At 38.6% G+C, this 270,533-nt stretch overlaps 2 protein-coding genes and 4 non-coding genes across 22 annotated transcripts; 5 read left to right on the forward strand and 1 right to left on the reverse strand.

Annotated features, from left to right (window-relative positions):
• Positions 1 to 12,724: 12,724 nt before the first annotated feature.
• On the reverse strand, positions 12,725 to 77,674 carry Prr14l (proline rich 14 like). Of its 4 annotated transcripts, none has more exons than XM_076838195.2 (10): positions 77,559 to 77,674; positions 75,474 to 75,593; positions 68,552 to 68,689; positions 46,624 to 46,696; positions 34,305 to 39,549; positions 30,876 to 30,947; positions 30,040 to 30,211; positions 28,690 to 28,796; positions 19,464 to 19,535; positions 12,725 to 17,298 (listed from the first exon to the last, which is right to left on the reverse strand). In XM_076838195.2, the coding sequence occupies exons 3-10, from the start codon at positions 68,636 to 68,638 to the stop codon at positions 17,022 to 17,024; spliced, it is 6,105 nt and encodes a 2,034-aa protein (XP_076694310.2). In that variant the 5' UTR covers positions 68,639 to 68,689; positions 75,474 to 75,593; positions 77,559 to 77,674; the 3' UTR covers positions 12,725 to 17,021. The 4 variants fall into 4 exon arrangements, with proteins under 4 accessions (XP_076694310.2, XP_076694303.2, XP_076694319.2 ...); XM_076838188.2 differs by having other exon boundaries at positions 68,168 to 68,689; XM_076838204.2 differs by lacking the exon at positions 68,552 to 68,689.
• Positions 44,235 to 44,307, forward strand: Trnae-cuc (transfer RNA glutamic acid (anticodon CUC)). Its single transcript has one exon. It is a non-coding gene; the product is annotated as a tRNA-Glu (tRNA).
• Positions 77,675 to 83,550: 5,876 nt separating the features above from the next.
• Depdc5 (DEP domain containing 5, GATOR1 subcomplex subunit) lies at positions 83,551 to 231,533 on the forward strand. 14 transcript variants are annotated; one of them, XM_077108702.1, is made up of 43 exons: positions 83,551 to 83,636; positions 84,428 to 84,545; positions 88,464 to 88,551; positions 89,028 to 89,074; positions 90,837 to 90,922; positions 91,824 to 91,907; positions 95,450 to 95,499; positions 101,145 to 101,214; positions 107,833 to 107,911; positions 109,301 to 109,362; positions 116,572 to 116,641; positions 117,047 to 117,119; positions 125,658 to 125,761; positions 126,677 to 126,751; positions 128,160 to 128,294; positions 129,325 to 129,386; positions 129,508 to 129,581; positions 134,077 to 134,146; positions 135,309 to 135,345; positions 136,571 to 136,691; positions 142,349 to 142,569; positions 143,834 to 144,037; positions 146,202 to 146,337; positions 147,423 to 147,520; positions 154,035 to 154,100; positions 157,098 to 157,281; positions 157,837 to 157,997; positions 167,754 to 167,871; positions 168,394 to 168,561; positions 169,367 to 169,586; positions 170,865 to 170,995; positions 186,481 to 186,589; positions 189,888 to 189,953; positions 201,215 to 201,369; positions 204,075 to 204,152; positions 204,623 to 204,755; positions 206,597 to 206,705; positions 208,302 to 208,529; positions 221,946 to 222,115; positions 225,386 to 225,557; positions 228,284 to 228,344; positions 230,506 to 230,588; positions 230,771 to 231,533. In XM_077108702.1, exons 2-43 carry the CDS (start codon positions 84,488 to 84,490, stop codon positions 231,061 to 231,063), a joined length of 4,809 nt encoding a protein of 1,602 aa, XP_076964817.1. In that variant the 5' UTR covers positions 83,551 to 83,636; positions 84,428 to 84,487; the 3' UTR covers positions 231,064 to 231,533. The 14 variants fall into 14 exon arrangements, with proteins under 14 accessions (XP_076964817.1, XP_076964819.1, XP_076964821.1 ...); XM_077108704.1 differs by having other exon boundaries at positions 157,125 to 157,281; XM_077108703.1 differs by lacking the exon at positions 83,551 to 83,636 and adding an exon at positions 83,740 to 83,804.
• Positions 91,080 to 91,151, forward strand: Trnaa-ggc (transfer RNA alanine (anticodon GGC)). Its single transcript has one exon. It is a non-coding gene; the product is annotated as a tRNA-Ala (tRNA).
• Trnaa-agc (transfer RNA alanine (anticodon AGC)) lies at positions 109,884 to 109,955 on the forward strand. Its single transcript has one exon. It is a non-coding gene; the product is annotated as a tRNA-Ala (tRNA).
• Positions 231,534 to 234,635: 3,102 nt separating the features above from the next.
• Positions 234,636 to 234,708, forward strand: Trnaa-cgc (transfer RNA alanine (anticodon CGC)). Its single transcript has one exon. It is a non-coding gene; the product is annotated as a tRNA-Ala (tRNA).
• The last annotated feature ends 35,825 nt before the right edge of the window (positions 234,709 to 270,533 follow it).

A 270,533-nucleotide genomic window follows, 5' to 3' on the forward strand; every position in this document is an offset into this window, starting at 1 on the left:
TTGGGAGCCTGAGACAGCAGGATTGCAAGTTCAAAGCCAGCCTCAGCAACTGTGAGGAGCTAAGCAACCCAGTGAGACCCTGTCTCTAAATAAAATACAAAATAGGACTGGGATGTGGCTCAGTGGTTGAGTGCCCCTGAGTTCAATTCCAAGAAAGAAAGAAAGAAAGAAAGAGAGAGAGAGAGGAAGGGAGGGAGGGAGGGAGGAAGGGAGGAAGGAAGAAAGAAAGGAAGGAAGGAAGGAAGGAAGGAAGAAAGGAAGGAAGAAAGGAAGAAAGAAAGGAAGAAAGGAAGGAAGAAAGAAAGGAAGAAAGGAAGGAAAGAAAGAAAGAAGGAAGGAAAGAAGGAAGGAAGAAAGAAAGAAAGGAAAGAAAGAAGGAAGGAAGGAAGGAAGGAAGAAAGGAAGAAAGGAAGGAAGGAAGGAAGGAAGGAAAGAAAGAAAGAAGGAAGGAAAGAAGGAAGGAAGGAAGGGAGGGAAGGAGGGAGGGAGGAAGGAAGGAAGGAAGGAAAGAAGGAAAGAAAGAAGGAAAGAAGGAAGGAAGGAAAGAAGGAAAGAAAGAAGGAAGGAAAGAAGGAAGGAAGGAAGGAAAGAAGGAAGGAAGGAAAGAAGGAAGGAAAGAAAGAAGGAAGGAAAGAAAGAAGGAAGAAAGGAAGGAAAGCAAGCAAGCAAGCAAGCAAGAAAGAGTGAGGAAGAGGAAAGGTTGGGAAGGGTCCCAATATCCACTTCAAGGGCCTTCCCAGCCATTGAACTAACTTCCTTCTACTAGTCCCCACGTCTTAATGATTCTACCACCTCTCAATAGTGCCCTTGGCTGGGGATCAATACTTTAATACATAGGTCTTTGGGGGACATTTCATATCCAAACCATAGTAACTTTTGCATTTCCAGCCCAGGGCTTGAAACCAGCTCTCTACTAACTAGTTATGTGACCCCGGTTAGATGACTTAATTACTCTGATTCCCCCATGACTTATCCTTACATTCAGACTTTACTTACCTCATGGAATTGTGAGGATGAAATGATGCAGCATAATTTAAAAGGTGAATTTAATGGCTACTGGACATTAATTTCTTCTGAGATTTCTCTATTGTCACTAGGGGGCAGAATTGTCCTAGGATTTAAGATGCAGAGTGGGATCAACCCTGTGACTCAACTTTGAATTTTCAAAGCATTTTTGCAAACCTTGAGTGGTGGTGACAAATGAAAGAGCTGCATTATGGTGTGGAAAAAAAGTGGCACCAGCAGGGGTGGAAATGACTGTGAATTTTCAGCATGAATTAATCCTTGAGACCAGCATGCTAGGCCTTTATTTTGGGAGCCAGGCTGCTCCCAGTGCTTTCTGTAGCTGGATTGGGGAAAACTGATTTCTTTGCAGTAAACTGGGACCAGAGGTGTTTCTCTGTGTAGAAAGTTTAAAAATCCAACCAGCTGCTTTCAGTTTTTGATAATGGATTATGGTGTTGAGGGGCCTGCCACTCACTTTGAAACTCATGCATGCCTAGGGAGCCCAAATGTGAGCATTCAGGCTAAACTCACTCCTGTAAATTTTTGCCTATTATATTTTACAACTGTGTTGTTATAAAGACTATTGCCTAAATAACTATGAATTCATATTTTTAAACCCAGGTCAAAATAATTATTTTCATAATTATTATTTTTCTTAAGAAATTAAACATTGTTGTGGGCCTCTAGAGATACCATGGCCCACAGCACTTTTCTTACTGTGCCTGTTAAGTTAGGCTTGAGTGACGGGGATTACCCACCACTCACAATAAATTGGGATAAGAGAAGCCTGGGTTTTGAAAGTGTCTAAGTCTTGGCCAGGCCTTTCATAAGGGGTATGGCATAACAAAATACACAGACTGAGCTGCTAAACAACAGAAGCTTATATTCTTGAAGTTCTGGGAGCTAAAAGGCCAAGTCAAATTGTTGACAGGATTGATTTCTTCTGAGGTCTCTCTACCTGACTTGCAGATGGCCAACTTCTTGCTGCATTCACATATGATCTTTTTTCTTTTATATATATTTACAAACACATATATATCACATTTTTGTTGTGTCTATCAAAAAGTTACTAATGTTTCCCATTTTAACAGTAGGAGAAACAGGCTCTGAGATATGAACCAACTGTTCAAGGTCACACTGTATATAATATGAATATTACTATATATATGTATATGTGTGTATGTGTGTGTGTATATATATATACATATATATATATATATATATATATATATATATATATAAATATATATATGAATATTACTTAGCCTTAAAAGAAATGTAATGCTGCAATTAGGATGAACTTTGCAGACATACCAGGTGAAATAAGCCAGACATAAAGAACAAATAGTGTATGATTCCACTAATATCAAATACTAATTCCACTAATAGCAAATACATAGAGACAGAAAATAAAATGGTGTATTTCAAGGGCTGGAGGAATGGTGAATGGAAGTTATTGCTTATTATTTAATGGTTGTAGAGTTTTTCTTTGGACTGATGAAAAAATTTTGGAAGTAGTGGTGAGGGTTGCATGACATACAAATGTACTTAATGCTACTAAATTGTATACTTAGAAAATATTGAAGTGGCAAATATTACATTTTATCAGAATAAAACCTATTTTTAAATATGGTAAATATGGTAAAATAAAAAGTTTTAATTCTTTCAGAAAATGATGAATTTTCTGTTATATAAATTCCACTGTCTTTTTTTTTTTTTAATTCCAAGGATTGAACCCAGGGATGCTTAACCACTTAGCTACATTCGCAGTCCTTTTTAGCTTTTATTTTGAAACAGGGTCTCACTAAATTGCTTAGGGTCTTTTAAGTTGCTGAGGCTGACTTTAAACTCCTGCTTCAGCCTCCCAAACCACTGGGATAACACCACCATGCCTCACCGAACTCCCACATTACGGCAGTACTATTCACAATTGCCAAATTGTCAGTTCTACTGCTGAGCCACAACCCCAGCCCCCTATGATATATTTTTTAATAATTACAAGGACTAGGGGTGAAACTCAGTGGTAGAACACTGGCCTACCACGTGTAAGATCACAGGTTTGATCTTTAGCACCAAAACAAGCAAAACTAAAACTTAGAAAAGAATATGAAAGTTCCCAACACATGGACATTATTAGTGTTAGAGACAGGTGCGGTGGCACATGTCTGTAATCCCAACAACTCAGGAAGCTGAAACAGGGGCATTGTGAGTTCAAAGCCAGCCTCAGCAAAGGTGAGATACTAAGCAACTCAATGAGACTCTGTCTCTAAATTAAATATGAAATAGGGCTGGGGAATGTGGCTCAGTGGTCAAGTGCTCCTGAGTTCAATCCCAGGTAACCCCCCCCACCAAAAAACAAAGAAACAAACAAATAAATAAATGGTTAGTTTTTTTGGGGGGGAGTTAATTACTGATTTGATTATTATACATTGTATGTACGTATATTGAATTATCACTCTATACCCCATAAAAATGTACAATTATTATGTCAATAAAAAGAAAAAATTAACAATTGGATATGTCAAACACCCATATTCCTAATGAGTAAGACAATGTACTTGAAGCTGGAGGGAATCTCCAGGGAATTATGCTGAGTAAAAAAGCCAGTCCATAAAGGTTATATGTTACATGAACTGTATAACATTCTTTCAATGACAAAATTATAGTGGAAATAGAGAAAAGATTAGTGGTTGCCAGAGTTTAAGGAGAGGTAGGAGTAAGAGAGAGGTTGATGGGGCTACAAAGGGATTATAAAGGAATCCTTTTAGATTCTGGTGATAGGAATGTACTTGACATAGTATCTTTTTTTTTTTTTTTTTAATTTTTTTTAGAAAGAGTGAGAGAGGAGAGAGAGAATTTTTTTGATATTTATTTTTTTAGTTATCGGCGGACACAACATCTTTGTTTGTACGTGGTGCTGAGAATCGAACCTGGGCCGCACGCATGCCAGGCGAGCGCGCTACCACTTGAGCCACATCCCCAGCCCCTTGACATAGTATCTTGATACAGTATTATGGTTGTGATAATGTATAGTTTTGCAAGATCCTCCCACTGGGTGAGAAGCTGGATAAATGGTACACAAGGATCTCTTTGTAATATGTCTTACAACTGCATAGGAATTTACAATTATCTCCAAAAAAAAAGTTCAATTAAAAAATATCATTTTGGGGACTGGGGCTGTAGCCCAATGGTAGAGCACTTGCCTTGCACGTGTGAGGCACTGGGTTCAATCCTCAGCACCACATAAAAATAAATATATTGTGTTCATCTACAACTAAAGAAAAAAAATTAAATATTTTGGGGCTGGGGTTGTGGCTCAGTGGCAGAGCACTTTCCTCCCATATGTGAGGAACTGGTATTGATCCTCAGCACCACTTAAAAATAAATAAATAAAATAAAGGTATTGTGTCCATCTACAACCAAAAAAAAAAATCTTTAAAAAAAATATCATTTTGGGGCTGGGGATGTGCTCAAACAGTAACATGCTTGCCTGGCATGTGTGGGGTGCTGGGTTCGATCCTCAGCACCACATAAAAATAAAATAAAGATGTGGTGTCCACAGAAAACTGAAAAATAAATATTAAAAAATCTCTCTCTCTATCTCTAAAAAAAAAAAAATATATCATGTTGGCACTGGAGATGTAGTTCAGTGGTAAATCAGTTGCCTACTGTACATAAAGCCCTGGGTTCCATCTCTGTTTTTTTTTTTTGGTGGGTGGGGGGGAAGCATTCTGTTTCCTGTGTAGAGTTTGTTTGGTAGCAAGCAAGAGGGAAGTGGATAGACCATAGATTCCTCTTGTCCAAGCCTTTCATTTTAAAGATAAGGAGAGTTTGCATGACTTTTTGAAGTTCCTGTAAATGAAGTTCTGTATTTGAAGTTCCTGCTTATGAAATGGCTAGACTGGATATGGTGATCTGATTCCCAGGCTTCTCTTACACTAAAGTTACCCAAAGTTTTCTATGCTGACTTTTCATGACTCTAATGCCTTCCTAGGAATACTGGAACAATGGGAGTATTAAAGTGTGTGTAGAAAAAACGAACTCATGTTTGGTTTCTCCTACTATAGGCTCACAGCACAAATCACTTCTGAAACCATTTTGTGTGTGGGTTTTCACACACACAAAGTCATTGGTTCTGTAGCAGCAGACACCAGCCAGGTATCCTCTAATCCAATTCTGACACTATTTTCCTGGAGGTAGCATCAGATTCCCCGTATTGAGGACTCAATCCCCTAGACTGCCCCCACATCAAATCCAGTTGTAAGTCAGGGCCCCTGAAACTTCTGAGCAAATTCTGAGTTCCCAATTGAGTAGTCCCAGCTACTCAGGAGGCTGAGAGAGGAGGATCACTTGAGTCCAGAAGTTTGGGGGCCTGTCTGGGGAACATGGCAAGACTCTGTTTCAAAACAAGCAGAAAAACAAATTGGGGTTCCCATGATCCCCTCCTCAGGTTTGATTTATTAGGCCAGCCCATACAACTCGAGAAAATATTATACTTACATTAACTGGTTTATTAAAAAGAATATTTTAAAGAATATGACTAGTCAGCCAGATGAAGAAATACATGAGATAAAGTTTGAAAGGATTCTGAGCATAGAAGTTGTGTCTCCATGAAGTTGGGGTGTGCCACCTTCCTGGCACATGGATGAGTCTTTGCTCACCTTCCTGAAAGTTTCTATAAGTTCAGATATCTAGAAGTTCTCTCTAAACCCTGCCTTTTTTTTTTTTTTTTCCGTGCTTGTGATTGCATCCAGGCCCTCCTTTTGGGTTTTTATGGAGACTTCATTGCAGAGACATGATTGAAATTATGTCCAATCAAAATGTGATTGGACCAAAAGGGTATGAACTAATGCTAATAGACTGAGTAGAGACACCCAGCAAGGCCTAACCAGATCTTTCAGCATTCCTTCTTCCCAGTTATGGTGCAGGACCTCTTCTAAAACAGGGTTATTATCCTCTATTATTAGAAAAAGAAGATCAGAGCTAGGTACAGTAGTACAAGCCTGTAATCCTGGGTATTGGGGAGGTGGTGGCAGTGGGATTGCAAGAAAAATCATAAAAGTATAAACTTTGATTTTTTTCTCACATTATGCATACAAAAATCTTAATTAAAAGAACCAGCCTCAGCAATTTAGTAAGACCCTGTCTTAAAATAAAAGATAAAAAGGTTTGGGGATATAGCTCAGTGGTATGACACTACTGGTTCAATTCCCGCCCCCCCCCCAAAAAAAAAAAAAAGGTAGATCCCTTTCTTTGTTACCAGGAATTGAACCCAAATAAAAGTGGCACTTTTATTTGCCACTGAGCCACATCCCCAACCTCCACCTTTAAAAAAGTTTTTTTTTTTTTTTTTTTTTTTTTTTTAGTTGTAGATGGTCACAGTACCTTTGTTTGTTTATTTATTTATTTGTATGTGGTGCTGAGGATCAAACCCAGTATCTAGGCAAGTGCTCTACCATTGAGCTACAACTCCAGCCCCATTCCCAGCCCTTTGCATTTTTTATTTTGAGACAGGGCCTAAGTTGCTGAGGCTGCACTTGAATTTGTGATCCTCCTGCCTCAGTCCATTAAGCTGCTGGGATTACAGGCAAGTATCACCATGCCTGGTCATAGAATTTCTTTATGACCAACTTCAAGGCAGAACACAGTAAATATTAGTTTTTATGACAGATTTTGGGGAAGAGAAATTCTAGTTTCTGTGGTCTGCCCTGGTGAAGGAGTTAACAGCCAGGAAGCATGGACATAAACCAAAAATATATATCATAATATCACAAAGCACAATAACAAAAAAATTCTGTAATAATAATCCAAAGTAATGGGGGAGGTATTAATACTAAAGTCATATAACACTATTTGGCACATACAAGGTTTGGCTTACTATGTTGCAAGAAAGTGAATCAGACTGGGCTCAGTGTCACACTCCTCTAATCCCAGCAGATTGGGAGGCTGAGGCAGGAGGATCAAGAGTTAAAAGCCAGCCTGGGGATATGGCTCAGTGGTAGAGTGTCCCTGGGTTTTATTCCCAGTCCAAAAAAAAAAAAAAAAAGTAAATAAAAAGTCTTAATCATCTGAGTGAGTTGTACCAATCAGTTCCTGAAAGAAATTCCAAAGGATGCTGCTGAGATTTTAATTTCTGTATCTTTGAGGCTGGGGCCAGAAAAACTGCCAAAGACTTATTAGCAAAGATTTTTAAAAGGATATCCTAAGACTTGTGTTGCTCCAAAAATAACATGTCAGGTAGAGCAGATTTTTTGGCTACTTCTGTCTTTTCATTGTGTTTTTAAACTTACACTTTATGGTAGATTGAATTATTATCATTTGTCCCAATTCTTAATGTCCTACCTGTTAAATCCTTGTTCTTTGCCATGTAGGTTTGCAGTTCCTCCATGATAGGATGGGGAGAATAATTTTCCCTGCCTTGTTAATAGTGAGCTTGGCTGCGTGACTTGCTTGGGTCAATGCAGCATTTAGGAATGAGGGGAGGCCTTAAATGAGTTTGGGTGTTGTGATTTGGCTCTCCTGAAAAACTGTTGGTGTAAGGAAGATGAGACACTTGAAGCATGCTTAGTCAATCTACAGATCCATGAGCAAGAGAATAAATGCTCAATGTCCTCCTCCACTGAACTTGGGATTTGTTGAATTTATTATGCAATGATGTTGCAACAATGGCTCACTAGTACACATAAGGAATGTACTTCTAATTAAGATTTTGTATGCATAATGTAAGAAAAAAATCAGTTTATATTTTTATGGTTTTTCTTTATAAAGGCATTCTTTAACATTTTTTGATCTTGCTCATTTTTATTTCAATCTTGATTTTTGTTTTGTCAAGAATCTGTATTTTTGGGGGGAGGGGGTACTGGGGATTGAACTCAGGAGCACATCCCCATCCCTAGTTTGTATTTTATTTAAAGACATGGTCTCAGTGAGTTGCTTAGTTAGTGCCTTGCCATTGTTGAGGCTGGCTTTGAACTTGGGATCCTCCTTAGTTCGCCCTCAGCCTTCTGAGCCACTATGATTACAGGCATGCACCACCAAGCCTAACCCTAACCCTAACCCCCACCATCTGTCACTGTGCCACAACCCCAGCCCTGTCAAAAATCTTATTAACACTTTGTGATGGCTAGTTCTTGGAAAGAACATTTTCTCTTTTGTTTTTGCTTTCTCTTTTTTCCCTTCCTTCCTTCCTTTTTTTTTTTTGGTACTGGGGATTGAACCCAGGGGCACTTAACCACTGAGCCACATCCCTGGCCATCTTTTGTTTTATTTAAAGACAGGGCCTTGCTGAGTTGCCTAGGGCTTCACTAAGTTGCTGAGGCTGGCTTTGAATTCAGGATCCTTCTGCCTCAGCCTCTTGAGCTGCTGAGTTTACAGGTGTACACCCTGCCCAGCTCTCCTTTGCTTTCTTGAAACAAAATCTCTAACAATTCAGGCTCTTCGTCCCATAAACTGCACCATGATTTTTTTAACCCATCAGTGAAGAAATTCTCCAATCATATTTCTAGAATGGTCTACTTTATGGTGTTGAAAAGAAAGGAACTGGATTAATGTATATTAATCTGGGTAAATCTCAAAAATAAAATCAAACTGGGCACAGTGGCACAGTCCTATAATTCCAACTCAGGAGGCTGAAGCAGGAAGATACAAATTCAAGGCCAGCTTGGGCCATTTAGTGAGATCCTGTCATGAAATTAAAAATAAAAAGGGCTAGGAAAGTAACTTAGTGGTAAAGTACCCTGGGTTCAATCCCTGGTACTACAAATAAATAAAATTGACAAATAACTGTTATTTGCTTTTTCTTCAGCTTTTTCCTGTTCTAAAAGATCTGAGATAATCAATTTAGCAAGAGTAAATAATTCTGTTACTTTGAGCCTGTGACAACATAATACATCATGGTATGAGCATGTGACAGAGTAGGTCTGTTACCTCATGTTGGCCAGGAAATGCCAGGGTTTTAATATCCCCTTCAAGGACATGCCCCAATGATCTAATTTACTAGCACTAGGTCTGACTTACTAAAGATTCCTCCACCTCCCAATAGTACATGGGCTGGGGAACAAGCCTTCAAAGTGTGGGCCTTGGTCCATTTAAGATCCAAAGTGTTAACATTAGCAAGAGGCTAAAAACTTGTTTATGGAAAGAGAGTCAGAGGACAGATAGGGCATTGAGGGGCAAATAGAGGCTGAACTTAGGGAGCAAGAAGACCCTACAGGGGTTGGTAGTTTATTGGGACTTCGGTGATAATCTGATTTCTATTAAACTTAGCTGGAGTCCAGTGAAAAATGTCTCCCTTGTTAATTCTAGGTGGTGGATGAGTGCTTGTTATTTGTTCTCTTTTTTCTGCAACTTTTACATTTCTTCCAAAAAATCTTTCACCTGTACCTATAGCACTTCTCCCATATCATAAAAATCATCTTTGGTCCATCAGCTCTTGACCCATGTGTCTCCCTAACATGACCATGATTTTCCAAGGAACTGGCCTGAGAGGTACCCAGGTGATCTGTTCAATGACTGGGAACCCATGTGCCAGGGCTATGCAAGTGGCCAGGGATGAGACTTCGGAGATTAGTGGGGTATCCTGACAAGTAAGCAGGTTAGTGGGGTATCCTGACAAGTGAGCAGGCAGTTCACTGAGTGGGCAGTTCATATGTAAGTTTCCTCATTGAGTGAGGAAAAACATAAGAGGGGTGTCTAATAGCAAGTGTTGTTTGGAATCCACAGGAAAGAGACTAGAGAAATATGACAGATCTTAAGTTGGAGAAATGAAGGTATGGGAGAAAGAATATTTCCAGCTAAGGGGACAGACAGTTTTAGTGCAAGAGCTTCAAGCAAAAAGAAAGCGTAGAGGATTTGAGGAACTAAAAGAAATTTGGAGTGATGGAGAGAAGAGGTGGGGCTTGGAGAGAAGGGTGGGCTGAGATATCTAACTCTTTAGGACTAATACAGGCTCTGGCCCTACCAATTAACTACATAGGTGTCTTACTGAATCTTTCAAAGCCTGTTTCTACATCTACAGAATGGGGATAAAACCACCACCTACAGCATAAATTTTTGTGAAGATTCAAGGATATAATAAACAAAAATGTTTGGCATTTGATCAGGGCTCAATAAATGCTACTCTTTGTCAAGGGGTTAGAGGAAAACCATGGAGGGATATAAGGGGTAGTTTGGACAAGTGTGAAATTGTGTTTTACAATCAGTACAGGAAAAACACAAAGGTATCAAATCCATGAGATGGTACAATATTTAGGATTTCCCTCCTATACAACATTTTACCATCTCCAAGAATCTGAGATTAAAAAAAAAAAAAAAAAGGGGAGATAAATTCCTAAAAGGACTCCTATCAATGCAAGCCTCCTCCTTCACCATTCTCCCAGGGTAGGTGACTACAACTTGATGCCAATTCCAAAGAGCTACAGCCAATCAGATGGTGGGAAGCCAGCAGTGGGTATGTGCCCCTGAAGCTGCATGGAACTAGATACCAAAAAGTTCTCAGTTCAATAGTTAGAGGCTGGGCAGCCAACAGCACCTAGGTCCCCTTAATTGAAAGGTAGAATCGATTAAGTGGTCTTCAAATATTCAAAGAGCTGGTGGGGCAATGAGATCTTGGGCAGGTCTGTGCAGCAACCACTCAATTATTCAGAATTATTTACCGGACCCCTACCGCATACAGTCATGCACTGGTTACTGACAGAGACACATTAGAGAAATATCATCAAGCGATTTCTTTGTTGTGTACTTACGTAAACCCTTTATGGTATAGGTCAATCACTCAATGTGGATTGCATTGAATGAAATGGATGAGGTTACTGTTCATGTTAACATAGCCTTCTATAATATGCTTTCTTTTTAGCATGCTTTAATAATAGCATAGAGTAAATGAACTAGTAACAATATAGTCATTTATTATTAAACTTGTCCTGTACATAACTGTACATACTGTTATATGACTGGCAACACAGGTTTGTTTGCACCAGCAACACACAAACTCATGAGTAATGTGTTGTGCTACATCACATGATCCCATCAGGCAATACAAATTTTTCAGCTCCCTATAATCTTACAAGGCCACAATTACGTAAATTGATGTCTTGACCAAAATATTATTTATGTGACAAATGGCTGCATGTCAAGTACTATTCTAGGTGCTTGAGAGGCCAGGAGGGATCAGAACAAATGAAAAAAAAATGTTCCTGACTTCAAGATGCTTACATTAAATAACATAGGTGGGGAGGTAGTGGTAAATACTACAAAATGCAAATGGAGATATGGGATGGGAGGGCGCATACTTCAAACAGTGTGATAAAAACGCAAAGATCCATCTATAGTGAAAGAGGAATTATGAGGGAAAAGCATCCATGCACAAGGTAAGGTACAGCACATATTATAAGGTGACAGTAAGCCTGGTTTGTTCAAATTGCTTCTACAACTGTAGCGAAATTTAAAGTAAAGCTATCAGCTGTCAATGAGAAAGAAGATAGCAATGGATGTTATGAAAAACTCATCTATGACCCTGAAGAATTAGAAATAATACTTAGAGAATTCCTAGAATGAACTGCAGAAATGAGTTTTCCATCACTGGAAGAGGGAGGGAAAAGAATTCTTAAATCAATAGCCCTCTTACACTTAGACCATCTCATAAATGTTAAGATTCTGGGCTGCGGTTGTGGCTCAACGGTATAGTGCCAGCCTAGTATGTGCGAGGCCCTGGGTTCGGTCTTCAGCAGCACATAAAAATAAATAAGTAAAAGAAAGGTATTGAGTCCAATTACAACTAAAAAATAAATATTAAAAAAAAGATTCTGTGATAGGAGATGTTATAGTACTACTACTGCATTAGTCGATAATTAGTCTCTCTTCTAAAAAAAGATGGGACAACTCTTCCTCAGTCGTGAAATGAAGCACAACTATGTCAGACAGGATGCTTTCCAAATAGCAAAGATGACCTGGATAGAATTTCACATTGCAGAAGTCCTGAAGATTAAAGGAAACGTTAACATTAAAAAAAAAAAAAATTTAGTTGTAGATGAACACAATAACTTTATTTATTTATGTGGTGCTGAGGATCAAACCTAGTGCCTCACACATGTGAGACAAGCAAGCACTCTACCACTGAGTCACAGCCCACCCCCTGGCACTCCTGTTGCTCTGGACAAAGGAACATTATCCTCAGGAAAAATCATGTTTCTTTCTGAAACATGTGAGTATGGTGTGATATTGCTGTTTTTCAGAGTCATTCTTTCGAGTAGGAAGAACAGATGATTAAAAATTGAGACCTTAATTAGAATAAGATATTTCATGCATGTATAATTTTATCAAAATGGATTCTACTATCATATATAACTAAAAAGAACAAATAAAAAAGTGACTCCTTTTTTAAAAGTAAATAAATGGATCCCATTGTATTTATATTCCTCCAAATAGTGTTCTCAGCAAACTAGAATCTTAATCCAAATATGTGAAATATAGTTTCACCTAATTGTATAATTGCCATGTGAGAAAAGTCAGTGACACTATTTAAAAAGCACACAGAACACTTGGTCAATAAAATTAATACATACATAGTTGGTCAATGACTCATTACCGGACCCCTACCGCATACAATCATGCATTCGTTACTGACAGAGAAACATCATCAAGTGATTTCTTTGTTGTGTACTTATGCAAACTCAGATCAAAAGGACTACTATTTCAAAATACCATATTCCCTGGTTTAAAAAAAAAAAAAAAAAAAGACTATTTGCCACTGCTGAGTATGTTCAAAATGTTACACAGCAGGTTCTAGAGGTCACCTTTGAGGTGGAATTCTACACATGTTCTGAGCTCAGAACAGTTCTCAAAAAACGTTCTGGAATGTCTATTAAAAAACAAAACACAAAATAAAACAAAACTTCATGGCATTACAGGCATAATTTTAATCTAGTATTAGACCACAAGAATAAAACTAAGAGCCCTGACAGTTATTTGAAAGGTTTCAAAAAATTTTTATTCTCATAAATTAACACACATAACAGTGGGCATTTTAGAGTCACAAACTACCAAACAGAAAAGGAACTGCAGGGGCATCATGTATGCCAATGTTACCAAAAATGTACAAATTTCACTGAACTATTGACCATGATAATATAGAAACACTTCAGGCAGCTACTTACTGGCCCAGACCTTGGTTCAAGGAGATGCGGCCTCTCATGGAGAATTCAAATCCAATTCAGCACCAAGAGGGGCTTGTGAAGACAGTTAACAAGCATCAAATCTGAGCATGCTGTGCTGAATGACAGGCTACATGGGGACCCCCACTTCACAGTCAAAGTTCCTGCTGTTCAACATGTGGCTAGATGGTAATATTAAACTGTGATTTTAGTGAAGTTAAGCCTTTCCCCCTAGTCAGCTTTATACAGAAATTCAGTTCAAGCAAGGGGTCCTCTTCTGGCATGAATCCAGGCAAGGATACTCCCTACCTCTGGCCAATTATTAATACTTTGGATATAGCCACCCACAATGTGGTTATTTAAGAGGTTCTTTCCATGATACCATAGGAAAAGTTTACAGAAGCAAAACAAGGGTATTAAAGAAAGCACCAACTGCATACTCCTCTCCCACCCCAGGCAATGGGAGAAAAGTATCATTGCCCAAAAGTTGGTCTTTCACAGATCTTAATGTACATGGTACTGAATGATGAGATGGAATCCCGGACTGGAGATGGGAGTGATGGCTCTCTGCCCGTTAGGCTGTACTGCAGCCTTGGACCTGCTGCCATAGTCCTGCATACTTGCTACTGCTTTTTACCTGGTGGGCAGGGGATGAACCACTGGGAGTCAATGCCCAGAGATTAGAATCTGAAATTGACCTCAGGTTGGCTCTGGTGCCCAAGCAAAAGACCCTTTCAGGCAAAATTGTGACAAAGTGTCATGATTTTCACAGCTCTTGGAGGAGCACTGAGTTTTGGGATTCACAGCATGAGTTTCTGAGCTCTTTAGGCTCCGAGTAAGGCAAACGCTACACGTCTTTTCACTGTACCTCCCTCAGCTGTAGCTTTTAAGAATAAGGTTGGTAAGAAAAAGTGAACAATCTGCTTTAAAAAGTATGAGGTACGTTCAAACTAATTGAGATATGAAGTTGGAAAGACGACTAAGAGGGGGAAAAAAAAAAGAAATAGAAAAGAGGAGGAGGGGAGGTAAGGGGAGTCCAGGCCAGTATAGCTGGAAATCAAAATATGGAAAAGGAGATGGGCAGAACCCTGATTGGACCTGAGAATTCTCCTCCTTTTTCATAAACATGAAAACACTAAAACTTCTGGAGGTGATAGAGTTGAATAAACTGTAACTGATGGCAGCTTCCCAATACTTGGGGTGGGAAGTCTCCATACTCCTAATTCTTATCAACTTCCAGCACACAATAGAACTCCTATGGCCCTGGTCAGGTGGCATGCCAGCAGCTGACTAATGTCTCCCATTGTGGTCAGTGACCACAGATTCTGAGGATCACTGAGAGCCCCGAGGCTGGCTAGATAAATAGCAAAATTGGATGTTAAGACAGGTGTGGCTGAGTTCTACTAGAACCTGATGTAGCAACTTCAGGTAATTTCAGGATTGCAATGGGGACCCCTTTTTTGGAGCAGGGATAGGGCTCTCTGGTGAGGGTAGGCCAAGAATTCCAAGGACAGAAAGGGTTGGCTTCAGAGCAGTTTTTCCCCTACATTCCAGGATATGGAAGGAGCCAGGAACCTAGTCCTCCATTCCCAGATGCCAATGTGTCAAATCACTGCTCTAGGACCTTTCAAGCGCCATGCCTATAATAGGCAAACTTGAAATTTTATGCCTGTCATGTTGGTGATACTACATTTGTGCCCCCTCAACTTTCATCTGCTGGATGACATGATTGCCGCACTACTGCTTTAGCTATGGTTGGCAATGGAGCTCCCTACATGTTTGTACAAGGGAACAATGTATTACTCATTGTACTCTCTCTAGGAAAATGACAGAGAGGGACTGAGTGCTAAGAACCTTGTCTAACAAAGGCAGAGGTATTGAAGTGAAACACAGGTTATGTCCACACAGTCTGGATAAAGGGGATATAGAATGGCAGAATTTGGCCAGCATCATTCAGAGGCAGTATGGAACCCTGGTGCTCTTCTAATCCTTTTGGGCCATGGCCTTGGAATCTTCTGTGGATGTCCAGGTATATATGTCACTTGTTTAAATGCTACGTCTGAGGCAGTGGGCCTGGATGACAGACGTAGCACTTTTTTTTTTTTTCCTGTTCTTGTCAGTTTTTCTGCTCCAGCATGGCACAAACTTAACCTGCAAAAGAAAGGCACATAGAGACCCCCCCAACCCCCAACCCATCTCCCCACCCACTAACAAATGGGGAAACAAAACATCCTAAGAGAGTAATCCAACATTCCAGGAGGGCACCAGATGCTCATCTCTGACTGGGAAATGTCCCTGGAGCTATGACAGTTCCATCAGTGATTGCTTTGTGGCAGTGGCTCCTAGGAGGATGAAGAAAGGTGAACAGTGTCCTGAGGCTGGCTTGAACATATCACCAGCCAAGGAAAGTTGATTCTCTGAACTCTTATTTTAAGTGAGGGAAATAAAAAAAATAAATTAAAAAAAAAAAAAGAAAGAAAGAAAGAAAAGAAAAGAAAAAAAGAAACTATAAGGGAAGGATGGAGGGGGGAGGGATTCATTGGGAAAGGAATGAGACTTCTGAGCCTGCTGCCCAGACTCCTGCAGGTACAAACCAAGACACTCAGCTACTTCAGGCATTTGACAGCATTTTCAGTAGGTTTGACCAGGTATCCTCAATGAGGGTTGGCTATGGAATTTCAGAATCCCACCATGAGAATGCATCACTGGGACTGAACTACTATCCTAACTCTCTCCCTACTCCTGGAGCAGGCTGCTTGGATAGCTGCAAACACTCTGGGTTGGTCTCTTATCACCACCCAAGTTGCTATAGTCAACTTGGTCAACTTGGTTACACACCAACATTTGAGAGAAAACCACACTTGACCTTGGCATTTTTAAAAATGACTGGAAGAGAAATCTGATTTCACTTATATCACTTAAAAAATAATAATAATAATAAAATAAAAAATGTGTGTATTTACTGGGCAGGAATGAGAACCCAGAGGAAAAAGTGCTCCCTCAAATGAGCTACACTAGAAGTTAGAGATGGGAAGGGATTACTTAAAACACATGAATGGGAAAATGTTTCCTCCATGTACTGATCAACTGGGTCATATGCCTGACATGTATTCTCCTAAGACATGTACTGTCTTTCTCCTTAATGTCTTAAAAAAAAAAAAAAAAAAAATCACATTTAAAGGCCCCAAACATGCAGCAATAATAATAATAAAAAAAATAAAGAAACTGAAAATAATCAACACTACAACATTAAAAGTGCAACTTACTTTGGGGCGTGGACGGGCTCCTCTGGCACTAGTGACCCAAAGTCACAGTGGGGAGAAAATGATGGAAAAAGGCCCCCCACACACGCACACACTCATATACACTCACACCAACAGGTTCTGGACAGACTCAAATGATTAGAAACACAATAGCTCATCTTTTCTTGACCACCTAAATGAGCCAGTGAGACCACACAGGGCAAGACACCAGGTCCCCCTCCCTAGGCCCTGTTTCTAAGTAATCTTGGTCTAGCACCACCGTAAACAAAGCAGAACTTTCATTTGGACGTGCAAATGCTGTGAGTCCTTGGAATCCTAGTGTTGCTTAAGATATGTGGCTTCTTCCTCCTTCTCCTGCGATTGGGAGGTGGCCAGATGTCATTCAGGACCATTTCCAGGAGAAAAGAGCATTCCTGAGGTTCTAAACTCAGCAGTAGAAGTAGAGGTTCCTCCTTTACCAGTTCCTAAAAAGGCTGCACCTTGAAATAGGTAAATATTCATGGACTGGACATCTTGAGTGGTTTGGGCCTAAGGGCAAAATTAGGTGACCTATTCCAGGGAGGTCCAAAAACATACAAAATTGAGACTCTTATCTGAATTTGTTTCAACAACCTGAAGACTGCTCCTGTTCCTCTTCCTTGGCAAAGAAGGTCTCTAGTTCCATCAGTTTCTGTAGCAAAAGAGCATCCAGTTCTCGACTCTGCAGAGCTGCCTTCTGGGCCCTGGTAAAGCTGCCTGTCAACTTGACTTTACCTCGAGCTCTCCTCTTTCGTGGTACTGTAAAATCCTGAAATTCTAGAACTCGCTTCCTCTTCTGTTGGCTTACTGAGATTAGTGTACCATTTCGTTCCTTGGGTTCCTCAAAGATGGTCTCTAAACACCTGAGGATGGGGTACAAAACAAAATCAATGACAGACTGACTCACATGGCTCATTAACCTTTTCTTTCTAGTTACTAGAAGCTGTTAAATACTTGCACTAACTACCTTCTACTCAACTGTTTCCTCTTAGCATCTATCTATATGTATGGAAAACACAAAAAAGGTATTTATTAGTATGTATATGTATACATAGAGGAAAAAGTTCAAACTGGATAATATAGAATAAAAGTGAAATTAATTCCCACCATAGACAATAATAATTTTTTTGTGTGTAATTTCCCAAAAGCCATTCAGTGTATAGATAGGCATAAATAACATATTAGGGAGTGACCCTTTTCTATAAATTCAGGTAGTACTAACATTTTAAACTTTGTGAGCCATATAGGTGGCTATTACAATTTTTTTTCCTCTTCCTTCCTTCTTTTTTTTTAAAAAAATATAAATTTTTAGTTGTTGACAGACCTTTATTTCATTCATTTGTTTATATGCGGTGCTGAGAATCAAATCCACTGCCTCACCCATGCTAGGCGAACGCTTTACCACTGAGCTACAACCCTAGCCCTTCCTTCTTTCAACAACAACAAAAAATGTAAAAACCATTATTATAGGTCATTAAAAAAAAAAAAGCAAGCTGGGCATTGTGGGACACAGCTTATAGTCCCAGCACTAAGGAGGCTAGAGTGGGGGAATATTTTGAGCCTAGGAGTTCCAAGCCAGAGAAACCCTATCTCATTAAAAAGAAGAAAAAGGGGCTGAGGATAGGGCTCAGTTGGTGTAGTGCTTATCTTGCATGCACAAGGCCCTGGGTTCAATCACCAGCACCACAAAAAAAAAAAAAAAAAAAAAAAAACAACAAAACAAACAAACAAACAAAAAAAGCCACTGGCTAGAATTTGGCCTATGGTTGGGCATATGGCCCAAACAGTAGCAAACTGTAACTATATATACTGTCTTATACAATGTGTTGTCCTATCAATACCCTTTAAATTTGTTCCAATTTACTACAACAACGATAAATCAGATGATTTTTTTTTTTTTGGCAGTGGTGGTACTGGGGATTGAACTTAGGGTGCTATACCACTGAACTACATCCCCAACCCTTTTTTTTGAGACAGTTAAGGATGGCCAGGAACTTAAATTCTGTTACCTTAACCTCTAGAGCTGCTGGCATTATAGGTATCTGCCACTGTGTTGAGCCAGATTGATAAGATTCATTTTTTAAGGTTATACAGCATATTCCATTATAAGGATGGACCAAAATCTCAGCAATGGATATGTTGGATTATTTCAAATCCTGTCCTATCATATAGCAATGAATAGTCTTATACAAATGTCTTAAGAGTACATGTATAAAATCCTACAACTATTGGGCTATATCCTAGACAAAATAAATGTCATAGACTTGAACTGAATTCAGACCCAAACGTGGTCGAGAGAAACTTTATGTACTTGGGATTGGACTTGTTGAGAGCCACAGCCGAAGGGGCCCCACCAAACTTCCAGCTGCCAGCAAACTTCCAGCTGCCAGCTGATGATTGGCTCACAGCGGCCCCAGCAACTTCTAGCTGCCAACTGATTGGTTCCTCTGCAGTGATGCTCATTGGGCTGTTTCCCCGCCCTTTCAGACCATGGAGCTGCTCATTGGGGGACTTTTTTTTGGCTCCACCCATGCGACCCAGCCAATCAGCCTCAAGAGCAGGAGGAGTGGGGGACGTTGAGAGGCTTGTGGGAAGCCGGTGGTGGCAGTTGGGCTCTGAAGGTTTTCCTGAGGAGCTGTTTTGTTTGGTGTGTGGTTCTAAAAATAAAGTTCGTTTCTTTTGACAAGTGGCTCCTGAATTGTGCCCAGCCAGACTGCGGCATTACTCATATTTGAGGATCAGTGATATATCAGTCCAAAAGAAGCCGATCAGTATATTGGGTAAAAACACAAATACAAACTACAAAGAAACTACATTTTATATGTCCATCTAACCCATACATATTTCTTTCCTATTCTACCACTGACCACAATTTAAGCAGAGGGATCAAAAAATACCAAATTCTAGTTATTCATAAATAACAATATTGATAGAGCTGAAACCCTTCTGAAGTTCTAGTTATTTATATCAATCATTTCAGAATTCTTTCCGCCCACCTTTTTTAAATTTCCCATCCACATGTACCTACCTGTTTGCAGGAGGAGACTTATAATTCTTGTTGGTATATATTTCTTCTAAACTAAATTCCTTCTTCTTTAACCTTAAGAGAGAAAAAAATAAAATCTTTATGCTCTCTAAAGAACATAGTTTCACAACTCTACCCCTTCTATTCTTTTATGTCAATCTTGTATTAAGTTAGAGATGTCTTACATGAACGATTTGTACCAGGTTTTCTCTCTCTGAGTGCCAATCTTTCAAGTTTATGGAATTTAGTCCATTTATGGAATTAGGAATGGTATATTTGGATTTATTCTACTATTTCATTTTACAGTTTCTCTCCTCTCATGGTTCTGGGGACGGAACCCAAGGACTCATGCCTATCAGACAAGCACTCTACCAACTGAGGTATATCCCCAGCATGTCTTTATTACCTTCTCCTTGGAAATTATAAACTCTTTCCTGTAATGATTGACAATAATTTTAACCAGCATATTAAACATATAAACTGAAGTGAATCAATACTTTCACCCTTCTTTCAAACAATAAAAGGTCCCTGGAACATTTTATTTTTGGTACCAGGAATTGAACTCAGGGACACACAACCAGTGAGCCACATCCCCACAGCCCTTGAGTTGCTTAAGGCCTTGTGAAGTTGCTGGGGCTGGCTTTGAACTCATAATCCTCCTGCCTCAGCCTCCCAAGCCACTGGGATTACAGGTATGTACCACCTTGTTCTGCTGGGCACAGGCTTTCTTTTCTCTTTTTAAGACAGGTGTCTTGCTATGTGGTCTGGGCTGGCTTCAATTCCTGGATTTAAGCAAACCTTCTGCCTCAGCTTCCTGAGTAGCTAGAGGTATAGGTATGCACTATTGCACTTGGCTATTTTTGTTTTAATTTTTTTAGTTGTAGTTGGTACAATATCTTTATTTATTTATTATTATGTGGTGCTGAGGATCAAATCCAGTACCTCACACATACAAGGCAAGTGCTCTTCCACTGAGCTACAGCCCCAGCCCTCTGGCTTTTTTTTTTTTTTTTTAACTTTTAAATTATTATTATTATTTGCAGTGTAGGGCCTTGAGCACGTGAGCCAAGTGCTCTTATACTCTTAGCACCATTAATTTTTTTTTAAGTACCTTTATGAGGGCTGGGGTTGTGGCTCAGTGGTACAGCACTTGCTTAGTGTGTGTGAGGCACTGGGTTCTATCCTTAGCACCACATATAAATAAATAAAGGTCCACTGACAACTAAAAAAATACATATAAAAAAAAGTACTGGGGTGGGGTGGTGGCTCAGTAGTAGAGCGCTCACCTAGCATGTAAGAGGCACTGGGTTCGATCCTTAGCACCTCATAAAAACAAACTAATGTATCCACCTAAAACCAAAGATACCTATATAAATAAATTTTTTTTAAAAAGTACTATTATGAAATGTTGATATACTTCAATCTCCTACTTGCTCCTTTGGATGTGCAGCCTGTCTTATCTGTAGGAGACTCTTGAATTTGGTTCCTGAATCCCTGTAACATGATCCTAGTAGTCATAAGAAATTCTTGCCAGGCTCAGTGCCAGGCTTAGTGGCTTGGGAGGCTGATGCAGAAAGATTGCGAGTTCAAAGCCAGAATCAACAACACAGCGAGGACCCTGTCTCCAAATAAAACATATAAAAAGGTTGGGGATGTGGCTCAGTGATTTAGTACCTCTGGGTTCAATCCCTGGTACACACACAAATCTTTTTTTTTAAATATAGTTTTTAGTTGTTGATGATTATCTATCTATCTATCTATCAATTTCTCTCTCTCTACCAATCTATCTATCTGGCTGAGAATGCTATACAAGCGCTCTACCACTGAGTTACAACCCCAGTCTCATCCCTAGTAGTCTTTGTTACTTTATGATGTTCTGTTCTCATCCTGTAGTAGACCTGCATCACTCTACAAGAAGCTATGTGTCACCTATCATAAAATTCACCACTTAACAATTTTAACTCAGTGGTTTCTTAGGGTCCTTGCAAGCCTATTCATAAATCATCTCTAACCTACAATAAGTTCATAAAGTTAAAAAGAAACCCTGCACCTGTTAGTAGTCATTCTGACTCACTCTACACCCAGCATCTGGTAACCACTAATCTATTTTCTGCTTCTAAGATCTTACGTATTCTAGACATTTCACATAAATGGAATCAAACATTATGTGCCCTTCTGTATCTGGCTTCTTTTCAATTAGCATTTTCTTTCCATGGTTAATCTATGATATAGCAGTTATCAGTAATTCATTCTTTTCCATTCTACTTTATCATTCTATGGATATGTCACCTTTTCTTTATCCTTTGTCAGCTGATGAACATTTCAGTTGTTTCCACTCTAGTGGAATGTTAAATAGAAATGGTGGGAGAGCTGGGGATATAGGTCAATTGGTAGAGTGCTTGCCTTGTATGCACAAGGCCCTGGGAGGGAGGGAAGGGAGGGAAGGGAGGGAGGGAGGGAGGGAAGGGAGGGCAAGAGGGAGGGAGGGAAGGAAGGAAGGGCGGGAGGGAGGGAAGGAGGGAAGGGCGGGAGGGAGGGAGGGAGGGAAGGAAGGAAGGAAGGGCGGGAGGGAGGGAAGGAGGGAAGGGCGGGAGGGAGGGAGGGAGGGAAGGAAGGAAGGGCGGGAGGGAGGGAGGAAGGGAGGGAAGGAAGGAAGGAAGGAAGGAAGGAAAGGAAGAAAGGAAGGAAAGGAAGAAAGAAATGGTGAGAGAAGATAAACTGTCTTGTTTCTCATCTTAGAATAAAGCTTCCAGCCTTTCATCTTTAAGTATGATTCGAGCTGCAAGTTTTTTGTGGATTAATTTGAAGATAGTTCCATCTATTCCGAGTTTAGAGAGTGTTTCTCACCATGAAAGGATTTTTTCATACTTTTTCTGCATCAATTAAGATGATCATGTGGTTATATCTCCCTCTATACTATTCTATTGATTTCCTATGTTCAACCAATCTTGTCTTCTTAGAATAAATGCTTTTGGGTTTTTAATATGCTGTTGGATTCAATTTGTTAGTATTTTTCCCCTGAAATTTTTTTTATTAGTTCTTATAATAGATACACACAGTATCAGGGTTTATCTTTTGGAGGGGTACCAGGGATTGAACTCAGGGGTACTCAACCACTAAGCGACACCCCTAGCACTATTTTGTATTTTATTTAGAGACAGGGTCTCAATGAGTTTCTTAGTGCCTCGTCGTTACTGAGGCTGGCTTTGAACTCACCATCCTCCTGCCTCAGCCTCCCTAGCCTCTGGGATTACCAAAACCAGCTTGGGGTTCATTTTAACATAATTATAGAAGCATGAAATAGCTTACTAATATTTTCCTGAGGATTTCATGTCTATATTCATAATGTTTTCTTTCCTTTTAAGATCTTTTTGTCTTAGGGCTGGGGTTGTGGCTCAGTGGTAGAGCACTTGCCTAGCATATGTGAGGCCCTGGGTTTGATCCTCAGCACCACATAAAAATAGATTAAAAAAAAAAAAAAGATCTTTTAGTCTTTGAAATTATAAAATTTTCTTATGATGAAATTAGCTATGAAATTTATTCTTTTTATTGATCCTGCTCAATATTCATACCTTTTTTTAGAGAGAGAGAGAGAGAGAGAGAGAGAGAGAGAAAATTTTAATATTTATTTTTCAGTTTTCGGCAGACACAACATCTTTCTTTGTATGTGGTGCTAAGGATCGAACCCGGGCCGCACGCATACTAGGCGAGTGCACTACCGCTTGAGCCACGTCCCTAGCCCAATATTCATACCTTTTATTATCCTTTATCTTTTTAAAACTATGCCTCCTAGATTTTTAAATTCTCCTTTCTTTACTTCCTACCCTCCTTTTATTATATTTTCCATATTTTTATTTGTATATTTCCTTCGCAAAACTTTGTTCCAGTGTATTCTTCTATTCATTACTTCTAGCTCTACATAACCTACTGTTAAAAACCATTATTTAGGTTTTATTTTGATTACTCAGATGTTAACAGTTGGGGATATAACCCGGGGTAGAGCATTTGCCTAGCTTGTAGAAGCCCTATATTTGTTAGTCCTAGCTCCAGAAAAACATAAAACAACAGGAAAAACAAACAAAACCCTATAAGATGTAGTGTAAAGAAAACACTGAACCTGAAATGAGAAAAACTGAATTCTGGGACTGGGGTATTGCTCAGTAGTAAAGCACGTCCATAGGCATGCATAAGACCCTAGGTTAAATTGCAAGCACCACCAACAAAAGTATACAAAATCTAGTTCTGCCACTCACTGGCTTTGTGACAAATCTCAACAATTGAATTTTTAAGAGCAGTTTTGGCCACACCATCTTATGATGAAACTGTAGCAGAAACTTAAATACAACTCAACACATTTCTATAATACATAACTGATGCAGATTTCATAGTGAGGAAGGCACTGAAAACTATCTGCATGAGGCATATTTTTTCTTTTTCTTTTTGGTGCTAGGCATTGAAATCAGGACCTCACACATACTAAGAAGCAAATGCTCTGTTAATGAACTACACCCCTAGCAGCAAGGTATGGTCTTGATGCTGAGATATGTTGATATAAACTGAGGAGGATATAGCTTAAAATTTTTGATAATATTTATTTATTTATTTTCTAGAAAATAACTAAAGGACACTAAATTCCTAAGATGACCAAATTGCTTGGGTAAAAATGGTTTTATACTCTGATCTAAAGCAAAGAAAATCTATAAATAAGGCCAAGACAAGATATCAGGCATTTGGGGTGAGTTCAAATTTAGTTTCTGAGAAATTATGCATCTAATTTATAAATATGTATGGTGGCTGGAGGTGCAACTCGGTGGTAGTGGGTACATTAAGTTAAGTGTGAGAAGCCCTGGGTTCAATACTCAGCAATTCTCTCTGTAAAAACTATGGTAGATCTTACTGCAGAAATGGTTTATGTAAAACAGAAGTGTTAAGAAACATTTAGGGCTGGGTATTTAAGCCTGGAGACTCAGGAGGCTGAGACAAGAGGATTCCAAGTTCAAGGCCAGCCTAGGCAACTTAGGGAGACTGTCTCAAAAAATGTCAAAAGGGATGGGAATATAGGCAAGGTGGAAGAGCGTCCCTGGGTTCAACCCCAAGTCCTGCAAAAGAAAAAAAGAAAAAAGAAAAAATATTTAGGGCTGGGGCAGTAATGACAGTAGTAGACTATATGACTAGCATGGTGATGTTCAGTAGTTTGATCTCCTACACTGAGAAAAAGAGTATGTCCCTAAAATTCCTTTTATACTATTCCAAATACAGCATTCTATAGACAGGTGGGCTCTATTATGTGAGAATATCACTGACACTGGTATACAAAGGATTCTGGTTTCTGGTACTCAAAGTACTGCCTTTTTTTTTTTTTTTTTTTTTTTTTGTGGTCAGAGGATTGAACTCAGGCTCTTTTAGATGCTAGGCTCCACCACTGAGCTACACCACCAGCCCTTGTTTTCTTTTTTTAAAAGACAATATGACATTTTATTCTTCTAAATGGATGTACTATATTTAATTAGCCTGTGTTGTGGAAATGTTGTTTTTGATTTTTTGTTATTACAGTGATTCAGTGAATAGCTTTAAACAGAATTTCTTAAACAGAGAAATGATAAATTATTAGAAATAATTATTGTATCAACAGATTTATAAAACATTTCTTTTCTGTGGTACTGGGAACCAAACCCAGCACCTTGTCCATGCTAGGTGCTCTTTCATTGACCTAGACCCTCAACACTTCTTTGAAAATTTTTATTTTGAGGCAGTATTGGTAAATTGCTCAGGTTGGCCTTGAACTTGCCACCCTCTCCCACCATGATGTTCAGCCTCATCTTGAGCCCTGAGGAATGGAGCTGGCCTTGTATGACTAAGACCTCTGAAACTGTGAGCCCTCAAATAAATTCTTCCTCCTCTATAGTTGTGCTGGTCAGGTCCTTGAGTCACAGCATCAAAAAAGGTGACTAAAACACCAATTAAAAAAAAAAAAAGCCTGGAATATTTATTAGAACTATCAAATAATTATTGGCTGGGTAGATAGCTCAGTTTACTTGTCTATTATGCACAAGGTCTTGGGTTCAATCCCCAGTCTATGAAAAAATAAATAAATAGGGCTGGGGATGTGGCTCAGTGGTAGAGCATTTGCCTAGCATAATCAGAGCCCTGGGTTTGCTCCACAGTACTGCAAAAAATAAATAAATAAATAAATAAATTTTTTTTAAAGTGTTTTTTTTTTTGGGTGGTTGTTTTATTTTGTACTGGGGATTGAACTCAGGGGCATTCGGCCATTGAGCCATATCTCCAGATCTATTTTGTATTTTATTTAGAGACAGGGTCTCACTAAGTTGCTTAGCACCTTGCTTTTGCTTAGGCTGTCTTTGAACTAATGATCCTCCTGCCTCAGCCTCCTGAGTGGCTGGGATTAAGGTGTGAACCATCGTGCCTAGCTTAAGTGATTTCTTTCAAATAAGTTATAAAATTTTATCAAATCATACACTGAAATATTTAATTCAATTATTCCTCAATTCACTTTCCAATTTCTATTATTACCAAAACCAAAAATTGTACAATAATTGCCATGCAGCCCCAGCCCTATAATGTTGTTTAATTTTATCATTATTTTTTAAAAAATATTTTTTAGTTGTAGTTGACACGAACCCAGGGCCTTGCATGTGCTTTGTGAGTGCTCTACGGCTGAGCCACAACCCCAGCCCCTATAATGTTGCTTTAATTTTCTATGACTTTCATTTTGACTTATGGTAAAAATCCACCCTATATGTTCCACAATCTGTTTCTTTCTCTCTTTGTTATATGGAAATGAACCGAGGGCTTTGTAATTGCTACTAGACAAGCATTCTACCCCTGAGCTTCATTTTTTTTTTTTTTTAATTTTGAGATTGGGTCTCACTCAATTGCCCAGGCTGGCCTTGAACTTGTCATCTTCCTGCCTTGGTCTCCAGGAGCTGGGATTATGGGCATGGGCTACTGTGCCTGGCTCAATATCTAATTTCAATGTTTTGTATTTTTTGTCTTAAAAGTTCAGTTACCACACTTACTTGAATTGCAAAACAGAAGTTAGGAAAAGAATGATTTCACTTATGGGTTTGAATAATAAATTGCCTTTGCTAATTACATTGCACACCAAGGATTTTCCATAAATTTAATGCACTAAATATGCAACTTCAGGGTTTTAAAATATTTCTGACAAAGTAAGAAAAATATTCTGTCAAAAGATAAAGAAATCTTTAGGTAAATTTGTTAAAAATTCTGGCTTTTCCAACTCCCTTTCTGTATATTGAATTAAATAAAGTACATCTAAGTGGTAACATACAAATTTCTAGGGCATTTGAGAGTTACTGTATCTATCTGGTATCCTTCTCAGATACTGAGACAGTAAAAATTGCCTTCAATGCCTGGGTAACAGAATCTTTATGATTCAGTGCTTTTCAATCCTTATGATTTCAGTGCTTTCATCAAATATAATGATGACAGATCACTTCGATCTTTTGACCATGTAATTTGCAAAAAGTTAAAGTAATTGAATGACTTGACGTTATTAATACTCTTTTCACTTCCATATTTATTTACATAAGCAAGGTTCTCCAGACATACAAAAATAAGACACAATACCATTGATGCTGATACCATACCAGGCAGAATGGCTGTCATCAAGAATACAAATAATAATAAATGCAGGAGAGGATGTGGAGAAAAAAACATTTTTACACTGTCAGTGGGACTATAAATAGTACAACCACTATGAAAATCAGCATGAAGGTTCCTCAAAAGACTACGCATGGAACCACCATATGACTGAGCTACATGACTTCTTGGTATAGCTTCTTGGCGTAGCTCCTGAAGAATTAAAGTCATCATACTACAGTAATATATGCATACCCATGTTTACAGCAGCACAATTCACAATAGGCAAACTATAGAAGCACCCAGGGTGTCTATCAACAGATGAATGAAAAAGAAAATGTGGTGTATATGTAACAATGGGTTTTTAAAATATATATATAATTTTAGTTGTCAATGGACCTTCATTTAATGAGTTTATTTATATGTGATGCTGAGAATTGAACCCAATACCTCACACATGCTAGGCGAGCACTTTACCACTGAGCCACAACCCTAGACCCCACAATGGGGTTTTATTCAGCCATAAGGAAAAATGAAATTATGTCATTTGCAGGAAAAATGGATGGATCTACATTCCATTATGTCAAGTGAAATAAGTCAAACTCAGAAGGTTAAGAATCATGTTTTCTCTCATATATGGAATCTAGAGAATTTAATGGAAAAGAAAGGTGGGGCAGAACTCATGAAAATCAAAGGGAGATCAGTAGAGGAAAGGGACCAATGCATGGGAGGTGGTAAAGGAAGAGGAAAGTGCTGAGAATGATACTGGCCAAATTACATTGTTATATTGTATATGTGTGCATGCATAATATGTAACAAGTTCCTTCATTGTGTACATTATAATGCACCAATTTTAAAATGTGGGGGAAAAAAAGACTATAACTGATGCATAATCTATATCATTCTAGAAATACATATTATTCAATACACAAAACTAGAAATATTTAAAAATTTCTCAATAAAAATATATTATAAGATGACTAATAAAAGAATTTTAAGAGCTTAGGTATAACTCATTGGTAAAGCAAGTGCTTTTTTTGCCTGTGGTGCAAGGCCCTGGTTTCAATCCTCAGAACCAAAACAAAGGCAAGATAAAAATATATATAAATATTGCTGGGTTCAATTCCCCTTACCAAAAACAAAAACAAAAAAACAAAACGGGGGAAAAAAAAAAAAAACCCACCACCTCCACCACCACAAACCCACATACACATTAAAGAGCTGAGCATGATGGTATATGTCTGCAATCTCAGCAAGGAGGAATGCAAGTTTGAGGCCAGCCTCAGCAACGTAGCAGGGCCCTACGTAACTCAGTGAGAAATGGTCTCAAAATAAAAAATAAAAAGGATGTGCTCAGTGATAAAGCACTCCTGGGTTCAATCTCCAGTACCAAAACAAACAAACAAACAAACAAACAAACAAACAAAAATGACATGTTAAGAGCAGGGCATGACAATTATATTTTTGAAAAATTTTCAAAAAAAGTGAACTCAGGGGACTAGGGATATAGCTTAGTAGTGCTTGAGGCCCTGGGTTCAATACCCAACAACACATACACACAAATACACAAGAAAACCCAGTTTGTATTAAAAGAGAAGCTTACCTTTTAGGTCGAGGAAGGCCCATTGGGGTAAGATTAGGATCAGGCTTGGGAATGGTTTTCCGAATGCGAATCTGTGAGACTTTCTTTAGTCTCTTCTCTGGCTCAGCCTGTTTTTATGGATTAAGAAAAAAATGTTCAGGGCTAAGATGAATAAATAATTTTAAAAATTTTTAAATAATTAAAAAAAAATGTTAAGGTGTGCTGGGAAGCACACCCTAGCATGCACAAGACCCTGGGTTCAATCCCCAGCACCACAAAAAAAGAAAAGAACAAGAAAAAAAAAAAGAAAAGAAAATGTTCAAGATATAAAACATTTTAAACAAAGTCCCTTTTCTTGACATGGCATCCTCAGTACATCCTTGGTACATAGTAAGTAGCTCATGACAAAGCTCTCTCTCCTAATTTTAGCAACTATGCTTTTTACATTATTAAAGCAGAATTTACATTTAGTTTAGACACTGAGATTATTAATTCATCAAATTTGCAACCAGTAAGGCATCAGATTTTACAACACTACTGGGTGTGGTGGTGTACACCTGTAATCCCAGCTACTTGGAAGGCTAAGGCAAGAAGATCCCAAGTTCTAGATTAGCCCCAGCAATTTAGTGAGACCCTGTCTCAAAATGAAAAATAAACTGGCATGGTGGCCCATGGCTGTAATCCCAGTGGCTCAGGAGGCTTAGGCAGGAGGATTACAAGTTCAAAGCCAGTCTCAGCAATTTAGTGAGACTTTAAGCAATTTAGTGAGACCCTCCTCCAAATAAAAACAAGAAAAATAAAAAGGATTGGGGATGAGGCTGATGGTTAAATACTCCTGGGTTTAATCCCTGGTACCAAAAATAAAAAACATCTGAGGAGTTAACTCCCAAGTCTACCATAAATAAACAAACAAAATGCCAAAAATAAACAAAGAATACCATCATTCGCTAGCACAAGTGGCTCTTTTGGTCCAAGTCTCTAAAACACTGTCAAATGCTATCACCAAGAAAAAAGTATCTGGAAAACAATACAAATTAAAAAATCCAAGATGAGCTTGGTGGTGCTTTCCTGTAGTCTCAGCTACCTGAAAGGCTCAGCCAATAGGCTCATTTGTGCTCAGGAATTGAGGCCATCCTGGGCAACACATTGAAATCTGTCTCTAAAAGTAAACTAAGATGAATAAATAATTTTTAAAAATCCATTCTTTACTGGCCAAGCAGAAAAACTCATATTCTCTGACACTTTGCTGAAACTAAAGGTGGCTCGGTCTAGTCTCACAGGGGTCTCAGTCTGTACCTAACATAAGATGTGAGTCAATAATGGAGACCCCAATGTCATCACTGCCTTACTCCACTGGCACTTCACATTTACCTCTTTCTGTTCCGGAGGGCTGCTCTGTGGTTGGGGGCAGGCTGCTGTCACACCATCCAGTTCATCAAACCCAGGAACTTGGAACTCAGAGCCTGAAAGCAGGAGTTTGCTGACAGCTGGTTCTGTTACCAAGCAAGACTTTGGTACCAAGGCAGAGAGTGCAGGCTCTAGCCTAGCATCCGGGAAAGATAGAGAGATAGAGAGATGAGTGAGTGAGTGAGAGAGAGAGAGAGAGAGAGAGAGAACGAGAGAGAGAGAGAGAGCGCATGTGCGTGCGCGCCAAAGAACCATATGAGATGGGTTCACTTTCTACTTCCAGCACATTCACTTTCTTAACATTCAAACTAGAATTGAAGACTTCTCTACTATGCAGGAACGACATCGCCATTCAGCCTATTTTTTTATCACTTTGGGATATAGCCTAAGTCTACATATGTGAAATACAAGAATGTGATCAATCTATTTCATTGTTCTGTAGCATTTTTAAGAAAAAAAAAATGTAAAAAGGAATGGACTTTTGGAGGAAGAAAACTTTTAGTGCACTGAACAAATAAACAGTGCTAAGATCAATCTCATTCAGGGAATAAAGTTGGCTGAGTGATAAGTCCTGAATTGAGAGGGGACTTCTGACATGATAAACTAGTTAATAATTTTTACTTTTATAAAAACTAAAAAGTGTTGATTATACATTCCTAGTTGCTACTTAAATATAGCACATTTGAATCTCAGAGACAGCTCTGAGAGGTACATTGGATTTACCAAGACAAGAATCTCTCTTTCTACACACACACACACACACACCCCTACAACTGAAGTTTTGTGTGCCAGAGGCTTACCTCATCTGACTGCTGCTGGTGTTATATGTAACTTCCACGCCTGGAAGAGGCACATATGGTAACATGGTGTGGCTGAAGTGAATCATAAATAGAAAAGCAGCAGGTTAGAGGAGTGAGACAACAGGAAAGGTTTCTGAGTATCATGGGTATTAGCACATTATGTAAAGTCCTAAGAAAGATAAAAACCTCCTAATTCATGAGAAATAAACTTATGTGCCCATCACTGAAACAGATGCAGGTTGACAGAAGATTATTTTCTCATTTAAATGAAAAGAAGGTAGAGAAACAGAGGGTAGTAAAAGAAAGGGGGGGGGTGGCTGGGGATGTGGCTCAAGCGGTAGCGCACTCGCCTGGCATGCGTGCAGCCCGGGTTCGATCCTCAGCACCACATACAAACAAAGATGTTGTGTCTGCCGAAAAAAAACTAAAAAAAATTTTTTTTTTTTTTAAAAATAAAAACAATTGAAAAAAAAGTATTAAAAAAAAGAAAGGAGGGGAACAAGAGTGAATTTGGGCCTTATACCTTTTCATCAAGTTGTTGAGTATGTATATTAAAGATTAAAGATAGCTGGGCTGGTGGCTCATGCCTGTAATCCCAGTGACTTGGAAAGCTGAGACAGGAGGATTTCAAATTCAAGGCCAGCCTCAGCAATTTAGCAAGACCCTTAGCAACTTAGCAAACCCTGTTTCAAACTAAAAAACAAATAAAATAAAAAGGACTGGGGGTACAGCTTAGTGGTAAAGTGCCTCTGGTTCGGTCCTTAGTACAAAAATAAAATAAAAGTTAAAAATATCTTCTACTACTTAGCTCAGTATTGTTAAAATTCACCATTTTGTATAATCTTACAAAACAGTATGGAAAAACATTTTTTTTAAAGCCAAGTGGCACATAAAACATGGCTATGTAGAAGAAAATTGCTAAGTTGATTCCTTTATAATTATAATTTATATATTTAAAGATAAAACAACAACAACAGCATTAATCACTTACAGAAGCATTCATAGGCTGAGTGTGGTAGTGCATGCCTGTAATCCCAGCAACTCAGGAAGTTGAGGCAGAAGGATCCCAAGTTCGAGACCAGTCTCAGCAACTTACTGAGACCCTGTCTCAAAATAAAATAAAAAGGGCTGGGAATGTAGCTTGGTGATAAAGCACCCCTGGATTCAATCGCTAGCACAATCAATCAATACAAACTTGGTACATGCTTTATTAACAAGGTATTTGTATGATGACCATACAACCCATTTCCCTTTACAAACAGGAAGAATGAAGCTAGGCATGGTGGCACACACCTATAATCCCAGCTACTTGGGAAGCTGAGGCAGGAAGATTGCAAGATTGAGGACAGCCTGGGCAACTTAGAGAAACCCTGTCTCAAAATTAAAGGGCTGGGGACACAGCTCAGTGGTAGAGTCTTATCTAGTATGCATGAGGCCCTGGGTTCAATCCCCAGCACCAAGAAAAAATAAAATAAAAAGGGCTGGGGGTATAGCTCAGTGGTAGAGCACTTGTCTAACAAGGGTAAGGCCCTGGGTTCAATCTCCAGTGCCACAAAAGAAAAGAAAGGAAAAAAAAAAAAAGAAAGAAAGAAAGAAGAGGAATGTGCCTAGTAGCTAGCAAAAATAGATAATTCATTTTTTTGTTTTTTAAGGAATACTGACAAGTAGGAAAGAAAGGCAGAATGAAATACGGGAAAAAGACCTGACCAATCAGGAATCAGCAGATCTTGATCCTAGTTCTAGTTCAGTGAAAAACCTAATCAACTCAGGGATTGAGCTTAGAAAAAAACCTTCATGTGCCTAAATCTCGACATTTATAATAAAGGCAAAAAAGGCTGGGCATGGTGGTGCATTCATGTAATCCCAGCAATTTGGGAGACGGAAGCAGAAGGATTGTAAATTTAAAGCCAGCCTCAGGAATTTACCAAAGCCCTGAAAACTTAGTGAGACTCTTGTCTCAAAATTAAAAAATAAAAGTAAGGGCTGGGGATGTAGTTCAGTGATAAACCACCTCTGTGTTCAATCCCCAGTTAAAAAAAAAAAAAAAAAAGTGGTGGGTGGGTAGAGATGCTTGATGCTTGTCCAACCTGTACTACAGAGTGAAGAGTGCTGGAAAATAAGGTTCAAAGGAAAATGTCCTATGAAAACATAAATTAATTTAATCTGTTAAATCTTGTTTTCTGAGGTTATACATTTTACATTGCTGGAAAACACTTCTAAGTGTCTTTAGAAATAAACAGCGAACTTCTATCTGAGCCTAGACACATGATGTCAAAGCACTTTTAGAGGCAATGAGTAGAAAAAGTCCCTATCAGTACCTCCTCTCCACCTTCTTCTTGAATTTAAATTAAATTAAAAGCTAGATATGAGAAGTAAGGCCAGGTGTGGTGGCACACACTTGTAATCTCAGTGGCTCAGAAGGCTGAGGCAGAAGGATTGCAAGTTTGAGGTCAGCCTCAGCATCTTAGTGAGGCCCTAAACAACTTAATGAGACCCTGTCTCAAAATAAAAATAAAAATAAGGGTTGGGGATATTGCTCAGTGGTTATGCACTGCTGGGTTGAATCCCTAGTAACTCTTGCCCCCCAAAAGTGAATATTCTTTTACCTACAGGACAAATGCTCATAATTCATAATTATTCTTTTGATTTCAGTAAGCAATTTTTCCAAAACCCCTTTATTTATTTACCTCTCTGCTAAAATGCATAAAGAAATGCAAAGGTTTGCAAACTGGATATGCTGATATTTACATAATTTATTTCTTTACTAAAACAGTATTTATTCTGGCTGGGCAAGGTGGCGCATGCCTGTAATCCCGGTGGCTCAGGAGGCTGAGACAGGAGGACCACGAGTTCAAAGACAGTCTCAGCAATTTATCGAGGCACTAAGGAACTCAGTGAGACCCCGTCTCTAATTAAAATACAAAATAGGGCTGGGGATGTGGCTCTGTGGTTGAGTGTCCCTGAGTTCAATTCCCAATACCAAGGGAAAAAAAAAAAAAAAAAAGAAGTACTTATTCTGTATTCTTACATGCCTAAAACTGAGTTAGATGCTGCTATATATATGCTTTCTGACAAAGATACAGTTACAAGCCATTGTGACTATTTACAGTCTTTCACTTGTAATGACCATATGGTCTTTGTAAACTGGGGGCATGATGATAAAAGAAGAGATTCAAAGACTGATGGTTTGAAGAATAAAATGAACAGAAAAAAGAATGACCAGAATACAGATACAGATTCTATATGACAATTATGGGTATCCACACCTAAGAAGTACTGTTGGATTTTTCTCATCAGAGATCTGCCAAAATAAACCTCAAGTGCAGATACAGAGACGACTGAAAATGGCCTTGCCAAAAGTTCCTTTTCTCTCCTCAGTGGGAGGAAGCAAAGACGGGACATTTTTAAAGAACAAGGGACAGATATTACCTGCTTATGGTGCCCAGACTTGGTGGTCGCTTGGAATGGAGAGCAGAGATTTCGAAGGAGCAGGAGGAAGGCCCATGCTGGCTCCAAATGGATAATACCCTACCCACAGAGTAGGGCAGAGAACAGAAGACCTTGTCTGCTACGGAGGCTGGAGACTTTAACCCTTTCAAGCCCTGTGTAAACTGGGTCATGAAGAGCCTCTGCATGGTAGGCATGTGACTAGAAAAGCTCCGTTTTTTTGTCCAGATTCGGTAACATCCCGGGGAACAAAGTGCAAGAAGTGTGTGAAGGCCAAGGACAGAGCAGTCTGCTCTGGTCTGGACTATGGAAGAGCCTCCATAGTCTTGGAGAGGAGCTAGAGTCTGTTGAGAAGCCTGAGTGTGTGCCTGACTACGGAGGCCAGTATCTTCCCTGAATGTGGCCATCCCAGGGCAACTGTGGGACAAGAAAAAAGAAAAGGTCCACTTGGGAGGTTGAGATGGGCACTGGGGGGCCTCTCCTAAGGCAAGCCTTGCTGGAGCACAGTGCTCAGGAAAAGTCCGTGAGGATTCAGTCATGTAATCAGGGACTAGTTTCACATGAAAAGAAACTGGGAGGATTTCAGAACCAAACAGCAATGATGGCATCTTGTTGCTCAAATCTATGAAGCTCCTTTTGATGGCTTCAAGAGAATGAAGTTCCAAGGGCTTACTGTCGGGCCTCTTGTTCCATCCACTAGCTGCCAAATGTGGATTCAGCTGCATTGCATTATATGAAAATCCATCTAGAAGCCTTTTGTATCTGAGGCGTTTGTAGCTTTTAGCCACTGGAAGAAGTGCAGAGGAACATCGCCGATTTCTGAGTTTCTGGGTTTTTATGGCTGGGGCTAGTTTGGAGGCAAGGATGGACAGCTTGTTTAGTAAGGCTAATTCTTTGGTAGGCTTTCTATAATTCAGGCTCCTCAAGGGATGGAATGGAACAGTCCTCTGCTTTGGTATGTGGCTAAGCAAGCTCTTGGTAGGTACTGTTTTGGATTCCAATCGTGCAGAAGCAGATGCAGCACATGAGCTGAGAAGTCTGTGTGCTTTTGTGGGGATGGGATCAGAGGAACTCTTTCCGAAGGCAGAACTTCTGATTTTACTTATTTTCCTCTTCATGCTGACTGGCTCCTGACAGGCAACTCTCTTACATGTTCTATGGGGCTGCTTCTTTAAGGGAAGCATTCCTTTCTGACAGGAAATGTTCACAAAGGCACCATGTAATTGATCATACCCAGCAGACCTGGGGTCTTGTGCTTTCTGAGGGGCATCAGGAAGGCATGGACCTGTGCACAACTCAATGTCCTTCTTTAATGGATGACATAAGCTTTCCTCCTTTTCAGGGTCTCCCAACCTCTGAAACTGTCTGGCAATGTTGCCCTTGGTTGGCTTTGATAGGGTGATTTCTTGAATCATGGTAGACTCATTTTTGTTAGCCTTAGGTTGGTTCTTATTTTTCACCACATAAGCCAACATATTAGATGATTCGCGTTGTTCCAAAACCATATGTGTTCCTTTTTGATGTACTTGTTTCTCTTCCTTTGGCAACATATAGTCCAAGACCCACTGGCTTTGTTGTTTTTCAGCATCAGCATGCATGCTCTGGCATTTCAAGTGGGTCTTGCTCAAATTAGCACTATTACCACCTTTTATGGTAATCATCTCTTTAGATTCCTCCCCGACAGGTAAGTGACCAAATGTATCTCTCAAAGGATCTTCAGTTTCCTCTCTATTCACTTTAGTTGCTGTTTCTGCTGCCAAAGGTGAATGTCTATCAGTAGAATTCTCCTGAGAGTGATAATCTTTGCAAATATTATTTTTCACACTGATCTGCATACTCTCTCTTTCACTAGGATTACTCATATCCCTCAGAGCTCCCTCCTTCATCTCAAGCAGGACTGTGCAGTCTTCCATAGTTTCATACAGCATTTCACTCTCATTTGGTGTGAAGAGATTTTTCAAGTCAGTTTTTTTAATCTTAGTATCAGTTTCTGAATTTTCTCGAGCAGACAGACATAAAGACATTATCTCAATCGATTTCATGCTCCCTGGGGATACACAGGTCTCATCTTGGCATCTAGAAAACATCAAATCTTTTGAGGAAATTTCAAAGGGCATTTTCTTGCATAATACAGAATTTAATTCTAGTCCTGATCCTTCGGTTATTCCTTGTGTTTCTTTCAGAGATGTTCCTTTACCTTGGTGTTCATGACAAATATAATTTAAAGACATGTTTATTCTACCCAGTATTTTTATATTTGGTTCATGATCTGCAACTGACTCCATATCCTGAGCACAAGAATCTGAATACTCTTCCATTTCACAGTCTTTTAAAGATCTGCATACTTTCTCCTCACATGATTTTTTCATTTCAAGGGATTCCACTGGAGAAGCAGCAGCATTTGGAAGATATGAGTCCTGTTTAATTGTTCCTATAAATGTGGCATTCAGTTCTCCTCTCTGAGAGGAGGTACTCCTTGAGGTTTTATGGGATGCCAGTGTATCTTGCCTTACACCACCACTAAGTGTACTGAATGCTTTCATGTCCACCATGCCTTCCATAGGCTTTTTATTATAGTCAGCATTGACCAAGTCTATGATATCATCTGTGAACTCTGCAGAGCCAGAAATATTTTCAAAGACTCCTTTTGAATCACCTTCTTTTGGACTATCATAAGACAGTGAGTTATTACTGCTTGAACTGGCTATCAGGTCTTTTTTGTTATGATTTTCCTCTCTGTTAGAATCTATGTTGGTCTCTCTGTGGTTACTATCTCGTGCCTCCTCAGCTGATTTATTTTCATCTCTGTACTCATTTGGTCTGTTTTGGTTACTGTGGCAGTCAAGGACTTCACTTATCTTCTGATCCAGAGTTTCAATTGTTTGGTTCATATTCTTAAAACTGGAGAACATAATAGTAGAAGCCTTGTCCAACAATGTTTCAGGACTTGGAATGTTTGCAGATTGATTTAGTTCTCCTGTAGCACAATCAGAGATGTTATATTTATAAAACACTGTCTCTTTGGGTATATCTGTTTCTTTTCCATCTAGTCCTTCCTCATTGGGTTTGATGTGACTGATGGTGTGAATGGTTATGTTTGAAGCTCCACTATCTGACACTCCTGCTGTCACTTTATTTCTGATCTTAATTCCCAGAAGTCTACCTTTAATTTCTCTCCTATCAAGTTCACTCTCTTCTGATGTACAACTCAATTTACAGGTACTATTTTCCATGGAGTCTTCTATTCCTTGGGAGTGGTGATCATTATGCAGAAACCCATCTTCACATTTTGTAACAGAAGAGTTCAGGATGATTTTGTTGGGTTCAAAAGAAGCATAAGCAAAACACATGTTATCTTCTGATGCATTGCTTCTTATACAATGACAGCTGAGGATATCCTGAGATTGAACATTTTGACATTCTGTGACAGAAACATCTTGAGGAAAGCCAGATTCTTCTTTTGTACTTGGGAGGAACCTAGGATGTAGATCTTCTGTTCCCGAGTCAGTCATTTCTTTTCTTCTTTCTAGGCTTCCTGGGTTGACGTTTAAGGTAGGACTGTTTGAAGAGGCACCACATGTTTTTTCAACTAGTGGAGAGAAGTCTTTCATTTTTGTTGTAATGGGAATGATTTGAGCATCAGCAATAACAGATCTTCCATTCTCTAATGGAGGATGTTGGCTCTGTTGGGCATCTTTGCTTGTGGCTAAAGGCATCTCTCTGTTTATATTTAGTAGGGAGTTGGTTGGCAACTTCACATGGTCTTGAGAATTAAGGGACACTTGATTTAAAACACATTCATTTTCTACTTTGTTTACAACCAATTTGTTGGTATCAGAAGATTCACTCATCTCATGGGCAATACTCTGTTCATCTAAATGTGAACTATTGTTATGTGAGGTCTGTATAGCTTTTTCTGTCTCAGATCTATAATCCAATTCTAGAGATGGTGGTAACTGAACAATATCTTTCTTGGGTTTTGATACTTCATTACATACAGAACTTATCTCATCTTTTGGCAATAAAGTCATACGACATTTTCTTTTGGACAGAAAATCAGTACATGATGCTTCATTTAACTGGGTGTCACCTTCCAGATTTCTCTGGACGCTGACTAAGGAGTCAGAGTCTTTACTATAAACCTTTTCACTTAATAAACTGGATTCTTTAGTGGTTGTCTGTTCTGGCTCTTCATTCTGCACCAAGGAAGAAAAACTGCTTTCTTCAGAGTGTCCACCTGGATGCTTCATATTACTAACAGTTTCTTTATGGTCCTCAGGGTTTGTAAAGCTACCCTGAATATCTGAAGTGATTTTCAAATCATTTTTTTTAAACATTATTTCTGTGGTTTCAGTAAAAGCCTTGGGCATTAAAGAACTAGAGCTGTCTGTATGGGTTCTACCTTGAATGCAACAGTTATTGTGGATATTTTCTTTCGGGGAATTAACAGTCTCTTTTTCTCCAGAACAATAATTACTGGCATCCTTTTCTGGTTGCCTGGATTTAATAAGAAAGAGTTCATCTCTTTCACTCCTGGGATTTAAAAGTTGTTCTTCACTTTCTCCTCTAGAAGCCAAGTTCTTGCTTTGATCATCCTCATAAAAATAGGAACTGTCTGTCTTTTCAGCAAATCTCTTCAACAAACCATAGCTTTCAAAACCACATTTTTCTAAGGATGTTGTTCTGGATTCTGGATCAGACAAACTTGGTGTGAAATGTGAAATTTCATAATTTTCTTCCAAGGGTTTTACAGCATCTACATTTCCCATAGCTGTGGAACTATCGTATGTAGAACAGCAGTTTTCATTATGGTGGCCCAGACTTTGTTGGTGATTGTCATCTGCTTCACAGACAAGGCTTAATTTACACAATTCTTCTTTCCCACTGTCCACTTTGGAAATGGCACTGTTCCCTGGTAATAATGACAACCAAGAAGGACAAGTTTTTAATTCTCCACATTCTTTTTCTTTAGGAGTTGCTTCTGTTAATCCAGGGTCCACAAAGGTTAAGGGCTCTAAGGAAACTAATGTTCTGGTTTCTGAAACCTCACCACTGGTCATGATTTTGTCTACTTCTGGGTATTCGCTGCACCCAGCTGAGAGACCTTTACTCACATGGCCATTCTTGTGTCCTTCATTATTATCCGTCTTAGTCCTATTGACCTTCATACCTTGTACATCTTTAATAGATTTCAGTGGAGTTTCAGTTGTAATCCATACTTTTCCTTCTGCACAAGAGAAATAAATTAAAAACAGTATGCAATCATAAAAAAAATTGCTTTACCTTAATGAATCATGCAACCAATGGCAACAATACCCGATTCAAAAAAAGAGAGTCACAAATTAGTGTGCCATACCATCAAAATGACTTTCTCTAAATGTTACTTAGCATTCAGCAATTAATGCTGGACAATTAAATACAACATAAAGACACACATGCCTAATTCAGAATCTTAAGAAGTTTCCATTTTAAAATACTAATAGAACAGATTCACAATATAATAGCTTATATCATTAGATGACTATCTTCTTACTTGGACTTAGATGCATTACAGATAAAATTACTCTTTAAAAAAAAGTTATGCATAAAACAACATATACTAGAGTGTGGTGGTGCACACCTCTAATCAAGCTACAGGCCAGTTTGAGACAGGAGAATCACAAGTTTGAGGCTAGTTTCAAAATAAAAAATAAAAAGGGCTGCAGATTTAGCTAAGTGGTAGGGCATCCCTGGGTTCAACCCCTAGTACCACAAAAACAAAACAAAAACTGTTAAAAAGATTGATGTATAAATTGAATAATTTTGAACCCAATTACCTACAATAACTGTCTCTGTATATAATGGAGATGATAATTATTGAAGCTGAGTGACAGGCACATGGAGATTTAGTATATGCTTTCTATTTATGAATAAGTTTGAAAATTTCTATTATGAAACATTTAAAAGAGAAAAATATTTCTTAGCAGAATGTCAGATCAATTCATAAAGAAGTTTCAATATACACACTTTCTCTGAAATCCTAGGTATAGGGTGCAGTACAATGTAGTTCCTCAAATTTATTAATAATCTACACACAATATATATACATTTTCATCTTTCTTCCCCTTTTAGAAAACAAATCCAAAGCTACACACACACACACACACACAGATTTGTGTATATGCATCAGATCTGCACACAACATACCTATGCTAAACCAATAAAGCAAAAAAAAAAAAAAATCAATTTAAAGATCGAATTCCCACTAAAATAAAAACTCTAGGGCTGGGGATATAGCTCAGTTGGTAGACTGCTAGACTCACATGCACAAGGCTTTGGGTTCAATTCCCAGCACCACAAAAAAACAAAAACAAAAACAAACAAACAAAAACCCCCACTGTATTCGGATAAAGATTATGTTGGGTTTGTTCTCTCCTCTTCCTTGTTGGCCAGTATAATGCCTGATATATAACAACACTCAATGAATATTTGTAGAATTAATGAATGTATAGAGTTAGGTCATATCAGCAAATGTTATTAACAGTGAATTCCTAGGCTTCCCTACTCATTTCTCAATAAGTACCAAGAACAGCAATTACTAAGAAAGAGCTATGGATGTCTTTGAAGCCCCTTGACTCTATGATAACTTACCTCTCTGGGTCTCAAGTTTCCTCCTTTGTAAAAAGCATTGTTAGTACACTTACCTCATTGCTATACGCAGGACTGAAGTAAATAATACATGTAAAACACCACCTGGTACAGTGCTTGCCATATAAAGAAAAGATGGCTTTTCTTTTTGATTCCTTATTTTACTGCACCTAAGAGTAGTCAATTGATAATAACTAGGCTTGGAACAGTACTTATATATTTGGAGTCTGGGCTAGGGATGTAACTCAGTGGTAGAGGATATGTTAAACATATGAGAACTCCTGGCACCACTTAAAAAAAGTTTTTGCAGTGCTGGGGACCAAACCTAGGACTTTGAGCATGTTAGGCAAGCACTGTACCATTCAACTACATCTCTAGTCCCCCAAAATATCTGGAGTAAGCAAATACTAGATGGATAAATATATACTAAATTCCATAAGGTTGCACAGATACCAGTAATCAACAAAAGGCAGACTTGAAATCCTAATTTCCCACACAATATTTATTACCGTGAAACTAGTCTATTTTATCACAGCAGAAAATGCTACTCTACTCATGAATTTCTTAACATGAGTACTCCAAATGGTTGTATTTTATCCTTCTACTGTATGCTATACCATTCATTAAACCATTTGTTCCACACCATCCTAGCTGTACCTCACTATATCTGCTCAAGAACATTGTAAAACTCTTTATCCATCCCCAAACTGTTTACAGTTGATTTACTTTATGCAAGGCACTTTAGGTGAGACTCTCCCTCAGAGCCACTACCTGCAGAAGAATACTGATTCTTAACTTAAGTGAAGAGTTTTAGGGAGGAGGCAGAGAACCACCACTTCCCAGGCGATGTAGCTGAAGGCGAGGTGGGAAAGAAGGGTTGTATAAAGTTGCAAAGCAAAATTACACTAATCCCATTCTTTTGACTTATTTTTAATCATGTATTTTGAAATTTCAGAGAACTTTAAAGGAGAGTTTGAGGTAATTTATTTTTATTACAAAGTTTTCAAAAGTCTAGGGAACACTGACCTGGTCTCTGTAATACATGGATAAAGACTCACATACTGTATGGAATTATTATGAAGATTACAAGAATTAATATATGTACTCTCAAAAGTGTCAGAGAGGACATGTTCGGTTAATGCTAGCCATTTTTATTATTCCTTGGAACTCCTACTCCCTTACATACAAGCTCTATTATCAGGACCTCTGTATGGGCTGGGGTTATAGCTCAGTGATGTAGCACTTGCCTACCATGTGTGAGTCACTGGGTTTAATTCTTAGCACAGCATATAAAGGTCCAAAAACAACTAAAAAACAAAAAAAAACTTTTTTAATTAAAAAAACAACTCTCAGTAATACTATTTCTCAATTATTTATTTTTAATTTTTCTTTTTTAAAATATTTCTTTTAGTTGTAGTTGGACACAATATGTTTATTTTATTTATTTATATGTGGTGCTGAGGATCAAACCCGCGGCCTCACATGCGCTCAGCAAGTGCTCTACCGCTGAGCCACAACCCCAGCCCTATTTCTCAATTATTTAATATACCACTTCTACTAGGCACAGAACTACAGTCCCAGCTACTTGGGAGACTGAGGCAGGAGGATCACTTGAGACCAAAAGTTCAAGACTAGCGTGGGCAACATAAAACCTTATTACAGAAGTAAATAAATAATGAAAAATAAAGAAAAAAATAATTACTTCCATGAAACTGGAAGAACAGTAATGGAATTTTAATGATTGTTGTAGGTTACACTCTAGTTGAAGGAAGAGTTGGAAGATCAGGGAAGCTATCACAAGTATTAGGAACAAGCAGCCAGGAATGGTGGCACACACCTATAATCCCAGTGACTCGGGAAGCTGAAGCAAGAGAATGGCAAGTTTGAGGCCAGCCTCTGGAACTTGGCAAGATTCTCAGCAACTTAATGAGACCCTGTTTTAAAATAAAACAATAAAAAGGGCTGGGGATGTAGCTCAGCGTAGAGTGCCCCTGGGTTCAATCCTCAGTACAATAAAAAAAAAAAAAAAAGTATTTGAACCCTGGAGAATGAAATTAACATTCTGTGAGTTATGTTACTCAGCTTGAGATGATCATGGACTTCTAGCTCTATATCTAAAAAATATTCACATTTGCAGGAGTTGGCAAGCTAATTCTAAAATTCATAGGAAAATTCAAGTAGAATAAAACACCCAAAACAATCTTTAAAAAGAATAAGGTAAGTAGACTTAGACTTCCTGATTTCAAAGCTTACTATATTGCTACATTGTCAAGATACTAACATAGGTTAGACATAAATATCAACAGATAAAATGAGAAGTTCTATAGTTTGAATCTTATATATTCTCCAAAGACCTATGTGTTAAAAAAGCTTGGTTCCCAGCCTGTGGCACTACTGGCAGGTAGTGGAACACTTAAGAAAAGTTAAGATTATCAGGGGAATGCCCTGAAAGGGGACTGTGGGAGTTGGGTGGGGGTGGCACACACCTGTAATCCCAGTTACTTGGGAGGCTGAGGCAAAAGAATCACAAATTCAAGGGCAGCCTGGGCAATTAGCAAGGCTCTGTCTCAAAATAAGATAAATAGTGCTGGAGATATAGTTTAAAAAATAAATAAATAATTAAAAAAGGGAAATACCTGGCTGGGGGTATAGATCAATGGTACAGCATCTGCTTAGCATACTCAAGGACCTGGCTTCAATCCCCAGCATCCCACTCCAACCCTCCTGAAAAAAAGGAAGGAAAAAAAAGAGAGAACCAACTTGGGCAGAATACAAATTTTGGCAGTGGGGCCCCTGAAGAAAGAATACAAGAAGTAGATTTCTAAGAAGCATCATTTAATTTTCAACTTCATAGTAAATAATGAGGCAGCAGATGCATGACCTTGACCATGGCAAAGCAAGCTGAAATGCTGATAACACTATCAAAGATAATGTACATCTGGTTAAGTCAAATCCATGGTGGTTGTAAATACTTCTTGCATCCCCCAGACTTGAGGTATTCATAAACTTGCCTTCACAAAACTTTCCTCTCTGCCTTGCTATGACAATCTGTGACTTTGGGTAGCTAAGTTTGCTTTCTTGTGTGTAATACGGAATACCTTGGAAGATTCCTGGAAGACTGAATTAATACATATTATACTGAGGCTATTAAAGATTCCAGTAGAGTTGCTGATTTTAAGCTCCCCCATATCAAACAGAAAACCTTACACATGGCTTTGGGGGTGAGTTGGGGAAATCAAATGACTGATTTTGTCAGTTTAAGTCATTTAAAAGAATGGTGGTGCTGGAGATATAGCTCAGTTGGTAGAGTGCTTGCCTCTCATGCACAAGGCCCTGGGTTCAATCCCCAGCACCTCAAGGAACCACCAAAAAAAACCCAAAAAAACAAAAACAAAAACAAAAAAACGGTGAGTGGCACACATCTGTAGCCTCAGTGATTTGGGAGACTGAAGCAGAGGGACCATAAGTTCAAGGCCAGCTTCAACAAATTAATAAGACCTTGACTCAAAAAATAAAAAAAGGACTAGGAATACAGCTCAATGGTAAAGTTTCCCTGGGTTCAATCCTCACTACTACTACTACTACTAGTAGTATTATAAAGAAGAATAGTGGGGCTGGGGTTGTGGCTCAGGGGCAAAGCACTTGCCTCGCACATATGAGGCACTGGGTTCAAGCCTCAGTACCACATAAAATAAATAAGTAAAATAAAGATATTAAAAAAAAAATAGTGGTCTGGGGATGTAGCTCAGTGGTAGAATGCTCACCTAGCATGTATTAAACACTGGGTTTAATTCCCAGTACTGAAAAAAAAGCAAGGAAAAAAAAAAACAAAACAGCAGTGGAACAGGAAGAAAAATGGCACTGGGAAGAACTTGGTGTGGTGGAGCACACCTGTAATCCCAGGCTGAGGCAAGAGGATTACAAATTCAAGGCCAGACTCAGTAATTTACCAAAGCTCTAATGACTTAGCAAGACTTTCCCGCAAAATCAAAAATAAAAAGGGATGAGGATGTAGCTCAGTGGTAAAGTGCCCCTGGATTCAATCCCCAGTACCAAAAAAGGAGAAAAGTACATCTGAGTAGTTTATCTGTGGACACTTGTATCTATGTCCTATGTGAATTAACTTTTTAGCTTTTTGGTTTAGAGTAGCTATGTAAGTCTGAAAGGACAGTTTTTGTTTTGTTTTTTTTTCCCCTTTTTGAGTAATGGAGGGATTGAACCCAAGGACACTATGACTGAGCTACATCCCCAGTATCTTTTATTTTGAAAAAGGGTCTGGCTAAGTTGCTCACACTGGCCTCAAACTTGAAATCCTACGGCCTCATCTTCCTGAATAGCTGGGATTACAGGTGCATCACTGGCAGATTATTTATTTATTTATCTATCTATCTATTTATTTATTTATTATTTTCAGCGTGTGGTACTGGGGATTGACCCAGGATGTTGCACATGTTAAGCAAATGTTCTACCAATGAGGTATAGCTTCAGCCCTTAAAGGACACAACTCAGGTTCTTCTAAAAGGTCATTTAGGAGCTGCGGCTGTAGCTTAGTGGTAGAGCGCTTGCCTATCATATGTGAGGCACTGAGTTCAATCCTCAGCACTCCATATAAATAAATGAACAAAATAAATGTCTAAAAAATATTTTTTCTTAAAAAAAGGTCATTTAGTGTTAAATGAAAGTGCAGTTCAACACAAACAACATAAATCTTATGGAAGGATGTGGGTGAAAAAATGCCAAAGATTAAGTCATACTGGAATCCCCATGAAAAGATCTTAGGGATGAGTTGGGGGTCACTATACTGAATCCCCTGTAAGCCCTAAAAACACTGTGAAACTTATAGACAAAACAGTATTTCTCTTTTTAGAGCAGTGTCCTTTAACACATACTGGACAGTCAAGTCTTTGAGCCACAGAGAAAATATGTAGCAGTAGGAAGCAGGGTGATAAACCAGGACAAATGCTTCTTTTTTGTACAGACTTATAAAGGTGGTGAGAGTCAAATCTAGCATTATATTACAGTAACAAAATTTTTATATTCTTTAACATACTTATTCCCTGCCCGCCCCACCTCCACCGGCTTTTTGAGGTTCTGGTATGACAGTCCTCTCTTAAGATTATTTTTGGCCTATGGGTGGCAATAGGAGGAGAATCTCTATTCAGATACCCTCCGTTGGATCTTAGCTTCCTTCTTGATCACCCACCAATCAATGTAGAAGTAATCCTTCAGATGCCTAAACTCAGCCACTGTTTTGAGAAGCAAAATGAAATAACAAAAATAGAACTGACTTGAAAATTCTCAAGGTGACCCAAGTGAATGTTTCCTCTCATACCTACCCCAGAGAACCACCATGTGCTGAACAATTCAGGATGGATTTCTCCCCTGTCCCAGTTCATCCTTCTAAACAAGGAAATATATTATATTTGATTATATAAAATTAAATAAAAGACTTTAAGGAAAAATAAAAGGGAATCAAACTTTCATAAAAAGTAAGGCACTGCCTGATAATAGGTATGTTCAGTCAGGTACATTCATGGGCAATATTTCTATAGCTAAGTCATCCTGCAACTAGCAGGGACCTATAGCCTTTGTGTTCTGAATACAAAATGGAAATGTGAACTAAAACACTATGTGTAGTAAGTGGGAAAAGGAAACAATTCAGAGAAATAGATACCTTTGCGCCTTAGAAAATCTTCAGGGAAGTCTGCATGTAAAAGTTCTTTGCTGTTCTGCATCAGGAGGTCCTCCTACAGTAAGAAAATCCAGGAGTCAGAGAACATTCAGATACATGAAATTACGAATATTATTCTTTGAGAAACTTTTTGTTGTGGTTCTGGGGACTGAATTCAGGTGCTTGCAAGTTAGGCAAGCACAGCCCCAGTCCACCCCCTCCTTTTTTTTTTTTTTTAAACTTTTGAGATAAGACTTGCTAAATTGCCTGGGCTAGCCTTGAACTTGTGATCCTCCTACCTCAGCCTCCAGAATAGCTAGCTGGGATTATAGGTGTGCACCATTCCACCTGGCTGAGACTTCAGGAAATCTGCTAGCAGTCACAAAGATTAGGAACTGAAGGAAACCTCAAATTTAAGTAAATTCAATGCAAACTTTTACTTCTCTAGAATTCAAACTTGAAAAATCAGTCAAGGGCTGGGGATGTGGCTCAAGCGGTAGCGCGCTCGCCTGGCATGCGTGCGCTCTGGGTTCCATCCTCAGCACCACATACAAACAATGATGCTGTGTCCGTCAATAGCTAAAAAAATAAATATTAAAATTCTCTCTCTCTCTCTCTCTCAAAAAAAAAAAAAAAAGAAAGAAAGAAAGCAAGCAAAATCAGTCAAGTTTTTCAAGTCTGAATAATAATAGGTAAAAAAGGCCAAATTACAGATGCAAACAAAACCCTATAAGTAACTTCTGAATTAAAAAGACAAATTGTTGCAATATAATTTTAATCTTATTTCAGGGGAAAATATCAGAAAATTAGATGTATCTCAATCTCTAACCATTCTAGATATCATAAATAAAATTCTTCTCAAACCTCTCAGAAAGTTTTGCTTTGTTTTTTAAAATCTTCCTCATCACAGAAGGGAAGAGAAAAGGGATCATCATCAATGACAATTTGAATTACAGGTATGTACCAACCATGCCTGGCTGAGAGACTTCCATACGACTTCAGGAAATTTGCTATTAGTCACAAGGAGTAGAAATTGAAGGGAATCTCAAATTTAAGTATAATCAACAAAAACTTTCTTCATCTTAAAAGCAGAAGAAATTTTTAAAATGGGACAGAACAATGGCAGAATGTGCACACCGTGACAAATGCCTTTGCAGCTCAGGAAGTGGGGCTGTGTACATGTTGAGTATCCCTTATTAGAAATGCTTGGAAACAGAAATTTCTCAGATTTCAGGATTTTTTAGATTTTGAAATATTTGCATATATATAATGTGATATCTCAGGGATGGGAGCCAAGCCTAAAAAATAAAATTTATTATATTTCACATATACCTTAACACAAACTGAATATAATTTTATACAACTATTTTTTAGTGTTCCTGCATTTTGAGTATGACCTGTCACATGAGATCAGGTGTAGAATTTTCCACTGGAGTCATCATGTTGATGCTCAGAAAGTTTTAGATTTTGAAGCATTTTGGATTTCAGATTTTCAGATAAGTGATGCTGAACCTGTATCATGTTTACTGGGTGGGAGATTCTGACCAACCACAAATGGCTGTGCATGCTTAACTTTCCTTCTGAGTCATTTCTCTCCACCTCTTCTAAGGCTTAAACATTTTTGGTGAGGGGTACTGGGGTGCTCAATCTCTGAGCCACATTCCCAGTCCTTTTTATTATTATTATTTTTAATTTTGAGACAGAGTCTTGCTTAAATTGCTTAGGGCCTTGCTAAATTTCTGAGGCTGGTCTCGAATTTGCAGTCCCCTCCCTTGGTCTCCTGAGTCGCTGGGATTACAGGCATATGCCATCACACCACGCTAACATTTTTTTAAACATTGATTTAATTGATAAGTACAAAATTCTGATGCAACATCCATCAAAAGATACAGATCAGTGAAATCACTGCCGTGACTAATCTTTCTCTTAATTCTTATTATCATTTAAAGGGAAAAAAATTAGAGCTCTAAGCAAAATTCTGAAATTAGGAAATTAGAAACAGAAGCCAAGAAAGGAGCTTCAAAGATATAAACAATGGCAAATAAAATAAAATAAAAAATAAAAATAAAACACTACTATTGGAAATGAGAGATGAGACTATGAGTTTCATAGTCTTTACTTATTGAAACTTTAGTGTGTAATATACTTATAAAGAGCATAAACTTCAAAACAAAATGAAAATGAATCATAAGCATAAAAGGCAGAGAGAAAACACTTACTACAGAAGAAATGATGGGATTAGAAAACAATTTGGCAACCATCACAGTAATCATCTCAAGCAAATGTCAATGAATGCTAAAACTAGTGGCTAAATGTTTGAATGAGAAACAATATTCATAATCTCAAATATGTTGTCGTAAGAAACTTATCAATTATTAAAAGGAAAATAGTAACTTCACAATGGAGAAACCTGACAGACCTCACCAAACCAACTCATCAAATTTCTCTTCAGGGATGAGGCATCCCAACATTATGTGCTTCCTGATATGATCCACTGAGAAGAACAAACATCACTTCTGTAGTATTCCTGACCCCAAAACGCATATCTGGAATCTAATCAGGAGGAAACATTACACAAACCCAAACTGAGGGAAACTGTACAAAACAAATGAACTGTTCTCTTCAAAATTATGGGCAAAGGAACTATTTATTCCAGATTAAAGACAAACAAGACATGTCAACTGAATGCCACAGTAATCTTGCCCCAGAAAAACTAAAAACATCTTATTTTCCTTAGCATTAAAAGATAGCAATAGGACAACTGGCCCAATTTGAATATGATTTGTAGAGTAGATATAGGACTTGGTCAGCCACACTATGGTCAGGTAACAGAATGTCTTTGCTAGGAAACATACATTGAAGTATTTAGGCATCATGTCTATGAATATACTCTAAAATTATTCAGAAAAAAGAAAAAGAGGCAAAATATTAACGTGTGAGCAAGTTGCAGAAGATAATTCTTGGTATTATTTTTTCAACTTTTCTGTACTTCTCAAATTATTTCAAAATAAAGGTTAAGAAAATGTTTATTTAGGGAGGCTGAGGCAGGAGTTCAAAGCCAGCCTCAGCAAAAAACAAGGCACTTAGCAATTCAATGAGACCCTGTCTCTAAAAAAATACAAAATAGGGCTCCGGATGTGGCTCAGTGGTTGATTACAGCTGAGTTCAATCCCTGGTACCAAAACAAAAACCAAAAACTAACAAACAAAAAGCCCTACATTTACTTGTAATTATACTTTCTACAAAAATGACATTGCTGTCTGGCTTGCAGTATGCTCAGTTGTTGCTGAATGGGACTTACTGCCAACTATTAAATTTGTTGTCTCATTTTGCTGAATAGTGAAATTTTCCTTCAGTCAACCTGGCAGGTAAGAGAGTCCTGGCCCTGGGAGGATTCATTTATTTTTTTGGTTTAGCAGTATAAGTGTTTTGGCCTTCTGATGCCCCATAAATTGCATTTCTTCACAGAACTTTGGTGGTAAAAAGGGTGCGAGAGCCAGATGTGGTGATGCACACCCGTATACCCAGCATCCTGCGAGGCTGAGGCAGGAGGACTGCAGATTCGAAGCCAGTCTCAACAATTTAGTGAGGCTATAAGCAACTCAGTGAGATATCCTGTTTTGAAATAAAAAATAAAAAGGATGGGGATGTGACTTAGTGGTTAAGTGCCCTTGGGTTCAATTCCTGGTGCCAAAAACAACAAACAAACAAACAAAAAAACAACCAAAAAAGATGCTACAGACCTCTCATTCCACTGCCACTGAAGGGTGTTGTTTCTCAGCTTTTGCTCTTCAAATCTGCTGAAAGGAATTCCTAGATCTAAACACCCAGACACACCACTAATTTTCAAGTGTAAGGAAGCAACCCATTGCAAAGTGTACTTTAGCTTACTGTAGTAAGAAATAAGAAATCAGAAATTAGAAATAAATCGTTCTTTAGTGTCAGTTTGGCAGTAAGTAACAATGTTTTATTAACTCTAAACCTCTGTATTTTCAGTGTTTACTGAACATGCAAAATGACATTTTTCCAAATTGGAAAAATGCCTATTCTGTGAGGTTGCCAGATACACAATTTTGAAATGGTCTTGCAAACTTCTTCAGACTAAAAAGCACAGAATCAACTGACTGACTAGTGCAACTCTCCACTTGGATTCCTTTTAGGTCTCAGATGCACCATTTAACACTAAACTCATCATCTTCCCCAGCTTCCCTTGAAGAAAAAAATCAATATGCTTCTATTGCATGCCCTGCCATGCTCAATAGTGCCACTGCCCAAATAAGGAAGAAACTGGGAGAAAAGACTTTGGCTTTCCATTTTCACATGTCTAATCAGTAGTCAAGTGTATGATTTTTATTCACAGTATATTTCTCAAATAGGTCCTCTGCTCTCCATCCTCTCTACCTCTCAGATGGTTTATATTTTTCTCATCATTTCTCACTGAGATTACAGCAATAGCCTCTTATGTTTGTCTGCATTAAACCCTGGGTTTCCTCCAGTGCAGTATCCAGTCTACCCTTAGGTGAGCCTAACAACAAGAAAATATACATCCATATCAGTCCTCTTCTCAAAATCCTCCAGTGGCTCCTCATTTTTTATAATAAAAATTTTATAATAAAATTCAAATTCCTCAATTGGGTATCCACGCCTATTATGATATGATTCCTACCTACTTTTCTAGTTCCTGCCTCCCCCATGCATTCTGAGCATTTTTCCTCTTGTCTCAGTGTGTCCCTCCCCTTTGTCCTCTTCATTAGGCAAAATCCTGCTAATTCTTTAAGTCAAATAAATAAATAAATAAAAGTTCAAAATGACACTATCCTCTGCTTTTCTGGTTCTCAGGCTAGGAGTATGGTTTCAGAGGTCATAAAATACTCTATGGAAAGGACAGAATGCAGTGGCAAGTTATACAATGAGTAGTCAGAGCTCTGTTCTAACCCCAGGACTCTCATCACTAGGTGGTACCGAGAGCAACCTTACATTGGTTTTAAGAAAAAATGGGAGGCTGGGGTTGTGGCTCAGTGGTAGAGCGCTCGCCTAGCATGCATGAGGCACTGGATTCGATCCTCAGCACCACATAAATGTAAAATAAAGATATTGTGTCCACCGAAAACTTAAGAATAAATATTAAAAAAAAAAAAGAAAGAAAAAATGGGTACCATATAAAATATCTAAGAGGATTCCCTGTTGGGATAGGTTGCTCCTATGGAGGAGCTTCTTCCATTCTTGTGACCATAAATATTTCCTGAGAAAAGCCAACAGAACTGTCAAATGAATTCTGGTAATGTTGCCTAGAATGACTACCAAGTTTTTCTGGGGCTAAATGCAGATAGTAACATAAAGGCTCCTTTGGATTCTAAATATCTCTTGTAACCCTGTGCAGTTTTAAACTTTACTGGCTCCAGCCCCTAAAGGGGCTGCTGAGATTTTAGAGTTGCCCTCATCTATTGCTTTCCAAATCTCTAGATGGAGATTTGGAATACCCAGGTGGAGCTCCAAACCCACTACTTCAGTTATGTTCCTTTTTCCTTGGTTCTGATTTGTAACCAGGAAAGGGAGAAAAAGAAGCTAAAACTAAGTCATTCCACTTGCCTCCTGCCATGCTGAGTTATCTTAAAATGTTCTGAGTTAAGATCCAGGTGTGGTGGTGCATGTCTGAAATCTTAGCATCTTGGGAGGCTGAGGCAGGAGGATTATAAATTCAAAGCCAGTCTCAGCAACTTAGCAAGGTCCTAGGCAACTTAATAAGATCCTGTCTCAAAATAAAAAAAATAAAAATAAAAAGGGTTTGAGGAATGGAGGCTATGGTTAAAATGGCCCTGGGTTTAATCTCCAGTACCAAAAAGAAAGTTTTAAGTTATCTTTCATCAGAAGACTAGAGACTACAAGGTTTGAAGTCTGAAATATGATCAGAAACTAAAAAGACTGAATAGGAAATAGAATGTGGAGGCTGAGGTCAGATATGGGGGATCCCCTCATGATGGTGGGTGGCCTCCTTACCGGGTGGGAGCTCTGCCATTTGGGTCTCTGGGTGTGAATAAGGGAAATAGAACAGCCTACTTGCATGCAATGGGCATGTAGCATAGTAGTTCGTTGTAATATTCCCAACCTCGCTAGAAGGCAGCCAATCACATGGCGAATATGTGCAGAAATTTATCAGACCCAATTTCCTTTTCCTACAATATTTATCAACTAAATATTTTAACTTTCAGTATTCCTAGATGAAGGAATCCTAAATGTTTTACTCTACTGTCCAGATTTAGTTGTTGACGGATCTTTATTTTATGTATTTATATGCAGTGCGGAGAATCGAACCCAGGGCCTTTATACATGCTAGGTAAGCACTCCACCACTCACAACCCCAGCTCCTACTGTCCAGATTTAGTTAAAACCACAACTGATCATCAATATACTGTTTCCTGCAACATTAAATGAGATAATAGCTATAGTTTAAAGCTTTTTGTAAACTATATAAGAAATGTCAGATAACAGTGCAATTTGCTATTTGAATTGATAACAAACCATTTCTGTTTTGCATATTAAATGTCACCCACCTGCCCACTGTTTTGAAAACAAAATCAATTGTGGGGCTTCTCCAAAGTTTAGGCAGATTTTAGGAGAGTCAGTAATGTAACTCAGAGGTAAACTGCTTACTGAGCATGTGTGAGGCCCTGGGTTTGATCCCCAGTACAACAGACAAATAAACAAACAAAAACAAAACAATGTCCTGGAAAAGGGAGTTCTCTGATTCATTCCTGTAGAATGAGTTCATAAGCAGGCAATTACACAAATACCTGAGGGAAATGAATATATGTTGGGCTCTTCTGCTTTTATATATAGCAAATTTTAAGCTTCTCAGGAATTGAGGAATCTCTGAGCCTTGAGCTCAGAGCCTAGACCCCTCTGGGCTCCTCCAAATCTTTGCTTCGCTAACTAGAAGTAGAAGCAGATCAAGGAAAGAACAGTGATGACTCCATCTACAGAAGGCATTGCCTATACACTGAATTATCCCAAGTACAGGGCCAAAGGAATATTTCCTATTTCCTGACATTTGTGGAAATAGCCATAATTACTTTCATAGCTAACATACTTTGAAGTGAAAGAAATGTTTATATCTATAGATGGATCTTTCAGTTTTGTATATGCGCATACCTAGAAAAGGAATAAAATGTGAAACAGTAACTTTAAGTCATTCTTGTATAGCTTTAAAAGGAACTTTCCTCACATATCTCAATTTGGAAAAACAGCTTGTGACTTTAAAATAAGTCATCAATCATGCAGCTGGGTGAGGGGTTAATGACATCACCCCTGCAGTGAATTATATAAGAGAATTGTGAAATAATCAAGAGAAAGCTCTATCTTAAGTCTCAGTAATGTGCTTTGGATATTTTTGTCACATGGCAAATCATCACTGTAAAGACAACTGTGCACTACAGATGCAGAGAACAGCATATGAACACCAATTTTACTATTGAGCCATGAAATTCAGATTTTTCACCTTTGAATTACTGAAAACTAAACTCTTTTCAATAATAGTTCTATTTAGGAAAAGAGCAAAATTACTGAACACGATTGCAAATTTCTCACAGGTTCAAAGACTCTCAGGGTTAGAAGTACACAGTAAACTTAGTGGGCATTTATTGTAACTACCTTTCATTTAAGTAAATCCACATAAATTACCAAAGATTGAATCTATTATGAACACACCATTAAAAAACAGGTTTCTCTAAAGGCAGGCATGGTGGCATCCTGCCTGTGATCCCAGCCACTCAGCAGGCTGAGGTGGGAGGATTGTGAGTTCCAGGCTAGCATGAGCAATTTAGCAAGAACCCATCTCAAAACAAAACTTAAAAACCAATTTTCTCCAACAACATAACACGCTTTAAGTAATCAACAGCCATTGTGTTTCCCTACGTAATGCCCCCTTTCTACATACCTTCAAATACAATTGCCTATCCTCAAAATGTATACTATGCCATCTTATGTTATAGCCAAAATACAATTCATCACTTTTTTTGTGTCTGTGTTGAGCACAAGTATTGTATCCTAAAACCAAAGCTTTTACAATATATTCAATCCAGGCAGATCTGCCATTATAGGGAAGGAAAACAACAACAAGAAAAGCAAAATATAGAAAAATTTTAACACTTTACAGCTCATTCTAAGCGACAAACAAAAAAGCAAATGAAAATCACAAGCATGTTATAAAGAATCTTTAATGCTAAACCATCTGTGTAAGATGTCATCACATAGTGATCTCTATATATATCACTGGAGCACACTTGTTTAATAAGACCATTTTTAAAAAAATGTTGATAGACCTTTATTTTATTCATTTATTTATAAGCAGTGCTGAGAATCAAAACCAGTGGATCACACATGCAAGGCAAGTGCTCTACCACTGAGTTACAACCCTAGCCCCCAGTAAGACCATTTTTGAGGTGGGGTGGGTTCTGAAGATTGAACACAGGGAAACTTTACCACTTGGCTGATCTCCATCCCCAGTTCTTTTTTATTTATTATTTTGAGACAGGGTCTCATTAAGTTGCTTAGAGCCCTGCTAAGTTGCTGAAACTGCCCTTGAACTTAATATCCTCCAGTCCCTGCCTCCAAGTGGCTGGGTTTATAGGCAGGAGCCCACGGCTGGCTAAGACCAATCTTTCCCACACCCTGGCTAGTAACTTTGTATGCACCATAGTTTTTGGTGTTTCTCCTACAGGAATGTAGTTCAGAACTGAACACATTCTTTCACAATTCAGTTTGGTTTTTGCAGCTGTCCCTTCCACTGTACCTGTTCTCAGATACTTTTTTTATCCCTTTCTTCTCCCCTCCTCAATAAGGGAATGTTCCTGATCAAAGAACAAAATTATTAAAGTTTCTATACCTTTCTCACAGTAAAGAACTTTTTTCATTTCTTTTTAGGTCCTGGGGATTAAACCTAGGGCTTCTCCCACATGCTAGGCAAGTGTTATACCACTGAGCCCCATACCAGCCCTATTTTGTATTTTACTTAGAGACAGGTTCTCTTTGAGTTGCTTAATGCCTCACCATTTCTGAGGCTGGCTCTGAACTCACAATTCTCCCATCTCAGCCTCCTGAGCCACTGGAATTTTAGGCGCGCACCACTGTACAAGGCTAGTCCCAGCCTTTTTAATTTTTATTTTGAGATAGCATCTCACCAAGCTGCCCAGGCTGACTTGAACTCACTATTCTCCTGCCTCAGTCAGAATTGGAAAATCCAAAGACTTGACTTTGTTAAATTCATCCAATTTGTACAATAAATAACTTGAAAGCCGAGGTGACTACCTTTCAAAATCAGAGGAAGTACTAGAGTTGAACTTCCTTGAAGTTGCTGCCTTGACTGATGTTAAGTATAGAGGGAGGGAGGAGGGTGGAATAAATAGTAATCTATGAGTATTTGTCCCTCAAACTAAGCTAGTGCCTGACTGTGGATGGGCTCATGAAAGAAATATCTGAAGAAAAAGAATCTTGTGGAATGCTGCTAAGACAATTAAAATCTTTCTAGTAGAAACATCACAGAAACTTCAGATAGACAATAACACTGAAGCCGGGTGTGGTGGCACATGCCTGTAATCCCAGTGGCTTGGGAGGCTGAGACAAGAGGATCACTAGTTCAAAGCTAGCCTCAGCAATGGCAAGGCAAAAAAGGGCTGGGGAAGTGGCTCAGTGGCCCCCGAGTTCAATCCCTAGTACTAAAAAAGAAAGCCAGGCGCAGTGGTACACGCCTGTAATCCCAGTGTCTTGGAGGCTGAGGCAGGAGAATCACGAGTTCAAAGCTAGCCTCAGCAATGGCAAGGCGCTAAGCAACTCAGTGAGGCCCTGTCTCTAAATAAAATACAAAAAATGGGCTTGGTATGTGACTCAGTGGTCAAGTGCCCCTGAGTTCAATCCCTGGTATCAAAAGAAAAGAAAAGAAAATACCACTGAAATTGCTTGTCCAAACCAGAATCTTCATTGTTATATCCCTGATAGAGTCACTCAGCTTCTTCACAATCACAACTTTGCAAGCAACCCAATTCCTTTCTAGTCTTGCCAAACTGTCAAAAAGTACCTCTCTTGGGGCTGGGGTTATGGCTCAGTGATAGAGCGCTCGCCTAGCATGTGTGAGGCACTGGGTTCATTCCCCAGCACCACAGAAAAATAAATAAATAAAATGTCTATCAACAACTAAAAACAAAACAAAACAAAAAAAACAGTACCTCTCTTGCCAGGCACCTATAATTCTAGTGACTTGGGAGGCTGAGGTAGGAGGATCACAAGTTCAAGACCAGCCTCCACAACTTAATGAGGTCCTAAGAAACTTGGTGAGACCCTGTCTCAAAATGAGTTGCCAGGTGCAGTAGTGTAAGACCTGTAATCCCAGCAACTCAGGAGGCTGAGGCAGAAGCATCCTGAGTTCAAAGACAGCTTCAGCAACTTAGCAATGCCCTAAGGAATTCAGTGAGACCCTATCTCTAAATAAAATATTATAAAAGAGCTGGGGATGTGGCTTAGTGGTTAACCGCCCCTGGGTTCAATCCCTAGTACCCCATCCCCCAAAAAGTACCTCTCTTATCAAATTCTGTCTCCCTCTAGCAACGAGCTTTTTTTTTTTACTATTAAAATATTTTTAAATTGTAGAACCTTTTTAAAAAAAATTATTCTTTTTAGGTATACATGATGCAGAGTATATTTTGACATATTATACATACAAGGAATTAATATAACTTATTCTAATTAAAAACCCATTCTTGGAAGTTGTACAGGCTGTAGAGTTTCACTGGTTGTGTATTCATATATGAACACAGGAAGGTTCTGTTTTATTCTATTGTCTTTCCTACTCCCATCCTCCTTCCCTTCCCTTCATTCCCCTCTGTCTAAAACAGTGAACTCCTATTCTTCCTTCTCCATTGTTACAAGCTTTTAAATAATTTTAGATATACAAAAATTTTGAAGCTGTGTGTTGTGGTGCATGCCTGTAATCCCAGCAACTTGGGAGATTCAGGCAGGAGGACTGCAAGTTATAGCCACAGCAATTTAGCAAGGCCCTAAGCAACTGAATGAGATCTTACCTCAAACTAAAAATAATAAAGGGCTGGGGATTGGCTTATGATACAGCACCCCTGGGTTCAATCCTCAGGACCAAAAAAATTTTTTTGCAGGGCTGCGGATATTGTTCAAAAAATATTGTTCAAGCTGGGGATGTGGCTCAAGCGGTAGCGCACTGGCCTGGCATGTGCAGGGCGCTGGGTTTGATCCTCAAATATAAAATAAAATAAAGATGTTGTGTCCACCAAAAACTAAAAAAAAAAAAAATATTAAAAAAATTCTCTCTCTCTCAAAAAAAAGGAAAAAATAATGTTCAAAAAATTCCCTGTGGTCTTCGCCCAGCTTCTCCAATGTTAATATATAAAAACAGTACATCCAGGTGTGATGGCTCTTTGATGTCCTTTTACTTTTCTTTTTTCTTGAGACAAGTTCTTCCTATGTTGCCCAGGTTGGTTTTGAACTCCTAGGCTCAATAGATATTCCATCTCATACTTCCAAATAGCTAGGAATGGAGATGCATGCCACTTTGCCTGGCTCTTTTCTTTCTTTTCTTCTTCTTTTTTTTTTTTTTGTGTGTGGTGCTGAGGATTGAACCTAGGGCATGTCTTATTACTGAGTTATATACCTCCAGCCCTTTATTATTTTTAGTTTGAAATAAGATCCCTTAAAAGGATCCAATCTGGGCCTGAGGTTGTGGCTCAGCAATAGAGTGCTCGCCTCACACATAAGAGGCCCTAGGTTTGATCCTCAGCACCACATAGATAAATAAAATAAAGAGATGTGATGGACACATCATTATCCAAAGTACATGTATGAAAACTCGAATTGGGTGTCAACGTACTTTATATACAAACAGAGATATGAAAAATTGTGGTATGTATGTGTAATAAGAATTGTAATGCAAAAAAAAGTACATGTATAAAGACATGAATTGGTGTGAACATACTTTATATAAAGATATGAAAAAATGTGCTCTATATATGTAATAAGAATCGTAACGCATTCCACTATTGTGTATTTAAAAAAATAAAATCAATTAAAAATAATAAAATAAATATTTTTTTAAAAAAGATATTGTGTTCAACTACAACTAAAAAATATTTTTAAAAAAGCAAAAACAATCCAATCTATGCTACTACAATGGATTTAGTCATCATATCTCCTTAGTCTCCTTGAAACTGAGATTTTTTTTTTTTTTTTTTTAAAGACAATGTCGGGCTGGGGATATAGCTCTGTTGATAGAGTGCTTGTCTTGCATACACAAAGTCCTGTGTTCAATCTCTAGCACCACAAAAAACAAAAAAATTACAGACAATGTCCCTCAATTTGGTTTTATCTGATGTTTCCTCATTATTAGATTCCAGATATGCAATTTTAGGGGCAGGAACACCACAGAAGTGATACTGGTTCTTTTCATTGTGCCCTATAAAGAGATACACGTAGGGCTGGGGTTAGAAACTCAGCACCACATAAAAATAAATAAAATAAATAAAGATTAAAAAAGAGAGAGATACATAGTGTTGGGATATCTCATTCCTGAGGAAACAAACTTTGATCATTCAATCCCGATAAGGGCCTCCCTGGTTACTATAAAATTACTGACTTCTTCCTTTGTAGTTAATAAGTATCTTGTAGGCAGATACTTTGAAACTACATAAATATTTCTATTTCTCAAACTTTTAGCCAATAGTTTTTTTAAAAATACTTATTTTTTAGTTGTAGTTGGACTCAATACCTTTATTTTACTTGTTTATTTTTATACGGTGCTGAGGATTGAACCCAGGGCCTCACATGCGCTAGGTAAGAGCTCTACCACTGAGCCACAACTCCAGCCTTAGCCATTAGTTTTAATATTCATTGGTGATTTTTTTGCTTGAGGTAATTTTACTACTGTGATGGTTATCATATGGTGATTTTCATTTTCTTTTTAATATTTATTTTTCAATTGTAGTTGGACATAATATCTTTATTTTACTTATTTATTTTTATGTGGTGCTGAGGATCGAACCAGGGCCTTGCATGTGCTAGGCAAGCGCTCTACCGCTGAGCCAGAACCCTAGCCCATATGGTGATTTTCTATTGCCATCATTCCTTCTATTTATTAACTGGAATTCTCTAAGATTTTTCTCTCTTTAATTATAATTTTTATGAACTGAGGGCTGGAGATGTGATTCAGTGGCTAAGTTCCCCTGGGAACTTCAATCCCCAGTAGCGTCCCCCACCTTCAATCCAAGACCTATAAAAGTGTGTTCACTGTAATGAGGCATCGCTGCTTCTAGGCCCTATCTTAAGCAACCACATTCATATATTTCTGTAATTCTCTTTACATGTCAATAACTAACCCTAAGTTCTTACTTCAATTCAAACTCAACACTACAGGGGTCTATAGCTATCCTACACTGGGCTTTGTAATACTGTTTTCCATAGTTATTTGGGTTATGTTCCCTTTCCCAGTGTGGCTTTGTTATTTGTTTGTAATATGGTTGGCTTTATTTCTTACAGTTTGTATCTGATTTTGAGTTGTCTCTTCACATTGTAGTTGTCTAGTTACTTAATTTTCGAAGTATGAAGTCACAACTATACAAAAGTGTCCTTACAGAAGTGTTCCTTTCTTCCACTCCTTCTATTACATTCTCATTGCCCCATTCTTTCCACACTGCTCCCACTTACTCCCTATAAGCAAACCTAAAAAAAAAAAAAAAGGTGGTAGGGGACTGGGGATGTGGCTCAGCAGTAGAGCACTTGCCTCGCACACGTCGGTTCAATCTTCAGCACCACATAAAAATAAGTAAGTGAAATAAAGGTATTGTGTCCAACTACAACTAAAAGTAAATAAATAAATACTTAAAAATATAGCTCTGTTAAAAAAAAACAACAAAGTTGGCAGAAATGCCCAGCAACACAGAAGAAGGACAGCAAGTTCAAGGCCAGACCTGGCAACTTAGTGAGACCCTGTCTCAAAATAAAAAAATAAAAAGAGCTGGGGCTCAGGGAAAAAGTATCCTTGGATTCAATCCATGATACTGCATTTAAAAAAAGAAGAAAACATAATATTAGTTTCTGGTTTATCCTTTCTATATAGATGTGTTTGTATTATATACTAATGAGCAGATACCTATGTGTGCTTATTTCCCCTCCCTCCTTTGGGTACTAGGGATTGAGCCCAGGGATAGTTATTCTACCATTGAACTACATCATAGTCCCTTTTTTAAAAAACTTTGAAACAGAGTGGCCTTGAACTAGTGATCCTCCTGCCTCGCCCTCCTGAGTAGCTGGGATTACAGGCCTATACCACCATATCTGGCTCATCTTCTTCCTTGCACAAAAAGGAGGATACTACTCATTTCATTTTGCATTTTTCATTCAACAGTACATACTAGTTCCCAGAAAAAAGCAAATGTTTCAGGCCTGATTGCTATCCTTAGAAAGGATATGCCTTGGCTAACATCTGAGAACTAGATTTCAGCTCACTATTCCCTAAATGAAAGGAGTGGATCAGCTGGGTATGGTGATGCATGCTTGTAATTCCAACAATTTGGAAGGCTAAGGCAGGAGGATGGAAAATTCAAGGCCAGCTTTGGAAATTTAGTGAGAATCTGTCTCAAAAAATAAAAAGGGCTGGGGATGTAACTCAGCAGTAGAGTACCCCAGGTCAAATCCCCAGTACCACAATAAATACATATATAAATACATAAATAAGAGTAGCTCAATTGTACCTGTACAATAATTGATTTTTGCTAAATACCTGTCTTCCTTCTGGATATCTGGAATTTTACATGTGCCAGGCAGATGATGCCCACGTTACCAGGCCCCCAGGTTTAATACCCTGTGCATTAAACTTCCAAGGCAAACATTTTACATGTTTTGACACAATTTGTTCCTGGAGGACTTTAAGTGTGTGTGACTCCACTAGAAGAAGGCTCCTGGAAGCTTGCACTTGATTTCTTCTGGACTTCCTTCCATGCCCCTTCTCCCTTTGCTGATTTCTTTATATCCTTTCATTGCACCAAACCTTAGCTATTCAAGAGACAGAGGCAGGAAGATCACAAGTTTGAGACTAGTCTGGGAAATTTAGCAAGATTCTGTCTCAAAATAAAAAGTAAAAAGGGTCGAGGGGCTGGCATTGTAGCTCAGTGGTATAGTGCTTGCCTAGCACATGGGAGGCACTGGGTTTGATCCTCAGCAACACATAAAAATAATTTAAATAAAGATATTGTCTGTTCATCTACAACTAAACACACTCACACACACACAAGTACGTATATATAAATAAAAAGAGGCAGGGGAGCTGGGATGTAGCTTGGCAAAGCACCTTAGGTTGAACAAGAATAACAAAAGCACACCTTAACTATGAGTATGACTAGATGCCTTTGAGTCCTGTGAGTTCTAGAGAACTGCAAAACCTGGAAGTTTTTGCAGTTCTAATATCTTGAAGCAACTCCAAATTAGTACACAGAGATCCTCTTCACTCTTTAATACAGCTGCACAATACTCCATGTAAGGATAAACCACAAACCAGTTTATTCAGCCTTTCTCTTATGTATTTCTCTTTCTCAATTACAAACCAAAGGATAACCTTGTGTGTGTGTGTGCGTGCGTGTGTGTGTGTATTTCATGTTGAAGATGTTCCTTCAAGGGTAGATTACTAGAAAAGAGAATATGTGTCAATAGATTGGGGGTATACGTAGTTTTGTTAAGTACCGCCAGATTCCTTTTCATAATGAGTGTATCAGTTTTCATTCCCACCAACAAGATATGAGAATATTTCCTTATAGCCTTCTTAACTAAAATGTGCTGTCATACTTCTTTGTAAGATAAAAAAACAGAAGCTTAGGTTGGTTATCTTTGCATTTCTCTAGTTGTGAGGCTGATCATCTCTTCATTTATTTAAGCACCACATGTATACAGTGAATCTTTCCCCTATTTTTGTTTCTTTTCTTTTTTTTAAAAGCAATGCTGGGGACCAAATTGATGGCCTCACATGCTAGGCAAGTGCTCTACCACTGAGCCCCAGCCCCAGCCCCAGTCCCGATTTCCCATTTTTTTTTAAGTATTTTATTAGTTGTTGATGGACCTTTACTTATTTATATGTGGTGCTGAGAATTGAACTCAGTGCCTCACACATGCTAGGCAAGCACTCACCACTGAGCAACAATCCCAGCCCCCCAAATTCCCATTTTTAATTGGGTTTTGTTTCTTCATTGCTCAAGTCAAGAAGTCTCTATGTATTAGAGATATATTTATCTGCAATACATGGTGCAAATATGTTCCCTGTTTTTTTTTTTTTGTACTTGGGATTGAACACAGGGATGCTTAACCACTGAGCCACATCCCCAGCCCCCTTTTACATTTTATTTAGAGACCGGGCCTCACTAAGTTGCTGAGGCTGGCTTTGAATTCAGGGTCCTCCTGCCTCAGCCTCCCAAACCGCTGGGATTACAGGTGTGTGCCACCAAGCTTGGCTGCAAATATGTTCTCTTAATTTTTCAGTTGTCTTTTGACTAAACGGTTCTTTGCCAATCTAGCCAGAGTTCTTATCTTGAGGTCAAATACTTCTGGATTTGCAAACCTTCTGAAGCAGTACGCAAATGGTACATCTACTTTTCTGAGGTCTGCAGTGTTTAGTTTTCTGAAAGGACCTGTAACTTGAGCATGATTAGGAGCTACTATTGACCCATGTCAACCACTGAGTTGAACTGTGTCCGATAGGTTCATGTAAGTTGAACAACCCTTCAAATTCTTGAAAGCTTCTCCCAATTCTCTTGACTATTTACTTTCATAAGTCAGATACTCAGCAATCCAGCCTGAATGTGGAATGTGATTGAATGCCAATCAAATTCTAGCCACAAGATAAGGAGCCTTCCTCATCTTTAATCCTGACTATAAACATAAAAAGTGGAAGGATTATCCCTTTTATTTATTTATTTATTGTGGTACTGGGGATTGTGCTCCACCTGTGAACTACATTTTTGGTTATTTATTTATTTATTTATTTCTTGTAGTCGTAGATGGACAGAATTTTTGATCCTTTACTTATTTATTTTTTGTAGTTGTAGATGGACAGAATGCCTTTATTTTATTTGTTTATTTTTATGAAGTGGTGAGGATTGAACCCAGTGCCTCACATATGCTAGGCAAGCACTCTACCACTGAGTTACAGCCCGAGCCTGGTCCTTTATTCTTTATTTTTTTTCTTTGAGATTAGGTCTCCCTAAATTGCAGAAGCTGGCTTTGAACTTGCCATCCTTCTGCCTCAGCCTCCCAAGTTATTGGGAAAACAGGCATGAGCAACTACCCCCAGCTCAAGTTTTCTCATTGAACACTGAGTTACATTCCTAGCCCTTTGTATATTTTAATTTTGAGTCAGAGTCTCACCAAGTGAGCTTTAGGGCCTTATTGCTGAGGCTGATCTCTAACTTGAGATCTTCCTGCCTCAGCCTACTGAGCCACTGGGATTACAAGGCATGTGTCACCACATGCCTTAAGTGTGAATTCTTATCCCCAAAGACATTTCTGGTTTCCTATTTATCTTTCATACACGACTTTAAGAGTAGAGTATGACACTCCAGTTGTGGTCTAACCAGCAAAATATAGCAAAACCACTAGCTTCTCAGTTCAGATAGCACATTTATGTTAATGATCACAAAGTTAATCTTATCTTCCTTTCTTTTTCTTCTTTTTTGTGGTGCTAGGGCTTTAATCCAGGTCACTCTACAACTGGGCTAAGGCCTCTGCCCCCAAGAAGTCAATTCTAATTGAACTGCTAAAACTGTAGGTCTTCTATTTCCCACATAAATATTTTCACGTATGAAGCCCACTTTTAGAAACTAAGTAGAAAATCTTACATTTATAGCTATTCAATTTCATTTTGCTTTATATAATTCAAAATAGTTGGGTTGGGGTTGTGGCTCAGAGACAGAGCACTTATCTACCATGTGTGAGGCACTGGGTTTGATCCTCAGCACCACATAAAAATAAAATAAAGATATTATGTCCTCCTATAACTAAAAAATAAATATTAAAAAAAATATTTACCTTTGATAGAGTTAGGAGAAAGGGAATGATTTGAAAAAAAGAATAGAGAGCTGGGGATGTGGCTTAAGTGGTAATGTGCTCGCCTGGCAAGCGTGGGGTGCTGGGTTCAATCCTCAGCACCACATACAAATAAAATAAAGATGTTGTGTCCACCAAAAACTAAAAAAAAAAAAATAGAGAGATAGTAATCTAGTTCTTAGGTTTGGGTGATATATATATAAACATGTATATGCATTTTGCAATACTGGGGACTGAACTGAGGCCCTACCACATGCTAGATGGACACATAACTACTGAGCTACATCCTCAGCCCTAGTTTTACATTTTTTATTCTGAGACAAGGTCTTTGTAAATTGCCCAGGATGGACTCGAACTTGAGGTCCTCCTGCCTTAGTTTCCTAACTATGTAGCTGGAATTACAGTCACAAGCCACTGTGCTCAGTTTATGTGTATACATTTCACATAGACATATACACATATATGCATGCATGTTTTGAGTTCACCATATGTCATAATTTAATTGCACATATTTTTACTCTTTATCAAATATTACATTAAGAAACTCTTACTTTCAGATGTGGTGGAACAAAGTGACTTGGGAGGCTAAGTCAAGTTTGAAGTCATCTTGGGCAACTTAATAAAACCCTATCTCAAAATAAAAAATAAAGGGCTGGGGGGCTGGGGCTGGAGTTGAGTGATGGGAGTACTTGCCTGGCACACATGAGGCACTGGGTTTGATCCTCAGCACCACATAAAAATAAAATAAAGGTATTGTGTCCACCTACAACTTAAAAAAAAATGTATATATATACAAACTTATTAAAAAAATAAAGGGCTGGGAATGTAGCTAAGAGGTAGAATACCTCTGAGTTCAATTCTTAGTAATTCATAAAAACAAACAAAAAACCACATTTTTTTGTTAATCTCAGACCATCACATCAAGAAATAATATATAATACTTCATTCGTGACTAATTACAGCCAATGTATAAACTCTACCTAACAATAATTAATTTCCCTATAACCTGTGCAAAGAAACAATGCATTTATCAGTTGGGAAACAGAGTCTAGCCAAGGATGCTAGACTTAATTTAGTAATGGTTTTATAGCAGGGGTCAGCAAACCAGAGCCCTCAGGTCTGCACTTATGCTTATAATTTTATTAGAAGTTGGGTGTGGCGTGGCTGGGCTGGGGTTGTGGCTCAGTGGTAGACTGCTTTTCTAGCGCATGTGAGGCACTGGGTTTGCCTTAGCACCATATAAATAAATAAATAAATAAACAAGCAATAAAGAAATAAAGGTATTGTGTCCATCTACAGCTAAAAGAACAAGAGGAGGAGCGGGAGGAGGAGGAGGTTGTTGGGTGTGATGGCACAAACAAAAAACATATTTTACCATATAATTGTTGCCACCAGATTAACATATATTCACAACTATTCTATGCATACTAGTTTTGCACCAATGACAGTTTAGTAATAAATGATTTTTTTTAATTGTTACTTTTTTTTTGAGAGTGTTTTTTAATATTTATTTTTTAGTTTTCTGCAGACTCAACATCTTTGTTTTTATGTGGTGCTGGGGATCGAACCTGGGCCGCTCGCATGCCAGGCGAGCACGCTACCTTTTGAGCCACATCCCCAGCCCAATAAATGATTTTTAAGTACACTGTATAACAATGACAAAAAAAGCTTCACATAATGATTGCACTCAACTTTCTTACAATAAAATTTGGCATAAATCTTTGACAATTATTCAGTAAAATACAGAAATCAAAAAGTTTCATTGGAATACAGCCATACTCATTCATTTGCACAGTGTCTAGACCTGCTTTAATGTTACAACAGGTGATTAGTTTGCTGGGGTTGGGGATATAGCTGAGTGGTACAGTACTTGCTTAGTGTGGAAGAGGCTGTGGACCCAATTCCCAGCACTGCCAACTAAAAAAAAAAAAAAAAATTTGAGAAAGTTTGCTGACTCCTTGTTTATCACACCATCCATAGGTGAGATAAGTTTTCTAGGTAGGATATGGTAGCACATCTGTAATCCCAGCTACTCTGAAGGATGACATGGGATGATCCCAAATTTGAGGCCAACCTTAGAAACGTAGCAAGGCACTGTCTCAAAAAATAAAAAGGGCTGGCAATGTAGCTCAGAGGTAGAGCACCCCTGAGTTCAGTCCCAGTACTGGGTGGGGGGCGGGACGGCAAAAAAGTTTTCTAGTGCACGTGGCATGTATATTTCTTCAGGAATCTCAGTCCATCACATTCCACAGTTCACTAACCATCATCTCATTTAACTAAACATTCTATTCAAATTTCAAGCTCACAGAAATTTGATTTCCCATGTAGGCTTCCTACAGGGAGAAGACATGCTGATCAGTCAGTATGACTGCCGGGTTTCTGTTCTCAGGGTTTACTCCAGTTGAACTGGGCTGACTAGTCTGTGCAAAATAACCACACAAGTGACACAAATACCTTTTTCTTTGGGGTTGCTGTGATGGCTCCTCTGACCTTAAGGGTCCACAGGAAGAAAGTGAGCAAGAGCACGCACTGAAACCTTTTATTGAGGAGAAGCCATTCAAATGAGGCAAGGGGTCAGGTTTCAGGGGCTGAGTCTATCTTCATGATGTCCACTGTCAGCAGGTTGACTGACACCTGGGTAGGCCACACACAAGAGCACAGTAAGAGAAGGGGACACACACATGGCCTTCCATGGAAGATTCTATCCTAAAAAGGGCAAGGGGTAATATTACAAAGGAACAGGTGAGCAGGGGCTGTAGCAAGACACACCCATGCACGAGACACCGACCCTCGAACCCAAGAAGGGTGGGGAAAGCTCTGCCACATTTCTGTGACTGAGCGCCTCAGCACCCAGCAGAGGAGTGTGACTCAGTCACGTGTAAGGTTGGTCTCCCACATATGACCATTCCTATCAAGTAATGAGTCAACTTTTCATTATGTATTAAATGAAGAATTGTCTTTCCAATGCCCTCCCCATCAAAGAACCAGCGATTGAACCCAAAGTGCTCAACCAGTGACCTATATCCCCAACCCACTCCCCCTGCCCCTTTAAATTTTGAGACAGGGTCTTACTAAGCTGCCCAGGCTGGCCTCAATCTTTTGATCCTCCTCCAAGTAGCTGAGATTACAAGTGTGTGCAACTGTGTCCAGTAGCTATACTTCATTTTTTAACATCAGATGCAGAAATATCACAGGATTTTCAGGGACTCAACATTCCATATACAATGGCTGTGATAAACAGTATACAACGGTTGCTTTACACAAGTCACTCTTTTTTGACTAAGTAAGTATCTCATGTGACAAAAATGTTTTTTCAATATCATCACAAGAAAGTTAATATAAATTAATATTTTAGAAATGTTTCAAGGATAAGTCATAATCTGAGAAATGGTACTCTGCAAAGCTGTCATTCATAGTCAACTCATCTGATCAAGATGTCATTTCTTACCTGACTTGTGCTGATATTTTCTTCAGCAGATGTGGAATGTTTGCATAGGTCTTCCTTTGCTCCCTCACAGGTCTCTCTCATAATTTCCACTTGGTTCCCTTGATCTCTGAAGACCTTTAGCTCCATACTCTTGGCTTTCTCTTCCCTATGCAAGATCCCAGAAGCCACATAATCTCCTACTTTGGGGTCTACCAAACCACACCACCCAAGCTCACCCCCATGATCCAAGGTCTTACAGGTTTCTTGATAACTTTCTGCATGAGTCCTGTGAAGCTTCAAGGGCAATATTCTACTCTGACTTATAAAAGAGCTAGAGGCTCCAAGCTTTACATCTGGATTCACACTTGGCTCAGGATGTGCATGAAGCTCTTTGGAGACACTTACTGGGAGTTCAGAGTATAATTCCTGTACCACGGCAGACATGGAGGAATCAAGTGGAACTGGCTGAGTCTCTATTCCGGATGACAGCATTAGGGCAGATGTAGATTATGGAGTGAAGTCTTTTACATCAAACAGTTCACCCTGACATAAATCAAAGGAAAGGATACAAGTTTAAAACCTTGATAGGGTAGAAGCTGACTCAGTTCATATTGGCTAAAATAAGAAAAATAAATTCTACTTCAAATGCCAGCATTATCTGACACCAAATTTGTGGAAAAACACATACCTTAACTTTTAATAGGCACCTGTCTAATCCTAATTCAAATACTGACTTCTCAATAATTATCAATTTAAATCTGAAGGGCCCACAAGTGTACCTGAAAATAAGACATGTTTATGCATCTAAGAATAATGTTGATACAATTTACAAAATAAATTTCTTTTTTTGCCAATCATGGTGGCACTGCCTGTAATCCCAGTTATCCAAGAGGCTGAAATATGAAAATCTCAAGGTTGAGGTCAGCTTGGGAAACTTAGTGACATCCAGCCTCAAACAACAATAAAGAACTAAGAATGTTGCTCAATGGTAGAGAGCTTGCCTCTAAAAAAGAAAAACAGTATGGTTTTATACTTGTTTTCAGGGCATGAATCTCACCCATTTTGTTCATTGATATATTCCCACTGTCAGAATAGAAGTATGATACATTGTAGGTACTCTTTTTTTATGTTGTAGGTATTCTGAAGGACTCTGATCAGCATGAAACTCTTTTCTTTGAAAGAGGATACAAGGAAAATGGAACTATTTTCCTTTACTGCTTGTTACATACTTGAGCTGTATTTAGTAGGCTAGCACAAGATACTCCTAACCCAGTCCCTGGGCAAGTGCTCTACCACTGAGCTATACCGCTGGCTGTTTTCACTTTTGAGAAAAAGTCTTGCTAAACTGCCAAGGCCATCCTCCTGCCTTAGTCTCTGTAGTAGCTGAGCTCACAAGTGTGTGCCACCACACCTAGATCCTTTTTGGATTTTATCATTTTTTGCTTTGGATGCTAGAAACATAGGTAATTTGCTGAAATATGTATACCTAAGCAATTCACAATACTATATTATACTATATTACAAAAAGTCAACACACACACATATACAAACATATTCAGGAGTTCAGCAACAATATGCAGTTTTTACAACAAAATCCACTTTGAATGGGGCTGGGGATATAGTTCAGTTGGTAGAGTACTTGCCTCGCATGTACAAGGCCCTGGGTTCAATCCCCAGCACCACCCCACCAAAATCTACTTTGACTTGACCGAGGCAGAAATTGGTTCACCAAATAAGATACTTGAATTCTTTCTTTCTTTTTATTTATTTATATGTGGTGCTGAGAATCAAACCCAGTGCCTCACACATGCCAGGCAAGCGCTGTACCACTGAGTTACAACCCCAGCCACACTTTGATTCTTGATGCTTTTCTTAACCCTAAACTAAAGGAAGGAGAATATAAATGTTAAGGAACCCTCCCCAGAGACAAAATGACATAAAGCTACATTACTAATTCAAACACTAGAAATTATAAAGAAATCAGATAGCCAGTCCATGAAATTTAGGTAATACAGGAGGGCTGATAAAAAAAGACATGTATTTTGAATACAAAAAATTAGCACACAAACTTGTGTAAAGAAGTACAGCAAGAATCAAATGAACTAATTACAATCAATAAATTAATTATAAAAAAACGAATCAAATGAGATTCTCCATGTGAAAGACTTTCAACGTGCTATGATAAATTTATTCCTTTTAGAGTTAAAATTTTCCCCTTTTAATCTACCACCTGGATATCTCTGGGGGCACTTCAGATATTAGGTCATTTATGTCGGGATAAGGAGAATTAGTAGAGATAAAATGGAATTGTTATTTGATGTCAAAATAAGCAGGAAGTGCCCAAATTTAACTCGGTTCAGCTTCCTTTCCCCAACAACATACCCAATCTAATTTTTGGATGTCAGACTACATACAGATTGGAAGAATAATTGCAGGAGAGGATACTGTGAAGCTCAAGTTTGTCAGCCAGGCATAATTATGGGCTCATTTCTGTAATCCCACCCACTTGGGAGGCTAAGGCAGGAGGATGACAAGTTTCAGGCCTCTGTAGGCAACAGCCTATTCAAAAATAAATAAATTTTTTAAAATGGCTGGGGATATACGCAGTGCTAGAGTGACCCTGGGTTCAATACCCATTACCACAAAACAAAAACAAATGAAAAGCACATGCCCACAAGGGTGTGTTGGTACCTGTCTATAATCCCAGCTATACCAGAGGCAGAAGCTGTAGGAGCTCAAATTTAAGGCCAACCTCAGCAATTCAGAAAGACAGACCCTACCTCAAAACAATCTCAAACTGGGTGTGTTGCCATGAGCTTGTAATCCGAGTAGTTCAGGAGGCTGAGGCAGGAGGATCAGGAGTTCAAAACCAGCTTCAGCAATGGTGAGGAGCTAAGCAAATCAGTGAGATCCTGTCTCTAAATAAAATACAAAACAGGGCTGGAGATATGGCTCAATAGCTCAATGGTTGAGTGCCCAAGTTCAATACCTGGTACCAAAAATAGATAGATAGATAGATAGATAAGGGTGGGGGAGTTTAATTCAATGGTAAAGCACTCCATTCCCCCAGTACTGGGGTTGTGGGTGGGGTTGCAGTATTAATTCAGTTTAGAACACAAATAAACTTTGAAAACACTATGATAATTGAAATAAACATAAAGAACCACACGTTATAGAATCCCATTTATATAAAATGTCAAGAATGGAAAAACGTAGGGCTAGGTATTTAGTTCAGTGGTACAGGGCTTCCTTAGCATGAAGATTTAGGTTTGATGTCCAGCACCACATGCACACACAAAAAAGGATATATAATTTATAAAGACAAAATAGATTGATGGTTGCTTACAGCTGGGAGTGTTGGATAACTAGGGACTGACAGCTAATGGATACTTTCTTTTTAAAGTAATAAAAATGTTTAAAATTGAAAAAGGTGATTATACTAAAAACTACTGATTTGTATAATTTAAATTGGTAAATTCTATGATATGTAAATTATCTTTTTTTTTTTTTGGCACTGCTGGGGATTTAACCTGAGGCCTATGCAAGCTACATCCCAGCTCATGTGACACACACACACACACACACATATATTTTGATACTGTGGATTGAACTCAGATGCACTCAACCATTTAGCCACATCCCCAGCCCTGTGTTGCATTTTATTTAGAGACAGGGTCTCACTGAGTTGCTTAGTGCCTCACCATTGATGAGACTGTCTGGCTTTGAACTTGCAATCCTCCTGTCTCAATCTCTGGGATTACAGGTGTGCACCACCTCACTCCAGCTGTGAATTTTTTTTTTTAATAAAACTGATTTTTAAAAGAACAGATGGGGATGCTGGACATGGTGGCGCACGCCTATAGTTCCAGCATCTTGGGAGGCTGGGGCAGGAGGGTTACAAATTCAAGTCTTGGCTACTTTGTCTTAAATATAAAAGGGCTTGGGATATAGTATGGTGGTAGAGTGATTGCCTAGTATGCAGGAGGCTCTGGGTTTCATCTCCAGCACTGGGGGGAAAAATAAAAAGCTAGGATTATAATCTCAACGTAGAGCACATGCCAATCACGTAAGATCCTGACTTGGATCCCTAAAACTGCATGGGGAAATTAAAAAAAAAAAAAAGATAAAAAAAATGCCCCATCCCCAATCCATCAACTCTCAATTCCTGACCTACATTTCACTTGCAAAGGATAGGACCCGCCCCCCCCATGTCTATAATAGAGCCCGTTTAATCAAAAGAATAATTCAGTCTTTCTACATGCAAACAGCTGCAAGAAACAAAGATGAATAAGATGCCCTCAGTATATTATGTGGTCTCTCCTTCCTTGTTTCCTCCCCCACCCTATTCAACCAAGGGCTTTGTTCATGCTAAGCAGGTGCTCCATCACTGAGCTACACACCAGCCCCTACAATTGCCTCTCAACATCAGTATCACTTTTCTAGAGCTCAGACTCAATTTTTTTTCCACAACTAGCGTAACAAACTATGGCTTCAACTCCTATAGTGTCTCTAATAAACTCTACAGCTTTTTTTTTTCTTCTTTTTTTTCTTGGTACTAAGGATTGAACTCAGGGGCACTTAACCACTGAGCCCCATCCTCAGCCCTATTTTGTATTTTATTTAGAGACAGTCTCACTGAGCTGCTTAGTGCCTTGCTTTTGCTGAGGCTGGCTTTGAACTTGTGAATCTCCTGTCTCAGCTTCTTGAGCTGCTGGGATTACAGGCATGCGTCACTCTGCCTGGCTAAACCCTACTGGTTTCTAATCCCCAAGTACTACTTCAAGATTTTCTTCCAAAGATCACGCCACATAAAGTCATGCACAACTACATATTTACAAAACATACACACACACACACACACACACACACCCACACACACCCACACACACACGGTCTCACTAAGTTGCTTAGGGCCTTGCTAAATTGCTGAAGCTGGCCTCAATCTTTGAATGGGCACTGGTTAAAACAGAACTTTAAAGCTTTAAAGACACAAATATCATAAAACTGTCCTCTCTTGATACTCATTTGTATAGAATTTTAAAAATTTTCAATCTGTAAAATAATTAGGCATACTTGCTGTGGAAGCATAATAGACACTCCCTCCTTTTTGTTGAGAGTCCAACTCTAGGTCCTTAAAGCCTACAATCACAGCAACTTTGGAGGTGGGGAAGGAGGATCACAAATTCAAGTAACTTAGTGACTGACAGCTTCAGCAACTTAACAAGGCCCTTAGCAATTTAGTGAGACCCTGTCTCAAAATTAAAAAATGAAATAAAATAAATTAAAAATTAAAAAAGGGGCTGGCGATGCAACCCTGGGTTCAATCCCTAGTCCCTAGTACAAACAAATAAAAACAACAACAAAATGAAGGTTGAGTCAGGAGGATCACAAATTCAAGTAACTTAGTGACTCTGTCTCAAAAAATTTTTTAAAAGGGCTAGGGATATACTCAGTGGTAAAGTGCCCTGGGGCAAATCTCCAGTATTCTCATAACCGAAAAAATTTCTAAACCAAATCTGAAGTTTCGTTACTAAAACACTATACTCTAACAGAACAGCTGGATCCCTCAGAGGCAAAGTGATATTCAGATGTAAGCCTAAAGTGCAGATTAAAATTACTGTCAGCTCTCTAGCTCTCACATCACCATCTACCAAAATACAGGCAGTACCACAAGACAGCAGTAACAGAACACTATTTTGGTACTAAAAACTAAAATTCCTGAGGCTAAAGCAGGAGGATCATAAGTTTGAGTCCAGCCTGGGCAACTTTGTGAGACCTGTTTCAAATAAAAAATAATAAAAGGCTAGAGAGGTAGCTTAGTAGTAGAGCATAGAACCCAGTACCACATGAGCACACACAAAACTAAAATTACGAACCCAATGCAGCAATTAAAACTGATGATGTAGAAACATCTCTCCATATAGAAAACTGCCTGGAATATTTTTTTTACTAAACTAAAATAAACATCAGGACTCTCACTGGTAAAATATATATGCACACAGAAAAATATTTTGAATGAACACAAACCATTAACACTGTTAATTTGGGGGAGAGATAACTGATGACTTAGCTATATGTTGTATTAAAAAATTTTACTTTTTAAAAAAACAGTTGGGAATAAATTGTTAATGTTTTCTCTATTATTTTCCAAGACCCAAATGCATAACAATAAAAAACTAGTATCAGCCCTTTATTTTATTGGGTATCTTCCCAACTGACAGTTCTGTGCCTTAATCATCAAAGGTTTTACATTCAAGTGTTAAATAAACTTGAAGTTAAAAAAAAAAAGTAACACATGCTTATAAAATGTAGGCAGGGATTTATTTACAGCTAATCCTTTCTAATCACTTAAAAATCAACCTATTGGATGGGGATACCAGATAATTATCTAGTCTGAGGTCTAAGAAAAATAAACTACCCATTTACTAATGACACTTGCCAGCTGCTACTGGCTTGTCATCTTTACCACAACACAAAAAATGTGTAAGATTAGGAAATAAACTTATCTGTGGGGGAAAACCAAATTAACTAATGTTTACATGAAGTATGCTGTAAAATTCTTCTAAAAAAAGAAAAAAAGTTAAGAGCAATTATCTACTGATCTTGTTCAAATGCAAAAGAACTACGGTGAGCAATCTAATTGCTGGTCTCCCAAATCAGGCAGCCAGGGTCCCTATTCTGATTCCATTCTTCAGCTACATAGTAAATTATGCTAAGTGAAAGTTAAGTGAACTTTCCCAGCCCTGTTTTCCCATGTAAAATTAACAAATTAAACAAAATAATCACAAAGGGTTCCGGCACCCTTAAAAACCTCATGACTCTAAAAGATAACTTTTCTATTTCTCTTTGTTTCAGCAAAATACACCTACACACATCAACAATGGTAGTACAGAGCTCAGATTAATCCTCTTCACAGGTACTCAAGGGCATCTGAGGTAATTTAAAAACATTTTACACACAGAAAAGATGTAAAACTTCTCTTTGGTGTGCCTTCAGGTAATTCGGCAAAGTTAATTTTTATCCCACATTAAATACAAAACATATCATTGAAGAATTAATGTTGCAGTTCTCATTAGAGTATTTCATGATTTTTGACAAAGTGGCAACTTATATTTTATTCATTCACGACTCCCCAAAACAAAAGTTCTGGAGGCACAAAATTTATAGGAATAAAGCAAAAAGTAGGGGGAGCGGGACAACAGAGCATAACAGGAAACTATGTGCCCCAACAATCCAGGAGCTGAAGGTCTCCTCTCCCTTTAATTTCAATGCAAAAGGGCTGTTAACACCAGGGGCTGTCATGCTTGTGTCAAGGAACAATACTCACAATAATGATCAGGCCCTTAGAAGTTCACAACACTTCTTTTCCCGAAAGAGGCTTTATTTTCCAAAGATTCAGACACTGTAGCCAATTCCTCCATGAGAGAATTCCAAGAAGGGGCCTCTTCTTGAGGGAGAGAGAAAGAAGATCTTTTAACAAGATTTCAAGACAAATTGGAAGCAAGGCAAGGTGGCAAATATACTAAATCGGACCCAGCTCAACAGGGGATGTGCAGGAAACCTCAAAAGCATCAACCACTTTATTTCCCTTTTCCTTCCTTTATTAGCATGCAGAAAAAGGACCCCTCTGTCTCCACATGGAGAATCAAACAGTGAAAATGCTCCTGATTTCTACTGACAAAGACTCCCTGCATAAAAGATCTTCATCTATTTTCCAAAGGAAGAGGAGAAAAGAAACCATTTATACCACACTAGATAGATAAGGGAAAAAGAGTAGTCTCAAATTTTTCTTGGGAAAATACACAAAAAAGAAATTAGAATTATCCTCTTGGCAGATGTGTGAAAGGGAGGCTGTGAGGAGAAAGCGTTTTTTTTGTTTTGTTTTGTTTTTTTGGACACTAGAGCAAGTAAGGGGAACGGAAAAAGACATCTCTAATCACTCAGGAAGAAGTGACAGATTATGTGCACAAAGGAAAGGGTGACTTCTGGCATCAGTCTCCCTAAGTGGGTACTGAGCTGTTTCAAAAAACTAAGGTTTTTTTCCTGATTATTTTCAGCTAAGCTTTCTTTGTTAATTTAGAGCATTGTAAGGATCTGAGGGGAGTGGAAGGTACATCTTTCTCCATCCTGGGGTGGGGAAAAAAGTCTTCTTCTCCAGCGGATAGGTATTGAATACTTTTGATGGGTGGTGATAGTGAGGTAGATGTATGCAAACACCTGCTTCTTTGGGCAAGATATTTATTTTCTTTTTTGGTGCTGGTGATTTAATCCAGGGCATTGTGCATGCAGTGAAGCATTCTACCACTGGACTATGTCCCCAGTCCCAGTTTTCTTTCTTAACGAATTAACAGTAACAATTTGCCAAAAAATTAAGATATACTAAGCATTAACAACAAATTATCCCTTAGATATTAAAAAAAAAAAAAAAGGAGTAACCCAAATTCGAAATGATCTGAGAAGTTAAGGGATGAGCCAAGGTCACAAAGATGTTAGATGGGAGAGGCTTTGCAACTATCCTGATCTAAAAGCCATGATTTTTTTTTTTTTTTTTTTTGGTAATTGTAGATGGTCAGCATGTTTCTATTTTATTTGTTTCTTTCTTTCTTTCTTTTTTTTTTTTAATGTGACGAACCCAATGCCTCACACATGCTAGGCAAGTGCTCTGCCACTGACCTACAGCCCCAGCCCCTAAAAGCCATGAGCTTAACTGTGCAAAGGAGAAAGAGCTCACTGCACACTAAGAGACTAAAAGGGAAGAAGAAATCCAAGGCTCCCTCTCTGGTCATGATTGGGGGAGGGGGAGAAAAAAGCTGATTTCTGATACCATAAAGTTAACTCAGGGTCCTCCTCTATATCTTGGGATAAAGGTGAAAAATGGACAAGGGAAGGCAAGACTTTTTAAACTTACAGGGAAGGTAGACCCTTTCTAATACTTTTGGGAAGTGGAAAATTTCCCTCTTCACCTGAACGACACTGACAAAGTGGAGTGAACGTTCTCATTTGGGGGCTACCCCCATCTTTCCTTATGTTCGAATCCCCTCTCGCACCCTGGGACTGGGTCCCCCACCGCTAACAGACCAGAACCAAGAAAGACTGTACGCCCACAAGGGGCGTCAGCCTTTCGAAGAAGAGAAGTTGGGGGATCCCCTCCGATCTCGGTTGCAAAGCAGTCTCTCTCCCCCTTTGCAGCCATGACTCGGAGAAGCCTTTTTCCCCTAGCGACGCGGGCCCTAGTCTCCTCCCCCTTTCTGGGTCGTTTGGCCGCCCGCAGCGTAGCCTCCGCTTGCTTCAGCGCCCCGAAAGGCGGGGGCCCGGGCTCCCCTTTTTGCCAGCACCGCCCGAAGGAGGGTTCCCGCAGGGCGTTGTGGGCGGAGCGGCTATGCCCGAAGCCTTCCGACCACGGGCCTCTTACCCTGAGGCCTGATCCCCGGCCGGTGCTTGCCCCGCCAGCTTGGCCTCTGCAGACGCAGCCCCGCTGCCGCCAAGTCTACTTGAGCCTACGAAGCCGAGAGCCAGTGGGCGCTCCGGCCGCTACCGCCTCTCCGTCTCTATGGTTTCCCCCCCTCCCCCGCACTTCCCCATCCGGGGCCTGAGCTAGCCATGCGGATTCGCCCAAGTCCCACCCCCGCCTGGCGCGCGCGCACTCCAAAGGGCGCTCTTCCCGCCTCGGAACTGCCGCCCTCTGCTATCCAGCAGCGATCATGAACCCCGCCCCTGCGGCGCACTTTTAAAGGGAAACACACCTTTTTGGCTCAGTTCCTGCTGAGCCCCAGGGCCCAGTGTTTCTCTCCGCTACTACCCTTGAGCTCTGTATTACCATTTGTTTGACCTGGACATCTACAACTCTAGGGGCCTCCCTGCTTCCACTCTATTAGTTCTAGAAGTCTTTTAATACTGGATCAGTGTTTAGGTCACATCACTCCCTTGCTTCTAATCACACTACTAAATCTAAATGGCACCCTTCCTTTAATTAAATATAGCACTTTGTTTTCATTTCTTCATCGTTTTAACTCTAGTTGAAAGTAGTGTCAACTCTTGACTTGGTTATTGTCTGTCCCCTCTCACTCTTCGCTGTTCTTTTCATCACAATATACACAACACCTAAAGGCAATGTCTGGCCGACATTAGAAGGAAGGAAAGGAAAAGAATAGCCATTAGCCGGCTCAAGTGGTGCAGCCTGTAATCCCAGCCACTCAGTAGGATGGATTCCGAGGCCAGCTTCAGCAATTTAGCGACACCCTGTCTCAAAAAAAAAAAAAAAATAGAACTGGGGATGTGTTTCAGTGGTAAAGTGCTCCTAGTTCAATTCCTAGTACAAAAACAAAAAAACAAACAAAAAATCCTGAAGGGAATTGATTATGTCCAGAAAATATAATTGACTTAATCCCCAAATCACACAGTTACATGTTAAAATAAAATCTGTTGCTTCTTAGAGCTCATTGGCCTGACCAGAAATAGAATTTGAAAGTTTTGGGGGGAGATTTAAAAATCTTTCATCTCTAATCAAGATATTTTTTCTGGGTGCTGTAGTGCAAGCCTACAGACAGCTCAGGAGGCTGAGGCAGGAGGATCATAAGTTCAAAGCCAGCCTCAACAATTTAGCAAAGCTATCTCAAAATAAACGTATATACTGTTACATATTTCATATATATGCTGATATATGTATAGTTCATCTTGCTGAGGTTTCTTCTTGACACAACCCTTAACAATTTTACCCAAATACAAGTGCCTCACCTAATCCTAATTCCAGCCCTGCTTCTAGCTTCTAACTCTGCACCAGGCACAGTTGGGGTCCAAAAGAAGCATCAGATATATTGTATAAACTCCTTAAACTTGGAAAAGAGCCAATTTCCTGAAGAATTGCATGCTTTTTGCTTTTGGTTAATTCATACTATTCTCCACATTCATGTATCACTTTTAATATATTATTGTTTTTGTTTTGTTTTGCAGTGGTAGGAACTGAACCCAGGGCCTGTGCATGCTAGACAAGCGCTCTATCACTGAATTACACACTGAACCCAGTTCATTTAATTTTAAAAAACCTAATGTAATATGTTCCTCACCTCATGTAGCCCTTAGACATCTCGTAAAGGAGGAAGGATATGTACTTTTTATCCTCATTTGACAGGGAGAAATTTGAAAAAAGAAGTATCTTGTGCAAGGACACATAACAAAACAACAAAACAAAACAGGCAATGTTCAAATCATTGTAGCACAGTGATTATAGAACCAAAGCTGAAAGATCTCTCCTTTGGGGGCAATCTGCTCTGTCCTCCCTAACCTTGACTTGAAACTGAGGCAGTGCAAAGGACCCCTCCAAACTATTTTTTTGGGGGGGTACTGGGGATTGAACCCAGGAACACTCAACTGCTGGGCCACAAACTTAAACGTTTTCGATTTTTGTTTGTTTATTTTAAAGGAGAATTGCCACATTCAAAAATGATGTTTTCCATTTCTAAGATTTAACACCAGGGGCTGGGGCTGGGGCTGGGGCTCAGTGATAGTGCACTTGCTTGGCATGTGTGAGGCACTGGGTTCGATTCTCAGCACCGCGCATAAATAAATAAAAATAAAGGTCTATCAACAATTAAAAAAAAAAAAAAGATATGACACCAACTAGGGACATCTCTCAGGAGAAGGAATCTCATTCTCCTGAAGGCCAAGAAGAGAGAATTAAGTTAGTTTCCTCTGACAAGGAGGACTTTTCTACAACCACTTAAGACAGAAAACAATGTTGGGGATGTCTCTGGGTGGGACCTGTAAACATTTAAACATGTAAACATTTCTGTTACATGTAACTGGTTGTTTTTTTCCTTTTTCTTTTTTTTTTTTTTTGTATTGGAGATCGAACTCATGGGTGCTTTGCCACTGAGCTACGTCTCCAGCCTTTTTTATTTTTTTATTTTGAGACAGGGTCTGGCTAAATTTCTGAGGTTGACTTAAACTTGAGATCCTCCTGCTTCAGCCTCCCAAGTAGCTGGGATTATAGCATGAGCCTCTAAATCTGCCTATATATAACATTTTATCCTTGAAAATTTGTGTAACTGTTGCCCTGTACATGATTATGGATGGCTTTTCTTTTCTTTTTCTTTGAGCAGCCAGGTGTCTAACCCAAGACCTCAACCATGCTAGGCAAATGCTCTATTACTGACTACATACCCAGATCCATTTTTCTTTTCTTATTCTTTTTTTAAAAAAAGATTCTATTTTTTTTTCCACAATACCTTTAATTAATTAATTAATTAATTAATTTTTTACATGGTGCTGAGGATCAAACCCAGGGCCTCACACATGCTAGGCAAGTGCTCTACCACTGAGATACAGCCTCAGCTCCCTGTTTTTCTTTCAAAAGAGTGCACCTATAAGGATGGGGATGTGGCTCAAGCGGTAGCGCACTTGCCTGGCATGTGTGCGGCTTGGGTTCTATCCTCAGCACCACATACAAACAAAGATGTTGTGTCCGCCGAAAACTAAAAAAATAGGTATTGAAAAATTCTCTCTCACTCTTTCTTAAATAAAAAAAAAAAAAGAATGCACCTATAGCCTCAGTTACTAGAGAAGCTGAGGCAGAAGGATCATTTGAGCCTGGGAGTTTGAGGCTAGCCTCATCAACACAGTGAGACTCTGTCCTCAGAGAAGAGGAGGAGAAAAGTTTTTATGATTACTTAAAAAATAGTTAAATTACTCAACTTATACTGAATTTTAAAGCAAAAATATCTACATTGAAGGAAGTTCTTGCTTGTCTTGCTCTAGGGGTCCTCTTGGCCTACTTCTAAGCCCCGACTACAGTTTTCTTTTTCTTCAACATTCATATATTTTCTCAAAATCATAGGAAACTGGTAGAGCTTGTATTAAAGCTGTGAGGAAATGAAATTGGAGTGTGTAATTGGAGGCAGGAATACTATTTAGATTTAGTGGTCACTGTGATTGGAAACATGGGAATGATATGACCTAAAACCACATTCCAGTTATTAATAGATCTCTCCAGCTACCAAAATGGAAGCAATCAGGCTTCTATAGTTGCAGATGTCCAGTTTAGAGAAATAGAGAACCAAGGGCTGGGGGTGTAGCTCAGTGGTAGAGTGCTCGCCTAGCTATAAGCTCTGACTTCAATCCCCAGCACTATAAAGTAAAAAAAAGAAAGAAAAAAAAAAAAAGAAGAAGAAGTAGATTAGTAGACCACAGTGGTAGATTGGCAGCAGCAGTGTTTGCAACTTGTCAGGAACCCTGAGGACACAGCCCACTCAGCTCTGTTTTTCTCTCTTTTTCTTCTTCTCCTTCTCCTTCTTTTTGGTACTGGTAATTGAAACCACAAGTGCCTACCACTGAGCCACATCCCTTTACGTTTTTGAGACAGGGTCACACTAAATTGTACAAGGCCTTACTAAGTTGCTGAGGCTGGCCTCAAAATTGAGATTCTCCTGAGCTGCTAGGATTACAGGAGTGAGTCACCACACCTCTGTTTTCTGGTGTGCTCTCTCTTTGTTACAGGGCTGTGGTGTTCTGGGAAACTGAGGCCACCTTCAAAAACCCATTCTTTTTTTTTTTTGGTACTGGGGATTGAACCCAGGGGCACTCAAACATTGAACCTCTCCCCAGTCTTTTATTGAATTTTATTTGGAGACAGAGTCTCATTGAGTTGTTAAGAGCCTTGCTAAGTTGCTGAGGCTGGCTTTGAACTTGACCCTCCTACCTCAGCCTTCTGAGCCATGCCAAGACAACAGCTTCAAACACCATCCTTGAGATCAAGTTAGAAAGATTTCAGATATATTGTCTAGAGTAACAGGCATGAATTTATTGAAGGGACAGAAAAAGAGAAAGGGGACACTCTTAAGGGAGAGAGAGGGTCCTCTTAGGGACAGCATGTATGTCCTGCATGCCAGCTCTACTGGGGATGCCCGAGAAGTTTCCAGAGGGTCCCACCCAGGTCTACCTCTTGAATTTTGACTGACAGCAGGATGACATCAGACTTTCACATCCCCACTGTCATGACAACTTTAGGTCATTTTGGCCTATGCTGACTAGGTCTAATTTGATTTTTTTTTTTTTTAACTATTTTTATTTTTAAGTGGTACAGAGGATGGAACCCAGTGCCTCACACATGTGAGGTAAGCACTCTACCACTGAGCTACAACCCCAGCCCCTCTAATTGGATTCTTTTTCTTTTCTTTTCTTTTTTAAATATACATATTTTTAGTTGTAGATGGACACAATACCTTTGTTTTTATTTTTATGTGGTGCCAGGGATTGAACCCACTTCATGCAGGCAAGGCAAGCGCTGAGCCACAATCCTGGCCGCTCTAATTGGATTCCTGAATTTTTTTTTTTTTGGGGGGGGGTCTGAGATTGAACCCAGGGCCTTCTGCATGTGAGGCAAGCACACTACCAACTGAGCTATATCCCCAGCCCTCTAATTGGATTCTTAGCCATAAATTCTTAAAGAGCTTGTGGTTAAGAGGAATTTTCCTTATTTACCCAAGTTTCCGCATCTAGGCTGTTTAAAGGGTCACAAAAGTTTCCCCCTTCAGGGTCACTTGGGTTCTTCTTATCCAACATTATTTTGGGCCTGCAGTTCTCCTGCGGATAACAGGTAGTTTGCTGAGGAATGTGACATATCCCATCCACTTAATACAGGCAGGGCTGAACATAAATTGCTTCTTAGAAATAAGAATGTGGGGACACCACAGAGGGGGTATTTTATAGAATTATTCCCTTAACCTCTTGTTCCCACCTTCCACTTCTGTCTTCTATCATCTTGAGGGAAGACCAATGTCCAAATCAGATGGGAATTTGGACAGAGCTATGGGTGTTTACGTGTCATGCTGGACTCTGTGAGGTCTGGATCTATCCTTCCGAGGAGTTTGTGTCTTTTAGCCTCAGTCTCTGTCTGTGAAGTACAATAGTATCTACCACCTACTAGGCATACAACTACATGAGGATATTAAATTATGGGAAGCCATTATTTTGTTATTAATAGCCAGAGGAGCACAGAAAGTCTTGGGGTGTTTGTAAACATCCCCCAAATGGATACTTGCTAATAGGAACCTTTACACTGTCTTATACACTTGGCCCTTTGTATTTTCCAAAGTTTCTCCCAGAAATTTCCTTTCACACCTCTCAGAAGCCCTGGGGGGTGGGCAGGAGAGAGTAATTAGCCTCGTTTATATGCAAGGAAGTTTAGCTTGGGGACACTCGCCCTGTTTCCCCTGCTGCTGATCACTAAGTGTAAAACTAGGCTCCTGGGTACTAATCTATTTCCGCGTTTCCTTCTCAAGGCAAGCAAAGGGTTTGGCTAGTGGCTGAGAAACGCTGAGAAGCGGTCAGAGGCAGAGGCTGCAGGCGACGCCCCACCCTTGGCGCGAGCCCCGGATGAGGAAGTGGCGCGGTCACCGAGACGAGGAGGAGGCCTGGCGAGAGCTGCCCGGGACGCGGGGGCGGGAAGGGGGGCGGTGCCCCTGGGCGGAGCTACGGGAGCGGCGCGGGTTCTCAGGTGAGCTCTCCGTGGCTGTGTAGGGCCTGCGGGTTCCTGGAACTCGGGGGTGGGAAGCCTGCGGGCTGTATGGGGTTACGTGGGGTGTTCTGAGGAGGCGCGGGTACTTACTGAGGGTCCGGCCCTCGGGGCTCCGGCCTGAGGTGGGAAGGGGTTCCGGAGCTGCAGGTGAGTGGAGCTGCCCACTCTGAGCTGGGGCGTGGGGGGCCTCCGAGGGAGGGGGCCTTGGCCTCGGTTCGAGTCCCGACTCAGTCCCCAACCTGCTTTGTCACCTTGGACAAGTCTTGCTCCCTCTCTGAGTCTCAGCGGCCTCAGCGGAAGGATCCGCTGAGAGTTCGTACTGATGGAACCCCCCCCCCTGCTTTCCTCTTATTCATACTTGCCTTGCCCAGGGTGAACGCAAATTGCGAGAGTGCTCCAAAGTGTCTGAGTGACCTTGGGCAAGTCCCTTGTGTTTTGTCTACAAATGGAGTAGGTTAACCTCTTTTAAGATTTCTGTATTATTCGGGTATTATTGGTATAGATGGAGACCAAGTAATGAATGTCCCATTTACTGCAAGTGTCCTCTTTAGGGATGCGATAGATAGAATATCTTTTTAGAGGTTTGACCAGACCCGGCCCGCAATTACCCTTAGTTCTTAGATTCTGGATTGTTTTCCCTCTCTTTGTGATTGGCGGAGTGATTTCATCCTGTGTTTGGCGCTTCCTCTCAACTGAGTAACACCAAAATCAGAAGAGGAGTGCAAGGAAAGTCTGACATTCCAGCCTTCTTGTTTGTGTTTCAATGGCAGGGACGCAAGATGACTTCTCTGCTCCAAGATTGGAACAGCTGAAGGAAACCAAAGGACAAGATGAGAACAACAAAGGTCTACAAACTGGTCATCCACAAGAAGGGCTTTGGGGGCAGTGGTCAGTATTGATTGGTCTTTGGGGGTTGTGCAAGTTGGCTGAAATTCTCATGTGTCCAGTGACTGGAAAATTACCCATCAACTCATGTGACAGTTGAGGTTAGACAGGCAACTTTCCTGAGTAAAGCAGGAATAAGAAGTATGATAGGACTTATAAACCACAGGCCCTTTCTAAAAGTATTTTCATTCAGGCTTTTAATGAACATTGTGAATATTGCCAGTTTATTTTCATTCATTTGTTGAATTGTGTTGCTTATTACAAATTTACTGTATATTTAAAATTCCAGCCTACACTTGTTTGGCAGATAAGAGAAACTAAAATGGTATTTTAGTGTTTAGAGTCAGTGAGACCTTGCATAGATGTGTATAGAACAGGTATGATCAAAGCATGAAAGTTTGCCTGTCTCCTTGGCATAAAAAGGGACAGGATGCAGCATGTTAGCTTGCACTAAAGCATAATCTGCATAATAGCTCTGCCTCTGACTTTCCATATTCATCTCAGGTAAGCCTCTAGTTTTCCTTATCTGCAAGATCAAGGGCTTTCTTTCTTCCTTTTTTTTTTTTTTTTTTAAGTATAGATGAACACAATACTTTATTTTTCTTATTTATTTTTATATGGTGCTGAAGATCCAACCCAGTGCCTCACACATGCTAGGCTAGTGCTCTACTATTGAGCTACAGTCCCAGCCTTCAAGGGCTTTCTTTACAATAGTTTTTCTTAGAGCCTTGACTTCATAAATCTGCAGAAAAGTAGGGCACTTGGTAGTATGATATTCTTTTTCTTTTGTAAAGGAATTATTTTCCCTTACATCTTAACAACCTTATTTACTTCAGAATTTGCAATTAATGACATATTAAGTCTGTTTTTTAGCCCTCTCCCCTTTTTTTCTGTACTGAGGATTGAATTCAGGTGCTTCCACATGTTAGGTGTGCTCTACCACTGAACTATATCCTCATTCTTAGCTCTTTTTTATTTTTTATTTTGAGACAGGTCTCACTAAGTTGCTGAGATTAGTCTTGAATTTGCAATCCTCTTGCCTCAGCCTTTCTGAGTAGCTGAGAATGTATAAATGAGCCACAGCACTTGAATGTATTTTAAGTTATATATATATATATATATATATATATATATATATATATGGCGGAGATCACAACCAGGGCCTCACACATGTAGCAAGTTCTCTACCACTGAACTATACCTCCACACTTGGAGGTATAGAAGAAAAAAATTTAGAAAAGAAATTAAAAAAAAAAATCTCTCTCTCTGTCTCTCTCTCTCTATATATATATTTCTTTAAAATGTTGATGGACCTTTATTTTATTCATTTATGTATATGCTGTGCTGAGAATCTAACCCAGTGCCTCATACATGTGAAGCAAGCACTCTATCACTGAGCCACAACCCCAACCTCTAATCTATATTTTAGTATGCATTTATTCCTATATTAAATATGTGTAAGCCGTTAGAGGGTAGGGACTGCCAAAAAGGGAAAATAGTAGTTTTTATATCTGATGTTTTGAGTCTTTACTTAAATGATGTAATGGACCAGACACAGGCATGGCTATATTTAAAACCCAATTTCCGCTAAAATGTACAGACTATTGTCAATACTATACTTTGTGTGCTGTTGGTGTTGCCTAAACATTTGTGGAGTAGATAGATACTAAATAGACAACAGAAATAATTTTGGCATGGGGAATAACACAAGGATATAGTGTGAATAACATGCAATGTATATAAATCTACTTTTTTATGTACATAAGACATGTGGCTAGGTAACGTACCGAAAATTATAAATATACAACCAATATATATTTGTTAGGCATATACTTTTGCCAAACATAAAGATTATGAGTATGACAAGGTCTCTTTAAGTTTAATGAGAAACATAGAAAAAAGGAAACTAAACAAAACAAAATATGTGCTCATGGAACTTAATTCAGACTATGGAAATTAGGAGGAGGCGTCACAGAGATTTGGCAAAAAACTGTCAATGGAAATGTTTTATCAAATAAATTTGGGATTAACCCAATGCTTCATTCACTTCATTAGACTGAATCTCTTCCATCTGCCACCTTACTGGAACTGGAACCCAGGGCTTTCAAGTGCTGGGCAAATGTTGCAGTGCCACTGAGCTACATCCCCAGAAAGGCTGAATTTTATTGAGTAGGGTTATATTTGAAATGTGAAATGTACTTTTAAAAAATATTAGCTTAAATAAAGGTAATTATCTTCTTCCTAAAATAAAACCATTGGTGGGACTGCAAATTAGTACAACCACTCTGGAAAACAGTATGGAGATTCCTCAAAAAACTGGAAATGGAACCGTAATATAACCCTGCTGTCCTCCTCCTTGATACATATCCAAAACATCTAAAATCAGCACACTATAGGTATGCAGCCACATCAGTGCTTATAAGCAGCACAATTTACAATAGCCAAGCTATGGAACCAACCTGTATACCCATCAACAGAGGAATGGATAAAGAAAATGTGGTACATATACACAGTGGAGTTTTACTCAGCTATAAGGAATAATGAAATTAGGCATTTGCTGGTAAATGGATGGAACTGGAGAATATCATGTTAAGTGAAATAAGCGAGACTCAGAAATTCTGTCAGGGGTCAAATGTTTTTCTTGGATGTGTTGAAGCTAGATTAAAATAAGGACAAAAAAAGATGGGGTGGGGCTGTGATTTTATGAAAATAAATTAGTGGAGTAGAGGAAGTGGAGTGAGGGGGAGGGAGGCGGAAGGAGGGAGCGGCAAAGGGATGAGTCTGACCAAACTTTCCTACTTACACATATGATTATACCACAGTGAATTCACCTTTATATCCATAAAGAAATAATTTTAAAAAACTATAAATAAATAGATGAAATATCACTAGAGTAGAGGAAAGGAAATGGGGAAGGAGGAGGGAAGGGAAAGGGGGAAGTACTGGGGATAAATTGGAGCAAATTATATTCTGTGCTTGTAAACTGTCAAATGAATCATAATATTATGTATAACTAAAATGAAGTAATAAAAATTATTTTAAATAGCTAGGCATTGTGGTGTATGACTGTAATCCCAGTGGCTCAGGGGGCTGAGGCAGGAGGATGACAAGTTCACAGCCATTTCAGCATCTTGGGCTCCCAGCAACTTAATGAGGTCCTGTCTCAAAGTAGAAAATAAAAAGGGCTGGGGACATGGCTCAGTGATTAAGTTCCCCTGAATTTAACCCCTGGTAGGAAAAAAAAAAATCTTAGTGTCTGGAGGTATAGCTCTATGGTAGAGCACTTGCCTATAATGAATGAGGCCCTGAGTTTAATAGTTTAATACACAGTCCCACAAAAACAAAAAACCCATAGCATATGGTGTCAGACTCCTGTCATTCCAGCTACTCAGGAAGCTTAGGGGGGCTGGGGATGTGGCTCAAGTGGTAGCATGCTCGCCTGGCATGTGTGCGGCCCAGGTTCGATCCTCAGCTCCACATACAAAGATGTTGTGTCCACCGAAAACTAAAAATTCAAAATTCTCTCCCTTTCTCTCTCTCTCTCTTCCCTCTCTCACTCTCTCTTTAAAAAAAAAAAAAAAAAAAAAAAAAGGAAGCTTAGGCAGAAGGATCATCAGTTCAAGGCTACATGGCAACTCAGTGAGACCCTCTCTCATAATAAAAAAGGGCTAGAAAAATAGCATAGTGGTAGAGCACTTGTCTTGCATGTGCAAGGTCCTGGGTTCAATTCCCAATGGTGCAAAAAAAAAAAAAAAAAAAAGAAGAAGAAATTTATGAGTGCATTTTCTACTTGTTATTTTTTACTTTTTGGGGTGGGTTTCTGGGATTTAATTCAGGGCTTCATGACTGCTAAGCACATGCTTCGCCTTAGAGTTACAGACCCAGCTTCGGTTTTCTATTTAGGATTGAATTGTCTTTCAGATGATGAGCTAGTTGTGAACCCCAAAGTGTTTCCTCACATCAAGCTTGGAGACATTGTGGAGATTGCTCACCCCAACGATGAATACAGGTGAGCATCTTGCTAGGATAAGCAAACCAGGCAGCCTGCTGCTTCCAATTGATGTTTGACTTTAAAATGCTAATTTCCTTTGAGATTGGGTCAACTATTAGTGTTTTTAATTTTTTTTTTTTTTAGATGTTGATGGACCTTTATTTTATTCATTTATTTATATACAGTGCTGAGAATTAAACCCAGTGCCTCACACATGTTAAGCAAGTGCTCTACCACTGAGCCACAACTGTAGCTCCTTTTTTTTTTTTTTTTAAAGTGGTCTACTCTTTCTGTTTTTAAAGCTGACTTGACATCTCTGAAAGATTATGTTGCACTTTTCCTGCAAGTACAGTTTCTTTGTTTCTAATGGAATTCTCATAGTGCTACAAGTTATAGTATGTCCAAGAGTGATTTGTTTATCTTTTGTGGGGGTTGAAGAAAGCTGGGGAATTACTGCTTATGGTCTCTCACATCTTTGTTTTTTACTTTATTAGCCCTTTGCTTTTGCAAGTCAAGTCACTTAAGGAGGATTTACAAAAAGGTAAACATTACAGCTCTCTTCTTTTTTAAAAAATACTAGTTGTTAATGGACCTTTATTTTATTTGTTTTTATGTGGTGCTGAGGATTGAACCCAGTGCCTCACACATGCTAGGCAAGTGCTCTATCACTGAGCCAAAACTCCAGCCCCTTGAGCTTTCTTCTTTGAGAATTTTATATTTACTATTTTAGAAACTAATAGACTTCTAATCTCAGAGTATGAGGGCGAGTACTTTTCTTCTTATCAAATTCTATTCCCTCTTTAAATAATTGTCACCTATCAAAACTGCCAATGAATCTCATCTGTCAGCAACGTGAGGGCATTGAAGAAACTATATTTAGAGTCAGGAGAAAAGTTAATCTGACTATGGGAAGTTTTATATTTAATTCCTCCCACCAAAAAAAAAAAAAAAAAAAAAAAGATGTTGTTAAAGCATAGTTTCCTAAATATTATTTATATATATTTGTGTGTGTGTGTGTGTATATATATATATATATTTTTTTTTTTTTTTTTTTTTTCCTCCCCTCAAAATATTTAAGTGCAACTCTGGGTGAGGTAGGGGCATGGAAGAAACATATATTGATGATTGTTCTAATACTTGTTCAAACTCTGTACAGGGAATGTGTGTGTGTGTTGGGGGGAGGGGGTGGGGGGTGGGGAGAGGGGGTGGAGAGGGGCGGGTGGGGGGGCGCTGAACTGGAGGATTCTGTTTCTGAGCTACATTCCCAGCCCTTTTTAAAAATATATTTTGATCCAGGGTCTTCCTAAGTTGCCCACACAGGTCTCGAACTTGTGATTCTCCTGCTTCAGCTTCCCAGATAATGGGGATTATAGATGTGCACCACTATGCCCAACTACTTACTCACTCTGGATCCAAATTCTTTCCCTTTTCCTCTAATGGCTATGCCATGCTGTCCAAGGAACCCATATATTATTTTATAGGAAATAATTCTTTAAATAGTACTTCAAAGAAACAAACCAAAACACCCTTGTGATTTCTCCTAAAGGGCTTTGATATCAGCTTTTCATATTCAACTATTTGATATTTAAATTTCATGGGAAAAAATTCTGGCCTAGGGATGTAGGTTAGTGGTGGAATACTTACCTACTATCAGCAAGGTCCTCAGTTTGATCCCTAGCACTGAAAAAAAAAAAAAAAAAACAAAAACCCCTGGTGTGTCTTGTTCTTTTTTTTTTTTTAATATTTATTTTTTAGTTTTTTTTAGGTGGACATAATATCTTTATTTTATGTTTATGCTGAGAATCGAACCCAGTGCCTCACGCATGCTAGGCGCGCTACCACTTGAGCCACATCCCCAGCCCCTGGTGTGTCTTCTTAAGACTTTCCTTCATACCCTTACCCCATCTTCTGCCACCTGTTATATTTCTTATTTATCAAGCTTTAGGGCTCATTGAAAACTTCCTGAACTACATTATTATCTTCATTCTGAACAAGAAAAACTTTTTTTTTTTTAAATGAATTTCTAATAGGTCTTTGAACGTTCTTATTTTGCTGTATTGCTATTTTTGTGTGCTGGGGATTAAATTTAGGGGTTCAGTATGCTAAGTATATGTTCTACCACTAAGTTATACCTCCAGCCCAATGTTGTTTCTTTTTAAGTTCCTCGAAGGCAGAGAACATGTCTTGCCCAAGGCAGGTTATCAGTTGTGTTGCTTTTTTAATATCTCCATATTTATAGGTTAGAATATGTTTACCTGTTTTTCAAAATGTGTTCTCTGATTCAGATTTTTTTTCTGTTTCAGAAACTATCAGTGTGGACCAGACTGTGACTCAAGTGTTCCGGCTAAGACCTTATCAAGATGTATACGTGAATGTTGTAGACCCTAAAGTATGTCTGTGTTCTGGACTTGAATATCTTTTTGAATGATTAGTATCCTTTCTCCAAGTCTAAGTCATTAAAGAAATAATGAGTTACTTAAGTATAGTGTTAGATAATTAAATATGTGATTATATATATAGGTCATTTAGATTATAGGTGGTGGGCTGGGGATGTGGCTCAGTGGTAGAACGCTTGCCTGGCATGCGTGAGGCCCTGGGTTTGATCCCCAGCACCCCCCTCCCCCCAAAAAAGAAATAAAGATTATAGGTGTTATCTAGATTTCATTTAAATTCCCCCTGTGCTTTTCAAAGTTTGTTCTAGTAAGATTCTATGTGTGAAGATGTATGTGTAATTCTCTGTTAAATTACTAAAATTTCTTTATTTCTAATTTTTTTCTTGAAATGCTATAATAGGTAAAAAACATTGTCGAAAGGTATTATTGACATATAGGAAAATAAAGTTCAATGTTATATTTGTATGGTAGAATTCAAGATTAAACACAGGGCATGATGGTGTGCACCTATAGTTCTGGTTACTCAGGTGGCTAAGGTGGGAGGATCATTTGAGCCTGTGAGTTCAAGACCAGTCTGGGCAACATAATGAGACCCTGTCTCAAAAACACAAACCACAAGCAAACTAAAATAGCAAACAGACTAAAACACAAAATTAGTACTTTGTTACTCTTCACTAAATGTGATAAGTGCTATAGGATCTGTTGGAAACTTATCGTCTGTACTTAAACAACCTTTGGTGTATAAAATTCTGTTTGTTGGGATTCTGCTATTTAGGATGATCTTTCAATAGTTTTCTTTCTTGCAAAAGTGTTTTTCTCATGATGAGTGAGCATTATCTTATTATTATAAAGTGTGGCAAAGTAATGCAGAGAGGTATGTTTGATTATTCCTTTTAGGATGTGACCCTTGACCTAGTGGAATTAACTTTTAAGGATCAATACATTGGCCGAGGGGATATGTGGCGACTAAAGAAAAGTTTGGTAAGATGTGATTTAAAAAAAAGCCTCTTATTCCATTATATAAATAATTCTTCTTTATCATAGAGATTTATAAGATCTTTTAGGGAGAAGAATATAGAATCATTTCTGCTTCTAGCATCTGCAGACAATTACTGTAAACATCTTGTCATATCTTCTTCAACTCTCTTTGTAGTTGTTTTTGAGATTTGTTTTTGTTTATTGTTACAGATGTTTACTTTACATTTTAGGCTTGAATGGGAAATTATAGAAGTAGGTCTTCTGGCTTCCAGGTTGTGCTGCCGTTTTTTTTTTTTTTTTTTTTTGTGTGTGTGTGTGGGTGGTGCTATGGTGCTAGGGAGTGCCTTGTGCATGTGAGGCAAGCACTCTACCAACTGAGCTACATCCCCAGTCCTGTACTGCTTTTTGCTGTACCCTCCTCCCATTTTCCTTATTTACTTATTTTTGTGGTGCTGGGAATTGAACCCAGGACCCTTATGCATATGAGGCAAGTTCTCACTAAGCTACACCCCTAGACCTACTTCTTTCTTTTGATTGAATCCAGGGGCACTTTACCACTGAGCTACATTCATAGGCCTTTTTCTTTTCCATTTTGAGACAGGATGTCAATAAATTGTTGAGGCTGGCCTTGAACTCGATCTTCCTGCCTCTGCCTTCCTAGTAGTTGGGATTATAGGCCTGCACCACCACTCCAGGCCCTATTTATTTATTTATTTTAGTACTGAGGATTGAACTCAGGGGTGCTTTACCAGTGAGCTGTATCTCCAGCCTGTTTATTATGAGACAGAGTCTTACTAAGTTGCTTAAAGCCTTGCTGAGTTGCTGACGCCAGCCTGGAACTTGTGATCCTTCTGCCTTGGTGCCCTTCTCCAGCACTACAAAAAAATAAAACTAAATAAACAAACAAATCCTGTCATTAGCAATCTAATTTAAAAAAAAAATCAAGAGCATTTTACAAAATATATGGTCTGATATACATCTGAATTTATCCTATTACAGGCATGGATTACAGGCATGTGCCACTGTGTCTGACTTCTATTTATTTATTTATTTTAGAGGTGTTGGGTATTGAAACCAAGGCCTTACACAGGCTTGACAAGCACTGGACCACTGAACTACACATCCCCCACCCTATTTATCTATCTATCTATTTATTTATTTATTTATTTGGTACTGGGAATTGAACCTATGGGCACTTAACCACTGAGCCACATCCCCAGTCCTTTTATATTTTATTTAGAGACAGGGTCTCACTTAGTTGCTTCGAGCCTTACTAAGTTGTTAAAGCTGGCTTTGAACTTGTGATCCTCCTGCCTCAGCCTCCTGAGCTGCTGGGATTACAGGTGTACGCTACTGGCTAATTTTTGATGACCTTTTTCCATTTAAAATGATCTATTCATTAAAATTGTGACTGGGTACTGAACACTCTTCTTATGGAGTTTTTGTGTATTATGAAATGACAAATACAAGTAGAATTTCCATGCAATGTGTATTTTTTGGAAGAAAAGTCTTTGTTTATATTTTAATTTGGTGAGGGAAGTTTCCATTTTCTAAAAATGCAAGATAAAGTGAGAAATAGGGCTGGGCGTGTGGCTTGGTTATAAAGAGAATTGCCTAGCATGCTTGAAGCACTGGGTTCAATACCCAGCACTATTAGAGAGAGAGAGAGAGAGAGAGGGAGGGAGGGAGGGAGAGAGAGAGAGAGAGAGAGAGAGAGAGAGAGAGACTGTGCTTTAATTAATTAATTAATTTGTGATACTAGGAATTGAACCCAGGGGAGAGAGAGAGAGAGAGACAGACAGACACTGTGCTTTAATTAATTAATAAATTTGTGATACTAGGGATTGAACCCAGGAGAGAGAGAGAGAGAGAGAGAGAGAGAGAGAGAGAGAGAAACTGTGCTGTGTTTGGGAGGGGGGGGGAGAGAGAGAGAAACTGTGCTGTATTTAATTAATAAATTTGTGATACTAGGGATTGAACCCAGGGATGAGAGAGAGAAAGAGAGAGAGAGAGAGAAACTGCTGTGTTTGGGGGGGAGGGAGAGAGAGAGAGAAACTGCTGTATTTAATTAATAAATTTGTGATACTAGGGATTGAACCCAGGGGTGAGGTACTGCTGAGCTATATCTCCAGCCCTTTTTATTTTTGAGACAGGGGTCTGGCTAAGTTGTTGAGGTTGACCTTGAGATTTTCCTGCTTTAGCCTCCTGAGTACTTGGGATTACAGGCATGTGCCATGGCATCTAGCATCTGTATATATTTAAATGTATATATAGCTTGGTGCCGTGCATACCTATAATCTTAATCTCAGTAATTTGAGAGGCTGAAGCAGCAGTACCAAGTTCACTACCAGCCTGGTCAACTTAGCTGGAGCCTGTCTTGAAATTAAAAATAAAAACATTCCAGATATATACCTCAGTGGTATAGCACCTGTGGGCTCAAACCTCTGTACCTTAAAACAACAACAAAATTATTTACATGTAGTTATCTGTAAATGTGTGAAGTATATTTGTCAAACTGATCACTTATTAATATTGTTTTTATTATTGTCTATACTTCCTAACCTTTTTTCCTTTTTTAATTTAAACTTGGTGGCTTTGTTTTGCACTTTTAAAATTCAGAACATGCTTTACAATATCTGCTTTCCTTGTGTTGAACATCAAGACTTTATGGTAAGACAATGGAATTTTATCACATCAGTCAGGTATACTATAAACAAAAATTGATAATTTTTACAAATAAAATTTTGTAAAATATATTTTATTAGTTGTTATTGGACCTTTATTTTTATATGGTGCTGAGAATTGAACCCAGTTCCTCACACATGCTAGGCAAGTGCTCTACCACTGAGCCACAATCCCAGCCCCTACAAATAAAACTTTTTAATCAAGAGTATTTTATCTGGATGTGATGACACACCTGTAATCCCAGCTACTCAGGAGGCTGAGGTGAGAGAATTGCAAGTTTGAGGTCAACCTCGGCAATTTAGCAAGCCTACACAAAATAATCCCCTTCTCAAAATAAAAAATATAAAGGATTGGGGATGTGGTTAAGCCCACCTGGTTTCAATCCCCAGTGCAACAACAACAATAAAACATTTTAAGAATTGGCCATGTAGCTCAGTGGTAGAGGTTGCTTAGCATGCTTGAAGACCTGGGTTCAATCTCCAGCACTACAAAAAAATAAAACTAAATAAATAAACAAATCCTGTCATTAGCAGTCTAATTTAAAAAAAAATCAAGAGCATTTTACAAAATATATGGCCTGATATACATCTGAATTTATCCTATAATTAGACTTTGAAGGGTATTTAAAAAAAGAAAGAACCCCAACATATTTAACACTGAATAGCCTAGCAGAATAATGCTGGTGTATACTTGCCAAACTCTTAAGAATTTATTATACTCATGCCAACATGGTGTCCTGTGGGGTAAATCTATTACTTCCATGTTGATTACACTTTGAATTGTTAGGAAAAATTAGAAAGCCAGGAGATCTTGTTTGCATGGCCTTGACAGGTTGAATCTCTTTCTCTATTTTCCTTTAGGTCAGCACATGTGCCTATATCACCCAGAAGGTGGAATTTGCTGGCATCAGGTAGGTATTAAATCACTTTTGACCCACCAGTAAGTAAACAGAAGTAGGATCTAGTGCAAGAACTGGGCTGCATAAGGCACTTGAGGCACATGGATACCCGTGTAATAAAATACTACTATCATACCTTTTATGTAATAAAATACAAAAACTACCATCATACCCGTGTAATAAAATACAAAAGAGCTTAAAACACGGGTATGATAGTAGTTTTGGTATTTTATTACATAAAAGGTATGATAGTAGTTTTAAGATTAGTGGTAGAAGTTGCTGAAGCCCTGGTTTTCTGTATCAAAGGAGTTTTAGACTTATATATATTAGAGCTAGAAAAAACCTAAGATCTGATCTATTATTATTATTATTATTAATATTATTATTTACCCGGGATTAAACCCAGGGATGCTTAACCCCTGAGCCACATCCCAGCCCTTTTTAATATTTTGTTTAGAGACAGGTATCACTGAGTTGCTTAGGGTCTCACTAAGTTGCTTTGAACATACAATTCTCCTGCCTTAGCCTCCTAAGGCCCTGGGATTATAGGCATGTGCCAGCATGCCCAGCCTTAGATGAATATATTTAATTAAACCTCATTTTACAGATTAGAAAATAGGTTTAGGGATATAATAGTGACTAGAATAGTAGTTCCTGATTTGTTGCCTTTGTAAGTATATTGCAGTGCTCTATATTTGTTAAAATTATTTCTGTATTTCAGTTTGTAATGAAAATAGAAAAAAATCTTTTTGAAATCCTCCTTTTTTTTTTTGTGGTACTGGAGATTGAACCCAGAGCCTCATACATGCTAGGCAAGTGTTTTGCCATGAGCTATATCTGCAGCCCTGAAATTCCTTTTAAATTAAAGAACTATGGGCTGGGGTTGTGGCTCTGTGGTAGAGTGCTTGGCTGGCATATGTGAGGCACTGGGTTCAATCCTTAGCACCCCATAAAAAAGTTAAAAAAATAAAGACATACTGTCCATCTGCAAGTACAAAGAACAAACAAACAACAACAACAACAAAAACAAACAGGATATGGGCTTTATATGATCTATAGGCTATGTATAGTTTGCTGAGCCCTGGTTTGGAAACCCTCTCAGAGTGACCAGGGGCATACCTAACATGCAGTAAGCCCTGGGTTCAGTCCCCAAGTCCAAAAATAAAACAACCCTCTCAGATGTCTTACATTTCTTTTTTTCTCTTTGGCAGCAGGGGGTGGGGGGGGCAGTATTAAAGCCAGGGTCTCATGCTTGCCAGGCAAGACGTCTGTCACTGACCTATCCCCAGACCTTTTGATTTTGAATTTGTGATCTTCTTGCCTAAGCCTGTGGAGTTTCTGGGATAATAGTCATGTACCACCATTCCCAGCTATGTATACTATTTTGTGTTCTTTTGTTGTTTAAAAGTGTATAAATATTTCTTATGAAATTAGAACTCCTTGTAAACATTATTGAAATGATTCCATGATATTTTGTTATATAGTTTGATAATTTATTATTAATATACCACTGTTGAACATTTAACTTCTTCAAAGGTATGTAATGTAGATGACTGTCCAGTGACCACACTTTGTTATTTTAGCTTTTTGTTCCCAGAATGATGAAACTTGGTTATAATGGATGGTGGAGACCATTGATCCCAAACAGTTATTGATAAAAGAGAGGGAAGTGACCAGGCCAAGCTTATGGAACTAATGCCCCTCAAGTCTCTTCACCCTGATCTAGGGATTGGCAATGTGCCATTCTGCCTCTTTGTGGGAAGTCATCTGTGTTACTTGGGTTGTGTCCTACAGGATATGGATTTTGTGCTTACATTTGCCAGCAACATTTCTCTATTTCTTGAACTGGTAGAAAAGAAAAGAGTTCTGCCTCAGGGTTATTCTTAGCTTCAATTAGGTAAAGACAAATTAATTAAGACCAAGGAATAAGGATCCACTTATTTTCTGTGTGTATACCTGCATTAAAAAACAACTATTTCTCTCTGGGCATGTTGGTGCATGCTTATAATCCTAGTGAGTTGGGAGGCAGAGGCAGAAGGATCACAGTTTGAGGCTAGCCTTGGCAACTCCATGAGACCCTGTCTCAGAATAAAATTAAAAAGGGGCAGGGAAGGGGCTGGGGTTGTTGCTCAGTGGTCGAGTGCTTGCCTCGAATGTGTAAGGCACTGAGTTTGATCCTCAGTACCATATAAAAATAAATAAACAAAATAAAGATCTTGTGTCCATGTATAACTAAAAAATATTGAGAAAGGTGGGGGCAGGGAATGTAGCTCAGTAGTAGAACACCCCTGGGTTCAACCCCCAGTACCATCAAAAACAACCCCCCCCCCCAAAATCACTATTTCCACAGGAATGATAATAACATTTTGTAGTTTATTTACTAGCTCTTCTCATTAATGGTAGGCCATTTAATATTCCTGAGAGCTCTAGAAGAGGGAAGGGGCAAGATTCTAATTAACATTTGCTGATTTTTAAAAACCTGGTCTCAGAAAGGGCTATGGCTTGACCCCTAATAGGAAGTGAAAATGCAGGAATCTAAGCCAATTCTTTAACACTGCTTTGCATATACATACTTGGAGAAGTTGGTAAGTTAATTTATTAACAATGAGCTTGTTTAGAGACCCCACTGATATGGTGTTTGGTAGCTTATATGGAGAGTGCTTCTTGCTAATGAAACTCACAGAACATGGGAACATTGAAACTGTACAGGGTGAGTATCTCTTTTTGTGTATATGTGGTACTGGGGATTAAACCCAGGGACACTGTACCATTAAGCTACATACCCAGCCTTCTTATTTATTATTCTGAAACAGGGTCTTACTAAGTTGCTGAGGCCAACTTCAGATTTGGGATTCTCTTGCCTAAGCCTCTTAAGACCTTGGGATTACAGGCATGCACTACCATGCCTGTCCAGGTTGAGTATCTCTCACTTGAAATGCTTGGCTCTAGAAGTATTTCAGAAACTGGATTTTTTTTTCAGATTTTGGAATATTTGCATGCACATAATGATATCTTGGAGTTGGGACCCCAGTGCAAACAGAATTCATTTGTTTTTTGTTTACCTTCTACACATAGCTTGAGATTATTTTTTTAAAAATATTTTTTTAGTTATAGATTAACACAATATCTTTTTTTCTTTATTTTTATGTGGTGCTGAGGATCGAACTCAGTGCCTCACATGTGTGAGGCAAGTGCTCTATCACTAAGCTATAACCGTAGCCCCTAATTTTTTTTTTTTTAAATACTTTTTTGTGGTGCTGGAGATTGAAATCAGCTTCTTGTGCATACTCCACCACTGGGCTATATTTGCAACCCTAATTTTATACAGTGCTTTTAGTGTGCTTGTCTTTTGACTCTGACCCTTATCACAGTGAGGTCAATGGATTTTTCCACTGTGGCATCATGTAGGCAGTGGAGAATTTAATATTTTAGATTTTTGGATTAGGGATGCTCAACCTGTAATATTAAAGAAATAGTGACCCCTTCTCAAGTCAGGCTTATTCTACTTGACCATTGAGACATAATTGGGCAATAGCATATTATGAGATATATTTTTTAGGACCATGAGAAGCATGCTTGAAAACCAAAGGTTTGGTCTAATCCTCTTTATTTTACACATACAGCAGAGGCTCAGAAAGGTTGAGAGTGTCTAGCATTTTCCTGGGTAGTCTCAGTTATCATAGTCTCTGTTATGACTCAGGGCACATAAGCATTTTCTTGGCTTTTATTTTATTTATATATATATTAATGTACGTATGTTTTATGTGTGTGTGTTATTTATACACATAGTATATGTATATATATATGTAATATATATATGTATATACAACACACATACACACGTATGTTGTTTTTTTTTTTGTTCTGGGGAACCAAATCTTGAACCATGACCTTGCATATGCTAAGAGCATGTTCTAATATTAAGCTACATCTCCAGGCCCATTTCTTCCTTCCTTAAGAGGATTGATTTCTTCAACTGGGCAGGTGAGGACACTGGGGAGAAAGAAGGAGATTGGTAGAAGAGAAGGGCTTAAGTAGTTGTTTGAGGGATGATGATTACCTGGTTCTCAGATATCTCTCCAAGATAGCATTTTATTAAAATATTTGCTATTGTTGTAGTTCTTACTTATAAGAATAGCCCCTAGTACTCTTAACTGAACACTTCTATCCTGGCATTATTCTTTTTTTTTTTTTTTTAAATATCTTTTTTTTTTTTTTTTTAGAGAGAGAGAGAGAGAGAGAGAGAGAATTTTAATATTTATTTTTTAGTTTTTGGCGGACACAACATCCTTGTTTGTATGTGGTGCTGAGGATCGAACCCGGGTCGCACGCATGCCAGGCGAGCGCGCTACCACTTGAGCCACATCCCTAGCCCTATCCTGGCATTATTCTGAAGTTTCCCACATCATCTGGTTTAATTCTCATAACAGCTCATTTTATACAATAAGAACACTGATCCTCTCAGAGTTTCCCCAGGGTCATTTAACTAATAAATAGCACTTAGGGCTGGGATTCTTTCCTTGATTAGTTTCTCCCCAGGTTAGTCAGGTCTTTTTACTATTATCCATTTCATACCCTTAATTTTTTTAGTTATAAATGGACACAATATCTTTATTTTATTTATTTATTTTTATGTGGTGCTGAGGATCGAATGCAGTGCCTCATTCAGGCTAGGCAAGAGCTCTACCACTGAGCTGCAACTTCAGCCCTCATACCCTTAAATTTTTTTAGAGGAAAAAAGCTGGAAAAATGTAATACTAAGTTGTCATTAAAATTTCTTTTTATTTTTTTAATATTTATTTTTTAGTATTTGGTGGACACAACATCTTTGTCTGTATGTGGTGCTGAGGATCGAACCCGGGCCGCACGCATGCCAGGCGAGCGCGCTACCGCTTGAGCCACATCCCTAGCCCCATTAAAATTTTTCAACAGAGCCAGATTGCGTGTGGTACTGAGAATTGTATCTGGGATGCTCTACCACTGAGCTACATTTGCAGCCCCTTTTACTTATTTATTTAATTTATTTATTTTGGGATACTGTGATTGAACTCAGAGGTACTAGACCACTGAGCCACATCCCCAGCCCAATTTTGTATTTTATTTGTAGAGACAGGGTCTCACTGAATTGCTTAGCAATTCCCCTTTGAAATTATGGTCTTCTTGTCTCAGCCTACTGAGCCACTGGGAATACAGGTGTGTGCCACTGTGCCAAGCCTCTTTTATTTTTTGAGACAGGGTCTTGGTAAATTGCCAACACTGGCCTCAAATTTGTAATCCTCCTGTTTTAGCCTTTCAAGTAGATGGAATTACAGGTGTGCACTATCTTGTCAAACAACTGCTTTTTAACTTTTTATGTGCCCAGATAATTCTGCCCAGATAATCTTGCATTTCAGAGGGTTATGAATTCCCTGGAGTTCTCTCTTCCTTAGAAGTATAAATTATCTATGAACTCCCAGATTAAGAGCTCTTGTTTTTATGTATTCAATGCACTATGAAATTTTTTTTATGTTGAGTAATGTGTTCATGGAATTCTTTTTGTAAGTGTGTAATTAATCAAGTCATTTGGGTATAATTATTAGAGTAGAGCTAGCTATCTGAAGTTCCTATTTCTTCTTGATTTAAGACTTGTAATAATTTATGTTTGTCTTTCCTTTCAGGGCACAAGCTGGTGAGCTGTGGGTCAAGAATGAGAAGGTCATGTGTGGTTATATCAGTGAAGATACCAGGGTAAGATTTATAAAGTATTTTTTTTTTTTTTGGTTTTATTTCCTTGTAGTATTATGTCTTAGTCCTAAGATCAAAATAAAACAAAGAAAAAAAAATCATAATTGCTATTGGTTTGCCTTTATGGAATTAGAATCAGGGTGCTCTGCAACTCTGATGTTTACAGTTGTATCTTTGCAGGTTGGGGATTGATCTTTGTTTTGTTTTTTTTTTTTTCTTTTTTAGTTGGACACAATTGCTTTTTTTTTTATTTTTAAATTGATTTATTTTTTATGTGCTGCTGAGGATTGAACCACGGGCTGCACATGTGCTAGGCCAGTGCTCGACCGCTGAGCTGTAATCCCAGCCTGTGTCGTTTTATTCCAAATCAGCCTATTTAATGTTCAACATAGAGGTATGGTGTCTAGACTGCAAGATTCTCTGTCCACTGATACATAGCAAAAGTGAAACTCATTGAAGATCATGTTGTAAACATGAAGAGAGACCTTTGCAAAGGAATCCTTTCTGGGTCTCTGCTGTGGTGGGAAGAATCCAAGTTGAACAGCTGTGAATATTACTCATGCTGGTCAAACTGTCTCAACTAGGTGTGATTTTGCTGCCTCAGGAGTCTTTTGGCAATGTCCAGATGTTTTTGGTTGTTATAACTGAGTTATTGTGCTATTGGCATCCATATATATATATATATATATATATATATATATATATATATATATATATAGAGAGAGAGAGAGAGAGAGAGAGAGAAAACAGGCCTCCAAACAAAGAATTACCTGGCCCAAATGTCAGTAATGGGAACTGTCTTGTGCATTTTGGTATATTTAACAGCATCCCTGGCTTCTGCTCATGAGATGCCAGTTTCATTCTCTGACCCCCCCCCTACAAATCATGACACCCAGATATGTCTCTGGATGGTACCAGATCCCCTGAGGGGCAAAATCACCCCTGGTTAAGAATCAGTGTCTTTACAGACAGGTAGCTGCTATCTGAATTTCAGTTTTATATTTTCCTGTCATTCATTTAGTGTTAATATGTATATATTTTACCTCAATAGTACATTTTTTGTTTCATTTATTTTTGAAAATTTCTTTTGGCTGGGCGTGGTGATGCATGCCTGTAATCTCAGTGGCTCCTGGGGCTAAGACAGGAGGATCTCGAGTTCAAAACCAGCCTCAGCAACTTAGTGAGGCACTAAGCAACTCAGTGAGACCCTATCTCTAAATAAAATACAAAATGGGGCTGGGGATGTGGCTCAGTGGTTGAGTGCTCCTGAGTTCAATCCCCATTAACAACAACAACAACAACAACAACAAAAGAATTAATGAACTGTAGCTACAAATAATAATATGAATGAATTTTAGCACACAGTGTTAAGTGACAGATTTCCAAAAAATATTATACAGAGCCAAATATTCTTTTTATAATATTAAAAATACTAAATACTTATTTTTTATTTGTTCTTTTTAGTTATACATGAGAGTAGAGTCTATTTTGATATATTTGTTCAAGCATGGAATATATCTGATTTTAATTTGGATCCCAGTGTTGTGGATGATCAAGATGGAAAGGTCACTGGTATTTTTAGGGAAACCCCCGTCTTAAAACTGTTTTTTTTTTTTTTTTGCTTTGATTTTGTTGAACAAAAACCCCAAAGCAACAGTAGCTATAATGCTTAAAATCAACTATTTTATTTTTCTTTTCATGTAAGAGAACTCTGGTTACATAATTCATGGTGGGCATGACAGTGTCACACTTTATTTGTGATCTATTAAGGGCTCCATCTATCTTCCTGCTCTGCCATCTTGAAATCATGGCTAGGACTACCATGATCCAGCTCACGCTCCTGAAACCACATCCCATATTCTAGGCAGAATATTCTAGGGAGAGAGGACAAGAGATGGTTACTTTTCAACCAGTTGCACTTCTTTTAAGGATATAGTACATCTTACTAGGGCTCGGGGTTAGCATGCATAAGGTCCTGGGTTCAATTCCCGACAACAAAATAAAGAAAACATAGCAAAACCCCATTTACATCTTACTGGCTAGAATTTAGTTGAATGTTCCTGCTAAGACTAGGAAGTTTAGTCTTTTGGTTTGGTCTCTTGCCTCCCAAAATAGAATCTGCTTTGGAGAATGGATGTTAAATAGTTTTTAGTAGCCTCTTTAATGTCCATTGAATGACATTTTATTTTATTATTTTTTTGTACTGGGGATTGAACCCAGAGGTACTTTACCACTGAGCCACATCCACAGCCATTTTTAATTTTTATTTTGAGACAGGGTCTCCCTAAGTTGCTGAGACTGCCCTCAAACTTCCTATCCTGCCTCAGTATTCTGAGTTGCTGGGATTATAGGCATACACCATTATGTTTGGTTAGCACTGTAAAATTTTTTACTTTTTATTTTTATTTTTTTGGTGGTTCTGGGTATTGAACCCAGGGCCTTATGCATGCAAGGCAAGCACTCTACCAACTGAGCTATATCCCCAGCCCAGCATTGTAAAATTTTAAGTAATGAATGTCACAATACCTTCCTTCTTTACATTGAATGAGATAGAGATATATATATATATATGTGTATACACAATACAAATATATATACATACATACATATATATGTATATGTGTGTGTATACACACATATATATATATATATATATATATATATATATATATATATCTCATTCAATGTAAAGAAGGAAGGTATTGTGACATTCATTACTTAAAATTTTCCAATTTTAAGTAATGTGACTTCTGAGCCACATTCCCAGTCCTATTTTATATTTTATTTAGAGATGGTCTCACTGAGTTGCTAAGTGCCTTGCCATTGCTGAGGCTGGCTTTGAATTCACAATCCTTCTATCTTAGCCTCCCCAGCCGCTGGGATTACAGGTGTGTTCCACCTCGCCCGCTGTCATGGACTTTTGTTTTATTTATTTATATGTGTTGCTAAGGATCAAACCCATTGCCTCACACATGCTAGGTAAGTATTCTACCACTGAGCTGCAGCCCTAGCCCCAGACCGCTTATTTAAAAAAAACTTTATTACCAGGTTACTTACCTGATTTTCCAACCCCAAAAAGATTAGAAGTAGGGCTGGGGTTGTGCTCAGAGGTAGAGTGTTTGCCTAGTATGAGTGAGGCACTGGGTTCGATCCTCAGCACCACATACAAATAAAGATATTGTGTCCACCTATAACTAAACAACTAATAAATATTAAAAAAAAGATTAGAAGTGTTAAATTTAAAGGGAAAGGGAGTATTTATTTCTGCAACTTTTATTATGTTTATTTTTTAAGATAGGGTCTTGCTGTGTTATGCAGGTTGGCCTGGAATTCCTGGGCTCAAGTGATCCTCTCACCTCATATAGTCCTGATAGGAAAGTAAAATGGTGCAGCCACTGTGGAAAACAGCTTAGTGGTTCTTCAAAAAGTTAAGCACAGTGAACTGTGTGTAGCTCAGTGGTAGAGCATTTGCCTAGCATCCATAAGCCTTGGGTTATATTTCCAAGGATACTGCGTAGTTACTATATTACCCAGAAATTCTATTCCTAGGTATTTACCTGAGAGAACTGAAAAGCATAAACTTGTACATGAATGTTTGCAACAGGATTATGTATAATAGCCCAAAAGTAGAAACTAGCCAGCTGTTCATCAGCTGATAAATGGAGAAACAAAAATGTGGTATTTTCACATAATTTTCAGCAATAAGAATGAAATTCTTGGGCTGGGGATGTGGCTCAAGCGGTAACACGCTCACCTGGCATGTGCGGGGCACTGGGTTTGATGCTCAGCACCATATAAAAATAAAAAAATAAAGATGTTGTGTCCATCAAAAACTAAAAAATAAATATTAAAAATTGTTTTTTTCTCTCAAAAAAAAAAAAGAATGAAATTCTTAATTTTCAGTGTATTGAGCGTCTGTGTGTGTGTGTTGGGGTGTTAATATGAGGTCCTTTTTCTTTTCTTTTTTCTTTTTTTTTTTTGCTACCAGGGATTAAACTCAGGGGGCACTTGGCCACCTAGTCACATCCCCAGCTCTGTTTTGTATTTTATTTAAAGACAAGGTCTCACTGAGTTGCTTAGCTCCTCAGCATTGTTGAGGCTGGGTTTGAACTCATGATTCTCCTGTCTCAGCCTCCTGAGTTGCCAGGATTATAGGCATGCACCAGTGTGCCCAGCTTTTTTTTCCTTTTTTAAAAATTTTTTTAAAAACTTTTTTTTAAATAATTTTTTTTTTTTTTGTAGTTGTAGATGGACAGAATGTCTTTAGTTTATTTGTTTATTTTTTGTGGTGCTAAGGATCAAACCCAGTGCCCCACACATGCTAGGCAAGTGCTCTGCCACTGAGCTACACCACAGCCCTTAAAATGTTTTTGAGATGGGGGTCTCGATATGTTGCCTAGGCTGGCCTTGAATTCACAATTCTTTTGCCTCAGCCTCCTTAATAATTGGGATTACAAGTGTAACCCCTCCTCTCTCCAGCTTGACGTTCTTTTGGATTCATGCAACAAAGTGGATGAAGTTGGAAAACATTATGCTGAGTGAAAACAACCAGTCACAAAAGACCACATAGAGTATGATTCTATTGGTGTGAAATATTCACAATTATTAATGAAATGTCATCCAGAATAGGCAAGTTCATAGAGAGGAGATTGGGGAATAAGAGGTAATGGTTATGGGGTTTCTTTTTGGAGCGATGGAAATTCTCTGGAATTAATGGTGATGGTTGTACAATGTTGTGAATATACTTGAAACTACTGAATTGCAGAAATCTATTTGTAAAAACCCAAACCTGTTTGGGGGTGTAGCTTGGTGATAGAGTGCTTGCCTAGCATGTACATGGCCTTGGGTTTGATCACCGGCACTGCAAAAATAAAAATCAAGAGAGAAAGGGACTTTTAGAAGCCTTTTGAATGAAATAATAAATATCACTTTACAGTTTCAAAGTGGAGAGCACATAAAAAAACAATTGTAGAATGCAGTACTGTGGTTGGAGTGTCTCCATCAAAATTCATGTTGAAGAAATTTTTTTTTGTGTGGAGGTACTAAGGATTGCTAAATTGTTGGGGGTTATGCTAATTGCTGAGGCTGTCCTTGAATTTGTACTTTTCCTGTCTTAGCAAAACAAACAAACAAAAACTTTGATTATCAGAGCCTTAAATGTTTATTATAAAAAATTTAGATAATATATATTTCTATTTCTTTTCCTGAAGTATGTCATTATTTAAAAAAATAAACAGGTCCCAGGATAAAGCTCACTGTTTGCTTAGCATGTGTGAGGCACTGGGTTTGATTCCTAGTACTGCAAAAAACAAAACAAAACAAGCAAAACCCAAAGGAACAAAATTCCTCATACCAATCAATACCAGAGATGATTAAAGTTGACATTTTGAAAGGTATATTTCCTCTTTGTCTTTGTGTTCTGTGTGTTAGAGAAGGAGAATGAACTTATCAAATACCTGTTATGTCCCAGGGAGTATAGAAAGCCCCAAGGGTATGATCTTTTTAAAGATGCTTCTGTCTTTAAGAAGCAGGTCTCTAAATGAACTAACTAAAGTCGTGTCACAGATTTATATTCTGCTTTCATGTCAAGCCTCTTCAGAACCTCATGGAAGAGGAAAGAACTGGGCAAAGATCCTATGGTAAAACACATGTGGCCAGAATGCCACTTATGCTTTTCCTTGAGGCAGTCTGGGCAAAGAGGAAGTACGAATTATAATTTATTAGACTGGCAAATGATTTCATTTTCATTTGGTATATTTTTGCCCAAGTTCTGTTTCCATAATGAGCTTTCTGTGACTTGCCCAGGTGGATTCTCAGCCCTTTCTGCTTCATTTCTTGTGTGAATGAATCTTCATGGATTGTTTGTACATATTGCGATATTTTTCACATTGACATCATGTGCTATAAACTCCAAGAGGGCAGGGACTAAATCTTATTACTGCCAATAATACAAGGACCAGAGTATGAGCTGAGTAATTGTTTAAATGAAAGAAAGAAAAGAAGCATGCTTTTTAAAAGACAGTATTGAGCTGGGTGTGGTGGTGCATACCTATAATCCCAATGGCTGGGGAGGCTGCCAGCAGGAGGATCAGAAGTTCAAAGCCAGCCTCAGCAACTTAGTGAGGCCCTAAGCAACTTGGTGAGACCTTGTCTTCTAAATTAAATATAAAAAAGGGCTAGGGATGTGGCTTAGTGATTAAGTGCCTGGGGTTCAATCCCCACATACCAAAAAAAAAAAAAAAAAAAAAAAAAAGTGTTAAAACACATAAAATTTACAATAGGAAACCACCATGCCCAGCATTAGTTCAGTGTGTTAAGTTTATTTACACTGTTGTAAAACAGATTTTCAGGAACTACTTCATTTTGCAACACCAAAATCATACATCATTGTGTTTTTTTTTTGGAAGTACTGGGGATTGAACCTATGGTGCTTTACCACTGAGCTACATCACCAGTCCTTTTCTATATTTTATTTTGAGACAGGGTCTTGCTGCATTGTTGGCCTTAAACTTGGAATCCTGCCTCAGCCTCCTGAGTTGCTTGGATTACAGACGTGGGCCACTGTGCCTGACTACATTATTATTTTCTAATGCAATTATGTTTTTTTTCCTCCTGTTTCAGGTGGTGTTCCGTTCTACGTCAGCTATGGTTTACATATTTATTCAGATGAGCTGTGAAATGTGGGATTTTGATATTTATGGTAATGTTCTCTAAGTGCTGATTGTAACTGCCACTAGGTAGAGTTTTCTGGTTTTCTCTAAGTTGCAATCATTTTACCGTTAAACTCTTAAGATGTGCCTTGATGCTAAGATAGATAGACGGACTATATATAGAGAGATAAATTTTATGTATGTATGAAGTTGAGAAATAAATTTATATATATATACACACACACATACACACACATATATACATATACACACATGTATCTATAGTCTTTTTATTTATGCATAAATATATAAAGTTGGTATATAAAGGTTATATTTTTGTATGTTTGTATATATATATATGTGTGCCACCACGTCCAGCCAGATCTTGATCTTTAAGTATATAGTGAAAAGTTAGAGTGCCAGGTGCAGTGGCACATGCCTGTAATCCCAATGTCTTCAGAGGCTGAGGCAGGAGAATTGCAAGTTCAAAGCCAAGTTCAGCAAAACAAAGCATTAAGTAACTCAGTGAGACTCTGACTCTAAATAAAATACAAAATAGGGCTGGGGATGTGGCTCAGTGGTTGAGTGCTCCTGAGTTCAATCCCAAGTACCCCCGTACCCCCTCAAAAAAGTTAGAGTGACAACTCTGGTTAGCAACAGATACAACAGATATCTTCTTTGGTATTTTACATTTCTTTTTCTAGCACTTACAGAAATAACCAAATTTATTTTATTATATTAGAATTAGGACATAATGAGAACAATGAAAATGCTAGATGCTATGTCCAACATATTAGCCTTATGGTACATGATATTCAAATTTGTGTTTAGCAAAATTACACATTAATGTTTGCTGTGAGTTGACAAGGTCACTTATGCATACAAGAACTACAGATGATAATTTGTGAATTCCCAGGGTCTATCAATTCATTTGCTAATACACTTTAAACATCACTATGAGCATAATCATATTTGGAGGTTAGGTTGTTCTCATTTTGAGATATACTGTATTTATCAATAATCTAGGCTTTTTTTTCTTTTTTAATTTTTTTTTTTGTAGTTGTAGATGGACGGAATGCCTTTATTTTATTTGTTTATTTTTATGTGGTGCTGAGGATCAAACCCAGTGCCTCATGCATGCTAGGCAAGCGCTCTACCACTGAGCTACAGCCCCAGCCCCAATAATCTAGGCTTTTTTTTCCAAGCTAACATTTTACCTTGAAGCCATGGCCTACAACTAAGGGAAACAGATATTAAATTCGGTTTTATAGAAAGTCTAGGATGAAACAAATCTCCTTGTACTTTTGGCTTTTATGATCTTGTTTTAAGGTCTAGCAGAGTCTACCATTTTCTCTTTGGTCTCATTTCTTTTACTTTTTAGAGAAGAAATGAAAGCAAGAAATAAGGTTAGTCCTCATATTCTTACTATTTCTTTTCAGGGGATCTGTATTTTGAGAAAGCTGTGAATGGTTTCCTTGCTGATCTATTTACCAAGTGGAAGGTACGTTTCTTCTTCTACAGTAAGTCTCATTGGATAAATATTGGTCAATGCAGATTTTTTTTTTTTAAATTAGAGCATTACAGTTATAGTAGTTGGGTTCATTACATGCTAGGGATTTGATTTCAATCCCTATTTCCTGCCTGCTTTTTCTTCCCCTCTTTCCTCCCTTCTTTCCTCCCTATATTCTCTTTCCTGTGCTCTACTGGACTTCCTTTTGCTCCTTTATTTATTTTTCATTGGTACTTTCTACTTATACAGAAAGTTGAAATTCCTTCTGGTACATTTATGTATTCATATAACATGATTTTGTTTAATTAATTCCATATTTCTTCCCCTTTTCCATCCTTCTTCCCTCCCTTTTGTTCTTCTTTGTTCTACTGATCTTTCCTATTCTTTGTGATATCTAATCCCCTGCACCACTCCCCCACTGCTTTCTTTCCCTTATTTGCTCTATCTTCCATATATGAGAAAAGACATTTAACTCTTGATTTTCTGCTGGCTTATTTCACTTAGCACTGCCTGGGGATGTGGCTCAGTGGTAGAGTGCTTGCCTAGCATGTATGAGGCCCTGGGTTCAATCCTCAGCACCACCAAAAATACACAAAAAAGCAATTCGTATATCACTTTGTGATATTCTCCATTTAGTGTGATATTCTTAGTGTGATATTCTCCATTTCCATGTATTTGCTGGCAGATGCCATTATTTCATTCTTATTTATGGCTGAGTAAAACTCTATTGTGTGTGTGTGTGTGTGTGTGTGTGTGTGTGTGTATATATATATATATATATATATATATATATATATATATATAATGGGCATCTGGGCCGATTCCATAATTTGGCTATTATGAATTATGCTGCTATAAACATTCAAGTGGCTATATCACTATAGTATGCTGACCTGACCCCTAAAGCTCAGGAAATAAAACCATCTCAATAAGTGAGATGCCATCAAATTAAAGCTTCTGTAGAGCAAAGGAAATGATTAAGAGTGTGAAGAGAGGGCCAACAGAATACAAAAATAATCTTTGCCAGCTATTCCTCTGACAGGGATTAATATTTAGAATTTATAAAGAACTCAAAAAACCCAATGCCAAAAGAATAACTCAGTCAATAAATGGGCAAAAGAACTAATCAGAAGTTTCTCAAAAGAAAAACAAATGACCAATAAATATATGAAAAAAAATGGTTAGCATCTCTAGCAATCAGGGAAATGCAAGTCAAAACTATTCTAAGATTTTATCTCACTCTAATCAGGATGGCAATTATCAAGAACACCAATAGTAATAAATACTGGTGATGATGTGGGTGAAAAGGTACACAGATACATTGTTGGTGGACTGCAATTTAGTACAATCACTTTGGAAAGCCATGGGAGATTCCTCAAAAAAATAGGAATGGAATCACTATATAACCCACTTCTTGGCATTTATCCAAAGATCAAAAATCAATGCAGATTTTTAAAATGGATTGTTTCTATTAAGTTGCTTTAAATTAAGCTATGTTACCTAAAACTTCAACTCTAAACTAAGTATCATTTCAATATAGTAAAGAGTATTTATGAAACCCATAGCTGGTATCATACTCAAGCTTGAAAGACTGAAAACTTTAACTTAGGATCAGGAATAAGGATGCTTGCTTTTGCCGCTGGTATTCAACATTGTTCTAGGAATTCTAGGCAGAGCAACTAGGCAACAAAAGAAATAAAAGATATTCAAATAATATAATCAATCAACAAATACATGAAAAAATGCTCATCATCTCTAGCATAATCAGAGAAATGCAAATCAAAACCACTCTAAGATATCATCTCACTCCAGTCAGAATGTCAGCTATTATGAAGACAAACAACAATAAGTGTTGGCGAGGACACTCATACATGGCTGGTGGGACTGAACATTGGTGCAGCCAATATGGAAAGCAGTATGGAGATTCCTTGTAAAACTGGGTATGGAACCACTATTTGACCCAGCTATTCCTCTCCCCAGACTATACCCAAAGGACTTAAAAACAGCATACTGTTTTTAATGTTTATAGCAGCACAATTTACAATAGCTAAACTGTGGAGCCAACCTGGATGTCTTTCAGTGGATGAATGGATAAAAAAAAAAAATGTGGCATACACACAATGGAATTTTACTCAGCATTAAAAATGAACAGAACCATGGCATTTGCACGTAAACGGATGGTTTTGGAGAAGAAAATGCTAAGTGAAGTCAGCCAATCTCCCCCAAACAAATACCAAATGTTTTCTCTGATATAAGGAGGTTGACTCATAGTGGGGTAGGGAGGGAGAGCATGGGAGGAATAGATGAATTCTAGATAGGGAAGAGGGGTGGGAGGAAAAGGGAGGGAGCAGGGGATTAACAAGGATGGTGGAATGTGATGGACATCCTTATACAAAGTACATGTATAAAGATTTAGGTGTCAATATACTTTATATACAAACAGAGATACAAATTTTGTGGTATATATATGTATTAAGAATTGTAATGCAAAAAAAAAAAAGCGTTACTTTAGATAGATGGAAGTGAAAGGAGGGGAAGGCAGGGTATTTGGGGATAAGAAAGATAGTAGAGTGAAACAGACATTATTACTTCATGTACTATGTAACTGTAGGACCAATGTGATTCTATAATATGTATACTCAGAAAAATGAGAAATTATATCACATCTATGTATTATATATCAAAGTATATAAGTGCATTCTACTGTCATATATAACTAATTAATAAATAAAAAAATTAAAAAAAAAGATATCCAAATAGGAAAAGAAGTAAAACTTATCTTTGTTTTCTAATAACATGATCCTATATGTAGAAAATCCTAAAAATCCATCTACAAAAAATTTATTAGTGGGCTGGGGATGTGGCTCAAGCGGTAGCACGCTCGCCTGGAATGCATGCGGCCCGGGTTCGATCCTCAGCACCACATACAAACAAAGATGTTGTGCCCGCCGATAACTAAAAAAATAAATATTAAAAAAATTCTCTCTCTCTCTCTCTCTCTCTCTTTAAAAAAAAAATTTATTAGTGCTAAATCAAGTAGAGTTTCTGGATATAAAATCTTCACAGAAAATTGATATTTGTATACCATCAAAGAACAACCAAAAAAGGAAATTAGAGATAGCATTTACAATAACATCAGAAGGAATAAAATACTTAAGGAAATAATTTACCCAAGGACTGGCAGGACTTGTATACTAAAATCTATAAAACCTTACTGAAAGAAATTAATAAAGACCCAAATAAAAAGAAAGAGAGCTTGTATTCACAGATTGAAATACTTGATATTGTTAAAATGACTATACTACTCAAAGCAATCTATAGTTCATTACCTTTTTGCAGAAATTGAAAAGTTGATTCTAAGTTCATGTGGAATTTCAAGAAATCCTGAATAGCCAGAAACAGTCTTGTAAAGGAGAACACATTTGGAGGATTCAAATTTAACTAATTTTAAAACTTACTACAAAGCTACAGTCATTACAACAGTGATACTAGAATAAAGATACACATATAGATCAGCAGAATAGAATTAAAAGTCCAGAAATCTATGGTAGTTGATTTTGGATAAGGGTTTTAAGTTCATATAGTTGGGGAAAGAACAATATCTTCAACAAGTGGTCTGGGACAAATGTATATCCATATGGAAAAGAATGAATTTGGATCCTTACCTCATATCATATACAAAGATTAACCAAAATTAAACGCCTAAATATAAGAGCTAAATCCTTGAAACTCTTAATAAAACACTTAAGGGAAATCTTTATGATCTTGGATTTGGCAGGGCTTCTTAGATGTGTCAGCAAAAGTACAACAAACTGAAGAAGAAATAAATAAATTAAACTTTGAAAATCTGGGCTAGGGTTGTGGCTCAGTGATAGAGCGCTTGCCTAGCTATTGTGAGGTACTGGGTTTGATCCCCAGCACCACATAAAAAAATTAAATAAACAAAGGTATTGTGTCCATCTTCAACTAAAAATATTTTTTAAAAAATGAAAGTTCAACAGAGTTGTAGTTGTAGTTCAGTGGTTGAGCATGTGCTTAGCATGTACAAGATCCTCTGGTTTCAATTTACATATACACACACACACACAGACACACTGAAAACTTTGTGCCTCAAAGGACACTAGCAAGAAAATGAAAATAGCATTGAGAAAATATCAGCAACTTTTAGAACTCAAGAAGTCACACTAATTAATAAATGGACAAAGGACTTGAATATATATTTCTCCGAAGAACATATACAAATGGATAAGTATGTAAAAAGGTGTCCAAGTATTAGTCATTAGGAAAATACAAGCTAATACCACAGTGAAATACCACTTCACATTTGCTAAGACAACTAATTATACATACATACATATATGTGCATGTGGGTTTGTGATGCTAGGACTTAACCCAGGACCTCATATATGCTCTACCATTGAATCACATTCCCAGGCTCTAGGAATACTTTTTTTTTTTTTTGGTACCAAGGATTGAACTCAGCGGCACCCAATCCCTGAGCCATATCCCCAACACTATTTTGTATCTAATAATACTTTTTTATAAAATAAAGTATGTATAATAAGTACTGGAGAAAATATGGAGAATTTGAAACTCTTATATATTGTGGCTGGGAATGTAAAATGTTATGGCCACTATGGAAAATAAGTTGTTATTTCCTCAATAAATTAAATGGAATTTCTGTGTGACCCAGCAGTTCCATACTTGGGAGTGTATAATCATTCCTCATTATCCATAGAGTTCCAGGTTCCCCTGTGGATACCAAAATCTTTGGAATGGATGCTCAAGTTCCTTATATAAAATGTTGTAACTTTTGCATAAAATCTATGTATCTTTCCATATACTTTAAATAATCTTTAGATTATTTACAATACGTAATATAAGGTAACCACTGTGCAAATAATTGCTGTGTTGTATTTTTTAGGAAATAATGGGAAGAAAAAAGTTTGTACATGTTCAGTATGATGAAATTTTTTTCTTGAGTATGTTTGATCCACGGTTGGTTATTTGTGGATAATGGATCCATTCATATGGAGGGCAAGTTATACTTGATAGAATTGAAAACATATTCACACAAAAACTCATATGTGCATATTCTTTTTTTGTGTGTGCTAGGTATTGAACCTAGGGCCTCATACATGCTAGGCAAGTTACTCTTTCACTGAACTATACTTCCATCCCACATGCATATCCCTAATAACATTATTCATAATAGATAACGAGTGGAAACAACACAAATATCTGTAAGTTAATGAGTGAATAAATAAAATCAGGTATATCCATGCAATATAGTATGTTCAGCTGCAAAAAGGAATGAAGTACTAATATATGCTATGACATGGATGAATATGTTTTTTTTTTTGGTACCCAGGGGTGCTTAACCACTAGCCATGTTCCCATATCTTTTAAATATTTTATTTAGATATAGTCTTGCTCAGTTGCTTAGGGCCTTGCTAAGTTGCTGTGGCTGACCTTGAACTAATGAGCCTCCTGCCTCAGTCTCTTGGGTTGCTGGGATTATAGGCATGTGCCACCAAAATGAACCTTGAAAACATGCTAAATGGGAAAATCTCAACAAATGACCACATAAAATTTCATTTGCCTGAAATGTCCAGAATAAACAAATATATAGAGGTGAATAGTAGATTTTTGGTTGCAATGGACTGAGGGTGGAGTGACTATGACATGGGATTTCCTTTTGGGGTGATGAAAATGTTCTGGAACTATGTAGTAGTGATGGTTGCACAACACTGTAAATGTAGTAAATGACACTAATAGTATATTTATGTTACATTTATTTTACCACAGTTTTTAAAAACCTACAAATTAGCTGACCTTTATTTCACATAGAAACATCATCCTGATCAAAAAAGTGTTTCAGGTCATATTATGTAGTGGAAAAGAACATAAAGTTTTTTTTTTTTTCCCCCAGCCCTTTTTTTAAAAAAAATATGTTTTGAGACAGGGTCTTGCTGAGTTGCTTAGGACCTCATTAAATTGCTAAGGCTGGCCTTGAACTTTCGATCCTCCTGCTTCAGCCTCCTGAATTGCTGGGATTATAGGCATGTGTCATCAGCCTGATTAGCTTTTTGATCTTGGAGAATTATTCAGTCTCTCTCAGCATCACTTTCCTTTTCTGCAAAATGGAAAGAAAAGTAATCCCTCTTTTTCCATCACATGAGTCAAGAAACTCTTCTGCCCACTCTAGTGCATTGTGACCTATTTTCTGTGAACCTCTTATATCAAAATTTGACAAGAATGTTGACTTTGGAGCATTTGGAGTTCAGTAACTTAGTGGGTAGCTAATGAAGGTCTGTTCTTTTCTAGTCCTCCGTTCTTGGTACTGTGACTTGTATTTAGGAATTTCTGTACACTTGAGATACAGCCATGAAAGAACATATAGTGGTATATAGTGCATTAAGTTGTATGCCTATATGGTGAATACTGAATTATATGATTAGAAAGTATTGTTGGGATAGAGATGGGATTGGAAGAACTGAAACTGAGCTTACTAACTTATTACAAGTAGCCACATTTCACATCCGTCTGTAATCACCCTTCTTTTAGGATGTTATCTCTAGACTCCATGGAAATGTTTATTCTCAGTAGCTCTCACTCCCCATCTAAAAGATAATTTATGCCCTTGGCTTATACCTCCATTTCTCTGGCAGCCCCTATTCCTCATGCTACAATGGTGATAGGTTATGGAAGTATTTTTGATCTTGAATCCAATACATCGAGTGCTATTCTTCTTCCCTAGATTGAAGTCTGAGGAAATTAAAAAAAAAAACAAAAAACAAAAACAAACACAAAAAATACACTAATGTAAAACAAGTGCAAACATCTTGAGTTTTAGATACTGGAATGACTGATTTCATGCTAAATTAAGAGTTGGAAGATAGGAACATTTGCATATTGGTGATTTGCAGGCTTTCAAGCACTTTGTACATTCCTGGGGCTTTGGGTAACTTGCGCAAGGTCATGTGTGGTAAATTTCAGAGCCAGGACTTGATCAGTCTTCTGACTCTCAGTAGTGACTCTCAGTCCTATACTATGCTTTCTACAATTACATGACGTCATTACTCAATTCTGTGCACTATTGCTGAATCTCCTAAAATAGAATATTGTGTACATGCAGGTTGCTATATTGTGAAGTAAATGAAATAAACTTGAGCCCTTTTATTCTCTACTTATGCTTAGGAGAAGAACTGCAGTCATGAAGTGACAGTGGTTCTGTTTTCTAGAACTTTCTATGATGCAAAATCTATTGGTGAGTAATTTTTTTTCTTTTTTAGTTTTTGTTATTTATTTGAGACTAAAATCTATGTTGCATAACGCAAACTCCTGGGCTCATTCGTTCCTTTTGCCTCAGCCTCCTGAGTAGTAACTGGGAATCCGGGTGCACATCACCTTGCTTGGTTATCTACATTTATCCCCAGCTATTCTTTTCATCTTCTTTGTATGAGAACAGGGTAAAATAGAAAATATAATAGCATAGTATATCAGTGTATGTAAGAAGTCTGTGGGTTGTGATTCATCATAAAATGAATGTAATAGATACACAATTATCTTCATATTTTTGTTATACAAATCTTCAACCCAGAAGAGGAAGCTTACAAAGCTGTGAATTTATTTTTTTCAATATGCTCTACATACTACATTGGCTCTTTTTCAGATGAATTTCCTGAAATAAATCAAGCCTCAATTCGACAGGATCACAAAGGGCGATTCTATGAAGACTTTTACAAGTATGTTCGGGTACTTCACTATGTATGTATTGGTTGGTTGATTAATTGATTCTTTTCTAACTTAAAATAATTAAATTAATTAACCTTTTTATTTTGAAATAATTTTACATTTACAGAGAGATTGTTGATAGTACACTATAAAGAGTTCCTTTATAATGTTAAAACTTTCTTTTGATGTTAACCAATTTTCATAACCAAGTAACATTTGCTAAAATTAGGAAATTAGCATTGAGTCACTAGCATTAACAAAATTTCAGAATTTTCAGATTTCACAACTTATACCATTCATGTACTTTTTGTTGTTCTAGGATCTAATCCAACATACTGTGTTGTATTTAAACCTTCCATACTTTTTTCCTAGTACTTTTATTAAGTTTGATATGTGTTGATTTATGTATACATTTTTAAACCTTCCAAACTTGTTGTTCTGAAAAATGGTAACATGCAGAAAAAAAAGAGTGAATAAATAATATAACAAACCTACGTACCCAATCCCTGGATTTATCGGTTATTATTTTGCTTCATACATTTTTTGGCTAAATTTTATTTTAAAGTAAATTGTAGATATTATAACATTTTATTCTTATGCAAAACCAAAACAGAACTTTTTTTTATTAGTTGCTCAAGACAATACAATGATCTTGACATATCATACATTTGATTCAAATGGGGTATGAATTCTTATTTTTCCACGTGTACAGATTGCAGAATCACATTGGTTATACAGCCACATTTATACATACAGCAAAACTAGTGTCTATTGTATTCTGTTGCCCTTCCTATCCCCCACTCCCCTCCTGTCCCCTCCCATCACCTCTCTCTACCCAATCTACTGTGACACATTTCTCTCTCTCTTTTTTTTTTCCTCTTCCCCCTCACACTATCATATATGTAATTTTGTATAACAATGAGGGTCTCTTTCCTTTTTCTGTGCAATTCCCCTTCTCCCTCCTAGTCCCTCCCATCTCTCGTCCCTGTTTAGTGGTAATCTTCTTCTCATGCTCTTCTTTCCTACTCTAAAACAGAACATTTTTATATATAAAATAATATTATTATCACATTTCACAATTAAAAAGTTGTAATAGTAATTCTATTGTATCATACACAATGTAGTGTGTATTCAGATTTCCTTAGTTGTCCTCAGAATAATTTATGTTTAGTCTATTCTCCCCTCCTCACCCAGTATTGGGGATTAAACCTGGGGTGCTATCCCACTGAACCACATCCCCATTCCTTTTTATTTTTTAATTTGAGATAGCATCTTACTAGGTTGTTTAGGGCCTCACTAAGTTGCTGAGACTCACCTTGAACTTGGGATCCTGCTTCAGTGTCCTGGGCCTCTGGGGTTTCATGTATGTGCCACTGTGTTGGTTTTAACCATTCACTTGTTGAAGACTCTAGGTTAGTAGTTCTGTGAACTGTGCTACTTAAGCTTTAGTATGGAACTGAGAAGCATTTGCCTGGATTTAATCCCTAGCCCTAAAAAGAATGAAAAAAAGAAAAATAAACAATATACTTTAATGTGCATGTGATCTACCCACTGGGATCTTGTACAAAATGCTTATCCTGTAAACCTTTTTTTCCCCCTGGTACTAGTCATTGAATTTAGGACCTTGCTCATGTTAGGTAAGTGTTCTACCACTGAGCTACATCCCAGGTCCTTTTTTTTTTTTTAGTACCCAAGGGATTGAATCCCGGGGCAGTTAACCACTGAGCCACATCTTGAGCTCTTTTTATTTAATTTAATTTTATTTTTTTGTGGTAACTGGGGATTGAACTCAGGGCCACTCAACCACTGAACCTGATCCCCAGTCCTATTTTGTATTTTATTTAGAGACAGGCTCTCACTGAGTTGTTCAGCACCTTACCTTTTGCTGAGGCTGGCTTTGAACTTGTGATCCTCCTGTCTCAGCCTCCTGAGCTGCTGGGGTTTCAGGCGGGCTGGCAGCTCTTTTCATTTTTTATTTTGAGACTGAATCTCGCTAAGTTGCTTAGGGCCTTGCTAAATTGCTGAAGCTAGCTTTGAACTTGTGATCCTCCTGTCTCAGCCTTCTGAGCTGCTGGGATTACAGGTGTGCACCACCATGCCCTGCTTTCATCCCAGTCTATTTTTAGATTTTATTTTGAGACAAGCTCTTATTAAATTCTCAGGCTTGCCTCAAGTTTGCAATCTTTCTGTCTCAGCCTCAGGTATGTACCACTGTGTCTGACTTAAAATGTTTTTTCTTATCAGTTCAGGATTGGATGGGATAAATTTGCTTTTCTAGCTAGCTCCTGTGTTTTCACATATTGCTGGTGTTTACACAACAATTTGAGTAGGAAGGCTGTAGAATACCCTTTTTGGATTTATGTGATTGCATGTGTATGCAATAAGTTTTAACTTACTTTTTCTGTAAACTAGAGGTTACAACTGAGATTCTCTGCTCCAGGATATTTAGTCATGTCTTGAGATATTTCTTATTTTCTTAAATGAGTGGTGAGAAGAAGGTATGCAGCTGGTATCAAGTGGGTAGAAATCAGGAATGTTTCTAAATGTCCCACAATGCAGAAAGTAGTCCCTCACAGTTATTTTGCTCAAAATATTAATGGTGCCTACATGGAACTAGGAATGGAATCACTATATGACCCAGCTATTTCACTATTTGGTATATATCCCAAAGAATCATACTATAGTGATACAGCCACCTCAAAGTTTATAGCAGCACAGTTCACAATTATCATGGAATTAACCTAGATACTTGTTATAGGTGAATAGATGAAGAAATTGTGGTATATACACACAATGGAGTTTTACTCAGCCATAAAGAAGTATGGAATTATGGCATTTGCTTGTAAATGGATGGAAATGGAGAACATCAGGCTAAGTGAAATGAGCCAGTATTAGAAAATCAAGGGTAAACTCATATGTGGAAGCTAGAATAAAATAAAGGAAAGGAGGAGAGGATTGGATATCATAAAGATAAAGGGAAGATCCGTAGAAGAGAAGAAGATCAGGAAGGAGAGAGGAAGGATGGGAAAGGGGAGGAAATGCAGAAAAGATTTAAAAAATCATGCTATATGTATCTATAAATATACCACAGGGAATTTTACCTTTATGTATAAATAGAAATAACCAATAAAAAATAAATAAGTAGAAGAATGAAAGGAAGATCAATAGAGTAGATGAAGGAGAACAGGAAGGGAGGAGGAGTGAGAAAAGTGGGGAACATGAACTTAAATTCCATGCATTACAAATTAGTCAGGATAAACCCAACTAATGTGTTTAACTATAATGCTGCATTAATTAAAAAAAAAAAAAAAAAGATGCCTGCATTGAGAAGCCCTGCTTTGAAGACTTAGTTGAATTTTTTTTAGTAAGATTGTCTCGTTGATGCTTTGTACCTCACATGTATTGCAGCAGGACAGAGATGAGTCTGGTGTCCCTGCAGTGTCACTGAGTAAGGGAGCATTTTGTTTTTATTTTTTAATTAGCTTATCATACTGGAAATTGAACCCAGGAACATTCTGCCTTGGAGCTAAAGACCCAGCTCTTTTTAAAATTTTATTTTGAGATAGGGTCTTGCCAAATTGCCAAAGCTGGCCTCAAACTTGTGATCCTCCCCTCCTGAGTTACTGGGATTATAGGCATGTATCACTGTTTCCAGCTATTTTTATTTTTTAAAATTAAATTTTTTAAAATCATAATTTATTTTATATTGCAGGGGGACTGGGACTGGGAATTGATGCCAGGGGCACTGAGCTATATCTCCTGTTTTTTTATTTTTATTTTGAGACAGGGCATTGCTAAATTGCCAAGGCTGGCCTTGAATTTGCTATCCTCCTGCCTCAGTATCCTGAATCACTGCAATTGTAGGCGAGCACCAACATGCCTAGCTTAAATTAAATTTACTTACTTATTTTTTTTGGTACTAGAGATTTGACTTAGGGTTGCTTTATTACTGAATTACATCCCCAACCCTGTTTGTTTGTTTGTTTGTTACTAAGGATTGAACTCAAGGGAGCTTATCCACTGAGCCATAGCCCAGACACTTTTTATTTATTTTATTAGTAAGATTGTCTTGTTGATGCTTTGTACCTCACAAGTATCGCAGCAGGACAGAGATGAGTCTGGTGTCCCTGCAGTGTCACTGAGTAAGTAGCTCAGTGGTAGAGATCCCCTGGGTTTAATGCTTGGTACTGCAAAATAAAAAAGTGTAAGTACTTTATTAACTATAATTTTGTTTTTAATTAGTATTGATAAGTTCTAAAGAGTGACAGAAATTGTGGAAACCTTTTAGGCAATTTTTTTTTTTCCTTTTTTTTTTGTGGTGCTGGGGGTTGAACCTAGGGCCTTGTGCATACAAGGCAGACACTCTATTAACTGAGCTATATCCCCAGCCCTTAGGCAATTTTTAAGATAACCTTTCCCCCTGTGGTACTGAGGATTGAATCAAGGGACACTCTGCTACTGAACTACTTCCCCAGCCCTGTTTATCTATTTATTTAAAAAAATTTGAGAGAATCTTGTTCAGTTGCCCAGGCTAGCCATGAACTTTTGTCTTCTAGCCTCAGCCTCCTGATTGCTGGGATTACAGGCATGAGTGATCAAGACTGGCCTTTTTAAAATTTTGAGACAGGATCTCACTAAGTTGCCCAAACTGACCTTAAATTTGTGATCTTCCTGCCTTAGTTAGCCTCCTGAATAATTAAGGTTATAGGCATGTAACACTATGCTTAGCTTGAATTACCATTTTATGTAGTTTAAAAAAATAACATAGGTTTATCACAGGAAGTTTGCAAAATATAAAATGGTACAAGATAGAAAATATTAGCAGCTCCACTGTCCTATTAACATGATGATAAGGGGCTGGGGGTTGTGACTCAGCGGTAGAGCACTTGCCTAGCACGAGTGAGGCCCTGGGTTTGATCCTCAGCACCACATTAAAAAAAAAAAAGGTTTATATAAAAAGAGATGATGATAAAATGGTAATTAAGCTGGGTGCAGTGTCCTATGTCTGTAATCCCAGAGTCTTGGAAGGCTGAGGCTGGAGGATTGAGAGTTCAAAGCCAGCCTCAGAAAAATGGAGGCACTAAGCAACTCAGTGAGACCCTGTCTCTAAATAAAATACAAAATAGGGCTGGCTGGCGATGTGGCTCAGGTTGAGTACCCTTGAGTTCAATCCCTGGTACCCGTTCCTACGCCCCCACCAAAAAAGATGGTAATTACTGTTTATTCCAGACTTACCATGTATGGGGTACTATTTTAGGGCCTTTATATAACTTGATTCAGTTAAATAACACAATATCCTTAAGAAATAGTTACTTTTATCCCATTTTATGGTTGTAGAAGTTTGTACACAGAGTTTAGGTAACTTACCCAAAGACAATGAAATATGCTGGGTTTGATGCAGTCTAAATCAGAGTCTGCTTTTAATCACTGTATTCTTCAGTCTAATACTGATTGTATTTTAAATTACTTGTTGATCTTTTTCTTTATTTTAAATTAAAATAATATATCTTTCTGGGATTTAGTGTGTTATTTCAGTACAGTAAGCCAGGCATAGAAAGACAGATGTCACATGATATCACTTATATTTGGAATCTAAAAAAATTGACTGATAGAAGTAGAGAACAGAGTAGTGGTTACCACAGGCTGGGGAAGATAGGGAAGTAGGGTATGTGAGGATGATTGCATACCAGTAAAAAAGTGACAACCAGATAAGAGGAATAAGTTTTGGTGTCTTAATACACAGAATGAATATTATTAACAATATTATTGAACTTTTTTTGGCTGAAAATTCTTGGAGAATTTTCTGAAAGCGATGGGCCATCTTCTTTCTCAACACCATCAGTCATCCCTCATACAGATAAATGCTGCATACCAGTTCAGTGGGATCCTGGAGCTCTTTTGGCTTTAAAAAAAAAAAAAAAAAAAAAAAAATATATATATATATATATATATATAATTATATCTATATGATAAATATTAATGCATTTGAATATAATTACAAATATATAAAAGATGTAAATTAGGAATATGAATTATTAATGTAGATTAATGGTTTATGTTATATATTATTAATATGTTAAATTTTTTTTTTATGTCATTAAAATGCCTTTCCAACATTTTCCAGAGTGAATGAAATGATACAAGATCATTTTAGGAAAATCACAATATAGTTAAGTAAAGAGCAGTACCCTCAATTCTATCTCCTAGATACACTCATCAGCAACTTGGTGAATCAATCCCTGTTCTATGTTTATAGAAACAAAACTTAATTTTCACAGAGTTGTGATCACACATTCCATTGATTTTTTTTTTAACCTACTGGTTTTTTTTTTATTTTTAATTTTTTAAAAAAATTTAAAATTGTAGATGAACAGACTCTTTTGTTTTCTTTTCTTTTCTTTTCTTTTCCTGAGGATCGAACCCAGGGCCTCACACATGCCAGGCAAGGGTTCTACCACTGAGTCACAACCCCAGCCCCCCCTACTGTTTTATAACTGCATTTTCCTACTTACTTTATCATCATTCCATGTCAAACACTCTACTTCTATAGTACGTTTTTTTATTGCTATTTAGACATTCTGTTGGGTTACTATTGTTAAACGTTTAGGTGATTTCCAACTTTTTACTATCGTCATTACCAGTGAACAGTCTGTTTTTTCCTAGATACTGGAGATTGAACTCAGAAGCACTTTACCTACATCCCTAGTCCTTTTTTAAAAAAATAATTTAACCTTTATTTTATTTATTTGTTTGTTGTTGTTTATTTATTTTTATGTGGCGCTGAGGATGGAACCCAGGGACTCACCCATCTTAGGCAAGCGTTCTACCACTGAGCTATACTCCAGCCCCTCCGTACTTTTTAAATTTTTTGTTTTTTTAGTTTGTTCTTTTTAGTTATACATCCCAGTCCTTTTAATTTTCATTTTGAGAAGAGTATTGATAAGTTGTTGAGGTTGGTCTTGAACTTGTAATGCTTCTGCCTCAGCCTATGGAGTTGAGATTACAGGTGAGTGCCACTGTGCCTGGCAATAAACAAATAAATTAAAAAAATATATAAAGGATGGGGATATAGCTCAGTGGTTGCCTAGCCTGTAAAGCCCTGTGTTTAATCAATCTCTCTCTCTCTCTCTCTCTCTCTCTCTCTCTCTCTCTCACACACACACACACACACACACACACCCATACACACAAAATGATTAAAGGGAAGTATATATATTTTTAGAATTTTAATTTATTATTATTTTTGGAATACATTCATGTGGTTCTAATTTTTAAAGTACACAGAGTATACTATAGGCAGATTCCCACCCATCCCTTTGTTCTTTTTTTTTTTTAATACCTTTATTTTATTTATTTATTTTTGTGTGGTGCTGAGGATTGAACTCAGGGCCTCGCATGTGCTAGGTGAGCGCTCTACCACTGAGCCACAACCCCAACCGCCCCTTTGTTATCTAGCTTTCTGATCTGGGTGTATTTGTTGGATATATCTGGAATACGGATGTTCTTTTTTAAGGTTTTTAATATGTACCCCCTAGTTGCAATTCATCAAAATTTACATGCCCTCAACAGTATGTAGATCTTAATATCCCTGCCCAACTTTAGGCATTGACATAATATCAATGTGTTTTTTCCTTTTTTTTTTAAATACTGGGATTGAACCTAGGGGTGCTTTTACTGAGCTACATTCCCAGCTCCATTTAAATTTTTAAAAAAATTAAAAATTTTTTTTAGTTGTAGATGGATATAATACTTTTATTTTATTTATTTATTTTTATGTAGTGCTGAGGATTGAACCCAGTGCCTCACATATGCTAAGCAAGTGCTCTACCACTGAGCTACAACCTCAGCCCCCATTTTTTTTTTTTTTTTAGTTTTAGGTGGACACAATATCTTTATTTTTACTTTTTATGTGTTGTTGAGGATCAAACCCAGCGCCCCGCACATGCCAGAGGAGCGCGTTACCACTTGAGCCACATCCCTAGCTCTCAGCCCCCATTTTAAAAATTTTTATTTTGAGATAAGGTCTTACTAATGCCAAGGCTGGCCTTGAAGTTGTGATCCTCCACCTAAGCTCCTGAGTAACTGGGATTACAGCTGTGTGCCGTTGCACTTGGCTTATTTTCATATATTTAAAAAAATTTAGAATTTATATAATTATTGACTGGGGCTATAGCTTAGTGGTATGCAAGGTTCTGGATAATTTATATGAATATTAATATCATCACATTTATTTATTTATTTTAAAAAAGATTTATTTTTTAGTTGTAGTTGCACACAGTACCTTTATTTTGTTTGTTTATTTTTAGGTGGTGCTGAGGATCGAACCCAGGGCCTTGCACATGCTAGGTGGACGCTCTACCGCTGAGCCACAACCCCAGCCCCATCACATTTCTTTATGTTTGTTGAATACATGCGACTTTATTAATATGTAGTGAATTTCCCTGACTCTAGGAATCCTGTCTTCCTTTTTCCTTGAGTCTCTGTAAGGGACTTGATATCCTGTTAATAATTACTGCTTGATATCTCTTTTGTGATAATACTATTTTCAGAGTGGTTGTGCAGAATGAGAGAAGAGAAGAATGGACTTCACTTCTAGTGACCATTAAAAAGCTCTTCATCCAGTATCCAGTTTTGGTGCGACTGGAACAGGCAGGTACTGCATTTATATGATAGATGGTGGGGTGGGGAGAGGAGGTGTAGGATGGAGGCTAGAGATTAAAAGAAGTTCATGCTTATTTCTGTTCCATTGCCATTTGACGTTTCTGCTTCTAGACAGGTTTTTATTTCTTATTGGATGCATTTGTTCATTACATATGCAGTTAAGTTGAACAGTGTCCCTGATACAGGTGAGGGGGAAACCCTATAGAACCAGATACCTTCCGCTATTTTTTTTTTCAATTGTTCTTTTTAGTTATATATGACAGTAGAGTGTTTTTTGACATATTATATATACATGGAGTATAACTTAGTTATACATGACAGTAGACTATATTTTGACATGTTTTATATATATATATATATATATATATATATATATATATATATATATATATGGAGTATAACTTCCATTCTTGTGGTTATACATGTGGAGTTATACTTTTCACGTATTCACATATGAACATTATAAAGTTATGTCAGATTCATTCTACTGTCTTTCCTCTTCTCATCCTTCACACCCCCTTCTCTTCATTCCCCTTTGTCTAATCCAGTGAACTTCTGTCCCCCTGCCCCCATCCTTATTGTGTTAGCATCTGCATATCAGAGAGAACTTTTGGCCTTTGGTTTTTTTGGATTGGCTTATTTCAATTAACATGATCCTTCTACTAATTTTTTAAGAATTCATTTTTCATAAGCACACTTCTGTAATTCCAGTGACTTAGGAGGCTGAGGTAGGAGGATTGCAAATTCAAGGACAGCCTAGGCAATTTAGGGACATCCTGTCTCAAAATTAAAATGAAAAGGATTGGGTATGTAGCTCAGTGATAAAATACCCCTGGGTTCAATCCCCAGTAGAAAAAAAATTTTTTTCATCTTTCATGAGATGTTTTTCCTTCTCTTTTTGCTTCAGAGGGCTTTCCTCAAGGAGATAATTCTACCTCAGCACAAGGAAACTACCTAGAGGCCATCAATCTGTCATTCAATGGTAAGTACAGACACCAACCACAGCCAGCATCTTACTTGGTATATGATTATAGACTTTACTGATGCCCAGAGTCCCAGACCTAGTCAATGATGCCTCCATCCACCCACTCCCTAAATTAATTCTAAGTAAGTAGTGACTTCTGATTAGTTGGTCTTAATGACCAACACTTACCTTTTGAGTCTTCTGTTGTGAAATTAATTTTGTAGTCTCATAAAGAACTGGAGGGAATCTTCCTTGGGTTCTTTTTATTTTTTTAATACTACAAACTGTATTCTTAGTTTTCAACTCATCCCTCAACTGCTTCTGGGTAATTTTAAAAAATTACTTAAAATAGCAAAGGAGTCAGGCACAGTGGTGCACGCCTGTCATCCCAGTGGCTCAGGAAGCTGCAGGAGAATTCGTGAGTTCAAAGCCAGCCTCAGCAAAATTGAGGTGCTAAGCAACTCTATGAGACTCTGTCTATAAATAAAAGACAAAGTAGGGCTGGGGATGTGGCTCAGTGGTTGAGTGCCCTTGAGTTCAATCCTTGGTACCCATCCCCCGAAAAGCAAAGGAAAGACAGTGAAATTAATCTGATACAGTTTTCCCATGTACACATATGAAAACAATGCAGTGAATCCCACCACCATGTATATCCATAAGAATGGGACTAGAATAAGATATATTCCAACTTATATAATTATATCACGATGGATTCTGCTGTATGTAACTAAAAATTACCAATTAAAAAAAAAAAGAAAAACAAAAGGAAAAATTAATAAAAGTAGGGGCTGGGGTTGTGGCTCAGTGGTAGAGCGCATGCCTAGCAGGTGTGAGGCACAGGGTTCGGTCCTCAGCACCACATAAAAGTAAAATAAAGATATTGGGTCCACTTACAACTAAAAAATAAATATTAAAAAAAAATAAAAGTATAGAATGGTATATCAAATAAGAAAAAGTCACTCCCCCATCAGTACTTTTCAAGAGGAGTCAATTGTTAGGAAATGTGGTGTGATTTCCTTCCTAAGGATCATTGTCCTTGTGTTTTTGTGGTAGCTGAGATACTATTATTTGCCATAACAGAAACCTTCTGAGTTGGTTTAAATATTTGATTTTGGAAGTTTCAGTACAGACCCCTTGATGGGTTATTAAATTTATGGCATGAAATTTGAGCATTTAGGCTGCACAAGGCAAGTCTTAAGCATTGATAAGGGGTATTGACAAAAGTGACAGTAATATAGTTCTTTGTTGAGGGAGTTGTTAATGTAAAAGAGGAAAGACATATACATTTTAGCTAGAATTCAGGTCAGAGAGTGGCAATAGCTATTATCAAAATATGCATAAAATGCTCAGAGCACAGAGATACTTGCTAGTAACTAGTTTTTGAAAAACTGTTAACATTATTGGGGAATTTTTGTTTTCTTTCAAGTGTTTGACAAGCACTATATCAACCGCAACTTTGACCGGACTGGGCAGATGTCTGTGGTGATCACGCCTGGGGTGGGTGTCTTTGAAGTGGACCGCCTACTCATGATTTTGACCAAGCAACGGATGATAGATAATGGTAACACTGTTTTTATTGACTTTAGAGTTATGAGAAGCTGAGTTTTTATTGACTTTAGAGTTATGAGAAGCTCTACAAGGTGTTCTGTGTGTCATCTTTCTTAATGTATTTTTTTTTGGGGGGGTGGGGGGGATTTGACCCAGGGCCTCATACGTACTAGGCAAGCACTGTACCACTAAGCTGCATTCCCAGCCCTTTTTATATTGAGACAAGGTCTTCCTAAGTTGCCCTGACTGGCCTCAGACTTATAATTCTCCTGCCTCAGCCTTCTGAGTGGCTGAGATTATAGGTTTGCACCACTGTATCTGGCCCTTCCTCAGAATTTTTTAATATGTTAGTGTATCTTGTTTATCTCTAAAGGGAATATCTGGTATTCTGAGTTTCCAAACATATTTGACACTAGGAACTCCTTTCTAGGGGAGATTATTTTAAAAGACAAATGTGCCATCAGCTTATGTTTAGTGGAAGCATTAGTAAATCATCTGGTCCAATCCTCTTTCTTTGATGTGCCCTGCATCCCTATCTTGGATCCGTATCCCCAGTTTGATTTGTGTATCATCAAAGAGATAGAATTGAGAAAGTAAATCATGATTGCCAATAAAGAAGCCCTGGGGCTATGGATGTAGCTCAGGGGTAGAGTGCTTGCCTAGTATGTATGAATCTCTGGGTTCAATACCCAGCACCACACAAAAAAAGAAAAAAGTTCTGTTAAGTGATCTAGATTGTTTTATATTATCAAGATTATAAGATTCCTTTTACTTCTTGATCTTAAAACTTGAATAAAGGAGCCCTTGTCATTTTTCATGAATCATCACTTGGAGGGCCCTCAGGCTAATTTTCAAGCACTGAATAGTGTGACAGGATTCGATAGAGGAAAAAATAGACAAAATGCATCTGTTTACTGTGCTGAGTAGGCAGCACTACCGAGGTTAGAATGGTATGCTGACTTTGCTTCAGACCAGGCTAAATAACATCATTAATAGATTGGAAAACTAATCTCTGCTGTTCCCCTCCCCTTACTCTTTTTTAGGAATTGGTGTAGACTTGGTGTGCATGGGAGAGCAACCATTACATGCTGTCCCATTGTTCAAGGTGATTAGATTTTGAATTGTTTTCCCAAAGGCCAATTGGAAAGTAGTTAAAAACAGAAAAGGTGGAACAGTTCCTTGTCTGTCTTCTTTTTTAGCTTATCTTTGTGCTTTTTCCCTCACAGCTACACAATCGGAGTGCTCCTCGAGATTCTCGGCTGGGTGATGACTATAATATTCCTCATTGGATAAACCACAGGTAGGCATGATCAACAGTAGATGATAAGGATTTTGAATAGTGTCCTTGCTGTTTTCTCTTTAACTCTGTTCTTTTGTTTTAAATATATATATATATATATATATATATATATATATATATATACACACATACATATATTTTAGCTGTTGATAGACCTTTATTTATTTATATGTGGTGCTGAGATTTGGACCCAGTGTCTCACACGTGCCAGGCAAGGGCTCTACCACTGAGCCCCAGCCCCAACCCTTTAACTCTGTTCTTATGGCACTAAACCTTTTGTCATAAGAATGTGGGACTGGGAATGTAGCTTAGTAGTAGAGCACTTGCCTAGCATTTGTAAAATCCTTGGCTTTGAGCCCCACCACAATAACAAATCGGGAGCTAAAGTTCTAGCATTTACTTAACAATTCTCTATATGCAAAATTTCAGCAGTAACGTGGATCAGTTTATAGTGAAAAATAAAACAGGTCTTGAATACCATATTTCTGCTACTATTGCCAAGTCCTATTCCCAACTCCCACAGCCCCTAGCAGATCCACTTTGTGCCTGGCCCCCTCCATTTGTAGAAAAGTTCCCATGACCTTGTCCACATGAGATATAGTCTCAGTATCCGTGCTGATTTCAGCTCAGCCTTTTCTCCACATAGGATATGGTCTCAGTGTTGCTGCTGATTCCAACTCATAGTAGTTTCTTTCATCCCTCCACTAATACCACTGCCTTATCCTGGTCCTCATTTTTTTCAACTATTACACTAATCTCATTGTTATGTCTATTTCTTTTTGTGATGATGATGATGATGATAATGATAATGATTATTTGATACTGGGGATTGAACCCAGTGGCACTTTACCATTGAGCTACATACCCAGCCCTTTTTATTTTTTGAGACAGAGACTCTTTAAGTTGCTGAAGGTCTTGCTAAGTTTCTCAGGCTGGACTTGAACTTTTGATCCTCCTGTCTCAGCCTCCCGAGTATCTGGAATTGAAACATGTGCCATTGCATATAACTGGTGTGTCTGTTTCTAGTCTGTCCTTTCTTCAAACCATCCTTTAGGCCAAGGTTTTTCCACCTTGACACTACTGACATTTTGGACCAGAACAACAATTTTTGTTGTGGGGGATTGAACTGTGTATTGTAGAAAACTGAGCAGCATCCTTGACCTCTCCTCACGAGATACCAGTGGCTTAAACCCACAGTTGTGACAACCAAGAATGTCTATAGACATTGCCATATGTTCCTTGGGTGCCCAGATCCTGCACCCCCATTTAGAAGCATTTCTTTAAGCCAGTGGTTTTCTTCTTTTCTTTTTAATTTTGTTCTTAAGAGACAAGACTTTTTTCCTGGAATTCTAATATAGAAAAGTGAAAAAGTATTAGTGTTCCTCTCTCACACAATAGGCCCTGATGTAGCACCAAGGAACCTTGAAGTCTGGGACAAATGTCTGTCAACCAGTGCCTTACCTGATTGTTAGAGTCATTTTTCTGTAAAACCAAATCCTATTGCCTTTTCTCTCTCTCTTTTTTTTTTTTTTTAATTTTTTTTTAAAGGGGAGAGAGAGAGACAGAGAGAGAGAGAGAGAGAGAGAGAGAATTTTAATATTTATTTTTTAGTTATCGGCGGACACAACATCTCTGTTTGTATGTGGTGCTGAGGATCGAACCCGGGCTGCACGCGCTACCGCTTGAGCCACATCCCCAGCCCATCTCTCTTTTTTTTTAAAGAGAGAGAGAGAGAGAGAGAGAGAGAGAGAGAGAGAAGAGAGAGAGAGAGAGAGAGAGAGAGAGAGAGAGAGAGAGAGAATATTTTTAACATTTATTTTTTAGTTTTCGGTGAACACAACATTTTTATTTTTATGTGGTGCTGAGGATCGAACCCAGCGCCCCGCGCATGCCAGGTGAGTGTGCTACCGCTTGAACCACATCCCCAGCCCTGCCTTTTCTCTTTTAATTTCTCATGCCAGCTTGATAAAGACTAGAGCTTTTGACATCTGTGACTTCCTGTCCTACTACTTGACGTCTTTAATTCTATATGGCAGATATACCTCACTGTTACTTCTTCTGGGTCTTCCTGCCTAGAAGGACTGTCTGCCTGCCCTTCTTTTGTAAATGTCTGTTCATCCTCTGAGGCCCAGCCCTAACATATCTTTTCTCTTGAGTCTTTTCTGTACTGCTCCTGATAGCCAATAGCTGCTTTTTTTTTCATTATTTCCAGAGCATTCTACCTTTCTCTGTTGTCTTTTTTATGCTGAGACTCATGAAGGCCAGACTGCTTGACTTACATCTCAAGCTCAATAGAACTTTACATTTTGGTTTTATTTAATTTCAAATCTTTACTGGAAACCAGCTTGAAAACTCATCATAAATGTTGAGTTTAGCCTTATTGTGTTTATCCATTATCTTTCTTTTAGGCTATGTTGCCATTAGTATGGTGGTTGTTGTAATTATTCATAGGTGAGGAATTAGGAATGAGCAAGGAAGGATTAGTTTTATAAGATGATGTGATAACATTTTTTTTTTCTTTGCAGTGCTAGGGATCACATGTGCATGCTATAGGCAAGTGCTCTACCACTGAGCTCAACCCCAAGTTCCCATTATACTTTTTTTTTTTTTTTTTTGGTATTGGGAATTAAACCAAGAGATGTTCTGCCACTGAGCTACATTCCTATCCTTTTTAGTTTCCATTTTGAGACAGGGTGTTGCTAACTTGCTCAAGTTGACCTTGCACTTGAGATTCTCTTGCCTCAGCCTTTGAGTCGCTGGGATTACAGGAATGGGCAATTAATTGAACTTTTTAATAGCCTTTCAGATTTATTTCTCAGTTAAAAAAAAAGTTACTGTTTAATTATACATTGTATTTCATGGTTTTGAAGCTAGTTATAAAATTCACAAAATTTTATATGAATTGAAGTTTTGTAATTTTCTCAAGTTTTACTTAATAGTATCTTGAATGTTTCCTGAATTATCACTTTATTTATCATACTAAATTGGTTCTCTACTGCCAGCTAATGATATAGCATGGATTTGTATGTTGGGAGCTTCACCAGGGGCAGTGGTAGGGGGTAGCTCAAGACCTGCTTTTCTCATTTCACTGTTAATCCTGTTTGCCCAAGCCATTTGGTGATGGGAACAAGGGTACAAAGATGGACACTGCTTATAGGAGCCATTTGTTTTCTTCTTTCAGCAAAGCCTCTTCAGAAGTTAGTGGGCAACATGTTTCCACTAGATAAGGCCAGAGGCCTTAGTAAACTTGATCACATTTTCTTAAGTAAGACCATAGTACCCCTGAAGTATTTCAGACTAATGATGAAAATTGATCCACAGAGTAAATTAATATCATATATATAAAAATTATACAAGTGGGATGTAGGGGATATGACAGGATATAATGGGACTGTATCTTGGAGATCCTGTAGACCATTCATTCGGTCACATTATATAGTAATGAAAGCTGAGTTCTAGAGAGGTTAAGTGCCTTGCCTGGGGTTGAACAGGGTGTCCATGACAAAGTTGTAGCTGTTACTTTCAATCATTTGAAATCATATTCGACTGACCCTTAGAAATTTCAGTTTCATATGGTTCAGTTTAATATAAACCCATTCTTCTGGCTAACATCACTTTATCACTCAGATCTTTTATAATTAGTGTCTGGGAAGAGAGTAGCAGACTCTACTTGGTACTTTCCTTGATACCATTGGGACAGACAAATCACAGGGGTGTAATCCCTAGGTCTGATGACAGGTAACATTCTTATGTTCTTGTATTTAATATATCACTAGGATTGCCCCATGGTCTACGGATTATTTGCCAACATTGTGCCTTTTAATATTTTTTTATTTTTGCAGAGATTTGATGGAAGGTGTGGATTGGTCATCATTCCAAATCTCATTTAAAAGTTAATGATAGAAGAGAATACAAGAGATACCTGAGGAATAGAAAGGCTTTATAGCCTTCATTTATTCATTCATTCATTCATTCAGTGTCCCAGTGCAAAACTGGTTTTTATTTTTTTGTGTGCTTAGACATTACTGTATTAAGATTATTTTCAGAGGGATTAAGATTTGATGGTTTCTGCCATCTTTTTCTTGAGTACTAATCCTTTCCCTTTCTTGTCTGGCTTTTTCATGCTTACTAAATGCTGATCTATGAGTGAGTGATAAGAACCTCTCTTGTGCCCAATCCATGGCAAAAATCAAGGTGAAAAGTATCACAGGGTAAATAGATTTAATCCCTGCCACAAGGAGGAAATTCTGATCCAATTATAGTTAGCATATAGGATTAGCACACATGAAACAACTTATGGGAAAAAAGGAATAGAATAATTAAAAACATAATTAGTGTTTTATAGTGATTGCAAAAGAAGTTAGAATATGAAAGTTCAGTGAAGCCTAAAAACAGTGCCAATCATGGGAGGGCAGGTCCATGCTTAGGATTACAGCTGTGTCTTAAGGTTTTGATTAATGACCCTGTTTACTTTTTTTTTTTTTTTTTTTAATAGTTTCTACACTTCCAAAAGCCAGCTTTTTTGTAACAGTTTCACCCCGCGAATTAAACTGGCCGGAAAGAAGGTAGGTGTCATCAAACCCACAGAACCTTTGGGAACTGTCACACATCAATGTAATTATAATATATGATTCTGGGATACCTTCATCTCTCCACATGGTCATAAATAGGGCTTAAGAAATTTACCTTAGAATTATTCAATTTTTGAATGGGTGTGGTAGCACACACTTGTCAGCCTTCTTATTCTTGAGGCAGAGGCAGGAGGATTACAAGTTGGAGGTCAGCCTGAGCAACATAGCAAGACCCTGTCTCAAAATTTACAAAAAGGACTGGGGATATAGTTCATTGGTAGATCACTTGCCTATCATGTGTGAGCCCAAGTTCTATCCTTAGTAATGCAGGAGAAAAACAAAAAAGAATGTTATAACTTTCTGTATTAGATAAACATATAATAAGGCAGGGAGTGGGTATGTAAATCAATGGTAGAGTCCATGTGTAGCATGCACAGGTCCTGGGGTCAATCCCCATTACTCCCAAACAAACAATAAAAGTGATAATACTATCAGTTTTTCTCCTCCACCTTTGTACTCCGTTTCAGCAAACTGGACAATGTTTGGAGTGCTCTGCTCTGGTGGGTGTAGATAGACAGGTGATGGTGTCATGGAGGAGGGGAAGCATGCAGGGTTCAAGGTGGGACCTAGCCAAGGTAGAACAAATATAGCAGTGGATTGAACACAAGTCTGAAAATCTGGATTTGTATTTTGACTCTGCCACCTGCTGATTGTATGACTTTGGGCAAATTCCTTTTTCTTTTTTTTTCTTTTAAATTTTTTTATTCTTTTATTTTGTTTACTTTTTAAAAAATGAGGTGCTGGGGATCAAACCCATTGCCTCACGCGTGCTAGGCAAGGCTGTACCATTGAGTCACAACTCCAGCCCAAATTCCTTATTCTTTATAGAATTGAGTATACTCTCCTTTGAAATGGGGCCAGTTCCACCAGTGGTTGGGGTGGTAAGAATTAATCAGATCTGAGGGGGAAGTAATGGATCTTGCAAGGTCTGATGCTGTGTAAGGTGGGTGTCAGATCTTAGCTTCCTGCCTTCGCATCAGTTATAGGAAGGGTTGAGACATTGTCTCTGCCCTGGGGAGCAGCCACATATATACTATACTTTGTGAGATGTTCTATTCTGGCATAGGAGAGTGATTAAATCTTTTCAATTTTATAGCCTGCCTCTGAAAAAGCAAAAAATGGACGTGATACATGTGAGTATTTTTTATTAATTTTTAAATTTGTTTTAATTAGTTATACATGTCAGTAGAATGCATTTATGCACTTTGATATATCATACATAGATGGGATATAATTTCTCATTTTCCTGAGTGTACATGTTGCAGAATCATATTGGTCATGCAGTCACATACATACATAAAGTAATAATGTCTATTTCATTCTACTATCTTTCCTATCCCCAATCCCCTTCCCTCCCCTCCCATCACTTCCCTCACCTAATCTAAGGTAACAGTATTCTTCTCTAGTGCCTTATTGTGAATTAGCATCTACATATTAGAGAAAACATTTGGCCTTTTGTTTTGTGGGATTGGCTTATTTCGCTTAGCATGATATTCTCCAACTCCAACCATTTATTAACAAATGCCATAATTTCACTTTTCTTTAAAGCTGAGTAATATTCCATTGAGTATATATACCACATTTTTTAAAATCCATTCATCTCTTGAAGGACATCTAAGTTGGTTCCATAGTTTAGCTATTGTGAATTGAGCTGCTGTAAACTTTGATGTGGCTATATTACTGTAGTATGCTGATTTTAAGTCCTTTGACATTTTTTGAGACCTTCTTTCATCACTTTTAGAAAAAGCTAACCCATGGTGACAAAATTATATGAAATTGCTTAAGAAAATTCACTGAACAGTTAGGAGACCTGAATTCCCTTTGTGTCACCTCTTAGCCACCTTGTATTTTTGTCATGTCAATTGCAAGTTGGATGATGACTAAATTTTTTTTTGTTTTCCACAGGTCAATTGTAGAGATCAGGTAGAAAGTTTTAAAGCATTAAACATATAAGATGATATGTAGTTTTTAAAAAATAATTGTTTTTAGTTGTAGGTGGACACAATATTTTTATTTTGCTTATATATTTCTGTGTGGTGCTGAGGATCGAACCCAGATCGAACCTCATACATGCTAGGCAAGTGCTCTACCACTGAGCCACAACCCCAGCCCTGGTTGATATTTTTTTTAACAGGGATCACATAGAAATGAAATGCTACCAATAAGTTGCCTTTATTTAGTTCTGTACTATTTCTTTGTTGTTTTAACTTAAAAGTCATTTCATCTTAACAACCTTATCAATGGGTTATTATCTCCATTTTTTCAGAGGTAGATGATGAATCTAGTGTCTCACAGATGTTGGTGAAGAAATGTGTGAAATGTCTTTGGGTGACAGTTTGTACTATTTGTGTATTTCAGCTCTTGGGACTCCAAAAGAATCTGAGAATGCCCTTCCAATCCAAGTAGATTATGATGCCTACGATGCTCAAGTGTTCAGGCTGCCTGGCCCATCCCGGGCTCAGCGCCTCGCCACCTTCAGGTTTTCAGCTGATTCACTTGGGGTTTATATAAAAGTTATTTAGGAAAACCTGAGGTCTAATAGGGACCTTTGTGAGAGCAACCTTGAAAATGTTTTAATTAAAATTAGCCAAATAGGGGCTGGGGATGTGGCTCAAGGGGTAGCGCGCTCGCCTGGCATGCCTCAGCACCACATACAAACAAAGATGTTGTGTCCACCGAAAACTAAAAAAAAATAAATATTAAAAAAAATTCTCTTAAAAAAATAAAATAAAATTAGCCAAATAGAAGCTGTGCCAGGCAGATCATTAGGGATTTGGTTTTCCAGTTCTTTGGCCTAGCCATTTTGTTTGCCATGAAGTAGTGTCTTAAAATAAGAAGGTACTTAGGCTTTTTTTAATATGTTTTTTTAAGTCGTACTTGGACATAATGCCTTTATTTTATTTTTATGTGGTGCTGAGGATCGAACCCAGTGCCTCGCATGTGTTAGGCAAGTGCTCTACCGCCAAGCAGCAACCCCAGCCCCACCTTAGGCTTTTTCTAATCAAAAGCAAACATTCATAAATTCCAGAATGATCATCTTACTGGCCTGGCACTAAGATATATTCCTGGGCCCAGATTATTATAAGTTTATTATTGCAAGAACACATGAATTTTTCTTTCTTTAATTCCTGTTTGTTATATTTTTTCTGTGGTGTTTGGTTATATAGCAGTTTCTGATTGTGATAGAGCTAGATACAACAACTTTGATCTTGTATAAAGCCTATTTACCCCAAATTATAGATATGTATTTTGTATTTTCTTCATATACTTGATAGTCTTGTATTTTATGCTTATTTTAGTTCTTTATGTAGATTTTAAAGTGAATGTATAAAATAGAAATATAGCTTATTTTTTGTCCCCATTTGACCAGATCATACCAGTTTATTTTTCAGATTTCTTTCTTTTTTTCCCCCTCTTCCTTCTCCCCTTCCCCTTACTTTTTTTTTTTTTTTTTTTGGTACTGGAACACAAACTAGGACCTTGAGCATGTGAAGCAAGCCCTTTGGCACTGAGCTACATTCCTGTCCATATTTTTTAAAATTTTGAGACAGGGTCTTTCTAGGTTGCCAAGGCGGGCCTCAACTTGAGATTCTCCTACCTTAGTCTCCTGAGAAGCTGGGATTATACAGGCATGCACCTCTATTCCTAGCTCAGGTATCTTAAATCTGCAAATTTAAGCACAGCTAATTAGAAGGATATTATGTCTCTTGATTTTTGAGACAAATGAGTTTATAATGACCACATGATTGCTTTTTATTCTTTTCCTTCATCCCATTGTAATATCTATTCCTGAGAATGTTTAGAGCTCAAGATAAGTTTGACAAACAGCTTTGCTACAAGTGAATGCTTTTTTTAAAGACCGGGGCTTTTCTTCAGAGTCTTTATATTAAAAGTTATTTTTTTAAACAGTACTGGGGATTGAATGCATGACCTTGTACATACTAGGCAAGTGATGTTTCATTGAGCTACATTCCTAATGTTTGTTTATTGTATTTTGAGACAGCATGTTACTAAGTTGCCCAGGCGGGCCTTGGACTTGTGATCTTCCTGCCTCAGACTCCTGAGTAGCTGGGATTATGGGTGTTTGTTGTCATGCCCGGTTGAGTCTTTATTATTTTACTTAAAAATATTTTTTTAATAACTGGGCTGAGGTTGTGGCTGAGTGGTAGAGCACTTGCCTAGCATGGGTGAGGCACTGGGTTCGATTCTCAACACCACATATAAATTAATAAATAAATAAAGGTTCATCAACAACTAAAACAAAAAAATTAAAAAAGAAATATTTTTTAAAAAACTTCTTTGTTTTAGTTGTAAATGGATACTTTATTTATTTTTTTGTGGTTCTGAGGATCAAATCAAGTGTTTCATGTGTGCAGAGGCAAGCACTCTACCACTGAGCTACAATCCCAACCCTAATTTTAATTATTTGAGATGAGGTCTCAGTCTGTTGCCCAGGCTGATTTCAGACTGCTGCACTCAGGCAATGCTCCTGTTTCAGCCTCCCAAATAGCTGGGTCTACAGGGTGTACTACTACACTCAGCTATATAGGCTTGATTTTTTTTTTTGTACCAGGAATTGAACCCAGTGGTGCTTAACCACTGAGAAATATCCCCAGACCTTTTTATTTTTTTTATTTTGAGACAGGGTCTTGCTAAGTTGCTTAAGGTCTTACTAAGTTGCTTAGGTGGGCCTTGAACTTTTCATCCTCCTGCATCATACTCCCAAATTTCTGAGATTACAAGTGTGCACCATTGTGCCTACTAAAGGTGGGTTTCAATACTGATTTTTTTCAATACTGATTTTTTTTCACTTATAAGCTAAGTAACTTCACATTCTTCATTTGTAAAATGGTGCTGTCTTATAGGTATGTTTGTAAAGCATAAATGAAATAATACATGAAAAATGTATCTAATAAATGCTAGCTATTATTTTCTAGGCAGAGAACTCAGGACTCTGCATTAACTGTCTCTGCCATGATTCTGATATATGTGACAATGTGAAGATGGTAATTCTTCCTAAGGCTTGAAAGTACCTGTAAACTTTTTATACAACAGTGAATAGTACTTCAGAAGTCTGTGGGCAAGGCCTGAGATAACTCATTTTAATTTTTTTTTTATCTTAAAAATTCAATGATTTTCCCTTCTGTTCCATAATAAGAAGCTTCATTAATTGTAACTGTAAATAACAATGTAAGCTGGCAGAATGCACATTTCTCAGGTAAATGTGGAACATTTATAAGACAGGAAATATTCTGGCCATAAACCAAACCTTAAAATTAAAAGGACTGACGGCTGGGATTGTGGCTCAGTGGCAGAGCGCTTGCTTTGCATGTATGAAGTACTGGATTCGATCCTCAGCACCACATAAAAATAAATAAATAAAATAAAGGTATTATGTCCATCTACAACTAAAAAAAATTTTTTAAAAATTAAAAGGACTGAAATGATACTGTATCTTATTCTCTAATCCACAATGAAATAAACCAGAAATTCTTAACAGAAAGATACTAGAAAATCCCCAAATATTAGGAAACTAAGCACACTTTTAAATAATCTATGGGACACAGGTATAATTCCAGCAACTTGGAGCCTGAGGCAAGATGATTGCAAGTTCCAGGTCAGTCTGGGCAACTCAGTGAGATCCTGCCTCAAAATAAAAAATAAAAAAGACTGGGGATATATAGCACAATAATAGAATGCTGCTGGGATCTATCCCCAGTATAAAAAAAAGAAAAGTCTGAAGTAAAATTAGAATTTTTTTTTAACTGAATGAAAACAGAAATATAACATAAAGTTTGCATGATGCAGTTAAAACAGTTTAAGGGAACTTTATATATAGCACTAAATGCCTATGTGAGAACAAAAAGTAATGTCTCAAGTCAATAACCTCAATTTTCATTCCAAGAAACTAGAAAAAGAAGACCAAATTAAAATCAAAGCTTCTATATGTTTGATATGTCAAAATACATTCTACAGTCATGTATAACTAAAAAGAACAAATAGAAAATTAAAAAAAAAAAGCTTGCAGAAGATAATAATAAAGATAGCAGCACAATTTAAGGAACTTGAAGAAAGAAAAATAGTACAGAGCACCAATGGACATATCCCCAGCGCCCCCACCCTTTTGGCACTGGGGGTTGAACTCAGGGGTGCTTGACCACTGAGCCATACCCTAGCCCCATTTTATATTTAGAGACAGGATCTCATTGAATTGCTTAGAGCCTCGCTTTTTGCTAAGGCTGGCTTTTTTTTGAACTCACCATCCTCCTGCTTCAGCCTCCTGAACTGCTAGGTTTACCTCTAACCTTTTTGGTTTTTTTTTTTTTGAGTATTGGGGATTGAACTCAGGGGCACTCAATTACTGAGTCATCCCTAGCCCTGTTTTGTGTTTTATTTAGAGACAGGTTCTCACCGAGTTGCTTAGCGCCTTGCTAAGTTGCTGAGGCTGGCTTTGCAATTGTGATCCTCCTGTTGTAGCCTCCGGAGCCACTAGCATTACAGGCATGTGCCACTGTGCCTGGCTACAGACTGCTTTAATTGTTCTCTGTCTCATATGTGGTAAACATATACTAGTATTCAAATATTTTACTTTTGAGCTGGGTACGATGAGACTGGGGATGTGGTTCAGTGGTTGAGCACCCTTGGGTTCAATCCCTGGTACGAAAAAAATTTTACTTTTGAAGCAATGAACATGTAGTCAGAATTTGGCTCTGTTTAAGCTCTGATTTAAGACAAAATTCTTCCAGACTGAAAGAAACAGCTCTGATGCCAAGAGTCGTATTGGTAAGATAATACTTTAATTGTAAGAGTTCACTTCCTTGTTAGGCTTCTCTCTTTTTCTTCTTTTCATTTTTCTAACTATGTTTCTTGAGATTTATCTCCCTTAGGGAGTTATATGTTTTAATGAGTATATTGTTTTTAATGTTTTAATTAAGAAAATATTCAAACGTGCCCAAATAGACTAGTATCGTGAACAATTATTGACATGTTGCCCATCTTGTTTTGTCATTTTCCCCCCACAATTTTGACTGGTATGTTTTAATTTAACTTTTTAATTTTTTTGGTGGTATTAGGAATTGAACCCAGGGGTTCTCTATCATTGAGCCATGTCCTCAGCCATTTTAATTTTGAGACAGGTTTCTCTAATTTCCTTAGACTGACCTCAAATTTGTAATCTCCTACCCCCAGCTTCTGGGATTATAGGCATACACCACCATTCCTGGCTTACTGGAGTATTTTAAAACAAACACCAGGCTTGTTTCTCCACCTGAATGTACTTCAGTACATATCCCTAATAAAGAAGTTTTTGAAAATATTTTTGCAGTACCATTATCTTTAGTATCAAAAGTAATATCAATTCCTTAATCTTTCATGTCCATATTCAGATTTCTCCGTTTTCTCCAAAAATTTTTTTTGCAGTTAGTTTGTTTAAATTGGGATCTAACCAAGATTCACACATTCCATTTGGTCATAATATCTTTTAGTGACAGTAGAACATTTTGCTTTTTTTATTTAGCTAATTTTTTAAAAATAATATTAACTTTTCCTCTGTTCTCTGAATTTTTGTAAACTGGCAGTTAGCTCTAAAAGCTTGATTATATTTCGATTCCATTTGTAAGACAAGAAAATTTCTGAGCTGACACTGTGTATCTTTTCTTGTATCACCTGGCATCTTGTCCTATTATGCCACTTCTAGTGATGTAAGATTGATCAGTGGTGTCAGACTGGAGTAATCACTTCTTTATAATTGTGATCCCCAGACTTCTGCTATTTGAAAACTGGCATCTGTGTCTCCCCTTTCTTTCTTTCTTTCTTTTTTTTTTTAAATTTTTAGTTGTAGAGAACACAATACTTTTATTTTATTTCTTTATTTTTACGTGGTGCTGAGGATCGAACCCGGGGCCTCGCGCGTGCTAGGCGGGCGCTCTACCACTGAGCCACAACCCCAGACCCTCTCCCCTTTCTTATACTACATATCAGACAGCTAAGGTCAACACCTCTGATCCATGACATTGGGTTTTCTTTGAGTAGAAAATACTTTCTTTAAGTACATTGAGTAGGTGATGGGTTTTGGAGTTTTAACTTGAGATAAGATAGGAGCCCTTGCTTGATGGTGAGTTTTCTCTTACCTGGCAGGTCTGTGCGGGAGCGGGAGAATCACAATCGCAAGAGTGCCAGCTCTTGTGATGTCTCATCCAGTCCTTCCCTTCCGAGCCGTGCACTGCCCACTGAGGAAGTAAGAAGCCAGGCTTCTGACGACAGCTCCCTGGGCAAAAGTGCCAACATCCTGATGATCCCACACCCCCACCTGCACCAGTATGAAGTCAGCAGCTCCTTGGGCTACACCAGCACTCGAGGTGAGAGTGCTGAAGCACAGGCAGAGCTGGGTAAAGCTGGGGATAGTTTCCTTATTATAGTAGGTGTTGAGAGTGGCAGGGAGTGGTCAGATTGGGTAAAGCATCCCTTATCTTAATTATTTCCATGTCAATGCAATGGGTACTAATCAGATTAGGTGTTAGGTATGTGTGTATTATACTATTTTTAAAGAAAAACCTTTACTCTGTTTTTCTTCTTATTTCCATTTGGTTCTATAATTGTGTCATACTCAGAATGGAGATCATGCATGGAGATAATTGTGTACCAGGCCTGGAAGATATGTCACTTCTACCTGTGTTCTGTTAGCAGGAACTAATTCATGTAACTTCAGTGCAAAAGCACAGGGAATTGTAATCATTTGGGATTAGTGAACAATTTATTAACTCTGCCAGGGTCTGCCCTTCTGGTTCACCAGAATATATGTATCTTTATATTTATATTCTGGTTTACTCTCTCTATATATATAATTTATGTTTGTTGAATGATTATACTGGGAATTGAAACCAAGAGTGCTTTACCACTGAGCTATGTTTGCACTTCTTTTTGTTTTTTATTTTGAAACAGGGTCTTGCAGAGTTGCTAAGGTTAGCCTTGAGCTGACAATCCTCCTGTCTCAGCCTTCTGAGTCACTGGGATTACAGGTGTGCACCACTATGCCTGGCTTAAATATTTATTTTTATTGTTTCTTCCACATAAAGAATACACTTATCCTATCAGGTATGGTGGCACACACCTGTAATCCCAGCAACCTGGGAGTCTGAGGCAAGAGGATTGCAAATTCGAGGCCAGCCTTAACAACGTGATGATACTCTTTCTCCAAATAAAAAGGACTGGGGATGTAGCTCAGTGGTAAAGCCCTGTTGGGTTCAATCCCTAGTATCCTCCTGTGGTCCCCAAAGAAAAATATACTCAACCTGTCCCTAATGGAAACAACTAAAATCCCATTATTTAGTTACTGTATCTAGGTAAAAGTCCAGGGTCTCCAGGTGATGCGTGGTTTTCCCCTTTAGGTTTGTAATTCACAGGGCCAGTATTTCAAGAGTGAAAATCCCCTTCTCCTAAGTATTTAAAAATTAAACATGTTAAATTTGTGTATGTTTTTTAGCAGTTTTATTCATTTCTGTCACTTTCTGACATTTATGATGTCCAAAATTCTTGTCAACCTCAGCTATTAGTACACCTAGTTTTGGTTTCATTGTGGTTCTATAATTTGTCTTTGTGGCTCAACTCCATGGTAACTTTCAGATGTCCTGGAGAACATGATGGAGCCACCACAGCGAGACTCCAGTGCACCAGGGAGGTTCCATGTAGGCAGTGCAGAGTCCATGCTACATGTTCGACCTGGTGGATACACACCCCAGAGAGCGCTGATTAACCCCTTTGCCCCCTCACGGATGCCTATGAAGCTCACGTCCAATAGAAGACGTTGGATGCACACTTTTCCTGTGGGTAAGTTGGTTGCACAGGAAAGTGCCTTGAACTAGGAGTTCTTGGCCCCACTCTTCCATATTAATCGACTGTGTGACTTTTGTTAAGTGCTTCTACTTTTCTGAACCTTTGTCACCAGTGAAATGGGAATAAACTTGACAATATCAGGGGTTCTTTTGAGGATTCTTTAAGATGTATTTGGGAATAGGCTTTGTACCTCACTAGGTATATTAACCTAAGGACTCTATTTTCCCCCCTATTTGAAAAGGTCTATGCTTTGCCACCTACTTTCTTTCTTAAGGCCTAAAGTCTCTTCATTCTTTTTTCTCTTTGTTCTCTCTGTATATTGATCTTATTGTCTTTGTTATAAGATTATGTCTTCTCTTAGAGGTTTCTGATAACTGAAGAAAAAAGATATATGTGTGTGTGTGTGTATACATGTGTGTGTGTGTGTGTGTGTGTGTATGTGTATATATATATTATATATACATTTGGTGTTGGGGATTGAACCCAGGGGTGCTTTATTATTGAGTTAGATGCCCAATTCTTTTTATTTATTTCTTATTTTTCTAAATTTTGAGGTAGGGTCTTGCTAAATTTCTTAGAGCCTTGCCACATTGCTGAGGCTGTCCTCAAACTTGCATCTCCTATCTTACCCTCCCAAGTTGCTGGAATTACAGGCATGTGCCAGCGTGTCCAGCTTTGAAGAAATTTTTTAAAAATTCAATTTTTTCCCTAGGCCATTCTTTTTTTTAAAAAAATACTTTTATTTATTTATTTATTTTTATGTGGTGCTGAGGACATTCTTTTTGATCTGTCTTCTGTTGTCAAGAAGATGATGGCAAGGTTTTATAAAGCTGTAACTAAAATTAAACTTCAGATTAATCAGCTCTTACTGGGTTAAGAAGTAACATGAATTACCTCCATATATTTTTTTTTTGGTACCAGGGATTGAACTCAGTGACACTTGACCACTGAGCGACATCCCCAGCCCTGTTTTGTATTTTATTTAGAGACAGAGTCCCACTGAGTTGCTTAGCACCTCTCCATTGCTGAGGCTGTCTTTGAACTCTTGATCATCCTGCCTCAGTCTCCTGAGCCACTGGGATTATAAACCTGCGCCACCATGTCTGATGCTCCAGTTGTTTTTTGTTTTTTTAATGGAAAGCATCCTGCTGAATGCTTGGAAGTATCTGTTTTCTTTTTGCACTTTCTTTTACTGTTTAAAAGTTTAAAAAATGAGAAATGAATCTGGTTAATTTGATTAAAATTGGAGGTCATTCCCAAACCTCTTCTGCCCTCTTATAGCAGAGAAAAGATAACAAGAGATAATGAGACTACTTGCTTCTTTCTGCTGTCTTTTCTCTCCATGTTTTCCCCATTGGTTTGCTTTGAGATCTCTTGAGAGAACTTTCTTCTGTGACCCTCAACTCTTCCAGCTTCTGTGCTTTTTCCTCCTTGCACCCTTCACAGTTACTAAAACAACAATCTCCAAACAATGTTGACTTTGTTTCATCCTCTTTTCCATCTGATTCTCTAATAGCTAAGGCCCTCCATTGCTAGGCTTCTCAACTTCCTCTCTCCTCAACTTCCTGTCTTCTTATTTTCCTCTTCAGAGACACTATCCTTTCCCAACTAAACTCTGATGTCATCTCTCCTACCCTTTTCCTTCAACCCCTGTTAATCTTGTTTAACACTTAGCTCTAAAATTTCTGTTTCTAGGAAGCTTATTTAAATAGATTTGGCTAATTCTGATCTCTCATGCTCTTTTTTGCACTTAAGAATCTTCTGCTTCTTAGAATCACTTGTTATTTTCTTAAGTATTAATAGAGTCATTTGATGTTTCATTCATGTTTTCTTCTCATTTAGTTTGTGTTAATTCTCTTGTACTTCTGTATTTCTCTGTATCTCTGTTGGCATGCATGAGACAGAGGCTTCTGAAATGTTAACAGATTAAGCAGGATGATAAACATGAGGTTCCTTAGTAGCACCAATCTTGCTTGGAGGGGGAGGTATTCTTTCTGGGAACCAGAGGATTCCTTTTATAATGTTCTTTTGTGGTGTGCCCTTTGTTGAGTTTCCTAATACCTATATCCCTTCTGCTGGTAAGAAGGAAGATTGCCGTTAAGTACATAGAACTAACCATCAGGTGGGAATGATCCTTTGTGGTTCTTTGTCTGGGTAGGACCATCTGGAGAGGCCATTCAGATCCATCATCAGACCCGGCAGAATATGGCGGAGCTGCAGGGCAGTGGGCAGAGGGATCCAACTCACTCCTCTGCAGAGCTGTTGGAGTTAGCATATCATGAAGCAGCTGGAAGGTGAGAATGTGCACAGGGCTCTGAAAGGTAACCTCAGAACACTCTTGGCACCCAGGATAATGTGCAAAACAGACTACTCACAAAGTGTCATGTTTATAAGACTTGAAAAGGTAATATGAGGTCTTCTTCAGCCACTTCCTGGATGAAATATAAAGCCAACAGCTTGACATTTTTGCTTATGGTATTACCTAGACCCTGATTTAGGTTCATTTTGAGGTTGCACTTTGTAAGCCTTAAAGATAGCCGTCTTTCAAACCTTAGTCAAGAATGCAAACAAGAGAGAAAAGGCTTTGAATTTGGGGTACTGAGACAGGTATATGCTGTCATTTTGGGCAGTGTCCCTGTGACTTGTCATTTTGATCACTAAGAAATTTCACTATTGAGTTTAAAAGAAGTTAATGGGAAAAAAAATGAGATTAAGGCCTCATTTTTTTATGGAAAAAAGTCTTTTTGAACCAGAGTCTGAATGTGTTTATAAGGCATCTAAAGATAGTCAGTGTAGGAAGAAAGTCATTTAAGACTTGACAAGCATGAGCCTAGGTTATACTTATACTCACTGTTTCTGTATTGTTTGGAAACACTTGCAGAAAGTGGTCTTTGCCCCTACCCCCATCCCTACTTTTTGGTGCTAGGGATCAAACACAGGGCCTGGTGCATGCTAGGCAAGTGCAAACCCCTGCCCTCTTTGGCCTCTCTTTTAGTCACCTTGACATCTTGTGGGTTGGCTGAGTGCTCAGGGCAGAGTGTGGCCCTCTTTACCACATTAACCTTGGTATATCTATTCAAACATCTCACCTGCATCCTTGTCAATCAGAGGGAGGCAGAAGACAGAAAGGTCTGGTGGTCTAACATGGCTATGGGAAAGTGGCCAGAGTGCCAGGGGAGGAGGCCATAGCTGGCACACAATGAAGCATCTTCACCTGATGGCTAAAGATATGGATCCCAAGGATTGTCAGTCTCGGGGGCTAAATTTCAGGCCTGTTTCATGACTTCTCTACCTAACATCCCCACTGGGGTATAGGGTAAGCAGGAGAAAGAGTTGATGATGTTCATTAAGCCAGGTGGTTGGGCTCTGTTTTCTGCAGGCACAGCACTTCCCGCCAGCCTGGTGACAGCTTGTCCTTCTTGAACTTCAGTGGAACAGAAGAACTTTCTGTCAGCCTGCTTAGCAACAGTGGTGCAGGTAACTCACCCAAGGACTAATAGAGTCAGTAGGCTTGGAGCAGCTCACATCCAGAAAGTGAAATGATGTCCAGGAAAGTCAGGGTCATGCCTATTTTGGGATCATTCAGCCACAGTTTTGGTGACCTGTTTAGAACCAGTGCTGTATAATCTATTGAATTATAAATGGGCTGCATGGTACATTTTTAGCTGGGAACATATTGTTTAAGCCTCATTTGTTGTCGGGGAGTCATGACTGAGGGCTACCTGATGTGAATGGAGGGCAGCACCAAGGCCAGGAATGGTCTCTGTTCTAGAGGACCTTTCAGTTGTTGGAGGTCAGGGAACAAACCCATCTTCTTACAGTCAGGAGAGACTCCAAAGGGAGCAGTGTGGTTTCAGTTATATGATCAAAAAAGAGAAAGGTGATGTAGTTGTTAAGAGAAGTGAGTATGCATGTCAGGCACAAAGGGGTAGAATTTGGTTGAGTAGAGAGTTAGAACGTGAGGATTCCAAGTGCAGTTGGTAGGAACTTGGTTTTGTTGTTTCTTGAATTACTTTTATATCCATTTTCTTATGCAGTCATCCTAGTAGAGCATAAATTACTAAATATATTTTATATATGGGTAACTTAATGCCTAGCGATATAGAGATGTTAAATTAATCTCTCGTACCAACTACCAGGTATCTTGACTCAGATTGTTGTCCTCATTTGACCATTTTATTCAGAGTACTTTTTTAAAAAAATATATTTACTGCATCTATTAATAATAAAATAGTACATCTTGGAAAAATCTGAAAAATTCAAATAAGTGACATATTTTATCAATGATTTTGTACCCATAATAATAAGAAAATGTCACATCCTGGAAAAATGTAAATTGATGTCATATTTTCTCTACCCCTAATGATTGTTAAGGAAATGTCACATCTTGGCAAAATTTGGAAATTGTAAAATCAATGACATATTATGAATCCATAGTGATGAGAAAAATTGCAATAAAAGATGACCCAGAGAAAGATGCATTAGAGCTTTCTCTCTGGAGATTGCTCAAAAAAAAAAAAAAAAAAAAAAAAAAAATATATATATATATATATATATATATATATATAATTTATTTTTATGTGGTGCTGAGGATCGAACCCAGTACCTCACATATGCAAGGCAAGTGCTCTACCACTGAGCTATAACCCCAGCCCCTCAGAGTACTTTTTAAGGGTTACAGGGGAACATAAGATTGGATAGGCAGAGGCAGTTTCTGTAGAGCCTCAGAGGATAGGTATTATACTATACAAATGAGTGTGAAAACATTACAAGTGGAAAAAAATGGAGCTGCTATTTCATGCTTTAATATTCTGTAAGCAAACTTGCATTTCATATATTTGGTTTAAGGAAGTTTAAGGAAGTTGTAGAGAAAATAAGTTTTATAAAATTTGTTACTGATGATTTTCTTCATTTATTGGTAGATTTATTCAGCAGTATTCCTAGAGACCTATGGCTGAGGCTTGGAATGGCATTACAAGAATTCCAAATGATTAGAAACTCATTCATTCATTAATTCACTTTAAATGAGAAAACTCATTTAATTCATTTCATTAACTTTTTGGAACTGAGGATTGAACCCAGTAGTGCTTTACTCTGAACTATGTCACTAGTCCTTTTACTTTGTTATTTTATTTTTTAAAAAGAATTTTAACTTTTATTTTATTCTTTTAAAAAATATTTATTTTTAAGAAGTATTTGGATACAATACTTTTATTTTATTTATTTATTTTTATGTGGTGCTGAGGATTGAGCTCAGGGCCTCACACGTGCTAGATGAGTGCTCTATCGCTGAGCCACAACCCCAGCCCATCTTTTTTTTTTTTTTTAAATGTGGTGCTAAGGATTGAACCCAGTGCCTCATGTGCTAGGCAAGCACTCTATCACTGAACTATAGCCCCACCCCTACTTTATTATTTTTGAGATGGGGGGTTTTGCTGATTGCTGAGGGTCTCTCTAACTGACTGTGGCTGATTTCAAACTTGAAGTCCTGCTGCTTCAGCCTCCCAGGTTGTTGGGATTATAGGCATGTGCCACTGTGCCTGGTATTATTTTCTTTCTTTATATATTTGGTACTGGGGATTGAACCGTGGGGTGTTTTACCACTGAGCTACGTCCCCAGTCCCTTTTATTTTTTATTTTGAGACAGGGCCTCACTAAGTTGCTCAAGGTGGTGACCTCACACTTGGTAATCTTCCTACTTCAGGCCCCCAAGTATTTGGGACTGTAGGCATATATCACTGTGCCTGGCTTCATTGATTTTAAATGAGAAAACAAATTGAATACAAGTTTGGTGATTAAAAAATACTTAAAAATGTTATCTTGGGGGCTGGGGTTATGGCTCAGTGGTAGATCGCTTGCCTGGCATGTGCTAGGCCCTGGGTTTGATCCTCAGCACCACATAAAAATAAATAAATAAAATAAAGGTATTGAATCCAACTACAACTAAAAAATAATTAAAAAAAAATGTTATCTTGCTGCCAAACCAGTACATTCAGAATGTTAATAAGGCATGTTTTTAATGCTTTGTTAAACCAAGGAGCCATTTTTTTAGGAATTCAGAGTTTGAGCTACCTGCGTTGTTTGGGTAGAGTTCCACTGCTCTGGGGCTCCCTAGAGTGTACCATCAGCTAGTTTTTCTGGTGACCTGAAGTAGGGAGAATTAATTAGATTGAGATGGTAGCAGCAACAAGATCTATTCAGACTAGTGTTGTGATTTGGGGTATCCCAGATGATTCTCTATATGTATCTTTTGGAATTTTGCAGTCTATCCTTGGGAAAAGAGTGAGCTTTCAAAGAATCATTATTTGGGAATGGTTGTGGAAGATCCTCAGATGATACCATCATGGAATCCTCTCAGGTTCCCTGGTGCACACACACGGAAAAAAAACAGCATTTGCTGTAACCTGTACCTCTGGTTTTGCCTCCTACTTCTTGGGCTCCTGAATTGTGGGTCTGCCTAATTCTGGACTTGGATGACTCCCAGATGCCTCATCCTTAATGTGTTTTCAACTGAATTCACATCTAGCCATCCCCCAATCCACCCTTCCTCCTCTGTTGCCTCTTTCTTCTGACATTGGCTCATCTACTTTCTCACTGCTTTTATTCAGATTCCTATGGTCTGGCCAGGATTATAGCAGTAGCCTTCTAAATGATCTTTCTCATTTCTTGTCTGTGCTGATTCATCTTCCATACTGTCACCAGTGAGATATTTCCAAATGCAAATATGATCAGCTTTCACTTCACAAATAGAAACCCTTCAGTGTTTCTTTCTTTTTTGGCAGTGCTGTAGATTGAACCTAGGACTTCATGCATCTCATAAGAGTAACATCTCTCTGGGTTTCTCTCCTGACTCTGTTGAATTTCGTTTTGAGTGTGGTTGGTGGTGGCCTCAGAGCCGTGCCCTTCACCTATTTTTCACTGTGGTCCCCAGCAGGGGCCAGTGCATTGAGCAGATTGTTTCCTTTCCTTTCTGTTTCATTCCTACCTTCCTTCTTCTCTTTCTTTCCCCTTCCTTCTTTCCTTCTCTCCTTCCCTTCCTTCCTGTTTTTTTTTTGGTACCAGGGATTGAACCCAGGGGTGCTTAACCCCACATCCCCAACCCTTTTTTGTATTTTATTTAGGGACAGAGTCTCACTGAGTTGATTAGGGCCTTGCTAATTTGCTGAAACTGGCTTTGAACTCAGGATGCTCCTGCCTTAGCCTCTTGAGTCTTTGGGATTATAGGTGTGTGCCACCTGGCTCTTCCTATTTTTTAAAAAATATTATTTGACAGTATTGGGGATTGAACCTAGGGCTAATCTGCCATTGAATTATAGCCCAGCCTTTTTTTTTTTTTTTCAATTTTTTGAAGTAGTAGTAGTAGGGTGCTCGGCCACTGAACTATGCCCCCAGTCCTTTTTATTTTTTAGACATAAGGCCTCACTAAGTTGCCAAAGATAGTCTAGAACTTGCTAGCCTCCTAGCTCAACCTCCCATGTAGCTGGAATTACTGGTATATACCATTGTGCTGGTATATTTTAAATTTACGTATAGTAAAATTTTCTCTTTTTAGCATATAGTTCTATGAGTTTGATAAATTCAGAGCCACATACCCATCAACAAATACATAAAACATAGAACTTTTTCATTAATCCCCAGAATTCTTTCTTGTTGCCTTTTTATTTTTTAAATTTTTTACTTAAAAAAAAGTGTGTATGTGTACATATATATACACATACACACATATGCATGCATGCACACGCGCGCACACATACACACACACACACGTGTGTGTGTGTGTGTGTGTGTGTGTGTGTGTATATGTATATATTTAGTCGTAGTTGGACACAATACCTTTATTTTATTTATTTTTATACGGTGCTAAGGATTGAACCCAGTGCCTCGCACGTGCTAGACAAGTACTCTACTGCTGAGCCACAACCCCTTTTTATATTTGATCCCTTTCCTGTCTCGTAGCAACCATAAATCTGTTCTCTGTCCCTCTAGTTTTATATTTCTCAGCATGTTGGAATCATACACTGTGTAGCTCTGAGTCTGGCTTCTTTCACTCATCTAATGCATTTGAGATTCATCCAGTTGTTACATCCATCAGTAGTTCATTACTTTTTATTTCCAAGTAGTATTCCATTGTGTGGATATAGTGCAGTTTGTTTATCTCTTCACCATTTGAAAGGCATTTGTGTTTTTTTACAGGCTTTGGCAACTATGAATAAAGCTGCTTTAAATATTGATATAATTTTGCATCAACAAACTTTATATGAGCATAAGTTTTCATTTCTCTTATGTAAAGTCATATGAGTGGGAGTAAGTCATACAAACTGTTTTCCTAATTGGTGTATCATTTAGTATTCCTACCAGTAATGTATAAAAATTTTCGTTGCTCCACATCTTTGACAGTAATTGCTATGATTAATTATTTAAAAAAATTTTTTTATACCTTTATTTTATTTATTTATTTTTACGTGGTGCTGAGGATTGAACCCAGCACCTCGCAACTGCTGGGTGAGTGTTCTGGCTCTGAGCCACAACCCCAGCCCTGATCAGTCATGATTTTAAAATATTTTTTTTTAAATTTTTAGTTATAGTTGGATACAATACCTTTATTTTATTTATCTATTTTTATGTGGCCTCACACATGCTAGGTGAGTGCTCTACTGCTGAGCCACAATCGCAGCTCCTGATCAGTCATTTTTAATCATTAATTTTGGTGTATAGAGGTATCTCGCTGTGCTTTTTTATTTATTTAATTTTTTTTGTAGCTGTAGATAAACAGAATGCCTTCATATTATTTATTTATTTAAATTTTTTTTAGTTGTCGATGAACCTTTATTTTATTCATTTTTATATGGTGCTGAGAATCAAACCCAGTGCCTCACACATACTAGGCAAGCACTCCACCACTGAGTCACAACCCTAGCCCCTATTTTATTTATTTTTATGTGGTGCTAAATTGAACCCAGTGTCACATATGCTAGGCAAGTGTTCTACCACTGAGCTACAGACCCAGCCCCTCATTGTGCTTTTAATTTGCTGTTTCTTTAATGACCGATGCTGTTGAATATGTTTGTATGTGCTCATTCACCTTCATTTATCCCATGATGAATTGTCTGTTCAAATCTTTTGCCCATTTATTCAGTGGGTTTGAGTTTTTGTCGTCTTGAGTTGTGAGAGTTCTCTGAATATTCTGGATATAAGTTCTTTCTCAGAGAACATGATTTGTGCATGCTCTCTCTCAAGCTTGTTTTTCCTAAGATTTCACAAGGAATTTATAAATAGTTGTTCTCATTATAAAATAAGATTCAAATAACACAAAAGGATTTAGAGTAAAAAGCACAAGTTCTCGTTTACTTTCTGCCATCTTTAGCTTTCTTTTTTGGGATAGCCACTGTTGATAGTTTGTTGAGGATCTTTTCAATTCTTTTTATGGTACTATAAGTACTATCATGTGTTTTAAAATTAGTTTTATTACTTTTTAGTCAGTAAGTAGCATTTCAAAGAATGTCTGTTTTCCTTTTCAGCCCAGTTGTAGGTAGAATTATTGTTATTCTCTTAAAATAGTGAGTTTTGATGTCTTATGTCATATTTTAGAAAGCCATGATTTGGGGAGGAATTCTAGTAGATAAGGATGAATTATGAATGGACTAAATTTAAATAGGTCTTTTTAGATTTGCTAAAAATTGCTGTGATTAGTTGAAATGATTTCGTAATGTGTTCATTTTCTTTAAAAAAAGTAGTGGGTTGCTTTGCTAAAAAGTCTCATTTGGCAAAGAATGATATTAATAAAACCTTAAAGTTCTGATTCCTTCCCAAGTTTTATTTTGTTCATTTTTTCTTTGATCCTTTTGCACTGTTTGAAATCCTTAGCCTAGAATTGACACTTAGTTATCATTTTTATTTTTAGCTTGAATTTGGAGCCTTTTAAAACTATAACTGTGAGAACTCTTTTGCAAAATGAGCTTCATTCAGACAAGCTGTTTTTATCTTTCCATAGGTACGAATCCTAGGATTCAGAATAAGGATTCTCTAGAGGACAATGTTTCTACCTCTCCAGACCCAAGTAAGAGGGGGGGCAACTGCTAGCAGGAGGTGGATGTTAGGGTTTAAGGGATGTTCAGAGCATGAGGAAGCAAGAAAAAGCCCTGTGGGAAGAGAATGGTGTAGAAGTCCATACTCTGTGGTGTACAGGAAAGCAACGAGTGAGGGAGGTTTGTTTGGTTTCTCTAATGTGAAGTGAGAGAGGTGTGGCCCAAGACCTGTTTCAGAATGTAATTCAGTGCACATGGAAAAGGTAACAGATTTACTCATAGGCCTCTTGTGCCAGTCTAGATCTGGCATTAGCTCTTAAATGCCTAATGATGGCTCTAGAAAAAAATTGCAAAGAAATATAGGCCATTACTGGAACTCCTTACACACCTGTAGATGACGATATTTGATAGTTTGTACTCATTTTGGCCATTCTTGTCAACTTAAATAAATGTACAGTAAGAGAACATCTTATCTACAGTCACAAAATAGCAGGAAAAAAAAAATCCTGCCGCATCATAAACTTCATTTTGCTTGACTATGACCAATGGATATACATCAATGAGTCTTTTTGTCTACATTTTTTGATTAACTTAATCCTTTTATTATTTCTTTAGGTCCTGAATTGTCATTTTTAATTCCTCTATGAAGCATATTACATATGTTGGTTAGAATAATCATTTCTTATGTGTGATCATTTAGACGGTTTCCAATTTTTTTTTAGTGATGGCATATAATGAAGGTATAGTGAATGGCAGAGGGTATATTTTTTTCTTTTGGTTTATGATTGGCAGATTGATTATTTTCTAAAAAGCTGCGAGCAATGAAAAGATGGATTTTGTTATCTACTTATTATTTTGGGGTAGACCTCCTTAGAGGCCTTCTTTCAGGACCAGAATGTACAGGGTACAAGAGGCCACAGTTTTTCTCCCAGGGAAGAACATCATTAAACTGACTCTGAAGCCTTTTCAATGTGGGCTTTAGGACCAGGTATTTTGGTGTATTTTGGTGTGTGCCCAGCAGAAAGCATTTTTACAGGTTTTTTATAACCCCAAGGATTGGTAGGCTGATGAGGGTCAGCATGACTTACAAGGCTAAAAGATATAGATGACTTTTATTCCTGGCCTCCCCACCATGGCTTTGATCAGATTTCTCTATTCTCCTGTATCTATCTAGGAAGTAGAAATAAGTTTAGCTCCTTGTCTACCATGGGGGAAACTGGGGTGATTATTTTGGCTATTCTGTGCTGAAGTATTAATGAGTTAATAAGATTGCGTAGACCACGAGGGTGATCCTAAGAGAGTTTAATCATCTTCCCCACTTCAGTGGTGCTACATGGGGCATCTTCTCACTGTGATTTAGCACACAGGTCTTCCTCATCCATGTGAGGGTGATGTGAGGGCAGGTGAGGCAACCATGTCATTAGCTATAATCACTATATAAATATGAATTGTGAAGAGCCCACTCAAGACCCAGAGGCAAAGGCACAAAATTTTTTTCTTGCATATTGCTTGTCTTATAGAGACTTTGAAAATAATCTTTACTTAAAAAGATGTTACTTAAAGATTAAGACAGGTGTGGAGGCTTATTTCCACTGGTTCAGGAAGCTGAGGCAGGAAGACTGCAAGTTCAAAGTCAAACCTCAGCAACTTAGTGAGGCATTAAACAACTCAGCAACACCCTGTCTCTAGAAGGGGGTGTATGTGCTGGGAATGTGGTTCAGTGGTTAAGTGCCCTGGGTTCAATCCCTGGTACTGAAAAAAAAAAAAGTTACCATAATCCTCACTTAAATACCTGAAGTGGAATAACTTTATAACTTTATTTAGCTTATAGTTTGAGAAGCTGAAATTGTAAGCTACATGATGTTAGCTTGGCTGAGAGCCCCTCAGATGCATCACATGATAGTGAAAGGCTCACAATGAGAGATCATGTAATAGGGAAAGATCATATGAAAAGACATGAAACCAGAGTATGGAGAGGGGCTAGAAGAACCAAGAACACTCAAGCACTATCTCAAGATCCCATCAGAGCTTCCCTGATCCCTCCCCAAGGGCATACTCCTAATCACCTCCTTTGGGCTTTACCTCTTAGAGGTTTTACATTTCTCCTCACCCAACACTGGGACCAACCCTCCCAAAACAAATCCTTGGGGACAAACACATCCAAACCAAAGCACCACTTAATTACTTTCCCTCAAATGGGCAGTATCAGGGAACTTGTAGCACTATATGCAGACATTTCTGGGTTTCACCACTAGAGGGAGCCAGTGGCACCTAGTGTATAGAGTTCAGTGATGCTGCGTAACACTCTACAATGCTGAGGATAGCCCTCCTCAGCCCAGAATTAGCTGTTTGAAGTGTCAATGTTTCCAAGATTGAGAAATCTTGCTTTAACTGAAGAGCAGACAATTCCAGACAGACCCATGTGGTTGGCCCACTCTGCTTATTGCACCTTTTTTTTTCTGGATTGTCTAACTCTGTATCTTAAAGTTCCAGCCTCAAAACTTTCCCAGACATCCTCCCTTATTTTTTTCTCCTGCCCTTTTGGATCTTTTGCAGTTCTAAAAAGTATAACTTATTTCTGTGACTGTATGCTGTTTTGCTGTCAAATCAGGCTCAGCTGTCTTCCTTTCCCACTTAGCCACTCTACAGTCCTCCAGAGGGGCTCCAGCCTGAGCCTCTCATCTGCTCTCAGAAAGTTGATTTGCTTGGACATGTAATCCTGCCTGCCCTGCAGTAACCTCACTGGTATTGTGGCTGTAGCTCATGTTCAGCAGAAAATATAATATATCAGCTGCGAATCCCACTTGCATGATGGGATTGGAAAAGCATGTGCATTGCATTGTCTAACAAAATCTGTTTCTCTCTTTTCTCTTTCTCCCTCCCCCACCCTTTCCTCTTCTTCCCTATCCTGGCAATTTTATTACCTTTTACCATGAACTGTTTTCTCACCCTTGTTCCCTCTCCTTCCCCCATATCCCAAACCTGCCATGGTGACCACACATACCTTTTTACCCTGTTATGCGAGGCAGTTCTGACACTGTCTGCTCCCCCTGTAGTGCCAGGCTTCTGTTGCACAGTTGGAGTGGACTGGAAGTCTCTCACTACTCCGGCATGCCTCCCCCTCACCACCGACTACTTCCCCGACCGCCAGGGCCTGCAGAATGACTATACGGAAGGCTGCTATGATCTCCTGCCGGAAGCAGACATGGACAGGTTGGTTCAGAAAAAGGTATTCAGAGTCCTTGGAGTATAACTAAGTGACTCAGTGGTAGAGTGCTTGCCTAGCACACACAGGTCCTGGGTTCAATGTCTAGCATGATTAAAAAAAAAAAAAAGCTCAGCTTTGTTTATGAGGGTTCTGATTATGTACAAACAAATGCATCATAATATTGAACTTCTAAATCTGTATTCTTTTATATTTAGGAGATTTTGTGATGCAAGAACTGTTCATTTCTTTCAAGTTCTGTTGACATTAACAATTTCTCCTCTTTGATTTCAAATTTTCTTTTGCAGTTATTTTGGGTACACTAAATCTCTTCTTCTTTTCTAAGGTTACTCATTTGGGCATTGATTATTACTTGCCTTCTTTTTCCATGCCTTTGAACTTATTTCTCCCAGACTGATTTACAAATTGATAATTTTATGAAATGCCGTATAATGGTTGTCTGGGATGAAGTAAAGGACTTTACACTATGAACTCTTAAGTGTCACTTCCCAAGGCCAAACACATATATCCATGTGCACAATCATTTGTTTTTTTTCTTTTAGGAGGGATGAGGATGGTGTGCAGATGACAGCCCAACAGGTGTTTGAAGAGTTCATTTGCCAGCGCCTCATGCAGGGTTACCAAATCATAGTGCAGCCCAAGTCACAGAAATCCAACCCCACTGTTCCACCCCCATTGAGCAGTAGCCCACTCTATAGTCGAGGTGAGTGCGCTCCTTTTTTCTTTTCAACTAAGTTTGTAGGAGTTGTTTTTCATGATGGTAGGGAACAAATAAATTTAGGAATTATTTTCAGCACAAAGTTTTTCTTTGTCACTTTTGCTTTGAGTAATAGTTACATTAAGTGCAAATTTATCTTAAACATTTTCTTTATACTCTCCATTTAAAAAATATTTTGTTTTAATTAGTTTAATTAGTTATACATGACAGTAGAATGCATTTATGCATTTTGATATACATTTGATATACATTTGATATATAGATTGTGTATAATTTCTCATTTTTCTGAGTGTACATGTTGTGGGATCATATTGGTCATGTAGTCACATATATACATATAGTTTCATTTGTCTGTTTCATTTTACTATCTTTCCTATTCCCACATCCCCTCCCCTTCCTTTCCATCACTTCCCTCTACCTAATCTAAGGTAACACTATTCTTCCCTAATGTCCCCTGCCTTATTGTGATTTAGCATCTGCATATTAGAGAAAACATTCGGCCTTTGGTTTTGTGGGATTGACTTATTTCAATTAGCGTGATATTCTCCAACTCCAACCATTTACTGGCAAATGACATAATTTTACTCTTCTTTAAAGCTGACTAACATTCCAGTGAGTATGTATACCACCTTTTTTTTATGCATTCATCTCTTGAGGGACACCTAGGTTGGTTCCATAGTCTAGCTATTGTGAATTGAGCTGCTATAATCATCGATGTGACTGTGTCACTATAATATGCTCATTTTAAGTCCTTTGGGAATAAACCAAGGAGTGGAATAGCTGGGTCAAATGGTGGTCTCATTCCCAGTTTTCTGAGGAATCTTCATACTGCTTTCCGTATTGGCTGCACCATTTTGCAGTCCCACCAGCAATGTATGAGTGTACTTTTTTCACTGCATCTTCACCAACATTTATTGTTGCCTGTATTCTTTTTTTTTTTTTTAAAGAGAGAGAGAGAGAGAGAATTTTTATTTATTTATTTTTTTTAATGGTAGCAGCAAATTTACCACAGTTTTTTGTTTTTTTTTTTTTTTTAGAGAGAGAATTTTTTAATATTTATTTTTTAGTTTTCGGCGGACTCACATCTTTGTTTGTATGTGGTGCTGAGGATGGAACCCAGGCCGCACACATGCCAGGCGAGCGCGCTACCACTTGAGCCCCAGCCCCTTGCCTGTATTCTTGATGATTGCCATTCTGACTGGAGTGAGATGAAATCTTAGAGTAGTTTTGATTTGCATTTCTCTAATTGCTAGAGATATTGAACACTTTCTCATATATTTGTTGATCAATTGTGTTTCTTCATCTGTGAAGTGTCTGTTCAGTTCTTAGCCCATTTATTGATTGGGTTATTTGTTGTTTTGGTGTTAAGATTTTTGAATTATTTATATATTTTAGAGATTATTGGAGGTGCAGGTGGTAAAGATTTTCTCCCAATCTGTAGGCTGTCTCCTCACATTATTATTTCCTTTGCTGAGAAGAAGCTTTTTAATTTGAATCTGTCCCATTTATTGATTCTTGATAAGAGTCTTGTTAAGGAAGTCAGATCCTAGTTTGACATGGTGAAGATTTGGGCCTATTTTTTCTTCTATTAGGCACAGGGTCTTTGTTCTGTGCCTAAGTCTTTGATCCACTTTGAGTTGATTTTTGTGCAGGGTGAGAGATAGAGGTTTTTATTTCATTTTGCTACATATGGATTTCCAGTTTTACCAGCACCATTTGTTGAGTAGGCTATCTTTTCTCCAGTGAATGTTTTTGGCACCCTTGTTTGGTATGAGATAACTGTATTTATGTAGGTTTGTCCTGTGTCCTCTCTTCTGTGCCATTGGTTTACAAGTCTATTTTGTTATCAATACCATGTTGTTTTTGTTATTGTAGGTCTGTAGTATTGTTTAAGGTCTGGTATTGTGATGCCTCCTGCTTCAGTCTTCTTGCTAAGGATGCTTTAGCTATTCTGGTCTCTTATTTTTCCAAATAAATTTCATGATTGCTTTTTCTGTTTCTATGAAGAATGTCATTGGGTTTTTAATAGAAATTGCATTAAATCTGTATAACGCTTTTGGTAGTATGGCCATTTTGACAATATTAATTCTGCCTATCCAGGAGCATGGGAGATCTTTCCATCTTCTGAGGTTTTCTTCAATTTCTTTCCTTAGTGTTCTGTAGTTTTCATTATAGAGGTGTTTCACCTCTTTTATTAGAATGATTCCCAGGATTTTTTTTTGTGGGGGGGCTATTATGAATGGAATAGTTTTCTAATTTTTCTTTCAGTGGATTCATTGCTGATGTATAGGAATGTATTTGATTTATGGGTGTTGATTTTATATCCTGCTACTTTACTGAATTCATTTATTAGTTCTAGAAGTTTTTTGGTGGAATTTTTTGGATCTTCTAGATAGAGAATCATGTTGTTAGCAAATAGTGATAGTTTGAGTTCTTTTTTACCTATTTGTATCCCTTTAATTTCCTTTATCTGTCTAATTGTTCTGGCTAGAGTTTCAAGGATGATGTTGAATAGAAGTGGTAAAAGAGGACATGCTTGTCTTTTTTCAGTTTTTAGTGGGAATGCTTTCAATTTCTCTCCATTTAGAATGATGCTGGCTTGGGGTTTTTACAGTGTTGAAGTATGTTCCTACTAAGTCTTTCAAGTGATTTGAACATGAAGGTGTGCTGTATTTTTTCAAATGCTTTTTCTGCATCTATTGAGATGATCATATGATTTTTCTTTTTACGTCTATTAATATGATGAATTACGTTTATTGATTTCTTTATGTTGAACCAACCCTGCATCCTTGGGATGAATCCTACTTGATCGTGGTGCACTATCTTTTTAATATGTTTTTGTATGCAATTTGCCAAAATTTATTGAGAATTTTTGCATCTGTGTTCATCAGGGATATTGGTCTGAAGTTTTCTTTCCTTGATGTGTCTTTGTCTGGTTTTGGTATCAGGATGATGTTAGCCTCATAGAATGAGTTTAGAAGGATTCCCTTCTTTTCTATTTCTTGGAATACTTTGAGGAGTATTGGTGTTAATTTTTTTTTTGAGAGACTTATAGAACTTGGCTGAGAATCCATCTGGACCTGGACTTTTCTTTGTTGGTAGGCTTTTGATGGCGTTTTCTTTTCATTACTTGAAATTGATCTGTTTAAATCATGTATGACCTCCTCATTCAGTTTGGGTAGGCTTTATGTCTCTAGAAATTTTTCAATGTCTTCAATATTTTCTATTTTATTAATATAAATTTTCAAAAATAGTTTCTAATTATCTTCTGTATTTCAGACGTGTCCATTGTGATATTTCCTTCTTCATCTTGTATTTTAGTAATTTGAGTTTTCTCTCTTTTTCTCTTCATTAGCATGGCCAGGGGTTTATCTATTTTATTTATTTTTTCAAAGAACCAACTTTTGTTTTGTCAGTTTTTTGAATTGTTTCATTTTGTTTCAATTAATTTCAGTTCTGATTTTAATTATTTCCTGTCTTCTACTGCTTTTGGTATTGATTTATTCTTCTTTTTCTAGGGCTTTGAGATGTAGTGTTAGGTCATTTATTTGTTGACTTTTTATTCTTTTAATGAATGCACTCAATGCAATAAACTTTCCTCTTAGTACTGTCTTCATAGTGTCCCAGAGATTTTGATATGTTGTAGCAGAATTCTCATTTACCTCTAAGGATTTTTTAAAATTTTGCCCTTGATTTCTTCTAGTATCCATTCATCATTCAATAGTGTATTATTTAGTCTTCATTTGTTACAGTAGCTTGTATTTTTAATTTTATCATTGATTTCTAATTTCATCCCATTATTGTCTAATTGAGTGCAGGGTAGTATCTCTATTTTTTTTGTATTTGCTAAGAGTTGCTTTGTGGCATAAGATATGGTCTCTTTGGGAGAAGAAGCCATGTACTGTTGAGAAGACAATATATTTGCTCATTGATGAAAGAAATATTCTATATATGTCTGTTAAGTCTAAATTATTGATTATATTATTTAGTTCTGTAGTTTCCTCATTTAGTTTTTGTTTGGAAGATCTGTCCAGTAGTTAGAGAGGTGTCTTAAAGTCACCCAGTATCATTGTATTGTGGTCTATTTGACTATTGAAGTTGAGAAGGGTTTGTTTGATGTTCATAGATGCTTCATTGTTTGGGGCATAAATATTTATAATTGTTATATCCTGCTTATATATACTTCCCTTAAGAAGTATGTGAAATGTCCTTCTTGTCACTTCTGATTAACTTTGGTTTGAAGTCTACTTTATCTGAAATGAGAATGGAAATCCTTGCTTGTTTACTCAATCCATATGAGTAATAAGTTTTTTCCTATCCTTTCACCTTCAGCCTGTGGATGTCTTTGCCCTTGAGGTGAGTATCTTGAAGACAGCATATTGTTAGGTCTTGCTTTTTAATCCAGTCTGCCTCTCTGTCTTTTGATTGATGACTTTAGGCCATTAATATTCAGGGTTATTATTGAGATATGATTTTTATTCCCTGTCATTTTGATTTATTTCAGGTTTTTGATTTGTCCTAGTTTCTCATTTGGTTGAATGTTAATTTAGTGTAGATCCTCCCTTTGCTGGTTTTCACTTTTTTTTTTTTTAACTTCATCCTCATGGAATGTTTTGTTGAGTATGCTCTATAGGGTAGGCTTTCTAGTTGTGAATTCTTTTAATTTTTTGTTATAATGGAATGTTTTAATTTCATCTTCAAATCTGAAACTTAATTTTGCTGGATATAAAATTCTTGGTTGGCATCTGTTTTCTTTCTTTCAGAGGTTGAAATATATTACTCTAGGGTCTCCTAGCTTTGAGGGTCTGGACTGACAAATCAGTTAAGATAGAAATTGGTTTTTCCCTATATGTAATTTGATTTCTTTTTCTCTCACAGCCTCCCAGATTTTATCTTTATTCTCTGTTAATCATTTTCATTATAATATGTCTTAGTGTGCTGTAATTTTGTACATTTGGGGTCCTGTAGGCCTCTTGTATTTGATTTTCCAATCCAATCTTCAGGTTTGGGAAATTTTCTGCTATTAAATCATTGAAAAGATTGTGCATTCCTTTGGTTTGTATCTCTGCTCCTTCGTCTATTCTGATAACTCTTAAATTGGCCTTTTCATGTTATCCCATAATTCTTGGATGTTCTGTTTTTTTTTTTTTTAACCATCTTCTCCACATGTTCAACTCTAGATTATATATTTTGTTTTCATTGTCTGAGGTTCTGTCTTCCAAATGGTCTAATCTGTTGGTGATCCTTTTTCTATTGAATTTATAACTTGGTTTACTGATTCCTTTATTTTGAGGATTTCTGTTTGTTTTTTACACTATCTCCAACTCTTTATTGAAGTGGTTCTTTTACTTCACGTATCAATTTAACTGTATACAATCTGAACTCCTTCTTGTATATTTCTTCTACTGTGTTATCAGTGGCTTCTGTTGTTGAAGCATCTTGGTTTGTTTGGATGCTTTATTCCCTTGTTTTTTCATGTTGTTAGTGTGTTTTCCCATCTAAAACTATGGATCTAAGGCAGGATAAGTTCTACTCTGTAGAATTGTAGTGTCCCTGAAGGTTTCCAGTGCTTTACCTTTACTAGTAAGACCAATATCAACAGCACCTAGTGTACACAATATATAGCCTTAACCTAATAGCTCTTACTAAGGTGTCTACTGCTTTCTCACATTAAACCAAAATGATGAGTTCAGTAACTAACTATAGAATATTTATTAAAATGATTTACGATTTCAAATGGTGGATGAGAGGACAGAGGTGGTATAGTATGCAATATTCTCGAGGGAGGAAGAGAGAGGCTTGAAGTAAAAATTCACAGGAAGAGTGGAAGAAGAGCTCACAGAGATTGGCTATTGGTTAGAGAAAAGTTGGAAAATAAATCACAGACAATAGAAGAGAGAGGAAGAATATGAACAAAGAGAAAAAATTGAAGTCATAAGAATATAACAAAAATGCAAAACACCATTCATGTGTCATTGTCCTCCACACTTTAATGCATAAAAAACATCCTGTTCCAAATATGGTAGAGAGATTAGTGAATCAAAAAATAATATAAAATAAATCTTGCTGGCAAGTCAAACTGACTCTGTTAGTGTTCAACAGTTTCTCAGTCCTGTCTCTGACGTCTCTTGGGATCACCAAACCCACATCAGCCCTCAAAAATCCAGTCTCTGTCCCACTGATCTGGGCTTCAGATACTTCAGGATTGGCCACGCTGCAGTCCCAAGATCTCAGAGCTGCTCCTACTTTCAGAGAATCCACTAGGGATACACTCATGCAAAGGAGCAACCCTGAGATGCAGCAGCAAGACAAGGGCCACCAGCACTCTCAGCAGGAAGCTCCCAGGCTCCTCCAAACCTGCAGGCATCCCCACATTGGACCTGCAGGTCACAGCTGAGTCCCCAGATAGAGACTCTTATGGTGGTAAACCTGTGGATACCCAGGCCCCAGGCCCTGGCTGGTGTTCCAAAATGGGTGTATCCACATGCAACCAAACCTGGAGTCTTTCCAAAGCAATACTCTAGGCTCTGGTAGCAGCGGTACTGGCAGTGGTTGTTGGCAGCAGGCAGTGGGTCAACAGTAGTGACGGCTGCAGTGGCAGCTGCAACTGCAGCTGTGGGGGCAGCGTCACCAGGTGATATCTGGGGGTCAGCAGCAGTGTAGGTTTCAGTTGCATCCAGGGCAGTGGTCTCTTCTGTGTCAGCAGCACCCAGAAAGAAGACCTCTAGGCGATCTTGGCTGGCAGCAGTGGAATCAGAGGCAGCAGCAATGGTGGTAGCAGTGCAGGTGGTAGTTGATTGACAGGAGACTTCTGGTTCAGCAGTTATACTCTCCTTTTAATGAAGAAGGTATGATCAAGCCTAGGAGTGGTATAGCCTAGCTTTGAGAATACCTAGGAATAGCAGGCAGCTGAGCTAATATTGAGCTGTCAAAGTATATAGTGAATTTTCTAAACCCAGAAATGGATATTTTTAGAAGAGTATATGTCACACTGCAGCTTCTGAGATGCTACTAAACCTCAAGTTTACACCTGTTGTTTTTTCCTATCTTGGGTTCTTCTTTCTGTTCGGTAGTATTGAAGCTTAGTGACTTGAAGCAAGAATGGATCATTTTTGAGTGACAAAGGCTAAGAAGTGACAAAAGAGTTGGTAACACTAATTGAATAAGGGTCAGACTGTGGAGTTTTTCTAATCTAAGTCTAGCAGAAGGAATTAAGTATGAGTGTTTGGAATCATAAAGCAGTAATCACTTTCTGAAACAATCAGTGAAGGTTTTTAGTTTCATGCTTCTTCACTATTACTAATTAAATCTCCATTCCTCTAATTAGCCAGTGTCCAACATCAGATCATCTTTGGCTCCACTGATGCTCCTCTGGCTAGAAAATCCAGAAGTGTGGAACTGTTATTGGGGCTTAGTGGTCACTCAGTACAGGCTCTGCTGTTTGTAGGTGAAGCTTTGAACTCCCTCTGGCTTTTATGTGAAAGCTCCTTGTGACATTTACTGAATGCCTTTTATTCCTATTCCTACTGAATATTAATGTTTTTGAGTGCCAAGACTCTTTTGGATTCATCTTTTTATTCTCTACACTGGAAATGACAGTGCCTGGAATACAGTTGTTTGGGTCAATAAATATGTGAATTCATTAATTTATTCATTCATTAATTTATTTATTTCATTCACTTATTCATTCAACAGTATTTTTGAAGGTTCTACTCTGAGGGGGGTTTTATAACCTAGTGGGGAAAAATAACCATTAGTTATTTGTTATTAGCAAGGGCCTGTGAGACTATCTAATTGGGGCCTGATCTGGTCTGAGGGTCACAGGGATAGCTTTAAGGACGTGATGTTTGAGCTTAGACCTGATGTAGTACAGGGGTTATTAGAAGAAGTAGGTTTGGAGTGGAAGGCGGGAGCTGAAGGGAAGAACATGCCAGGCAGCGGGATTGATGTGTGCAAAGGGCTACCAGTAGAAGGCACCAAAAAGAAGGCTGGTGTGATGGAGCATAGGGAGTGAACTGGAGGTGCAGCCAGAGGTGTCAGGATATTCAGGCCTCACAGGAGCCTGGGTAGGATTCTGTTCTCTAACTCATGAACAGTGGAATGAATTCACTTGTGTTACTGGCCCCATCTAGGCTGTCTACTTTCTGCTCTCTCAAATAGCTGGTTGATGTCCCTCATGGGTCTGTAATTCTTTTGTGTCCAGTGCTGATCCTGGCTGATTCATGGCTAGTTGACCAGAAGCTACTTGGCCTGGCTTTACACTTTCTAGTTATTTTCTCCTTTGATAAATTTAATCTCTTATTTCTATGAAAACAGAAATGGTTTCATTATTATTGTAATTACTAGAAACATTGCCATCATAGTGCTTGTGCTGCTCACTGTCACGGGTTTATTGATTATGAAAAGTGAGCTATGCTCTGTTCCAGTAGAGAATAGAACAGCATTGACCTTGCCCTTGAAAATTACAGAGTTTACTGGGTGGGGGACAGCCATTAAATTAATAAGCCACAAATATATATTTAATCAGAGACCTATGCAGGATAAAAACAGGCATTAATGGGGTAATCTAATTTAGAATGAGATATCAGGGTACCCTCTTAGAGTCTCATGAACCTTACTCCATAACACTTTTTTCCTGGCAGCCCACAGGGTGTTTGTAGCATAAGTGCATGAATTCCTTGATGAGGCAAGTTCTCTTTCTAGTTGCAGAACATGAGACTGATAGAGATTTGGTCCTTGAGATCATACAGCAGCCAAATGGAAGAGTTGAGGTATAACCATGGGTGTCCTGAGTTGAAGTCTAGCCTCTTTCTCATGTGAAGCTGGTTTGCCACTCTCTGTGCATCACCTGGGAATTTTCCCCATTCACAGTGAAGATCCTTTCAGCCTCTGCTCTCCTCTTCTCCTGACCACTTCTCTGCTGCCTGCCGTTATGTGGCTGTCTCAGAGTTGAATGATGGCATTGTTTTATTTCCAAATCAAGAGAATCTTGCCTTGGCTTTGTTGTTCTCAGGAGCTCAAGTTTTACTCTCTTGAATACTTCTTGTTGTCTGGATTCTTCACTGTTTCCCTTTTTGCTGTGTTTGGTTCAACAAAAAATTTTTTTGTTATTTTAGTTTTTTCAGTACAGGCGGTTGAACCAAGAGCCTTGCACATGCTGGGCAAGTATTCTACCTCTGAGATACATCCCTGCCCTTAACTGATGTTTTAAATATCTATTCTGGCCATGGCACTTTATTTAGTGCTACTGAAAATATGAGAATGAACATTTGACCTTGGCTTCCTGGTACTTTTATATTATTTTTAAATTTGAGTTTAATTAAATGAAGTTATTTTTTTGAGGTGGGGTCTCACATGTTGCCCAGGCTGGCTTTGAACTCCTATGCTCAGGCAGTCTTCTGGTGTCAGCCTCCCATGTAGTTGGGACTATAAGTGTGCAATGCTCCTTCTGGCTCCTTGTATCTTTTATAAAAGAATGTGAGAATTGGGTGTGGTGACCCATGCCTACAGTCCCAGTTACTTGGGAGGCTGAGGCAGGAGAATTGCAGTTTGAGGTCAGCCTTGGCAACTTAGGGAGATCCTGTCTCAAAATAAAAATTAAAAAAAGATCTGGCAATATAGCTCAGTGGTAATTGCCTCTTTTGTTTCTCTTTTTCTGTATCTATATGTATGAAAAGCAATTGCCTGTTGTAGGAATGAACCTCAGACAGTTGGAGGAAGTCTTATTATTTTTCCCATTAGGCCTTGTGTCCCGAAATCGCCCTGAGGAGGAGGACCAGTATTGGTTGAGTATGGGCAGAACTTTCCACAAAGTGACACTGAAGGACAAGATGATCACAGTAACTCGATACCTTCCCAAGTGAGTTCTTGGGTATTTAAAGTCTTTAGCTACTGTTCTGGATTATGTCTGCTTGCTAATCGTGTATAGTTCTTAGTTCAAACAATGGAAGTTGAGTTGTTAGTCTTTTCTTTGTTTTAAAATAATCCTGAGATGATTTTAAGGTTATAGCTTACTTCCAAATTTGATTCAGCTTATGTTTAGCATGATTACTATTGAACCAATTAAAAATGAAGAATGTGAGGGAGCTGGGGATATAGCTCAGTTGGTAGAGTGCTTGCCTTGCAAGCCCAAGGCCCTGGGTTCAATCCCTAGCACCGCAAAACAAACAAACAAACAAACAAAAAAAGAATGTGAAGAGAGAAGAATGGAAAATTTAAGATCTGGGAAATTTCCGTAACAGTCCCTTGGGATGAGATGAGTTGGCTGCTGTATTTGAGGGTTGGTTGCCAAGAATAGTGCTAAGTGCATTAGACAGAAAAGAGAGAGAAGAATTGGGAGGAATGATCATTTGAATGTCTAGGCATGTTCTTTATTTTTCAGGTATCCTTATGAATCTGCCCAGATCCACTATACTTACAGCCTGTGTCCTTCACACTCAGACTCAGAGTTTGTTTCCTGTTGGGTGGAATTCTCTCATGAGCGGCTAGAGGAGTACAAGTGGAATTACTTAGATCAGTATATTTGTTCTGCGGGCTCTGAGGATTTCAGGTCTGAGAGTGTCTTTTCATCTTTGCTGCTTGGGTGTACGCATACTTTAATGTTTCTGTCTTTTTTCTGATGACAAAATGGTATCTGTTATGTCTTTCAGAAATAATTGGAAGAATAAAAGTACATCTGCATGGGTTGAAAAATAGTTATGAGGTGGATAGGGAGATGGTTACACAACAATATGGATGCACCTGTCACTGATTTATATACTCAAAATTGGTTGAAGTGGTACATTCTATTATGTGTAGTTTACTACAATTAAACAACAACAACAACAACAACAACAAAATAAAAACAAACCAACACTCCCCAATACTGGGAGCTGGGATATAGCTCAGTTGGCAGAGTGCTTGCCTCGCATGCACATGGCCCTGGGTTCAATCCCTAGCACCACCACCAAAAAAATACTGGATTCAGTGGTAATATGCCCTTTGGTGCAAGTGTCAGTGCAGATCATGTTCTGAATATTTTCTTGACTACCTGGCTGGTTGGTAGCTTTGTGCTATCTCATGTTTAAATTTTTATTTTTATGTACAATTTATGATAATGATGATGCAAAACTACAACTTTGTTGGGCCTGGGTGCACATAAATGTTTTGACTTCTTTTGGATTAAAATAATACTGAGTTTTGTAGTCTTCCTTTTGAGCTTGTGTCTGAAATGAAGCCATGCGCTGTATCATCAAATGACAGCACACATGTGGGGAGGTGGAACCTTGCACACCAATCAGAGAGAGATCACTTGGACCACTTTGAGTATCTAATTTTTCTTACCACTACTTTGTGTTTTCCTTGATCCTCTGTAGCTTAATTGAATCTCTGAAGTTCTGGAGGACCCGCTTCCTGCTTTTGCCGGCCTGTGTCACTGCCACCAAGCGCATCACAGAGGGGGAGGTCCACTGTGACATCTATGGGGATAGACCCCGTGCTGATGAGGATGAGTGGCAGCTCCTGGATGGCTTTATCCGCTTTGTGGAGGGTTTGAACCGGATCCGCAGGCGGCATCGCTCAGATCGCATGATGCGGGTGAGGACTCCTGGGTTCCTTAGGGACTGTACCTAGTATGGTATACAGGATCTGTCACCTCCTACCTCTCAGGAGCCTCCCATTGGCTAGTTTTTTTTTTTTTTTTTTTTTTAAGCCTTATAGCTGTCTAATGTTTATTTTTAACCCCAAACTGTGTTGTTATCCATTGTAGGGTGAAGAAGGGGGGTTATAGGGTACAGACAATGATTGGGCAATGTCCCATGACTGGAGCTGTTCCCCTGAGGATATAGAGCCTTTATCTGCTCTCCAAGTGGCCCAGTTTTGAAACAGCTGCCTATGTGATGTGGTGGTGAATGCAGACGTTTAGGAGGTTAACAGAAACAGTCTTTTCTTACTCTTATATCACTTTAAGAGTTTTTAGCACCCTTGTTTCTTCATTTCAATCACACACTGCTACCCAATGGGAAAACTGAGGCTACTGTTATGGGATATATCTAAGGCACTTTGCCAATAAAGGGCAGATATAGGATTCAACTGTTTTGTTTTATTTAAATTAACATACTTATAATTGACCTGGCTCTGTGTGTGTGTGTGTGTGTGTGTGTGTGTGTGTGTGTGTATGTTGGGGGGGCATACACACTTGCACACAATCTATGAATTTTTACAAATGTATAGATTCAGGCAGCCACCACCATGATCAGCTACAGAATAATTTCATCACTTAAAAAATGCTCCATTATGCTACTGTTTTTAGTCATATTCTCCTGCCTCTCTGTCTCCTAGCAACCACTGGCCTGTTGACCATCATGATTCTTTTATCTTTTCTAAATATCACAAAAATGGAATTATACAATATGAAACCTTTTGAGACTGCCTTCTTTCAGTTAGCATTATGCTTTGGGATTTATCCAAATTGTTCTAAGAATCAGTAGTTTATTCTTTTTAATTGCTTGGTAGTGTTCCATCATCATTTTTTTTTTTTTTTTTTTAACCAAAAACAGCTTCTTTAATCTTCCTTCCACATCAGCTGCTTTTATATGCAGCCTCACTTATGATTAGGAACCTATACTGGGAAGAGCTTTGGTTTTGAATTGAGGCATCTGAAGTTTGAATTTCATCTCCAGTGCAATTTGGAATAAATTACTTAACCTTTCTGAGCCTCAGTTTCTTCTATCATTTCCGAACACGAAGAATCAGTATTCCTCTACTGTGTTAGTTGAATTCCCAGGGCTTGAAGATGAAGAGGTTTATGCTGGTGTATGAGTGGGGTCTATTGCAAAAGCCCTTTTGAGCTTCATCTCTTCTTTTCTGCTTTAGAAAGGAACTGCCATGAAAGGCTTGCAGATGACTGGGCCCATTTCCACACACTCCCTTGAGTCTACAGGTCCCACTGCTGGGAAGAAAACCTCAGCTCTGTCTGCCCTGCTAGAGATGGAGGCCAGTCAGAAGTAAGTGCCTGGTTCAAGAGGGACCTGCCCCACCCTGGAGACCCCAAGGGTTTTCAGTGCTCCACTCCTCTGGGTGGGGTAAAATCTGTAAGGAGCTTGTAGGAAAGAAGATGTTTACATGAAAAGAAAACAAGGCTAGTACCTGGTAAGTGTTGAATAATATGAAATAGGGCAGCAATTATAAACTTTCAGCCTGGGGCTTAATTTGAACTTCAGACACATTTTGTTTGTCCTACAGAACATTTTTTACATATTTATATATATTTAATATTTATTTTTTAGTTTTTGGTGAACACAACATCTTTATTTTATTTTTATGTGGTGCTGAGGATCGAACCCAGTGCCCCGCGCATGCCAGGCAAGTGCGCTACCGCTTGAGCCACATCCCCAGCCCACATATTTATATTTTTGATAAATTCTTTCTATGTTGCCCAGGCTAGTCTTGAATTCCTGGGCTCAAGTGATCTTCATGTCTCAGCCTCCTGAATAGCTAGGCATATACCACTGCACTCAGCTCTCAAAGCATTTTTATTTTTAAAATTTTTAAGTGTTTGGTACGGGGTATTGATCCCAGGGATGCTCTACCACTGAGCAATATCCCTAGCCCTTTTTACTTTTTGAGACAGGGTCTGGCTAAGTTGTTTAGGGACTTAGTAAATTGCTGAAGCTGCCTTGAACTTGCAATCCTCCTGCCCTAGCCTCCTGAGATTCTGGGATTGTAGGTATGTGCTATTGCATCTAGTTCACAAAGCATTTTAAGAATACTTCATCCAAGGGCTAGGGCTCTAGCTTAGTGTCAGAGTGCTTGCCTAGCATGTATGAGGCACTGGATTCGATCCTTAGCACCACATAAAAGTAAACAAATGAAATAAAGGCATTCTGTCCATCTACAACTACAAAATAAATAAATAAATAAAGGAATACTTCATACCCCTCTAAAAAATGAATACTTTATCCCAAATTTTCTATTTTGAAGATTTCACATAAAATTCTTGATTTTATATGAATTTTTATATGAAAAATAAATGTAAGATGATCTATGATTCTATTATACAGCATAAAAATTATGTAGTATGGATTGTATAATATAATATAAAGTTATAGATAATATATAGAGTCAGCTTTCCTTTATTATTATTATTATTTTTTGAGATAGTGTCTTACTGCATTGCTCAGGCTGGCTTCAAACTCACAGTCCTCCTTCTTCAGTTTGTTTTGCTTTAAGTAGTCTACATTTGTAGCCTGCCACATTGGCTACACTTTATTTTATTTATTTATTTTTTAATATTTATTAGTTGGACACAATACCTTTATTCCATTCATTTATTTTTATGTGGTGCTGAGGATTGAACCAGGGCCCCGAGCATGCTAGGCCAGTGCTCTACCGCTGAGCCACAATCCCAGCCCAGGCTACACTTTAGAAGGGCCTATGGTTCTTACTCTGGTCTTGGACTTGTCTTGCATCCTCAGTTATGTTACCTGGCTGGTTTCTCTAGGCATTTGGGAATGTTAATATAGTTGACAGGATACCAGCTGGATGATACCTTGTTTGGGAGGGCAGGGAGAGTGTTCCAAGAGGTGGGATTTAATTTGGTCACGTAGGCATCAAAGGATTTACATCAAGGGGAGGTGGGACTTGGGGGGAAAAGACAACATTGCTATGCATAGGTAGAACTTGCCTTGGGCAGCTTTCTCATCCCCCCAGTAAGATTGGATTCTTTTTCTTTCTTCCTTTTTTTTTTGGTACTGGGGAATGAACTCAGGAGCACTTAACCACTGAGCCACATCCCCATCCCAAGATCAGGTTCTTGACGCAGTGTTTGCCTGCATCCTGGGCCTGTGTTCATTAGAGCACTTGTCAGAGCGCCTCAGAAATCTGTTCACTCTTCTTTCCTCTATCGTGACTGCTTTGAGGGCAGAGGTTGTGAGTCTGCCCAGGACATAGTAGGTATGCCGTGGATATTTATGGAATAGTGGAAGATAGGATGCTGAGCATCTCTCTGTATATATGTGGGGCAAGTGTGTTAGGGGATTGGACATTTTGTTTTGGGTGTGATGGCCAGAATTGGGTATTGTTCCCAGCAGGAGCCAGCACACATTACACTTTCAGAAAGCAACAATGAAATGCATGAGAGAGTATGAGGTATACTGGGAGGTGCAATTGACAAGATAGCATGGGAAACTGGATGTAGTACATCGTCATGTGATCTCATACCAGGAGGAATCCTTTGAAAATTATTTTATTTTTGCGGTGCTGGGGATTGAATCCAGAGCCTTGCATATGGTAGGCAAAATCCCCAGCTTGAAAATTTTTCTGTTTTAAATAAATAAATCTTGCTTTACTGATCACCAAGCTGCAATGATCATTGACTCCTGGCAAGTCTTGTTTCATTTATATTCCACTAGTGTTCATCTTTCCTTTTATTTTTTTTCTTAAATCCTGGTCAAAAATACCTCTCATCTGTATTATTTCAGAATGTTTCTCTGAAAGATATGTCCTCTTTTTTTTTAAAAAAAAATTCCAAACTACAATAGTATAATTTACCTAAAAATTAAGGCTTTTTTTTTTTTTTTTTTTTTTTTTAAATACCTGGGATTGACCCAGAGGCCCTTAACCACTGAGCCATAACCCCAATTCTTTTTTATTTTTTGAGACAGGGTCTCAAAAGTTGCTGAGGCTGACTTTAAACTTGATTCTCCTGCCTCAGCCTCCTGAGTTGCTGCGGTTATAGGAAAGTATTACCATTCCTGGCCATTACATTTCTTATATCATAAAATATCTAGTCTGTATTTTTGGTAGAAGTGGTTTCTTCAGGGATAAGCCTAGAGATAGGAATGCTTGGCAGGTGGGTGCTAGGAGACAGAGACTAGGTGGAGGAGGGTGATGATGAAATGGAAAAGATGGGATATGGCAGGAGAACAGAGGAACCCAGTAGATTGCCCAGAAGATGGCAATGAGAGAAGGAAAGTGGGTAGGTTGGGCTTATTACTGATAGCTCTGTGTCTTCTTCCAAAAATGTCTCTGACCTAGGAAAGGCCCTAGAACTTTGCTTGGCAGCTTCTCCCTATAACTAATCCTTGAAAGAGAGAATAAGAACTGTATGTTACTGGGAAGGATGTAAAGCTGGAGGGTGTGAAACTAGGGGTGAGGTATCTTATTTTATTTTTTCCATGAGTCATCACTGAGTAGACACCAAGGGCTTCTTTCCACTCAGACCAGGAGAAGAAGGCTCTCTTGGGGTAGTAGTATCCCTTCATGTGAAGGGTGAGAATCAGTTAACCCTATGGCAGGAGGCAGGACAAAGAGACCTAAGGCTTATTTCTTGTTCCCAGATGACTGCTTCAGGGGGACATGCTGTGTTTTCTTAAGAATGGACATAGAGTAGAAAGAGCCAGACTTTTTTATATAACATTTGTTCACATAGCATTTTCTTTTTTAAGTTGTAGATGGACACAATATCTCTATTTTATTTATTTATTTTTATATGATGCTGAGGATCGAGCCCAGTGCCTCACACTTACTAAGCAGAGCACTCTGCACTTGAGCCACAACCCTAGCCCCTCCATAGAGCATTTTTTAAATGTGTTTCTCTTATTCTTCTGTTGCACCAAGCAGATTCAATGTATAACAGTGTTACAGCAGCATGTAAAGCAGCTTTAAAAATTTTTCATCTATATTCTTGTTGTGTTACCATAATGTAACTATGTTTTTTTCTTTATGGTGCTGGAGATTGAACCCAGGGGTATTCTACCACTGACATATATTATCCGAAGTCATTTAAAAAAAATATTATTTTGGGGACTGTCTTGCTAAGTTGCTTAGGCTGGTCTCAAACTTGGGATCCTCCTGCTTCAGTCTTCTAAGTAGGTAGGATTGCAGGCATGTGCCACCATTCCTAGCTTGTCTTCATTTCTTCTAGTTCCTTCCAGTTTTTATCTGTAGGCACAGACATTTTGTCAGTCTCTCTTGGAAGGCAGATGCCTGTGAAGTCTTATGTGTTTGCTGATTAACAGCAGCGGAATCAACTTAAGATAACAGGTATTGGCCAGCAGGCTCCTCTACTTCTATTAGAATAGTAAAGCTTGGTGACAGCCAAGTTGGGGGAGGGCAACACAGACAGACAGACACTTCAAACAGTCGGAATGTTCTCATCCTATTCAGGGTGCCTCTTATGTGTGCTTGTTGCTTTGGGTTCCATGCTGAAAGCAGACCAACCACGTGATATAGCATACTGTCTACTTACCAAGGCATGTGAAGGGCATCTCTGTCCTTTGTCTTTCTGCTTCTGTGTAGGCCGTCTTTCTTCAGTTCATCCTTTCAGGCCCACCCAATGCATATGGCACTGCATCTGTGGAGGCTTGTCTGCCTGTCTTTTGTCAGAATACAGTGTGTCCTTGTATATCTTCTCATATGTATACCTTGGTGCTCATCATTTTGTGCCAGTCTCCTCCCTGAACTGTTAGACAAGGAGCCTCTAAGGTCAAGGAGAGGGTCTTTCTAATGTCTGAATCTCTGACCTAGTCTGTGGGTCAGTACATGAAAGACAATTCAGTCAATGTAGATTGTTATATATATCAGTGTATCTGGAGGGGTAATGGGAGTAACTGAGAATTCTTGCCGCTGCTGTTGCCCTCAGGAAGTACCAAAGAATATCCGGGTGTGTATTTGTGTATGTGGCTCAGGAAAACATGGCTGCACTGTGGAAGAAGAAGACAGATAGATAGACATTCAATGTGATATCCGTGGATGAGGGGAAAATACATTTATTCTGCTATTCCCCTATTAATTATACCTCAGAGTTTCCAAGTTGATATGGAAGTTTCTCTCTTAATATATTCCAGCCAATAAAGAGAGAAGGAATGACAGAATATCATTATGTATAGTCTCTAAAGAATTAAGAATCTATCAAAGATCATCAGTAGCAGCTAATACCACCAGAGAGAGGCAGCAAGCCACTATGGGCCTCCAGATAGAAGTGTACAGCTCCACTTGGGAAGCATTCTTACCCCAAATTGCGCCTAACTCTACCCAAACCTCTAGGTATAACTTCTAGTTCTTAGGAAGTGCAGGGCACAGAGGAACATGTTAAACAATAAAGAAATGAAATCAACACATTTAGACTGTACATTTGCAGAACAGATGAGCTACTTTCTTCAGTAAATGAATTGCAAGAAGGGATGAAGAGGAGCTTATACCTTAAAAGATGCTTAAGGGACATAACTAATTGTAAAGTAGGGACCTTATTTGATTTAAAAATAATTTTTTTCGTAGTTGTAGATGGACAACATGCCTTTATTTTATTTGTTTATATTCATGTGCTAAGGATTGAACCCAGTGCCTCACAAGTGCTAGGCAAATGTTCTGTCACTGAGCTACAGCCCCAGCCCCTGAATTCTGTTTTAAATCAAACAAACTGTTAAGGTTTTTTTGAGATAGTTGGAGAAATTGATATTATAAAAGTAAAAAAAAAAAATTAATTGTGGCTGTGTTTTTAAAAATTATTCCCTTTTTAGGGCTGGGGATATGACTCAAGTGGTAGCAGGCTTGCCTGGCATGCGTGGGGCACTGGGTTCGATCCTCAGCACCACATAAAAGTAAAGATATTGTGTCCACCTTAAAAAAAATTATTTCCTTTTAGAAACAATGCAATGTATATGGAAAAATAATACCATATGTAAGTTTTGCTTCAAATGATTTGGTGTGGGAAGGAGGGAGATATAGATGGAACAAGATGATCTCCAAGTGTTATCATTTTGATGGCTGGATATGTAAGGATTTCTTACATTCTTTACTTTTGCATATGTTTGAGTTTTTCTATAACAAAATATTTTAAAAGAGAGTGTTTCTGGTTACTGTGGAGACAGATTTTAATTGCTGGTGTGAGATTACTTTGTGATCAGTAACACAAATATCAGAATTTGGCCTGAGGTGTGTGGTTCACTAATAGAACTTTGCCTAGCATGAGTGAAGTCCTGGATTCTATTTTCAGGACCACATACAGAGAAAAAATCAGAATTTTAAGATGAAAAGTGTTGCAAATTGCATGCCTGGGAGAACAGACCAATTGGAAATTTAGCATATAGGCTGTTTATTAAGGAGAGTCCGTGAGCTTAACACCTTTGAGAGGGAGTGGGAAGAAACAAGAATGGGTACACTTATCTGCAGCATCTGGTGACAGCCTTGGGTGACCCTGTCTGAACACAGGATCTGGCATAGCCTTCAGAGATTAGCTGGGTTGGGCCAATATTGTCAGGCCTTCATGCCGCAGTCTGGCTGGGCACAATTCAGGAGCCACTTGTCAAAAGAAACTAACTTTATTTTTAGAACCACACAAGATAAACAAAACAGCTCCTCAGGAAAAAACCCTCAGAGCCCAACTGCCACCACCGGCTTCCCACACGCCACACACCCCAACAACCTCTTCCTCCCACAATCCTCCTGCTCTTGAGGCCGATTGGCTGGGTCGCATGGGTGGAGCCAAAAAAGTCCCCCAATGAGCAGCTCCGTGGTCTGAAAGGGCAGGGAAACAGCTCAATGAGCATCACCGCAGAGGAGCCAATCAGCTAGATGTTGCTGGGGCCACTGTGAGCCAATCATCAGCTGGCAGTCTGAAAGTTTGCTGGGGCCCCTTCAGCTCATCAGCTGGCAGTCTGAAAGTTTGCTGGGGCCCCTTCGGCTGTGGCTCTCAACATCTCCCCCTCTCTGTTTAAACAACAAGCATGTGGCTTAGGGACCGTGTCTGCCTTAGGTTGTCCAATAGTACATATGGTCCTTACCCGTTATCGGATGAGCTGACCTCAAGGCGTCAGCCTCCTGTCTTAGGTTGGTACCATAGTAATTGGATCTTACCCGTCATTGACTACCAGTCCAGTATACAGCCACACCTGTGTAGAGGTCTTCGTACCAGCGGGGGGGTGAGGTTCTTTGCCTCACCTCTGTTGTCCCCCAAATTTTAGCTGAACGATCATGACAAACAGAAGGGAGGAAGATACACCAAGCCAGCTGACGGCTCCTTTTGGAAAAATTGTACCACCGATGACACCATCAGCATAAATACCCCAACACTACCAGAAGTTGCTGCACCAACAGATAGTTCACAATGCATACAAGTGAGTTCACAATGCATATAAGTGATACATAGTCCAGGCAAGTTCTGCAAGCAGTTCAGTGATGGCTATTGCAGAAGCTGTAGATTGGGTTTATCTTTGTCTTCATGCACTGGGATGAAGATAGGAATTCTGGCAATAATGGCTAAAGAAAAATTATATAACATTATATAACATTCCAGAAGGCACTAAAAGAAAATAATTTTCTTAACAATTTACATTGTTTTCACTGAAGATAGGAATTCTGGCAATAATGGCTAAAGAAAAAATTACGTGACATTCCAGAAGGCACTAAAAGAAAACAATTTTCTTAACAATTTACATTGTCTTCACCGGCACTGGGATGAAGATAGAAATTTTGGCAATAATGGCTAAAGAAAAAATTATGTAACGTTCCAGAAGGCATTAAAAGAAAACAATTTTCTTAACAATTTACATTATCTTTAAGAGAATTATTAAATATAATGAAAAGGAAAGGTGAAAGTAAACAAACAGATCTGTTAACCTCCTTTTTTGTACACATTTTAAAACAATCTTCAACAGCTGTTTACCCAATTTAAATTAAACCATTTAAATCACGTGAATAAAAAAAAAATTATTTCGATCCATTTTTTCATGAGCGCTAATCATATATGACATATGGACATACGTACATTCAAACACAAAACACAAGTGTGCACACATAATACATACGACACATAACATAATAGTAAAGTCCTTATAACTTTTTACAGGTGAAATCTCCATTGCAATGTTTAAAAACTCTATAGTCAAAAAATAGAACTGATCAGCAAAACATTAACCTAGGTCTGTATGAGCTCAAAAAAAAAAAAAATATGGGAAAGGGCAATAATAAAATAGATATTGAAAAAAGCATTCTGGTTCTGTCGCAGATGTAAGAATAACCAAACTGGAGTTCTGGATATCACATCTTCTTTTTGGTCTGTAGAAATCGCTTTAGTTAATCTGTTTGGAATCCAAATCAGCTGCTGTTTTCCCTGTGGAACACATAAACAGACCCCCGACTCCAGGCAATCACTGGGTCAGGACCTTAGTTAATCTCTCTGGAATCCAAATCGGTTGCTGTTCTCCCAGTGGAAACACACAAACAGACCCCCGACTCCAGACAATTACTGGGTCAGGACCTTTCCATTGTCCTGTTAGAATATCCTTCCAAAGTACCTTGGGCTTATATACATTTTTTGGACACATATGCCTTTCCGCAGCACTAAGCCCTGATGAATCCAAATTTAAAAAGTTTAGAGTAAAAAGGGTTATTTTAAGTTTATCTTTGGGGAATATATACCCCTTCCCAATTCCTTCTTTTTGCTTTAATAAGTACGTTTTAATAGTTTGATGAGCTCTTTCAACTATGCCTTGTCCCTGTGGATTGTATGGGATTCCTGTTATATGAGTAATGCCAAATGATGAGCAAAATTGTTTAAAACAGGTAGAAGTATAACCAGGGGCATTATCTGTTTTTAACTGTTTTGGAACGCCCACAGTGGCAAAATTTTGTAAGCAATGAGCTATAACATCTTTAGTTTTTTCTCCGGCATGAAGGGAGCCCATCAAAAATCCAGAAGAAGTGTCAACTGTAACATGCAAATAGGATTGACTCCAAGATTAACTTGTGGTAAAAAGGTCACACAATTTTGACATTGTTTTATTATTTGTCTAGCTTGTTCCTTAGTTATTTTATAACGCTTTTGTAAAGTATTAGCATTGACATGGAACTTTTTATGAAAATTTATAGCTTCTTCTAGTGTAGAGAAAATATGTATGTCATGTGTAGTTTTATCTGCTAAATCATTGCCCAAACTAAGGGCTCCAGGCAATCCTGTATGTGCCCTGATATGTCCTATAAAGAATGGATCTTTTCTGTCCCAGATTAGACTTTGTATAGTGGAAAGCAAAAAGAAAATAGTAGAGGAAGGGGAAATCCTACCAGCATCTTCAAGGGATACTATAGCATTAACTATATACTGACTATCGGAAAATAAATTAAATACAGAATTTTTAAACATCACAAAAGCCTGTAATACTGCCTTAAGCTCTACCTTTTGAGCTGATTGTTTGGGTACTAAAAATGTAAAAGTTTGATTAGGTGTAACTATTGCTGCTGTACCATTATTTGATCCATCAGTGAATATATTTGGAGCATTCCCGATAGGTGTTTTTCTTGTCATTTTTGGAAAAATTACAGGATGCGATGACCAAAAAGACAATAAAGGATTAGATGGTAAGTGGTTATCAAATGAAACATTAGATTTGCACATGATTATTGCCCAAGTATTTAACTCATTAGCTAACTCATCAATTTGATTCATAGTATATGGAGTAATAATTTTATTGGGAGAAATTCCAAACACTCCATTTGCTGCTTTTATTCCTTTGAGTATTAATTGTCCTACAGCCTCAGGATACCTAGTAAGAATAGTGTTAGGAGAATAAGATAAATGTATCCATAATAATGGGCCTTCTTGCCAAAATACTCCTGTAGGAATATTTTTTGTTGGTAGTACAATAAATAATAAAGGCAAACTTATATCAATTCTATCCAAATGCATATTTTCCATATATGTTTCAATGATTTTTAATGCCTTTCTTGCTTCAGGCGTTAACATTCGGGGTGAATTTGGATCTGATGGACCTTTTAGGATATCAAATAAAGGTCCCAACTCTCCTGTTGGTATACCTAGATAAGGCCTTATCCAATTTATGTCTCCTAATAACTTTTGAAAGTCATTAAGTGATTTGAGTTGATCTACTCGTATTTGAATTTTTGGTGGATGGACCATGGTTGAGGATAATAGAACTCCTAAATAATTAATTGGAAAATTTAATTGTACTTTATCTATTGCTATCTCTAGATTATAATTTTTTAATAAGTTTGTAAGTGTGGCATAACAGTCTAGCAATGTGTTTTTAGCTTTGTGTGCTAATAATACATCATCCATATAGTGAAATATTTGTAGTTCAGGATTTTGATTTCTAAGTGGCTGGATTGCTTTGTTAACATAAATTTGACACATAGTTGGGCTGTTAGCCATCCCTTGAGGGAGTACTTTCCATTCATATCTCTGATCAGGACCTTCATGATTCAGTGCAGGGATAGTAAATGCAAAACGTGGACTATCCTCAGGATGAATTGGAATTGAAAAAAAACAATCTTTAATATCTATAACTAAAACATACCAAGTTTTTGGCAAAGCAGACAATTGAGGAATCCCCGATTGAGCAGGTCCCATAATAACCATCTCATTATTAATGGCTCTTAAATCTTGCAATAATCTCCATTTACCAGATTTCTTTTTGATGACAAAAATGGGAGTATTATGGGGAGATACAGAAGGTTGTATATGTCCTTCTGCTAATTGTTGTTTGACCAGATCATGGGCTGCTAGTATCTTTTCTTTAGTCAGGGGCCACTGAGGAACCCATACTGGTCTTTCTGATTTCCAAGTAATTTTTATTGTCTCAGTGGCCCTTTCTGAAAATCCAACCCATGTCTGTCTGTTCCTTGATCTATTTGTATTGGTGCTGCTATACCTTGTTCTTGTTTTCCTAATCTTTTTCCTTTCCTAAAACCTTGTCTAGTCATAATAGTGGGTGCATTTTGGTTGATGTTATTTGTTAATGTCAAACCTAATTGATCTAGGACATCTCGTCCCCATAAATTTATAGGAAGATGATCCAATACATATGGCTGTATAGTTCCTTCACATCCTTCAGGATCCTTCCAATCTAATACCATTGCACTTCTATGGGGATTAGTCGCCACTCCTAGGCCTCGAAGCGTTTGAGTGGCTTGTTGTAATGGCCAATGTTTTGGCCATTCTTGACGAGAGATGATGCTAAGGTCTGCACCTGTATCCAGTAGCCCATTAAATTCATGTCCTTGAATATTTAGTTTTAGCATGGGGCGAGAATCTAAATTTAAAGACAGCATAGCCCAATCTACACCTGTGGAGCCTAATCCCTTGGAACCTCTTTCTATAGCACGACTGGAAAATTTATCATGTAGGCTTGGTATTATTAGTAACTGTGCTATTCTATCTCCTGGTGAAATTACTGATATACCATTTGGAGAACTGGCTATAATTTTTATTTCACCTTCATAATCGGGATCAATTACCCCAGGACTTATCATAAGTCCTTTTAGAGTAGAAGAGCTGCGTCCCAATAATAAGCCTACTGTTCCTTTGGGAAGAGGTCCTTTCACCCCTGTGGGAATGATTTGAACTCCCATCTCCGGAGTTAGTACTGATCTGGCGGAGGCGCAGATGTCCAACCCTGCGCTCCCTCTGGTTTGTCTGATGAGGGATCTGATGGACAATGTGTCCTGGGCACTACCCTGATAGGGTTGCTGGGTTCCTCCAGTGCTCCGTATATTTGTGGGTTTGGGCCCCGGAGCATTGGGCCCACCTGTCCATTTTTTGGCAATGGAGCCCAATGCCTTTCTCCACGATATCGTGGATAAACACTTGGTCCTTGTTCGTTTTTTGATAATGGAGTACCCTCTATGATGGTTTGAGAACGGCATTCATTAGCCCAATGTCTCCCTCTACGGCATCGTGGGCAAATACCCGGTATTCTACTCCTTTGATACCTAGTTTTGTTAAACCCTCCTCCTATGGGGCAATTCCTTTTAAAATGTCCTGTTTGTTCACAATTGTAGCATGTTCTTGGCCTGGAATCTAAAGCCTGTTTTACTGCAGCTGCCACAATTTGCCCTTGTTCATTAATGTCTCTGGCATCTAAAGCCTGTTTTACTGCAGCTGCCACAATTTTCCCTTGTTCATTAATGTCTCTGGCATCTAAAGCCTGTTTTACTGCAGCTGCCATGACTTGCTCTTGTTCATTAATGTCTCTACATAATTTAATATATGTGTTTAAATCTTCATGTTTCCATGGTCTAATGATATCTCTGCACCAACGATTCGCTTGGTCATAAGCCAGTTGTTTTATTAATGGCATTGCTTGTTCTGTATTCCCAAAAACTCTGGTAGCTGTTTGAATAAGCCTATCTACAAATTCAGCATAAGATTCATTAGTTCCTTGTATTATCTTAGATAATTGACCTTGTAAACCTCCATGTCCTTGTAAAGTCTTCCATGCCTTAACTGCATCTACAGCAATTTGTAAATATACACCAGGATCATATGCAATTTGTTGCTGCTGATCCTCATAAGGTCCCTTTCCTAACAACATATCTAGATTTCTCTGAGGATAACCAGCTGCTGCATTTCGCCTAGCCGTCTCCTTGCAAAATTCCTCATTGGCAACCTTCCATAACAGGTATTGTCCTCCATTTAGCACAGCTTTACACATATTAGCCCAATCTGCTGGCGTCATGTTCAAGTTGTTAATGGATTCGACCAAGCTTACAGTGAAGGGTGCTTGAGGACCATAGGTTGTTACAGCCTCTTTTAGCTGCTTCACTGTTTTGAAATTTAAAGTATGGTAAATTCGCTGCCCTCCTACCTCAAATACAGGGCATGTTAATACTTGAGATCCTGTCTCAGGATCTGAACTATCCACTGCGGGGGTTGGGGGCCTCTGAGCATATGAAGGTGGCCTTGTCAGTTGGACACTTACGTCCTCTGGTGATAGAAAGGTGTTAGTAGCAGTCTCCTGTAGAGGTGGTGCTGTTGGTTGGACACTTAAGCCCTCTGGTGATAGAAAGGTTTTAGTAGCAGTCTCCTTTTGTAACTTTCCCCCTGATGGCTTTTTCTGCTCTAAACTTTCTTTCTCTGTCTGATTAGCTCGAAAGACCTTCTCTTTTCCTTGAATCTTTTCCTCTTTCTGACTAACTTGAGAGACCTCCTCATTTACTTGAATCAATATGTCTTCTCCTTCCTCTACCTTTGTCTGAATTGAAGGTTTTGGACTAAGAAAACCAGATACCAACGCCCACAATGCCAATGTGCCAGCTGGCAGAGTTCCTGGGCTGTTCTTTTCTATTCTTTTTAAATCTTCACCATGATGGTTCCATTGTGATATATTTAACAACTCCTCCTTAAAAAGCCATGGGCTACATTTTTGCATTGTATCAACGTATGCCCTGACTGTTCTTGATTTTACTGAGATGCCTTCCTCCTCTAACAATTTACTTAACAGTCTTTCAGTTTGTTTTTTACTAGTTTCTGATCCCGTATTTCTACTATAATACAACCCAACAAGATGACGCCAAACAAAACCGAGACAGAATGAAATAAAAATGGAACAACAAAAATTCATTATAGCCTTTCTATCCTCCTTACATGTGCATCCGTCCTTTCTCCCTATCTGTTCCTCAGACGTAAATAGTTTTTCCTCAGAAGTGAGCGGTTTTTCTTCCGTCTCACTCATCTCCAGGGACAGGCAACTTAAAACAAAAATGAAGCAAAACAAAAGAGGAATCTTAAAATGGCTCCCCATCCTCTCACCCTGCCCTCAGGGGCGAGCGGTTTACTTACCCTCAGTCGCTCCCCGTGCGAGCCACCAAATGCCGCAGTCTGGCTGGGCACAATTCAGGAGCCACTTGTCAAAAGAAACTAACTTTATTTTTAGAACCACACAAGATAAACAAAACAGCTCCTCAGGAAAAAACCCTCAGAGCCCAACTGCCACCACCGGCTTCCCACATGCCACACACCCCAAAAACCTCTTCCTCCCACAATCCTCCTGCTCTTGAGGCCGATTGGCTGGGTCGCATGGGTGGAGCCAAAAAAGTCCCCCAATGAGCAGCTCCGTGGTCTGAAAGGGCAGGGAAACAGCCCAATGAGCATCACCGCAGAGGAGCCAATCAGCTAGATGTTGCTGGGGCCACTGTGAGCCAATCATCAGCTGGCAGTCTGAAAGTTTGCTGGGGCCCCTTCAGCTCATCAGCTGGCAGTCTGAAAGTTTGCTGGGGCCCCTTCGGCTGTGGCTCTCAACACCTTCACAAACACATACACATACACACCACATTTACGCTGTCTCACACACACACACTGATCATTAATTGGCTGTGACATCCTGTGGGTTGGGGAGCTCAGAGGAGGCTGCTCTGCAGCTGGGACTGTCCCTTAATGCACTGACCCCTGAGCTACTTGGACAGTGTTCCCAGTTATTGAGGCAACAAGGCCATAGCAGAGGGATCTAGGTGGTGCCTCACAGTGTCCACTGCAATGATATAGTTGATATTCCACATCTATGGGTGTTGTATTTGTGGATTCCACCAATCATGAATTAAAAACATTCTGAAAAAAATTTTCATCTGTGCTGAACTTTAGTTCTAGGTATTATGCTGACTTTATTTTTAGGTATTATTCTCCAAATAATACTGTATAATAGCTATTTGCATATCATTTATTATGTGTTAGATTGTATCAGTAATATTATTATGTGTTAGATTGTATCAGTAATATAAAGTGTGTGGGAAAAGGTTTGTGGTTTTATTTAAATACTATGCTGTTGTATATAAGGGATTTGAGTATTCACAGGTTTTCATGTCCACAATGGGGTACTAGAACTGATGCCCAGAAGATACCAATGTGAATTCTACATATATTACAATAATAATGAAACATTTAAGACTACAGTATGAGCCTTCTGAATCTTACCTAATAAGAATACAGTGATATAGTAGAACAAAGTAATTTAAGCTAAAATAGGTCACGATTAATTTTAGTATGGAAAAGGATTTGAAAATGATCATGAAGGTATTATTTATGTATATCAAAACTGAAATAAGATGAAATGACATAAGAAAACCACATTTGTCTTTTTCATGAGATAGTGTCTGTTAGATCTGGGTGCATATTTTGAGGGGGATGGGTATTAAATATGTTTGAAAGAATAACATAAATTCCTTCAAAATATATAGAGTTAAACATTTCCCCCCTTTTAATTTGTGTCATATATGAATGCAGCCCTAATTTTCAAAATATGCTTTTGTTGATATGTTTAATAAGAATGAGAAAAAGTCTTCCCAGAGGACTAAAAAAATGGTGATCAATTCCAGGAAGTAGGGACCAATTAGGTGCCCTTTAAAAGTAATAATAAGCTTTTATTTAGTCAATGTTTTGCTGTATTGTCCTGGCTGGCTTCAAACTCCTGGACTCAGGTATCCTCCTGCCTCAGTCTCTTGAGTAGTGGGACTATAGGCATGCACCACCACACCCAGCCCAGAATGATCTTTAAATTGTGCTGTTTTCTGATTTATTGTGGAGGACTGGTGACTGTTTAGGACAGTTTAATGAAGTTAAGTGTACCAGGTAGGACCTGAAGAAGAAATAAGGCAGAAGCTTGTGTGTGTGTTTTGAAGATACCAGTAACAGAGCAATCTTCATTTTGGCTAATGTGGATCCTTCTTTACGCAAGCTGCAGTCATATATTTTTTCTCCTTTTAGGTGTCTGGGAGAACAGCAGGCAGCTCTGCACAGTGGAAAAAGCTCTACCCAATCAGCTGAGAGCAGCAGTGTTGCAATGACTCCCACCTATGTGGACAGCCCACGAAAGGTAAAGGAGGCCACTCCTGTGGGGAATTGCCGAATGCTCGTAGAGACCCAATGTGTAGGGCAGAATGGATAACCCTTCCAATCCAGGATTGAATGTGCTAAAACTTTGGATGAATTCTTCCCACACTCTTTTAAGGTTCTATTACTTTTACAATCTTTATTCACAAACTTTCATATTCAAGTTGTAAGGAAGATAAATTCTAGTTAAGTGCAGTTATAAAAGAAAGTAAAACTGAACTCTATTGGTTCAGTCCTGAGATCTGACTTGAGTTTTGAAATTGGCCATCTGGTTTTATTTTAGCATCATTGTTAGTTTTCCCAGTCAGGACTACAGTGCTTCTGAAGAACCTTCTAAAAGGTTTCATTGTTCTTTACTAATGGAATTACTATCAGTTTTCTTAGACTCCTGAGAAATATAATCAGACAGAAGCGTTCTGGAGAGAGTAGAACAAAAATAAAAAATTCCAAGATTTTATACCTCTACAAGGAATAGCAAGTGCAGTAGAAGGGCAGAAAACTCTATAGGTGAGGTTTTTTATCTTTTAAGACCAATAGACTTGACTTTGTTATCTTATCTCCTGAGAAATTCAAAATCTGAGATTATTCTGCTGTGGTAGGATGAGCTGAATGTACTTCTCTTATCTGGGAGATGAAAGAGATTCAGTGATTATATTTGATCTCTCCAGGCTATCATTTTATCTCCATGTCATAAAAATATTTCATGTCATTCAATATTTTTCAAAAGTATGATTTTTTTTTCCTTACCAGGAATCAGGCACTGTACCACCAAGTCATACCTCCAGCCTCAAAATGATTTGTAAAAATAGCTATGAGCTGAGGTATAGTTTAGTGGTAGTGTATATAGTTATGTAGTTAGTATGCACGAGGCCGTGTGTTTGTTTCCCCGGCACCACACACACACAAAAGCCATATAGTCAGGCATGGTGGTGTTTGCCTATAATCCCAGCAGCTTGAAAGGCTGAGGATCACAATTTTGAGGCCAGCCTCAGCAACTTAGTGAGGCCCTGAGCATCTGTTTCAAAATAAAAGATAAAAAGGGCTGGAGATGTGGCTCAATGGTTAAGTGCCCCTCAGTTCAGTCCCTGGTACAAAAAAAGAAGAAAGCCATATAATATTTAATCATAGGAATGTAACTTCATTTGGACATTTTAAAATTAGAATTATAGATGATTTCTAATTTTGAGATAAATTTTGTTAATTATTCTATAAGTTATAATCTGTGATACATCACAATTATAAATAACGTTACAATGACCTTCCTCACAATAATATTTTGAGCATATCTCTGATTATTTCCTTAGCATAAGTTACTAGAATTATATTACTGGAATTACTCAGATGGAGGGATTAATATATGAGACTTGTGGGGCTGGGGTTATAGCTTAGTGGTAGAGCACTTGCCTTATATGTGTCAGGTGCTCATATTAAAAAATAATGAGACAAAAATGCCATCTGAAGCTCTAGGCAAGTTATAGTCTATATGGACCAGTGGCCAGCAAACCTAAATATATACATTAGGCTTTTGGGCCAAAAAACAAAATAAAGCTATTACATAGGTACTTCTATAAACATTTAACATTATAAAGCAGTTTATCTCTCTCAGACTGTAAAAAGACAGTAATTTGCCAGATTTGGACTACAAGCTATAGTTTATTGATTGCTGCTCTAGGGAGTAACTTTAGGTTCCAAGAAGAACTGGTGTGCAAAGAATGTTCTATAGAAAAAGTTTTTTTTTTTTTTTTTTTTTTTTTTAACCTGTTCTCATGTGTACATGAATCTTAGCATCATCAGCACTTCTGCCAATATATGTTCTGGCAGAGAAGAGTCAGGAATGGAATAATGAGGTACAAAAGTCCCTTGTGTGCTGCCCACTAGCTTTTTTAGTTGTTTGTTTTAAACATTTGTTTATTGTCATCTTTGAGGATTTTAAAAAGTGCCAAGGATATGATAGAGAAATTGTAGAATCACAAACATTTAGATTAAAATATACCAAACACCAAATGATTAGGTTGCTATTTAGAACGTTCTCCTGATCCTTCCAATTGAACATTTAAATCCAGCATAGTAACTGTTACTATTGCTGGACATAGACTCCCAAGTTTAGAGAAGTGGAAGGAAAACTGCTATGAGATGTCCTGCTGATATCCTCAGAAATTCTCAGCCATGTCTTTAGGTATCATTTTGTGTTGGCTGCATGAGCAGTACCTGCCTGTGTTTCTCCATAGCCTCAACTTTCCAAGGTTTGTTTGCAGTGGCTAATGGGGAGTAGCAGCAATATTGTTTTCAGTGGCTAATGGGAAATAGCAGTAATATCGCTAAAAAGAATATTCAGAAATTTCAATAATTGTAAAATTATTCTACATTTGAGTTGAAGAAAAATTGTTTAGGAAAGTAGAGACATTGATCAGGAGCCACTTCTGAATTTTAGTTGTAATCAGCATAAAAATAAAAAGATTTTGAAGGGACAGAGGCTGTTTGGAAAAATCTTCTATGTCATTTTTGTTTCAAGTACATGACCATTTTCACCCCATATGATTAGACTGGGGGTAGACAGCTTCAGAAAACCCCTCAAATGAGTGCTTGTGTATCTGACATTCTATGTATCTTAGCTTCTTGATGATTACACAACCAGTGGAGGAGAAGGTATGGCTGCTTCTGTACTGCTGTGTGCTTAGACGATTAATAGAGACTTCTTCCTGCATTGAATCCTCTTCTCCCATCTGGCTGCCATGTTCAATAACAGGCAGAAGAAACCTGATATCTCAGTATGTTTCTTGTCACCCAGCCAGGCGGGAGGCCAGGATGTTGCTACTATAGCCTTTGCCCTGTCATCCCCCAAAGCTGTGGCCTTTCCCTCTTCCTTGCCATAGGTCTGAAGGAATTTCAGAGCTATGTGGGAGGGCAAAAGCATCCAAGCCACACTCTTGGCAGACCTGAGGGAGCTTGGACACACCTTCTAACCCAGGTGCTTTCTCCCACACAGATGGGATATTCTGCCCAGGAAGGTGTGAGTTCTTGCTCATACTCTGCATGTGGATATTATCTTTCTGGGTGGCTCTCTCGCCTTATCTCTTTCTTCTTCTTTTTTATTTTGTATTTTTTTACCCCATTTCCCTCATGGGTCCTTGTTTTTCTCCTTCTCTTCTTGTTTTTATTTTTATATTTTATGTTTCATCTCCTTCTTCTTCCCCACATGGTTAACCGCTGGTACACACTCCATTTCTTCACTCTCTTGCACCTGCTGCTGTTGTTGCTGCTTCCTCCTCCTCTGACTTCAGGATGGGGCCTTCTTTATGGAGTTTGTCCGCAGTCCACGCACAGCATCATCTGCCTTCTACCCTCAGGTTAGTTCAACTCCAGGGCTCTGCAGCCCTTGCATGCCTGCCCATCAGCAAAAGCCATGAGCTAGCCTTCTGTTCAGCTCCGAGCAGATGGAATTGACTGAATCTGAGTTTGAGTTGCAGTCAAAATTTGAATTTGATCTCTGAGGTATCATCTCTTCCATGTTTGCAGTGATGGTAGAATAGAAGAGATTCATGTAAGAGGGACGCGTGATCCTCCTGATGTAATCAATTTTCCTCATTGCTGCCTGACTAGTTCACATGGGTGCTATGGATGTCCTCACATTGCATTATCTTCCCTTTTAACTTTTATAAGCAACATTAAATATGTACACTTAGCTGGGATGTGGTGGTGCCTGCCTGTAATTTCAGCTACTGGGGAAGTTGAGGCAGGAGTTTCCCAAATTCGAGGCCAGCCTCGAATTTAGCAATGACCCTGTCTCAGAATAAAAAGTAAGAGGGCCGATACCTACAGTCAGTGGTAATGGGTTCAATACCCTTTACAAAGAAGAAAAAGAAATATGCATACTCAAGGACTGGACATTCATTATTTTCCTTCTAGTACTAGATGGATTTTTAATATATGGCAAGAAGTGGTGAATAAACAAAGCCAACATTTACAAATATGTATGCTCTGTGTTTTGGGTTAATGGTGTCTGACCCTGGGTAGTTTGCCTACCCTCTGGGCTTCACTCAACTCATTTGTCAAATAAAAGATTTAGACTAGATTTTTAAGGGCTTTCAAGCCCTTAAAATTCTTCACTTTTCTTAAGTATTTCAACTTACAATATAACCTAAAAGTTAATTACAGAATTAATTACAGAATTACAGAAATGGAGAAATTGTGGGATGAAGTTGCTTTATACAGCATAGGGTAGAGCTGCGATTTAAATACAGGACACATAGCCTTGACTTGAGACTTGCTTTATAATTAACAATAACTGTTTTAATAGGTCCCTGGTGAAGGGAAATAGTGTTCTTTCCTTTACTGAGGCCTCTAAGTAGTATAGGAAATTGACTTTAGTTATAGAGAATCCAGTAAACAGGGTTCATGCTGAATGAGGCAATGTAAAGAGGATGGAATTGGGCGGTTCATATTTCTTATTTAATAGATTTCAAAAGCATCATTTATTGTGTGCCCACTCTGCTGGTGCTTTGTAAACAATCTTTAGTTCAACCTATAAGGTGAAGTTATTATCAATCCTTCTTCCAGATGAAAACATCAAGTCTTAATGAAGCTAGCTGATCATAGAGCACTCAACTAGTGAGTGGTTAAGCCCTTACACTGTGGATTTGGTTAACATTGGAGTCTCCCCTTTAATAGGAGATCAGATATTGCCATTCTTGTTGTGCAGGTCTTTAGATGTCTGTATCTACCTGTTCTCATGAGTTCATGACCCTGAGTAAAAGCGTCTCAGGACCTCCATGTCCTAATCCAAACCTTTCTCATGTCTGAATGTGGGAGGCACACTTGATTTTTTTGTTTAAAACAGGCTTGCATCAAACCATATTGTCTTTTGCTTTCTACCTAAGACATGCCCTTGTGAACAGTTTTGGACTTAGATTAGAATTTAACATAATAAAAACCAATAGGGCTGCAAGAGAGTTATTTAATAATAACCTGATAATCCATACACTTCATGTGGTAGAATTCACCTGTAGGACAAAAGTGTGATTCTTTTTTTTTTTTTTTTTTTTTTTAAAGTGTGATTCTTTACAATTGGGAATAGTACATAAAGATCAGATTTTGGGAGAAGCACATAAAGTTTATATTACCCACCAGGTGTATTGTTAAAAAATGTGTAAATTGTTTACAAAATTAACTCATATTAGAGGTAGTAAGGGAGCTCCCTACATATATACAAAATTAAATTGTACATTTTTAATTGTTTTATGTTCACTTTCTTTTTTTTTTGGTATGGGAATTGGACCCAGCCTTTTTCAGTTTTTATTTTGAGACAGGATCTCACTAAGTTGCCCAGACTGGCCTTAGCATCCTGAGTTTCTAGGATTTTGCCCCATGTCCTTTTGAGTATTAGAAATAATATATTCTTTTCAACAAATTTCAATGGAATGGAATCATAAGGAGCCTATTTCTGATGATAGTGCAATTAAGTTACATGTCAATGAAATACTGATAATAGAAAACCCCCATATATTTTAAAATAAAATAACATACTTCTTTTTCTTTTCTTTTTCTTTTTTTTTTTTTTTGTTGGTACCAGGGATGAACCTAGGTGTGCTTAACCACTGAGGCACATCCCTAGTGCATTTTTATTTTTTATTTTTGAGACAAAATCTTGCTGTGTTGCTTAGGGTCTTGCTAAATTGCTGAGGCTGGCTTTGAATTCTGGATTCTTGCACCTCAACCTCCTGAGCATGTGGGATTAAGGCTTGTGCCACCATGCTTGGCAAAGTAACATACTTCTAATTAATGTGGCAGGTATGATATAAATACCTAACATTGAGCTGGGTATGTGATGGGCATGTTGTCAATAATGATTAGGATTAGTATAGTCATCTTTCTATGTCCATCCACAGATTCAACCAATTGTGTATCAAAAATATTCAGGAAAAAAATGCATCTATACTTTACATGTACAGACTTTTTATTGTCATCATTATTCCTTAAGCAATACAGGACTGGGATGTAACTCTGATAAAACACTTGCCTCACATGCATTAAGGCTTGGGTTTGATCCCCAGTTACAAAAAAGAAAAGACGAAAAACTAAAAACAAAACTAAAACAAAAAACCCTAAGCAATACAGTATGACAACTGTTTGTACAGCACTTGTACTGTATTAGGTATTATACATAATCTAGAGATAATTTGAAGTATATGGGTGGATGTGTACAGGTTATATGTAAATAGTATGCCTTTTTTTTTATATAAAGGACTTTTTTTTTTGTGTGTGTGCATGGGGGTGGGGTGGGGTGGGGTTTATTGGGGATTGAACTCACGGGCACTTCACCACTGAGCCACATCCCCAGCCCTATTTTGTTTTTTATTGTGTCTCACTGAGTTGCTTATCGGCTTACTTTTGCTGAGGCTGGCTTTGAACTTGCAATTCTCTGCCTCATCCCCCTGAGCTGCTGAGATTACAGGCATGCACCATCACACCTGGCTTTTTTTTTTTAATCTTTTTAAAATTGGGGATTGAATCCAGGGGTATTTTGTCACCGAGCCATATCAGTCCTTCTGTTTTTTTATTTTGGTCTTAAAACAGGGTCTCGTCAAGTTGTTGAAGGTCTTTAACGAGGCTGCCCTTGAACTTGCCATCCTCCTACCTCAGCCTTCTGAGTAGCTGATGTTATGAACATGTACCACTTGCTTGGCGTCCTTGGATTTAAATATCCTGGGGGTCCTGGTGTCCTGGAACCAATTCCCTGCAGATACTGAAGGGTGATTGTTACCGTGTTGCCAGATTATAATCTCAATTTAATGCATCTCTGCTTATTAAGGACTAGTCCCTCTCTGCTTTTTCTTTCCACCCTAATCCAGGACCAGAAAATATCAAATGTGTAGTTAGCCCCTTAAAAGAAAGGAGCTACATGTTAAAAGACTATCAGCTTTTAGGCTCTGGTGTCAAGCTGCCTATCACTCCATGAACTGGTGCAAACCTTTCTCTTTGCCAACTGCACTAACCTCCCCCAACCTTGGGTTTTTTTATCTGCAGAATGGGACTAATAATTCTGCTCTTTTCATAGGGTTGCTATGAGAGTGAAATGAGATGAAGCATCTCTGTGGTTAGCTCAGACCCGGCTCACAGTCATTCCTTTTTTTAAAAGATATTGATGGACCTTTATTTTATTCATTTATTTATATGTATATGTGGTGCTGACCCAGTGCCTCACACATGCTAAGCAAGTGCTCTACCACTGAACTCCAACCACAGCCCCTCACAGTCATTTTTTATAGTGGATCTGTGTATGGTTGAGGGAGTCTGGAGTGGGAGGGAGCACAGGAATATAAATCAGTGAATGAGCTTGATTGAACTAATCAGCAATTTTCTCAATGTGTCTAAAAATGGGCTTCAACTGGGTGGCCTTTTCCACCCTTTCTAGCTCTATGATGACCCTGCTGGATCTTGGAATATAAAGTCCTCAGTTCTTGCTGAGTTGCAAAGGTGATGCCATGGTTTTTTGTCCCTCAGAGTAGGTCTTTACTGAGAAGAGATTATTGTTAGTTAAGCTGGGGGGAGGAGCTATCACTGCAATCCAACTTTACTAAGGTAAAAAAAATTACCTGTAAAACTAAAGCTGACAATAGTACACAGGGGGTTCCAAGTAACAGAGTTGTGTGCCACAGTTGGTGGTCCCTTATGCCACCAGTTAATCATTTTGACTGTGATGAATTTGCCACTCTTTGTTTGATAGCTAGAGTAGAGTTGCAGTTTTCCTGTTCTCTAGAAATTGACTTTTGTCATCACAAACAAACATAATTAAACATAAGAATTTGGAGGGCATGAGAAACACTTGATCAGGTAATTTTTTTTCTTAGGAGTTAACCTCATGATGTCTTCTGTCTACAGTTCAGAGCCTAAAAGGACGTGGTGATCAAGAGAGGCCCTGACACATGAGACCTTAGTCAGTATTAGGGCATCTTCCCTTTCTTGACTCTTTGATCCCCAGCAGATACTCTCATAAGGAGGCTTAGGTCCCAGCAGCCCAGCCCAGCCCAGCATAACAGGTTGGATTTGCATAGTAAATGTTTCTGGAGTCACTTTGTTCAGTTATCTCCATGTCCATGGACACACTCCTCCCAATATACCCTGTAGCAGCCTCCTGTGTGGTCTTCTGCTGCCATCCAGATCCTTTCCAATCTGTTTTCTATCCTGCCTCCAGGGTTATTTTCTGAAATGAAGTCTGATTATATCATCCATCATTAACCTTTCCAAGCCTTTCTTTCCTTTGGGATAAAGATTGAAATGCTTATTTTTATTTATTTTTTTAATATTTATTTATTTTTTGGTTCTTGGCGGATACGACATCTTTGTATGTGGTGCTGAGGATTGAACCCGGGCCGCATGCATGCCAGGCGAGCGCGCTACCGCTTGAGCCACATCCCCAGCCCCGAAATGCTTATTATGCATGAAAGGTCCTGCACAATTGGGGCCCCAAACTTTCCAGTCTCATTTTCTTCCTCATTCTCATCCTCACTCTTATACTCCAGTGACCGCTTTAAGCACCAGATTTCCTTCTGCTGCTATGCCCTGGCATGTGCTTTCCCTGACTATGTCTGGTTAATTCCTCCTTGAGACAGATCCCATATCAGGCACTTGAATAATTCTTTTTTCAGCATCTCATTTCTCTCACCACTTCACATTTGTATGACTGGAATTTTGTACTCACCTTCCACATCCAACTAAGCTCCAAGGGGACAACTATAATGTCTGTTCTGTTCACTGTTAATTCTTCAGCTCCTAATCCAGTTCCTGGCTCATAGGAGGTGCTCAGGAAATATCATCTCTGAGATGTTGGTAGGGAAGACAGGCACAGAAAACAATGGGGCCCTTTTTGTTTAAAATAATAGGATTCCCTATTTGTCCCATTGACAATTTATAAAAAACCCTGAAATCCAAGTCAAATTCTGGTTTAAGTATGTAAGAGGAGGAGCCTGTGATGACACGTAGCCCCAGACAATTGTACCCTGTGATGTCCCCAGAAATGCTGGGTTCTGTAGAACTTTGGGACCACATCTGTTAGGGCAGCAGTTTTTAGTGTGTTCATGGACAAAAGTTTCTGGAGAGTCTTAAGATTGTGATGTGTCCAAAAGTGCCTTTTGCTCAGCGTTCTTTCTTCTGAGACATATATGAATAGAAGGCTCATATATCCAAGGACTCAATCCCTCCTGAGGATCTCTGGGACCTACTAACCAACTTTACCCTAACCTAAACCCTCAACACTAGCCAGGTTCTTACCTGAAGTCTTTGTGCAGGGCTTCCGCAAAGAATCAGGATGTTCAAATGTCCCCAAAATGTATCTGGCCTTGCTATTTTTTTCTCCTCGCTTTAAATTTGAATTGATTGGAAATGCTTAAAAGGAGATTTCATACAAAAATCCAAGTTTCTGTCTTGCATGTAAATAAGCTAGACACTAAGTCTGGTTTCCTATCTAGCAAAAATCACATGTCTACCAAGCAGCGTGCAGCCCTTCCTGTTTTTAAAAACAAGTACTCAGCCCTTGTCACTGTGGTACATGCCTACTACTTGAGAGGTGGAGGTGGAGGTGGAGGCGGAAGCAGGAGGACTACAAGTTCAAGGCTAGCCTGCCAACTTAGTGAGACCCCATCTCACAATGTAGTTTAAAAAGGGCTGGGAATGTTGCTCTAGCATGCAGGAGTCCTTGGGTTCAATCCCTAGTACTGCAAAAAAAAAAAAGAAAAAAAAAAAAAAAGAAAAACAACAACCCCAAACCTCCAAAACTCAGCCAGATGTGCTTCAATATGTTTTCTACAGCCCAAGTTTTGTTTCTTTCTTTTTTTTTTTTTTTTAGTGTTGGGGATTGAACCTAAGACTTGTGCATGCTAGGCAAATGCTATACTACTGAACAATACCTCTAAACCGACACACATTTTTTGTTTGCAGTTTTTGCTTCTTTGCTTCTACAGTGATGGAAATATTGTATTTTTGTACTGTTCAACATAGTAGCCCCTGCTCATATATAGTTATTGAGGGGCTTGCAGTGTGGCTAATGTGATCTAGGAACTGAATATTTAATTTAATTTTTGTTAATTTATATTTTAAAGAGCCACATTTAGCTAGTAGCTACTGTATTGCATAGTCCAATTCTAAATGTTAAAAATCTTATTGTAAATCAAAAATTACTTGATTATACTAAAATTTCACACTTTTCCTACATGCTTTTTCTCTTTATTGGGTTTTCTCATGTATTTATTTTATCTTATTATATGTGTATTTATAATAGCCTCATGTTTTGTGGAGTTATGTGAGATGTAAAAGCACAAATAAATATTCATGAAGAGGTTTTAGGATGAACATGTGGAAAGGGACCAATACCTGCAGAGAAAGTTCAGTTCAGTTGAGATAGTATATACCAAGCACTGCTGGATATAGGTCTGTGGTCTGTGTCAAATACTATGGGAGGTACAGAATGAAAAACCCTTTACAAATATTACTTAATGTGTGTCATCCCCTTCCTATCCCCAGATGGTAAGTTCGTGAGGGCAGGGGGAGTATTTTCATTTGGGATGATATTTCTTTCTTCCCTGGTGTCATAAACCTTGCAGAACACCCGGCTATGGGTCTGGGAGTTTATTCCCAGTCCTTCCCACCTGCTCTTCAGTATATAGGATTCTGTCAAGGGTCTGTTTTTGGTACCTCTGCCTGACCTGAAGGAGCTGGGTGTCTGGAAGGAAGAAGTACCACTTAGCCCATTTGTCTCTAGGTAAGAGAGAGTAGAGTGCTGTCTCCCAATAGCCTCCGGGCACAGTTGGGAACTGGTTGGGCAGATCTGACTGCTTACTGGTGACTGATTATTCTTTAGCCTGAGAAAGCAGGAATGTGACAGGTGGAGGTGGTAAAAGGCCTGTCAAGGCACCTATTATGATTGATGCTAATCTCAGAGGCATCCCTGACAGGGCTCTCTCTTTACCATTTTCCATAGCTTTTGGAGTGCTAGGAAGTAGGGAAGAGACTGGCAGTTGGTGCTGCTGCTGATGGTTGTGCGTATGAGAGAGAGAGAGAGAAAGCGCACACACCAGACTGTGTAGATTTCACCATTTTTTCTATTGATGTCTTCTTTTCTGTTCCAGGCAGGATCCAATCCAGGCACCCCATTGTGAATAATGTTGCAATGAACATGAGTGTTCAGATATCTCTTTGACATACGGGTTTAGAATCTTTTGTGTACTTGTTAGTTGTCATGTTTTTCCTGTCTCCTCTGGTCTGTGACCATTTCTTAGTCTTTCTTTGTTTTGTGGGTTTTTTTTTTTTTTTTTTTTTTTTTTTTTGTGTGTGTGTGTGTGTTAGTGTTTGAACCTAGGGTCTCATATGTATTAAGTATGTGCTGTACCCAACCTCATTTCCTTGTTTTTTTTTTTTTTTTTTTTTTTTATGACCTTAATAGTCTTGAGGAGTCCTGGCCAGGGTATCCTGTAAAATGTCCTCAGATTTGGGTTTGACTGGTATTTTTTCTCATGGTTACAATGGAGTGGTACCTCAGAGGTGAGTTGCCCTTCTCATTATGTCATATTGGGATAGATGAGACCTGCAGGACATGCCTGTGATGGTAACCTTCATCATTTGGTCATGTTGTATTTGCCAGCTATCTCCACTGTGAATTTACTTTTTCCCTCTTTTATGCTCTACTCTTTGCAAGCAAGTCACTAAATTTAGCTAACAGTAAAGAAGATAAGGGGAATATCTACATATGTTAAATGGAACCTCTGTAAGGAAGATTTTGGGTGGGGATATTAAGATGAAACACATCATAAATTAATATCATCCTTTTTGACTGTTTGCTAGGTTTCTACCTGTGGTGACTACCATTCTGTTCATCCTGCCTTTTCTTTTTGTTTACCATTGTCTTATTTCAAAAATTTACTCCATGTGGATTGTGGAACTAAATGCAACCTCCAGAATAAAAATGTGCCTACATGGGGAAAATTCAGGAAATCAAAAAATAAGATAGGATTCAATATAAGGACTTGTAATTAGCACTTTATGTTACATTTAGCTCTGAACTTTTATTTTTTGGAACTAGGGATTGAACCCAGCACTTAACCACTGAACCACATCCCCAGCCTCTGCTCCCCACTCCCTTTTTTTTCATTTTTATAATTTTGTGACAGAGTCACATTAAGTTGCTGAGACTGGCTTTGAAAATTGCTATCCTCCTGCCTCAGCCTCCCAAGCCTCTGGGATTATAGGCGTGTGTCACTGTGCCTGAGTGGTCAGAAGATAAAGACAAACCAATTCTTCAGGAGAAGCATAACTTTTCCTCTTATTAAGATCTGAGGAAAATATGCAGCTTCATTAAAGGCAGATTGTGTGTGATGCAGAACAGGGATCAGGCAACTATAGGGCAAATTTGGCCCACCATCTTGCTTTTGTAAATAAAGTTTTATTGGAATGGAGCCATGCCCATTCATTTACATATCATCTGTGATTGCTTTGGTGCTTGTGCAAAGTTGAATAGTTGTATGAGAGACCAGGTGGCCCTCAAAACCTAGTATGTTTACTATCTGGTCCTTATGTTTGCCAACTTACGATTTAGAGAATAACTCTTTAACCACATCTCTACCAGAATAAAGAATCATGTACATTTGTGGCAGTATCCCTCAGTTTAGGCTGGTAGAGCAATTCTTAGGATGCACTAGAGGGGCCCAAAAGGGCCTATGAGCCAGTCTTATTATGTGCATTAGAGTTAGTTCTAGTCTCCCTCAGTTAGCTTGTTGTAATTTAATTTTGGTATTATGCCTATTCCTAAGCCTTATTGGTTATGGGCTGATGGTGGCTGATAATTGCAGGATGCTTATTTTTGTACTGCTCTAGGTGTTTATGGTACCAGCAAAGACTATGTGTTTTATTTGGTTTTCTTTTAAATCATTCACTGCTGTAGGAGAGCCCAGTGATTCTTTCAGAACCAGGGACAGTTTTACCCCCCAAGGGACATTTGGTAATATCTAGAGATATTTCTATCATATCTAGGAGATGGGAAAAGATGGATGAGGTATTTCTGACATGCTGCTCAAGATCTACAGTGTATAGACAGCACCCCCCCCCACCTCAGTCTTATTTGATTCCAAACGACAATAGTGCTGAGATTGAGATTGAGAAGCCCTTTATTAGGAAGAGCGATATTTATATCATCTAACAAAATATGCAGCTGGGCACAGTGGTGCACTCTTGTAATCCCAGGGAGGCTGAGAAAGGAGGACCACAAGTTGGAGGCCAGACTTAGCAATTTAGCAAGACCATTTCAAAATAACAAATAGAAAGGGCTGGTGATGTAGCTCCATTCTGGAAGTAGTACCCAAGAATCACAAATTAAGAACCTTATACTTTTCCAGAGTGCCCTGGAAGGCTTATTTATTACATTTGCTATGGGATGCAACCTTTGATGAATGTTGTAGGGATTCTAGGTGAGCAGGGCATAGATGTGTGCTGTAGGACCTTTAAAGGAGGTGAGATAGGTATAATGTTACTGTGTGAAGCAAAACCTGGCAGCTATCAGAAGAGATTCATAGAGGTGGAGTGCTTCAGCCTGGGGTGGAATGAATCATGAAATAATTTACTAAGGGCTCAGCATTTAAAATGGCCTTTCAAGATGATGGGCTTTTAGCTAGTGGTTGTGGAGAGAGGAATCTCAGGGTAACAGAACACACATACAGGATTATATAAGCAGATTCTGATTTGGCTGGAAATGTAGATGTCAGGTGGTATGGCAAGGTCACAGGTCAGGCAAATGTGCAGAACCCTCAATGGCCTAGGAGTTGGTTCTCAATGGTTTAGCTCATAGAGAGAAACAAAATTTTAGAGTAATAAAATAATGAGGTGGATTCTGTTCTTACAGAAGATTCAAATGAAAGTGGCTTCCAGTTAAGAGTTTTCAGGGGAAAGGCTGAAATTGTGGAGCTAGTTAAGAGACTGGTCCAGCCCTCCCTGATCAGAGGAAGGGTGAGCCTGATTTAGAAGTGCATGCGAATCTATAAAGGGAAGAAGGGAGCTGTCAGATGCCTCTTAGGTTTGAACCTGGGCAATCAGAAGGCTGAGTGTATTGCTACAGATACAGGAAAGGACTGGGGTGTAATGGGGGAGTCAGTAGATGGAGAGATTCACCCATTTGTCTTTAAATGTTTTTTCTTCCCCTCCTTCAAGTGTTATAAGGAATGATTCTTACTTCTCTTCTGTCTATATGGAGGGAGGGTTTCTTTAGTGTAAATCTTGTCTGAGTTGGGTGCTGAAGTAATTTCTTTGGTTCTGAGGATTTGGAGAGTGGGAATTTCCATTTGCTGTAGCAGAAGGCAGGGCACACAGCACTAGGTCTGGTCTCTAGACTGCTTTCACTCTTCTATCAGGTCCCTGTGGGGACTGGGAGTGAGAGGAATGGAAGACCATGTATGTAAGTAGCTTTAATGATTGCATAGGTGGTGGTGGTAGTTATTGATTTTATTTTTGTGTATATGTATGTGTGCATGTATGTATATAAATGCTTATTGAATGAATCAGCCAGCTTATTTACTAAGTTTACCTGTTGATTTTTTGTGGATTCCAGTATTAATTTTTAAATCTTCTATAGGTATCTCTGGAACAAACTGTCATTCCGGTGTTGGATAACACCAGTTTGGGGGTAAGCACAGGTCAATCTGTGGACAGAGGCAACAGCCAGACCTTTGGGAACACTCAGAACATAGGAGAACAGGCCTTTCCATCTGCAAACTCTAGTGACAGCAGGTGAGATTCAGAACGGCCGAACTTGTTCTCCTTGTGGGATGAGGACAGTCTAACCTTATTCTTAAGGACTATGGAGGATGGGATTCTAAAGCTTTGGGCCAAGATCTTTTTTTTGGTGGTGGTGGTGGCAGTGGGGGTGTGGGGAATCATACTCACTTTATGCATGGCAGGTGTACTCTCTACCACTGAACTACAGATTCAGCCAGGGCCAGGTTCTGACTGTCACAAATCAAATGAGATGCTCATAAGTCATTGCTTAACCATACCTGTGTGATGGGGCTAATGATCTATGCCCTGCCTTTCTCCCAGGATAGTTCCCTCAGAGACATAGAAATGTGTCAGACATTATGCAAGAGTACAGGGCTTGAGGAAGGGGGTCTAGACAAATCTCTTGGTCACCACTGCCCTGGTGGCATGATACTGTGCATGAGATAACATGTAGTCAGTAAGAAAATGAATGAACAATGAGTGAGTCACTCATTGTGGCCAAACATGGCTGTTTTTTTCCTATTCCTGAGTATCCAGAAGAATAAGAAGCAGCTTTCTGTATCTTATTTGCTTGAGCAAGTACCCCTGCTTTAAAAAAAATGAATTATTTATGTATATATGTATGTTTGTGTATTTGCAATGCTTGGGATTGATCCCAGTGCATCCTGCATGCTAGGTGAACACTCTACCGCTGAGTTACATCCCCAGCCCTTTTAATTTTGTGACAGGGTTTGCTAAGTTGTCATTTGGAGTCTTCCTGCTTCAAGCCTTCTTGACTAGCTGGTATTACAGGCATGTGCCAATGTACCTTGCTTAAAATATTTTTAAAAATTAATCAATGTATGATAAGTTTACATATTTATGGGGTAATGTGCCCTGGATTTTAATGCTTTTTTCAATTTTTGATAAATTTCTTATTTCCTTCCCAGCTATGTTTGTTTTATAATAATTCTGCCCAAGCTGTTCTTGTTGCCTCACTATACTGACTGTGTGGTCTTTGAATTAATGATCTAAGAAAATTTGACTTTTATACCCCTTCCCTAATAGCAGAAGGTTCTCTGTAGTGTTTATTTGACTGGCTCCCGCCAGCAGTCACTGTTTTCTTAATGTCATAAATTCTGTGCTGGTTTCACCTCTGCCTCATCCACTGCACTACTTTCATTCTGGCCAGTAGAGGTGATGATCAGTTCAGTCCTGGACTTCTTTACTCTCTGTCTTCTCCCAGGCCCATATCCCTGGCAAAACCAGGCTGGCTTTTTGACTGTGTCCATGGGCGAGATTGGAAGAGCTGCCCAGTGCACAGGGAATACCTCCATCTACCTCATTGTGTATGAGGGTAGAGTGGCAGGTTTGCTTCTGCTTTTAGAAGAAAAGAGGAATTAGGGATGTTTACATTGGAGGTGAGAAGAACAAAAATGACACAGCAGGCAGAATCAGGACTAATGATTGAAAATTACAGATAACAGATTCCATTTCATGGGAAGGAAGTCAGTGCAGCAACTGCTGCATGGAGGAGCTTAGTCCTCTGCCTTTGAAGGTGTTCTTGCAGGGAGGACAACTACTTGTCCAGATTCTTGGACTCTTCAGGATCAGAAGAAAATTCTGAAGTTTTTTTAAAAGACTTTTTTCTAAACCTGAGATTTTGGAATGCTACAGTAAGTCTTAAACTTTCAAATTGGCAAGCAGAGGAGTATGGATCAGAGGAAAAAGAGAGGTTTAAGAAACTTGAATAAGCATTCACCTAAGTTCTAGACATGACCCATTTTCCTATGATTGGAAACTGTTCAGTTGCTGAGTATGAAGCATGTTTTCAGGAACTGTCATACTATTAGGGAGAGCATGGATAGCAGGTTATAGAAACTGGATGTTGTTTCTTTTTTAAAAAATAACTTTATTTTATTTATTTATTTTTATGTGGTGCCAAGGATCAAACCCAGTGCCTCAAACAAGCCAGGTGAACACTGTACACAAAGCCACAGCCCCAGCTGTGGCAGCAGGTTAAAGAAAGAATCTGGATTTTGGAATATGATTGACCTGGATTCAGATCCAGACTCTGGGGCTTCTCAGCTCTTTGACTTTCACCAGTTCCTGCAACCAATCTAAGTTTCAAAGTGTTGAAGTTATCATTATTTTGTTTAGTATTGTTTTCCATATTGGGGCTTCACATATATCAGTCCTGTATTCAGTAATATACATATATTAGCCTCACAGCTACCCTGAAAGGCAGGAATAGTATTATTGCTGTTTTTCAGATTAGGAAACTAAAGTCAAGAAAAGCCAGAGGTCCTATAGCTGGGATGATACTGGGATTCTGGTTAGAATAGAGCATAGACCCCATGCTCTGACCATAACTAGCACTGTGGTCAGGATGAGATAAAGTGACATGTAAAAGGCTTTTTGGACAAAACTAGACCAGTCCAAGGAGATTTCTTGGAAATGGTTGGGCTTGAAACATATTATTAAATGGGGAGATATTTATTAATACATAAGACCACTTTGAATTCCTTTTATTTATTTTTTTTTTAGTGAGTATAGTCAGGAAGTAGGAAAACCTCTATGAGATATCCCCAGGATACTGCTGTTCAGAATTTGCTTGAATGCCTTCCATTGTCAAGATTTCCCTAGTTTTCAGCACTTTAAAAAGTAGACCATGTTTCTAATATTTGTGCTTTTGCTCATGTGTGTGCCCTCTTGCTTTGTTATGCTCTGTGTTACAGTTCTCAGCAGCAGGCAGCAAGCTCCTTGACATCGTCTTCCACCCTGGCAGAGATCCTGGAAGCCATGAAGCATCCCTCGTAAGTGGCTCATCATATATGTGGTGTGGGGGCAGGAGGTTCCTGAAGGCCTATGCCATGGCAATGCTCAGGCATTGTAGTTGGGTGGATTTATACCTGAATCTTCTGCTTAACAACTTTGAAACCATGGGCAAGTTACTTGACTTCTCTGAGCTTACGTATAAGTGGAGTTTCAAAAAGAGTGGTTAAGCACATTGTTGGAAGGATTAAATGGAATAGTTATGTGACATAGTGTAATGCCTGATAAGTAAGATGTTCTTTAAATGTCACTTCCCTTCTTCCCTTTTATCTTTTTCCCCACAACACCTTTTGTTGTCTTGTTGGGATTTCTCTCGGTCTAGGAATTACATAAAGAAATTGATTTATGGGGGTTCTCATTTCATATAGTAAATGCTTTTTCTGACTTCTCATCTTCTCTTTCTGCTTGTTGCCACTGGACACACATACATGCTGACTGCATTGGAACCCAGGACAGGAGTTCAGTTGCTCTCTGAACAGAAGGGCCTCTCGCCATGCTGCTTTATCAGTGCTGAGGTGGTGCACTGGTTGATGAACAATGTGGATGGGGTCCAGACGCAGGCAATGGCCATTGACATCATGCAGGTAAAATATCAAGACAGGTCCCATAGAACTGTCTGTTCGGTCCCATTGGCAGGTTGGGTGAAATCTGTTTTTAGTAAGTGTAAGGCATATATGGAGTTGATGAAAGGACAGGTTTTGCTTTGAAATATACTTTTTATCTCAACTTAAAAATCTGGCAATTATTTATTACTTTAACTGAAACATTCAGAGAGGAATCTGCATTTTTGAATCTAGTAATCTCTGTGAAAGATTTTTGGAGAATATTCTCCTGACCTCAAGCCCACAGTTTCCTGTTCATATAGAGGTCCCTACTAGAAATTGGTGGTTTGTTAAGCAACTGGATTGTCAATAAATGATTTGAATTAGCATGTGATCCTCAGCTCTTCCTTTGAGGGTCTCAATGTGCTATTTTTCATAGTCTTTCCCTAAAAACTTTATATACTTCCATCACTCTGAGAATACTATTTCTTTTTTCATAGAATGAATGTTACTATAGCAGTTAAAACAAAATGAACTAGAAGTATATGTATCAACATGGATAAATGTCAGAAGCATGATGTTGATGAAAACTAATTTATAAAATGATATAGTATTATATCCTTTATTTAAAATTTAAAATTTCAGCTGGGTTCAGTGGTGCACGCCTATAATCCCATCTACTCAGGAGGCAAGAGGTTCATAAGTTCAAGGCCAGTTTGGGCAGCTTGGTGAAACCTTGTCTCAAAATACAGTTAAAAAAAGGATTGGGGATGTAGCTCAGTGGTAGAGTAGCCCAGGGTTTAATCGACAGTAACATAATCAATCAATCAATCAGTGAAATTAAAAAATAAAATAAAATCTCACAAGAACACCTCACTGTCATGTCAATACATATCCATATAATAGCATTTTAAAAAACTTGCTTGAGAATATTGCTCTTATCATTTATTTCTGAGGAAAGAGCGGTCCATAGGTTTTTTTTTTTTTTTTTTTTTTTTAAAGTGAAAAGAACTGAAGTCAGTACAGTAATGCTCCTTCACCCCCTTATCCCAGTTTCATTTTCCAAGGTTTTGGTTAACTGTGGTCAGTTGTGGTCAAAAAATATAAATGAAAAATTCCAGAAACAAATAATTTGAGTTTTATTATGGTAAATTGTTATAATTGTTCTGTTTTATCATTATTGTTAATCACTTACTGTGCCTAATTTATATGTTAAACTTTTACATAGATATGTATAGGAAAAAATTATATGGTTGTCCTCTAGTATCTGTGGATTGTTTCTAGGACCCCTATGGGTACCAAAATCTGTAGATGCTCAATCTTTGTATATCTTCTCATATATTTAAATCCTCTATGGATTACTTATGATACCTAATACAATGCAAATATTTGTGCTGTATTGTTTAGGGAATAATGACAAGAAAAAGTTCATACATGATCATAAAGATGGAACTTTTTTCCAAATATTTTTGATCCAAAGTAGGTTGAATCCACAGATTCAGAGAGCTGATTGAATATCTAGGGTTCAGTATTACCTGTCTTTTCAAGCATCCTTTGGAGGGGGTCTTAGAACATATCCCTCTCAGAAAAAGTGGGGCTACTGTATAGCAAAATGTTAAATTTGATAGAGCTGAATGGTGGTCTACATGGATTTTTTTTCTACGTTTTTCTGTATGTTTGAAATATTTGATGATATACATGTAATGATATGACTTATACCAGGATAATATTTAGCACAGTACAATCTTTATGTCTAGTGGGTAGTTTGAAGATAGGGTCGCCTTAGTGCTCCTATTACTCCCTTGACTCTAGTGCACAACTGGGGACTATCCACTCTGAGAAGTCCCTTTGCAGGAACTTCAGAGTTTCATTGTCTCTCCTAGAAAATGCTGGAAGAACAGCTCATCATGCATGCATCTGGTGAAGCCTGGCGGACCTTCATCTACGGTTTCTATTTCTACAAGATAGTAATGGACAAAGAGCCCGACCGAGGTCAGAAGCAAGGCAAATGCAGTGGCCCACAGGAGTGGGTGTTTTTCTGGTGACCTACTGTTTCACTTGACAGCGTTTTGAGCTCCATATGTGACTTTATATTCTAAGTTGACATTTGAGCGTTTGTATTTAAGCATAACCAGAGAGAAAAGTTTCTTAAGCTATAGTATGTTCTTGTTGAGGACAATGTAGGTGGAAGATAAACCTAAAAGAGGCCAAAGGACCTGGTATGAGAATTCTCACAGCATTTTTTGGTAGCTGATTTTAAATATAGCACCCTACCTCTCCACTCCCACCTGGTGCAGGTGGTTTTGATGATGACAAAATGGTCTCCAATCTGTGATTTATAGCACTTTTTACTTCTTGGGTTTCCAGGCTCCATATATTCTCCCAGGAAGTCTGTCAATTCCTTACAAGTTTTTCAGGATATGTTTTAAGTATAGTCATCCTTTGGTATTAGAGTGATATTGGTTCCAGGACCCATTTTCTCCAGGATACAAACATCTGTGGATGCTTAAGACTTTTATATCAATGCATAGTATTTGCATATAATGTGTCTATATCCTCCTATACACTTTAAATCATCTTTAGATGACTTATAATACTTAATACAATGTAATTGCTATATTGTACTATATTATCTAAGAATAATGAAAAGAAAAATGTGTAGGTTTAGTATAGAAGCAGTTTTTTTTTCTGAATATTTTGAATATGTGATTGATTAAGTCTGTGGGTGCAGAACTCATGCATCCAGGAAGCAGATTTGTTTATTTATTTTTGTTTATTTATTTACTTTTTATGGTGCTGGGGATAAACCTATGTTCTTATGCATGCTAGGCAAGTACACTACGACTGATCCACACCCCCAGCCTTTAAAAAAAAAAAAAAAAAACATATATAAGGAAAAATAATCCCCAGAGAGAAGCAGTTTCTCATGTGGCCATGGTGAAAGCTGACTTGTTTAGTTCTGGAGGCACCCAGGACTCAGACCAGCCTCTCTTGTACATGCAGCACATGTGTGGACCTTGGCTGGAAGTGACTCCCATCCTGCAGACAGATAGTTTCTCCACCTTTAGGTCTAAAAATCATACATGAATTGATGCAGCTGGTGACACTCACTGTGCTATATTGTCCAAGGATGTGACAGAAGTGGGAACTTTTCCCTTGTAGCCACTAGTATGTCCATTGTCACTTTTTTTCTTAAATAATTATTTTTAAGTAAATAAGTAAACACTTATTTTTTGCCTTCAAATTGAAGGGGTGGGGGTTTACCAGTATATGCTCTGAAATTATGGGTATAAATTGAATATTATAAATTACTTGTTCCAATGAAGTTCATATAACATATAATTAACCATTTTAAGGGCATTTAGTACTTGTGCAACCACCACCTCTGACTAGTCCCAGACTATTTTCATTACTGTCTAAAGATTTTCCTATTTTGGACAAATTTTATAAATGGAGTCATACAATATGTGGTTTTTATGTCCAATTTCTAGCATATGTTTTCAAGGTTCATCCATGTTGTAGCATGCATCAGTGAGAAAATAAGCATTTGTACTGAGGTATCCTTCTCTCCCTTCTGCTTTTTTTCAGTGGCCATGCAGCAACCCACTGCCACCTGGCACACTGTAGGCATGGATGACTTTGCCAGTTTCCAGCGCAAGTGGTTTGAGGTTGCCTTTGTGGCAGAAGAGCTCTTGCACTCTGAGATTCCTGCCTTTCTCCTACCCTGGCTGCCCAGCCGGCCAGCCTCCTATGCTAGCAGGCATAGCTCCTTTAGCCGCAGTTTTGGAGGACGGAGCCAGGCAGCTGCACTTTTAGGTAAATGCTTGATCTAGCTGGATGTGGGGATGTATTGGCAGGTGCCTGGGAAAGGGTAGCAGCCAACCAGGGAATGATACCACGTGAACCAGAATTAGACCTTTTGTTACTCCAATACTTTCCACTGTGTCTGTTGACACTGTGCTGAGCGGATCCAGTTTGATTTTTTCCCAAGCAATAGATAGTATTTAGCACCTCTCAAATCAGAGCATGGTGCCAAATGTGCATTTATAGGAGGGAATAGAAAATGTGGCCACTTTTGGTGAGAGCCCTCAGGATACAGGGAATATAAGCTGGTGCTCACCGCAGGTTTAGTTCCTGTCTGAGGCCTTGAGATCCTAGGATCTCAGAATAGGAAGAAACCTGAAAGGTTATCCATTCAAGACACTTCAGCTGATCATGAATCTTCCCTCATTCCTTCTTCCCCAAATATACTTACCACACTCAAAGATATAAATTGGAACTCTTATTCCCTTTCCATAATTCCTACAGCTCTTAAGATAGCAGTAAATACCTGTTTATCAAAAGATGGTGACCTCTGATAGGAAATGGAGACCTCTGCTCTGGAGGAGAGGCCCTGTGGATTGTTTAGAGAATACATGCCCTGGGTGAAGCACCACAGAATTTATCTCTGGGTCAGATTGCAGAGATCCTGAAAACCTTTGGAAGAAAGGAAGAGCCATAATAGACCAAACTCCAGTGAAATGTTACATTCTTCTTTGCCTGTAAAAGCTCAGCTAATTAGAATTCTGATCTGGCTGGTAGAATGGAAAGGTTAATAGCCATCACAGATCCTCAGATTTGCTTAGATCTGGGTGGATGAGCCACCCTTGCTCCAATCTAAGGACAATATCTCCACTTGTGCTCAATACCCCTGCTTATAGTACTTGGACTGATTTTAACAGGCATTGCCTCTCTCTGAACTCTTCCTCTCTAGTAAAGCATCTTCATCAAGCATCTCTGCCAATCTCCAACAGGTAGACTCTGTCCTGTTGCAAAAGCCAATCAAAACAAAACAAAACAAAACAAAACAATGGGAAGCTTGTATCAGATTTTCCTTTGTCCTTTCCTCTGGAACAACCCTTCTCAAGCTTACCAAGGAGCACCACATTGCTTAATAAAGTGGCCTAGTCCTTTTGCCACCAGTAGCATTTGTTTGATAATCTCTGACTCCTTTAAATGGTTTTCTTTATTGGTTCCTAAGGTAATTGGTACAATATGGCAGAATGTCTCCTGACATTGCTACAGTGTACCTCTCAGCTCTCCTATTTTTGTTAGTCTCCTTTGCTGATATCTCTTCAGCAATCTGATCTTTCAACATTGTATCAGGTAGGCCTCTTTCATAGGCTGGTAGAGCCTTCTCTGGGTCCTATCTTTATGTCTTAAAGCATCTCGTGAAGGTCAGTCAGTGTCTTTCATTATCCCAAGGTCTAATCACTGCTAAATTTTCATCTCTATCCCACACCATGCTTTCCAGTTTGAGACTCATCCATTCATCTCCTTGACTGTCAATCAGATGGCTAAAGTACATTGTTTAGAGCTCTACCTTCCCACTCCCTTGCCACCATCATCTCCTTCTCCTTTAGTCTTTCCTTGTCATTTTGGTTACTTAGGCCAGGCAGGAATCTCAGTCACTTTCCTGTTCTTTCTTTCCCACTCTACATCTAGTCCATCAGCAAGTTCTGTCTTCCTTTTATCTACCTTCAGTATTCTAAGCCACTGTCATCTCCTGTGTGTGATACTGTAATCACCTCTTGACCTCCCCCCCCCCATTATCTGTTTTCCACACAGAATACAGAGAGACCACTTCAGATGTAAGTAGGATCATGTTTTTTTCCTAGGCAGCATTCTCTTGTGACTTTCATCTCACTGGAATTAAAAGCCAGTCTTTAGCCTCTCAGGCTCTCCCTGATGTGAGCTTCTTACTCTGCCCTATCTTCTGTGGTGGTCCTATGCACTTTGCTGACCCACATTGGCTTCTGTGCACGTAGCTCAACATGCCAAGCATATTTCTGCTTCTGGCTTTTTCCTTCTACCTGAGGCACCATTGCTCAGATAGCCTCAGGAATTCTTCCCTTCAAGTTTCTCCTTCAAGGTCACACGTGATTGAGGTCTTCCCTGATCCCCCTACAGTCTCTGGGCCCCTAACACCCAACCTTTGTCTGCTTTGCTCTTATCACCTCTGGACAGTGTGTGTGTGTGTGTACAGCTTGTGAGTCCTTCCAAGGATTTAAGTCCTTCCAAGGACTTAAGGTGTGTAATGAACTTCTTTTTGTTAACTGACTGTCCTCACTCCTACTTAATACATAGTTGGTTTCTGTTAATACTTTTTGAATATATGAAAAAATATTAATGTAGTTTGGCAGAATTTGGGGAAAATGAATTTGGAACATTAGATCTGGAATTGTCAAACCTGAGCAATTAGTTGCTGAATTGTCAGAAAAATAGTAATAGTTCTGCTGTTCATTCTGTTGACAAGCTGCCCATCCCCTTTCTTGTATGCATGGTCCTTCCCCTGTGAAAAGACAAGGAGATGTGTGCATGGTCCCAAACCTCTTGCTGCACTTACTACTTGTGCAGTTACTACTTCTGGAAAATGCTACCAGTGTTGTCATCTTGACATACTTAGTTTCTGGAAGCTCTGTTGACAATGTGTATTCAAATATCCTCCTTTCTGAAGTCTTCTTCTATAGGCTGGTAAAATCCTCTCCTGACTGACATAGTCTTTTGCTCAAGATGGGATTCAGATTATCTCAGTTTAGCTTTGGTTCTTAGTGCTTAAAAAGAGCAGTCTATAGAAAAATAAAGTCATGTGCTCCCAAAAAAAGGAGAGTAGAGAGGAAGATAGGGTTTATGTCCAGGGCAGGAAGTTGATTGGACTGGTATTTGCTATCTGGGGTCTGTGTATGGGCCTTAGTGAATCTGAAACTAGGCAGAATTTTGCATGTATGCTTTCTGGGGAAACATCCTTTTATTAGCAAAAGTAGCTCTCATGGTTGTTATAGTGGGATTTTATTCTTTCAGCCTCTTTGCCTATCACTTCTCCATAGAAAGTGGTTTTCTTTTCCTTTTAAATCTGATAGCTAGTTCTATCTAGTGACAGCTCTCAGACCTTTCTGTTAAGATATGAGATGTTTCACTGCAGCATTTTTCCAGGTTAGAATATAGACTTTTACTGTGTCATTTCTTTATTTATTTTCTTGGATACTGGGGATTGAACTCAAGGATACTCCACTACTGAGCCACATCCCCAACCCTATTTTTATATTTTATTTAGAGACAGGGACTCACTGAGTTGCTTAGCACCTTGCTTTTGCTGAGGCTGGCTTTGAATTTACAATCCTTCAGCCTCTGAGCTGCTGGGATTAGAGGCGTGTGCCACCATGCCTGGCTTGTGTCATTTATTTAAGTAACAAAGATCTATTGTGTTTATTAAATTATTGAGGTGCTGGGAAGGGAACCCAGTGCTTCACATATGCTAGGTAAGTGCTTTTCCACTGAGCTACATCTCTACCCCAAACTATTGTCTTTAAATTGGGTCATCATCAATGTTTGGATTTTTCTTCAGAAAAAAAATATTATCACTCATAATGGAAGAAAGGCCTATATATTATATGTGACCTGTTTCTTTTCCATTTGCTTTTTGTGTGTTTCTTTTGACATGTTCCTTTTTAAATACTTCTGATTCTCAATTGGCCCTTAGTAATTCGAAATTATTTTGAAATCCTTGACATTGGCAAATGGTCCTATCTGGATTCACTCATGGTAGGTTTCACTTCCCTGTGTTGCTGAGTTGGGAAGCTACAGGGGCATCTGAGAATCTTGTCAGCTTTTTCTTTTTTGGGGGTACAAGGGATTGGACTCAGGGGCACTTGACTACTGAGCCACATCCCCAGCCCCATTTTGTATTTTATTTAGAGACAGGGTCTCACTGAGTTGCTTAGCACCTTGCTTTTTCTGAGGCTGGCTTTGAATTCTGAATCCTCCTGCCTCAGCCTCCCAAACCACTGGGATTATAGGTGTGTGCCACTGCGCCTGGCAGTTTTTTTCTCCCTCCCTCCCTCCCTTCCTTCCTTCCTTCTTCCTTCCTTCCTCCCTCCCTCCCTCCCTCCCTTCCTTCCTTCCTTTAAACACTAGGGGGTGTTTTACCACTGAGTTATATCCTCAGTCCTTTTAAATTTTTTTTAATTTGAGACAGATTCTTGTTGAGTTGCTAAGGCCCTCACAAAATTGCTAATGCTGGTCTTACCTCTTACCTCAGCCTCCCAAATTGCTGGGATTAGAGGCATGTGCCACTGTGCCCAGTTCTCTCAATCTTTTCTTGATGGCCTGCTGGATCTCAGGGTCAGGAGGGCTTATAGACTACCTGTGTTCAAACCCTATCACTTGTACCTTTTCCATAGCATTCCTGGTTGGTGGGAGCCAACTCCTTTTTGAAAATCCTTTTGATGTGGCACTCACTACTAATAACCCTCACTTCATTCTGTGGCAGCTCTAGTTGTTTTGCTGAGTTTCAGTTCCCTTTGTGGGATTGTGTTCATTTTACTCTAGTGACACTGATCCCTTCCCTGTGTCATTAATGGCACCCTTGCTGTGACCTGGGTGAAGGATGCTAAGTCTGATCTTCCCCTGGGTTTGTATATATTTATTGGATTCCATATATCTCTATGTCCCCAAAAGGTGAATAAGTTGGTTCCCATGGAACACAAGGAATGACTTTACTGAAAGTGGTATTTTGGCTTGGCTTGTACCTTTGTCAACACTTTAACCCTGCTGGAAGCATCTATAGGTCAACCCTGAAGTATAAAACCAATGAAACATTTTTTTTCCCCATCTTGGGATTTTGCACACAATAAAACAGTATAATTTGATCAGTTTCATTCCCCAGAACCTCCATCTTCCTTCCCCTTGATCCCTTCTATTCTACTGGCCTCCCTTCTTTTTTTAAAATTTGTTCTAATTAGTTGTATATGACAGTAGAATGCATTTTGACAATTTATACACAAAGGGAGCACAACTTCTCAATCCTCTGGTTGTACATGGTACAGAGTCACACCAGTAGTGTAATCATACATGTATATTAGGTAATAATGTTTGTCTCATTCTACTGTCCTTTATATCCCCACAGCTGTACCCCTTCCCTCTGCACAATCCAAAGTTCCTTCATTCTTCCCTACCACCCCCTGTCCCCCAGCCTACTATGGATCAGCATCCCTTATCAGAGAAAACATTGGGCCTTTGGTATTTTGGGATTGGCTTATTTCACTTAGCATGATGTTCTCTAGTTCCATCCATTTACCAGCAAATACCATAATTTCATTTTTCTTTAGACTGAGTAATGTTCCATTGTGTATATGTAACACATTTTCTTTATTCATTCATCTGTTGAAGGGCATCTAGGTTGGTTCCATAGTTTAGCTATTGTGAATTGAGCTACTATAAACATTTATGTGGCTGCATCACTGTAGTATGCTGATTTTAAGTCCTTGGGTATAAACCAAGGAGTGGGATAGCTGGGTCAAATCGTGGTTCCATTCCAAATTTTCTGAGGAATCTCTATACTGCTTTCTAAAGTGGTTACACCAATTTGCAGTTCCACCAGCAATGTATGAGTGTGCCTTTTCCCCCGTATCCTCGTCAACACTTATTATTGCTTGTATTCTTGATAATTGTCATTATGACTGGAGTGAGATAAAATCTTAGAGTAATTTTGATTTGCATTTTTCTAATTGCTAGAAATGATGAACATTTTTTTCCATATATTTGTTGATTGTTTGTATTTCTTGTTTTGTGAAGTGTCTGTTCAGTTTCTTAACCCATTTATTGATAGGGTTATTTGTGTTTTTGGTGTTTAGTTTTTTGAGTTCTTTATATATCCTGGAGATTAGTGCTCTATCTGAGGTGTGTATGGTAAAGATTTTTTTCCCATTCTGTAGGTCTCTGTTCACCTCATTGATTGTTTCTTTTGCTGAGGAGAAACTTTTTAGTTTGAGTCCATTGCATTTATTAATTCTTGATTTTATTTCTTGCGCTTTAGTAGTCTTGTTAAGGAAGTTGGGGCCTAATCTGACATGGTTAAGATTTGGGCCTACTTTATTCACTATTAGATACAAGGTCTCTGGACTAATTCCTAGGTCCTTGATCCACTTTGAGTTGTGTTTTGTGCATTGTGAGAGATTGGGGTTTATTTTCATTTTGCTACATGTGAATTTCCAGTTCTCCCAGCACCATTTGTTGAAGAGGCTATCTTTTCTTCAGTGTGTGTTTTTGGTGCCTTTGTGTAGTATGAGATAACTGTATTTATGTAGGTTTGTCTCTATGTCTTCTATTCTGTACCATTGGTCTACATGTCTCTTTTAGTGCCAATACCATGGCATTTTTGTTGTTATAGCTTTGGTAGTACAGTTTAAGGCCTGGTATTGTGATGCCTCCTGCTTCACTATTCTTGCTAAGGATTGCTTTGGCTATTCTGGGTATCTTATTTTTCCAAATGATTTTCATGATTGCCTTTTCTATTTCTATAAGGAATGACATTGGTATTTTAATTGGAATCCCATTGAATCTGTATAGCTTTTTGGGTAGTGTGGCCATTTTGACATTATTTATTTTGTCTATCCAAGAGCATGGGAGATCTTTTTGTCTTCTATGGTCTTCTTCAGTTTCTTCCTTTAGTATTCTGTGGTTTTCCTTGTGCAGGTCTTCCATCTCTTTTGTTAAGTTGATTCCCAAGTATTTTTTTTTTTTTTTTAGGTTATTTTGAATGGTGTAGTTTTTCTAATTTCTCTGATTTCAGAGGATTCATCATTGATGTTTAGAAATGCATTTGATTTACGGGTATTGATTTTATATCCTATTTTGCTGAATTTATTAATTAATCCTGGAAAAGTTCTGGTGGAGGTTTTTGGATCCTCTAAGTATAAATCATGTCATCAGCAAATAATAATAGTTCGAATTCTTCTTTTCCTATCCATATTCCTTTAATTTCTTTCATCTAATTTTTCTGGCTAGAGTTTCGAGGACTACATTGAATAGAAGTGGTGAAAGAAGGCATTCTTGTTTTGTTCCAGTTTTTAGAGGGAATGCTTCCAGTTTTTTTCCATTTAGAATGATGTTGGCCTTGGGTTTAGCATAGATAGTTTTTACAATGTTGAGGTTTGTTCCTTCTATCCCGAGTTTTTCTAGTGTTTTGCACATGAAGGGGTACTGTATTTTTCAAATGCTTTCTCCATCATTTGATGTAATCCATGATTCTTTATTGATGTGATGAATTATATTTATTGATTTCTGTATGTTGAACCAATCTTGCATCCCTGGAATGAATCCCACTTGATCGTGGTGCACTATCTTTTTAATACTTTTGTATGCAATTTGCCAGAATTTTATTGAGAATTTTTGTATCTATGTTCATCAGGGATATTGGTCTGAAGTTTTCTTTCCTTGATGTGTCTTTGTCTGGTTTTGGTTTCAGGGTGATACTGGCCTCATAGAATGAGTTTAGAAGGGTTCTCTCCTTTTCTATTTCATGGAATAATTTGAGGAGTATTGGTATAACTTTTTCTTTGAAGGTCCTGTAGAACTTGTCTGACTATCTGTCTGGTCCTGGGCTTTTCTTGGTTGGTAGGCTTTTGATCGTATCTTCTATTTCGTTGCTTGAAATTGATCTGTTTAAATTGTGTATGTCCTCCTGATTCACTTTGGGTAGGTCATATATCTCTAGAAATTTGTTGATGTCTTCAAGATTTTCTATTTTATTAGAGTATGCATTTTCATAATTGTTTTTAAGTATCTTCTGTATTTCAATAGTGTTTATCATGATATTTCCTTTTTCATCATGAATTTTAATAATTTGAGTTTTCTCTCTCCTTCTCTTCATTAGGTTGATTAAGGGTTTATCAATTTTATTTATTTTTTTAAGGAACCAACTTTTTGTTTCAATTTTTCTTTTGTTTCAGTTTCATTGATTTCAGCTCTGATTTTAATTATTTTTGGTCTTTTTGGTATTGATTTATTCTTTTCTAGGGCTTTGAGATGTAATGTTAGGTCATTTATTTGTTGACTTTTTATTCTTTTAATGAATGAGCTCAATGCAATGAACTTTCCTCTTAGCATTGCCTTCCTAGGGTCCCAGAGATTTTGATATGTTGTATTGGTGTTCTCATTTACCTCTAAGAATTTTTTATCTCCTCTCTGAAGTCTTCTGCTATCCATAGCTTTTATTTATTTATTTATTAGTTGTTCAAAACATTACAAAGCTCTTGACCATACCTTTTATATTTTTTAATTTTATCATTGATTTCTATTTTATTCCATTATGATCTGATAGAATGCAGGGCAGTATCTCTCTCTCTCTCTCTCTCTCTCTCTCTCTCTTTTGTATTTACTGAGAGTTGCTTTGTGGCAAAACATATGGTCTGTTGTAGAGAAGGATCCATGTGCTGCTGAGAAGAAGGTAATTCGCTCGATGGTGATGAAGTAGTTTTTATATGCCCATTAAGTCTAAATCATCGATTGTAATATGTAGTTCTGTAGTTTCTTTGTTTGGTTTTTGTTTGGAAGATCTATCCAGTGGTGAGAGAGGTGTGTTAAAGTTCTTTGTTTGGTTTTTGTTTGGAAGATCTATCCAGTGGTGAGAGAGGTGTGTTAAAATTATCCAGTATTATTGTGTTGTTATCTATTTGATTCTTGAAATTGAGAGGGTTTGTTTGATGTATGTAGATGCTCCATTGTTTGGGGCATAAATATTTACTATAGCAATACTAAATATTGTTATATCTTGTTGATGTATGATTCCCTTAACCAGCATGAAATGTCCTTCTTTATCCCTTCTGACTAAGTTTGGTTTGAAGTCCACTTTTTATGGTATGAGGATGGAACCCCTTGCTTGTTTACATAGTCCGTGTGAGTGATGTGTTTTTTCCTAACCTTTTAACTTCAGTCTGTGGGTGTCTTTTCCTAGGATTTGAGTCTCTTGAAGACAGCATATTGTTGGGTCTTTTTAAAAATCCAATCTTCTAGTTTATGTCTTTGGATTGATGAGTTTAGGCCATTAACATTCAGGATTATTATTGGGATATGATTTGTATTCCTGGTCATTTTGGTTTATTTTTGGTTTTTAGCTTGATTTAGTTTCATCTTTGCACCCAATGCAAATAATATACACCTTTAAACCAAATATCTCCTATTAAGGTATCTATAGTTTTGTCACAATAAACAGAAATGATGTGTTCAATTATTGTCTACAATATAAACAAATATAAAGTTTGCTGAAAGGGTTTACCATTTCTAATGATAGACAATAAGGGAACAGAATTAGTGTGAGATATGATGTTTATGAGAGAGGAGAGAAGATAGAGGAAAAAATTTAAAGTAAGAGAGAGAGAGGGATTAATAGAGGTTGGCTGTTAGTATGCGAGAAGTGAGAAAGAGAATCTAGGGAGACAGGTAGGTGAGGAAAAAAAATTTATACAGATTAAAATAAAGTATAAATATAAGGATATACAACAAAACTGTAATGTACTATTCAGACATCCCATTCCTCAATAAATTGTTGCATGAAAAATATTTGGATTAAAAGATGGTAGAGATATGAGGGAAAGGGCAAAAGAAATAATAAAAAAAAAAAAAAAAAGGAAAGTCTCAATGAAAATTGAACAATAGTTTCCGCTGGCTTTCAAAAAATTTCTTAACTTCCACTCTCTGCTGATAGGTGGGGTTGTCCGAAGTTTAATGGTAGCGCCAGTCCCGTGGGTGCCAGCAAGATGTTCTCACACCCTCTTCCAGTCTTCCCACCCATTTCATCCCCATGAGCTGAAGAGAGCCTGGTTTCCTCCAGTTTCTCCAACGGAGCTCCCTTTGGGGAACTGCCCCTAGTCTCTGACTTCCCACAGCTTGCTAGAACCAGACTGGCTCATACAAGCCAAGCTGCAGTCTTATGGACCTGGCTTCAGATTCCCAAGGCTCTGCCTTGCTGCACTCCCAAGATTCAATACCATTTCAACTTGAGGGGAAACCACCAGGGATGTGCTCACACAAAGGAGAGACCCTACAAAGAGACAGCCAGATGGTGGCCACTAGCACACCCAGCATAAAGACCTCAGGTGCAACCAGACCTGCAGGTACCCCGACAATATATCTTCAGGCTCTGGCTGGTATCCCTAGACTGAGGCAGCCATGTCCCAAGATGGCAGCAGTGGCAATTGCAAACCTGTGGGCCCTGACTAGTGTCCCAAGATGGTGGCGGCTGCATGTAACCAAACCTGCGGGTACTGTGACAGTGGACTTCCAAGCAGCAGGGGGAAGCGGGCAGCCAACAATCCACTGGTGGTCTGCTGCCAGTCTGTAGGCTAGTGGCAGGCAATCTGCAGGTGGATGTCAGGCAGCAGTGGATGGGCAGGCAAGAGGCAGGCAAATGGACAAATGGCAGACAGTATGCTGGTAGACAGCCAGCTATCAGGCTATTGTGGAATAGCAGGGGATCAGTGGGCAGCAATAGCTGCCTTGCAGAGAAACAGTATTTCTTCTGCTTGAATCCTGAGTCACAGAGCCACAAGAAATGAGGTCTTCTTCCAGTCCACCATCTTGTATCTGTCTCCGAAACCAGGGATACAACCACTTGGCAGAACAGTTCCTTTGGGCTTCTCTAGACCAGTCTGTGTTGAACTTAATATTCCAGATGGGAAAGAAGAGATGTATGTGGTCACTGTTGATGTTTATGGAGTGACCTTATTTTTGCTGGGTGTTTTTTACTTGAGGGGGAGGAATACAGTGTTTAAGAGTAGAGAGCAAAACTTTCTTTGATTTGGTCTGTGAAGTACAGGGTCAGTCTGTCGGTGTCATGAATCAGAAACATGAAGCAGAGACAGAGGTGCAGCTTTAGGAACAGAGTGGTCAAGTTAAGGTACCAAGTACCTTAAGCATAATGGACAGTGTTTATGGAGTTATGCCCAGGTCTCACCTTGAGATTTGGTGAGCTCCTGGCTTAAATGGAGAGCAGAGGGAGAGGAGGGGAGATAGAAATGAGGAGACTTGAGGAGAAGGCAAAAGGGAGTCTGTAAACCTTTCTCTGCTATGTTCACTTGTTCCTCACCCCTCCTCTGTGAAACAGCTAAGCTGCCACCTCTCAGTTTGGAGACAAAGAACTAAACCAGAGCTATATTCTCAGAAACACTTACTAGTAAATGGGAGAACTTAGGTCTTCCAACTCCAAATCCAGATCTTTTGTATGTTTTAGTTTTGAGAGAAAAATAAGTGGTACACCTGGCAGCTAAAAGTCAGTTTACCTGGGTGCCATTCAGTGCCCTAGCTAACTCTTCCCTGCCTCCTGTTAGCAGCTCAGTAAAACTGCTGACTTAGGAGCCATTTTATCCTTGTCAGAGATAATACAATTCAATGCTTCTACCTGCAGACCCAGGACTAAGTTGAGTACTTAAGATAAATAGAAATCATTGAACTCATGGGGGTGGGTGACAAATGAAGGGCAGACCATAATTTATGGAAACCTTAGGTGTGACAGTATCCAAGGCAGGCAGAACAGAGCCTTGACCTTTTAAAATTTCTGAGCCTATTTCAATCCTTTATCTAGTAAGGAACTTGATTTTCTGACACCTCTCTAATATATTACTGTCTTGGATTGAGTAGGTTTTCTGAACAAGGATGCCAGAGGATAAGCAAGTTTGGCACTGAGCCAGTCTTCCACCAAAGGATGATGGAACAGAGTGTTAAACTTTATCATGAGGTTTTATTTATTGAGAAAAGATTATAGAACTAATGCCTTCCTGGATTGAAACCAGAAAAGGAAGACTTCCTCCTTACTCTGGTCTGGGCTGCTTCTCCTTATATCCCTTTGTGGATCACTGAAATCAGATAATCTTGGGTTCAGCCTGCCTGAGGTTCTGACTCCATAATTTTAGCCAAGGAATCTTCCTTCTTGAACTTTGGTTTCTGTCCTGTAAATGAAAGGGTTGGATTTGATTAAGGAGAGGCAAACTGTAGTTTAAGTGGCCCTCTAGTTTATGATTTCTTTGCTTGTTTTATAATTGCCCATTTTTTGAAGAAGAATTTTAGGGTCACAAGAAAATTGGTGCCAAAAGTTTATATATATCCCTTGACCGCAAATATACCTAGTCTTCCCAATATCAACATCTCCCACCAGAGTGACATTCCTTAAAATTCATGAAATCTATGTTGATATACTATTATCACCCAAAGTTCATGGGTTGGGCTGGGGATGTGGCTCAAGCGGTAGCGCACTTGCCTGGCATGCGTGCGGCCCGGGTTCGATCCTCAGCACCACATACAAACAAAGATGTTGTGTCTGCTGAAAACTAAAAAATAAATAAATATTAAAATTTAAAAAAAAAAAAAAGTTCATGGGTGATAATATAGGATTCATTCATGGTGTACAATCTATGGTTTTGGAAAAACATATAATGACATGTATCTACCATTATTGTATCATACAGATAGTTTAACTGCCCTAAAAAACCAATTGATTTTTTCACATATTTTTTATTATAATTGTACATAATGGTAGATTTGTTGTTTCGTATTTGTAAATGTGCACAATAGAACAATATAATTTGACTGACATCATTCCTCAGTATTTCCTTCTTTTCCCTAGTTCCATTTCTCTATCTAGTCTATTGATTGCCCTTTGATTTTCATGGGACTTCCCTAATCCCTCCTTTTTCCTCTCTACTTCCACATATGAGAGGAAACATGCAATCCTTGACCTTCTGAGTTTAAAAGCTATCTGTTTTTATAAATAAGTTTTTTTTTTTTTTTTCCTTTTTTATCTTTGTAATACTGGAGATTGAACCCAGGGCCTTGTGCACAGTAGGCAAGTGCTCTGCCACTAAACTGTTGCCCCAGCCCTTTTTATTTTATGTTGAGAAATGTTTTTGCTAAGTTGTTTAGGCTGGCCTTGAATTTAGGATTCTCCTGCCTTAGCCTCTGGAATTGCTGTGACACAGGTGTGTGTCGCTATGCCCAGCATAAAGAAAGCCCGTTCTTTAATGCAATGTCTGTGTTTACTTTTGCACTATATTGAGTAGTTGAGACAGAAACTATATGCCCTGTAAAACCTAAAATAATTTATTATCTATTCACAAACAGAAAAAATTTGGGGACGCTGGGACTAGATGATTTCCAGAAAATTTCTAGAGTCTCTGATTTTTAAAAAAATAGTTTGTATTTTTGATACCTTTATTTTAGCTATTTATTTTTATGTGGTGCTAAGGATTGAACCCAGTGCCTCAAACATGCTAGGCAAGCGCTCTACCACTGAGCTACAGCCCCAGCTCAAGTCTCTGATTTTCTATTAGGCAGTTCTGCAATTTCACATCTGTATGCTCAGTTGTTTATATTTCTTCCCCATCCCACTCCTCTTACTTTGGCCTCTTTTATGTGCTGACACAGCTGCCACTGTCCCAGAGCAGAGGACTGTGACCCTGGATGTTGACGTGAACAACCGTACAGACCGGCTGGAGTGGTGCAGCTGTTACTACCATGGTAACTTCTCCTTGAATGCAGCCTTTGAGATCAAGCTACACTGGATGGCAGTGACTGCTGCTGTGCTGTTTGAGATGGTGAGAACTTCATGCATTTGATTAGGGCCTTGTTTTGTTCACTTCTCAGAGGGGAAGGGGGCTCTTAGTAGATATCTCTTTAATTATTTGGTTCAGGCTTCTATTACCTTTTCATCCTATTGTAATAGCCTTAAGAAAATTAAACAGTAAAAAATTCAAACGGGGTACGGGTTAAAGTTTCTCAACCTTGGCACTACTAACATCTGGTGCCAGATAATTCTCTGTTGTGGGGTGCTGTAAGGTGCATTTCTGTTGTGCATTGTAGGATGTTGAACAGCATCTGGCCTTTATCCACTAAATGCCAGTAGCACACTTCCACAGTGATAACCAGAAATGTCTCCAGAAATCAGCACATGTTCCTAGGGAAGGGGAAGTATTGCCTCCAGTTAAGAATCAGGGGTCTGGAGTGAAAAGCAAGTCTCTATTTCACCATGTGCTCTGGGACTTCCATCTAAGAGTAACCACAACTACCATTTAGTTTAGTGTACTCCTAAGGAGATTCTCTGCATAGACAAAATTTTGCTTCTTGTTTTTTTAATTGGGATGGTAATGTAGGATGCATGCTTTTTCCACCCAGGACCTGTATGTCTTCCATATCAGCACAAATATATCTGCCTTATTTTTTGTTTGGGTTTTTAAAAAATCATTGCTTTTTTTTTTTTTTTTTTTTTGGTGGTGGTGCTAGGGATTGAACCCAGGGCGTTATGCATGCAAGGCAAGCACTGTATCAACTGAGCTATGTCCCCAACCCCTTTATTTTGTTTTTAAGGGCTACAGAATTTTGGGTTATTCCATAATTTATGTAACCAATTCCTTGTTAATGAGCATAACTGCTGTTAATATGTCAGTTCTCAAACAAGGGTGATTTTGCTTCTCAGGGGCATTTGACAATATCTGCAGACCTTTTTACTTATCAAACATAGTGAGGGTAGGAGTACTACTAGCATCTAGTGAGTAGAGACCAGGGTTGCTGCTCATTATCCTAAAAAACATAGGACAGCCCATAAACAAAGAATTAACTGGTCCAAGGTGTCACAAATTCCAAGGCTAAGAAGCCTTATTTTAACTAGTCTTTTTGCCTGTCTTTCCTCCCTCTGTTCTGTCCTGGCCCGAGTCTCTAATCAGGACATTTACTCCTTCCACGCTAAGAAATAAGTCATCCCTGGCCATTGCCCATCCTGGTACAGTGCCTTTTAGAATAAACACTCCTTATCCAGGCTGCCAGTATCTTCCTGGAGCCTTCCTCAATCATCATCACAGTGTGCTACTCCTATTATACACTCTGATTTACCCTTCAAGAATATTTTTCTGTGGGTAAGCTGAGCCTGACTCCACTCTAACAACAGCCTAAGCATTTCATTACACAGCTGAGAACATCTGTGAAGTTAAAAAAAGACATACCTTATATATAATCAGAGATATGATAAATTATTGTATAATGGTGTGTTAAGAATTGTAATGCAAAAACAAACAAACAAACCAAAAAAAATTTAAAAAGAGAGTTCACTGAAAGATGAAAGATGACCTAAGAGGAATGAGCACAGCACTGACTGGAAAGTTTTATTGTAGTCTTGGTTTGTCCCATAGGATACTGTTTCCTGGGGCAGAGTTTTGTGTGGGTCTTGTCTGCCTGGCACAGTTAGCCTCAATATATGGTGTTATCATCTTTAAGACCCTACCCTCAGAAAGACTCACCCAGGAAGTATCCTAAAGACCCAAGTCAAGCTAGGCTCATCCTGCACAGCTTACAAGGACACCAGCCTCTCCTTAGCTGGTTGACACCAGGATGATGCTCCCTCCAGGCAAAATTAACCCCTGACCCACTAGGCATCAGCATTTTCCTTGGGTGACCTACCTAATGACCCTATCTGAAAACAACAAGACCATAGTAGTCACATATACACACACAGTTGGGCAGAAAAAAACATGTTTTTTTTCCTCCAAGGAGTTTAGCAACTATCTTTAAAAAGTATACATTTCATATCTATACATGTCAAATCCACTCAATGCTGCTAATGCTTTAGGTGAATTTTTACCTTAAGGCAATGTTCACATTTGTTGTGAGATTTTATAAGGATAAATATTACCTAAAATAAAAATGTTGTTGACTCAGTCTTAGGAATTAATTTGATCAAACCAGAGATCTTGGTTCTGTTGTTACGAGAGTTCCTGGGAAAAGATCTAAGAATAATTCCCTTCAACTTTTAACATAATTGTATTTGTGTAAGTCAAGGTATGGCCCATACTGGTTTATTTTATTTTATTTTTTTTGGCCAGGTCTAGCTGGGATTGTAGTCACTCGCCACAGTGTCTAAATAATTTTTAACCTGTAGCTGAGAGGCTGAGGTGAGAGTATCATCTGAGCCCACAAGTTCAAGACCAGACTGAGTAACATCCCAGGACCCTGTTTGGAAAAAAAAAAAAAAAAAAAAAAGTAAATAAAATAATATTTGACACAGATCTCATCTGTATCCCAGAGCCTCATCTATCAGCTTTTTTTAATGGCTAAGTATTGAACCCAGGACCTCATTGATGCTAGGCAAGCACTCTACCACTGAAACATACATTTCCAATTTCAGCTTTTTTTTTTTTCCTTTTAAAAGTACACATTGGTTTTATGGTTAATAAAAGTATCACAAAAGCTCAAAAATTGTTCCATATAGGAAAATGTTATTGATGGGAAGAAGTATGTCTTTCTGTCCCAGTAATTCTCATTTTTGGTCTTCCATCACATGGCTTTGGGGAATTTCCCAGAGAGTCGTTCTGATTCTACATGTCAGTGCTGATCACTTTTGACAGAGGTCACCAGAGTCCTCTCTACCCTCTGTCATATTCCTCTCAGCCAGTTTAAGTGGATTTTTTTTTCCTATTTGATGCTTTGTACTTATTAAATTCCTGATACAGGGTAATTTAGCAGGACTTAACCTATATCCTGTGACCTTCCTCCAGTAAATTACCACAGAATAAGAAGGGTTTTAGTTCTGTCCAGGCTGTTTTTTTTCAAAGAAAACTCTGATGTTATAAAACCATGGGCCATGAAAAGGAACTTTTGTTTACATCACAGTTTTTTTGAGTATATATCAAGGAAGTGAAATTGGACTGTTTTTTTTTTTTTTTTTTTTTTTGTCATAGGCCTGTTTGTAACCAGGGGACATGTGTAAATGAACATACCAATCATGCCACAGCTCTGGCAGGTTTGCTCCTTGGGAAGTATTTCTCTTGTCAGCAAGAACATGGAGATGACACTCTTTTTTCTGTACTTTCTGCTAGGTCCAAGGTTGGCATCGAAAAGCTACCTCCTGTGGCTTTTTGTTGGTACCAGTATTGGAAGGTCCTTTTGCACTTCCCAGCTACTTGTATGGCGATCCCCTGCGAGCCCAGCTCTTCATCCCGCTCAATATCAGCTGCTTACTCAAGGAGGGCAGTGAACACCTGTTTGATAGTAAGAGCTACTTCCCTCTGAATGTCATCTCGATGAGTAAGGCATCTCTCCTCAAGGACACCTTTCTGGCTATCTAATCATCACAGGCTAGTGAAAAGGGAGAGCCTTTCTACAAGGACCCAAAAGGATCTGGATTTCTATCTCATTCCTCATTTAGCAACTGGGTAACCCTGGATAAATCACTTAATATCTCTGAGACTCAAATCCCTTATTCCTAAAACAGGATTGACCAGAGCTGCCTTGCCAATCCCAAAGGCTGTCTTAAGACCTGAAACCCTGGTGGGAGAGGGCATCATGCCCTGTAACACTCTAGCAGTACTACTGTCCTCCCACACCCCCCTTTCATTTGCTCCAGCCTAGCTGGCTTGGGTTTCAGGGATTTGAACCTTGTGGGAGGCTTATATATGCTGTTCTGTGTAAAAAAAAATCCAAAAGAGGGGTATTGAAAGCAAAATAGGAAACAAGTTTTATTGGACAAAGCTGCAGTGTGTCAGCCCTTGGAGCCTTGAATGTGGCTCAAGTCCTGCATCTCAAGGAAGACAAGCAGTCTCAAGAAAGACAGTAGTACTCATCAGTTCAGAGCCTTTCTCCCAGGAAGAGGGTCATCAGTCAGAAAGGAAGCACATGGGACCCACTCTGACCTACCATTTGACCACACTCCATTAGGTTTATGACAGATTAAAGGATGAGCTCTACTTTATACAGTACATCATTCTTTATTACCATGCATTCATTGCAGATGAACTTATTTGTATAGCTCCTACAAATCTTCCCATGAGTTCACAGATGTTGTTTTTAATATGAAAAGCTAGAGTTGATGCCAATATGTCAGGAGTCCTGGGATATAAAGATTATGAATGGGAAAGAAGTAACTTGAATGTAAGGGAGATGCTTTCTTGTTGCGCTCTTATAAGTTTATAGCATGGCTGGCAGCAGAAAACCAGCCCAGAGGGTGAGGAGGTTTTGCCAGGTGGAGCAGGCCAAGTTCATGTTCCTGAGCTTTTCATGTGAGAGGCAGCTCTTTTGAGCATACAACCTTCTAGAGGCCTATCTATGTTTTTTTTTTTTTAAACTATTTTGAAGACTTTTTTTAATGTGCCAGGTGAGCCCCTTCCTGCCAGAAGTCATGGACTCTGAGATACATAGAGTTTACAGAGTCTCCACCCTTCACCCTTACTGAAACAGCACAGAATAGCTCACGTGCCAGCATTAGAGGATATTTTTGTGCAAGTCGATGGTTTTTCTGGCCAGTTGTTACCCAGTCTTTAAGACCAGCATCCTCGGTTTGTTGCCAACATAGAGTCCTGGTTTAAGGGAGTAAAGCCTCAAATTTAAGAATCAATTTTCCTGCTTCTGGGCCTCCTTCTGGTACTGCTGTTGACCGGTGACGAGTCCTTGCTTCCCCGATGTTGAAGAATAACACCAGAGAAGCACGCTGAGGCAAGGTTAGAGTGGAAAGTAGAGGCTTTATTAAAGGACAGCAGAAAAGACTTCTCCGGGAGGAAGAAGGGAACCCAAGAGATGGAATCCGTGGAAGTGTGGTTGTTTTCCCTTTTTATAGTTCTTTCAGTGATGGAACTTAGGTGGGAAGGCCCGAAGGGTGGGTCACAGGTGGGGCAAAGAAGTAATCTTTATTAACATTTCTTTGGGATGGGCTCTGGGTCTTGGGCTTTTCCCGGACTTCTTTAACATTCCAAGAGTTGTTCTGCTTTTCCCGGAATTCATTCTTAACATGGCCTCCATTTTGGATCTTACTCGATATTAGACCCGATTTACCTAACTACACTGACTACTTAACTTTAAATCTGGCTTCACTTCTGTTATCTCTGCTTTTGCTAACAGTGAATTCAGAATCTTAAAAATCTGACAAGCATGTGCTGTCTTTGTGTGTTTTCCCATTAAAGCCAAAACCATTTTATTTTTTTCCCTATTGTTCAGAATCCTCAAATTTTCCTTAGGTAGAAAGTTCCAAATATGGAAGAATAACGAAGCCACCATAGGCATCCCTATTTTTGGGTTGACTGTGCAATGGCTGCCCCAGCCCTCAACACCTTCACCCCAAGAGCAGCCCAGGCTCTGCCGCCTGGTGCTATGTGACAGCCTGTTCAGCTCTCCCACCTCACTCAGCTCTTGGTCCACAGCAGCAGCCTTGCAGGAGTGAGGCTGGATAATGCAGTGGCTGATAGTGAGGGTACCAAGTGCTCTGTTTCTCCCCACCACCCTAATTTCCTTTCAGAAATTCATTTTTATGTTTATTTGTTTCAATTCTCTTATCCCTAACATGGAGCTTGTAATATTTTCTTTCCCTCTAGGGAAATGGAAGATTGGTAACATAAAAACATGTTTTTTTTTTTGGTTGTTGTTGTTGTTTTTTAGAAGTAGCTAATATGCATTTAAGGTTTGTCTTGTTTTTGTATTTAAAATGCTCTTTTCAGCTTTTGACATGAGATATCATTAGAATGAATCTTATTATTAAGCAGTTCACACTGGCTCCTGAGGATTCATCACTTTACTGGATCCTGCTGTAGCTCAGGGGAGGACATGGTGAACACATACGTGTCCTTTCTTTGACCTTGGGATGGAGGATGATCTTCCCAAAAGAGGTTGTGTGGAAAAGCAGCTTATGCTCAATGAGCAATAACTGCTGAGAGTAATGAAGGGCGCAGAAACCCAAATGCAGGCAAAATCTGTGATCACAAATCAACATAGAATCTTTTGTCTTACAGGCTTTGAACCAGAAACATATTGGGATCGAATGCATCTTTTTCAGGAAGCCATTGCACACAGGTTTGTCCCTTAGCAAGAGGCATTAGTAGGAAGGAACCAGTATTTATCTCCAATAGCAATTAGCAAAGTGAAACCCAGTTTGTTTTGTTCCTGGGGAAAGGGATCTCTTCCACTAATGACAACAAGACTCTTTCTGAGATAAGCACTACCCTGCCAGTTCCTGTTTTTTTTTTTTTCAGACCTCATTGCCTTCTTTCAGTTGAGGGAAGATTTTAGAGCTCTCTCCCCAGCCTCCAGTGAGAGCCTCAGTCAAGCTATTTAGAAGATAACACAAAATGGAAATATGTAAAATTTGAGACCCTTAACACATGTTGAAAAGACAATGAATGGTTAAAAAACAATAGATGAGCTTATAAATATTTCTTGACACCTAATATGTGTGCTAGGGAAAGCCTTCCCTAGGCTTAGCTGTCTCCCCCAGACTAGACCAGCAACCACACTGTCTCAGTATCACTAAGTTGGTGTCCAACTGCTACTTCATGTTAATCATGGTGAAAACCAGACTTCCTATTTTGTTTCATTAAACTTCTTGCTACATCTTGTTCAGTGTCATGTGAAATATACCTCCCCTACCAGGGATTCCCAGGTCTTTCTACTCTAATTACTCCATCCTTTTCTCCTGAACACTGTATCAATCTGTTACAATGATTTGGGAGCCCTGGAGAGCAAAGGTATGCATTTTTCCCTTTCACTATGCCTAGCACAGTGCCTTGCCCAAACTGGCTGTTTTTCTTGCCATTTTTCCATGGAGTGAAATTCTAAGGGGAATGTGGCTCTGAAATGATATGTTTAGCCCATTTACAAGGTCCGTCTCAAAAAAAGCTATGAAAAGTGTCCATATTCCTTGGATCCCCTCTGCTCTGACTCCTATCTCCTTTAACTTCATCTGGGTAGTTGGGTGAGATTAGTACAGCCCCTTCCCTGTGATAGGAGCTCCTCGCCTTCACTGTAGTCCTGCCTTACATTCTCCCCAGGTGGGCAGTGAAATAGCCAGGGACTTGTGCTGTGTGATTAATTTTTTTTTTTTTTAAATAAAAGATGTTCCTGGTAACTTAAGAAAGAAATGAAGCAAGAATACTCTGGTCAGGCTGATTCATGCTGAGTAAATCATTGAACTTGATTAGAAAGTAGAGAGGAAGCAAAGGCAAAATCCAGACCATTCTTACATATGATAGATTCAGTTTGTAGATGAAAAAGCTTGCAGTGCATATTTGCCTATCCATTTAATTTGCACATTTGATTTCCTATATTTTTTTTGTAAATTCTTAAGGAATACCAGAGTAATGCCAGCTTCTTGGATAAAGGCTTGTAACCCCTCCTGGGGAGCTCAGCGCAGAATAGGAGACAGGAAGTTTATCTCCTTAGCTCTGCCTACATCACTGCCTTTGTTACGTAAACCTCTCAGGCTTAGAGGGCAGGCACCACATCTGTTAGCACGTCCTTTATAGCTCTTAGCAGTTAGGGCTATAATAAATGTGCTTTATGGAAATAGAAGAACCAGAAATAGAACAAGTTATAGATGAATAATGGCTCCTCCTGCCCATTTCCAGAGTGCAGCAAAGCAGAGAGTCCCAGGTTGTTGTTCCTCACTTTTAAAGAAAGAATTTCAATTGAGATATTTCATTCTATTTCAATTCAAGGCCTTTATTGAGTACTTTCTAGATGCTTAGCCTGAGAACAGTGGGGAAGGGGGGGGGGAGAAGTGTGACTAAGGTAAATTAAGATGGGGAATGTATGTGGGTGGGTGTTGCAGCCAATTAGCACCTGGGATAAATTCCAGCAAGAGGCAGAGGGAAGACATAGGATGAGATGGGGAAACCTACAGTGGGGAGGGCTACTGGGATAGCTGGGGATGTGGCAGGAGAGAGGGTTGGCTTTATGAAGAGTGCATCAGGTAGAGGGGCTTTCATTCATTGAAATCATATGGTTGACCCAGGAGATGAAAGGTGTTGGGGCACAGGAGAGCTGGAGAGCTGCTTTATGAGTAGGGGTGGAGGTTGGGGAGTAGAGAGGGTGAAATAAAGCAGCCTGCCTGATTCACCTTGAATGAGATGTTTTCATATACCTTTATCTCAAGCAGTTAGTCTTATTAGCCACTCTTTCCCCTTGTCCCTCTAGCTAAGGAGACCTTAACCAGTATACTTTCCTGTCCTTCCCTTAGGTTTGGATTTGTACAAGATAAATATTCTGCCTCTGCATTTAACTTCCCTGCTGAGAACAAGCCTCAGTATATCCATGTTACAGGTGAGGAACTATGAGCAAAAAGGTTGATTAGGGAGGACTCTGGCAGGTGCATGAGCCCTGAGGGGCCTGGGCCTGTTTAGAGATCCCTTTCCCTGTTCTGAACCTGTGGTGGCAGAAGCACCTCAGCCATCTCCAGGTGCCTTCCTGGTGGACACTGTACAGGCCCTGCCTTTTCCCTACAGGAACAGTGTTTCTGCAGCTGCCCTACTCCAAGCGCAAGTTCTCAGGGCAGCAGAGGCGGCGGCGGAACTCCACCAGCTCCACCAACCAAAACATGTTCTGTGAGGAACGGGTTGGCTATAACTGGGCCTACAACACCATGCTTACCAAGACTTGGCGCTCTAGTGCCACAGGGGATGAGAAGTTTGCAGATAGGCTGCTGAAAGACTTCACAGATTTCTGCATCAACCGTGACAACCGACTGGTTATGTTCTGGACGAGTTGCCTGGAGAAGATGCATGCCAGCGCCCCATGAAGCCAGGCCATACAGGGCTCAGAAGGCTGTGCACATGCTGGGGGCCAAGGGTTCAGGTCAGGCTCTGGGTGTCAGGTGTCAATTTGCCTCTGCTGGTGTGTAGGGGCCCTAACTTTTTTGGACTCCCACAAGTATTCTATTCTAGAGGAGAAAGACTTGGGCAGTAGCTGCTGCTGCCACCACCACCCAGCTCCCATCAATAAGTGCCCAAAGCAGGTGGGAGGCACAGATTGTCCATGGGAGGACTTTAGTATCTGGCAAAGGGTGCAAACAGTCCCTATGAATGTCTTTGGAGAAGGGGTGCTTCTGTTAGTATCATTTTTCTCCACCATCCATGGACAATTGGAACAGAATCTGTGCTTCCTGCCCAGGAGTATGCACTGTGTGTAAGAGAATTCTGTGAAATAATGTACCATAGACTCAAGCCAACTGTATATACCTGTACATATCCAAAGGAAATAAAGCTCCACATGCAGCATCTCTATTGTCAGGCTCATTCCTGGCAGCAACAACCCCACATGGAGTGGGAAGTTGTGCCTGGTCTGTGCAGTAACCACAGATGATGAAGACTTCAGAATGTACTTCCTCAGAGAGGGGCTGTGAGTTAACTAAAAGATTTGTTTTCATAGACCCTTGGGCAGAAGTAAAGTTGCTTCTGATCAAGACTAGTGAGCAGATAGTACCATACAATAGGTAACTAACTGTACACTTTTGCTATTGAAGATGGATCTTGCTGAGTATGCCCCATTCTGGCATGCAGACATCATGGCATTCTGAAAAAATGTCTAAATGCCTCTATTTAATTCAACTTCATTTTGGGTCCTACTATTTAACAGGACATGACTCAGCATCGTGCCTCAAATGATGGGCTGGGGGGCTGCCGTGTGGGGTTTGGGGGTCTCACAGGTGAGAGGGACGATGGTAGCCACTTCTTCCTCTTCCATCTCTCCACCTGGAGTTAATCACATGCCCTGTTTATTTACCTCCTCGATACCTTACAAATCCATCCATTTCTTCCCAGGCCTTTGAAATCCAGGCCTCCTTTGCCTTTATCTTGCATTCCTAGGAAAACTTAACTTGCCTCTGCTTTTGCTTCTGATCATTTTTTACTAGGAAGTGTAGGGGGCATTTTTTTTAAAAACCACTCCAATTTTGTCTGCCACTTATTTTAGAATTCTTTGATGACTTGAACTTCAAAAACCATAGATTCAGTCTATGGATGTAGCTTAGTGGTAAAGTGCTTGCTTGCCTAGCATGTTCTAGGCCTTGGGTTTGATCCCTAGCACTGCCCAAAACAAGAATTTGGCCTGCCCAACCTGCTCTCTGGGCTATTTCTAGAGCCATCCTTGCCATTATTCAGTCCCTAGAACTTAGACTTGACCAACTCAGAACCTTTGCACACAAGATCCATCTGAACTTTTTGCAACTCCTAAGGCGTATTTGAGAGAACGGTTTTGTTAATACATGTGAAGATGTAGTGGTTAATTCCTGACCTGGAGCCTTTTTCCCCCTTTCCTTCTCTTGGACAAACCATTGCTTCTAAGTATCAGTCTTTTCATCTATAAAATAAGAAGCCATATCTTGGGGTAGTTGGAGGAGCCAAAGACAGATGGATGTGAAAGGATTTACTAACGAGAGGTAGTAACAGTGATTTGCTCTCTGGTGGCTCTTCTCACATTCCTGGATAGGAGTCTTCTTCATGCTCTCAAGCCAGCTTCCTGAGTGATAAGTGCTGGCACAGCTGTTGGTGCTCTGTTCACACCATATAGAATGACCACTGGTGTTCCTCAGTATCCAGTGTATGAGGCTATCATTTGCCCCTACTTTCTGCCACTCTTCCAGAGATGATCCAGGAGAACAGGGACAGAGAGTGATCTGGCAGAAGAATGGGCAGCTGGTGAGTTAGGATACTGTGTCATTTTTCTGTCAGAGCTGGATCCCAAACACACTGGCCCATGAGCCCCAGCTTCCTGCTTGTTTGCATTCCTTTTTTTTTTTTTTTTTTTTTTGGTATCAAGGGTTGAATTCAGGGGTATTTAACCACTGAGCCATATCCATAGCCCTTTTTATTTTGAGGCAGGGTTCTTGCTAAGTTGCTTAGGGCCTTGCTAAGTTGTTGAGGATGGCTTTGAAGTGTTGATTCTTGTGCCTTAGCCTTTCAAACTGCTGGGATTACACAGTGCACCTGGCCTCTGCATTTTGCTTTTTGATGGGTATTTCCTCCCACCCACTTCTGCTAGCCAGAATCTTGAATCTTAATTCAGTGTCTTCCTCTTCCTCCCACCCACTTCTGCTAGCCAGAATCTTGAATCTTAATTCAGTGTCTTCCTCTTCCATCATCATTCAGTTTTCCCACCTATCCATCCAAACTTTTTCTCCGACCTGCCCACCTCCTTTCGTCCCTGCTGCCCAGGTGCAGAGAATGGATGATTTGGTTAAACATTGATATGGTTTGAATGTATCCCCTGCCTCCAAATTTCATTTGTAGTATCATTAAAATTTGGGTGGTAGGGCTTTTGGAATGTACTAAGGATTAGATGAGATCATGAGGGTGGGGCCCCAAGGATGGCATTGGTGACTTTATAGAGGTGGAAGTGAGACCCCAGCTAGCATGTTATCTCTGTCTTGTCATATGATGATGCTCTTTGTTCTGTTGTGATGTAGCAAGGAGGTTAGTATAATGCTCTTGGATCTTAGTGTCCAGAACCAGGAGCCAAATAAACTTTTATTCTTTATAAATTACCTAAATTTGGGTATTTTGTTTTGGCAACAGAAAACAAACTAAGATATATGGCAGATGTGTGTATAGATGTGGATAACCATGCCTTGGTATAGATGAAAAAGTAGCGGATTTGGCAAGAGGACCTGGGTTTGAATTTCAACCTTGCCATTTGTTAGCTGCAAAAATTTGGGATGGTCTGTCTCCTGAGCCTATTTCTTCATTTCTTCCCTTTCTCCTCAACCCCTGTACACACCCCCACACACCCCCCCACACACACCCCTCCTATTGTTGCTCTTTTATGCAGTGACATTGTACTTATCTGCTGACCATTTCAGCTCACTTGGCTGGGTATTTCCTGGAGGCAGGTACCAGACCACCAGTCTCTGTGTATCTCCTTTGCACTATAAATTCTGGCGTATACATTTAACAATACTTGCCATTAATTTCTATTTCCTATTTCCATTTCTGCTTAGACATGAAAAGCATCTAGTCAAACCCTGGGATAGTTTCTGCAAAACTTATCTGTTATGTGTTCATGTACCCTTGTGTGAACTCCTTAGATGAGAGGGCATTACAGGGCAGGGCCCCTCTTAGGTGATTGGGTCAATCTGTGGCACTTTGTGAAGCTGGATCAAAGGTCCCTCTGCTTGTTCCACTCGTGAGTCTGCTCAAGCTGTAAGACTGGCAAATCCTACAACTGCAGGACTGGCTGCGTACTTTGCCATAAGCTGCTATGGTTTGAATTGGTCCTAGAGTTCATGTATTTGAAACATAATTCTCAATGCAGCTGGGCTGAGAAATGGGATGCTTCAGAAGCCATTTGCTCATAAAGACTCTACAGTCATGGGGCTGGGGTTGTAGCTCAGTGGTAGAGCGCTTGCCTCGCATGCATGAGGCCCTGGGTTCAATCCTCAGCACCACATTTGTTTTGTATCCACTAAACAAAAACAAAAACAAACAACTCTACAGTCATGAGGGGTTACTACTGTTACTAATGGAAGTGGGTTGTTTATTGCTAGAATTGGGATTCTTAGAAAGGTGAATTCAGCCCTCTCTTGTCCTCTTGCTTTGTGCCACAAGATGACACAGGAGAGAGGGCCTCACTAGATACTAGTACCTTCACATTGATCTTTTTGATTCTTGAACTAATAAATTTATCTTCTTTATAAATTATCTTGTCTCTCGTATTCAGTTATGTATGCACAAAACATTCTGAGACACAGATCCAAGCAAAGAGAAAATGCAGAAGTCCTTATGTAAAAACCTGAAGGAAATTGTTAGTATACGTACTGAATTATGAAACTTTTCCCCTTAAAACATTTTATTTCTTATACAACATAATACAAGTATTGAAGGTATATGAGAAGTAACATAAATTTATACATTATAAATAATATTTTTGGTGACAACCTTTATATTCTACAAAAACACTTTCCCAATATTAGCTTGATATAAGTTTTTTTGGCTTACTTTTATATATATTTGTTAATTATATCCATGAAAATGTATACTTTTAGCAATTTTGTTAACTGATATACTTGAAAGCAGCATCAGGCACTTTTGGCAACCGCAAGATAACAAATAAGTTTAATAATTTATGATTCAGAAGAGGATCTTTTCTGTTGCTTTAACTATGAATCGAGCTTGTGAGGGATTTTCCTGGGCTGGAACAACACCAGATAAGTTTCTGATCAATTAGATAATATAAAAATATAATCAATATCAAAATATAAACTTTATTATACCTATAGCTGATGATTCTTGTGGAATAGTTTTTCTAAAACAGTTTAATTCTGCAAACAATTTTGCAAAAGTCTTCCTTTTATTGAGACCTCTTTTTCATCTTTATGGAGGTAAAATTCACAAATAATATTGCATATTTTAAGGCATACAATATGGTATTTAGATGTATATATACATTGTGAAATGATTGCCACAATTGAGCTAATTAATACATCTTCCAACTCATGTACTTATCTTCTGTGTATGTGATAAGAACATGTGAGACTTACTCTCTAAACAAATATCCAGATACAATACAATATTGTTAACTGTAGAAAGCTTGCTGGAGATGAGCTCTCTAGAGCTTATTCATTCCACAGCCATGAAACTTGGCAACCTTGACCAACAGCTCCCTATTTTCCAAACTCCAAGCTCGTGGTCACCACTATCCTATTCTGTTTCTATGAGTTTAACTCATTTAGATTCCATATCTGAGGGATATCACTTCTTTTTCTGCTTATTTTACTCAGCATAATGTCTTCTAGTTTCATAAATATTGTAAATGATAGGCTTTCCATCATTTAAAGGACTGAATAACCTTCTAGGCATAATATGACTGCCATGTTATTGTATGCAAGGAAAATATTTTTAAAATATGCCAAGAAAATTAAGAATATTTTTCTCTATAGAGTTTTTCAGTAGAGTGTCTTTTCAATATAATATGAGTAAACCTTTAAGGACAATTCTTGGGGATACTGTGACATAGATAGGACATCAATGTGAGCCATTTGCAGACAGGTGTGACCCAAAATGGACACAACCCAGCACATGCATGTATGGAAATCTAAAGGGGTAAAAATAAATTGCCACAGCTACGAACCAAATCTGTCTGAAAATAGATGCATCTAAAAAGAAAAAAAAAATTCAAATGACTCAAAGGTAAATATCTGAGACAAAGAAATTCTGTGACTAACCCTGAAGAAACTAAAAGTCAATAATTGTAAGAATGAAATACTAAACAATGAAGAGAAGGAAAAGAAAAATTTGGAAGGCAAATCATTGTTTAGATCTATAATGGTCAATAGCTAAATACTAAAGGGTTTAGAAAATGGACACCTACTTAGAATGATTACAGGTTTTGGTAGTGTGGTAGCAGTTGTTTCCTTGTGAGAAAGGCCATACATGGAGGAACAATAATCAGGTGAAGGTTCACACTAGGGAAGGATAGGTATGGATAGATATAAGGGAGGTGATGGGAGAATAATAATTATCTTCAGTCTTGATGAGACATTTACTGGCAATGTCCTTTTTCAAATCTGAGGGAAAAGTCATTTTAAAAAAATGAGTAAAAGCATGAAAGGGCATAAATAAATCAGGATGGGAGAAACCCTGAAGTGGATGGACAGAAGTTAGGAGAGAGTAAGCAAATATTGGAACATCACTTTAGCAATGAGATGTAAAATAGAAGAAACACAGTGAGGGGCTGTGTGTTACATGAAACAAAGTGAAAGAGGGTAATATTTCAAAAGAAATTGAGCAAGAGGTGGTAAGAGATCTCAAAAGAAATGTCAAAGGCCAAAGATAACTACAGGAGATCTGACAGGTAACAAAGAGAAAAACCTAAACAAAGATACAAAGCAAATACTAAAAACTGTAACTCAAATTATTTTTTCCAAAAATAAAACAATGTTTTGGAGTTGTTTTTTTTTTTTTTTTTTTAAAGAGAATATTCTGACTTGGAAGGATGAAAAGCAAGTGAAATCCTGAACTTTAAAGAAGAAAACTCCTTTGTTGCATCTAGAATAAAGGAGCAAATGATATACAAGAAAATGTAAAGCAGAATCTTTTTACCCTCTTAGAAACCTTCATTGCCTGAGAGAAACAGTAATATTGAAGAGTCTCAAGGAGAACTGTGGGGAGCCATGGATTTGATAACATCCAAGCTTCTTTATAAGAATAAACTCCCAAACATTCAAGGAGTCATGGAAGACCTCCGCTAATATTGTTCCCATTGTTGAATTCAGTAAAAAAAAATCTCAAGATAGTCTTTGACATAAGGACAGATAGTGAATGCTAAATTAAGGTTACTGTGTTCAAAATAATATGAGGGCAGGAGGGAGGGCATGATGGTGATGAGGGTTGCTAAGGTGACTGCTTTGTAATTAAGATCTACCTCTGTTAAGTGTGTTTTTCTATGATGTGTTTTATTTTTTAAAAGTGTTTAAAAAGCAGCTGGTAGCAAGTAACTATTATTTAATATAAAATATTCAACATTAAATACTAACATTAAACATATTTAACAAAGTAAACTTAAATCTACACTCATTTCCATGTGAGAAAGGACAAGCACTGAAGAGGCATCTGCACTGTGATCTGGTACCTGATTTAGATTCTGAGTTTTTAATTTGAATTAGTTTCTCCTTTGATTGACTATTCCTTTGGTGTAGTTTCTCCCTTCACTGTTTTTCACTTCTTTTTTCATTTCATCTTCATGGAATATTTTGTTGAAAATACTCTGAAGTGCAGGCTTTCTGGCTGTGAATTCTTTTAATTTTTTTTAATCATGGAAGGTTTTTATTTTATCCTCAAATTTGCTGGATATAGGATTCTTGGTTGGCATCCATTTTTTTTCAGAACTTGGTATATATTATTCCAGGACTTCTAGTTTTGAGGGTCTGGGTTGATAAATCAGCTGAGATCTGAATTGATTTCCCCCGGGGGAAATCAATTGGTTTAGTGTTTCCTTCATTTCAAGGATTCCTGTTTGGTTCTTTTTCAGAATCTCTTTTTATTGAAGTAATCTTTTGCTACCTGTATTTGCTCTTACCTCATCCTTTACTTTGCAGATCAATTTAAGTTTGTACATTCTAAACTCCTTCTCCGACATTTCTTCTACTGTGGTATCATGATGGATTCTGTTATTGGAATATCTTGGTTTGCTTTGGGTGATTTATTCCCTTGCTTTTTCATATAGTTGGTGTGTCTGTTAATCTAACAGTATGCATCCGAGGCAGTAGAGTTTCTGTCCTGTGGACTTAGAGTGTCCCTAAAGGTTTCCTGTACCTTACTGTGTAGGGGGAGACAAATGATAACAACCACCAGTGCAAACAATTTTTTAGCATTAAACCAAATAGTTTTTACTATGACATCTACAATGTTAGTTATCACAATAAACAGAAATGATATGATCAGTTGTACCTATAATAAAAACAGCAAGTTTGCAAAAAGGTTTACATTTTCAAATGGTGGACAGAGAGAGAACAAAAATGATACAGGATATGATGATTATGAGGGAGGAGGAGAGAAGACAGAAGTAAAAGATTAAAGGAAGAATGAACGAGAGAACAATAGAGATTGGCTGTTAGCAGAATAAAAGAAAGAAACAAGGGAAACAGGTAGGAGAAAAATATACACAAAGCAAAAATTAAAAATAAAAATAAAATTAAAAGAATACAAAACAAAACTGAAATATACTAATCAAACATCCTAGTTCACAAAAAACTAATCCATGTAAATTAATTGGCTTCAAAAATACTAGAGATAAGAAAAAAAATAGGAAACTGTATAAATGTTCACGTACCATGAAGGTCACAGTAATTCAACAGTAAAAAAGAATAGAAAAAATTCTTGAAGAAAAGTTAAAGAATTCTTTCCATTGAAGTTCAAAATATTCTCAGCTTCTCTTAGCGGTTTTATTAGATGGAGTCTTCTGGAGTCTGATGCCTCTGGATTGCTGGAGGGAGAGAGGCAATCTAGGTGGAATTACTGGAGGCAGGGTTTAGGCTTAGGTGGGCTCTAGGCTCTTAGCTGAATGCTAATTGGTCTGGAGATTTTGGATCAGCACATCTCCAGGGCCAGTACTTGCTTGTCCACACTAGAGGACTTTACCCCAGGGCTCCCATGGGTTCCACTCAAGTCGTGGGGGAGAAAATTCTTAGTCCCCTACGTCACCTGGAGACCCCACATTTTCTAGTCTTGGGTTCAGTCTTCAGACAATTTCTCCTGCCCCTGCCCTTTTGAGCTCCCGACCACGGGATCTTGCAAGCAGGCAGATTTGAGGAAGAGGGGCAGAGCTGGGTGGGTTTCCACAACCAATTGTCCCTGTGTAAATCATGTTTGATTTTCTTCTGATCACTTAAGCACCCTCTATGTTGTGCAGTGTGCATTTATTGGGCCTGTATTTCGGGCCAAACTCGGGTTTGCCAGGAATTGGCTTCCTCAGTTGCTGGCTCCTTCTCTGCAGCTCCAAAATGATTCCTTCCTTCCTTTGTCCTCTGCAAACCCCTGGAGAGATGGTGGCTTCTTTTCCCACACTCAGATATTGTGCCGCATGTCCTTCAAATTTGTTGGGCATCATCCTTGGTTTCTAAATGCTCCATACGCAAACAGGCCTCGGGCCTCCCACAAATTCGGTTTCTTTAATTCCCTTGTCCCTCTACTATACTCACGAGGAACCTCTCTGGCTGGAGCTTCCAGTCTGGGTGTGGCAGTGGCTATGTTGCTGGGGATTTTTTTATTACATTATTTTTAACCTCCTGTGTCCCTGATCTACTTTGAATGGCCAGTTTTAGATTCCAGTAAAGTAACTATAAGGTTCTTGCTTAATATGTGGATGGCCATCTTAAGTGACAGCCACCATTTTAAGGAAAAAGTTTTGCTTTCCTGCCCAAAGGCATTTCTGAGAAAGGCTCACCACTCCCTCATACCAACCCAACCCCTAACTTCCCACATTAGGACCTATCTGGCTCTGATTCCTGAGCCTTCCCCATAAAAGTTCTAGAACCCAAGCCTGTTTTGCCTCTCTCTGCTATAAAGAGATGGCCTTTATTTGTCAGCTCTGACTTTCCCTCACTTTGCCTTCAGTAAACCTGCCCCCCTATTTTTTTTTTTTTTTGCCTACATTGTGGAGAATGTGGAGAAGCTGCCCATCTGTTTTCTTGGTCTCATGCCAGGGAGCAGCCAGGAACACGAACTCCTCTATTTTGCTATCTTGGATCTCTATCCAAGAATTCAAATCTTGGTTTTTATTCCTTTATTTTATTTATTTTTATGTGGTACTGAGGATCCAACCCAGTGCCTCACACATACTAGGCAAGTGCTCTACCACTGAGCCACAACCCCAGCCCCCTCAAATGTATTCTTTTTCCTTTATTTTTTAAAATTATTTTTATGTATACATGACAGCAGAATGCATTACAATTCTTATTACACATACAGAGCACAATTTTTCATATCTCTGGTTGTATACAAAGTATATTCACACAATTCATGACTTTATACAGGTACTTTGGATAATAATGTCCATCACATTCCACCATCATCAATTGTTTTCTTAATAGAAATAAAAACAGACTAATATAGCCGATCACTCAAGATCACCCTGATCTGTGCTTTGTGTTCTCAGACTTAGCCTGGGATCTGTGGAGTCAGATGCCTCCAGTGAGACACTATAATCAGTTGCAAGCCTTCATGTGAGAGAGAGGAGTGAAGGAGTCAAATTTCAACTTCTCATCTCTACTGGTCTATTAATGCTCTCTCCAAAGAAATCAACCTGGAATTGCAGCTGTGATGCACAGTTTCAGGGAAATGAATTTGGGGAACAGACCCTGTGCTAGCCTCAGAGGAGCTGTCCATGAGAAAATGGGAATGTTCTCTCTGCATTATGCATGTATATCTCCTGGGCACTTGAAATGTGGCTACTGGGATAAGGTTCTGAATTTTTTAAAATTCAAATTAATTTAATATAGACAGCTCATTCATGTAGTGACTGTCAGTTTGGATGGCAGAAACCTAAAGTCCAAAGATGAGGAAGACATGACCTTCCTTCCATTGGTGTTCCCTTGCAGAGGAGTTTGCTAACCTGATCCATTTACTAACTTATAAATGGATTCTGGGCACATGCACAAGGGCCAAGTACTCTGTGAGACCCTGAGGACATTAAATCAAGGAGGTTAACATTCAGGCCCAGATGGCAGGGTCTAGCACACCCTGTCTTGAGAACAGTGGGAACAGAGGGGGAACATAATGTCATCTTCACATACCCCTCCAACTCCCCTAAACCCTGGTCAAAGCCTGTGTGGGTACTTGGCCCAGAGTGGGCACAACAGGCTGGACACAGGCAGGAAGGAATCTTTTTACACACTCAAGACAGTCTGCCCAGGGCTGAGCTCAGGGGTTGGGAGGAATAAGAAGGACAGAGGCTCTACCCTCACAGTGACCATTCAGTGGCAATATTCATGGAGCTATGATTGGCAGGACACAGATAGCATTTGGGAATAACAATGTGAAGACCTTTCAGAGACACTATTGAAGTGTTAACTTTCAGGCCTCATACATGAGTAGCAAGGACCTCCTGGACTGTGGGATCAGTCCCCTTTCACTGTGTTGCGCTTAACCTGCACTGGAGCCCATGTCCCTTGCTTTTCAACTAGATATGCTGCAGCTGCACTGTCTAGGCCCTGTGAGAGTCCCATTCATTGTAAGGCAGCTTCCAGAAGCAGCTGAAACTTTCAACCTCAATCTTTACCCAGCTTCAGGGACCTTAGGCCTGGGCACCACTGTCACAGGACTAACTCTGAATTTCATCTTCCTGTCTCAGACTCCAACCAGAAGTGAGGACAGCATATTGGTGGACCTGGGACTGTCTGCAGAGGAAGGGGCCTGCCGAGCACTTGGTGCTTAAAATGGGTTGTGGAAGATGAATTCTGACAGAACAGATGTATAAATCAGAAAAGTGTCAAAAGGGATGTATCTTGAACAATCAAATGTCATGAGCAAATATACAGGCCTCCTGACAGGTGAGGCTCATTGTTAAATGAAGTTGTTAATGGTGTAGTTACATGGATGAAACCCTATCTTTGTCCTTGTTGAGCCCTAAGAACATTGCCTGGGTTTTGGTGGGTATTTTCTCCATGATAATTTAAGTGTACTTGGCAGGGAAGGAACTGAACACATGTAAAGCTTACAATTTGATTAATTTATACATATCCAAAATCATGCTATAATGGTGATGACATTCTGGGTTGAGAATGTTGACACTGGCAACTAGAGGGATATATGTCTAGAGAAACACAGAAATGTACAAAAACACACACAGGCTTACTCAGAATCACACCATATGAATGCTCCTGGAGACACATATCGTCTAAAGCAAATACAGTTGTTTTCAGGGACTGCAGAGAATGGTCATAGTTCTTTATCTGGAAAATCAGTTTCTACCCCCACACTCACACTTCTTATCCTCCATTGGGAAGTGGGAATCGCTATGACTCTGCACACTAAAGGAAAGAAGTCTGTTCCACTTTTGGCATCATGTACATTTTCCATCAGCAAGAGAGTGAGGCCAGTATACATACTAGTTTTGGTTCCTCTTGAATCCTCCTGTAATTACAGAAAGGGAGTCACTATGAAGATCAAGCCATGCTGTGTCCTGTGTGCATAGGTCTTTCATTCAATTGGTGACATTAGAAGACCAGATGAAAAAGAATAGTTAAGTCAAGGGAACTCAAAGGCAAGAACAGAACAAACCTACTCCTGCAAAAAGACACAAACTTTTCAAGGGAGATGGATGTCTCAAGTCTATTTTGGTTGAAAATTCCAATTTTTTTTTTTTTGCCAGTTTTCCCAAACGGCTCCTGAGGACAAAGCTTGCTACCATATAGTATGTAGCTGATGCTGGTACTTGTTAATGTTGCCTTCCATGACTCTTGATTGGCAAAGACTCTCATGCCTGAGATGCCCCCCACTGAGAAAATTGGAAATGTTATTTTTAAAGTACATATTCAGATTAACATATCTTAATACAACAGAAAAAGAAACCAAAGAGCAATATTTGTATTTCAGAGAAAGAGATACAAACTTACCACGGCATTTGATGAACCCTCCTGATCTATCTATTTGATGAAGAAGGGATTCCACCAAGTCCTCTGAGGAAACTAGGAGGACACAGAGTGACTGTCAGTACACTGGTGGTATTACTTATGAATTATTCAGGCCATTTCTTGGTGTGAACAGTGGTGAAAATGCATCACACAGAGAGGAACAGGAACAAAACAAGAACCAGAGCTTTTAGCTTTCTAGCTAGACTAGAACAATTTGGGCTATGTATATTTTACATTTGTACTCCTAGGGGAGTTGTATCCCACAGAAATGAACACAAAAGTAAACAGCATTTTACATTTATGTAGGCTACAATTCTCCAGGAGTATATAAACATACTGGAGCAATCTGGCATGGTGACACATGGCTGAATGATGAATACAGTTCTCTTGCCAAGAGCATCAAGTCTGGGGCCCCATTCCTGAATTCTTACTTGCCTCTTCCATTTACAGAGTCAAGAACCTGGATCATTTGACTCTATATTATCTCAATCTACAGAGTGGGCACAGTAAACTAATCTTCAGCTTCTGTTGTGATGAGGGTTGAAGAAATTGGTTCATGTAAATTGTGCAAAAATATGGGATTTTATTTTCAGAAAATTGACACTTGTGTATGTTAGAACACATTTTATGAGGAAGTACCCACACTCTCACAAACATGTAATCATTATACATGGATACACTCACAGATACCTCCCCACCCTCATGCACACAAATCCACACCACCAAAATGACAGTTGCTTCAGGACTATGGTAGATGGTTATAATTCTTCAGTGGATTATCACTTTTTTTTTCACCACACCCCAATCCTGGTTTCCAACAGGAATCTGGAATCCTGATACTTTCTGTACAAAGATAGACACAAAGTTCAATGTTTCTCAGTACTAAGATTTTTCCTCAGCATGTGAGGGAGTTGAGAATATGTACAGTTTTCATTTGCTGCAAAGTCTACCTGCAGTTACAGAAAAGAAGACAGCATGAACATGAGATCATTCTGAATCTTGCATATGCTACTGTTAGCTATGGTGATATTAGATAACTTGATGGGAAACAGTGATTGAGACAAAGGCCACAAAGTAAAGTTTAGGGGAAAAGACATGAGCTTTGCGTGGGATATTTCTCAGGTACATTTTAATGGCACATACAAAAAATTTTTTTTTCAATCAAGGAAAAGTGCTAATGATGAAAATTCTCACTACCATCAGTTGAAACTCTTGCTGTCACACATTAATGCCATCTTGAATCAGGCATCAGTTGGTAATAGACTTGGAGTTGTCATTCATCCACAAAAGAAATTGTATGTGTCCTTCATAATGTACACTGTCAGATTTTTAGGTCTCAACATTTATTTCTTAATCAAAAAAGGATCACCTTACCTCAGCAGTAGATTGGGTTTTGTCTTCTCCCTAATCACATGAAATCACCTCCATCAGGACCTGATTGGAATCTAGGGGTATTTAGTTTAACCATCTGTATATTGATTTGTTGAAGAATTACTCAGGTGGCTTTCTTGGTGTAAACATCGGGTCAGGGAGGATGGAGGTGGTTGTTGGAACACATACAGACTCAGTTGCTCTTGGAACATGATCTTTAGTGGATGACAGAAGGAAGAGGTGTGGACCAGAAAGAAATGAAAAACAGAGACAAAAAGGATGGAACTACAATGAGAAATAGAATAGCCCACTATTACAGTGAAAGATTTCACCATCTCTTTATAAGTACTTGACGGATCCATCAGGAAGAAAAAAAATAGTGTTAAATCAAATCTGTTATAGGTCAAATTATTTCCACCCAAATACATGCTAAAGTCCTAACATCAGTCCCTAAAAATTTTACCTATTTGGAAATAGAGTCATCATTGTAGATAAAATGATTTAAATTAGTATACTGGAAAAGCGTGGATCCCTTCTATAAATAGGACTTCTATTCTCATATGGAAAGAGGACAGATCCATGAGGGACAAATGCCTCATGATGATGAAAGCAGAGAGTGAAGTGCTGCAGTTGAAAGTCATGAAATCTAAGAATGGCCAGCAAACCAGTAGAAGTTAGGAATGGGCAGGAAAGGTTTTTTCCTACAGATTCAGAGGGAGTTTGCCCTCCCTACAACTTAATCTGGGATTTCCAGCCTCCAGAACTCCGGGAGAACACACTCGAACTGTTTCAAGCCAACCAAGCTGGTACTTGCTCATGGCCATCCTAGGAAACTAGCAAAAGCACATATCAATCAGGTAGACCTAACTGGCATGTGTACAAACACTCCATACAACAATGGCAGAATACAATTTCTTCTCAATTCATGAGATAAATTCAATAAGATAGACTATATTTTGGGCCATAAAACATACTTTGACATATTTAAAAGATTAAAATCATACAAAATATGCTGTCATACCAATATGGAATTAAGCTAGGTTTCAAAAAGAAAAAAAAAGATCTGGAAAACACCCAAATATTTGGAGATTAAAAAGCAGACTCTTCAAAACACATGGATCAAAAAGAAACCTCCAGGGACTGAGGTTGTGGCTCAGTGGTAGAGTGCTCGCCTAGTATGCACGAGGCACTGGGTTCGATCCTTAGCACCACATAAATGTAAAATAAAGATATTGTGTCTGCCTAAAGCTAAAAGATCAATATTTAAAAAAGAAATCTCCAGAGAAATTTGTACATATTTATAGCAAAAGAAATTAATAGACATCTTTTGAGATTTGTGGAATATACCAAAAGCAATACTCAGAGGGAAATGTGTAGCACTACATGTAACATTATAGTAAATAAACTAAATTTAGCAAATCTAAGCTTCCATGTTAGGAAACTGAAGAAAAAAAAGAATTAGCGTCAGACAAAGCAGACAGAGGAAAAGAAAACAGGGAATCATCACAGAAATCAAGGTACTGGGAAATGGGAAATCCACAGAAAGACTCAACAACCCAAAATCCAGTTATCTGAAATGATTACAATATTGGTAACCCTGGAGCCAGGTTATCAGAAAGAAAAGGACAAGACATGAAGGACCAATAATATTCATTAAAGAGATGGAGCTGGGGTTGTGGCTCAGTGGTAGAGTGCTTGTCTCGCATGTGGAAGGCACTGGGTTCGATCCTCAGCACCACATAAAAATTTTAAAAATAAAGGCACTAAGTCCATCTACAACTAAAAATATATAAAAAATTTATAAAAATGAAATTATCATTCCTAATTTCATGAATAGTAAATGAGAATAAAGAAATCCTTTTAGCAATTTTCTGCACATAAATTTGAGAGATTGGAGGAAATAGATTAATTCTTCCAAAGGCAGAAACTACTAAAGCTTAGTCAAGGAGAAGACAATCCAAAAAGCTCTTTATCTGAATCAATAAATAACTTCAAAATAAGATCGCACCAGGGGCTGGGGTTGTGGCTTAGTGGTAGAACATATCACCTACAATGTGCAAGGCCCTGGGTTTGATCCTCAGCACCACATTAAAAAAATAAATGTATTGTGTTTGACTACAACTAAAAAAAAATGTTTTTTAAAAGTAAGATAGCACCAGGTCAAAACAGTTTCAATGGCGATTCCTACTAAATTCCTAGAAAAGTAAAAATAACCATACCATACAAGCAGCTGACCTATTCCTAGGTGTTATCCAGTAAAATGAAAATGTGTTCACATAAAAACCTACATAGGAATGTTTCAGGCCATTTACTCATAGTTGCCCAAACTGTAAGCATGAGACCTCCTTCTGTGGGGACACTATACCAACAAACCTTACATATGTATCAAGTGGAATATTTTTCAGTGATAAAAAACTTTGTAAGCTCTTCTTATCTACATACTAGGTTTCAATTTCCAATGATTATGTCAACCCAAGTATATTGTTGCATGGATATTGCACTTTTGAGGAATCCTCACATTTAGAAAGTGAGGGTTCAATAATAGGGTGGAAATGACTCTGGTTGCTTACTATTTCTTTCATTTTCCATTTTTCCTTAATAAGATGATCCTAAATTTATTTTAGAAATGTAATGTGGTCACCTAAAATTAATGCTGGCATATGACTAGATTTTTAAAAATATATAGTTAATTTAATCGGGTTATTATGTCAAAAGCAAATAATTTGTTTTTCTCTTCTATATAACTATCTTTGCATATGAGTAGACATATGTTTTTCCAAAATATGTATTTTCAATTTAATTCTGTTTCAAAATAGAAAAAATGAAGAAAACAAGTATAGGAGTTGATTAAATTTAGGACCCAAATAACTGGAGAGGTAGAACTCATGGATTTGCAGATCATTAGAAATTCTCATATATTAAGTTAGCTATCCATGGGCTTGAGTTACTATACTTATAAGAATCATATAATATTTTAATAACATTATCACAGATACCACTAAATGTAGAATTAAAAACAAACCAAAAATAACAGACTATGGGATGCAAGGCTGATTCAATATACGGAAATCAATAAATGTAATTTACCACATCAATAGACTTAAGGATAAGAACCATATGATCATCTTGATAGATGCTGAAAAAGCATTCAACAAAACACAGCATCCCTTTATGTTCAAAACACTAGAAAAATTAGGGATAACAGGAAATTACCTCAACATGGTAAAATCTATATACACTAAGCTTCAGGCCAGCATCATTCTAAATGGAGAAAATTGAAGGCATTCCCCTTAAAATCCGGAATAAGACAGGAATGCCCTCTCTCACCACTTCTATTTAACATAGTTCTTGCAACACTGGCCAGAGCAATTAGACATATGAAAGAAATTAAAGGCATAAATATAGGAAAAGAAGAACTTAAATTAGCACTATTTCCCGATGACATGATCCTATACCTAGCAGAACCAAAAAGTTCAACCAAGAAACTTCTAGAACTAGTAAATGAATTTAGCAAAGTGGCAGGATATAAAATTAATACCAATAAATCAAAGGCATTCCTGTATATCAGTGACAAATTCTCTGAAATGCAAATGAGGACAACTACTCCATTCACAATATCCTCAAAAAAAATTACCTAGGAATCAACCTAACAAAAGAGGTGAAAGATCTATACAATAAAAACTACAGAACCCTGAAGAAAGAAATAGAAGAAGACCTTAGAAGATGGAAGGATTTACCTTGCTCATGGATCGGTAGAATTAATATTATTAAGATGGCCATATTACCAAAAGCACTTTACAAATTCAATACAATTCCCATCAAAATCCCAATGACATTCCTTGCAGAAATAGAAAAAGCAATCATGAAATTCATCTGGAAAAATAAGAGACCCAGAATAGCTAAAGTAATTCTAAGCAGGAAGAGTGAAATTGGTGGTATCGCGATTCCAGATTTTAAACTATACTATAGAGCAATAGTAACAAAAACAGCATGGTACTGGCCCAAAACAGGCTGGTAGACCAATGGTATAGAATAGAGGACACAGAGACAAATCCACAAAATTACAACTACCTTATGTTAGACAAAGGTGCTAAAACCATGCAATGGAGAACGGATAGCATCTTCAACAAATGGTGCTAGGAGAACTGGAAATCCATATGCAACAAAATGAAATTGAATCCCTTTCTCTCACCATACACAAAAGTCAACTCAAAATGGATCAAGGAGTTAGGAATCAGACCAGAGACTCTGTGTCTAATAGAAGATAAAGTTGGCCCTAATCTTCATCACGTGGGGGCAGGCCCCAAATTTCTTAATAAGACACCTATAGCACAAGAGTTAAAACCAAGAATCAACAAATGGGATGAATTTAAACTAAAAAGTTTTTTTCTCAGCAAGAGAAATAATATGTAAGGTGAATAGGGAGCCTACATCCTGGGAACAAATTTTTACCCCTCAAACATCAGATAGAGCTCTAATCTCTAGAGTATACAAAGAACTCAAAAAGTTAAACAACAAAAAAGCAAATAACCCAATCAACAAATGGGCCAAGGACTTGAACAGAAACTTCTCAGAAGAGGATATACAATCAATCAACAAATACATGAAAAAATACTCACCATCTCTAGCAATCAGAGAAATGCAAATTAAAACTACTCTAAGATACCATCTCACTCCAATAATAATGGCAGCCATTATGAAGTCAAACAACAATAAGTGCTGGGGAGGATGTGGGGAAAAAGGTACACTCATACATTGCTGGTGGGACTGCAAATTGGTGCAGCCAATTTGGAAAGCAGTATGGCGATTCCTTGGAAAGCTAGGAATGGAACCACCATTTGACCCAGCTATTCCCCTTCTCAGACTATACCCAAAAGACCTAAAAAGAGCATACTACAGGGACACAGCCACATCAATGTTTATAGCAGCCCAATTCACAATAGCTAGAATGTGGAACCAACCTAGATGCCCTTCAATAGACAAATGGATTAAAAAATTGTGGGGAGATCCAACATGGCGGTAGGTGCGGAGAGATCAAGTCTCTGACCTCTTCAGCTGCGTGGGCATAGGGAGTTGTAAACCGTCTAAATGCTGTTTGCTCAGGATCACTAGGCAATGCTGAGCTGACGTGGATCTGGGGCGAACAGTCTGGGCCTCACAGAACACACACCGAGCCCGGATCGGCTGAATTCAAGCTCCCATTCGCCTGCGTCTTGCAGAAAACCGCTGTGACTCAGCAATAAACAATCCCGCTGAAACAACTGGTCGGCCCTTCTGAACCTGTGGATGTTAATACCAACTGAGCCTTCATAGGCAGTGGCCACAGGATTGAGACGGGGCTTGGGAGAGCCAGTCAGGACCCACCCGTTGCATTGGTCACCCGGCAAAGGGAACGAACTGTCGCCATTTGCATGGGATACCACCTCGGCTGAGAACTGACGTCACCAGAATGCGGCGGAGGAGATAACTTCATTGAAACCGGTGGCGACAGGTGTGTAACCCCCTAGCCTTCCCTCTCCACACAGCGGGGAAACCTTAAGGGCCCCTCCCAGCTCTCCCTTGAGCGCGATAGTCAGACGGAGGGAATCAGGAGTGGCGTGGGACTTGCAGTGCGGAACCCCCGGCTACCGCTCCCACCAGTGCTGACAACTGAGGTCTCTTGCACCAGCTACTGGGGGCGTGGCTACCGGAGGGCAAGCAAAATTTGCTGAGGGTTCTCAACCCCAAGCCCCACAAACTTAGGGTCTGAGGGAATGGCAAACAGGGAGAGTGTGCCCAGTCGTTCAAGAAAATAGGGCTCCTGGGAGCAGCAGACCTGGCGTGTAGCTAGTATTGTGGTGACCGTCAACGGTGAGCAGGGCCTGGCTTGAGGAAAAGTGGGGAAGTGACTAGACACAAGAGAAGGCCCTAGGCACTCAGGATTGGAGACCCGCCCAGTCTGGGAGGAGGAGCTGCTGCACAGTGATTGGTTCCCATGTATTGAGAGGAGAAGCTTGCCCCGGTGGGCACAGCTCCACCAACTGGAAGAGAAGTTAATCAAACTCTAAGACTGCATTTATTAATTTTTTTTTTAATTTGGGTTTTTTTTTCATTTTCAGTTTTTTATTTTTTTAATATTTTTTTTAACTTTAATTTTTTGGATTATTTTTAAAAAATTTTTTTCCATTTTTTTTCTATTTTTTTCTTTTGTCTTTTCATTTCTTTTCAATTTCCTTATTCCCCCTTCCTTGAATTCTACCTGCTTACTCTCATTCTCTTTAGTGACTTCTTCCCTTCCCTTCTAATACCTTTCCTCCCAAGCATCAAATAAATTTATAGGAGTAAACAGTAATTTAACAGTCAAACAGAACAAGAAGTAACATGAGCAGCATGAAAAAGCAAGGAAGAAAAGGAGTACAAACAATGCAGGACAGCCTAAATATTCAGGAGAACCTAGAGGCATCAGAAAAATGGCCAAATAAAGAACTCAAGGAATACCTTAGACAGATGGAATGGAACCTTAAAGAGGATATGAGACAGCAAATTCAAACAGTGAAAGAACACATTGAAAATGAATTACATAAACAGATAAAAGAAGAAGTTAAGCATCTTTATCAGGAGATAGAGATTATAAAAAAACAAACAATAATTCTAGAAATGAAGAAACTATAAACCAAATTAAAAACTCAAATGAGAGTATCACTAACAGAGTGGAGCAAGTAGAAGCCAGAACATCAGATAATGAAGACAAAATATATCATCTTGAAAAGAGTCTAGCCAACTCAGAAAAGCCGGTAAAAAATCACGAGGAAAACATCCAAGAGATATGGGATAACATAAAAAAAACAAACTTAAGAGTCATCGGGATAGAGAAAGGTATATAGGTTCAAACCAAGGGAATGAGCAATCTGTTGAATGAAATAATTATAGAAAACTTCCCAGATATAAAAATGGAAACGGATGTACAAATTGTAGATGCATACAGGACACTGAGCATACAAAATCACAGTAGACCAATGCCAAGACACATTGTTATGAAGATATCCAATATACAGAACAAAGAGAAAATATTAAAAGCTACAAGAGAAAGGAGGCAGATTACATTCAGGGGTAAACCAATAAGGTTAACAACGGATTTTTCATCACAGATGCTGAAAGCGAGAAGATCCTGGAACAACGTATTTCAAACACTGAAAGACAATGGATGCAAAACAAGAATTTTGTATCCAGCAAAATTAAGCTTCAGGTACGACAACGAAATAAAAATCTTTCATGATAAACAAAAGTTAAAAGAATTTGCAGCCAGAAAACCAGCATTGCAAAGCATCTTGAGCAAAACATTACACGACGAAGAAATGAAAAACAATAATCAAAACCAACAGTGGGAAGTACCTCAGTAAAGACAGAGGGAGTGGGGAAAGCTAATCATGGAGAAACAAACTATATTAAAAAAAAGATAAATAATCAAACATGGCTGGAAGTACAAACAATATATCAATACTAACTCTAAACGTTAATGGCTTAAACTCTCCAATAAAGTGACATAGGCTGGTAACATGGATTAAAAAAACAAACCCAACAATATGCTGCCTCCAGGAGACACATCTGATTGGAAAAGACATACACAGGCTGAAGGTGAAAGGTTGGGAAAAAATATACCATGCACACGGTCCTCGTAAGCAAGCAGGGGTGGCCATCCTCATATTGAATAAAATCGACTTCAAGACTAAGTTAATCAAAAGGGATACTGAAGGACATTATATACTGTTAAAAGGAACCATTTACCAACAAGGCATAACAATTATCAATATTTATGCACCAAATAAGGGTGCTGTGACGTTCATAAAATAAACTCTCCTCAAGTTCAAGAATCAAATAGACCACAACACAATAATTATGGGTGACTTCAACACACCTCTCTCACCATTGGACAGATCCCCCAAACAAAAGTTGAATAAAGAAACTATAGAACTCAATATCACAATCAATAACCTAGACTTAACTGACATATATAGAATATATCAACCATCGTCAAGTGGATATACTTTTTTCTCAGTAGCACATGGATCCTTCTCAAAAATAGACCATATGTTATGCCATAGGGCAACCCTCAGTAAATATAAAGGGGTGGAGATTATACCATGCATTTTATCTGATCATAATGGAATGAAACTGGAAATCAATGATAAAAGAAGGAAGGAAAAATCCTACATCACATAGGAAATGAACAATATGTTACTGAAAGATCAATGGGTTACAGAAGACATAAAGGAGGAAATCAAAAAATTCTTAGAGATAAATGAAAATACATACACAACATATTGGAATCTATGGGACACAATGAAAGCAGTTTTTTTTTTATTGGTTGATCAAAACATTACAAAGCTCATGACATATCATCTTTCATACATTTGATTCAAGTGAGTTATGAACTCCCATTTTTACCCCAAATACAAATTGCAGAATCACTTTCTGGGTCTTTTATTTTTCCATATGAATTTCCTGACTGCTTTCTCTATTTCTACAAGAAATGCCATTGGGATTTTGATTGGCATTGCATTAAATCTATAGAGAACTTTTGGTAATATCGCCATTTTGATGATGTTAGTTCTGCCTATTCATGAACAGGGTATATTTTTCCATCTTCTAAGATCTTCTTCTATTTCTCTCTTTAGGGTTCTGTAGTTTTCATTGTATAAGTCTTTCACCTCTTTTGTTAGGTTGATTCCCAAGTATTTTATTTTTTTTGAGGATATTGTGAATGGAGTGTTTTTCCTAATTTCCGATTCAGAAGTTTTGTCGCTGATATACAGAAATGCCTTTGATTTATGCGTGTTGATTTTATATCCACAACCAATAAAAAAAAATTGCAGAATCACATCAGTTACACATTCACAATTTTTACATAATGCCATATTAGTTACTGTTGTATTCTGCTGCCTTTCCTATCCTCTACTATCCCCCCTCCCCTCCCCTCCCATCTTCCCTCTCTACCTCATCTGCTGTTATTCAATTCTCTCCCTTGTTTCCCTCCCTTTTCCCTCACAACCTCTTATATGTAATTTTGTGTAACATTGAGGGTCTCCTACCATTTCCATATGCTTTCCCTTCTCTCTCCTTTTCTCTCCCCCCAGTCGTCTCTGTTTAATGTTAATCTTTTCCTCCTGCTCTTCCTCCCTGTTCTGTTCTTAGTTGCTCTTTTTATATCAAAGAAAACATTTGGCATTTGTTTTTTAAGGATTGGCTAGCTTCACTTAGCATAATCTGTTCTAATGCCATCCATTTCCCTGCAAATTCTATGATTTTGTCATTTTTTAGTGCTGCATAATACTCCATTGTGTATAGATGCCACATTTTTTTTTTTATCCATTCATCTATTGAAGGGCATCTAGGTTGGTTCCACAGTCTAGCTATTGTGAATTGTGCCACTTTTAAGATCCTCAGGGAATAGTCCGAGAAGTGCGATAGCTGGGTCAAATGGTGGATCCATTCCCAGCTTTCCCAGGAATCTCCATACTGCTTTCCAAATTGGCCGCACCAATTTGTAGTCCCACCAGCAGTGTACAAGTGTACCCTTTTCCCCACATCCTCGCCAACACTTATTGTTGTTTGACTTCATAATGGCTGCCAATCTTACTGGAGTGAGATGGTATCTTAGGGTGGTTTTGATTTGCATTTCTCTGACTGCTAGAGATGGTGAGCATTTTTTCATGTACTTGTTGATTGATTGTATGTCCTTCTCTGAGAAGTGTCTGTTCAGGTCCTTGGCCCATTTGTTGATTGGGTTATTTGTTATCTTATTGTCTAATTTTTTGAGTTCTTTGTATATTCTGGATATTAGGGCTGTATCTGAAGTGTGAGGAGTAAAAATTTGTCCCCATGATGTAGGCTCCCTATTTACCTCTCTTATTATTTCTCTTGCTGAGAAAAAACTTTTTAGTTTATGTAAGTCCCATTTGTTGATTCTTGTTATTAACTCTTGTGCTATGGGCGTCCTATTAAGGAATTTAGAGCCCGACCCCACAGTATGTAGATTGTAGCCAACTTTTTCTTATATCAGATGCAGAGTCTCTGATTTGATAAGAAGCTCTTTGATCCACTTTGAGTTAACTTTGGTGCATGGTGAGAGAAAGGGATTCCATTTCATTTTGTTGCATATGGATTTCCAGTTTTCCCAGCACCATTTGTTGAAGATGCTATCCTTCCTCCATTGCATGCTTTTAGCCCCTTTATCAAATATAAGATAGTTGTAATTTTGTGGATTGGTTTCTGTGTCCTCTATTCTGTACCATTGGTCCACCTGCCTGTTTTGGTACCAGTACCATGCTGTTTTTGTTACTATTGCTCTGTAGTATAGTTTGAAATCTGGTATCGCTATACTGCCTGATTCACACTTCCTGCTTAGTAGCTCCCGGCCGGTCTCTCTTCAGTGGAATTTTGCTAGGAGATTCTCGTTGGTAGAATCTAAGCGTTTTCTATGTGTCTTTATGACCCCATCACTGGGGGGGCGGGTATTGAAAATGCTGCCTCTCTGCCTCTCGGCCGGTCTCTCTTCAGTGGAATTTTGCTAGGAGATTCTCGTTGGTAGAATCTAAGCGTTTTCTATGTGTCTTTATGACCCCATCACGGGGGGGGGGGGTATTGAAAATGCTGCCTCTCTGCCCGCCGCCATGTTGGATCTCCTGAAAAATCTACTCAAGAAGCAGTTGAGCTGGGATCAAATTCCTGGAATTTGGCTCCACTGACCACTCTGAGCGTCACTGTCAGGTGAAGGGCTATTCAGATGTTGTTTTATGCTCTGTCTCACCAGTAGGTCATGCTAGCCTATGCTGGGTCCTGTGTCTGATCCCACTATCACCACAACAACACCAATACAAAATTTTATAGAATTGATCTGCAAAATCAGTCGAGCTGCTTGACCAACTCATCAAAAATTACAGAGCAAATATACTCTAAGGACATGATACTAAACTCTGTCCTTTCAAAAGGGTTGAAAGCAGTTTTAAGAGGAAAATTCATCACCTGGAGTTAATTCCTCAAAAAAAGAAAAAACCAGCAAATAAATGAGCTCACACTTCATCTCAAAGCCCTAGAAAAGGAAGAGCAAAACAATAACAAATGTAGTAGAAGGCAAGAAATAATTAAAATCAGAGCGGAAATCAACGAAATTGAAACAAAAGAAACTATTGAAAAAATTGACAAAACTAAAAGTTTGCATCTGATAGAAGAAAAATTTGGCTCCGATCTACATATTGTGGGGTCGGGCTCCAAATTCCTTAATAGGACGCCCATAGCACAAGAGTTAATAACAAGAATCAACAAATGGGACTTACTTAAACTAAAAAGTTTTTTTCTCATCAAGAGAAACAATAAGAGAGGTAAATAGGGAGCCTACATCATGGGAACAAATTTTTACTCCTCACACTTCAGATACAGCCCTAATATCCAGAATATACAAAGAACTCAAAAAATTAGACAATAAGATAGCAAATAACCCAATCAACAAATGGGCCAAGGTCCTGAACAGACACTTCTCAGAGGAGGACATACAATCAATCAACAAGTACATGAAAAAATGCTCACCATCTCTAGCAGTCAGAGAAATGCAAATCAAAACCACCCTAAGATACCATCTCACTCCAGTAAGATTGGCAGCCATTATGAAGTCAAACAACAACAAGTGCTGGCGAGGATGTGGGGAAAAGGGTACACTTGTACATTGCTGGTGGGACTGCAAATTGGTGAGGCCAATTTGGAAAGCAGTATGGAGATTCCTGGGAAAGCTGGGAAGGGAATCACCATTTGACCCAGCTATTGCCCTTCTCGGACTATTCCCTGAGGATCTTAAAAGAGCGTACTACAGGGATACTGTCACATCGATGTTCATAGCAGCACAATTCACAATAGCTAGACTGTGGAACCAACCTAGATGCCCTTCAATAGATGAATGGATAAAACAAATGTGGCATTTATACACAATGGAGTATTACGCAGCACTAAAAAATGATAAAATCATGGAATTTGCACGGAAATGGATGGTATTAGAGCAGATTATCCTAAGTGAAGCTAGCCAATCCCTAAAAAACAAATGCCAAATGTCTTCTTTGATATAATGAGAGCAACTAAGAATAGAGCAGGGAGGAAGAGCAGGAGGAAAAGATTAACATTAAACAGAGACATGAGGTGAGAGGGAAAGGGAGAGAAAAGGGAAATTTCATGGAAATGGAAGGAGACCCTCATTGTTATACAAAATTACATATAAGAGGTTGTGAGGGGAATGGGAAAAAAAACAAGGAGAGAAATGAATTACAGTAGATGGGGTAGAGAGAGAAGATGGGAGGGGATGGGAGGGGGGATAGTAGAGAATAGGAAAGGGAGCAGAATACAACAGTTACTAATATGGCATTATGTAAAAATGTGGATGTGTAACCGATGTGATTCTGCAATCTGTATTTGGGGTAAAAATGGGAGTTCATAACCCACTTGAATCTAATGTATGAAATATGATATGTCAAGAGCTTTGTAATGTTTTGAAAACCAATTAAAAAAATAATAAAAAATTGTGGCATTTATATACAATGGAATATTACTAAGCACTAAAAAATAACAAGATCATGGCATTTGCAGGAAATGGATGGCATTAGAGAAAATTATGCTAAGTGAAGTTAGCCAATCCCTAAAAAACAAATGCCAAATGTCTTCTCTGATATAAGAGGGGTGACTGAAAATGGGATAGGGAGGAAGAGCATGAGAAGAAGACTACCACTAAATAGGGAAGAGAGGTGGGAGGGAAAAAGAGGGAGACGGGGAGTTGCACGGAAGATGGATGGAGAACCTCATTGTTATACAGAATACATGTATGATGTTGTGATGAGAAAAAGAAAAAAAAGTGTGTCACATTAGATTGAATAGAGAGAAAGGATGGGAGAGGAGGGGAGGAATAGGGAGGATAGGAAGGGCAGCAGAATAGAATAGACAATATGATTGATGTATGTACATTGCATGTATGTATTATATGACAAAATACATTCTGCTGTCATGCATGACTAAAAAAAATAAATAAAAATCATATGGTTAAAAAAAAAAGAAAATTCTTGACAGGAAGATAAACATCAAATGTATAAAGCTGTCCTAAACACCATCAGGAGAGCCTTGGCCATGAGTGACTGAGAAGTGAGGCAGCTGCACTCCTTGAGAACCGTATCTTCCTGTTTCTCAGAGATCACTTCAGCCTGAGACTGCGAAAAGAGGAAGTCAAATTCCAGTGGTAAATCTTTCACTAGGTCAGCCAAGGTAGCCAACTGCTTCCTGCAAAAAAGAACGAAAATCCAAAAGTTAATCATTAAATCTCTTCTCAAGAAGTTGAGGTGGGAGGATCATTTTAAGATTTCTGAGCCCAGGAGTCTGGGGGTCAAGCCTGGGCAACATGAGAACAATAAAACAATAAAACCTCTCTTCTTACACATTGCCTCAACTTGTCCTTCTACTTAGTCTTGTATGATGTTGCTGTTCACCCATCTCATCCACAGCCCTGCTTCTTTTTGGTACCTCCTTGATTTTAAAAGTTTAAACTGCATCCTAATCCATATTAAAGGCAATATAGAAATAGTAATACCTTCCCCTTATTTAACATTACATATAACATTAAATGGTGCTAAACGATGAGACTATGGATCTCTGCCCTGGAGAGGGTGAGTATGAATAAACTATAGGAAACTGTGGCAGTTTCATGTGGAACCAACTTAGATGCCTGCCAGTAGATGCATGAAGAAAGAAAATGTGGTATTTATACACAATGGAATATTACTCAGCAATAAAAGAGAATAAAATCCTGACATTTGCAGGTAAATGGATGGAGTTGAGGGAATATAATGCTAACTGAAGTTAGCCAATCCCCAAAAAACCAAATGCTGAATGTTTTGTCTGACATCAGGAGGCTGATTCATAGTGAAGTTGGGAGGGGGAGCATGGGAAGATCAGACAAACTCTAGATAGGGCAAAGACGAGGGAAGGGGAAGAGATGGGGCAAGGGTTGTAAAAAAGAATGGTGGAATGAGATGGACATCATTTCCCTAAGTATCTGTATGAAGGCACGAATAGTGTGAATATACTTTGTGTACAACCAGAAATACAAAAAAGTGTGCTCTAAAAAAACAAAAACAAAAACAAAAACAAAAACAGACTAGCAAAATTGTCCAGATTACAAAATGAAACTATTAGAACAACTATAGGGTCTGGGGGCATAGCTCAGTGCTAGAGTGTTTGCTCAGCATGTATCAGGACCTGGGTGGCACCAACACACACACACACACACACACACACACACTAACTTCACACTCATAAAATATGAGAGGTTAAAAGTACAAAAAGCAAAATTAATTGCTTATTGAATGAGTTAGACCAGAAGATTAGAGATGGGTGAACAAAGAAATACAGAAATGAAAGTTGGACCTGACATATTTGCCCCATTCAGAACCCCCTACCCCCCCCCCAAAATGGAATATTCAAGTAAGTGGGTTAAATAACATAAAACAGTATTGGAAGTTCTGATGATCTTATCTTGGTTTAAGGAGAAATTGAAGAGAATGGAGGGAAGAACACATTTGCAGTACCGATAGCTGAGTATTTATTAGATTTGAAAAAGGATATGAATCTTCAGTTTTAGGAGCAAGATGAAAACCATAAAGTAAGAAAAAATAAGAAAAATTCATTGTGGAGGCATGAAGGTGCAACTCAAGAAAACAAAAGAGAAAGATAAGCAATAACTGTTATCTACTCTAAAAGCCAAGAAAAATAGACGCCCCCCCCCCCCCAAAATGAAATGGAGAGTCACAGCCTCTGGGACAGGAGTCCTGTGTTTTGTAGGCACCTTCTGCAAAGGGATCTCAAGGAAACCTAAAGAAAAGAATGGAAAGGGACTTCTCCATTGCATGTCAATATGCCTAGCATAAGAAAAAGGCCAAGAAAAGGAGCCTCTAGGTACAAGTGACAGTGGGGAGCTCACTTAAAGTTGATGGCATTGTGATAATTATAATAGAGACAGATCAGGCTCAAAAATATACTGTGCTCCAACACCTTGAATGCAACCTGAGACAAAAAAAGCACAGTTTTTTTTTTTTTTGTATATACTGGATTGTCCAACCCTCTCCTGGGATAAAATTTCTTGTGTAAATTAAATGCACAGATAACATTCATAACGTCTCTTTCAGAATATGAATTTAAGAAAGGGTCTAAAACTAGACCTTGCTCAGCATGTATCAGGACCTGGGTTGCACCAACACACACACACACACACACACACACACACACACACACGCATGCACGCACACACACATACACACATTAACTTCACTCTCATAAAATATGAGAGGTTAAAAGTACAAAAAGCAAAATTAATTGCTTATTGAGTAAGTTAGACCAGAAGACTAGAGATGGGTGAACAAAGAAAACTAGAAAAGATAAAAGAAAGTTACATGTATGGAAATATATTTTAGTACAGAAAATTAGAAGGTAAAATAAATATTTCTGGATGAGAAAGTATTTTGTCTGATAAAGTAATATTCTTGTGATAAACTCCAAGATGAAAGGGGGCAAAACTAAGGATGTAAAAAAGTTGTGATGTTCAAGTAAGTCACAGAAGGTTTGCAGAAGTACATCTCAAAAAGTTCATGTTTGTGATTAAATTGGCTATAATTAGCACAGTCATATTTATTTGAAATTTAAAGTACTGATATGAAGCAAAGTCTGAACTATTGATCTGCTCTTATCTATCAAGGTAATTTTTTTTGTATTTTTCAGGTTTTATAACTTGGGGAAACAATGTCTTAAAGGAATTAGGGTTTGTACCTATTTTAAAGTCTTAAATGATTATTTTGTAGCTGGTTAAACAAACAGCTATTATTTAGGTTATAACAATATAGTTGATACCCAAAATATATGTGACTAAGTATATGTATGCATCTGAGAGATATATTTGTCTAAGCCTTGTCTTAGAATTTATGTCTTACTTGTCTATATAACAGCTTATAAAATGAAAGTTTATGTAAATTTACTGGCAAGATAACCAATAAGTGTTCTCTTTTATACATTGTATCTGACATAGAAAGGTCACATTATCATTTGAAGACTTGTCTTACATCTGTTTGCTTTGACTAAGTCAATTTCTGATCAATAATACTGTTTCCAAAACGTATAAGAGATTTAAGGCTATTTTTTGATTTTTGTTAATCTATACAGACCTGTGATTATTATTATCATACACTCTGGATTATAAATTGTACTTCAAAAGTTAAACTTAGTTAAATGTAAAGCTTATGAGAGCACTTTGCCAAGTTGGTGTTCTCCAAACTAAAATTTTTTGTAGCAAAAGTATTGAATTTAAATAAAAAGAAGAAATTTGGCTGGTATTTATTCACGTCATTTGATGCTTTATAGCTGGATAAAGTAACCTGTTGTAAATATTTGTATATAATATTTTGTATTACTCTTCACAATGGAATTGGAATTTAAATGCATTTTTGGAAGATAATGATAGCCTGATCCATATAAAGGTGACCTTGTAAAACATAGAAACTCAGAAATGACTATCTCCCAAATTAACAAGTGAATTACAACTCCAACAGAGAATACATGGAATATGGCCTTTGAATAACCTGTTAAAAAGCCCCCTGTTCCTGCTGATGGGAAACCTTTACTGCTGTAGGGACAAAGGAGGCAAGGCACCAAAGACAGCAGGAAACAGTTTTTTTGGCTGCAGCCAGGTTCAGAGGGCACTGCTTTTACTGTAATCAATCAATCCCCTGAACCCTGAGTTCAGGGAGTTTCAGAGTTTTATACCCAGCATGTAAGGGGAGGGGCTCAGAAGTTCACAGTCTGCAGAAGTTCACATAAAAGCAGTTAACTTGTTCTGGGCAACTTCTTCAAGGACAACACCTGAGAAGGGGAGAGCTTCTTCTCCCCTTTTTTTCCTCTCCCTGCCAGCTGTTACCATGGAGCCCATTTGTAACTTTTCTTAAAAATGTAGACATCTCTGTGAACCCCCAGCTCAAGGCCAGAGGCCTTCTTTGCACAGTTCTACAAAGTACTATACTGGATATGTTTGTGAAAAACTAGTAAGGGGTGTCCAGCACCTGGAGTGCTGGTATCTTCTCTGCCAGTGGCCAAGTAAACAGGGTGACATGAAAATAGGAAGTTTATCTACACTGAACTCTTTCTCAGAGACTCTTTTACTGACCGTCCTAAAATCAGCCATGGTGAAGAAAAGGGGTGCCACTTCATTACAGCTCAATGCCAGGCACACAGTGTGGATGCAGATAGCTGAAGAAACCGAATCCCCCATTTCTGCAGTTGTTTGGCTATAGGCCCAAAGAGCCAGTGCCAGCTCCCAGCACTCCCTCCCTACCCTGACTCACCCTGTGTTTTCCATCTAATTTACCAAGTAGGTGGAGACAGAGCAGTATCTCTGCTGTGACCATTTGTGCTGAGCTCAGCGGAGACTGATGGCTGTTCATCTTCCATGAATGTGCCCCACAGAGGTTGGGAAAGATGGTTAAAAACATGGCTGGAGGGGGACTTAAAGCCTTTTGAAAGTTGGCTTAGCATCTCAATAGCACCATGCCACTCAGGAAGGAGAGCTGTATTCAAGTCTTCCGGGGTTGCTTCAAGTTGTGTGACTGTGAATGTGTCCCTCCAGCTCTCTGAGAAATGCTTCCTATACAGATGGGGCTGTTGAGAACACTGGTGGCCCATGAAGTTTTCAGAAGTCAGATGAAGAGTGGAGCTCACTGTAAGTGTTCCATAACTGTACCAGTCATTGCTGCTCCTTGGAGTGGTTTCAGTATAGCTTCTGTTTCTCTACACATGGAGATGCTGAGGCCCAGAGAGAGGCAGTGACTAGTCCTAGGTTGCAGAGCCTGAAACCTTGCTGGTTCCAGCTTCAGCTTTGGCTATTCTCCCTGCCTGACTCTAAAACAGCCATCAGGGCTGGGCTTGGGACAGACCATGAGGAGGGGTGGAATGGATAAATGTGGAGGGGTCTCCCAACATTGACATTCCCTTTACTGAGATCCTATTGTGTGCCAAGCACTTTACTATTTTTTTTCCATTAAATCCTTAAAACACTTGGAAATCAGCACTATGGTCTCCATTTTACATATGAAGAAACTGAAGTCTTCAGTGAGCAACAGCAGGTGAGCTGGCTCTTGTGCCACCCTTCTGCCCTGACTGCTTGTCCTCCTCTAGCAGTTGATGTTCAGAGGGCAGGGAAGTGAAGGTGTGAAGGACAGGCTCACTGGCTGTCTTCTTTGTGAGCAGAGGAATGGTGAAAAGATATGTAGGGGGCAGGCAAAGCCCAACCTCCAGATGCACAGGCTTAACTGGGAATGTGCAGCCTAACTCCTGGGTTGTGTGGCACTGGAACATCTGGTATGTAACTACAGCATCATTAAATTTTCTGTTTACCAAAGATACCCAGGTATTGTCTGGGTTGTAACCAATGTCAAGAGTGAGCATTATTGTGGGGTCCAGGTATTTGGGTAGTAATTTACTAGGAGTAGTCAAATATTCCTCATCCTGGCTCAGCCACAGGTGCCCCATGATTTGGCCTATGATGGGCCTTTACATGGAGTCCACAGTCAGCAAGTAACAGATGACGCTTTGCACTTTGGTGGAAACATGAGAGGGAATTTCATATCCATGTACAGGATCTGCTCCATCAGCCACACAAAGTTGGTCACCTGGAATGGGAGCCCTTCATGACCCTAACATATGGAATGATACCCAGGCTCCAGACATCCACTGTAGGGCCATGATATTCTTCCTGTTGATAGAGTTCTGAGGCACATTTGGGAAAGTGTCACAGAACATGTCCAACTTCTGCCCAGCTGTGAACCTGCAACTTAGGTCAAAATTACAGGGTTTGATGTATTCTCTGGCATCCACCAGGATGTTCTCTAGCTTGGGATCTCTGTATGCAATGCCCTTCAGATGGCAGTAGTGCCCGAATACCCTCTGGGCCTCAGTCCTGCATGCCGACAGCCTCTAGGATGTGGTGCAAGAGCTGTCCCCCATGCATGTGCTCCTTCATGACACAGATACTTTCAATGGTTTCAATCATTTGAGACAGCTGCATCACATTTGGGTGTTCCACAGTCTCCACTACAACCACTTTGGATATAATGAAAGGGAAGTTCTGTTATTCCTTTGGCAGAATGTTCATGGCCACTTCTGGCCTTGTGAAATTGTCAGGCCAGTTTCACTTGGGGTAATCTGCCCTATTCAATGTCCCTCAGGACACTGTGATGGTTTGCAAGGATATCTTCAAAGGAGGACCTGAGACCTGCCACACAGTCATCCCTTCATAAGCTCACTACTTTCAAGTACCCATGGTAAGAAACAACAATAATTGTGCTAAAAATAAAAAAAGGAAAAACAAAACAAAACAAAACAAAACCAAAAACGAACAACTAAAATCAAAGAATCCCCCCTCAAACCAAAATAAAAATACCCAAACCCCCAACCACCAAATAAGCTAACTAGCTATGAGTTCAACAGGTTCCCGACACAAAGGTCCCTGTGCTATGGATAAAAAACCAGTCACAGGCATAACTTTACATAGGTGAGATTTGAAATTACCTCATAACGATTCCTTGTGAGGTCAGAGCAAGAAATGTGCATAACAGATGTGCATAACCCAGAGTGCTAGTCTCATTTTTTGGCCTCCTGAACATTTTCTACTTCAATAATGATTAAGAAAAGACTCTAGAAGCTTTTTGCTTCAACTGGTTGTGGAGACTGTATTTACTTGTTCAGAAATTAAAACCTGTAGGATACTTCAATGGTCTTTTCACTTTGAGTCTAAAATCTGTAATAACTTTTAGGATTTAAAGGCCTCAATATACATATATAATGAGAGGGAGGGACTTTTCATCATAATTTCCCGATAAGGTCCTCATCATATTTCTCATCAGAAGCCCTGGAACACAGAAGGCAGTGGGATGATATATTCAAAGTGATAAAAGACAAAAACCTGTCAGCCAAGAATCTATGGTCAGGAAAGTATCTGTCCCAAAGGAAGGAGAAATACAAGTGTTTCCAGATGCCTTAGTTCCTTAGTGTTGCTATAACAAAATGCTTTGGACTGAGTAATTTATTAATAACAGAAATTGACTTCTGAAGACTACAAAGTCAAGGTCAAGGCTCTAGGATATTCAGTGTATGGAGAGGGCTGGCTTTCTCCTTCTAACATGGCACCCTGTGGCTGTGTTCTCACATTGTGGAAGAGGGGGAAGTATTGAATTCACTATCTCAAGCCTTTTCTCTTTCTCCCTTTTTTTGTGGCAGTGGACTATTGAATGTAGGCTTCATGCATGCTACACAAGCACTCTACCACTGAACTATATCCAAAGATTCTCCTACTTCGAGTCAGGGTCTTACTAAGTTGCTCAGAATAGCCTCAAACATGTAATCCTCCTTCCTGAGTATCTTGAGTAGCTAGGATTACAGGTGTATGCCATCACACCCAGGTTAATAAATGTAGTGTGTGTGAGTGTGTGTGTGTGTGTGTCTATGTGTGTGTGTTTGTGGTGCTGGAATTAAACCAGGGCCTTGGCAGTATAGCTGTTTTCTAAGGGTGCACATCTCATTATGTCCTAAAAGTACCTCCTGCAGCCCCACCTCTCAATACTGTTGCAGTGCTATTGAAGTTTCCACAGGAATTTCAGAGGGACATACACACATAGCACCATAGCACAAAATAAGCCGAAGGAGTTGGTCAACGCTAGGACATGCCCTACATGAGGGGAGTCCTTCAGATTGAACTGAAGGACCTTAGACAAGAACTCAGAGTTTATTTTGGTTTAGAGTTTGTCCACCAAAAGCTCATGTGTGAGAAAAAATAAGAAGGTTTACAGATGAAATGATTGGTTTATAAAAGCCTTAACTTAATCAGTGAATTAATCCCAATAGACATTAACTTTGTGGCAGGTAGGGTGTGGCTGGAGGAGGTGGATTCTTGAGGCCTTGCCTTTGGGGATATAAATTTTGTCCTTGTTGAGCACAGCCTTCTCTCTGCTTCCTGGTGTGATGTCTTGAACCACTTTCTTCTGCCACATCCTTTCGCCAAGATGTTCTGCCTTACTTTGGGCCCAGAGCAATAGAGTTAAACATCAATGGACTGAGACCTCTGAAATCATGAGCCCTCAATTAAACTTTTCCTCCTCTAATTGTTCTTATAGCAGTTGAAAAAATTGACTAAAACAGAGCTGAAGACAGAAAGATCTTTTTGGTAAAGGCAAATTCGTGACAATTATTTAAGCAAGGGTTACTTTTGTTTTCCACATGATTTAAAAGATCAATGTAGCAAAATTCCCAATTTCAGTAACCTATGTTACTGAACACACAATGCGTATACATGTAACTTTGTGACATCAGTAACTGAGGGGGAATGGTGTGGGAGCTGTATGGGAGGAATGTTTTGTACATTATCAAGTTAGGCTGCTATAGATTCACATCAGAATGGTATCTCTCATGTTAAATAGAACCCCTGTAGGAACCACAAAGAAATGAAAGGGCTGGGAATGAAAATGTTTCATTAAAAAATCAACTAAAGAGGACAGGAGATAATCTTGCAGGAAAGGAGGGGCTATAAGATATTCTAGGAAACAAACAAACAAAAATAATACAGATCAGTCTTCCCTTATCAGGAATTGTTTGAGGTGAAAATGCTTTTAACACTCCAATAAAAATATAGGGAACACTCCAATCAAACTACAGGGAGTGAAAGAATGAACCGAAACAGGATCTGACCTGCTTTCTATTAAACTGAGGAAGAGCATCCAAACCTGGCCAGATCTGGGGAAGCATGTTCTAGGAAGAAGGAATACAAAGCACATAGTTTTTAGGCATTAATGACAGAGATGGAGTTACAAGAAGGCCTGAGTGTGTGACCACAGTGTGGAGCAGTGACAAGTGGAAAGCCAGACATAGGTCAGATCAAGATCACAATGGGGGCAGGGTGTTCTTGTTTTTGTTTTTCCGATAAGAAAACTGAGGCTCAGGGAAGTTGAGCCACTCTGATGAGATCCTCTTCTGCACCTTGATTCCAAAGTCCTTACTTCCCAAACACTACCTGGGTCAGACCCAGCCATATTTTTGAATGACTACTATCTAGGTATCTATTTAAAACTATTTTAATAGTTGTAAAAGATATAGATGTTCATAAGTTTTATTAACTATACTTAAAAATTTAGTCTAGTTCCCCACTGAATACATCAGTAGAGTTCCTGCTCCCTCAAATAGCTCTCCAATCAGAGTAATTTTCTAAAGCACCTAGCAAGATGGATGTTTTGAACATCTTAAATTTAACTTCAGCCAGACTACTGAGCAAGAGAACAAAGAAAACCATGGACTGAAACTTCTGAAACTATGAGACAAAATGCTCAGTAAAATTTTCCTCTTTTTAAGTTGTTTTTATGCAGCATTTTGTTACAGTAATGGAAAAGTCTTTCCTGAGGTCACTAGCTCAGATCTCAGTTGGGCCGCACGAGACAGGAATGCATTAGAAGGCTCCAGGCCCTCTCTTTGACTCTGAGCCCTTCCAATCCACCCTGGAAGCTGAGTCCAGCTCATGTTTCTCATGTTTCCAGCATGAGAAACATTCCTAGCTTCATTTGCCATGTTCAGCATTGTTAAATTTTTAGTGTTAAAGTGATTGGATTTTAATTGAGTTTCTTTTATTATAGTTATGTCTTTATTAAAAAGATGAAAAAATGTTATTACCTATTTGGATTATAATTAATCTTACATTAAAAACAAGTCATCAAGAATTATTTTACTTTCCATTGTATTTCATCATTTTAATTATCATCTGTTTGCCATATTTAAATTTTTTTGTATGGTTCCTTTCTTTAGCATTCTTTTCTTTCGTCTTTATCCTTGCATTTTTTAATTAGAGCATTAAAATTATACATAGTATTTGGGTTCATTTAGACAAATTCCTACATTCAAGGAATTTGATTTCAATTCCCACCCCCCCTTTTCCTTCCCTCCTCCTTCTCCCTATTCTCCTTCCTCTACTGATCCTCTGTTCACTCCTTTATTTATTTATTTTTTGATTGATAATTTCTACATATAAATAAAGATGAAATTCTCTTTGGTATATTTATATATAACATGATTTTGTTAAATTCATTCCACATTTTTTCCTCTTTCTCTTCTTTCCTCCCTCCCTTTAGTCTCCTTCTTCTGCTCCACTGATCTTCCTTATATCTTTATGATATCCAATTTTCTCCCCAACTGACTTCTTTTCCTTTTTTTTTCTAGCTTCTACATATGAGATAAAACATTAAATTCTTGATTTTCTGGATCTGACTTATTTCATTAATCTTGATGGTCTCCATTTCTATCCATTTACCAGCAAATGCTATAATTTCATTCATCCTTATGGCTGAGTAAAACTCCATTGGGTATATATGCCACATTTTCTTGATCCAATTATCTATTGATGGGCATCAGGGTTGATTTCTTAATTTAGCTATTGTGAATTGTGCTGCTATAACATTGAAATGGCTGTATTGGTATAGCATGTTGATTTCAGTTTTTTTTCTTTTTGGTAAAAAAAGCATTTTTTACGCCTCCTTACAAATGACATGAAATGTATGTTCTCAATTAGCTTTGTGACAGAAAGGCTGATTTAATTAGAAAGTCTGTCTTGCTTCAGTGTGGAGTAAGGGAGATGTTCACAGAAAAAAAATGGACCCAATCCAGGTTCAGTGGCACATGCCGTAATCCCTAGCTCTGTAGGCTGAGGATTGCAAGTTCAAAGCTAGGCTCAGCAAATTAGGGAGACACTGTATCAAAAGAGAAGAATAAAAAGGATTGGGGATGTTGCTCAGTGGTTATGAGTTCCTGGGTTCAATCCCTGGTACAACCAACCAACCAACCAACCAACCAACCAACAAATGGATCCATTCTGACCAGTTGCTTTTGATTACATGTCTGGGCTCCAACTAAGACAACATTGGTAACCAAACCTCTTGCTGGTTCCTTTGGCAAATGCCAGTCATCAACCAGTATCTCAGTTAGGGAGCATCAGCTGTGCAAAGCCTATCCTTTAATGTTTTTCTAATTGTCACAAGCAAAATTTCCAAACATCATCAGCTGACACTCATGAAGTGGGCATGTCAAATCATGGAGACTGGCCTGCTTGCATGGTTCTGTTTCCTTATAAAGGTCGATATTAAGGGTGCACATTATAATCACACAGGAACTTGTGAAAAATATAGATTCCTGGGTCCCACCTGGGATAGACCAAGTCAGGCATGAGAAGCATGGAACTGGGAATCTGCATTTTTCAACAAACAATCCAAGCCATGCTGCCTTGCAAAGGCTTTCTTGTGCACCATCCCAGCTCTGTGCTGGAAAGCTGTGCTATCTGAGGCAAGCCATTTGCTATTTCTCAGCCCCAATTTTCCAGAGCTGAAGGAATGGAGTGACAATCACTCTGGAAGGGGAGGGTTAGTTGCTTAGTTAAGGTGGGAACCCACCCAGAGACAACACTCATTAAATGTTATTTATTCTAATTACTGAACTTAGCTAAGTTCATTCAAGGGTTTGTGAGGTATCCAGAAAAAAACACCAACAGAAAAGCACACACTTTCACCTGCAGAAAGTCTTTTAAACAGCCTCCTCACTTGTCTCCATTCTTTTCAAAATCCAAATACTACAGACTTCTTTTCTAACCACCTCCCTCCACAAAATCCAAAACTAGAGAATTCAAAGTTGGCAGATTCCAGAGCCTCCCCTGAGTGGAGTGAAAAACAGATATAGTGTCCTGGGAACAATGTCCTCCTTTTGCAAAATGGTCCAAAATAAGTTTTTTTTTTTTTTTTTTGTACTGGAAATTGAATTCAGGGCCACTTAGCCACAGACCCACATCCCCAGCCCTTTTTTATGTTTTATTTAGAGACAGGGTCTTGTTAAATTGCTTAGGGCCTTGCTAAATTGCTGAAGCTGACTTTGAGCTTGTTATCTTCCTGCCTCAGCCTCCTGAGCTGCTGGAATTATAGGCCTGCACTACCACACTCGGCTCCCAGACCTTTATTATTTTCCCCCTTTCTTTATTTTAAACTGATTTATTTTTTTTGTTCTTTTTAGATATACATGACAATAATATATATTTTGATATATTAAACATATATGGAGTATAACTTTTCTAATTAGGATCCCATTCTTGTGCTTGTACATGATGTGGAATTTCACTGGTTGTGTACTCATATATGAACATAGGAAAGTTATTCATTCTATTGTGTTTTCTATTCCCATTCCTTTCTTCCCTTCATTCCCTTTTGTCTAATCCAATGAACTTCTATTCCTCCTTCTGTTAGACCATGACACAAAGAAAAGACCACTGACTCCAATTAAAATCAAATTAAAGCAAGCTTATTATTTCAACCGGCTGGGCTGCCTCTCCCACCAAAAACTGCGGGAACAAGATAGCCCCTCATCTTTCTTGCAGCCCAGTTTTATAGCCCAGAAAGTTATACAAAGTGGAGTTACAGATAACAAAACTCTGAGGAGCATAACACAAAGACTAGTTTACGTTTTTGCTGGCCCCGGCATCAGAATTTATGAAGGTCATTAGAGCCTCAGAGAGGGTTGTTATCTGGCCAGGGAAGGCCAAGATTTGTGGGGCATCACTAAAGTTTCAGAGAGGGCCATTAACTGGTCAGAGAGCCAGGCATGGGTGAGTTGAAGGCATGGGCGGGCATTCTAAACTAGTTCAGAATTTGCAGTAATTT

This window comes from Callospermophilus lateralis, chromosome 1, assembly GCF_048772815.1.
Source record: "Callospermophilus lateralis isolate mCalLat2 chromosome 1, mCalLat2.hap1, whole genome shotgun sequence".
In the NCBI taxonomy this organism is placed as follows: Eukaryota; Metazoa; Chordata; class Mammalia; order Rodentia; family Sciuridae; genus Callospermophilus; species Callospermophilus lateralis.

What these genes read in the sequence shown, in the direction of transcription:
- Prr14l (XM_076838188.2), bottom strand. Translation starts at nt 68,638, where the DNA reads ATGCTGTCATCCGGAATAGAGACTCAGCCAGTTCCACTTGATTCCTCC. An exon ending in AAAATATCAGCACAAGTCAG is followed by an intron (nt 46,697 to 68,167) that starts GTAAGAAATGAC and finishes TTCTTACTGTAG; the next exon opens with GAGGACCTCCTGATGCAGAA. An exon ending in AGTCTGGGCACCATAAGCAG is followed by an intron (nt 30,948 to 34,304) that starts GTAATATCTGTC and finishes GATTCACTTCAG; the next exon opens with CCACACCATGTTACCATATG.
- Depdc5 (XM_077108702.1), top strand. Translation starts at nt 84,488, where the DNA reads ATGAGAACAACAAAGGTCTACAAACTGGTCATCCACAAGAAGGGCTTT. An exon ending in CATCTGCCTTCTACCCTCAG is followed by an intron (nt 189,954 to 201,214) that starts GTTAGTTCAACT and finishes AATCTTCTATAG; the next exon opens with GTATCTCTGGAACAAACTGT. An exon ending in TGGCCATTGACATCATGCAG is followed by an intron (nt 204,756 to 206,596) that starts GTAAAATATCAA and finishes TGTCTCTCCTAG; the next exon opens with AAAATGCTGGAAGAACAGCT.